This window comes from Rhea pennata, chromosome 5, assembly GCF_028389875.1.
Source record: "Rhea pennata isolate bPtePen1 chromosome 5, bPtePen1.pri, whole genome shotgun sequence".
NCBI classification, from domain to species: Eukaryota; Metazoa; Chordata; class Aves; order Rheiformes; family Rheidae; genus Rhea; species Rhea pennata.
The window spans coordinates 62677429-62965786 of NC_084667.1; the positions used below are offsets into that span (position 1 = coordinate 62677429).

General features: G+C 41.3%; 1 protein-coding gene across 1 annotated transcript; it reads left to right on the top strand.

The window, feature by feature from the left end:
• Positions 1-40302: 40302 nt before the first annotated feature.
• KCNH5 (potassium voltage-gated channel subfamily H member 5) lies at positions 40303-196077 on the top strand. Its single transcript, XM_062576827.1, has 11 exons — positions 40303-40375; positions 53887-54010; positions 60676-60782; positions 63975-64103; positions 77805-77920; positions 81765-82157; positions 97534-97963; positions 144858-145057; positions 157281-157533; positions 168287-168483; positions 195130-196077. The coding sequence occupies exons 1-11, from the start codon at positions 40303-40305 to the stop codon at positions 196075-196077; spliced, it is 2970 nt and encodes a 989-aa protein (XP_062432811.1).
• Positions 196078-288358: the final 92281 nt, after the last annotated feature.

The following is a 288358-nucleotide window of genomic DNA, read 5'->3' on the forward strand; positions in this document are numbered from 1 at the left end:
CAGATCTTTGAGAATGAGATTAACAAAACGGGACTGCAAAGCTTAATTACCAGTGTGAAGTTTAAAACCAGGTTTCCCTGGCCATCAGATTTAGGACCTTTTCTGCACTCTGATGTGCTAAGAGCCAGACACTGTGCAGTTAAATGAATTCTAACCTCTAACCTAGTGCCTCCTAACACCTGCTGCTTAGTGGCTCCATACTGGTGCTCCATACAGGAACTGAGAGGCAAGGACAAAACTGACTTTAAGCATCCTCACATTGACTATATTCTCAGGGTGCCCTTATGGACCACTAGTCTTAGATGGAGCAGCCTTGGGTTGGCTCTTCTTCATGCCTGACTTGCCTGTATGTCCCTCCACATTGTGCTAAGAATGACTGAAATGAGGGTCCTCCTTCCCTCCTTCCTTTCTTGCTGGCAGCTCCATCTGCCAACCACCCATCCAGGTGAAGTGACCACTGAGATTTCAAGTGAATTTGATATGTTGAAAAGCAGAAGCAGTAAACGAGGGAGGAAAAATAACAGTTTCACAATGACCACAGGGGGGATGGAAGAGCTCTGTGAGAAGCACTTTTAGAGGCAATTTGCTTAAGGGCAGATGCTGAGGGTTGGCTTTGAGGCTTGTTGAGTGAGAGCAGGCCTCTCTACAGCCATCACATCCCATCAGTCATGCTGCCACCATCACCACACCACCGTGGTGGTCCATGCGAGCAACAGGGGGTTTCCTGTTTCATGCTGCTGCCATGGATATAATTAGTGTCATTGGGTTTCCCTTTTGAAAGATGAGTTTGTAAAGCAAATGACTTTTGGGAGATGAGGTCAAGCAAAGAGTGATTCATGTCCTGCCCATTGGAGAACCCTAACTTGCTTCCAAAGACAGCTGCTGGATGATGAGAATTGCACGTGGTTGGTTTTGTGTGTTTGTGTGCGAGTGGAGGAGGATTGTTTTTAGCTGGGAAGGATGGTGTTCAGCTTGTTAATTTACAGTTCGTGTTGCAGCACAGTGACTGTAGATAGCACTGTGTTACTTATCAGTACAGCTGATGGTGCTTGTCCAGGGTCTATATTTCCAGCAATTTTGCTTATAGCTGTTTGCATTTGGACCTGGGGAGTGAATTTTCCTTGGAGATGTGAAAGGATGATGGCCTACGTGCATCTGGAGGTGTGACGTGCCCCTCCATTTGCAGCAGAATTCTCTGGTTTCCTCCCAGAAAAGTGCTGGCTGTCACTGGTGCTTTCTCTTCTGATCTTTCTCTTGCATGGCTATCTCAACTCCATTTCCATTCGTCTCCTTCTCCTTCTCTGTCTCCATACAGTGGATATACAGCAAAAGATGTTTACCCCTTGCCCTATGCTGCAAGACAAAGGAGTGTAGAGGACCAGGCATGTGTTCAGCTTGGGATTAGTAGAGCAGGAAAAATACCATTTAGGCAATTTCTTCCTCCCTACCTGTTGTTTTCCACACAGGATTCTTCTTCTAAGTTACATTTATTGTAGGTTGAGCAATGCAGCAGGAGGTTAAATAATGGAGAGCCTCATCTGTGCCTCTTCTGCATCATGAAATGGCATTTGCCTTTTTCAATGGTGGACTGCTGGGAATGTAAAAGGGCTGCAATCAGGAAATCAGGCTGCACTAAGGGCACCAAAATAGGGATAGATTAGCAGATTTCGTGCATGTGTTCAATAATGCTCTTAAAGGACAAATCTGTTTCGTTCACCTCTGGGTAATGCTCGGGACATAATTTGCAATTTCTTTAAAAGCAGAGAAAACTTCTGTGAGTCAGATGTGACTGAAAGTAATGTCTCCAAAGTGGAGGGAGGAACAAGTTCATGTCTAAAAACATGCCAGTTAGACTCTATAGGTTTTCAGCTTCCCTATTTTCAGGCCAAATTGCCAATCTGGCTTTATCGTTGAAATGAACACACAGCTGATTCATAAAACATTCATGCAGAGTTTTTACACTCTTGGAAAGAAGGGAGCAGGCTGCTTCCAGGGAGAGAATGTGCTTTTGTGCTTCATGTGGTCTTTCTGCTGCCACATAAAAATAAGCAGAAGGCTGGCGCTGTCTCCACATTCCTGGGGCAGGCAGATGGGATGAGGATCAAGGTGGAAAGCACAGGGATGTCAAGACTGTGATGGGCGGTTTCTCTGCTGTGTCTGCTTTCAAGAGCCTATTCTGAGCAGAGGTTTGTGGTAGAGGCTCTGGAAGGAGACCCAGGAGAAGCCCGTTTCCAAACCTGCTGCTGCAACTTGCACAAATGGAGTAGATCACTTAAAGTTACACCCTTATCTTGTTTCTAAAACAGGAATGTCTATTTATACTGCTAACCCTTCAGAGCAGGCACTGGATCCTGCAGTATGTGAAGGGTGTGGGTCCATGACAAAGCCAAGCCAACCTATTTGCTAGCTCTCACCAAGAAAGTGTTTGGTCTGCCTTCACAGAGAGCTTGGTCAGGAGCAAACTTGTAGAAAACTACTCTGAATTTGGGCTTTTGGTGTTTCTGCTGGCTGAACTCCCCAGACTCACTACACGGACAGTTGAACTCTCCACCAGCGCCAGCACAATGGAAGGAGTTCTGGTTATGTTACTCCTTGCGGTAGCAGCTGGAGAGTTTTTCGATACCGCAAAACCACCCTCTTGCTTTAGAGGTGTCTGAGTGTGGTGGAAAAACAAGTGAGGAATATGTGCAATCTACCTAGGCTGCTGAAACTTTTCTGACCCCCAGATTGCATGAGCCACAATGTTAGAGCATGAAATCAATGCTTTGAGACCTACAAGCACCTGAGCATGTAGTGGAAGGGGGAGGGAGAGGTAGAAAAAGAAGTTAAAAGCCTTAACTTACAGGATCTGCTAGCTATTCAGAGGTAACTTTTGCAGCAATAGGAAATGCAAGGGTCTTCCTGGTATTCACTACTTGGGGCAAGAAGGGTAAGAGTGTGTGTGTTTGGGTGATACTTCAGCTTAGTGACTGGTAATCTTTCTGCCCTAATGAACTGCATACCAAGATCTTCTTGGGATCAAAGGCCACCAGTCACATATCTAGTGCCTTGGAGTGTTGGGGAGGTGTTGATGAGAGCTCCTGCGAGAGAGCACAGGCGACTTCCCCACAGCTCACTGCAGCACAGGCACCCAGGCACCATCACCTTCTGGGATGGCAGGTCCTGAAGACTCATTCTCTGTCCATGGTGGAGGCTCAGGCTACCGAACCCCTTGCACCAGCCTGGCCCTACATCCCTCCCTCAGCCTGGGAGCAGGATGTAAGTGGTGCATGAATTCCTCTTAGCTCCAGTGCCACAGGCTGGGCTCTCTGAACTCATGCCGTGGCAGTGTGTTTCTGTGCTTGCCAAAGTGTGTACACCCTCTACTTTCTAAGAAGTCTGTGCAGGCTTTGTAGGGATCAGCAGAGCTTTTGCTGCAGGTGGTACAACTGTTAATGTACCTGCCCCAAAGTATTTGAACTGTGTGTGTGTCATAAGCTGCAGTCACAGCTTTGGGTTGCAGCATAGACATGCCGTGGTAGCAGTTACTGTCTCTGTCTGATTTAGAAACCCTTTCACCCATCTGTGCCTCCTCTTCCTCTTCCATGTGTGGCTCATTCTTCCTCTGAGAGGGTGTGGCAGTCTCTCAGTAGGAAGAGCAATAGCACTGCAGAATAACCTTCGTTAGCAGTGGCCATTCCTGAAGTCTAGGTGTAGTGTATCATTGTGGAACTGTGACTGTCAAATACTGCACCACAGTCCTGTGCTCTGCATTGTGCTGCAAACTAGTGATGCAGCCACACGAAGCTGAAGGGTCAGCTGTTCCTTTCCCTGCTCCCTTTCCTTCACAGCGACACATCTACGTAAGATGAACTTGGCTGCACATTTGCTACCTTCTCAGAGCTGCCTTGGTTTGCTTCTGGTGTCTGCCATTAAAGGCCAGGATCCCCCAGGGATTGTTTTCCTCAGTTCAGAAGAATATGAGCTCATGTTTTCTTTATGAAAGTGCATTTTTGCCATGGTGGTAGGTCAAGAGCTTTCGTGCGCAAGGATGACCAGTGAGAACTTCCGATTTAGTTCGTCTTTATTGGAGCCAAAGGTCCTATAATGTGTCAGATGCACCATGCAGCTTGACCTCTTCCTTTATGCCAACAAACAGCGAAGGCACTAGCTGTGTGTATTTTGTATGCCTCTTCCCACATGCCTCTCTGAGGACTAGAACTGCAGTGCCTTTCAAGAATTTTTTGTACGGAATCCTCTAGTCACATGAGAAATCACTGCTTTTCGATCATTAGGATCCCACGCACATCTTTGTTTCTTTCAAAAGGAATATACTGTATACTACAACTGAGGTATTCCGAGGTATTCTGTACTGTGGACATTTGCAACTATTATCCATTGAGCTTGACTCCAAAATAATTTCTTAGATGTCTTCATGATACGTTCAGTAATTGTCAAATACAGGTTACTGTTTGTTACAGTGGTGAGTAATGTGTAGGAGATGGCTAGGGAAACCGTTCTTTCTTGTCTCTCTCTAATTTGCACCCTGTGGATATCAGGCGCGATCCTTTTGCTTGCACTGGAATGAACTCTAAGCTTGCCCATGGTTAGAGAAGCACATACGTTCTCCTCCTTGTCTGTGGCAATGTCTTTTGGGTGCAGGCCGCTGTGTCCTCTCTCCAGAGGTCTGTGATCAGTACTGTACAGTGATGAGACTTTCAAGAGACTTCTTGAAACAAGCGGGTTTATTTAACATATGAACCAAACCACCAGCGAAACTGACTTGAAAATAGAAAGCAGCAGACAGGCATCTCTAATTTAAGCTTCAGATTTCTTTGATGGGCTTCCCTCATCAGTAACAGGAGTAAAGGGTCCCAATTCACGTGCTCTAACAAATGCAGGCAATCTGGAGACACAGCCTGCTCTCAGTAGGCATCACCCACTAGGACTTTTCCTTGGAAAAGCATTTCCCAAAGCCCTAGGCCTGCTGTGTTCATTTGAGCCCTGTGACCATGTTGCACTGGCTTTTGCCAGAGGACCCATCTGTGAAGCCTTCCTTTTGTCACAGACTGACTTTCCCCTTTTCTGCTTAGGCATCCAAGCAGCCTAAGAGCACACTGCTGCAAGAATCACCCTGTAATTATATCCTTTAAACCAATTTATTTTAATGCCTTGGCCATGGACCTTGTGCCTGCTGCAAACTGCAACCATGTGCCCATGTTCAGTCCCGAGCCTGCCAGCCTTCATCACAGTGGTCAGCTGAGATGAGAGCCCCACAGAGCCTGGTGCTGCTTACACACACACACAACAGCAAAGAAAACTGGCGTGAAATAAAACTTCAGCATTCCCGCATACAGTGGTGGGATGGACAGTAAGGACAGGGAAGTGTCCCTGTAATCACATACGGTGAGAGTGGCAGGGCTGGTGGCAGGACCACCACTTGATCCACTTTCAAAGTGGTCATTGGGAACAATTTTGATGTATTAGTTACTGAATAAGTAATAGTCACCAAAGTAATTCACTAAACATCTGAGTAACGGCACGGTGCTTATTCATTTCTCCTCATTCTGAAGAGCTGAGCATTGTTATATTTTAATCTTTTCATTGCTCCCATCTTATCATGTGCTGGCTAGCATTTTGCAAACATCTCTTGATGTGAAGGAGCCAGAGAAAACTCTTGCTGCACTCTAGAAATAACCTAAATTTGTATAAAGTCTACCTAATGGTTGTTGGGTTAGCAACTATCTAATGATGTATACACAAATAAAGAGCGTTGCCATCACCAGGCAGGCCGATTGGAAGTACAGGTCAGGTTGCCACCAGACATTTCAACACTTCTCTCAATTTCATCTAGCGAAATTTGGGCAATACTTGGTCTTTGCAAAAAAAAAAAAAAAAAAAGAGAGAGAGAGAGAGAGAGAAACTTCTTGTATAGATTTTCCCACAGAAGGAGCTGCCAGTCTCCTCAGAAAAATCATGTCCCCGTGAAATTTGGCGACTTTTTTGGCCGGATTCAGTTCTCAGTTCTTTTCCAGATTTTCACTGAGGTAATGGGGATTAGAAACAGTCCATTAGGAAATCTTACAAGAGTGGGTTCATGTGACAGATCTTTCTGCAACTTGTCATGCCATGAATAGCAGAGCAACAGCCTTTCAGCACTCAACCATGGCACTGCCTGCAATGCTTTTGATGGAATTGGGGTGAGTGCATGCTTGTGGAAATAAGGAATGAAGTTAACTAGCACTTTTTATCTTAGGAAAAGGTTTGGTTTGCATTGCCTTTTGGAGTTTGTGTACTATCTTAATTTAATTGACCTCCTGTTATTGTGCCCCCTGCTTGGGCTGCTCCATGCTGATGTTTCAGATTTGCTTTCAGCGGTGCTCAGAAAACCCCACTGGCAGCACACTTGTGTTACACTACACGTTGTGAAAAGTTGCAGTGAGACTCAGCAGCCTTAACCCCATGGCATGTACATTGCATCTGAAGAGGCAAATGAGAGGAGGGGAACCAGAAGTGAAGTGACTGTCCTGTTCATGTGTTGTGTAGTGGTATTGCTAGAAATAGCACCCTGTGTCCTTGACTCTTTAATCAGTGGTTATCTTCTAAGTTAAATGCTTGGGGTCATGTGCTGTGCCTGCAGTATGTTGCTCCAGAGGGAACCTTTGGGCCAGACTAGCTGCTTGTTTCCATGATTTTCCAGTTGTGGAATCAGCTACTTGCTGTCACTCTGTGGGTATTCAGCAAAGACTGTGTAAGGCACTAAATTGTCCTCTGGGTGCAGTGTAGAGAAGCTGTGGGCTCAGGCTGAGACTCTTCTGAGTCTCTTCATAATAGAGAGATGTTTGCCTGGAAATGCCACTGAAAAGTATACTTTTTCTCCCTACCCAGTTGTAACAAAGCCTGCATAGACACTGGCAGTGCAAATAGGATGAGAGAGATGCCTTTTCTTAGCCAGCTGTCTCATCCTCCTGTTGTTGCCCATCTGCGTTTAGACTGTCCTTGCTGACTGGGCTTGAGTTTGGGTTTGAATTTGCTGCATCGTGTGCCTCTCCTTAGCTGCGGCCATGCTTGCCTGAGGGGCAACGTGCAAGGCCAGACCCTTCACTGGGACTGAATTTCCTCAGCTGGCAAGTCACTTGGCTCCTGGTAGCTGCAAGTCAGTTTGGGAGCCAGCAGGTGGGGTTTTGAGGAGACTGGGCTCACCACGAGCTTGTATTCCAGGAGGATATGAATGTAGAGATAACTATGAGATGTTCTCAGGTGAACAATCCAGTTCAGCCTCTTCTCTCTCCCTTCCAGTGAACAGACACCGTGTTTATTTCTGAGCAAGATGGAGCTGATTGGGGTAGGAACTTCACATAACCATGTGGTTACCTCTTGCAATGTGCAGCTGCTTACAGCTGTTGTTTCCCACTGTGGATACACACAGCTTCATTTTTATGGTGTAGGGGAAAATGTGGGATTTCAAATCCTAATGCTCTGTTTGCTTTGCTTTCTCTGTCTTCTCATGCAGCTGACCCCCGCATCCAGCAGTGAAGGTATTTTCTGGTTTTAGAGTGCTGTTGAACAAAGTGCCAGCAGGTGATATCGCTGCCTCTCGTGGAGCTCGGCAATTAACAGCCCTAAACATGGAGCACTGTGACCCTTTGACATTTTTTGCTCGGGCTTTTATTAATTTGACACTAGATTTCATAGCTGCTCATCAGAGAGTTGTAACAAACATTCTGCTATACCTGACAGAAAACAGTGGGTTTATGTGCTCAAAAGGCTATACTGAAGGTCAGAAGCCAACTGGAGTTTGAATCTTGGAGAGTGCTCCAACTGTTTGATGAATACACCATGCAGAACTAAAGGGGGAGCATTTTGATTTAAAAGCAGGAGTTGTGTCACCTTGAGCTACTGAGCTCTGTTATTGTGGTCTATCAAAACTCCTGTCCTCTGGGGAGCAGGCACGTAGGAGATGTCTAACACCCACCGCACTCACTCACGCTAATTTCTCTGTTCCTGACGTCACGCTGCCTTGTGTCCTGGAAATCAACTTAAAATGAGTAATAGAATCTAATAGAATTTGGTGGCAGCGTTCACCCAACATAAAGCCTGTCTTGGTTGGGTGACTTTCTTTCCTTGAAAAAATTGAATTACCCTGTCAAAAGATAATTCTGGATGCACAGGCAGTCTCCTTACTTTATCCCAAAGTCCAGTCATGGTCTGACTGCTCCAGTCAAGGAGGCAGGACACCCCCCTCATCCCCCAGAATATCAGACTGACTCTTCAGTCTTAGTGAATTTACAAACTCTTCTGTCTTTTCTCTTTTTTATTGCACTATTTAAAAACACCACACTCATCTGTTTCTCCTTTCGTGTGGAATACAGCGCTCCTCAAAGGCCTGCCTATCGTGTTATTGTTAGCCACCTTGGTCTGATGTACAAATGTCACGGTTTTTTCCTGACAGAATTCAGGCTGACTGCTACCCATCTTCCTTTTGGATGGGCAACCTTGCTTACAGATACTGAAAGAAATGCTCTTTGAATCTTGTCTAGTTGTTGGTTTTCCGGAAACTATTGGTTCTGAAGGGACTTTTAGTTACTCTGATTTTCCCCTCCAGGCTGTTCTTGATAGTTCTCCTGAGATAGTTGATGCCATGCATCATTCTGCAATTATTTAAAATCAAAGCATGCTTTAGCATTGTGCAATTGCTCGGTGTTGTATAGCATGAGCCTCTGTCCAACAGTGGATATTCTATAATATCACCCAAATTATTTCAAGCATCCCTTGCAAACCTGATTTCTCCAGCCTACTAGTTGAAACTGGCTTTAAGGTACCCAGGTACCCTCCTTTGTGGTAACCACATTTTCTGCTTCTCTTGGTTCTTCTGACTAGGAATTTCTCCTCTAGCATAAATAAAAACCTCTAATTTCTTTAACTTCTGGTCATTGCTCCATAATGTTTATCCCCTCAGTCTTGAATAAAACTTTGGTGGTTTCTGGAAAGCTTGTGACTGGATGGTAGGTGACACACCGTGCCCATGATTTGTCTATGTTTTAAAGAAGCATCATAGTTCTTAATTCTGCAGTCACTCTGCACAGATTTAACAGCAGTGGCTCAGAAATTGATTGCAAAACAATATCGAAAACTCCCAGAATGTGCTTGAAGAAGCCGCAGCTGAAGGTTCACTGGGTCAGTAATACTTTGTGCTCTTTTTGAATATTTTTAAAGTTTAATTTGCTTGTTTTGCTGTCTTGCTCTTAGACTTCAGTCTCTATGTCCTAGATTGTTAGTGTTGTTTAACAGTTAAATCTCCTGTTCAAATTCTCTTGAAAACTCATTAGTTGCTATTTCAGTTCAACTCAAGAGCCCAGTGAAGCTTTTACAAAATGACTTGTGGTTGAGACAAGAACTCCTTTCTCCTTCACATCCCATTTCCTATGAGGACAGGATGTATGGTTATGTGTGGTTGGTAACTGGCAAGTGTTGTGGTCTTACAGTGGCCTTTAGCCCATGTACTAATACACTCTACTAACTCTAGTGAGCTGTTGAATAGAATCACACTGTTGTTCTTCCCTGATTCCTTCCATCTGCAGTGCAGTGTAATTCGAAGGCCTGCACCTTGCCCACACTGGCAGGTGCAGCAGAAAGCATTTTGCTGTAGGGTGTAGGCAAATCTGTGATGAAGGAAAGGACAAACATCTAGACAGCATAAAGCAGCAGCATGTGTCCAAAGCATACCCTGGTGCAGTTTCACAGCTGCCAGCAGAGAGGGGTAGTCAGCCATGCAGACAACAGCTGCATTGCCAGGGAACAAAATTATAGAGCCAGATGTTCCTCTTGGAAGTACATTACACTGAGCTTGGCAGAGGAGTGCTGTAGCTGCCAAGTATGCTTCTTGTTTGGTCATAGGTAATGGTCCCTCTGTCAGGGAATGTGGAGGAAAAAGAAAAAGACCACACAGAAAATCCTCCTCAAAATATTGTAGTTGAGACATTAACTTCTCCTAGATCAGAGAGATTCTGGAGCTCCATGGCAACCTTCACATCTTTTTTGAAGGATGATGTTGTTTACTACTGGGCATGAAGTGAGAAACTTGCAGTAACTGAAGCCAAGTACTTTCAAGGTATTTGTTACTGAAAGGTGACTAAGAGGCTGATACAGTTTTTGTAGCAACCTCGGTTGTTTGTGGGCGCTGTTGTAACTCTCAGCTAAGACTGCAAGTGAGAATGAGAACTTCTGTTTCTGCCTCTAAATCAAATAGCATGGGCTTGGGCTTCCAAGGACATGTTTACGCTGCAGCTAGTTCTGTGACTGCAGAGTGGTAGAGACAGACCCAATCTAGCTCAAAGTAGCCAGCTGGGGTGTGGGTAGAGATTACCCACCACAGTACAGAGCACCTTCCTGAGCTAACTGCTCGTGTGTCTGTCTTCACAGGAAGGTTTTGAAGCCTGAAGTTGCCTCTATTTGCTGTCTAGAGTTGATGTTGGTAGGGTCTACTGCACTCCACAATGAAAGCATGGCCAGATTCAAGTCAGCTAGCAGGATGCAATTCATAAATATGCCCAAGTTAGGGATCAGGCTGCATTGTAGCCAATGGAGAATAACTGGTAGCTCCTTTGGAAATCCAGCCCTCCAAAGACCTCAGACACTCCCTAAAAGTACTTAACTAGTGTGAGCTTAGATGTCTGAATCTTTGGAAATGGATAATATTAGCTTCTCTGAGATATCATGAGAAGTAATTCATGTTTTACATCTCTTCAGTCATCTTCCTTAAACCTTCTGCATTAGATCCTTCTCTCCTGGGACTCTTAAATTTCAAACCTAAGTCTTTCTTTAAATACCTGCTAATAATCAAAGAAACAAACAACAGCCAAAACCCTCTACCAAATAAATCTCAGTAAGGAACTTACCCTTAAAAATTACTTTGGCCCAACCTTTCCCATGTGTAATATTAAGTACATTCCTGCACCAACAACAAGTTTAAGATCTGATATCTTAGGGATTGCTACAGAGCTCAGAAAATCCACAGATATTAAATGAAACTTGCAGATCATATTCAAGGATTTCTTTCTATCTGGTCACATCTAGTTTATGGCCTTTGCTACTCATCTGCAGCTTAGGGAGGGAAAAGGTCAGTTTGGAGAATGCAGCTTTGGAGTGAGAATGCACTGTGCTGACTTACACATCTCCCATGGATTTAAGGACAATTAGTTTCTCTCCCCATCTAGTGGTCAGTGAGAGACTTTTAAGAGAGCTTGAGTTTAAAACAGAGGGTCATTACGATAACCCTCCCGGAGTGATGCCTGTCGCATTTTTTCCATGCTAGTGCTGGGAGGGGATGATTGCTCTCTGTGTTCATATCTAGAAAATAGCTGAGATGAAAGCAGAAATGAGGATTTCTGGAGGATTCTCTTTGTTTCCAGCACACACTTAATCAAAACATGACGAGGGTAAGAAGCCGAGTGGGTGGAAGGTAATGATTGTAACAGATGATTGGGCAGTGGCCACTCATGTTTCTTCTCTCCATGATCTGCCTGCTGTGACTTTTGCAGTAAGTGAGGGCAACTTTTAAATGTAACAGGAATGGGAATATCTTAATCATCTGACAGCTTATTTGGCCTGGTTATTGATAATTCTTTTTGCAAACAACATGGCACTGGGCTAAGGGAGAAGAAATTTAAATGAATTAAAATGGATATCAAGCAAAGCTGATACTGGCTTGCATAAACATGGAGAAGGGAGCAGAGACGGTAAGTAGTGAAAGGAAATGTAGCTGTTTGAATTCTTCCCATTCCAGTGACCCAAGGTGTTATCAGTAATGGGGGAAAAAAACTACATATGTGTGTGTGTGTGTGTATATATATACATATATATATATATATATATATGCAGTTGTGGTATTAGCACAAGACATTCCATTACCTTCTTTGAGAGTATTTGTATAAAGAGAGTGCGTGAGGCTGTTAAATGGAGAGTGGTCCTTTTTGGCAAGGCAGTGTTATTTCTTTATTTCTTTATTTATTTTGCTACTCCCCTTATAGAGCAGTCTGAAGCGCAGCAAACAGGAGGGCCAGATGTATCCCCAACCCCAGAGCTACCTTGCTGTGATTTTGTGTTGCTCACCTATAACTTCCTGCCTCAGTGTAGGCTGTGTTAGACGATCTTTTGTGGTCTTTTCCAGCACTTAACTGAAATTTTATTATTCCGTAATGATAAATTGAAGATTAGGAAATTTCTGTAGAAAAAAAGAACTTGGAAAATGAAAGCTAAAATAGTTCTAGGAGGGCTCTGTGCTGTGGGGCTTAGATACATCCTACATCCCACGTCCACCTGTATCGGCCAGCCCCATCTCCAGGAACTGTGTTCCCCTGTTCACATGCCTCCTCTGTGGGGAAAGGATGCACAGCGCCCACACATACTATAGCACAAGCAGAGACCAGACGCAGGGAGAGGGCCTGCATTCGAGGTGATTCTGACTTTATTAATGAATGTAACTTGACCTATAAATACTTCAGGCTCTCATGTGATGCTGAGGAGCATTCTTGTAGAAAGAGAAATATTCTATGTTTCTTAATTTTGTCAGAGGAGTTGCACGGCAGGTCTTGGTGCCCTCTGAGGAGCTGGGCCATGGGGAATCAGGGAGCCGAGGGCCAGCTAGCAGTGCTACTCCACCAGCTCACCCCAGGGAAGTCCCGATTCCGTGTTGACAAGCCTTCCCCGTCCCACATGGACCTCGGCTCAAGTGAGTGAGCATTTAATGGCTCCTGTCCAGCTGGCATTTCTTATAATTTGCCCCAAAGATAATCCATGCAAGAGGCTGATCCAACACCTTTCAACTGAGATGTGAACCTGCTCCAGGCCTCAGCAGTTTGGGACAAGCTTCCCTGGAAAAGACATGGATTTTCCCCTGTTAGAAAGGGATTTCCCATTGCTCATGGACTGCCTTATCTATCTGAATGAGTTTGATTTTCATAAATCTTGTATATGAAGGACATCTGATTGCCACCATGTGAAGGCATTGTACTGTCCTATGGCTCAGCTGAGCAGGCGAGAGAATTCTGGCAGAGGTTTTTCATACACCATACCATCCCTTCTTCTTTTTTTTTTTTTTTTTTTTTTTTGAAAGATACAGTTGGATGATTTTTGAAAGGAGGAAGCAGAATGAAATTTCTTCAGTTGCCTTCTCTCACAACTAATTGTTATTTTCTCCACTTGACTTTACAGAGACCTTTTATGCCCTGCCTTACTGTCTTTCAATAGCATAATAAAGCAGATGGAGAGGAATGTGTATTTTCCCTATAGCTTTCTTATCAATACATTTATACAAAATTAATAACTGTAAAAACAAGGGCTTACTTGTCAATGTTACAAGCTGATGCTGCTTTCTTTAAACATACAGCCATACATGTTTCAGTCATTATTGTTGACTTTTCTGATGTAAATAATGGCATGGGAGAGTGTTGTGGGCACATTATCTTATCTAAATAAAATCTTAGTAAGAGTCAAGTGTCACATATCCTTTTTTTTTCCCTCCTGTAGGTAGTTTTTGACACATCAGTAAGCAGGAGTAGGTTTATGGGCATGGTTGAGGGGAACATCCCCTTCCTCACTAGCATCTTACCCCAAGTCGCTGATGCTGCCCCAGGCCACAGCTCCATCTGGCTGTATCTGTGGCCTCTGGTTAGCCAGACACCATGATCACATCTTGTCCTCCCTGGCAGGTGTAACCTTCTTGGATGATGCCATCTGCACGTTCTTGAAGTTCTGCTTTTCATCCTCCATGTGATTAACAAAAATATTGAATGCAGTTGAGTGCAGGACAGACCCTTTCAAGATCTCAAGTGCAACACGTGCTCTCAGTTTGAGAATGACTTGTTTAGACATGCTTTTTCAGGCAGGTGCCCATGGAAACCATGCTTTCCACATTTGTCATGACTAAGTCAAGATATCTGACATCTACCACCTCCCTATTTCCCAGTCATCCTGTTGAAGAGAGAAATGAGTTTAATACAATGTGTTCCTGATACATCCACTCTGACTTTTTTTTTAATTGCTTTATTATCCTCCTAGTGTTTATAAACAGATTGTTTAATAATTTGCTCTAGTCTCTTTCCACACTGGCAGGTTTATGGTTCCCCAGATTCTCATTTTCCACCTTTAAAAGGGAGAGGTACTCTATTTATCCTCCTGTTACGTGGTGCAAGTGATTTCATGAGAAGAAGAAACAAAATGATATTGCATTATGCCAACTGTTCTGAGTCATCATGCAGATTAATCAGAAACAACGCCGGCGAAAGGACCTGACTGTTCAGGGCAATAGGAAAGCAGCAGGGAAAAGGCTGCTAGACTGGAAGGTGGGTCCCTGGAGAGTTTATTCTGTACTTGAGAGAGATGGGCACAGTGTCACCATGATCCTCTCCTCTGTGCTCCCCACGCAGTATTAATTTGGTGCACAGCTGTCTATCTCCTAGCACAGAAAAGCTGGACTTTCCATTTCCAGCACACGCTGGTGTCCTGAAAGAACTGAAAGGCAAACATACAACTTGTAGCTTCAATGCTATCCTCATTAATCCTTGGTTTTCCAAAAAGGGAAAGAATGCTGTAATTTAATAAGAAATCAATTAACTTCCCAAACAGTTTAGTTAAAAAAGCATTCTTTTTTTTTCCTGGCGTTACTATATTAACCTGTTTTGGGGGATTAGATACTGGGACGTGATGCTTATATACGCTTTCTTGATAAGCTCTGTTAGGCACAAATATCCCTGAAGGATACTATTTTGTACTTGCTGTTGATAACTATATCTTTTTTTATTATTCAGAACATGACAGTGCAAGACAAAAGAATGGAGAATCTAGAAGATACCATTATTGTTAATAACTTCAGAATCTTCTCATTCTCTATCTTTGCTTTCAGAGAGCAAACGTTTTAATCAAAGTATACCAGTCCGTGTTTATATAGCCTGTTTCTCACTGCTTAGAAGAAGAATGTTCAGGGCAGTCCTGCCATTCAGCTGATAATGAATTTCAGGTTCTAACACCCTTGATGTGTGACATCGCATGAAATCCTTGTTCCCTTAAAATTAAGCAGACTTTGTGATGGTATTTCAATTGTTCTTGAGTTGAGAAAGAATTGTCTTTGCACCTTACGTAATTTAGGTCTTGTATTTAGGCATATAAGTTGATACTAAAGGAGATGAGGGGATGACTGAATTCCTGAAGAGGAGGGCACATTCAAGTGTTTGCAGGATCAACCCCTTAATCTGACATTGTCCTTCTACATTAAAAATTAACAGGTTAGCATTGTTGACTACATTGCACGCATTGCACTGTGTTGTGTTACTGCCTACACTGTGAAGGAAGACATAGAAAAACATTGCAATTTCTGATCATCAGTTTTATGTGAATAGTGACAATGACCGCAGAAGAAATCCTCCATCTCTAAGTTGAACCTGGATTCCCTTTTTTTTTTACCTATTGCACCAATCAGAAAGGTGCTCATACCTGCTTCCATACAAATTCTTTTGGGAATATAACCTCATTATTTGCTATTTCAGGTCTGGTTATAGCACACTTTTGCATGACAGACAGAAAAATTACTAACTTTTTGGCACAGACGAGGTGACTCTGGAGAGGTTCTTCACGGTTTGTTCTGTTCTTACTCGTATTCCTAAATTTGCAATCCTGGTTCATGCATGGAAGGATACTTTGGGCCAGGTCCCCACCTGCCTGAATCTGGTCTAGTGAGCCAAGGTTGTACTGAATCCTGTGGATCTGGGCTGGTTTACACAAGCTGATCTGTCTCCCTGCTCACTCATTGCCTCCCAAGCACTCAGCTGGACCCTGTCCCCTTCTCCTCCCCAGCTGTCCCCTCTTGGTCCGGCTTTGGTTGTGTTCCCCCACATTCCCCCACGACCTGGTACCCTGCTGGCCAGCTTTGCCTAGGGGCTGCTCTGCATGTGAAGCTTGTCTCCTCCTGAGAGCCCCTCGGCAGGAGCATTTCGGAGCTTGTTGGGTCATGCCGCCTGTAGACTTCGTTTGAGGTGATGGATCAAGTGGTGAATGAACTGACAGTAATGTGTATAAGCCAATGATGAGAGATAACTAAGACTACCTAATCAAAGCTCTCGTTTAATTTACCGTCATTTTCTTTCCTCTGCACCCTGAGTTTTAAGTAACCTATACTGAATGTATTTATCTTTCTTTTCCCATGGCATTTCTGCATTGCTTTTCCACACTATGAACAAAAGCATTTAAAAATTATTATGCTTTCTCAGTACTAAAGTAGGTGCATCTTGTTCCCAAGTCAAATATCCCGATTATTTAAAACAGATATCTTCTTGGTTCCTTTGGTATTTTGTCAGCAGAAATTAAGTCATCAGAAAAACGTGATGGCCAAAAACCCCAGTTTCCAAATATTTCCATTACAGAGAGCTCTCAGTCAAGCATCTGCAGTTGTAATGAACAGTAACTGTAGCCAAATTCGTAGAATAGCTGAAACAATGAGTCTTACAGGAGAGATTGCAGCTTGGTTACTTTTCTCTCTTTAAAATTACTTAGAAATGGAAGACTTGACTGCTGGGTCACTGGAAGTACTGAGAAAGAAAAGCTCTTTGGAAAAAATCTATGAATACAGCTGGATGTGCAATATGTGAATACTTGGAGGCCAAGCTGCAATATATATACAACTTTGTTCATGGGGAAGTGGCCTAAAGGTAAGTAAGTCCAGCAAAATTAATTCACTTAATCTATATTCTGCTGTTTACTGATAATGAAGAAGTGGCACAAGGTCTGTGGATAGAAATGACTGTGATCATAATAAGATCTAGTTCAGCCTTTAACAAATCATGGTTATGAAGACATCTAGATAAAATATGCCATCACTTTTTCTTTTGTGACAGATAAAATAGCCCTGACTGAGGAAATAAAGCCTTGCATCCTAAGAATTTATCTAGTTGAAAGTGAGGTTATGCAGCCATTCCCAGGCTTGCCTGGGCAATAGCAGCAATATGCTATGGGGGCACAGACAATGCTGGGATTTATGGAATATCCTGGAGGTGTTGAATAGCCCATGGTGAAGAGACTACTCTGTTTTGGTACCTGCCCTCACTAATTTGGTGGTGCAACAGGATGTTCAGCTTCTCTAAGGACTCAGGAAAGCATCTGTCCCCATCATGATGAACCATCAGATAAAAAATGGAAATCAGCCATGGACCATCACTCCAGATGCTGGACTTACAGTGCCAGCCCAGAGGGAGCAGACACCTATCAAATTATACCTTGGGCTGGGCTTTGTGTAATTTTTCCTAAATGGGAGAAATTCCCTGCTCGGTGCCTAAGTCAATGATAGGGATTGGAGGAATAGGTCTATTTTTTTTCCCCCGCTGTTAAATCGTCTGGTTTGTCCTGACCCTTAGAATTAATCTATAAAACAAAGCCTGGTTAAGGGATGTTGGATGTTGAGCAGCCACGTCACCTGTAAGCCAGGCTGGCATGGTCTCCTGGAGCTGCGGAAGTGCACAGCCCCGCAAAATCAACACGGGACAGGAAAAGGGCAGCCCTCTCCTTTGCCGGGGGATGGCAATCCATCGGACACCTCTCAAAGGGGGGCAGCCCGCTGTCTGCTGGGGCTTTGCTTCACTTTTGTCCCCTTTGAAGGCATTGGGATCATTGTGAAGACTAATAGGATGCATTTAAAAATGAAATTCTAGGATACCTTAAAATGGTAGCAGGATGCTGTCTGAGCCAGAAATCTATTTAAAAGGGGAAAATGGGAAATGTATCTAGGAAAATAAATGGATAGTGGTTAAAGGTTTGGGCTGGAGGACTAAATTAATCCAGGCTGTCATTTCATTGGCGGCTGTTGTGTTGCTCCTGAAATGAATTTGGCTCAAGTTCTGTAAATGACAAAACTGAGTCAGAAGACATTTATTTATTTTATTTGTACAAAGCCTTGCTCACTGTAGACTCACAATTAAAGTTCGTGATTGGTTTAGTAATATAACTGATAATGACTAATAATGCAGGTAAATTGTCTTGCATCTGATGTTGAGGACTATTTTAAAAACTATAATGATGTAACCGGAAAATTTGTGCTCATTTTAAAGTTCCAGATGGTTTCACAGTTAACTCTGGTTTTGTGGAAAAAAATACTTTCTATGAAGCATCTTCAGAACATCTGTATTTGAATTGTGCTGCCTTGTCACCTACCATGACCAGGATATGTAGCTTCATCTAATGTTCCAGGAGATGTGATTTACAGTTGTACATTGTGCACCAGTAGCACAGTCACCCAGTGAGAGACTGAATTAATTTAGGAAGAGGCAGTCGTGGGTGCTGTGCAGGGACAGAGTCCAGATTTGGTTAATTGCTTCACACTGAGGGGAACTATCGTTTTAGCAATGAAATTGCCGTCTTCCATGTTATTTGGCAAGTTTCCCAATGGTTCACAGAGATGAATTGAACTCTTGACACAGCCTGTGCGCTGATGACTGTACGGTGGGATCTTTCCTTCTTGGTTTTCTGTTTTCTGCATGCACATTGTGTTCTTGGCTGGTGCTTGGGGTCTTGGTAATATTCAGGCTGAACTTCCTCTCAGCTTACTGAGTTTGAATAGATAGTTCCCCTGGGACGGGGGACCCAGCCAGCAGAAAAGATGAGACTGCAGGAGCAACACACCCTCATCTTCCTTCCTTCAGGCTCTTGCAGGGATCCAGTGCTGGGACAGGGAATGCTCTCAACAGGCGGGGTTCTTCCAGCACTCTTCATATACGGATGTCTGAAAATTTCCCATGAGACTGAATTTAAAATTACTGATGATAACTCTGTTCTCTTTGTTACCTTTTTGACCCCTAAAAGAAAAAAAAATGAAAAACAAAAAACTATGGGCCCCGTGAGTCCGTGGGCAGCAAACTGAAAGCCACCACCTGGAGTATATCCCACTCCAAAATGCTTGAAGCTGTCAGCCACAATGATGTAGTTAGTGTCTGCAAGATGGAACCAACTTGCTTCCGTCTTCTCATCTCTGAGCACCTCGCAGCGCTGCAGGAAGTATCACAACTGCCGTTCACGTGGGGTTTGCTCTCCCAGCCTCTCCTCAGGCAGGAAAACTATGTGGGCAGAGTAGAGCTGAGTGTAGGTGGGGTTGTATGAGTTTGTGTGTGTATGTGGTCTGTGCGGAAAGCTCTTCTCCGGCATCTGAGTGCATGCGTGGATGTGCGCGTTGCACGCCTCCAGGAATTACAGGGATTGCAATACAACGGAAAGGGACTTTCAACATGATTTCCTGGTGCTATTTCTCCTGGATCCCAAACACTCTTCCCACAGAAAGAAGGGATCAGTGGAAACTCTGCTTTGCAAAATTCCTGGATGCCTTTTTTGCCTTCCTGATGCTAGTTTACAGGAAAGTTCAGCATGGCCCTTTGTAATTTTAGGAAGTTGTGTTGATTAATATGAGTTGCCTGAGAGTTATTTTAGTTTAATTTCTGTCCCCAGTTGAACAATGGAACAAATTATTGCAAGGAGGCTAGAAAACTCCTATAATGTAGCAGCACTATAACCAGCAGGCCACGGAGCTTTTAAAGGCAAGATAGTAATGACCAGAAAATAAAACCTTGTGTGGGATAACAAGAAGAGTTTTCCAATGGTGTGTTGTACTAGACTCTGGAACCATGCGTGTAACAGGTGGTGAAAGCCAAAAAAAAGTTGTGTGAAATTGGGTGAGGGACACCTTGAAAAGCAGGCATCAAGGACAAGCCCAGTACATGGGCATGTAGTGTGGCTCGTGCCTCATTCCAGCGCATCTGATTTTATTCTTGAACAATGACCACTGAACATCTTAATCTTTGTTTAATTCTGGTTATTGCTAAGTGATCTCTTCTCTGTCATTTCTCCAGAGAAATGTTAAGTTATTCTTTTTTTTTTTTTTGGCCATCTGTCTATTGGTGTTTATCTCTTCCTGGAAGAAAACCAAGTTTTGTAATTAAGGCCCTGGGAACAGTAAGAGGTTTGATCAGTAGATAAAACGTAATTATAACAGATCTGTGAATCTCTTCGCAGTAAATATTTTAACACCTTGGGCCAAATCCTCTGTTTACATAAATACAGTTATTGGAGATCACAGTGTCTTACACCAGCTGGGGATCTGTGTAAAACTGCACAGACAGCTCCAGTGTCATTGTGTGGGAAAACTTAAAAAAATATTACCTTAGCAAGATGATGAGGTGCAATAGTCTGTGCCCAACAGGCAATTTGGATGATTTCTTTTTCTAAAACATTTTGTAACACATACTTCTTTATCTTTTTCCCATGGCAGTTTTTGCATGTCCTGAAATAGAATTACGGCTGTATGGGCAAAATTTTCAAAGTTAATCTCTTCAGTTGCAGTGCTGAGTATGCTTTGTCTCATAGTCGGCTGGCTTACATTAATTAGGCAAGCAATACAACTTAACTCCCAGTTGGAGTGCTTACGTGAGGGTTTGTGGTAGATACATTCACAAAAAAAAAAAAAAACATGGAGGAGATTTTTTTGGAGAAGAGCACAAAACTGGTTGAAATTTCCACCATTTCTGCGTATCTTGTTTACCCTCCTGATGACCTCTGGGGTGTATTTCCATGCCATAGCTAGTGCCAATCACTATTTGCTGGCCCTCTTGACCTGTGAACATCCTGGAATGGGACACTGGCCACGTTCCCCAAAGTCTTCCCCAACTGTGAGCTTTGGGAGAGCCAGAAGTCAGATATTTTTCACTGGATCTGCAAAGTATCAGACTTTGTTCTTTCGACTCATCCTTCCAGGGTGAGGGAAGCCCTCGCTGGGACAACTGGCACAGAGACCCTGGTCTTCCACATTTGTGGAGGGATGTAGAGGAAGATTACCTGCCACTGACATGGAAAGAAAAGGACTTTTGGGCAGGAGAAACACCAGGATGTGATGGAAAAGTTTCCAAGCAGACTATGCAGATGAAGAGATAATGCAGTTTGAGAAGCTATCTCCTCCCTGGGCTGTGTTGACAGTCCTTTCAGTTAGTCAGGACTTACTTCCTACAGGATTTAAAGACTTTGCTGCTGAACAAATAAAGGCACCTGGTGCTCTGCTGGGGAGGATGAGCCATGCTGCAGTGCCAAGTCTCTCCTATTTCCAGAGCTTGTTGTCCCTTCAAGCTGTGTGTTAACAGCTGCTGTCAGGTAAAGAGCTGGAAACATTTCCACCAGTGAGATCTTTGCTGAATGAAAGGAGCTGAGCAATCAGCTTTCCTCCTTGCCACAGATGGCCTTTATGGGGCTCGGGATCATGCTCAGGAGTAATAACCTGATCTTGTATAAAAAATGAGTGTTTAATCCGTTGAGGAACCAACTTGCTTCCATCCTGATTCAAGCGGTCAGTCTTTTGTAGAAATGGCCTTCTGAATATTTTGAAGGGTGCTCTCCATCTGATTGCATATCACTTATCAGGTGTCTTTGAGAACTTAAAAGGCACCAAAACCAAGACAAAAGACAACAAAGAGGAAAATCGGAAAGGAAATGAATTTTAAGGCCATGGAAGCCCTGCGGCAATTTCTGCTTGCAGAAATCATGCAGCACGATTCCTGCAGGAAGGGCTGTGCAGCAAGAGGCAGCAGCAGATAGTTTCTAACACGCAGCTTACAGCATAATAAAAGAAACAAATCCCGCGATGTGTCTCGCTTCAGAAGAAAGACCCAATAACCTAATGTCTTCAAAACAATGACAGCTTGACTAATACAACAGAGAGTTTGAAGAAAGCATTGAATAAGAATGTACAATTATTATGATATGAAGAAAAACCATCTTATCAAAACTGTATGTCCTAGCTTGATCCTTTAACAGAGTCAGACAGAGGTTCCAGGGAGACGAGGGTAAAAGCTGAGTCTGTAATTCCTCTTATATTAAGATATGATGTGATATAATATGCTATGCTATGATGCAATACAATAAAATATGATATAATATAATATGAAAAGTCTTTCTTTTGTCCTCCAAAACTGGGACTCAGGGCTCATCTGGCCCTTCTGGGTTGCCCATTTCCTTACATGGTTGATACGGGAACTCTTACCTCAAGTTTACATCTGCACTTTATGTGTGATCAGAGAGTGAACTGTGATGATCTTTAAAGTCATCAGAAAGCCTCCTGTCTATGAAAGAAGTATGCCTTCATGACTCAGAGATGCCAAAAGCATTGTTTCCCTTCAAGGCTTGTCAACTCACTTGAAACAAGATGTAAAGGATGCATCTGTGCAAAAGCTCAGCGTTATACAGCTGCAAGAGGAGGAGAACAGTTGTTTATTCCTTCAGAAGTTTGTTTACTTTTTGAAAAGTAAACAACGCACAGATTGAAAGGGATGTGTCCCACAGCACACAGCGAGGGCTGTCTACATCTCACTGGGAGCGCTTGCACAGGAAAAGCTGCATTTGGGTCTGACCATAAGCTTTTGGACCAATGATGAGAAAAGCTTGGGGCAGCACCAGCGTACTGATGTCCATGGAGAAATATGCTTCTGTGCTTAAATACTGGCCAAGAGAGAATATACCTCACACAGATTTCTTGATCAGATACTTGCTGACAGGGGACAACAGTTAGAAGGAGGTGTTTTCCGACATAAGTTAATTTGCTTTGGGCTACATGGCCCTTGCGAGGTAAGAAATGGAAAGACCAACTATGCAGAAAGCTCAGTTCTGTGTGGACATTTCATTGCAGTATGGTGGACGCTCCAGGGGGAGTCAGCAGTTGTGGGTTACCTGTGTTTTGGGGTTCCATGAACACCGAGAGAAAATGTGTTCATTTTTGGGAACGTGAGTTTCACAAATTGGGGTGAAGGATACAGAAATATAAAGCAATGTTATATCTCTTACAGCCCTCATTTCCATGGGATGTTTTTGTCCTCTGAGAAGGAGCTGGGTAGTGCTGATTGAAATGGGATGCTTATTTTGTTGAAACTAAAAAAAGAATATACTGTCTGCAATTAGAAATTTCAAGTTGTTTTTCCCCCATTAAGCTCAAGGACTATTATTGGAAATTGCCAGTGGGACCTATTGAAAAGGGCCTTGTTATTTCCACCTTACTAATTATATGTATAAAGGTTAGCTCTTGCAGAAATGTTTGTTTTTTAATGACATTTGTTTTTGTTTTGTTTTCCTGGAAGCCAAGTCCATCAATAATGAGATTTATTATACTTTATTCTTTCTTAGAATCAGGCTTAATTGCAGCTGCTGCCCTCAAATTAGCTATTGCAAACAAACAGAACTTTTGGTTGAGCTATTTGGCTCTGGGTTCAAAAAGCAGCTAGACAAACTTATGGAAGAAGAACCTGTCAGTAGTTACTAAGTACAAAGAACAGGTTTCTGGCTTAGGAAGCTCTTGAACATCAAGCTATCACAGGCTTGGTGAGTATGCTGAGACTGTATCTTCATATACCTGCTCTGTTTTTGTATTCTTTCTCATACACCTGTTCTTTGCCAGCATAGGAAGCAGGACACTGGGCCTTTCATCTGAAGTGATATCTCAATTTTTTGTCCTTATGGTTTTGTTGTTCCAGGTCACAAAAACAAAACAATTTTGCTGCTTCTAGCACATTTCTTACTAGTAACATATCTGATTTTTGGAGCTGCAAAGGCTCCCTACCATGACAGAAAATAAAACTGCCTGGCTAACTTGTTGATAGGGTAATCTGCATGCCAAAGGTTATATGTGAACCATGAAAAGAATAGGGCATATTGAAATGGAAAGAAACACAATGCAGTTAGGGACACCACATTGCTTACACATTTTGAAATCAATCATTAAAAATTAAAAAAGACATGCCATAAAGCCTCACGAAAACCCCTTTAAAAGCCTAATACCAGTTCACATAATTCCTTAAATAATAACCAGATCAGTAAAGCATTTGTGGTTGGTTCTCATCATGTGAGCTCATTTGTGGCTTGACTTCCTCTTGAATTCCTTGCAAGAGTTATTCTCAAAGACAGAAAAAAACAACAGGTTAGCTCCATATATCTAATTTTTAACCAACTGCCCAAGTTATACTTTTTCATGCTTCCAGGTAATCAGAAACATCCCTATACCTTCTCCTTATCCCCAGGCACCATTCTGGCACACACTGCATTTAAATGTAAAAATACCAAGGGTAGCAGTAGTGCAGAGGAAGGCTTAAGGAAATGTCACTTGACCATGTAAGATAATGAGTCTTAGAAAACTTAGATTATTAGAAATACCCAGGGTTGTGCTCCCTGGGGCTAGAAGATATGTCAGTGTTACTCCAACTCTTTGGTACAGTGACTGGGAGTACAAAAATTTCCTCCTCAGGTAACACTTCGATGGACTTTTGATTTTGGCTAAAGAGGTAGCCTGCCCCTTGACACAGAGGTCTGGACACTGTTAAGAATATCTGTAACTCATTTACAGCCAAAAATCTGTGAGAAGCTTCATGAAGAAGAAAATCTGTCAGACCTTGTTTTAATTATGCTGCTTACTTAAAGAAAAAGCAAGCAATTAATAGCAGGCAAGAGGTCCTTGACACTGGGTTGGTGAGGAAGTTCAGGCTGACCTCTTTCAGGCATAATTTTGGGGGATCATATAAGAAACCCTGCTCTGTCCTGAGTTAAATGTTTCTTCCAATGTGGCCTGATCCCCACTTTGCTATGTGGGCAGAGTCCCAGAGGTTCACCAGCAAAAAAGGAGAGAATGAGGCAGGACAGTAAAACGGGTCAATCTTTGCCTGCTATAGATTTGCCGTTAGTAATGGCAAATAAATAGGAACAGTAGGTAGCACGGAACTGATAATGCAAATCACTAGAGTGCAAAATGCTCAGGATAAAGCTCACAAGCCTTTGCTCAGTGTTTGCAGCAGCAGAAATACCACGTTGTCTGTGGAAACAGTAAGAGGGACATGGGTCTGGGAAGAACCATAATACTGGGTCGACCTGTGGACTCTTGCATCCTATGCCAAAGAAGGGCTTTGCTGCTTGTTAGGGAAAAAAAATGACCTCCCTGGAGATGGCTAAGTAATCCTGTTTAACTGAACTGAGAGGCTCTTATCTTCACCTGATGCAATATGCATTGTCCTGTTAACTTTGGTGGAATGGAGTGGTGTATTTGTACACTGTCTTCTCTTAGCCTGGCTGGAAAATATCCCAGATGATTAGACAGGGCTATAAATTGTTCTTTTCTTTTCTTTTTTTCCTCTGTAGTCAAACTTTCAAGTTTGATAAGTGGAAAAACATTTAACCAATCACCTTTCAAAATGGAAACTGCAATGTGAAAAAATGTGTTGCCTTAACAAATGTTTTAAGTTAGAACTGGTCAGCTGCTTGAGGAATCCCAGAAGGATGTAAAATAAGGCTACTCCTATTTTTCGCTAGCACCCTCCAAGCAATTTTACTAATTTTCCTATTATTCATTAAGGTCTTCTGGGCTCCTTTATAGAGATTTGCTCATCAGGAAGCAGTACTCAGCCTTCGTCTCTGATGGACCAGGCAGCACTGCATGCTGTCTTTGACACACTGCTTCCTCAGAGCCTGGGAAAGCGGTAAGAAATATGAGATATCCTACAGGAATATGGAAGACATCATGTGTCTTGGAGCTTAGTGAGTTTCTGGCAAAATTTACTTACAGTCCAGATTCATATTAATTCCTTGAAATCTGCCATGTGAGAGGCTCTGAGCTAAGAAAACTGGGGGAAATTGAAAGTCAGCATAGACCACTGTCACCCTTGCACACAGAGTCTGAGTTACTTGGAGCCTCCTAGCTGAAGGGAAAATCTTCAGATATCCTTGTGAACCTAATGAAAATGTCTCCACAATGCAAAACAGCTGTCAAAAAATAACAACACCAAGTGAGCTGTGTTAACAAGGGAATAAGGAGTAATACAGAAAATCCGGGGGCTTGACAAGTTAATCAAAGCTGGGCAGCAGTTTAAGAAACCTCAGAAGGATGTAAAACAGAGTTGCTCAAATGATTTCTACTAAGAGCTGCTGGATAGTTTTAAACAGTACAACCAGTTGGGTCATTTCATCTCCAAGTGGATGGCAGGTTATTCTCATGAATCACTGTGGTGCATTTACACTTGTAAACACACTGGGCTTTGTGGAAGGTAGAAGAAGAGAAAATGGGATGAGCAGATGTATCAGGTGGAGGAAGAAAGAAAAGGTTGTGAAGAGGAGAGCAAAGGCAAACAGATCCTGTGGGAGCCAGGAGAGCACAGGGGCCATCGGAGTCTGGTCTCAGGTGAGGAATGGGACCTGAAAAGCAGGGCTCAAGGAAGCAGCAAAGCCCGAGACTGTTATTAACCTCCACATCCATTCACGATCTTCTGCTGGATTCATAGGGGTAGGCTTGCACTGGAAGTGACCGAAACCATTGCATGGAAACACTTAGATGTCAGGCACTGATGCAACCAGGGCAAAAGACAGCTGGAGGTTTAGAAGAGCAAGACAACTTTACTTCATTGCATAGATTGCTCTGATTATAATGTGTTTTCTGGTTTTGCTGGTTAAAATCTGCCAACAGGAGACAACAAATGGCTTTTAACTTACTGTTGTCTGTGAACAAAGCATAAGTTTTGAAAGATCTCACCATTAAATCTGCATATTCTTGGAGTCAGAAGAAAGCAGTTTGACTGGAGAAAAAAAATGGAACAGCTGAAAATCTCTTTGCTAAGTCCTGCAGTGAAGAATATATATTTTAATGTGAAACAGTGATGATGGGAGGCTTTAGAGAGCATCAAAGCAAAATCATCCAGCCAATCAGTTCTGCAGGACTTCAAAACGATGCATTGAGACAAAGTTATTTGTACATCAGCGCTTGAAATTCAAATCAAGCAGAAAGCAAGCCAAAGCAACTCTGAGCATCCTGCATTTCACTTGATGCCCTTATGCAAAAGTTTATTCATCTTTTGCTTGCATCACATGCCAATTGCAATGCTGCTCTGCAGGTGTTTCTTTGCTCTTTTTCTTTCAGTTCCACTGAGCAGATACATGGATTTGTGGTGTATCACATGTGTTTTTTAAAGCTTTTATTCAATTGGATTCTCCCTCCCTCCCCCCAGTCTGAAAGGCAGATTTGCAGGAATCCTTTAAAGATACGACATTGCATTATTTTAAAAGCTTTGCTCTTCTTATCTTCATGGTCGCAGGGGTCACAAAGGATGGCATATGAGGATTAACATCAGGTTCCCCAGCACAGAATAAAGTCAGACTGGATTACACAAAACACTTCAACAAACAAATCTAGATACTCCTCTCTGTGTCTTTCCTATCTTTTACTAATACTGAAATTTCTTGAACGTATTTCAAAATATCAGTAGGGGGAATGCAAAAAAGGGCCAAAAAACCTCCAAATTTCTATTAAAGAAGTTGAAATAACATTTTAACTTTATCCAAATAATGTTGATTCATGAAAGGCTCAGTAGAGCCATATTTTTATGTCTACAGACAGCGAGGTTATATCATTGGCTAATTAATAGTGGTTTACATTTCATTAATGAATGCCCAAGGAATCATCCAGTGAAGGATGATTTTATCTAAAGGTTTTAGTGAAGGAAAAACTGGATATTGTAAAGTTGTTTCAGTGATGACTTTTATTATGTAATAGGCTTTGCTGGATTCAATCAAAAGAACTGCTTAAAGCTTGGTCGTCTGTGTTTTATACCGTAATTCCAGTTGTGCCATCATTCTCAATGTTCTTCTGATGTAATTAAGGAAAGCCACCGTTTTATCACTCCTCATTCAAAGGAGGAAGCTCTCTGCTCTCACCCAGCTGTTAGAGAAATGGGGAACGGGGAGACTTCTGGCTCGAATCCTGGCTTTGGCCAAATCCAGCAGCAGACCGATGTGTCTGGAGGGTTGGTGACCTGAGGATTTGCTTTTGGGCATTTTCCCCCAAGGCTCAATATCAAAAACAGTGTCAGCTGCCCCTTTTCTCAACACAGCACGCGTGAGCCTGGACAGGTCTGGATGGCCCCAGGTGCTGCCGGAGCACAGGGCTTGCTGAGGCTGGGAGGCAGCTCCCATTATTATTAGAATTAGTAATAATAATTCTAGTTCCCTAGGGCCAAGGTGTGACTCTCCGCCTAGGAGCAGCTCTGCCAGCCAGCTGCAGAGGCTTAAGGCAACCAGCTGCAAGGAATAACTCTGCTGTCCTTAAAACAGAACAAGCCAAAAGTAGTGGTTTAGGCTGTGTGTGGTGTGACTGAGGGAGATGAGGCTGGTTTGGGTATTTATTGCATGTGACTGCTTTTTTTTATTCCTTTAGAAAGGGTGAAGGGAGATCCCGAGGTGCAGTTGTATTTCCGAAGCAATCGGCATTTACTTGGCTGCTAGCAGTCACAAAATGCCTCCTGGTGTCCCCCCTGCATTTTCATCTTCTGTCATTTTGTGTACAGTTTTTGTTCCTCTTGGGCCTAATTCTGCTGTTGCTGGTATGCTTTTAACCCAAGGACGGAGGTGAGGCTACCCCTCGGTGGGAGAAAGGCTCCTCAAAGGCAGGGTGAGAGGATGGACCAGGATTTGTGCCCCCTGTGGCTGCTTCTGCTGTGGTTTCACAGCATAAACCCCAGCAAGCCGCTTCAGCTCTGTGGTTTGGCCACCAGCCCAGGGGAGATCATGTGTGGCTCTGGAAGGTGGTGGTGAGGCTGGTGGATGATGATACCTGGTTCTGGACTGCCTTTCTGGTAAGCCCCAAACATCATGCACCTGAAGAATAGCAGAAGGTGCGGCACACCTCAAAAACCTAACTATATCCATGGCAATACTGGCAGTCAAAGGTGCTTCACATTTTGCATGGAAGAAATGCTTCATTTCATTTTGATCTTTTGTTTTTGCTTTTTATTGATTTTTTTTTAAGAGGAAATTTCAAATTTAGGACAGAACCACTGAGGAAAACCAAGCTGGCTGAAAACACTCTTATTTTCCAACTTGTTTGTCTCCTCAGAAACTACTGAATTGCATTGTGGAAAAACTATGTAAAAAACACCTTATTAAAAATTTTAATTATCTGACCTTGTATCAGCATTTTTTGGCCTGCTTTCACAGGAAAGCAGGAGGCTCTAGGCTTTATGACTTCTGATTGGCATGTGTGGTTCCTGTGCCTCCAGGACAGGTCGTCATAAAGTCCTCCAGAGACTAGGGCTGCTTTTCTAGGCACAGAAGCTTCACATGCAGTGGGGTGCAGAAGTGCATCCAGATAAATCTGGAGCATAATCCCTGTGCCTGTGTAAAAAATTTCAGATGTTTGGTAATGACTTTGTCAGCATTAGGATACAGAAGAACCCTTATGTGCACCTGGCTGTTTTCTTTAGCTATATGTAACCAATAGGGGGCATTAGGTTCATGCTTATTTAATGTGTATTTCTACTCTTAGCAGAGAAATGTCTGCAAGTTGCTTGATTGAAAACTGCAAGACTGGAATCCTAATACACTACAAAGGAGTAGGACTAGGCTCTGCTTTTCCGAAAGGGTTATAAAGTAGAACAGGCTAATACAGGTCCTAATCAGGTGTAGCGTTTGTCTCTTTTAAGATGAAGATACGTGAGACTGATAATCCGTGCGGTTTTTGTACGACCCGCAGCTCACAAAAAAAAAAAAAAAAAAAAAAGGTGATTTTAGTGCAGATTGGTTGGTCTTGATGACTTCCAGTTTTCTAGCAAGAAAATAAAGTAAGGCTGCAATTATATTTTTTGTGATAGAAATTAACTTCTGCAGCAGTCAACAGCTCTTCAACAGCAGCTCTTCGTTATGGCAGGAACCGTGCCCTGAGTTGAGTCCTGAGTACAAAGGACTTCAGCAAGGAGCCACAGCACAAACAAATTGCAGTCTCTGAACATGAAAGCAATATTTATTACAGTGATAATTACCGTGGCTATAACCTCTCACTTCTGCTTCTGTATGTGGGACTATTCATACACACATTTGGAGTGAGATACCGTTTTTGATATTTATAGCAGTGGTTATAGAGGAAGGAACTCTCTTTTTCTTCACACTTTAATTTGGAAAACTGTAGCCTGATCTTTGCTCCTGTCACATTCAAGCAGTTGGATAGCTGTTTTAGGTGAATTGTTTTCTACAGTCTATGGTTAACTTGAGCTGTATTTGAGATTATATAATATTAGGTTTTGGAAATAGATGTTAAAACACAGCTAGGTGATACAGCTGAGGAGAATTGCTTCCATAAAGCAATGTCAAAACTCATTATTAGCTTAAAATGCACAGATTTTCTAAGTTTTGAAGTTGATTTAATTACCTGCTTTATGCTAAAATGGGTTTTAAATAACCTAATAACTTTAGTTTCTTTCAAGGTGAATCAACAGTTACATTTTTTTCCCCCAATGGTCAGATAAGTGAAATTCTGATAAGAATATTAGCATGTAATATTTCCATTCCCCAGAGCCTCTTAATATTCCTACCATTATTAAAAAAAAAAAAGAAAAAAAGAAAAAAAAGAAAAGAAAAAAAGAAAAAAAGGTGGGAGGGAGGCAAGGGGAGTCTGCTTGGTTGTATCTAGAGAGAATGAAGGTGCAGGGTACACAGATGCATGCTGCCAGTCTTGTAGCAGCGATTTCTGCAGAGGTAAGAGAGCTTATAAAGTAAAGCACAATGCTGGCTGAAGAAAAATGGGTATAACTTTGTAAACCTGAAAGTGATAGTGGAAAGAACAGTTTTCATTTTTCGGCAGCTCTCTTTAGATGGTGCCTGAAGCAAAGAGGGTCATATGTTGTCTAACCATCTGCCCTCATAGGAAGCAATACATGCATTCATCTAGTGTCTTCTCTGGTGTCCCTAACCTCAAACTCTTCTCTTGGAAATGGAATTTTTTACCAACAGCATTTCTACAGTGCCAGGGTTGCTCCCATGTACTGGCTCCCACTGCCCTTAGGTCCAAGGGCTTAACTTCTGGATTCCCTGCACAGGAGCATGGATCAGAGAGGGTAATGGAGCATATCTCACCCTCCTTGGCTGGAAGGAATACAAGGAGGGCATGGACGCTTGTGGTGCTGCCTGGTGTTTCGGTCCTCAGCTTCTTTGCCTGGCTTGTATGTTGTATCTCAGCAGACATCTCTGCATTATTAAATAGGTCGTGGGAGACATCCCAGAACGAGGCTCAGGGATGGCTCCTTTAAGTGACATATCTGAAGCTGAAGGACAAGCCAGACTCCTTTCAATGCACTGCATAGAAAGTAGACTTAGTCTGAACGGCACATAGCAGACTTAGTTGGCTTAGTTTGAATTGCTTGTATCAGATTGTAGACCTGTAGCCCTCGTAAGTAAATGAAATGCTTGAAGATGTTAAAGGCTGAGTTTCTAGAAGGTAGTTGCTCCATAGCTTCCTCTTGAAATCTGCTCCTACCTCTGCATGTATCTGCCTATCTGCTCGACATCTGCAGCGATTGTTTGCAGCTAAAGTTCAAAAGCAGGTAGGTGAGCTTCCCAGCACAGGAGCTGCTTCAACACAGGAGCACTTTGTAATTGGGTAAAGGAGAGCAGATAACAAGGAGTGATGTGGGGGTCCTCATCTCTTCCTCTCCCTCATCTGCATTTTAGATCCTGCTCAGTTACTTTCTATTCACGGAGCAAGTTTTGCCTCTGCATTTCCAGGGTGTAGTTTCTGTAGTCTGCACGATCTTTTGCTAATCTCTTGCTGCGTGGTACTCTCACCAGTTAGCTGATGTTGCTGGAGTGTAACTTGTCTGTAAAATTTCAAAACCTGAAAGTTTGCTGTGGGTATAGGCTAGTGCATTTTAAAGGTCTTGATCAGCATTTCCCAAGTATCGTCATGGAGAGCCACTAAATGGGTTATAAACACTCTGCAGGGATGTCTGCAGGCTTCAGCCTGGCCACCCACTATAGAAACAGAAGTGTGTTTTATCTTAGATTGCTTACCTGGCATATTTGTAGACTTAAGGGAAGCAAGCAGATTATCTGGAAAGATTTTTGAAACTTGCTTGGTCAATGCTCTGGCACATCCTTCCTTCCTGTAGGGCAGAGTTGAATGCACTTCAATACTCCACTCGGCCTGAATTGCACTTTAAACAGGATTGCACCTGTTGGACCTGCTTGTGTTAGTGAAAAGTTGTGTTATTCTGTGTATCCAACAGAACAGCAAATTCAGGACACTCTTTCCATGCTAATCAATTAGTCATGTAAGATGTTACTGCTTTCTAAAGAAGTGCTAGAATAGCAGCACTGTTACTTGTTATGAAAGGTTTGTGTGTCAGCAGCTTCTGTGTCTATGCTATGCTTTCTGCAGAGCCAGCAGTAAATCCTAATAAAACTTAATGCAAGAAAACATTGCCAGGGAGTTGATGGGTTGAGATTAACTGCACCAAGAAAAGGCAATTCCACGCTAAGTTTCTTAACTTCTCTAAAAAATCAATATTATAAATACCAATTTAAGGACTTCATTCTGCTTCAGTGAAAATCAGTACGAAAACTTGCACAGAATTAATCTAAAGACCAAAAAAAGCAGACAACCATCTAACACCCATCCCAAGCCCATAGAGCTGAATTGTGCGTAGGCCACATTAGCACTGGGCTTGGTTGAAAGGTTTTCTGGTGCTGGAAATTAAGGTTTACATGTCAGACTTTGCGAAGAGGAAGAGCATGCAAGCAAAGGCTGGTGCTGTCTTGCATCTTGTGCCGTCTCTGTCTTTATAAAGGAGTTTGGGCAGGTGCAGGAAGCATCAGGCTGGCATTAAGAGGATCTGAGTCTGATCGCGGGCTCTCTCCCAGATATTTTCTAGCCTGCCATATCCATTTGCTATCTGTAGAACAGCATTTTTCCCTTGTCTTTTTGTCTAGCTCAATCTCTGAGCCAAAGGTACTTTACAAATGTAGGTATGGTACCTTCATTGCTGAGACTTTCAGGCTTTTCAATAATACAAATTTTACTAACAAATATGTTTAAATTCGAAATTTAGCCCCCTGCTGAGTTTTAATGAAAATTCATACAAAGGTTCACTGCTGAGCTAAGCTCCAGTGTAAGTAATTTCCTTTCCAAAGGCAATTTTCTTAAACAAGTGTGTATAAATGGGTTTAAATTTTTTTTTAAAAAAACAACTTGTTCTCAACTGCATCACTGTTATTATCACATTTTACCCACAACATATAAAAAGCTTAACTTAGACTGTCTACCTTAGAAGTAAACGCTGTACTTAACGCCTTTCTTGTTTTTTAAGTGTATAATTTTCAGGATAATTTCACGTCATCCATTTATGTCGATGCCGCAGCCGCCAGGAAGTGTTGCGATTTCGCCGGTGTACCTGATGCACAGCCCTCAAGCTGTCAGAGGCATCCCTGCAGCATGTAAGTGTGGCGAACGAGCCCCGGGGAAGGTTTTTGCTGTAGCTCCTGCCCGTTTCGGAAGAGACTCCAGAACCTCAGCGCGGTTCTCGCGCAGAGACGGGGCCAGAAGCGGTGCTGAAGGTGGGACTAACACGTGCCGGTTCTGGGAAGGAAAGTGGAGTGCAAATTTGTCCGGTGCTGCGCTGCCATCCACAGCCTTTGCCAGGACCGGTGTAATTTAGGATTCAGGCTCCGCTAGTCAGAAAGGCTGAGAGAAATGGAAGATGCTCCTGCGAGGTGCTGTTAGCTGCACAGTACTCTGAACACTAAGCGTCTCTTCTCAGATGGCAACTGGGGTTTATCGCCTGTTCTGGATCTCTTCTGTGGAGATTCAGTTATTGGCAGAAATAACCCGAAGGGTACGATTCTTGAAGGGCAGGAATTCTTTGTGAGGTTCCACCTTCGCATGGTTGTTATTTCAGGCACTACCTGTTTGTGGACAGAAATATTTCCCTTTAGGGGGAAAAAAAAAAGTGAAGGACATCAGCCTGTTTGTCTTGGCTTTCTGTAATCTGGTGATTTATCTCTATAAAAGAGATTTATCTCTATAAAAGTCTGACAAGAAATTATCAGTTCCGATCACCGTATTTTTCAGGAAGAAACCCTGGAAGGGGAAACGGCCACAAGCCCATCAGAGCTCTTAGTGCATGGCTGACACTGATCTCCTTGTGCCAGAATCATTTTTCCTCCGTTATTTCATGTACCCTTTCGACTCGCTGACTGCCAGCCACTTACGGTACTGGCTCCTGTGACTGACTCCGATCTACCCCGGTCCCTAACCTCACCTCTGGGGCAGCTGTAAGCTGCCACCCCATGACGCTGGGATGTTGAGTTTGTAGGTTAACCCCCAAACAACTTTCCTCCTCTCCCACCTTCTTCGCTGCTGGAAGTGTCAAAGATACGGAAAACTTTCACTCCTATCACAGTATTTGCTTCTCTCTCCATAATATGTTGCGGTATCTGTAATCTGTTTTCCTTGCAGGGTTAGGAATAGGAACTTAGTTCCCTTGGAAATAAGGAAATTCCCTGCTTTTCAGCGAGGTGTAGCCAGAGCCTGCGGAAGTTTTGGTTTGGGCCTGGCAGCACCTGGCTGGCACTGTGATAATGGGACCTTGAAAGTTGTGGCAGTGTTACATTATAGATGTAATTTTAGGTCATTTTGGAAGATTTTATGCCCCTTCCCACCCCCATGATGTCTGCACAACTGGACTGATGATAAACAAAGCATAGACTTTGCAGGTAAAGGAATATGAAAAACAATATTATAATAAGATGACAATATCATAAAGGTTTTTTCCCAAGCATCAGATTCTGGCTTAAGAAAAGCCCGTGAAAAAGGAAAGTTAGGGTTACAAAGTCAAGTACTCCAAAGCAAAGTAATGCCGAAATGATGGTTGCTTCTGCCTTTTATATATATTCACTGTGACAGTCTTCCATTACATCCCACATAATGTTTATATATATATATATGTATATAAAAATGTAGGTGTGTATGTACATCTTCCCCACTGCAGCTTCTGTACAACTTTGGTTGCACAGAAGAGAAGGTCACAGCCGGTGGTGCTTTGGTGTACTTGTTCTTGTTAGAGAAAATGAAAGGTATGAAGCATTAAGGCAAGGTCTATAAAAAGAGTCTCATGTTAAAAGCAAGGTACACTTAGCATAGTTAAATCTGCTACAAGTCTCTTGCGTGAAGCTATGTGACCTAACGCTTCTCCAGCAATCCACTCTTTCCATTGTGATTCTTTTTTCTTCTTTTTCCATAACCTTGCAGGAAATGCACAGAAAAGTGCTTTGCTCTCACTACTCCAGTTGAAGTCAGTGGACACTGAACACGTAATCGTCTGCTAATGTGCGACTCCTCTGCTATGGGATCCCATATGTCCCAGGTTGGGCACTCTGAATTACCAGATGATTTTGACCTTAATCTCATTGTGCCCCAGTTTCTTGTCTGATCCCTGTATGACAGGGTAAAATGTAGAAGTTCATTGATGCATATGAAACACCAGGAGATTAGGGATGAGCTCCATGAAGAAACTAATCATTCCATACTTGGAGTGGAGTTTGGCTGGTGTCCCGGGAATGTGGCACAGGGCCACAAGCTGAATGAGAAGTATAAAGAGGAAATACTAAATAGTTACTCATTCACTGAGCACTGCTCTGAGTGCATCGGAGATGCGTGATGCCCGATACACAGAAAGCCATCGTTCTCCCTAATTCTAGAGTGTGTGACTGTCTAACCTTTTCCAAATGCTGCCTCTTTGTGCAGGGTCTGTATCCCTTTGCTTTGGACTGCCTAAGGGACAGGAGAGGTATAATCTCTGGGTCTAGCTGTCTGGACTTAACTGTACAATATGACAGCATCGGAGAATGAACAGAGCCCCAAACTCTCATTGGTACCAATTCAGATGCACCAAGTACTTTAGTTATGAGGCTTCCTCAGTATTTTTCCATCAGTTTTTGTTTTTACGCTAAATTCAACAAATGTCAGGTTTTTATTGGCTTCTTGTCCATCAAACCACTCTTTCAAATTTCTAATGGGGTAGAAAGTGAAAAATAAAGAAATAGGAAAGAAAGAGTAACTTATTTCCCCCCTTTCTTTTTTTTTTTTTTTTTCCAAATGATGTGAATAACTGCATTTCTGATGTATCAGTCATGAACAATTTAGGTGGAGCATGTAGCAATCAGTTTTCATAAGCATTTAAACTTTTTTTTTTTTTTTTTTTTTTTTTTTTTTTTGACTACTTCCCCTGGAACTCTACCTGGAGAATGCTGTTTTTGCCTCTCTTGCCCATGTTAGGTACAGGCTTCCCTTACTGGACTCAGCGGTGATCTCAAATCACCTCTGCATTGCATTTCTGTGGAGGAAAGACTCTTCACGGTTTTCTTCCATTCATTTGGATATCTTCACTGGAAGCTGTTACAGTGTTCTTAGTTACTAGCTGACTAGTTACTAGCTGAGAAACTGCACTATTTTCACTCTTACCTCTTTTCAGAAGGACTCATGTTGCTTTGTCACTAATACTTCAGGACATTTTTCTCTGCGGACCATTGTGAAAGGCAGCTATGGGAAAACTCACTGTTATGTCAGTACAGGAAAACTTGCTGGAAGTCAGCGTATCAGCTGAAATCAGTGAAGCTATGTTTACATCCACCAGGTGGGCATCTGGTTTCACAGGAGCTCTGGATGAGGACTGCAGAACATGACCCTATGTCCTGCATCTTGTGCTTGTAGTATTATTGAGCTGTAACTATGTGCAGTGGTTATTACTGCTTTCTGAAGGCTGTTGTCCAAAAAAGTGGAGAAACGCTGTCACGTATACAAGGCTATCCGTTGACATTCCCCTAGTAACTTCAATGGCAATGGGCTCAGAGGTGTTTGTATCCTACAGATTCCCAATGAGTCACCTGCATGCTTCTTGAGTGTTTATTTGGACCCAATAGAAGAGAATGACCTTATATTTGTCCCCGCTGAAGACCAGAACATTGCAGTACGAGCTCCCCTGTTGTCTCATTCCAGTGTGTGACAGTAGGAGTGCCTCAGCCATGGGAAAAGGTTGATAAGAAGCTCATGTCTTGTTAGATATCAGAAAACTCTTTTGTCACAGTTTTGTGTGGATTCCCTTGGCTTGAGGGAGCAAACTACCTCTGCTTCCTGCAGTTCAGTTGCTTGGAACACCTCCCATCTGAATGTCTGGCATCTGTCTCCCATTTGAGCCTTTGTTTCAACAGTCTATAAAATCCGTAAGTCATGAGACAAATCCATTGGAAATCAAGCAATGCTGGTTTGGGTGTCCACAGAGTAACTCATACTGATAGTGTTATCCATAACAATAACTTGTGGTTACCCTGATTATTATTCTCAGAATGTGAAACCTTCTGCGTGCTGATGTACAGCTGGGTTACAAAGCAGCTCTGAGCATTGCCAAGTGCATCCTGTCACTCAGTCCTGCTCACAAAAGAATATTTATAAAACCTATATGGGTGGTTCTTGCCTAGTGCCTCTACTGCTCCCAGGGAACCTGACTCACCTTACTATGTATAAACATTGAAAATAAAGGCAATGCTGTGCATAGGTTCAGCAGCTTGTATGTTTTAATGACTCAGGCCATTGGAGTGGATCATCAAAGAACAGTGTATGACCTGTTTATATGACTTTCTAGGGCTTCCTCCTCTTCCAGAACACCCTTGAGTCCAAGGTGATGATTCTTTAATTCATAAAATTAATGGAAGATACATTTAAAGGTCTGTGCTGTGAATAAGAACCAGTTCTAAAATTTTTCAATACTCCCTGAAGTAAAATAACCCACTCCTGTCGGTTTAGATTCACAGGGTCAGCTCTTCACCTGAGGTAGTTAAACTTTATAACACATGCTCTCTCCACTTGCTGTGGAAGCTGATGTTTGCCCACAGCTCAGTGGATATAGAGAATTGTGCTTGTTCTAGAAATACTATTAAAGAGGTAACGTACCCCAAGCAGGTGTGTTAAATTTTAGAGTAAAGAAATGGTGAAGTAAAAGAAGAACAAATGATGACTACTCTCTTACTCCAGTATACCGATGTGCTTGTTCTATTTTAGCACCATTTGGGAAAACTTGTTTCTTTGCTTGAAGAAATCAAGTTTGAGGGCTGTGGTAGAAGGAAAAGAACTAGGAATCCAGGCCCTCTGATCTTCCAGCAGGAATACTGTTATTTTTGGGTTGCATCTTTTTTTATTTATTTTTTTAACAATAATTCTCTAAAATGCCAAATGTGTTGTCTTACCTGTTCTGGGCAAGATAACATATTAGGAACCATGATGGATTTTTTGCTCATTTTAAGAACAGCTGGTTGAGATTTTGGGAAGAAACTGTTTAGCTGCCTCTTTCTCACTTACACTGACCTCAAACCTTTCTGACAGCTTCCTGCGTGGTAGTTTGATGCTGCTTCCATGCATAATTTGAAGACCCTCAGAAGAAGACAAGAGGCTCTTTTTAATTCCCAGTTTACTTTCTTCTCTGCCAGATTCTTCTTTTCAAGATTATCCTCAGCTAGCATTTCAGGAAAAGGTGAGGTGTTCTCTAGAGATTTTTCTGCTACCTTAATGTAAGTACTCAAAAGGAGGAAAGCACCCTACCACACATCTTGCCCTGTCTCTATGCTGCTAGACAGCTGTGACATTTAAAGATGTATTTTTTGGAGCTTGTGCTTCTCCATAACTTATTGTTCAGTTAGTACCTTTGGAACTAAAATAGCAAAATATAAAAGTGAGATTTGGAGTGAAGCAGGGAGAATAAATTGACTCTTGGAGGTGACTGCCACTTTAAGATGGAGATGCTATGTAGAAAAGGGGTAAACAGGAAAGAGGTTTATTGCAGTACTCAAGGTGTGTGTGTGTGTGTGTGTGCGCGCGCAGTTTTATGCAGGCAATTCTAAATTTCAGAACAAGGATGAATAGAATAATTCAAATGGGGTTGAACTGGCCAAGGAGCGGAGGATCTGGCAATGCTATCCAGACCGATCAGTCGCACAGTATTTTGCCTATGTACAGATGTTTTATTGCTCACTTGAAAGAAACGAAGGTGTTGTGCACCACATACCAATTACCAGGAGCCAAGTTTTCCTGTATCTGGGGCAGAGCTCAGCAGGAGCATCTTCTAAACCATGCTTCTCTTCTGAAAGCGCTGCAAATTTCAGAGCTGATGGGGAAACAATAAGCATTTGACAAATAGGGTCTGGTTCGACTCTCAAGCTGGTTTTGTATCAGCATTCACCAGCTGATTGTCATGGAATTGCTCCTGATTTGCATTTGTTTAAATGAAAACAGAACCAGACCTCTTCTTTCAGCAGCTGTCTGTTGGGCTGTGGCCGGTGCTCCAGCTAAAAGAGCCTGACGTGGCAAAGCTTTCAAGTGTTTGCCTAACTTCACGCAGAGGGGCTCAGGTGACCTCAGTGTGACTTGTTGGACCAAGGGCTAAGCACGGGAAAGGGGGAGTGCTGAAAACAGTGAAAGGCTGGGAAAAAAATTCTGTTTTTTTTCCACATCATGTGCAATAATATCCTCCAGGAGAAGCGCTACTGCTTCTTTCTATGATCCTTTCTAGTTTCTAACTGTGTGCAAAACTAGCAGAGGCAGAAGTGCCACGTGGAGAGTTACCATCCAGGATTTTATTTTCCATACCTTTAAAGAGGCCCTCCAAGGAAGGACCTGGAGGGAGAGATGTGGCTGGGTCAGGAGCGGGGAAGCGCCTTTGGGAATGAGCGTCTCCTGTCTTTCCTGCACTGACTCATCTGGTCTTTTGGGGCCCTGGCACAGGACAGACACGGCAGGCCTGGGGCTCAGGATAAAATGATAGAAAAGAGGGCTCTGGCCATGAAATCCACCTCTTGGCGCTGACCTCTCTCACCTGCTGCACCTGGGAGATTCATGACACTTCATTTTAGTTACTTGCAGGCAAAATATTTATCGGTGCAGACAGCTCCTGTGATGGCATAGGACGTTTTGTCATCCTTTCCCTCTGCCAACACCCAGCTGCTGAAAGCATGAGAATCCTGGCTTAAAACATATTACGAAAATGCCCTGTTTTAGCTTTTTTTTTTTTTTTTTTTCCCTCCCGGTGGCCAAGACAAAACTTCGCAACAGCTTTTTTTTTTTTTTTTTTTTAAAAAAAAGGAAAAAACCGAAAAGCCCTGGAGAATTGGGGTAAGGGGGGGGGGCGGCGGGTCCCGCGCCCCGCTCCGCCCCCCGGGCCAGGCGGCCGGCTCCGCTGCGGGGCGGGCGCGCAGGCGCAGGGGGCGCGGGCGGCGGCGCGGGCAGCGCCGTGCGCGGCGCGGCCCCAGTCCGCGCTGCAGCCGCCGCGGGGGCGCCACTACCATGAGCGGCCGCGGCCGCCCCTGCGCGACTCACGGGCACCGGGCGCAGGAGCCGCCGCCGGCCCCCCCCCGCCGCCGCCGCCGCCGCTGCCGCCGCCGCCGCCGCGCTCCGCCGGCCCCCGAGCCCGGCTCTGCAGGATGCCGGGGGGCAAGAGAGGGCTGGTGGCACCGCAGAACACCTTCCTGGAGAACATCGTCCGGCGCTCGAGTGGTGAGAGCTCCCCTCCGTCCGCCCCTCCATCCCTCCGTCCGTCCGTCCGTCCGCCCGCCCGCCCCCGGGCGCGGAGCCTCCCCCGCTGCCCTGCCGCCGGGCAGCCCGCCCTGCCCAGCCTGCGCTCTCCCTCCCTGCTGCTTTCCTCGTCTGCCCGAACTTCTTCTTACATCGCCGTCGTGGCTGCGTTTAACACGTTTGTGGCGGGCGTCGCATACGCGTCTCTGTCCTCTCTCTTGAGTTCGTTTTTCCACCTTCTCGTTCTCCGTTAATTGGGTTTGCGGCCGTTGTCGCCCGGCTTTACGGTTCTGTGGCACTTTAGGCGTGCGGCAGAGGTACCGGGGCGAGGATACGGGGGTGAGTGTGTCTCGGGTGGTGGTAATCCTCTGGCTAAACAAATACGTAAAGAACGCCTGCAGCCGCTCATCTGCGGCTCTGCCTGGAGGCAGGTAGTTACAGGACTGTTTCAGAACCGCATGGGCATAAAATTATTCATTTTACCCTTTCGGTCCATTGCGAAGCGCTGGTCAAGCGCAGCGTATACAGCTCCATTAGAGTTATGATGTGACTGCGGACCATCCCTCTAGGTGTATTAATGTAGATGCTACCTTGGCCAAGTCTTGTGCTACTTGCATTCCTTTCTCTGTGGTCTGTGCACTGGCATGGATGTACTGAAGCATATGAGCACTTGCACAAATGAAGTCTAGTAAAGGAGCTCAAGTTTGTGTCTGCTCAGAGGTTTCTTCTCGGACAGCACAAGTTAAGAACAGCCATGCAATGCCAGAGCACTGCTATGTCAGCGTGCATCTAGTGACATAAATCAGAACGATGGGCAGAACAGAGCATTTTTAAAAGTTGCCGTATGCATTATTAACCAAGACGCTAATTTGATGTGAAATGCTGCTGAAAAGTATTCCCTTCCACCTTTCTGTTGTACAGTTCTGGGTTTATCTCATGTTGAGCGGTCTGGTAGCGGTCTGGTATGCTGGCTTGATTTTGGTGTCAGGTATTGAATTAATGATTCACTGATTTCCATAGGAGAGCAGGAGTGGGACCAGCACCAGTGGACCTGCAATTTGTTTTAAAATGTTGAGTGTTAAAATGCCAGCCTTAGAGTGAGCTAGCAACCATTTTTGGGGACTTCCTCTCTCTCGTGTTGCCTGCATCAATTCTGTGGTCGGCTCTGGTACTGGTCAAGCTTTATGACTGCAGGATCATTAGAAGCTAGAGTTTCTTGTAATAGTGTGTATATTTACCAGAATATTAAATGCAAGCTTAATTAGGAGAGGTTTATGTAGCACTTTTGCCTCTGACAACTTCAAAGCCCCGGCTGGAATTTAATTACACTTCACAGCTCCCCGTAGAGGAGGACACACAGAGGCATTCTCAACCTGTTCTTGAAACTGTGGCGTAAACTGAGGCTTGGGCATCTCAGTCGTTTTCCCAAGGTCACGCAGCGAGTCAGTGGCAGAACTGGGAACACAATTTGGGAGTGTCAGGCTTCTGTATCGTGCTCTGATTAAATCACATATCCTCCCTGGTGAAAGCTCAGGAAAGCTTTGAGATGTCGAAAACTAGAAAAACTCAGAAGACTTTTGAATGTTATACTTCAAAAACGTCTCCTCTGATTTTTAATCTGGCCTAATTTGGAAGCATTAAAATCATGCAGATCTGGTCACTGGTTCTTCTTTTTCTTTGCCCCTGATGATACCTAAGCATGACGCTCTATTGGACGACGAAGTGAAAAATGGATTGGGAATTTGTTTCTAACTTGTGTAAATGGTCAGTGTTGTGTCCTAAAATGTGATTTTGACCTTTTTTGTCATCCAGGACATAACCTCATTTGTGCTTTTTAGAAACCGTAATTTTCATTGGAGTCAGCATTATTTAATCTGAACTTAATGGTATTCAGTAGAGCAAATCAGGTTCAAGGATCTCCTGCCAGTACTCACTAAAAGGCAAGGATTTGATCTGCTGACTGTGTACACTGTAAAGCAGCACTGTTTTATATTTTTTTTATGCTTGGATTCACCAATTTTGAAGAGATTTTTCATAGTCAAGTTGAGGAACAGCATAAAGAGAAGACTGACAATTGTTTTTTTTTTTTTTTTTGAAACACATCCTCAGCTCCCTCAACAAAAGCCCTTGTTTCTTCCTTCTTGATTAAAGAATACCCTTTTTTGAGATTTCTCACACTTATGCAATCCCATCACACTTCTTGGCTATAAATCTCTTCTCAGTAATCAAGAGGAGGTTTGTAGATAGAGGTAATATCTTTTATTAGGTATTATAGGAAAAAATAGGTTGTTATTTGGACACACAAGCTGCTCTTCAGGTCTGAAATGGAAGCAACAGATTTCAAAATGAAATACAGGTGGAAACCGAATTACTGTGAGCTGCTAGAGGTGGATCTGAACAACAATATGTTTACATACAAAATTACATTATTTTTAAATATGGGAAGTTGGAACCGGCACAGTGAGAACTGTGTGCACGGACTGAACGTGATACCTAGACCTGGTGTTGAAAAACAACTGTGTATTTAATTTTCAGCACAAATTAGGTGTTTTTCAGTTAGACATCTTGAGAGTCTTTCTTTTTCACCCCAGCTTTGGCTACAGATTAGGTTAAATTAGAGAAATACTCATAAAGAGTCAGAGATGCTGGTGGGACTCTGGTGGCCCTCTGCTCCGGGGGTCCCTGTCGGAGATGAGCTCACACCTTCAGAGCAGCAGCTTGCTTTGCTTTCTGAGCTGCACTGTGTCGCTCTCCTAGGTGGTTTCCAACACGCGTCTTGGCAGGTGGTGACTCCATGCTCCTCTGCAGGTTGTTCACCCGCCCAATGGCCGTGCTGCGCTGTCGGGAGAGTCCGAGGCCGTAGGGATACGTGCGGTCCCTTGTAAGAGCAACTGCAGCGGCTGGGGAGAGGGGACGAGCCTTTGGGGCACTTGGGGCCATCTTCATGGGTAATCTCAGTGCATCCGATACAATTTTTTCTTAACAGCAGAGTTAAAATACATTGAACAAAGGTCTGATCTGAGGCTCCCAAAGACTGATACGGTCTCACTGCCGTGTGCCTAGTTCTTTAGCTTGCCAGGTGTTTTGCAAAGCTGAAGGAAGAGAAGTTTTGTGAGAGTACGATATTGAATTACATCAAAGCGGCTGCCTTTTCCTGCCGTTAGTATTTTGGGCTTTTAGGGCAGAGTTCTGCCCTCCTGAGATGGTCTCATCACTATGTGCCTGTTTTTACTGTTATTGTTGGTCACTTCTTGCGTGTATTCAGAGCTCCTGCTGGTGCTGACCTCAGCTTGGCATTGCAGAGGTGGAAGTGGATGCAGATTTGGGCAAGTGTCTAGTGCAAGGCTGGGCTTCGTGGTCCTGACCCACATGCAGAGAGACCCAGGGAGTTGAGCTGCGTGCATAGGAGAAGAAAAATGTGTCTGTCTTGCCTGCCCACCTTTACCTTTTGAATATTCTGGCAGCAAAGCATTAAGTTTGTGTTAACTGCATAATTGGCTTTTATGATAGAGGATGAATTTGGGAAAAGGGTAACTCTGGGACTTTGCAACAGTATGCAATAAAAAGCACTAACAGCCTGGAAAGAAGGGCATACGTTAATTAAAGATAAATATGATAAGTTGTCATTATTGGTTATTGTTTCTACTGCAATAACTCTTAGAAACTTCCTTGGGAAAAAGAATCTTTCAGGTCTTGTACAAGTGTATTTTGACACTTGGGGTTGAAATCTTTGCTTGATTAGACAATCTTGTGAATTTTACCATGAACTTTAATGGGCTTAAGATTTAATTCCTGGTCTTTAGAGTTTAATGTCGTGCTCATGCAAGTGGATTCCTTAAGACAGAGCTTTTGGTCCTGCTGGGTACCCATGACTTTGGGCAAAAGGATCCAGTTACCCAGGAAGAGGGAGGGAAATGCACGTGATGAGATCTGTAGTGCTCAGACACCTTTTCATTTTTATTTCACTGCTATTATAAATAAAACCAATGCCCACTGTCTTCTCCTATCCCTCCGTGTAGTGTGATTCTTATATACAGTGTTACAAAACACAGTTTCTTATTGTCACTGAACGTGACTTGTGGAGGCTCCTGTCCTCCAAATTAAAACAAGCTGGATTTTCATCTCATCCAAATGAAGTGACATTTGCTGCAGAAAGTTAGTTCTCTACAAGAAGTTACCTGAAGTTTGTGGGATGCGGGAGGGATCTTCTGCAGAATTGTGCACATCTGCAGTTACCTAAATCTCTACGCAAAGAACCTATGAAACCTCGGCCAAATGATTCTGTTCTCCAATTCTGTTGGTTACAAGGAAGTTACTGAAGGGGTGACCAAGGAGATTATATTTTTAAGGCTTTGTTTTGTGTTTGGAGGTACAGGGATGCTTTTGAAATGTCAGTGAAAGCAGGGGGGATGCTGATATGTAAATCAGTGCACAGTGAATTCTTACACCAAGAAGCATTATTAAATGAAATCTATGAGTAGTTTTCAATGATGAGTATCGTCCATTCCTTCCTCTTCAGTGTTTTTGGTGGATTTGGCTGAATCCTGAGGTTTGAAGCATATCTGACTCCTGCTGAAAATGGGGCAGTTTTAGAAGGCCTAAAACTTTTGCTTTTACATGCTTTTTATTAAAAACTAATTACGAAAACTCTACACCAGTGTATTAATTTAGAAGCCCAAATAATACCATATTAGATATTATTTACCTTAGGTAAAGGAGTAGCTGAGTTTCACCGAAAGCTGATGAGCTGCTGTATAGGATAGGGATCCTATGCTTTTAGTATTTCTATTTTTTCCTATGTATGTCGCTGGCAGTGGGATGTGGCGGTAGGAGAGACGTCGTCCTGTTCTGGACGATGTTTGAACAAAAGCGGAGCGCTTGCCACAAGAGGTCACTGTAAGTGTTGTTGCATTCCCAGGTTAATGTTTAAATCTGATGGAGAATGGAAAAAACAAAAATTACTGATTTTTAGAGTAAACATCCAGTTCTGTTATTACTGTTGGAAGAAATACCCGGCCAAAGAATAACGCCAGGAAGTAAAGTGAGCTGTAGAAACCCATTTAATTAGCCTATTTATCAGGGTGCTGTTTGTTGGTTAACGTGGGTTTTCAGGTTTTTGCCTGGTAAATTAAGAAAACGTTTTCCCGTTTGATAAAATTAAGTAATGGAATAAGACTTTGGAAGTCATATTCTAGTAAACTGCTTTTCAGAAGAGAGTCTAGTATTTGTTAAATCAGCGTGCTCGGAGAATGACTGGCTCTCGGGCATGCTGAGCCCTGCGTAACCCAGATACTCGGTCCCAATTCTGCATCCCCGCTTGGTGCTGGGAGGGGACCGGGCTTGTGCGTTGTCCCTTTGAAGACCTGGCTGAAGCAAGAACGCAGTACTGGGCTGTGATGTGTCCCATTTACGGTGTCCTGCGTCAGGCACTTGCCAGTCACTCGCACGAGTCATGGAGCACGGGAGAGGCAGGCAATCCTCTGTCAAAACAGGTTTTTGGAAATACAGCCGTGCTTTGAAGCTGCAGCCGTGCCTAGTATGGGCAGAGTCCCTGCAAGGTGCAACCCCATGTCTGAGCATTTACTGTTACCACAGTTTTATCACCTGGGAACGTGAAGTGAGGAAGTTAGCACCCTTTCTTTCTACCTTATATGATATCTCTATCTGTCTGTCCATCTATCTGATTTTCTTCAGTGCTCCCCAGGTGTCCTTGTTGTCTTTGGCGAGAGCTACGGATGCTCCAGTTTGAATTCAGTCTCACTACATACATGTTGGGCTCTGCGTCATTTTAATAAGGAACAAGTTAAGTGGCAGCATTTAGAAGGTAACTGGGCTAGGTTAGGATTAGTTTAATGCTAGGATAAATGAATGTGTGGGGGAAAAACCTATGATCAGAACTATATGAAATGCCATTTCTCGGGCAACTCATGGAGACACTTTCCTGTCCTTATTGATTTTTTGAACTCTTCCTGAGGTCAGTGAAGTTGTCCTGCAGTAAAGACTGAGGACTGAGCTGTTTGTGGGATTTCACACTGAGAATGATTAAAGTTATTTTTTTAAGTTCTGAGAAGGTAAATTCCAGGCAGACCATGATCTTTCTTCTTGTGCTTGCTTTCTAAATTGCTGAAAGCTGCTGTGTTCCCTGCTAAGTGACTTACATGTGGATTTAATGTTTCAGCCAACATTCGATTACTTATCTTTTGTTTTATTTGAGGAGCACTTGTTTGGGGGCAGGAATTAGATAATTTTAGCATAGTCAGTATGGTGTCATCTTGCTCTGGGCTCAGCCCTCCATACTTTTTGTAATATAAGTATTAAATAAACACAACAGTGGTACAGAAAGGTGAAGTAGAGATTTGTTCTATGAAAGATATATTATTCTTTTTTTTTTCCCAGGCAACCAAAGCTTAATGTGCTGGATAAATTGAATGACGCTGATGTCTTACATACTTTAAAGACACAAGAGAAATAATAGCTTTGCTAGACAGCGGCATGGTTTATAGCAAGGAGTAGAAAGTGCCAGTGGAGGTTGCTGCTTCAGCACAGCGGTTTACCTACAGACAGCCCCAGAGCTGCAGGATGCTGGCGCTCGCTGAGGCTGCACGGTGCCCGAGCAGATCTGCCCGTGGATTTTGGACTTTCTGCTCTATTCTGTCAGGAGTAGTATGTCTTAAGCATGTGGCTGGATTCACTGTATATAGATGTCAGTAGAAGTATAATAACCGGGGCAAAGACTTGCTTAGAAAAGCTAAAACAAAATCAAGAGGGAGAAATTTTCTTTCAGGATTTCCTCCCCCCCCCCCCCCCCCCCCCCGGAACCCTATGAGTTTTCCATGAAGATTTTGGGACTATGCTGAACCCTATATAGTTATAGGAAGAGTAAGCTGCCAGCAGCTGAAGTGTTTGGGGACTTTTAGAAGAGAGCATTAGCAAGAAAGGCCAATTGCAAGCATTTCACGCAGCCTGTCAGATCTATGCTGCAGTTGCTCCGTGTAGGAAGGGCAGTAATTCTGAAGGACAGCTCTATGTAAAGTTGCTTGAATTATGAATTTATTCCTACATGGAAAGGTTGCTTTTTTTTCTCTTTCCTTAATTCTGTTTTGCTACTGCTTCATTTCTTTTCTAACATCTTCTCATAGGTGACTTAAATTAGCTGTGTATTTTCTTGAGAAGAGGTGGAATTCCAAAATGGGTAGTTAAACAATTTTGTTTACAAGTGATACTCAAGTATTCTTGAGGAAAAAGATGATTAGAGACAATGTTTCTCACTTGGCTAACCATATCTCCTAAAATGATTTAGCTGTTCTTGCTCTCCTGTGATTACATAACATGAATTTTACACTGCTTTGGGCATTTTGTTGGTTTTTAAAAAAACCTGCTTGCACAGTGTGGTCATTTCTTTTTAACAACAAAACAAGCCTCAATACTGTGTTGAATATTAGCTACTGCAAGATAGAGCAAGATTAAAGGCTTGCTGCTCTATCACATAGGCTGCCTTTGTACAAAAGAGCCTTTGTGCAAAACAGAAGCACAGGAAACTGCAAATGCATTGTATTTCACAACTGTTTGCCTCAATTATGTTTTCCAAATCTGGAATTTTGCTAACTGTATGCATTTAATATCACAGTTCCTTGCCAGCTATGTCAAACTTTGTAAATAGGTGAATTATATTAGCTAATTCAATACCTGCTGACTTCCTAAGATGAATCTAGCAACTCTGAGGCAGGCATGTCTGCTCTCTGAGCCCTGCTTTTCTGCTCTCTTGTAGACAGACAGCAGTGTTTTAGACATGTCTAGTCAAAAAACCTATACATCCTCCAGAGGTGTGCTTGGGGCTTTCTGCAATATATTGGAAAGATGGGGGTGGAGAAGATGATTGGTGGAGGCAATGGCATCGAGACAACCTTAGAAATAATAAAAATTGACTTTTATCTCTAAGGAAATGGAGAGTGGAAATGCATTTTTGGTGCATCAAAAAAATCCAAGCAGGAGTGAGCACATTGTTAGAGCTTTCAGGCTAATCATTATGGAAGTTTTGAAGTCAGCTGCATGTTAATCCTTTCAGAGTATGATGTATTGCCACATGGCAATGTAGATCATAGGTGCAGAGAGTTTCATACATTGGATCAGACCATTGGTTTGCCAGATTTACTATTGTGCTTTGTGCAATGACCAGTACCAGATGGGCCAGGGTATGTGTTCCCAGCTTCCGCAGTAAAGTATTTGGGAAGCTGTGTGCTGCTGTACATGGAAAGAGAAGACTTTCGTTTTTGGGCCATAGCACTTGTTTTACCCAGACTTATATTACCGGTGTCAGAACATGAGCTGTATTTATGCATTGCCATCCGTAACTTCAGCTGTCCTTGACAACACCTGCTGTGATACTGTTTTTTTCAGTGAAGTCGTGCTACACTTAAAAAGTAGGTAACTTCAGCTGTTCAGGTATAGGCGTAGTGGGTGAATTCTGTGTTGTCCAGTTATAAGTAGCTGAATTCCGTTTACAAATGCTTATTCTTGAGAACACCTCCAGTAATAAGTTCTTTAACAAGGGGGGAGGGGAAGATTTTACAGGAAAGGCTCCTGTATATTGAATCCCACAGGACAACAGTACACCGAGATCGCTCATGCCGGTGTCCTTGGTGTGCTTATTGCCCTGCAATTTGCAGTTCTCTTGTTGTCTCCTTTGCTTTTTCTTCTGGAGAAAGTGCAAAATGCCAGTCTTTTCTGTTAAAGACTGAGGCAGGCTGGGATGGCTTACCTCCTCTGTGAAGGGAATCTAAGACTGCATCTGTCTTGTAGGAGACACCTGCAGTCCTTGGTGGTGCAGCACAGGGCTCGTGCCCGTGCTCTAGGAGAGACCAGGTGTGTAGATCTCCTTTGGCTCACTTCAGAGAAGAGCTTGGGTACAAATGAACCAATGCAGAGTGTGGGCGATTGGAGGACTTTGAGGAGCAAGGGTGAACCTGGGATTTGATAATGGAGGTGCACGCTGAGAGGTCGGTGCCTACCTGCAGCAGCACAAGGGGGTGATGTCCCCAGGCTGCTCTGAGGGGCAGAGGCTGTGATCTGGATGCTTCTCTCGCTGCTGCTTGCAATGAGCACAGGTACAGCTTGGGAAGAAGGAAGGCAGTAGGCAGCCTTGAGGCAGCGCTGGAGCACGCTTGTCTTTCTATGTAACTGATGTGCTTGAATGAAGAGTTGGGCTTGTGTCAAGGTGCTAAGTTCTTGGGAACAGGAAACAGGTCTGAGCCTGCTAATGGACTTGGGTCTTGCTTCCCTGCTGGTATAGGTTGGACAAGACAAAATTAGAGACAAGTGGGACTCCTCATCCTTTCTCTGATTTCTTTATGAAGAGCTGAAGCAGCATGAAGGGGTTTTCTTAGAACCAGGAGACAGTTCCTCCTTGTTGGAACAGGAATATGACTGCTGACTGACCTGGGAGGTGTCACTGGCTGTTTAGCAGAGAGAAGGAGGCATTGTTGGACAGGACAGAGGTGGAGGAGCAGCAGGTCACAGGATAGTGGAGGCTGTGGGCACCCTGAACACCTGAGCGTGTGTAAGGCTCTTGGCTGCCACAGGACTCCTCTGCACACTGCAGGGTCACTGCAGCAGAGTGCAGGAGGGCGTCAACGTGTCTTTGACCGAGGGCTCCTTGCTTTGGAGCTGCTGGCAAAGGAGGCCAGGAGGGACGTGTTTGAACTTAGAACAGGGTACGTGACTCGTCTTTGGTCTTGGGGAATTACAGTTTCTCAGTCCTTGTCTCTTGCATTAAGTTCAAGCAACCAGGAAGAAAACGCATGGGAGCAGAATTTGCCACAATCAGATTGACGGAAATCTTAATCTGAGACACATCTGTGATGGACATTTCTTAGCACAGAAACCATGCAAATGAGTTGTAGAAGTATCTATACTTCTAGATGGCATGATATAGGCAGATCATGGGGCATGCATAGTAGGGTATGCAGATCATTTTAGTCCAGGTCTGGCTGTCAAGACCCAGCCTTCGTGGAGATAACTGAAGCAATGTTCTTTCACAAGTGGTTGTTGTTGATGAGATGATATAAGACAGTGTCTTCTCAAGTCAACAAAACTCAAAGCTCCTCCACATCCCTTTGCGCCGTGCTAGAGTTTTGAGGTACAGATTTGTGCCCTCGGGTGACGCTGTGCTTTGGTTTCTCCAGCAGCATGTGAGCAGTGAATCCACTTTCTGCGTGAGGTGAAATGCTTCATATTTCAAGGGCTCACACAGCTCTCGTCTGATGGAGAGAAGAGGGTGACAGTTGTGCAAGCGTAGTCAGTGTGCACCCCAGCCTGGGCAGAGCTTGCGTAGAGCCCGCTCCGGCCATATGTTTTCCTACTTTTTCCTAAGTGTGACACATAGCTCCTACGCTGCAGTCAGTTTTTATTGTATTTGGAATAACTTTCAGCTTTTTAACATATACTGTATTTTATTTTTAGAATTTGTGCCTCCCCTCTCCCTGCACCCAAAGACGGTACTTCCGTAGTGCCGTGTCACTAATGCTCAGTTTGGATGTTTGCAGCTAGATACAGACTGGCTGACGTTAAGTTAAACCTGTCTGGAGTTTGATCTGGAGAAATCGTAGAGCTGATGAAAAATTACTTTGTGTGTCTTGGTTGGAGAAAATATGACTGATAAAATGCAGGGTAGGTGTGGTGTCAGACAGATGCTGAGACGTGGGGATCTAGTAGAAGGGCCATGGACAAGGTAATGCTTTTTACATTGTATTGGGAGCTGTTGTACCCCAGCCTCAGGATCAGACACTCACCTGTTCTTCCTTAAATTTCACCAAGCTGTCCACTGAGCAACAGCGTTAATGAAACATGGATTCCTATGGCTTTGTGCCTGCAGTTGGATTCATTCCTGTCTAACAAGATGCAAACATCGATTCGAGCTTTTTGTTCAGTTGGAATAGGACGCACATGCGTGTTCACGTGCTGAGCACGGGCAAATAAGCCTTACTTGCCTAGGAAGCAGGGGTAAGAAAGTCAGTTACTTAAAGGAAAACTTATGGGGACAAATATTCTAATACCTGATCAAGTTATTAGTGTAGATATACTATGTGTCTGAGCTAATGTATTAACACATTCTAATATCTATCAAGATACCTTCAGTGTCTTTTTTTCCCTCCTAATTTTATTTTTTTTGTGAAAGATGAATAGTGGCCTCATTATTTATTTCTTCCAAGTGTCTGTTGGGTTTGATTAGTCCAATGAATGCCTTATCAAGCATTGCAGGGCCCTCCACTGTAGAGAAGTATAAATACACGGAATATAGACAAGCAAGTACGTAGTTCTGCAAGTAAATCTCTCTTTCCTCCTCCCAAATCAAACCTAGTTTTGACCAGAGGACTTGTAATATTTGCTGTTTCCTGGGGTATTGTCCTGGCTGGGTGAATTCGTATCTCGCTCCCCACCAAGTGCTGCGGGTTCAAAAGCACCATCTGCTCAGGCAGTGAGAGAACGAGCAACCAGGGCAAGGATTAAACTTCTGCCTAAAAAGCTGAACGCAAATAGCGTGGAAAGCAAGACCGATACCTCTACAAAAGTAAAAGGGACAGAAACGTTTGAGTATTGATACAGTGGGAGCTCAGGCTGTTGAACGCTTTGATTTCCAGGGAATGAGGATTTTGCCTGTATATGGTATTTTTGCTGTGCTGAGGAAATCTGTGCCACATCCCTGTTGTAGCAAGGTCTGTAGAAAGCCGGAACAAAACAGTGATAGATTTTATGTAATGCTTAGGCAGACGCTTTCCTTGGTGTCTCCTGGTGGTTGTAGAGCGTGCATCTCCTTCCCTTCGGGTGGAAAGGCAGATTTTAAAAACTGGCGTGTCACTGTAAAACTGTTTGTGGTGAATTCAAATAAATGGTTTGAACTTAAGCATTCGGTTTCACAAAATCCAAGCTTCCATTTCTCACATCCATTACCTTTTAAATATTTTTCAGTCTACTTTTCTGTTGAAAATCCAATAACCTCTGGATTCTTTTTTCTAAAGTTGTGCTTATAAAGCAAAACCCAGAAATAAATAGCATTTATTTCAGTATATTTTCCTTATTTAATAGAATAATGTGTATGGTACACACTCTATTTGGAATATTATAAATAAGGTGAGAAGTCAGCATATAGCTCATACAAACCCAGTGTTATTTTTCTATGAAAACAAATGCGCACACCTGAGTATATGTTTGTAAAAGTAATTGGCATGACTGTTCTTCAAATATGAAGACAATTTGTAAAAGTCCTCTTTAAAATTTTCTAAAAAAATTGATGAAAGAGACTGTTATTTCCTTACAGCAGTGATTTTTTAATAACTAATTAAAATAGCTTTTTAGCAGAGGATGGGCCAAAGTTACTACTAGTTCCGCAGCTGCAGTCAAAATGAAGCTGTAAATTAAAAGTACAAATAAAGTGAAGAAGATTGTCAGAGACTACAATTTGTAACCTCTGCTTGCTTAACACTAAGGGCAAATATTAGTTATGAAACAAAATTAGAAATGTTTGTGGTGCTGGTGAACGTACGCTACCCCAGTGCTGTGTTTAAGGAAAATGGGTATTTCCTTCTTGAGAAGAACCTTGCTCAAAACTGTGTCGGAGGAATCGTTCCAGACTAGTGAATAAAACTATTTTAGGACTAGCTCGTCACATGTTGGTGCCAGTCCGTGCGTATAAACTGTAGGCACTGACTGAAAGAACAGCTGACTGAAGCGGTATTTAAACCCGAGTTCAGCCTCCTAGGAGCGCTCCCTGCCCGTGTGTGTACGTTTGCGGCGACCGATACGTGCTACTAGCACGAACCCCAACCACCCGTTGGCATCTTTTGGCCAGACTGCAGCTGCGATTTGACATTTGCTTTGTATTTTTTCCAACCTGTAAGTCCCTTTGGCGTTCGTTGCTTCCCCGATCGCCCTGAACCTCCCGGTGGGTCGCGTAACACCGGCTCGCCGGGGCGCGGCGTGGGTCACCACCGCCGAGCGCCGCTTCCCTCTCGCCCGCGGCTCTCCCCGTCCGGTGTCCCAGGGCTGCGACTTGGGGTCGTTCTGCGAAGCACCCAAGGAGCTGCCGGGAGCTGCCCCGGCCAGGGAGAGGCATCGCCGGTGGTTGGCACGCGTACGGCTCCGCACTGAAAACTCGGTTTGCAAAGCAGTGTAAACGTGTCTTTTTTACATAGAAGAACCAAGTCAGATGATATCCAGTCCAGACATTGAGAATAAATGAATCCTTTCCAAATTGGAGCTGGTGCCAATTGATATTGATATTTGGAGTGAAAGCTACTTATTTTAGTAGAAGCCATCCTATTTCATCAGGATCTATTATTTCCTTCTTAATGCCTCATTTTGATTTTAGCGCCCTCTAAAATTTCTGTGTGATCGGTGTTGAAAACATAAGTAACTTGCTGCATCTGCTGGGTAGCACAAGGAGAACTGGAATGTGTTTGAGCACTGACTACAGCCCTTTCTCTCTCTTCTCTTCTTAGAATCCAGTTTTCTGTTGGGAAATGCCCAGATCGTGGACTGGCCTGTAGTTTATAGTAATGACGGTTTCTGTAAACTCTCTGGATATCATCGAGCTGACGTCATGCAGAAAAGTAGCACTTGCAGGTACGTGGCCTGTTCGTTTCCACTCGCTGCCCTTTGAAAATTGTCATCTGCTGGGAAGAAAAATTAGGGTTTGAGGAAAAGATTGATATATGAAAAGCTTTGTTTTGCAGAAACTGAAAAAAAATACTAAAGCTGACTTTAAAATGAATGAAACCAGCAACTTATCCAGGTCATGGTAAAGCACTTAACAGTATGTATTCAGTTAAGCACATGGTTGACTAACTTCTAGTAAAATCAATGCTTGGTTCCATCAGGATTCACAAACTACTCACATAATTAATGGTAAGTCCTTTGCTATATCGGGGAAGTGTTTAGGAATCTGCAAGATTTAATCCTAAATGAAAGAAAGCTAATTTCCAGGGTTTATATATATATATATATATTTAATTCTTTTAATTCTGAACATCTATGAATTAACTATTCCACCTCAGATCTTTCTGAAAGCAAGAGAAGTCTACCCAGTTCTGAAATTCATGTCATCCCCTGGTAACTGCAGAAATGAAGACTGTTTAATGGAAAAGCTTTTAAAAAGTTTTAGCAATGCATGAAGGTGAACTTCAGATGCTCCCAAAAGAAGGGGTAAATATTTTGAGAACTTTGGACCTCCGTATTCTCTACTTTGGAATTTATCCTGAGTAATAGGAGGGTGAATAAGCTCTGCCTAATGATGCAATAAAGAAAGTGGAATATATATTTCAAAGATTTTATTTTTGCTGGCTTTTCTCTGCTTTTCGTGCTGTCATGCCAGCTGCTCTGTGGTGGGCTCCTCTATGCCTGTTTTTGGTCCCCCGTGTTAAACACAGGCACACGTGTGTGCACACATGCACGCGCACACACCGAGCACATTAGTGTGCAAACTGCGTCTTTGTTCCCAAGAGGACGATGAAGCATCTGATGTTTTTACTCTCAGCGGTGCAGCTTTATGGCTCTTTTCTTTTGCTGGTGGTCCTTCCGTGACTTCTGGTTAGATATACATCTGCGCCTGCTCTGCTGTGCTCTTTAAAAAGTGATACTTTGGGAGAAGACTAAATCTATGTGTTTGAGAGCAAAATAATCTGGGGATAGAGGTGCAACAAGGAATGGCTGAGACGCATTCATGTAAGTTCTCTCTTGATGCCTTTGGGGAGCAACCAACTCCAGGGCCCTGAGAAGAGGGTGCTGGAGACCTGCATGGATGATTTTGGGACTGACACCGAACCAGTGCTCCAGCTAGCAGAAGCAGAGCAGGCAGCAAGCCTGTGGTCCTAGGTCAGTCGTTGCATACATACATCAAAAGGCAACGTATGCACTGGCATGCTGGTGTGTGGTCTCTGCTCTCCTCTGCCCAGGCAGGAGAGGAGACCTTGGGAGCACAAGGCTCCTCTCTGCAGCCAGGTGTACTCTAATGGACTACAGGAAAGAAATGGGCATATGCTGCTGACATGAAATACTGATTCATGGAATAGCAGCAATGTCAATACACTCAGTGGGGCCGAAAAAAGAAGCCTTACCACAGCCACCCCAAATATGCTTACACACTTCCCCTTTTGCTCTGTGTATTGAACTTGATCATTACAAATACAGAATAGGATTGTAGGAAAATGTTGGGAAAAATATGGATTTAGCAATACTTCTCTTTCAATAATACCACTGTACATGAAAAACTGAGGGGACCCTTATTCCGTCAGGGTGAACATAATGGGCTCTCGTTGTGTCTGTAAGGATCCTGTTCTGGTCCCATTCAAGAGAGCCTTAAAGCTGAGTGCTACATGTATGTGGATCCAAGGAGGAATTATTGTAGAGAATGTAACTGATAGCAAAGATTTTTTTTTTTCTTTTTATCTTCATTGTCTACATCCATCTCTGGATTTTAGGGTGACCTCTCTACAAGAAAGCCTGGCCAGCTGGTTTTTTTTTTCTTTTTTTTTTTTTTTTTGTATCTGGGTCTTAGCTGGTAGTTACATATGCAGTGTGATCTTTCCTGCTTCTTACATGACATCCCAGTCTTTGCAGATATATGGAGAGCTGGGAAGGTTTTCAGCATAGTCTGACATGTGGCATGTCCCCTACCAGAGAGAGATGTCTTTAGAGCTTCTCTCTAATGAGGAGCTGTGCAGCTCTGTGGAATGCAAAATAGTTTTGAGGTCAATGGTGCCTTTTTAGGCATTCTACTTGATAGACACCATTCTACTTGATAGAATGTCACTGTGGTTTTTTTTTGAGATTTCTGGAGCCATTATTTATTTTATTTTTATTTTCTGAGTCAGATTCTCAGTCCAGCTTGAGACATTCTGCCCGGGTTATGTTACACACAAAATTATTTTATATATAATGTTTGCTTTAATGTTGTAAGCCAAATGTAAGAGTGTTATGGTGCTCCACCTTTATTATGGTTTTGGAAGAGTTTTCAGTGCCAAAAATCCCACCAAAGAAAAATGCAGACATAAGCAATTGGGGGAAATCTAGCCCCTGATTCTTAGGGGCCCCATTCAAATTATTATTGTTACTGACTATAAGTGTGATAAAGGACAAACAATTGTTTTCCTAGTATTGGGTTATTTTGCCCCTGCCTAGTATTTCCTATATCCTATTCTGTCTGTCACAACATATACCCTATATTGAAGCTGCTCATGTGTCATCATTGTGTCAAATCTCAGTTAGTCTTGGCTGATACTAATCATAAGGAAGACTGGATAAACTGAAAACATTGAGGGTACAAATGCTTTTTTTCCAAATCAGGAAGTGAGTTAGTCTTGTAAAAAGTGGGTAATTCCTTTGTTTTTTTTTTTTTTAGGGCTTCTCATATGTTTTTAATCAGCATCAGTATGTCCATTGGCAGGAAAATAACTTAGAAATTCCCCAGGTTTGAGAAGACTCTCTAGTTTTATCAGTTTTGTACACAAGGGAGAATGTGTAAGGATTAGACTAGCATGGTGGGAAGCAATACGTATTCTTTCTGGGTGCACGTGACACTAGAAATTTTACATTTAACTGGCTCAGATGTTCAGAAGAGTTAGTATAACCAAGTGCTAAAATATGCAGGATTTTTAGGTGGAAGGACTTGTGTGCTGGTGAAGTGCTGCTCTCCCGAATGAGCTGATAGGCCAGAAGGTGGATGGGCAACTGCGCTTGCATCACGTCTTAACCGTCAAGTAATGCTGCAAAACCCTTACAGTAACAGGGAGCAAAACTCCCTGCTGTCCAGTTGCACCAATAGATTTACTGTCATGTAAGAAAACTTCTTGTTTTGCACCCTGTTGCCAAAATTCGTGAAAATTTAGTTAGAACAAACAGTTACAAAACCTTAAAACCCTGTTTAATGTTGCAAGTAATACCACTTTTTCTTTGTTGCTGTTTGTTATCAGTTAAATTTAGTATTCTAGGCAAGCTTTCAGAAAAGCAGGCACCTAGTGAGCGGCTTGTTGGTAGACCTACCCTGGCCTTTTACACTTGGCGTTTGCTCCAGGCTTTGCTTTGCTTTCTCTCCTCGCACCTGAGAGCCAAGCACAGGGCTGGAAATAGCTGGGTGCTTGTTTGTTTTTAAAGAGGAAAGCTGCTCTTGGGCCCTCTGCGCCTGCCGTCTCCCAGCGGTACAGCAGGAGGGAATTGGATTTCCTCGCTGAGGTGGTTGTTTACCGGTGTTTTCACCGAAGCGCTTGCGACACTCCAGTCGGCATCTCTGTTTTCTCTTGTTTTGAGCTTCCGCCGTTTCAAGTGGGATAAAATGTCTGAGAGTGAAATCCTGGCTCTGGAGGAGCTTATGGCAACGTTCCCAGCAAGTTTAAAGAACCAGGATTTTGCCTGGTGTGTACAACGTGTTGAACTTGCCGTTCTAAAAACAAGTTAAATTTGTTACTGGAATATTACCTCCATGGCCTAGTTTTTTGCGTATGAGAAGGCCCCCGGTGCTGCCAAAGCCACGTGAAGAAATCTGCCGAGAGTGGCCGTCGGATGCGGGGAGCTTTAATGATTGTGTTCGGAGATGATGTCCATTCTTCAGCTCTCAGACTCTTGGAGCTATTGAGAGGTAGATCAGCATTCGCTGCTCCTTCTGGGTAGATGTTTGTCAGTTGGAACTGATTCTTTTTCATCCAATGCTTTTTGGATAAGCAGAGCTATAAATTGGGTGTAGGATCATGTGCCTTCTGTGCTTTACCTCTCCTCTAACCTTGGTAATTCCTTACATGGAGCCATTAAAACCTGACTTGGCAAACCAGGGACCTGGGATGATTCTGGTAACATCAGCAGAAGGTGCTGGGTCCTGACAAAGGACAGAAGAACAGAATAGAAAGCTTTCTATGTGGCTTTTCTGTGTCAAGAGATACTTTCGGAGGAGGCAGGGTTGCAGATGTCTTAAAAGATGAGCGGTCTGTTGCAGAGACGCAGTATTGTGCCTTTTTTTCTGAAATACTCGGAAAGTATTTCAGTAAGTCTTGTTTCTCTTTGATAAGTCTATTTTTTTAGGTAGTAAGATCCCCAGTAGCAGGGTATTTTGATATTTGTCTTGTGTAGTTTGCACTTGACAAGCAGTAACTAACAAAAACATGCGGCAGAAAAAGACAGAGTGATTGACTGAAGAAGTAGGAGTCCCTCCATGTGTACAAAATAGGACAGATAAAAGTAGATTAAAACTGTGATTAACAGAAATCTTATGTAACTTACACAATGCAGTTGCTTTGAGGTTCCTTCAGTGCCAGCTATTAAAAACTGCCTTCTGAAAAATGTTTTTATTCACAGGCCTCTAAAACAGCCTTTTATATGTGAAAATGAGGCAAGAGTTGGGTTTTACAGGTTCACTGCAATAATAAGCTGGCTTTAATTTAAAACATAAAGTTGATTGATCGTATTCAGCAACTAGCTAACGAGTGTGTCCACTGCTCAGAATGCCGAATATGATTTGTCGTTTTAACACTAATTAATGATGACTTTCCGCATTAGAAGCCATGCAGTGTCAAGCGCTTCAACAGGTTCGTGCTATTCTTCCATTCAGGCCTGAGAGGAACGTTGCCTTGAATCTCAAGGCAGCGAAGAAGAAAACCCAATTGCACAAGGGGCTGTGTAAAACCTGTGAGCTCTAATCTTGCCTTGGAGACATTAGCAGTAATGAAAATGAGCGTTTTGCATTTCCTAAAGGCAGCAGCATGTGTTAAAAAGGAGTGGTATTTTCACAAAACTTGGTGCCCTGGTGAAAGCCCCTTCCCGATGTCGGTCACAGCAGTGGTATCCCCGTTACCACGCTGTCCCGCGGGTACCAGTTGTGACCTGTCATTTATCAACAGAATGTCACTGGTTGCCTGCGGTGACGTGACCTGCTTCTGCTGGGAAGTGCCTTTTCCCGGAGCGGCCCTGTTGCGCCCGCGGGTTGGCAACGTGCGGGAGAGACTCGCGGTCTGGCCTTCATTGAGTATTTTAATGCTCGCCAAGTCACTAACCGCTGTTTTGTTGTTTCTTTCAGAACAGTAAACGTAAAATAAATGTTTATTGAACCTTTGGAGGTCTATTGATCAATAAAAGAAACTACATTTAAATCAGAGGCATTGGTAGCTTTTCTTTTCTCTTTCGGGTTCTTGGGGTTGTGTGGTGTAGGTTTCATCTGAAGCTCAAGCTGTTTGTGAGCAAAGTAAATGGGGGAAAAACTGCCTGATCAATTAAAAGTGTAGTCATCTAAGTGTTCCAAAGCTTTTATTCTATATTCTGTTTTTCCTCAATTCTGTAGCAAATTTGAACAGAGCAGCCTTCACTTATTTTTAATCCAGGGAAGCGTGACTGTAGAAGCCTGCATATTTTGTTAGAAAGACTTTCAGAAGGAAGATCAACGGGGCCAGGTTCCCTGATAGCAGCTGAAAACCTGACCCGAGAAAGAATGCAAAAGTGACATGGTCGAATAGCAAGAAATAGCAGAGCTGAAGTTACATTTTTATAATCTCAGTCTGGAGAAGGGGGAGTCTTCAAAAGCATTTTAGAAGATTAAGGAATATTAAATAAATGTAGAAAAAAATGCTCTATTCAGTAGGAAAAACAAGGATGAATTTGGTTATATTTGTTAGCAGTGTGGACATAGGTATAGAGGGACAACTTGTATGCTTAGTCTGTGCTGAATTTTCAGAGAATTACAGTCTTTATGTCCCTTGGTTAAATCCTGCCTTGATTTGTAATTGGTATTCGGTGAAAGGATTGCAGTTATATTGTCTAGGATGTACCTTGACAGTGTTAGATTTGTAGCCATCAATTTAGCCAACAACCTTTAACTGCAGTAGGCGCCATTATTCCTCCAGAAGACTTCTCAAAACGACTGAAGAAAATTTAGGAGGTTTGATAGATTTTGTTCAGTTTTCTCAATTTTAGCAGCAATATTCTCATGGCCTGCAGTCATGGCAATAATGACTTTATATATTAGCAGTTCTTCTTTAACAAAATATCTTTAAAGACATGCTCAGAAAAGCACTTAATGAAACATTAGATGACAGGGAATAAATCTACTTTCTAGTAAAAAGGCAGAGATGGTTACTTACTTTTGCAGGTTTCATAACAACCATGAAACACTCTAAATATTTAAATGAAGTGTAAATCATAGTTAAACTTTTAAATGACAGTTAATAGCATCTCCAATGCTTATGCAGTTTAAAATACCTGTAACAAAGTTGCTGCTTGTCTAAGTAAAAGGGAAATTGCTTTTTCTTTTTCAGTTTTATGTATGGTGAACTGACAGACAAGAAGACCATTGAAAAAGTCCGACAAACTTTTGACAACTATGAGTCAAACTGCTTTGAAATTCTCCTCTACAAGAAAAACAGTATGTGTACATTTTTGTATGGTGTTGGGAGCAATGGTGCATATTAAAATAGAAAATTGATGAAAATAAATGTTCATTTTGACATATAGATGAATTTGTGTCAAGATTGGAAGAAAAAAAATGGTTATTTTGGTTGCCACAGGTTTTGTAGGCAGAAAAAGAGCTTTTTCAGGACAAGTTTTCAGATTGCCAGGAAGGAATAGTTGGTTTCCAATATCTCTACTTAGAATCCTTCTTTCCAAAATATACTTATTTTTGCAGATTATATCCCTCCAGGGAATCTGGCTGGACTGCACAAAAAAAATCCTGAATGAGGTCTCCCTGCATTTGTCAAGAAATGTCTCCAAATCTCCACACGTGAAAACCCGTCCCCCTAATTTCTGTGAACAGTAATTCCCAGCAATGCTGAGATACCTTTGCTATGTGTAAACAAAACCCCTAAAAACTTCAGTGGCACTACTGAACTTGGCACGTGACTGGGAATTAATTAAAAAGCTGAAGATTTTTGTAACTCCCTGAGATCTAGTACCAAGGTCCTTTCTTCTTGACAACATTCAGATTTACAGAAGGTTACCTGTAACACCAGGAAAGATGATCTTCAGTTTGTCTTAGCCATCAATCAGCCTATTCAGACTTTGTCTTGCCGTGTGCATGGATGGTACTTCTGGCTTATCAATGTTACAATTAAACAAAACATGCAAGTTGGGGATGTGTTAACTCTAGTGTGTGGTCTCCCTGTAACATGCCAAAAGCTTTTTGCTATGATTTGGAGATTTCCTGCTTGAGCTTGATTGCGTTTCAGAGAGCTGTTGAGCTACAGTTTCCTTAATAAAATCTTCACCTGCATCCAGACCTCCAAGTCTCTAGTCTGAGAGATATGCAGGATAACAGAAGGACTTGATGGAAAAATATTCATTTTTCTTTCCAGTCTTAAGACAGTTCTCATCCATAGTATCTGTTGCTAGCTTTCTTCTCCATCATCTAAAACCTAGAACTTCATCACGCTCTTAACACTATTAGACTAACCTCCTGGCTCCTGTTCAGTGACTAGTTTGCCCAGGGTTTGCTTCCATTTGTCATGCTCCGAGCCCTGCAAGAGAAGGGTCTTCAAGAAGGGATGTGCTTATCCTCCAACCTGAATAAAGATAAAGAAATAAAGAATAGGGTTTTTTGATGTGAATATGCAAAATGTAGGCTACTGCTCTATGGAAGGGCTTATGTTTGTTACAAGTGGAGACCCTGCACGTTGCCTCTCTCTGCTTGGAGCTCGCTGTACTTTTGGAGAAATCTCCCACTCTCATTTTCAAACTGTAGGTCCAGAGATGCTTTGCATTCCTGATTGTGTTCTTTCCCACTGATTCCTTATGCTTTTGGCAAAGGGAGATTTGGAGATTTGGGGTTGATTTCCCTTCTTCCTTTCGCTCAGCACAAGAAATGATCTTAGGAGCTGTTACTCTCAGTCAGTATCTGTATGTCTGTTGACTTCACCATAGCTTTTTAAGCTACCTTGCAGGTCAGCTATTTCAGACCTGAAGGTCTACTGCAAATTTCTTCTGCTTTACTGCATTCCCTCAGATATGGTCCTCAGCTCTAAGCTCCCTAGCTATTCAGTGCCCATGTAGACATACACATACATATATATTTATATACAGATTATATATATCATATGCATGTGTATGTTTTGGTAGTACTTAGGGAAGCTCACATGAGGCATCTTCTCTTACCCAGACTGCTGCTTCTACGGCAGTAGCCTCCTTGCCTCTCTGTCGGATTTTTATCTGTGCTGTCATATAGTGCAGGTATCTTGCCTATTTACTTTCAGGGCCTTTCAAAGGGTGCTGATTAGTTGCCAAGTGTGAAAGTGCAGTATTACTCCAGGGAGCTGCAACACTTTTCTTAGAAGTTATAAAAAGAGTCTTTTATCTTGGGTTAGCATCCAGGAATTGACATTGTCAAGTAATCCACATAATGGCCCTGGGGTTGTCACAAAAACAGTGCTCCCTCTTCCCCATTTCTCCAGTTTACTACTAGCGAGTTACTGGTGTAATCTCAGCGAGTCCAATAGAGCACGGCTGAATTTTCTCACAAACCTGTGTGGATTTTGACCTTCCCCACAGCAGTCCTCTTCCAGATGGGTTTCTTTGCCCTCTGGGCATCCATCCCGCAGTGGCTGGCGCAGCTCCCAGACATCGTGCGTTAGAGGAGATGTGGAGGGGCCGGCGGTGCCCCTAGGGTAGCACCGGGCAAGCGGGTTGTCTCAACGTGTCAGCATTTGAGCCGGCATTCAAACAGCTCGGGAGAAAAGCGGTTGTGTCACTTGCCCCAAAGCACATCGGTAGCGTGAGGTGCGTGTAGGTGTCTCGAGCTTGCTCGGGAGGCGACGCGTCCGTGGGCACGAGGCTTTGTCTGATGGAAAGCAGCTCTGACGTTCGCGTCCCGGCAGGCGAACAGAGTGTTTCTAAGCAAATTGTGTACGGTTATTTAGTATTTTTGCTCTTACAGCGCAGACCCACTTGTGCCTCGAGGAGTGCTGTGTGCTGTTTTCCCGCACGGGTGTGAAATTCAGCCTAGCAGGAAAGACCACTTTCAGGCTCTGGAGCATTTGCAAGAGCTCCCTGTGAACACTGGGGATTTACCAAAAGCCTTTCTGACCACTCCAACGCTGCAGGCATTGTGTTCGTTGTTTATTTGATGACTAGTAGGATTTGAAAATGATTTTGCCTGTAATTCCAAAGTGAAACAGCAGATACTCCGTCAGTTTTGTTTTTCTTAGCTCCATGTTGCATGAAGAAGGATTCAAAGATATTCTCCATGCCCTCCCCCCCCGCCCTTTTTTAACGTATGTGCCCTGTAGATGCTTAGATTTGTGAGATGTAGTGGGAAAAAACAAGAGCAAGAGGAGGAGACTAATATGTTTTATTTCAGGGTGGAGATTTATTTAGCCTTCTGTCTCCAGTTATCAACTAATGAGATTGGTAGTGCTTCCTTATTTTAATCAATCTATAATAATGGGAATGTGTAATTTTCCCTTAGGGAGGGGAAATTAAAGATCTGGAAGATGTATTTTAAGACCACTTCTAGCTATTTCTACACGTGTGTTATGAAATGTTTAAAATATGACGTATTCTGTGTACAAGTTGGGGAAGGTTTGTGCTACACCACAGTCCCATGTTGCCTTTTTCTCTGTTTCAGGAACCCCAGTTTGGTTCTACATGCAAATTGCACCCATAAGAAATGAGCATGAAAAAGTTGTTTTGTTCCTGTGCACTTTTAAAGATATCACTTTGTTCAAACAACCAATTGAAGATGATTCAACTAAAGGTAGATATGAAATACATTACTATTTTTTTTATAAATGATAAAATAATACACCCAAGCTGAGACCCATGCCAGGGACATGTCGTGCCTGTGATCTGTGTCTTGATTTCAGGAAATGCTTTGTGACCTATGAGAATTTTGACACTTCTAAATTATTGCTTAAAACTGAAAGATGAAGCACCATGAGTGGAACAATACCTTTCACCTATCATAACTGTGTTACTGTCTCTATAGTTTAGTTGCATCTTGCAAATGTTCCTTTGTTTCATGTTCAGCTCCAAAGTGTAGAGTCCTTCTGCCTGGTAGTTATCCTTTAAGGAGAAATATCACTTAATTGAAAGGAACTTAATTCTGCAGAGCTGAAGACATGGGACTGGCTCTTTGCTCCAGCACATACAAAATTTGTGATGAGAGTTCAGCAAGGAGAGGGCCGATCTTTGCAAGGATCTTCTTTTAGGATTTCCTTTCTGATGCTGTCTTGGCAGACTTGAGATGTTTTTCGCATGGGATCAGCTGCTGAAACCGCCTCTTTCACTGCCTCTGCCCCACTTTCTGCGGTAGGCAGTTGCACTGCCAAGGCCTTGCGTGGCTGTGGCAGGATAGGGGAAACTTAGCAAAACTAGCAAAAGTGGTTCCCAGATGGAGAAATGATGGATGGTGCTTTCCTTGGTTTGCTGGCCTGGGAGAGCTCCTGGCACCAGTGCTGCCTTCCCTGGGCTGGGAGGGATGAGCTGGGTGCTGAGGGGATGCAGAGGCCTCCTGGCATCCCTTTGGACAGCACGTGTTCATATGGGAAAGAGTGATAGCTGCAAAACAGGTAACGCGTGTGCTGCTCTTCTCCAGTGCAGGGTACCGTCACTTAAAATGCCAGTTACTACGTAGGAACGTTGCAAAATATCGTCAGCTGCCCGAGAGGTTTGATTGCATGTTTAAAGAGTGCTTGCTTCTGTCAAAGGCATGCTTAGGAGACGGGGGCTGTAGTCTTGTACCTTTTTTTCCTTTTTTCTTTTTTTTTTCTTTTTAAAAGCACCGTTAAGGCATATGTTTTGAGGCTAAGAGAATTTTGTCAGAGTGCTTTGATTTGGTGGATCAAGATTGATGGATACATCCAACAGGCTTCATAATTGCCAATCAGTGACCTGAGCTTTTTTCTCTCCTTTTGCATAAATTAGAGCTTCTCTCTTTTATAAATAAAATCATATTTGAATATTCGCACCATCTTACTGCAAGGATGTGAAAACAGCACTGTTGCATTATCCTCTGCAACTGGAACGAGTAGATGTACAGGATCCCAGTGCACTGGGCTCACGGTGTTGTTTTATCAGACATAGCGCTATGAGATATGCATAATTCATTGTCCTTGCAGATAACATTACAATATGCTTAGAAGCTGTCAGGCCACTTTCTTTTTGAATTACAAGATGGGTAAACATATACATTACAATTTAGCATAGAATTTTTTAACTTTTGTAAAAAGCAATTCAGTAAAATACTGCTGTCGAGTGCTAGAATTTGTCATTTAAAGAATTGTCATTTAGGAGTGAAAAAAGAAAGGAGGAAAAGAGGAAAAAAAGAGGAAAGAGTATTTTTAGAAATTCTGCCAAGATCATGCAATACATAATACATAAGTAACTATCGTGCAGATGAGTTACTGTGTATTACTTATGGGAGCAGTAAATTTGAGATAAAAAATTCAACAGAAATAAAATATTGATGCCATTATGCAATAATCTCTCCGTACTAGTATATTTTGCACTGTTCGAAGGTATATTGCTTTGTTGTGAAGCTTCAGCACATCAAGCTCAAGGTTCAAGGATATGGTATTTAAGATCGTAATAAAGGGTGGATCTATGCTGCAGAGCATCTACGTGTCCTGGCTGCTGTAAATATATGGTAACGCTTGCCAGATCCGATTGCAAGCATCCTAACACAGGACACTATATAATGCGGATGTTTGCCCCACATCCGTAATGGTGGTCCTGCCGTCCATAATGGTGTGCATCTTATGTAGTTAGTGGTAGTGGGAGTTGCTTTAGGAATTGATTTTTTTTTCCTTTTTTTTTTTTTTGTGGTTTTTTTTCCTAAGTTTTCCTAAGCTGTAGGCAATCACCAGCACATTTCCCGAGGCACTTCCAACTCTGCAGTTCCCCTCTTGTGTCCATCCTGCAGTGCTAACCTGCGGTTTCAGCACTGCGGGATGAACTCATCCTGCCGGTGCTTACAGTGTCGTTGGAGCAGAATGAGGGCAGCAATGGTGCGAGACATGAGCAGAAAATAATTGTATCATTACAAAGCACATTTGCAAGATAGAGGTGGGATTTTTGCCCAGCACGGGCTCCAAACATGCTTATTTACAGGCTCAGTGGAAAAAATATGCTTGTCATCACTGGGACTACGCTTGTATGAGCAAGGGGAATTAGAGAGGCCCTGGACGCTGTGGCAGCCAGTGTATCTGATTTGTTATTTGCATGCTCACCATTTACTATGTGCCACTGCTGTCAAAACGGAGGAGGAGAAGGAGGAGGAGAGGTGGCTCTGCTTGGAGGAGAGAGCGAAAGAAATGAAAGATTTTTCCCAGGTAATCCAGGAGATCGAATTTGTTGCAGTCTAGAAAGCTGCTGAAAGTTACTGGACTGAGAGCAGGACTGGAGGAGAGGACCCACCGTAGATTTGAGGAATATTTGAGGGCAACCTTCCTCTGGTAAAACACAGTTTTAGAAGTCAGAAGCCTTTCTGATGTCTTGGTGTGCTCAGTTTAAGAGAAGGTAGAGGCAGTTTTACACCAGAGATCAGATCAGCTTGGCTCCTTGTTTCACACTGGTGTCTATTACAGTTGAGACAGGTACAGGAGACCTGTGAAGTGGGGTGCTAAGGTAAATTACAGAGTAGTTTGTTCATCCTTCTTTTAATTTGTTTGAACCTGAGCAATTAAGTGCCTTGCATTCATCTTGATTTCCTCTCCTCTGACCCCAAAAGTGCGTGCCCCCTCTAAAGAGTTACAAGAAGTGCAAACAAACCCCAAACGCCCAAGCATTTAGCCAGTGTACAGCAAGCAATAGTGTAACAGAGACCAAAAAGTGCCTTTGTATCCTTTCAAATGAAGGATTACTTAAAAAGTGCTTAACATTGCAAAACTGGCATCTGAGGTAGGAGCGCTGAAGACTGTGATGATAGAAGGGACCATCAGCTGTGTGCTTAGTATATTCGCACCTGGGTGAAGATGCCATGCGCGGTTGTGCAGATGTAGGCTGAAGGGAGAACGTCTCCCTGTTTCCTTGATTTATAGTTTGTAGTGCCCCAAACCAGAGCCATCACTGGGTGCGCTAACAGTGGGCTGTGGCAGTGTTGAGGAGATGGTGAGTTAGTGTTGGAGCAGGAGGTGTTGCAGGAGCTGATGGTGTTGCTGTTGGTGGTCACTGGGACAAAGCCTCGTTCCCCAGGCAAGGGGCTGTGCTGTGTTTTGCGTGCGCTTTCTTCCTTTCCTTCCCTCATTCCTGTTTGGTAATATGAACTTTTGTCTGATCTGTGTCCAGTACCAGGCAACAGGTCATATCTATGGTGGTTGAGGGCCAGATCTGCAGGTGTCCTGGCTGAATGCCTTACACAGCAGAGGCAGAAGACCGTTACAAGTATATGAAAGATCATATTATATATTTTTTTCCAGAGAATGAAAACCAAAGAATCTTTTCTTTTATGCTCAGTACTGTTGTAGGGTCACAGCTGGATGCTTTATCAGCTTCCTGTGCTTTTCTTCTGTCTTTACCCAATGGCCTTTTAAAACCATCTGAAGACATTCAGTCAGACTAAAGACACTGTGGTAATAATTTTATTTGTGTCATTACACAATAAACAAAGCCATTTTTATGGCGAGACAATGGCAATTGGGGCACTTTTAATTTTAACAACATTTAAAGCCAGGAGTGCTGTAGATTATATTAAACTGAAGGTTTAAGGATGGAAGAAAGACTATCAGGATTTTTAGGTTGATAGTAGAGTTCACCTACTTATGCAATGGCTTTTTCTTTGTTGTCATTGGTGAAGAAGCGTGGCTTCTAGGGAAACTTGGAAGTTTCCTCTGCGGAGGATTAGTTGTCCTGAGCTTCTTTTGAGTGAAACGTCAGGCTCACCTGCTGCTGTAAGTGGTTGGGAAGTTCTGGTGAATACCAATGGGATGTTGCATTAGGATGCAAAGACTTGCTAATGAGGCCCCTGCATCTCAGGACATTGTGCCATTAACAAATGGGATCAGGAGACTGCACAGCGGTATCCCAAAGACTTTTTTTTTTTTTTTTTCCATTTGACATAGCCAGACTTTGATAATCAAGACTGTCTGAGGCAAAGCTGTGATGCTGCAAATGATAAAATGCTATGGTTATATAACTATATAATGATACAACTCTATCTCGGAGTGTGACAGGGCTATAAAAAGTGTAGCAGTTGCAGAAATATGCACTTATGCTTGCTAATCCTTGCTAAGCCTATAATTCTGATCTTTTTTATCTTTAATAAGTGCAAGTTATTAACCATATATATCTAGTTGCATATGGGATTTTTTTTTCCTTGAGAGGATGTCAATCCTGGTGATAATAGGAGAAGTGGGTGGAGGGATTAAAGTCATGAAAATGAGGCTTCTGCCTTTATTTGAAGCACACTGTACCCTGTTGCATACTTCGCCTTGACAGTAATCCGTAATAGTAATTTAACAGGTCACAATTTGGATATCCTTCCTATGTTTTTATTGCACTTTTCTGTGATTGCACAGCAATACCCAGGAGCAAGGGTCGGCACTACAGACACCCAGTTGCAGCTGTTTTCTGGTCCTGATTCCCATTGCTCTGGTCCACAGAGATACCCATTGCTCTGGTCCCCACAAATACTTTCAGACATGTAGGAGACCAGCCTGATCTCATGGTTGCAGGGCTGATCTAGTTCAGCTCCATCTCACCTCGATCCAGAGTCCAGGAATGTTCAGTGTTAAGAGAGGCCTGTGAGGGATGTCAAGAGAAGTTGCCAGGACACAGTGTGGACTTCCAGTGGGAACAGTAGATGCCTCAAAGAGCAATGCCAAGACAAAGTCTCTTGTTGTTTGAAGCCACTCATTTGAGATGGACCCATCTTGCTGGTAGCCAGGAAGAACTTCTGAAGTGGCCTTGCTCCGCTTCTCACAGGACCAATAATCCCTGTGACCATCTGCAGTGGCATGGTGGTGGCAATCTTAGCAGGCACTGCAAGGACTGAAAAAACATGGAGAAGCAGTTGTTTACTCCTTCCTTCCGAGGAGTGTGTCTGAGAGAAATTTCTGACCACTTGTCCTTGCTTTGCTGCTGTCAGAGACCCCTATGCTGAAGAATAAAGAATTTCAATTTCTGGGGATGTTTAGTTTTTTCCGCAGAAATCAAGTCTATTTCTGAATCAAGAATTGCCTTCCGAAGCTTGAAAGTGTGTGCTCCATCAATAACTCAGAAAACACATTAACAGTCTGTAAATTTCCAGAGGTTTAATGTGTAATAAAAAAGAAATCCTGTTGAAATGAAGTGAATTAATGAGAAAAGATAGAGTGAATTAAAGTTGATTTTTAAAGCAGTAATGCTTTGTAAATAGGTACACTTTCTATGCAGAAAGCTGAATGCTCGTGAGCAATATTTAAAATAATAAGTATGAATATAAAAGAGTTTGAGAGTCTAATCTTCTGTGTATCACAGGCCATTACATTTTACTAAGTTACCCCTATGCTGAACCTGTGAACCTGTTTTAACTAAAGCATTCTTTTCAGGCAAATACCTAGTATTGATTTAGAAGTCTGAAGAGACTGAGGGTCTTCCACATACCTTTGTATTTTTTCCTAATGTTTCATTACATTTATGACTTAACAAAAAAACAAAACAAAAAAAAAAAAAACCCTGCCATATTTGAATTAACCTGGCTTCAGCTTCTTGCTGTGTCTTGCTGTGGCACTGTGGCATCATCTTATGCATTTTTTCCAATTTACTAAAAAGTCCCATTAAGGTACTTACAGATATAATCAAATAATTGCTCAACCTTCTTCTGATAAACTTTAATGAATTGAGCTCTTTAAAGCTCTGTCTAGCCTGAAGTTGGAGGTCTGGTTATGGCAGATATAGGTACTTCAGCTATACCTTAATCCAGCTAGTTGGTAGCAATAGGGATGAAGTTGTGCTGCCATGGATTTCAGCCTCCCAGGCCCACAATAAGAGTCTGCAGCCAGTATTGTCGGCAGGCTCGTTCATAGCTAGTTCCTCAGTATTGTCCTTTGCTCAGCCTCTCCGAGCCTGATTCTGACTATTGTACATCCAAGAAGTAGGTTTGCCAAAGCAAACTGTATGCTGAATTGCTCATCTACTAAAACCTCTGGATTGCTTTCAGAACTGTTCTTTCCTAAAGTACTTTCCCCTCTAAGATACAATTTAGATACCTCTCTGTAGATAGATTTTGCATTGCTTTTCTTCTAGACATCTATTTTGCATTTAAAACACATTTTACTGATGCACCTCCAGTAATCAAACACATCATCCTACAGGACTGCCCTCGCTACTGTTTAACGTTCCTCTAATCTTCTTGTCATCCGGGCATTTTATCAGTGATTTTATAATGACTTTCAAACCATAGGGAAAAATGTTGAATAGAAGGGAAACCTACCACTGGGATCCAAAAGACTCTCAGTATGTATGTGTGTATATATACATATATATACGTATATACATATATATATATATATATATATATATATATATATATATATATATTTTTTTACTATTTTCCACTACTTTCACTGGGAAATGTTGGGAGGGAGGAAGCAGGTGACCCTGCTTGAGCAGGAGTGGTTGGACTAGATAACTATATGATCTCCAGAGGGCCCTTCCAACCTCAACCGTTCTGTGATTCCCTTGCTGAGGAGGCAGGAAACTAGTGGCAGCTGCCAAGGCCACTGGTAAGCTGGTTGCCCAAGTCGTTGCCCTGCCTGGCCCCAACGTGATGGAGCTGTGGGTATGGGGAGGCCTCCTGGCTCAGGCCTCTCCAGGGTCCATAATACATTGGCTGTGGCTCTGACCATCTATTGAGCTTGGCATGCCACTGGTCCTGTCAAGACGTTTGGCTGTCTTCCTGAATCAAATTTATGCTCTTATAAAATAATGAAATTAACATCGTGGGACGTTTTACATCATTCTATATTGACACCCATTCATTATATTCCTTTCTTTTTTTTCTTTAATAAACATATTGAAACTCGCATCAGCTTTTCTCTCATTTTGCGTGGCACTGAGATCAGGCTAAACAACCTGTAATTGCTTGCTTGTTTTGTACCCTTTTTGCCTATGAGTACAAAAAGCCGTTAGGATGTCCTCTGGAAGCTCTTTTTAAACTCCATTGTTATTGTGATACATCCAGCCAGGGAAAACCTTTTCCCTTATGTCTTTAGCTTTCCATATCCATTCTCATAAGTCATAATTTCTCATTCCTATGCTTGTTCCCTTTTCCTCCCAACCCCACTGTTTTGTAGTATATTGCCTTTCCATTTCTGTTTGCTGCCTTTGTTTTTATTCTGAGCCTTTGACTGGTGTGGTCCTTTCCCTTGACCATTGAATGGCACCATTTTGCTATCTGACGGACTCCTTTTAAAAGATGATGACTTACATTTAAATTAGTTAGTCTTTTTTCCCCAAAATTTGCGATTATTTTTATATACATGTGGGAAATAAGCTTCTTGGTTGTCTTGTGTGTGTGTGTGCATATCAAGTTTCATTTTGGATGCAGAAACATGAGATTTAAGATGTGTACTGTAGAGTCACAGCTGTGTCAGAATCAAGCTTAAAAATATATTGTATACCAATGCAGTCTAGTGGTTATGAATCTAAGAATTTTTCATCGATAGATTTCAAAATGGCTTGCAAAATAGGTTATTAGCATTATCTCCATTTTATGGAGAAGAAATTGGAGCTCAGAGAGGTAGAGTGATATGCCCCAAATTACCTTGTGGTAATCAGGAAATTTATCTTAAAATTATGGATCACATTTACAAAGACTTGTGTTTTTTTTTTTAATTGATAAATAGGTTCACCGGATCACAGAGGCAATTGAGCTTTGTTTGTCTATTATTGCATTTATTCAGGAGTCTTGTGTGTGTGTGTCTCTCCCTCTCTGACAAAGCAACAGCAGGATGATACAGTTTTCTGTAGAGACGATCAGCTCTTTCGGTCATAATTCACCGCCAGCAAAGAGCAAACTGCCAGCCTCTGTAATGATCTTACTGGCTGAACTTCTATAGGTGGTGTAGATTTGAAGATGCAACTATTGATGCAAAAGGATAATGCATATTATTAAATCCAATTCTAGACTGCCTAATTCCAAGCATTGCTGCTACTTTGCTTTTGTGTATAAGTTGTGGAGTATGTATTAGCTAAGCATTGTAGTAAGTTAACTGTTTCATGCTCCACTGCAAGGGGAAAAGAGTGACCGTTTTAGTGTGTGGAGGTGTTACACTCCTGCAATCAGGAATCGCCATTAAAATTGCTATAATTACCCTTTGCAGTTGCTTTTTACACAGACCATCATTCTTAACTTAAACATTTTCACTGCAGTCTAAGATACTGGATAGTTCTCTGATTCACTGATTTAAAAGCCTTCATTATTTCTGTTCCTTTTAAGATCAGACAAACCTTGGCAAAGAGGTTAATTGCTACCCAGTAGAGCCACCGTAATGTTTTATTAGGGACACTTAGTCAAGTCTATATTTTTCAGAGTGACTGCGCTGTAAACAACATTAACATCTTGCCTTGAGATTTTTAAACTCTTCATAAACTCTGATGTATGAATTTAGCTTTAAACTGATATAATATGTTTCATGAACCTTAAGCTGCCATGTCCGCAGGGAGGGTGCTTGGAGAAGCCTCCTTTGCTGTGCTTTCTTTGGACAGCTTTTACTCTGATCCTTTTCATGCTCCACCATATATCGCAACAGCATCTTCAACTTAGATGAAATTTTCCTGACTTACAGAAGAAAATAGAAAAGAGCTGTGTTTGCTAGAGATGGATGAGAGTGTTTGTGTAATGAATTGAGCTGTGGAGGGTATTAATGGGAAGAAAAATGGTAGCTAGAAGGGCAGGGAGAGAAGCTCCTATGGCAATGCAAGAATGCAGCAGCAGAGGGTCCCAGACAGTGTGAGGTGGTGGGGCAGAGCTGTTGCAAGAGCAGCTGCCTCAAGGTTGTTCCCATCACAGCTGTCCAGCGTAAACCACAGCGACTGATTCAGGGAGAAAGATGTGTGGGCATAACTCTACTCTTGTTAGAATGGCAGCTGATAAAGCCATATGCTATAGTGAGTAATAGGAATCAGGTAAAAGGCAGCTTGGACTTTCTGACTGTGGAAGGACTGTCAGAAGGGCTATGAAGATTAACATATTACTCCTTTGCAAGATATCTTACCTGCATATGGGGTCATTAACAAGAAAGCTGGAGATAGAGTCTCTTCCTCAGGTATCACATCATTTCTGTAGTGGTGTAGGCATCTAAGAGGTGGTTGAGTGAGCGTACTTAAACTGTCTACAAAAGCTTTCCCCCTCACCCAAAGGCCAGAAGGCATTCAGGCTCTCTGCCTACTTCAGTTGGCTGGTGTCTACACAGCTTTTAGTGCTGCACTCCCTCAAGTACATGGCTAAGTACAAGCTACCTGACTAAAACCATGGAGCTCAAAGCAAAGCTGCAGCTTGGAAGGAAAATAGTATAGCTGGGCCAAAGCAGAGATGAGTTTACTTCAGAGTGCTCTTATCTTTCATGGGCATGTTGGTCTTGTTCATGTGTCATGGCTTTGCAACTCTATGGAGTTGTTAAATTGGCATGTTTGCGTTCTTGAGTATATAAAGAAGTTAATTTGAGTAATGGCCAGGAACAGGGAAATACATTGCTAGGATCCTTTTCAATAACAAATATTTAATATGGGTCATGAGAGTGAACATGTGTCATGTGAGTTATTTGAGAGGAAGAGGTGTAAATCTTTTATTATTGTCTATGAATCATAAAGTAATTAAAAGAGAGCTAGGGGAAAAGAATTGTGTGCATCATTCCAAAATTGTCCATTCAAGCTGGTTTACTTCTTGTTGAAATACCAGGGTTGGCTTTTTTTCCAGACAAAAGCAGCTGCTGGTGTGATCTGGTATCATGTTGTCTTTGTTCCTATGTATTTGAGTGCAACTGTGCAAGTTCAGGTTATTATTTTTCAAGTGGAGCCATGGAAGAAAGACACAATCCAACTGAGCTGAAGAGAGCATCAGAAGTGTTGCTTTTTCCTCACAAGTAGTTTTTTCTCCCTCTTACACCTGCTATTTGCCCAACTCCTTTAGTCCTTCCAAACTGAAAATATCTATGGGGACAGGAGGTCACTAATACATGTGATAAAATTATCATTTTTAAATCTCTGTGTATAGAGGAAGAGAAAGGAAGGCATCGTTTGAAGAAGCATTGACAACAGTAGGCAGCTATGCAAATCATGCCTGGTCTATTTAAGCATACAAATTGGTTTTAAATATAATTCTGATCTTAGGTAGTCTACAACAAGGTCAAGAAACTCAGAAATGTACCCTGTGGAGATTATTTAAGACACGAGGCAGCCTGTATTCATTTTCACCTTCCCACTCATAGCCCAGCACCTCGCTGTTGCTATGTCTTTAATTCTGTTGGGCTGCAAATAGGAAGCAAAAGAACTTGGTGCTTTCTTGCGCTATCACAGACAGATAGATTGGAGTAGGCAGGATAACGCTGGCCTTTGTGCTGGATTAGAACAAGGTCATGTTAGCCTGTTCTGTGCTTCCACCATCCCGTTGGCTTCACGTGGCAGAAATAAATGTAAAAATGTTAAGTCGCTAATGAGGCTGGAAATGTTTTTGGAAAAGGGGAAAAGGTTGGTCTCTAGCCTAACCGAAAGCCTTGGTCTTGGTGCAGAAAAGGCACAATGAAATGGTTAGCCCCATGAGAAGAAGGGATCAGACCAGATAAGCAGAGTGGTAACTGAGAATGTTAAAATGTATGGTCTCTTTCTTTCATGTGACATTGGTGATCTTACCAAGATGGAAAAGATGTATTTGAATAAGTATTAGTTCTTTTATTTTTACAGAAAAAGAGTCACTGTTTGGAACATGTCTTGTGTGTGCTGTTCCAATGCTTTGTGGTATTTCCTCAACTTCCTCAGGCTGTATTTTTTTGTGGTGAATGCAGAATACATTTTTCTTACCTAAGAAGATATTAAGGGATCTCTCACCAGTTTTGCTTTTACAAGGGGAGAAGCATTTTTAAAACCCGCATTTTTGTGAGTGCAGTCCTTTGTCCTGCAAAGCGCTGTGGGAAAGAGTTGCTAGAGGCCATCTCCTGCCATTGCCAGCCCCCATCTTTTGTCCCAGTCTTCACCCAATCAATGTACAGATCAGTGACCGAAACTTCAGAAAATAAAAGTAAACCTTGACTCGCTAGCTCCTGCCACCAGAAAAGTCCGCGTAGGTGGCAGAGTTGAGGTCTGGCAAAGGAGCGCATTCTGGATTAATCCAGAAATTTGCCCATAATTTGGGTTTTGCTGGTGACCTTCCCGTTCCTGTCATACCAGCGCGGTGGGAAGGAGTTACAAACTTGGGGGCTGGCCCAAACCCATCCCCCTGGACCACAAGGAAGGCTGTACGTGTGTGCGTGTGTGTGTGTGTGCACGGATGTGCCACGTGCCCAGGCGGTGCTGCTGGGGCATCACTCCAACGGCTCTCTGTCTCGGGTTCCTGCAGCGTGATCGCCGTGCGCCAAAGAGGTCGGCCTGATGCTCTGTGGCCTCCAACAACTATGAGAAATGTCTGGGCTGAGCTGTCGTGACGCCATTGCCGCGCTCGCTTGCTCTTTGAAATCACTGCTTAAGAAAAATAAAGCAAGAACTTCTCATTTCTTACTTTTCAACTAGTTCTTACTGCTCCCTCCCTGCCAGAGTGTTGTAAGGTGATTAGGAGAAGGAAAGCCACAAGATTTTTTTACAAGAAACAAATAGTTCATGCTTGGGTCACCGTAGTTTTGTTTGACATTGTTTAATACAGATAGTACATATACCTAGTTTGAATAACCCTGCGAGCGTGTCAGAAATTCACGTTTAAATTTCGATTGAAAAGTGAATGAAAAATTTTACTTTTCCTTTTCATCTTTTCACTGTGCATTTTTGAGATAGCGATATTTAAGTAGTCAGGCACGAATGACTTGTGCTGTGCTGCTAACGTATTATGATATTCAGATCTGTTCTGATTGCTGAATGATGGACAGTGCATTTATATTTGTATGAATGTGATATCTAGGTAGTAAATTGCAAAGCCAAGTGATAAATGATTTTTTTCTTGCAGGTTTATTGTGTTGTCTGCTCTCTGCCCTTTATCTTTCTCAGGGCCTCCCCTAACTTTCCATGTCTCTGACTCATACCAGACAGCAAGCATTTAAAAATAAAACAAGCTAACATAGAAATATTGTGTTTCTTTTCTCAAATCTGAGATTTCCCCCAATTTTCACTGGCTCAGCATTTAAGTTAGGTAAGAGTAAAACCTGCACCTGACCTTCTTTCCTGCCTATAACATGTTTTTTTATACATATATACATACATATATATGTGTGTGTGTGTATATATATATTTATATATATATAAGTTGCCTAAACTGAATGTTGAGCAGGTGGAATTTGTGGGAAATACCACAATGCAAAAAAGCTCACATTGAAACAAGGATTAAAGTCATAAAACAAAACACACTTTAGTGCTCATGGGAAGGTGTTTCCTTCGTGCAGGTGTGTGAATTTTTAATTTGCTGGTTAACCCAGAGGTACCATGCCACTTAAAACCGCAGCCTTTTCTTTGATACCACTGATCTAATACCTCATCCATTGACGTATATTCGCCAGCTGTCACACATGGGCATTTTTCCAATAGAAATGATTTAATGACAAGTTTCCTGATTTGCGCTGCTGTCGGTAATAAAGGGTGTTTGTTCCTTTCTGCGTGTTGAAGAAAAATTCCCCAGGGGTTGCCCCGTGTGTGGGTTTCAAGCTACTGTTAAGGCAGCCATTTATCATTAGTTTAATGACTAAATGTATTTCTTAACGCCTTTTAAAAACTCATGTTTAATCTGTCTTTAAAGCCTTAGGATTTTTTCTAGTGTGAAGCATTGTTGTGCATACAACGCTGATTAGTGTTAAGATTTTGGCTGATTATTTTTTTTTTAATGATTTTTAATTTTGTTCCTGAAATTCTCGTTGAAGCAAAAAACAGTAAGGAATTAAGCATTGGACTTCTGTGGCCCTGAAACAGCTGCGGTCGTTCTGTCGCTTGGCAGGTTGTTACTTCTGCAGGATTTGCAGACTTGGAATTGAGTGGGAACCTTTCCATTAACTTCAGTAGTTTAGGATTAGATTTCAGGGATCCCTCTAACTGTGCCTCCAAAATGCAGAAGAAAGATCAAGCCAGAGCATTTTGATTCGGCCCAGATTTACGTGTAGTTGCCTTGAAGTAGTGGTATTTTTCCTCTTTTGCAAGGTCTTTAAGCCTGGAGCCTATAGCTGTTTTTTGCAGCAATTGAGAGAGAAACCACTCAAGTCTGAGACTTAATAGCAGTGAATATGAAGGAGATTTACTCGAAATGAATGAGGTACAGGTACTTCTGACCCGATTTTCGTGTTTCTTGCAGGTTGGACGAAGTTTGCTCGGTTGACGCGAGCCTTGACGAACAGCCGCAGCGTTCTGCAGCAGCTAACGCCGATGAACAAAGCCGAGGTGGTGCACAAACACTCCCGGTTAGCTGAAGTAAGTGGGAAGGACACCAGCCTGACAGGAAGAGATAGGGGGAAAACCCACTCCCATTCATAAATAGTATTTTTGCAGGGAAATATTTTCCCAACTGCTATTTTCAATGTGTCCTCTGCTCATCCTGAGGAAGCACTGTGTGCCAAGCCTACGTTTTTCAGATAGACCATGTACTTTTACTTGTAAAAATGGTCTGTGTAGGTCATTTTTACTTACATGGCCCTACTTCTGTTTGTTGCCATTGCTTAATTTGGGGTGCGCGGTTTGCTCATCTTCGTGGTGTCACAGCTGCACAGAAGAGCACCATGCCTGGTGGATGGTCATCTACTCATTTAGTTGTCTCACTGAAAGAGATGGGCTGTTTGAGAAACCAGGTGCCCTTCTCTGGAAGTTTGCCTGTCTGGATCTCCAGGGTTGCACATGCACACTGACCACATGTACACTTAATTCTCGACTTTCTCGCAGAAGTCATTCCTGCAGTATTTTGCTCATCTTTTTTTTATTTTTTCTTTTTCCTTTAAAAATGATGAAATGAACTCTTTGGCAGGTTGCAGACATCACCTTAATAGTACAGATGTTGCAACAAGTGAATGCCTTCAGGTTAACTATCAAATGGAGGTATTGCTTTCATCTTCATGTCCGTTAGTAATGAAACTGTCAAAATATTTGGGCTAGTAAAAAAGACAGCCCTAGCCACTTGGTGCCGGAGGGCTTGTCCTGAGTTTGATGCTCAGAGCTGGTAGCAGCTTTAAATGTTTCTTGTTCCCCTTCTGAGTTTAGTGCACATCTATAGTAAGGATTCTGCTTAAAATCAGATCAGAATTGAGGCCTACAGTTTTCAGGAGTTGGCAATGTGACGTTTTCCATGAATTATCCCATAGCAGTGCAGGAGTAGCTTGAATGACTGCTGAATTACTCTCACTTACTGCTTTTCTGACTCATGACATTACAGTGTTCTGCAAATCCAGTTATATCCACTTATACATATGTATATATCTGTTTAATCAAGAGAAGGGAAGACTGAGAAGTTACGGTAACGCTATTCAAATACGTCTAAAGTTCCTGCGAAGAAGGTGGGAGTAAAATGTTCACCACGTCCACTCAAGCAAGAGAAAAAGTCACGGCAAGAAGATTTAGGTTAGGCAAAGGGAAAGTCCCTGGTCAGGGAGGAGGTGACACCCTGGAATGGATTACCTGAGGGGTGTAGGGTTTTTTCCCGTATAACGTGTTACGGGCTGCTTACACAAAGCACCGTCAGCAGTATAGATGTGGTTGCTGCTGCCAGGTTGAGGTCCGTCATTGCCTACCTGGCCCATTTTTCTTGCCTTTGTGTCTGAGGAGGAACATTATCCGGTAGCTTATCCATGGAAGAGCATTCTGCCTGCTGTTACCAGTCATCTTTGTTAGTTGTATACAAGAATAATTCAGAGGGTCTGTGATGAATATAGCTGACTAATAAGGTATTATGTATTCTTTAGTAGTTTAAAATTAAAAATTTATGCAGCATGGAAGAAATAATCATTATAGTTCAGTGGTCTCCACAGCCACTTGCCACCCACACACCGTGTCAAACTCAGCATGATATTATGTTAATAATAATAATTATGCCTTTACAGTATCATGGGAGCCCCTAAACACTCCTCCATCAGAGGCATAGGGAGCTATCAAGCATGTTTACATTGCATTCTGCTTTAGCTCTAAGAAACTTACTGCACTAACAAGAGTAAGACTACTTCCAGCTCCTGCCCCAGCTAGGAGGCAGGGAACAAAGAGGCCCGAGGAAGCCAAGGGAAGGAGTACCAGTCCTGATTTATTAGACAATAAAGTGCAGAGCTACATTGTCCACAGATGATTCCACAGAAAGGAGGGAACTGGAGATAGCCACCAGATTAGGAGTCGTAAGCACAGGCCAAAAATTGCGTGTTACATATTGGGGAGAATTTTGGCATTGAAAGACGTTTCATGGATTTGCACAAAGGAGGCTGTTGTGAAAAAGTGCTTATGTTGGGCATTGCTTTTACTCCACGGAGGAGCCCTGGGGCAGCATGACAGTTCAGAGTGCCGCAGTGGCAGCTGATCATTGCTAGTTGGGTTGTTGTAGGAAAATTGTTTGTAAGGCTTGTCCTGGTCAGCTGGGGAAGGATGTCAGGAAGTTGGTATCTTTAACGGTCTCCTGTGGACCTTGGTATCTTTAACTGTCACTCCTAGAGGATGATGTCTTTAGGGGTCTCTTGCTGCTCAGTGTGCACTGCCAGAGGGTGAGAGCTCAAAGTGTGGTTTTATGGTACACCAAAGCTGGTCTAACTCAAGGCTGCTGTTAAATGGAGCAGACATGGTCTCCTGGACGTCTCTGCTGCACACTCTCCCTGCTTTTCCCCTGTACTGAGTTTAGTGATTTTCTGGTCACAGAATGAATTTATTCAACTCAGCTGATTCTGTGGAAAACAAATAGCTCTGATGTAATGATGGGTTAGTTTTCCACCAAAGCAATGAGCTTAATTGATTTTTTGTACAGATCATTATTGCTAACTCTGACTTGAAGCAGGATGGGAACAGGTAGGCACAAGCAGATTTGCATCCCTTTAGGTTACAGCCTGACACTGGGCCTGATAAGGCGTAATGGGAAACCATATCCTCCTAACACGGAGTGAAAGACTTGTACTGTCTGATCTCAGTAATTGTTTTTCTTTTTACCTTAAAAATAAGAATGAAAAGAATTAATAGAAAATTTGTATTGTGATATTTCGATTCATGTTGATCTGTTCATTCAGAGCCCTTTACTCCTTTTCATTGAGCAAACACTATGCATTTGATCATTTTTACCCATCTGAGGTTGCTGTTTGCAGTCTTAACTGTCCCTGCAAATATGGTGCATTAGCTCCAGTATAGGACAGGTGAAGCGCTGAAATGAATTTCAGAGTCACTGGAAATATTTATTTTATCCTATATGCATTCAAGAGCCAAAAATCTGAAATGTGTTTTTATTTCCAAAATACACAAAAATCAGTTGTCAGCTGAATATATTACCACATTGTGTGTTCCTTTGTGCTTTTGTTTCTTGCACTGGACTGAGATAAGAGGCAATTAGATTAGCTAAGAAGAATGTCTTTAGTGAATTTGGCTTGATTCCTTTACAGTGTTTCCATTTCCAAATTTTACAAAAATCCTCATGCAGCAGACTATAGGAATATGCAGCTTTTTTTTAAAAAAAGTTAATTATAAGAAATAAAAAAACAGCTCATTGATGATATTGAACTGTAAGAGCAACAACTTTTTGAAGAAAATAGGAAGGAAGCATAATATTGTCAGGGGGTTAGGGTAGAAGCTGTGCCTGTAATACTTCATTTTATAAGGCTGAAGCCTAGTTTACCTTTGATAGGATATTTTTCTGGCTAAGCAGTGGTTTCAAAACAGAGGACAGGCACAAAGGATTAGTTTTGTAACACTTGCCGGTATGAATGAATGCTCATGCTTGTAACTGCAGGGCATGACCTGGCACAGCAGTACCCACAGCCTGGTGCTCGGCAGGGCGCTACCCTTTGACTCTCTGCCCTTCCTTCAGTGCACCTGCAAAAGACCTCGCCTTATGTAAGATTACTGCTGTATGTTGGGCTGTTCCCATTTGTTGAGCGTTAGTTGCCTCCACCCATCCTTATCAGACTTTTGCAATGATGAACTCACAAGATTAATAAATAAAATAATTCAGAAACTGCGGGTTGACTTGGAATATCCAATGTATAATGGATACAATCCCTTCTTTGTACTGTTTCCTACAGAAACCCATTAGGCCCAATTAGAACGTGTTTATTGAAAAGAATAACATTTGTTCTTCTCTCTCTTATAGGTCCTCCAGCTGGGATCTGATATTCTTCCTCAGTACAAGCAAGAAGCTCCAAAGACTCCACCACACATTATACTACATTATTGTGCTTTTAAGACCACTTGGGACTGGGTCATCCTAATTCTAACCTTCTACACAGCAATTATGGTTCCATATAATGTCTCCTTCAAGACAAAACAGAACAACATTGCCTGGCTCGTGTTGGACAGTGTTGTAGACGTTATTTTTCTAGTTGACATTGTTTTGAACTTTCATACGACCTTTGTTGGCCCTGGTGGAGAGGTTATATCCGACCCCAAACTCATAAGGATGAACTACCTGAAAACGTGGTTTGTGATCGACCTTCTGTCCTGTTTACCTTACGACATCATCAATGCCTTTGAGAACGTGGATGAGGTAAGTGGTTTTTGGCGTTTCTGACGTGGAATGCGCTGGGTTTTCTTAATTTGAGTTGATTTAGGATCATGGTCGTTTGACAGCCGCAGCAGGTAATTGAAGCTCTGTGCGGGTGTGAGAGGATGGCGTTAAGCTGTTGGGCTGTATCCAAGGGGTTTTCCGATGTCAGAGGAGGAACAGGCTGTTGTCATTTCAGTACCCCTGTATGCACGTGCAGAGGTATACACTGATTTTTAAAATCACTTTGTTGATGATCCAAAAGAGTGTTCTCAGGTTCGCTTCCAAGCGAGCTGGACCGGTGGGGATGTCTCCCCTCCACAGCCTCCCTTTCAGGCTCACACCAGTCATCGCCTTTAAGCTCTCCTAAATCCACTCCAGGGCAGACTGGTACGGGTTTGCGTAAGGGGTCAAAACTCTGACTCAGCTCCAGCTGAAGCCAGTGGCAAATTTCCCACTGACTTGTATGGAGGTGGAGAATGCCTGTGAATGAGCGTTTTTCAAATCCTATCCTAGGATTACATTTTGAACTATGCTGGAATTTTATTTTTCTCATGATCTGTTTTTATAAACATTTTTTTTTATAAGCAGTTCTTGAGTTACTGCTAGAATTTTAGGAAACGTTTGAGGAGAGAAAAGGTACAAATCTTAAAGGGATACTGAATTAAAGCTTTTTAACTGCTAAACATATAAACGTTTAAGAAATCAAGCTTGCAGCCTAAGATAATACGGAAAACAAGTAATAACTATGACAAATAATGCATGCACAAGTCAGTGTAGACAAAATTCATTATTAAAATGCAACTATAATGGCATTAGAACTCATTTTAATTTTCCTCCAGAGCCTTTTATCTTTAGGACCCTAAACAGATGAAAAAATAAAATCTCTGTTCATTTTTTTAACATTTTAACAGTTGTCTCTTAGAACATTGTGGATTTTTTTTTTTTAATTCTTAAAAGACATTCTACAGTTATGCATCCTCACTTTGTTAAATCTATATGCTTATTTTTTAATACAGATTTTGCTACAGATTTTGTAGAGCTCTTTTTAGATGCCATCCCTGTCTTTGTGCTGAGTACCATCTTTTGACATCGTTCCATTTTATTTATAGCAAATATGACAGAAGTGATAATACTTGCAGCTTAAATTCAAGATCATATGAGGGCTGCCCGTCTGGAATTGGGTTGTACAGTGAGGCTGTGTAAGGAGGTGATATTATCAAGGTTGTAAATATAATACAGCTTTTTAAGTTACTGGATTCAGAGTAAGAGGAACCTGTTTTTTATAGAAATGCAGTGTTATCTTCAGATTTTCATGCTTTAGTATGTAAAACAAACAAAATATTTCCAATTCCAAGTAGTGCAGATTTAAACAGAGTTTAAACTCTTTCTCTAAAATATGCATAGGAAGCAAACCGTCCGCAGTATTTATGACAGTAAAGAAATCATTGGAGTAGCACGTTGCATTTGAGGCATATTTAAAGTGGCAAACTTGACCCAAAATGTAATTACAATAAAAATTATCATGAGCTACAGTGTTATGATTGACCTTCAAACAAATGAAATATAAACTCCTTTGTAATAAGAGAAGCAATAGTAGCACTTTTCTCTCATAAAATTGTGTGTTATGGCCCTGGAACCTCTGGCTGACACCAGAGTATAACTGCCTAATATTCTTGATTTCAAAGTCCCTTTTACTCCAGCTTTCTCTAGCACTGAAAAAAATTGAAGTGTTTTTGCAAACGGGTATGTAAACAGATGATCTTTCATCCTTACATCTAAATTTTTCCTTTTTCTGTTTTTAGGAGAGTCTTTTGTGGTGGTATGTCTTCATTTATGATATTTAAGTCATTGAAGCTGCTCTGTGTGTTCTAGGTGGTTGTAGTTATTAATGTTCTTTGTCTTCATTTGGTGTTTAGCATTTTTTGAACTGATACTTCTGTTATGGGATATAACCATTTGGCTCACTAGCAGCAGTTTGCTCAAACGCTATTCAGAGGCTAAGTAAACTGATAAGCTTAATTTGAAAGATTTTTGAGAAATATTCCTATCATTTTAAAGGAGAGTGTTTCTCATTGGAAGGTGAGCATTTCCTCCTTAAGGCAAGCAGAAGAGAGAGAAATGTTTCTAGCTTTTGATTCTGGCTGTTCATGGCTCTTCTTCTTGGCCGTGAGGGTTAAGTAAGAGAGTATGTCTTTAGTATTAAAGTTAGTGTTTGTGGCATTTCAGAAAAAATTACTAGAAAATCAGAGGTTAAAGATAAAGTCTTCAGAGAGAAGTTGTGGTGCCTTTTGAGATTCTTGGTGTGGTGGTGAAGAATGGACCCAAATCTCAGTGAATTGCCCTTAAAGCTAGCTAAGTGAAAGATGACTTTCCAAATTTGCTCCTCTCATGTATCTTACCTCCAATCCCTCCTTTTTTTCATGTAAGGCATCAAATGTACTTTGTTAGTTGTTAAGGGACTGGGTGGGTAGGAGGAAACCATTGCAGGCAGCCTCTTTTCCTCTTTGTGGGTAGATTTCCCGTGGACGAGGAAGGATACGCTCTGGCTCTCTAGGTTTGCGTGACTGGTTCTCAGTTCACAGTGCCCATGGATCTGGCTTGGACCCAGACATAGTAAAATGTAACTTGCTAGCTCAGTATCAGCTACTTCAGAATAGCTGTTTGGTAGCCTGTGCCCTATGGTCGTTGCTTGCCATACCTATATATAGACACACACCCGTGTATATGGAGATTTATGCCACATACGTGATACAGGTGCTTGTAGGTTCTCACCCAGAGACTGAGTCATTGTGGAACATGCCTCATGCACTTGAGTGCTATTTTATAAAGCCAGAATTAAGGAAAGATACTAAAAGATTAAACAAAGGAACCGGAAATACAAATATGTAAGATTTTTTCACTGAGTTGAAGTTCTTCAAATACGGTCAGTGTTGACCAAACTAGGGTCATCTCCATCGTGAGCAATGCTAGCAAGGCTGGAGCTTTGTGAAATTCCCACCTGAGGCAAACACGACTGCAAAACAAAGTTATTTTGTTGTTGAATGAAGGTAGAGCCTCAGTAGAATGATATTATGAGAAGCGTTATGACACAAATTCAGAACAGGATGAGGATTAAGATGATTTGATGCAGAATTAGAGTTGCAGGTATACATGCATAGAGGTACAGAACCAGGCAGTTAAAATGTGCTCCGAGGGATTTGTGTGATATGAGAAGGATGGGGACAGGTAAGATAACAAGAGCAAGGTATCTTGCACAGCTTAGAGTGATCTAGGTGGATGTGATGGATGAGGAATTAAGTGACTAAGTGTTGAGAGAGTAGGAAAACAAGGCAAAATAGGTTTGAGAAAAATGAGCTAAGAAAGAGGAAGGTAGAATACTTGGTGGGATACAGACTGTATTAAAGAAAATCGGTGGGATGATACAGGCCCAGAAGTCAGAAAAATACATGGCATTTTTTTCTAATTGGGAAACATTACATATAATGAAATTCATGCTGCTTAAACCAAAGCCATGCAGTGAATTCTTCAAGTATAGGTATGTAGGAATGGACACTGTAAAAAACTAAGGAACCAAGTAATTTTACAGGTATTGGACCGGAATGGAGAAGTACGTGCTCAGAATCTCTAAAACCTGGCTGCAGCTCTTTGTTAAAATAAACAGATAAAGTTGCCTGAGACTTCAAATCTAGTACAGAAGCACATTGTCTTTCTGTCTCCCCCACCCTCAACTTTTAAGTTAAAAAAAGTTAAAAAAAGTTTTTTTGTTTTTTTTTTTTTTTTTTTTTTTTTTTTAAGGAGTAATATATGAGGATACAGTTTTTGGAGCCAAAAATTTTGATCATGTAAAGTTCCTGTGGTTATTAACCTAGTTAAAATCCTATAGCAACTGGAAGTTTGTTTTTGTTTTTCTCTTGGAGGTTCTTGTCACTTGAAGCATTTCTAGATTTCTTTTTTTATTTTTCTCCTGAGTATTTAAATATTTGTAACAATTTTTTCCATTGGTGTATGCATGGTGATTTATATTTCTAAAATTGTTGTCCCTCACTTCTGAAGATAGAGAACTATCTTAGCTTGAGACACAGTCTTTATATGTGTCCTGTCTATTAGAGAAAGGTAAATATCTGAAAGCTATCAGTCTGGGCCACCAGAAGGCTTGTATCTATGGATTCCCTGGAAGGTACAATATTTATCAGTCAGGCTGTTCTGGTGTTGTCAGCAGATGGGTTTGCAGTGTGCCCTAGGGTGCTGGTCCCTTGCTAGCCCAGATACGGCCAAACCATGCTACAGCTCCCTTCTGGACCAAATGCATGGATTTACTTCCCAGGGAAACCAGGATATTGCGCAGGGAGGTCATTATGTGCTTGCTTGTCTTCCCTGCATGGAGCAGGCAATGGGGAGAGTACCTTGGAGCTGGTAGGACCTCATACTCCGGTATTAGCTCCTGGATAGTGCAATGCCAAGGGCAGCATAAGCGCTTTTGTGAATTAGTACAGAGAACAGGACAGAAGGGCTGCTGGCTGAATGGAAGATGCTTCCTCAAGTTAAGTGTTAAATACAGCTGAAATTCCCTCAGAGTATTTTTTGCTATGTGGGGGAAAAAAAAAAAAAAGAAGAAGAAAGAAAGAAAGAAAGATTCATGCACTTTTTTTTTCCCTGGGAATTTTTGCCTAGATTCATGAATTTCTGAGTTCACAATGAAACAAAAGCTAGAAGCTTTTAGCTCCTCTCTACCAGAAATGTGGCCCTACAGAGAAATGGCAGATATTGCAAGGAATGACACAGGATGCTGGGGTGGTACCTACAGAAGGCCAAATAGATGGGTTTATATGAGTTGTAGAAAAGATCGTCCTTTCTGCAAAAAATAATTTTCATGAACTACTGGCTGAAAGTGAAAGCAGACAAATTTAAATGAGCTAAAACTCTTTGATTCTCTGTCCATTGTTTAATAATGTAAGACTACATGACCCAGTGGCCTTTGAAATTTAGTGATCTGTGCAGGACATATTAAGGCACAGAATCCTTGTAAGTGTAATCTACTTTTAATTACTGTTATCAATCTGTTTCAATGATGGTAGAAACTTCTTTGCATCACTATTATTAGCTAAAATAGCAATGTCTGTAAACTGAAAACAAATAAAAGCTGATATAACTCATTCAGCAGTGATCACATCTGCAGTACTTTACTGCAATTATTATGCTTTCCAAAGCTCCTTGAAGGAGGGTTTATGAAACCTAGTCCAGGGGTGTAAGCAAGGTGAAGATAAATGGGTGTATTTCAATAACATGGCTTTAACTCTAAAATTAAGTCTATTGCTAGCTACCTTTTTTAAATCCAGGTGGCTGACATGGAGAAAATAATTCCCGCGACTAAATCCCTGCTGCAGCCAAGTGTTAAGCTATGATGAAAACTCCTAGCAACGTAACGATAGCAGCGCTGAGACTGGGACCTGGCATTTCCCCTTTGTCATGCAGACAAAAGGCAATTAAATATGAAAAATACTGTCCTCCTGCCGTGGTGTGCAGCAAAGCACACAATATAATAAGCACAATGGCTTCATTAGATTATCCAAATATAAATTTAGCCTTTTTAGGTATACAGTATATAGATGGTCCACCCTCTTCACCTCTATCACTTATGTTCCTGCAATTATGGTGCAGAATTGCACTAGGTACTTCTAGCTTTTATTCAAGCTCAGATTTTATTCAAGATTTATCACTGTTCGATCACCAGGTTAACCCAACTTTAAATCTGTAAGAGGGATGGCCGTTCTGGGATCTTTCTATGAGTTCCTCCCTGGAGACACGTAAATGTCTGCTTTGTTTGAGGGGCAACTTGCGATACAAAATGCCTGGACCTGAGTAAATGCAGATTGTCCCTCCTTGTGGAAGGACAAGGTTGTTCCATGAGCTGGATGTGTCCTGGGAGCCTCAGATTGGATTGCTCCAATTCAAATTATGGAGTATTGAGCCTTAATTATATGTTCGGTGGTCTTTTCCTTCCCCCAGCCTTTTTTAACATGTTGCATACGTTAGTGGGAAGCAGTTGTTGAGTACAATCCATTTAAATCAAATCTTTAGACAGAGATGTATTAGGTAAAGCAGAATCTGATGGGGCAGACCCTGTGTCGGATACTTTATGGGGAAGCTTCGAGTCCTGCATGACTCCTTCTCTTGCAAATGATGGAAGGATTATGAAGGGCACAAGGCGAATGAAGTAATCTGGTCAGATACCGACTAAAGTAATGCTGATAGGAGTAGCACAAATCCACGTTATTTAGATTTCTCTGCACAAGCATGAGTGTAAGGAAAAGGATCTTGAAGGATTAGGAACAGATGGTTGCTTGGCACAAAATGGAGCCCAGATGCAGTCTCGGAGGAATTAACTGGACGGCTAATATCAGCAATAGGAAACAACTGTTTTCCTAGAGAGATAATGTAGTAATTGGCATGAGTCTTTATTTTATTAAATGCCACAGACCAGCTTCCTGGGCATCAGGGCTCTAGAGGGCTCCAGAAGTACCTCCAGAAACATTGCAGCTTGGATAACTCTCTCCAGACACTTCTCTTCTTTTCCTTCCTATAATTTATAGCTCATCTGCCATTAAATTATGAGCTAAGTTCAGCATCCTACTCAAAAGCTATCCCAAACCACTTCCAAACCTTCTTATCCCTCCTCTTTCATCTTCCAGTCACTTTCTCTAAAAAAGTTAAAATTATGAGATTTTATGATATCATTTTCTTTCTTTTTTCCCCAGTGACATTAACAAATGAAATAGCCAGGATGCCACATCTTCTGTTCTTTGGTGCTAAAACAAATATTTTGAAATCTTCCTTCTTTTTGTAATTTCAGTTGTTCACTGTTTGAAATGTATTTATATTTTGTAGTTGTGCCAGAAACAACTCACTGGAAGGTTATTTATAGTTATATATATTACCATTTATTGACATTTGTATTATGGGAAAACAAAAAACAAAAAGCCCACCATCCTCATGAAAAAAGATAATCTTGAGCAATAAGTTTAGAGGTGCTTTCGGAGACTGGATGAGAAAATGTACTTGCTTTTGTTGTGCAGTAAGGACTCAATTTTGTGCTGACCGCAGTCAGTACTCCCTTGCAGAGGTGCAGGATCAAGCATTAAATGGGCTCTGCTTGTATCTGGACCCAGGCTCTAGATAGCTTGTGCAGAAGTAATGCCCCTTACTCCCACATGGACTTAAATAATTGAATCCAACCCTAAATTTAGTTCTTAAAGTGGTAATAGATCAAAAAAGTTGGGTTTTTATTTTTCTTGTTCCAGCATTTTGATTTAGACCTATACAACTTTAATACATTAATTGATTACCTTACCAAAAAGGTAAAAGCTGTAAAGGCTTGAAATATGTTGGAAGATTTATTTTAACATTAACTCCAGTAAAGAAGCATTAAGGAACTAACCAGGGATTTTAGAGCTAAGCTCTATTTAAGTAGCTCAACACGAAAATTTCTTTTGGGAATGATTTGCTGGTAAAATTTCAAACAGCTGGTATGTCATGCTGGAATACTTCTCTTGCACTACGGAGACGTACTCCTTCTGGAGACGTGCCTGCAGGTTTACCGGCTTGAGCTGGCAAGAGCTCACCATTTCAGTCGTTTCCAAAATCTATAGGTGCTTTATCTCTCCTGTCTGTTGTGTACCACCGTGCAACAGCCGCTCGGTGGAAGTTGCACAAGGTTCACTGGAATGGTGCCTTTTTCACTGTTTTGATCCCAAATGCTGAGCTAGATGCTGTGTTTGCAGAATTAACTAGTTTGGGTGTTTTTTTTTTTTTTTTTTTTTTTTTTTTTTTAAGTAATCATCCATCTGATGAAACAGGGCCAGGCAATATAGGATCCCTTTATAGCCGACAAAAAGAAGCAGATGCTTTCGGGGTATGATTCCTCATGTTTTAATACTTGTCTGAATACATCTGAGAGTTACCCCACTCTAAAATGCCCATTTGTTACCATTGAGTGTAACGACAGCCTGGGGTGACTACTTCAGATGTGACCCCTCCACGTCACATCTCGTCAGATGAGACGAGATACAGCTTGCCTTCGAGACCATTTTTGCCTCACTTCAACTTTTAGAAGGATAAAACAAAAACAGAAAAAGAGGAGCAAAATTTGCAGGGACTTTCTCAGTCGCAGAGCCATGGCTTTGGCTGGCAGGTTCATCCTACCGCCCTTCCCGTGAGTTGATCAAAAGCTGCCTTAACCTGTGGTGTCTGAAAATCCCTCTTAATTTCTGTTCATTTGTCCCCGTGCTAACCTTCTCTGTTACTTTAAAATATTTCTTTTTCCTTTCCTCATGTTTTATCTCTGTGCTGTGCTTAGAAAGAACAGCCGTATTCCCCCCCCCACCCATGGTCTAAGCAGACTGATCTTGCCTAGAAACCTCTTTTATGAAAGGGCCTCTATTTTCTTGGCCTTTCCAGCAGTTTTTTCTCTGCACAGAGTTACATTTGACTATATCTCTTCAGAGCAGAGCTGTGCGTGTTATTCCAGGGGGAGAGTTCATCCTTGCCGTGTAAGTGGGGCTACGCTTTTCCTCACTTGCCTAGTGCGTGCTAGGACTGATTTTACCTTTATGTGAGTACATCCTCCTGGCTACTCGAAGTCAATGTGGGATTAACCAATATACCCAAATATGTTTTTATTCTCGATCATTTTGAGCTAACAGACTTCCCCCTACTAGCAGAAATTTTTGTTAATTTGCCCTGTAATGAATGAATTGCAAAACAGTGAAGTCTTCTACAATCTCCACTTGTAACCTCCATGCTGTTTACTAAATTCCCTTTTAATAGTATTCATTTTGCTGTTTTTTGCACAGGTTCTTAGGTCACTTTACAATTCCTGTTGTAGTCTCTGTTTTCTCCATGCTTGCGAATCATTTCATGCATTGCTTTGCTGAAACACTGCATTTTCTTTCTCCAGAAAATCTGGTATGGGATCAGAGAAAGCTATCAAAACCTTGCAATAGCAAACCTGTTCTGCATTGATTGTATTTTCATTTGCCTCAGTGTTACTGATTATTCTTTCCATTAGCATTTGTTCAGGAAATGTACCCGTTAATTTCCTTCTTGATGCTTTTACTTTTCTGGGAAGCATCAACATCATCATTGAAAACTAAAGCTAAGTATTAATTCAATTTTTAGCCAGGCCTGGACTGTCTTTACTTCATTGCGACCTGATCACTTTTGTTGATCTTTTTTTCATTTGTAAGTGAGAAGTACCTTTGGGTATTCGTTTTAATGCTCTTTGCAAGGAAAAGTTCAACCTGACATTTGGCAATTCGCACTTTATCCCTATTCTTTTTACCCTCAGAGGCACAGCTTTCTTTGTTGATCAGTTTTTATTTCCTGTATATTGCAAGTTCTTCCTTTCTGGTTTCTTTCTTGGGATGATTGTTTATCTGTTTAGAACTGATACCCAGTTTTTCCCTTGTTTTGAGATACAAGGTCAAGATTTGCATTTTTGACCTGAGGACACTCCAGATGTCCTCTGCTTTCAGGTTCCTGACTCCTCTGTCTCCCTCAGTCCAGTTGCCCTCACTTATTTTTGTATGTAGTTCATTGTATCATTCATACTTTATCAGATTTTGCCCTTTTGAAATCAAGAACCCTGGTTCCAGCTTCTTTTTTTAAAAAAAATTTTTTATGAACTGATCAATTTCTTTCTTCAAGCCAATGAGCACTTCTGCAAAATCCTCATTACTTATCAGACCCAAATGCAGTGTAGCATTACTTTCTGTGGAGTAATTAGCTATTCAGTGAAGAAATAGACCTGCTATTGCATCTGTAGAAAATCTCATCCTACTGTCATTAATGGCATTTATTTTCCAGTTCCTATTGAGAAAGTTGAGGTCTTGCATTGTGACACAGTGCTCCATAATATCCATCTCTGAGGTTAGGATGTTGTCCAGCTCTTGGCTGTACAGGTTTCAAGTATGAGTTTAATTTCTCCTCCTGGGAGCTGTGTAAGTGATAGCCATCAGCTTCTTTGTATTCAGTGGGAGGAAAGAGAGACATCTCCAGGAGGTGATTCATCCCATCCTCAGATGTCCTGGATGGATTGGATGAATCACTCCTTTGACATGCTGATCTCTCTTTGCTCCCTGCAGAGGAAGCCTGGACAATTACCTTAGACTAGATGGCTGGCTGTAAGGTGGCAGGGTTATGTGAGATGAATCCCACCCTGGAGTTCAGTGCAGGGTGGCTGTGGCTTGTAGAGATGTGCCTGAGCTCAGCTTACACTGAACTCTTCTGCTCCTGTGTGGAGAGCAAGAGCTCAGTCTGGCTGCGGACTCCTCTGAGAGTTTGATCCGACTTTGATGGCTAGCTTTGTTGAATGCGGGCTGCGGTAATTACTTTGCATCTAGCAACCCTAAGCTTTTTACCTTAGCTTAAGAAGATCTGCATACACGGTGGTCACACCTTCTGCTGCAGTCGTAGCGTGCCCTAAAGCATTTCATAGAAGGGTGCTCAGCTCTGGTTCCTGGCTACATCGTAAATCTTCAAAACCATCATGTGCTGCATGTTGAGGCATAGTGAAAAGCTCTTCTTCTGGTCTTTCCATTTTTTCCTCTTGTCTTTTCTGAGACAGCATTTTTTGTTAAATGATGCAGTACCAAACCCCATTTTCAGAGCTGGAAGAATTTCAGTTTTAGAACACATTTAATTTGCATGTTTTATTTTTTTTTGTTGCTGTGGCATATGTGCCTACAGCTAATAACAAATAAATAAAAAATCATGGAGTGAAATCTAATTGAAAAAATGCCTAGAGTTAAAAGCATGTAATTCTCTAACAGAAAAAAAAAATGCAATAATTTATGATTTCAGTGTATTGGGATTTAATTTTGAGGTTTGAGCAGATTATCAGTATATTAAGCTGATAGAAAGTTATGGCTGTTCCTGTTTTTATTTTACTTTTTAAAATGTTTATGTAATAATTTCCTACTTCAGAAAAGGATTATTAGGTTAGCAAGTAACCAGCTCATTAAATTCCATGTCTTTTGCAAATATGCAGCTCTGCTACTCTGAATTGCTTCTGTTTAGTATAGAGCAGACACCATTCTTTTCTTTCACAGTTTAGGAGGACACCTGTGGCACTAGCACATGGTTTCCTGCTTTACTTAACTTTAATTTTTCCTTTAGTGATAACGATCCCCTTATGCTCTTGCATGTCTGACTCTTGACCCCTCTAGAACATGAATTTGATAGCGTCATCCTTTCTAGTGTGTGGCTTATCAGAGGGTTCATTAAGATGCAGGAGAACTTAGCACCTTCTTGTTGCCTGAGGTGCAAAGTTCTATTGCCACTGCTTATAAATCACAAATGTAGGAAAAGTCTTGTTCACTCTTTTGGTTGGAAAAGTTTAGCCCGATGCAGACACGTAGCTTGAGAGAATTCTGTCATCCTGAAAGACTGAAGACTGGCAATATGGTAATTAGGTTCAGAAATAGGAAGATTCAGGTAACTTTAGTTATAGGGAGTGGTCCTTCTGCAATTCAAACTGAGTAGCATCATTGCTTGAGTCCTAGCTCTATCAAACTGCAATTTCTTTCTAAGGATATAGAGAAAATACGAGAAAACAGACTTTGCCAGACACTTAAGTCAATAAACTTGGGCTTTGTTTAGTCATGAATGGCTAAGTTAATTCTGACCTTGAACATCCTTTACACAAAAATAGCCTTCTGGATAAATTTGACATTGTCTGCTTCCTTTATGGTGGCTTCAGCTGTCTACTAAATAGAAGTGATGGTATGAAAAGGGCTGTTTCTTATCAGGGCTACTGTTTATGTCCTCTCCTGGTCCAGTGGCCTTTGAAATCACTGGGAAAGTCTCCATTGATTTTGGTGGTCTATGACCCACACTATCAACTTTTAAGATGGAGATAAGTATCAGATAGGAATCAGATCCAAAGCTGTTTTTGGATTTAAAGTTTCAAATCTGACAGATAAAATACAGTTTTGGAGTGAATCGTTTTTCATTTAGAAATTTCTGGAGCTCAGATGACTGAAGATGAGGAAGATGTGAATGAAAGCCCTCATCTGATTAAGACATGGTCAAATGCACTGGCCAAAATCTGTTCATTTCCCAAGGGACAGATTTGAATGGTTCATAACATAATCTGTTGTTCTCACTCAGAGAACACACACACCATCAGATACTGCAGACAACTGACTGAATGTGCTGATAGAGAGACAAATGACCCTTGCAGAAGGCCAGATCTTTAGTACCAAAAAATGTACATTGGCTAAATGATGCTAGCACCAAACTGGATTACATGCTCCATTCAGGATTTCTAATCATCTTTCTGTTCCTTGAGTGCTGCGGTTACTTCAAATAGCGCAGACATTCATCGTTTAGTAGAAGGGTTTCCGAAATGTATCTTTTAATAAGTATCTATAAGTCATCGTTATAGGAAGTGAGTACAGTTAAAAGGAAAATTAAATTAAAGGCAGCCAGTAATCAGTTGAATTAAAAACACTGAAATTCTTAATAGTCTAAACATAATTCAAGGCAGCTACTCTTTAGAATGAGTTTCATCAAAGAGGTGAGTGCTTAATCTTGGGCAAAACTTTGTGTTTTAACAGTTATACCGTTGTCATCAGGAGATACTTATAATTATCAAGGTACAGCTTGACCCAGCCCGGTACTTAAAGATAGAGTTACAATGCCTTCAGCAGGATGCATCACATTCATTCAGTACGTGCTTAATTGCTTTTCCCTAGGTAGCCTTTTGTGGAAGAGACCTAAAGCTCACAACATTGTTCTTATTTTTTGCAAGATTATAAATGAAACGTAAATGCTCAGTAAATATATCTCTACTGATCTACAGTGGGTCAGGCTGAACTGGCTTTAAGACTTGCAGGATGTTTAACCAGGTTTTACTGAAATATTGTTTGGGAAGAATCTTTTTCAACATCAGCTAAAGTGAAACATTTCTGTTTGTTTTATACATAGTTTATGATTGTTATGTGTGCTTAGAAAAAATAGTAATAAAAAATAAATTACAGCACAGACTTTCTCCCAGACTTTGAAATAAATTATGTACTTTTATATTTGTTGTACAGCTGCACAACTGCCCACATAGCTTAGAAAGAGGAGACGTAGTACAGATGGAGGATTGAATGTCAGGCAGTAAACTCTTCTGATCAGGGATTGACTCTTGGCTGTGGTTGGTACAGTAGGAAGCTCTGCAGGAGCCTGGCTGCAGGGACACATGATACCGCTAGGTGCAAAAAGGGGACTCCTGAGTTTACGTTGCAGATCTCTAGCTCCTTCCCAGCCTTAATCTTGGGAATGAGCAGTGTCTGTGTAAGTAAAACAGAAATAATACGTACCTCAGTGACAAAAGAAATAGGATCTGATCCTTCGAAAAAAGACCTTTCCCTTTTCTCCCTCTGATTTTGCAGCAAGATCTTGTAAACTTTCAGAACCAGGCATTTCATTTGTAAACCACTCTTTTTCACAGAAACATTCTGCAGATTAATTTAATTAAATATACCACAAAAGAACTCTGTAGTTTTCTTTTTTATGTATGTGGCTGCGTGGTGTCTGACTCTGAGATCGTTGCCCGCTGGCCCCAGCACACTGCCTAGCGTGCCCAGTAAAAAAACCTCCCCGGTTATTGGGCAAGTTGGCTGCGCGCGGTGGCTCTGCAGCCGTATATCCTGCAGCAAATCAGTCGGCAGCTGTTTATTTGGAGATACGAATGATAAGCTAGAGCTGTGTCTTGGGCAAATGCAAAATACAGAAATCAAAATGGGAAAATTCCACTTCCCTTCGTGGTGTTAGTCATCAAGAGAGCTGGAATGTAAATATAGAACTTCAATTTATTAAGGATTTGGGGATCTGAAACAAATTCCAAGAAGATTTGAAAAGCATACAAGAACTTTGTCAAACAGATTACATCTAGAAATATCAGGTGCATGTTACCCTTCAAACATTAGTTGTGAAAAGAAACAGAGGTGCAAAAGAGATTAATGTTTTTTCTGGTAAGGAAAACTCCAGAAACTCCAATCTTTTGCTGTTTGATAATATAATTAGCCAGTGTTTTGACTAGACTGATTCGATAATGATGCATAGAAAAGGGCAATTTAATCTTGGCACAGCAACTAGGAATGTTTGCCTCATTGCTTTCTATGTCTTAATTTCTACTTTAAATTAAATGTCTTCAGCTTCTGAATGTTTTATATTAGAAACCTTCCTTTGCAAAGCTTCTATTTTCAGTCACTAATTAATTTAATGTACAAGTTAGGTATATCATGGGACTGCAATAGATCAAGAGCATGTATTTCTTCTCTTTCTGCATTTGTAAGTTCTATTAAATTCCACTGCAAATCATTTTTGCGTTGAGGGGGACATACACATTTCCCATTTCCTCTTAGATGTTTGCATTAATTTTTTGATTTTTCCCATGCTTTTATTCCCTAAATATTTGTACTTCCATTTTCTGTATTTCATTTATCTTGATTAAAAAAACCCCCACAACTATATTTGCTTTAAGAAAATATCTGCAATGTCTGTTGATCAGCGATGAAATTAACCCTATATGCAAAGGCATGTGGCTTTCTTGCCAGTGCCTTGTGGTCTGTATGGCAATCGCTCAAAAGGGTAATTTGTCCTCAGTTGTTAGTTACATGTTCTGTCAGTTGAGGCGTCTTTATAGATAGCAAAACTTCTAGATTTGTATTAAATGCAGCTAGAAATAGTATGGAATGGTGCCTGTTGGACTGGTGGAAGTTATCCAGCTACTCTCTGATGGAGGAGAGGAGCAATAGCTGGATTTTTCTGTAATTATCCATAACAATTACTTTCTGACCTTTTACTTAAGCATCTGGTAATGTTTCAGGATGCTGAACTAGATGAACTGTCCAGTTTTGGTCAAAATGGCAATCCTCAGCATGGATTTAATACGTTAGTGCTGTTCTCTGAGAACCTTCGGAGCAGACCCCACCTGGACTATGTATTTAAATTGGTGCCTGCTCCTCTGCTGCTTTCATTGAGGTCGAATTAGCATCTCGCATTAACTTCAAGTTGGCAAAGCATCGATTCCCTCCTTTTTGTAATAATCATACTTCTCACTCTGGATTTCACAGGACTCTTTTTGTTACCTTTGCAAAACTGAACTTGAACTAATTTATGCACCTGATAAATGCCAAACTTGAATTACCCTAATGAGGACAAACATGCTGGAGAGGGGAGGAGGGCTCGATCTTGTCTTCTATCTTCTGTGATGTTAAAAGAAAAAAAAAAAGTGGGGGAATATTTAGAGCAAACCCAGGAATGCATAACATTTTGTATTAACCAACAGGGTGTTTCAGATGAAATAATGGCTTTTATTCTTTTCTAGGGGATCAGTAGCCTCTTCAGTTCCTTAAAAGTGGTGCGTCTTCTCCGACTCGGACGAGTCGCCAGGAAGTTGGACCATTATCTGGAATATGGTGCTGCTGTACTGGTACTGCTGGTGTGTGTATTTGGACTGGTGGCCCACTGGCTAGCCTGCATATGGTACAGCATTGGGGACTACGAAGTTATAGATGAAGTCACTAACACGATCAAAACAGATAGCTGGCTCTACCAGTTGGCACTGAGTATCGGGACACCATATCGGTACAACACCACTGGCTCAGGGCAGTGGGAAGGAGGACCCAGTAAAGACTCCTTGTACATATCCTCTCTTTACTTTACCATGACAAGCCTTACAACGATAGGATTTGGAAACATAGCACCAACCACTGATGGAGAGAAGATTTTTTCGGTGGCCATGATGATGGTTGGCTGTAAGTAGAATTTGATTTTTACTGTGTTTAAGCCAAAGAGAGTTGCATAACCTGTGACGGGTGCCTCCCTTACTACGAGCATTCTTGACAGCCTAAATAAACTGAAGTACCTGTAAGTAATCATGAGAAGACCTGTGAATTATAAGTGAAAACAAGAATTGAATTTATCTAATTGCTGTAGTTTGTAACACGTTTGTGCTAAATGTGGTACTGAAGTGTATCTGATCACATTATATGTTGAGTTTACGGCATCATCTTTACATTTAAAGACAATTTTGATAGTGCTGGGAGGCTCTTGACCGGAATTTGGTTAAAAGTTAGGAGGTATACCAAATTCATGCAATCTGGATGAGTTTTGCTTATAAACTTGCAGAGGCTTGAAACTGCTTCTTGAAGTGGTTTTATCCACTTTTCAAAACAGGTAGTGATTCTATAAGGTGGTTGTGCGCTGTATGGCACAGGACTGACTTAGAGCAGGTTTGCAGCAGGGAAGCTGGAAGGGAAGGAGGTCACTGCACGACACTGTATTTTACTCCTTTTCTCCATTTCTCACTGTTCCACAGCTCCTCTGAAGTAGTCTAAAAGCAATAGTGGAAAGGTCTGTTTCTTATTTCACATACTGCCAAGGTTAACCGAAGTCTTCAAAATATAGGAAAGAATGCCAAAAATATTAGTATCATTTGGGGAAATTATTTTTCTGTTAAATAAATAATGCTTGATATTTCTCTAATGCTTTCTATTTTCTAAGCTCCATACAAACGTTAAGCAATTAGGTAACAAGAGAGCAAACAAAATGTTTTGAAAATAAGATCTGCATAATCTCCCTGATAATTATCTCAGCTAACACTTTGAGCTCATCTCAGAGAAATACTGAACTATTAAAAGCAAGTTTCTTGCTAAAGCCTTTCTAGATCTTTAGAAGATTAAAGCCATTTGTTTGGAGATTTTTAAAATGCTTAAAAAAAAAAAAAGTTGCAGTTTTAGGACTCTGCTTGTAGCATGGTGCAATGAAATTTATGCCGAATAGCATCTTTACATGATGCGTTGATGTGCTTCAAAACATTTCTAAGTCCATAAAAAACAATTCCCCAAGCTAAAGTATTAATGGGCTATTGCGGCTAGGCCATAGAGAACATAGAGGTGCTGATAAGCTATTTGTTGAAACTGCTCTGTAGTATTTGCAGAAGTCTTGGGATTTGGAGAATAAAGCAAAGTTGGAACATTTGAAATATTGTGATACTTACTTCTCCTGGCATTTCTGGGAACTTTTATTCTCCTGCAGAAGAGAGTCCCACAGAAGGCGCTAAACAACAGTGGTAAAAGAATTGCAGTTGGGTGAGGGCAATAAAAATAGAATGGATGGTAATAATAATAATAATAATAGTAATAATAAAATGGATAAATTTGTAGGAATCTGGGCAAAGTCTAATAGAAGTAGAGTTTAAAATTCAAGAAGCAGGGCAAATGGACAGTTGAGGACTAAATCCAGGTTACTTATTCCATATAAATAATGCCATCAGAATGAGTGAGGCACCTCTTGCTTGTAGGGTGTAGTACATTTTGGGCGTGGAAAGAAGATACAGACAGTAGAAATTTGGGGGGGGTTATTTACAAGTATAAAAATGCCCAAATGTGATTAAATGATTGAATCTTCTGCACATGTAAAAATGAAGATTTGAGGATTTTGAATTCATGCAAGTTGGTACTGTGACTGCTCCTGAAATCTAAAGTTTTTGCTTGATCGGTTGAGTGATGGTTAGAAAATACGCCAGCTTGCAAATAGCTATCTGGCTTGGGCTTTATACTCGCAAGATTTCAGACTGCAGAGTGATTAGCCCTGCAGGATTGTGCAAACAGGCTTGGAAGTGCTGACTGCTGAAAACAGGGCAGCATGAACACCAAAAAGGGGCTGGAAAGCACAACAGATAGCTTGTGAAAAACAATTTCTCAGGCAATCGAAGTGACCAGTGAGCTTGGAAAAAGGATTTAGCCCCAAGAAGAGGGACAACTAGGAACTGAAAACTATCTATTTCATTTTTTTTTCAAAAATCATTTCATTTTTCAAATCATTTCATTTTTTTCTGTTTGTAGCAGGATTTTGAGATAAAATTTAGCAAAATTCAGTTGCAGTTCAGTCAGTGATAAATATCTATCCCTGAACTAACTCTTGTTGTAAGCAGAGAGACATTGTGAAACACCTTTGGTAGTTTTCCTGAAGAAGCGTGCTAATACCAGTAGTTGATATTGGCAGCATTTTTTCTAACGGGCTCTGCCAGAGAAACGTCTTAAGCTTAGTGCTGGAACCAGAGATAGTAATTCATCACAATCCCAGCTGCCTACTCGTGCAAACTTTAGATATGAAAGAAATTCTTTGCTGGATTGTCAGCTGCCATCGACTTGTTCTGCGAGCCAGAAGTTTTCTATTCACACTGGCAAAGTTATCTGGACCTGGAAGGAGTGTTTGGAGAGATTCACAAATCCTTCTCATGGGCAGGATTGCAAAATGGTATACTTGTTAAAAATAGCCAAATTAAGATTCTGTGCTTGCTGATAAACCATTGCTCGGTGCAGGGCGAGGGGAAAAAAGCCAAGACGAATGTGTGCGCTTTTCAATTTGATTGGCATTTTATCACTCAGTTGTTCACTGAGGGCTTTGAATAACTTTACCTCATCCTGTGGAGCTTACCTTGGATTTCTTTTCACCTCACTCACTCTTTGTTGGTGTCCAGTGCTATTTAGCTGTATTTTCATTTGTTGCTTTTCGACACTTTTGAAAGATAAACCGTAAGGAATGTAAAGCATCCTGTGTCGAGGGAGGAAGCTTTTTCCAAGGGTCACTGTTTAAATACCTGTTCTGCATTTCATACATACTTGTGCTGAATTTGCATTGAAATTCTGATTTATTGTAGCAAATTTCATGTTGATATTGGTCATTTCATCCCCTCTGCTGCACAGGATAGAATAAATAGGTTGGTCTGTCAGATCTTTTGAAGGGACCATCAATAGTTCATCCATCAGGAAAGACCTTTCTTATAAACCTCTGTTACCTCCTGTCAGCTCACACTCTCTGGCAAGAAATTCAGCCGCCTCCGTTGTGTTTTGCTGTAGCTCAGGCTGCAGGCAGGTTTTGCAGTCTCTGCAGCATAGCCATAGATGCAGAAGTAAAACTAACTGGTTTCATGCCTTTCATAAAAATGAATGTGTTAAAGGAGGAGCCAGAGATACTGGAGCATAGTTAAAATTTTGGAAAGAAATTTTGGTTTATAAACTATTATTACTATCCTGCAGCTCAGCACACCAAGGACTTCAGCAAGGAGACAGGCAGTGAAAGGGAAAAAGGGTTTGAGGAAGGAGGTAGTAGGGCGGGGGGAAACAGCATGCAGGGTTCAGGAGAGCTGCATTTTCCAGAACAAACAATTGTGAATGCTTGGTCACAGGAATCTGAGTACTGCTTTATTCCTTCTTCCCTCCTTTGCTTGGGAGACGGGTTGCCAGATTTCCAGTCTGCAACTTGAAAGGTCACTATTATCCTTCTGCATACTGGTGTAACCTGGAACCATCAGATTGGCCTTGTCCATGTGCAATAATACAATGAAATAGCTCTGAACAACATAGCACAGGTAGCAGAATCAGTCTAGCCACACGGATTTGGCATTTACATGAGTTTATTTGTCCAGCTGAGTGGGCCCAACCCACCATGTATTTCACCCAAGCAACAACTGAAATTCAGAATATTCTGTGCTGCAATGGTCGAAATGCTGCAGTGATTCTCTCTGCAAGGGAAGGTCATAACAAGATATTGAAGGCAAAGGTGGTGATGAACACTGAATACTTCACTGTTTCACAGGATATGAAAATCCCAAACAATCTTCTAGTCCTTCATGAGTCCCCAGAAGAGTTTAGAAATGGTGCTTTGTTGTTCTTGCTCCAGGAAGATACTTGCATCTCTTACTTACATAGCTTGCTTTGGCTTCTGTTTACTTTCAGATTTATAGGCAGGTGGTTTTGGGGGAACTGTTATTATTTTTCAAGGACTGGTTTTAAATTTCAGTGAAGACAGGTTAATACAAGTCAAGTTTTTTATATGAGCAGAATAATTTGTTATTGTGATTGCACAGGATACCTTCTCTGGAAAATTGGTCATTTCTGCCAGCTACGGGAGCAATTTCTAGAGAACTCTTTCCAAAACTCAGTTGCTAATTTCATGGCTTCAAATGTTGACTTCTTACTTTCATCTTAAAAATACACAGGATGGTGATTTGCAGGTTGGAAAAGAAAACATATTTGATTGCTGTGACTTTGACCTAGAGTTGTTATTGTTCAGGGGAGAGCTGAAGAAGAGCAGCGTGGGTGAGTTCCTCTTGATACCTTCCTCTGCTCTCTTAATTTTCTTAAATAGAGAGAACAGAACATGCTCTTCGCTGTTGAGAATGGGTGAGACGCTTTCATCTGACAGATCTTTCGTTGTAAAACCCTTCCATACTGAGCAATGAGTGAACGATGCTGAAAGGCTTCTGTGAAGGCTGCTGGTTGCTCGTGGCACCTTTACTTGCTTTTTCTCAGATCGCTTGTTTTGGAGTTGTGACATGGACTGCTGCTGATTGTCAGTCATCTCTTCATTGATCTGTCTAAACCTAATTCATTATTCAAGTGTGCTCTTTTATTGTTCAAGTAACATTAGTCAGTTCCCTGCCAATATACTGCAGTTAGCCACTTGAGTGCTGTTTGTATGAATCATGAAGGTTTATCTAGTAAATTTGTTAAGCAGTGGCTAAACCCACGCACTAACACAGCAGTGTATAATTGTAGGAAAGTTCTTGTCTGGCAGACTTCCAGGCAAGCAATTGCAAGCGTCCATAGGATTTGATTTTTCATCCCTAGGAAAACGTATGTGTAACGTAGCACCTTCTAGCAAAAATCACTAGCAGTAATATAGGCTAAATCATATTTTGCACTGCAACAGATAGTAATGTGAGGTTTTACATCTGTAGGAATTTATAGGATTAAGTGTTTAACTATGATTCAATTCCAACCCTACTTTAAGGATGTCCTACAAGAGTCAGTCCTGTGTAGGGGCATTTCTTTTCCTAGAGGAATATGAGATGTGGGAGAGATGTGGCCCTGCAGCTGAAGGATTTGTGTTCTTCAGAAGCTGAGGACTTGTGCCAATTTTTGAGCTGTTCCTTACGGTTCTTTGAACTGTGGGATGTGTGGACCAATGGGTGGAAAGGTGATTTCTTTGAACAAGAGCAGGCTCCTTCTAGAGAGCTCTAATAGCTTTGGCTACAGACATATGCAGCCCCCAAACTGCCTTTGTCAGGTGTGCAGCAAAACGCTGACCTGTGAATCAATGGAGCTGGAAAGCTGGGTGCCAGCAGAGACCCCTTTGAGGGGGGAAGCTTGCAGGTTATTGCTTGGGTGGAGTTCCTCCCCTAGTGCAATTTTGAATGTCCTGTAGAATTAGACCTAGTGAGGGAAGGAGGAGCAAGTTCTCACTTCTTCATGGTCTCCTATATTGTGGGAGCTGAATCGATTATGTGGTTTGGCAAAACTGCCCTTGATGGGTGCCTACTCACAGAGGAAGGCATAAAGAGGCTCCCAGACTAGGAGCGCCTTCCTATGCACGCTATGTTTTCCTGCTGCTCCTCAACAGGAGCATGCATTCGCCCAGAAAGGTTGTGTCTCAAAGACAAACCATTTTCTTCAGTGGAGGAAGTCATTAGTTTCTGATTGCACTTGTGAACTGAAGGGAAGGTGCTCATTGTGGGACTCTCTTGTAAAGAACTGCTGGATCTAGAGTGGTACATCTTGAACAGATGACACTGTTGTGTATCTGTGTCTGATGCCATGGTACTGGGAGCTCCATTCAATACAATATCTCAAACACCTTGGCAGCAAAGGAGTCCCCTCCCAACTTCTTTTTAAGCCCCATATCAAGACGATGTGCCAAAGAGTTTCCCAGGAGGGATAATGTGTTCATGTTTCTGGCTGTCTTGTTTTGGGGAGGTTGGCATTTGGCCTGATCGTGACTGTCCTGCTGGACAAAATACTGTAAGTAAGTGTGTTCATGGTGATGAGTACGGGTGCTACTCCTGTCTTTGAAATCGGCATGTCTTTGTATTTCAGAACTTCAAAACGATTTTCAAAAGTTGCAGGTCATCTGGGAGACCAGGTATAAGCTTTCGGAGCAAGTAAGTCAGTGGCGTAAGTTAAAAGGGAAAATGGGGATAAATTAGCGTGGTGGTTGTTTCAGATGAGAAAGGCGATAAATTCTTTAACCCCCAGATCAGAAGAAAGTAAAACTCTGTTTACCCACATTTACCTTCCAGCACTTGCAGAATGAAATGACACAGAAAGTTAAATGAAATTGCCTTGCAGTGGAAATTTCCTGTTTTGAATAGCGGTGAAACAGCATTTTGACATTTTTGGATTGCAGGAGCACAGTCCAAGTGCCACCAGCTCTGCAAAGCAGGAGCATCCAAATTTTTCTGTGATGTCTTTTAATTATCAGCAACCACAGTTGTTTCTCTCAGCAGTAGCAGATAGTGTTTCCAGGCATGGTAATGGTTTCAGCGCAGCCTTCTGAACTTGCGATCTTAATATTTTCCAAACAGCTGCATGTAAAGGCTGAGAGTAGAGAAGCATGGGTCGCCTACAGCAAAAAACAACAGTTACTCCTAGGGGTCGGAAGAACTGAAGTAAAAGATTGAGCATCGTGCAACAGTTTCTCATGAAACCTCTGTCTTTGAGAGGTGGATACGAGGAGGTTAATTGGCAGAAGCACTGCGGGGGGTATATGCTCCTTGTTTTGCTTTTGGTATTAGATTTTAAGATATTCAGGCATCTGATTTATAGCAAAAACACGTGTCTCGTACAAACAGCTTTAAAACTGTAGAACAGCCTCTTTGGGGAAGCTTTATCAGAATTCCTGCAGGGTTACATCTAGCATGTGTTTATATAAGCTTTGCTTTTATTATCATTGGCTTGATATGTTTAAATGAATTTATGGTATCAGGAGAGAAGGGGCAGTGAGTGGGAGAGGTAAGACTAAAGAAATGTTCTTTAGTGCTATCGAGCTATGTTGTTTAAAATAACTGAAAATTGCTATTAAATAAACTGTATTTAAATGTAGAAAATCAACATTTGCACGATGCTTTTACTCGCATACAGTGCAAACAGTCACCTGAGATGAGGCTGTTGGGTTGGGGAGTTAACCACCCGGGAGGACTATCGGATTTTTCCCAGATTTCTGATAACCTCTGTATTTCTCAGAAAGTAAAAAGTTTTAATTAATCCAACCAGATTGGCAAACATATCTGACTTGATCATAATGCACCACAGCTTTATAGCGTGTTATGCTAGAGGGATAAACAAATCTTGACCGAGAGATAACCACCAATGAGTTATACCCCTTGGATAAATGGACGAGAGAAATTGGTCATGTTTTTCTTTCTTTCTGAAGTTACTCAGGACCTCAAGTGAGCAGTATAGGCCTGGATCTATACAGAGATCCTTTGAAATCTGCAGGGCTCCATTTTCTACATCTCTGAGGCAATGAATAAGTGTGGTAGGTGTTCAAAAGGAAGAGAAAGGAAGAGCTGCTGGAGATGCTTCTCTGTGAGGTTTCAGGCCATTTATCCCAGCAGATGCTTTCTGATTTCAATGGAACTGTGCCCCTCAAGGTGCACTGCTTTTCAGTGGGTAGAACGGATATTTTCAGTTAAATCTCCTTAATACTCACCTCACTTGTATTGCAGTCAAGAGCTATGATGTATCACGCAGAATGTACAGGTGGTTGTTAGGAACAGTGGTGGAGTGAAGAGACAAAGTTGTTTTAAGAAGTGCCTCATTGCAGAGAAGTTGACTCAAACGAGAGAATTGTGCTTCATGATAATATTCATCTTTCATATCAATCAAGAGATTTCCTTGCCCAAATGTTGTCAGGTTGAACTCCAGAAGTTCAACACTTCGCACATCCCTTCAGGCTGAAAGATCTGATTTTTGTTAAGAAAAACAGAAGGCCCAACTCAACGGATGGTTACATTATTGCACAGCTGCTTGGGATAATGTAACGTGTTTAGTGGTACGAAGAGAGATCAGATATTGGATAAAAGATGCCAGGTCCTTGTCCATGATTTCAAATTGTTTCCTTTCTGTAGGTCTGCTGTAGTACAGTCTCACGTTTCTATTGAAAATACTGAGAGCACTGAAGGCTGTGCCTGTCTTCTGCACTCAGCTTTCCTGCAGCTTTTTCTGCAAGAACCTTGTTGCAATCTAGAAATACTTTCTACTGGTAGAAATGCATCCAGGATCAGGGTATGATGGCAGATTCCTGCCCCTTTTGCTTCTCTTCGGAGGTTATTAGCTCTCTAATAAGCTGGAAAGCAACCAGAATGGCATCTCTCCTCTGGGTACCTGTCTTGCATCCCAGCCAGTGCTGAATCAAAAAATCTGACTGTGCTTTAGTAGGAATATTTTGTTCATGAATGATTAAAACTAGTTTTCTTCTGCTGGCCAGCATCCAGCATGGATTTGTCAAGAACTGTTCATGGCAAATTAATCTGATTTCTTTCTTTGATGAGATAACTGCCTATTGAAAAATAATTTAGGAGATGTAATGTATCTGAACATTTTAAAAGGCTTCTGACACTTTTCTACATGAGGGTCTCTCTGCAGATGAATGAAGGATGAAGGATCTAGACACAGTCGTAACAGTGAATTCATAACATTGCAAAGGAATGAAGGATGATCTAGACACAATCATAACGCAGTGAATTCATAACTCACGGAAAATCTGTCTCCAAAAGTAATCAAGGGCTTCACTGTCAAACCTGGGGGGAATTGTAGGAGAAGTCTTTGCCCTGCGTGTGTTTCTGCTCAACACTTTAATTAGCAGAGCTGAGTGACAGCGCACTGGTAGGGTTTATGGGAAGGGTTGCCAGCAATTTAGATGACAGGATCAGAATTTGTAATGATCTGGAGAAATTGGAAAGGCAGCCTGAAACCAGCAAGGAGAATGTCAATAAAGGCAAGTGCGCTGCAGTGCATGCGAGAAGGGGAAATTGGATGCATAAGCACAATGTAGGGAATAACTGGCTAGGCTGCTGTGAGGCAGGGAAGGATCTTGGAAGAAAAGGGAGGGGCAAGAGTGATAGAAAACTGCAAACTGAATGTAATTCAACAGTGGGCCCAAAATAGTAAATCTCACTCTGGGAAGTATCAGGAGCAGTGTCGTAGGCAGGTTGAAGAAGGCACTTACTCTGCTGGGAATAGCACTGCTGATACATCTTTTTTTTTTTTTTTTTTTTGCTACAAGGTTTTATGAAAGCTGTAGACCCACTGAGATAGGGAAGATCAATGAAAAACTTCTGAAGGACAACGATGTTAGTTAGCAGGGAGTGAAAGACTGATGCTGGAAACTGGGCAAAACTTTTCTGCTGTGGGAGGATTTTTACCCTAGGCAAAGCCACTGCCAGATTTAGTAGACTCTATTTCATTGACAAGCATCTGTCAGCCTTGGTGCAGGTGTCCTTGCTCCTGCCTCTGTATGGCAGTAGGACTAGACAATCTCTTGAGGTCCCTCTCCACCCTGTATCTCTGTGACTTCGCAGTGAGAAGTCATTACAGTTGAAAATCCTCTGTTACGTGTTAAGCACAGCAAAGTTTACTTTTTCTAGATAGTTGACCATCCTTGAATGCTTATTATGTTTCATGGTCTGTGATGTGTTGGCTAAGTGTCTGCATTTCATGTTCACACTATGAGAGTTTCATATTTGAACTATAAGGAGTCCATGTACACTCTGGTGTACAGTTATCTAATGGAAGATCTGCAGAAGTTCTGCCACCTGTGGAAATGTTGTTGTCATCCAAATACACGAGGCACTGAAAGGTGAGTGGGGATGTCCAACACTAACACAAAGTTTTAGTGGGATATTTTGTTGGGTGCAAGGGCTGCATGATAGTGTTCATGAAAGACATTATTTGGAGCAGCTGAATTTTGTTATTTGTTATTTATGAATTCAGTTATTTCTGGAGGAAAAACCTGTTTCGACTAAGGGGTCTAAATCAAACATATCAGCAGGAAAGAGAAATTAATTTCAGAAGAGCAGTTTGACTTTTTTCTTTAAAAGATTCAGCTACTTGGATATAGTTCTCAGCTTAATTGAATGTTCTTGCACAAGTGTTTTCTTCAAGACTTGTTCAATAAGAAAATAAAGCCTACACTGAAGAAGGAGAAAATACTAATTTTATCTTCAAAATTTTATTTTTCCCCTTATTTTTCCTGTCTTTATTCCTTTAAAATATTTTAAAAAAATCTTCTTGAAACCTTTTTATATTACCTGCTGGAAGAAGTGTAGAGAAATATTCCTTAAAGCTTGAAAAAAGAGAGAAAAAGAGAATTTGAGGAATTTTTCTAATTTTTAACATTTTTTTTTCCAGGGGAAAGTAAGCAAGCAGGTAAAAGAAAGAAGGCCAGCAGAAAGAAAGAGATGCTCTTTAAATTTTTAAATGAAACAAATATGTGCACTTACCTAGTTTTGTCTTTATTTTTGTGGCTTACAGATATGAAAAAATTTCTAATAAAGCAGAATATTTTATTTTTTAAATAATATTGTGAAAATTAAAACATACTTCGGAGCTCTGTGGTGAAGTTTAACCAGAACTGAAATAGGAAGATGTTGTTGCAAATATCTGCCATTGATTTCTGCTTGATGACATGGCAATGAGAGAGAGCTTGGAGGAAGAAAGCCTAACTGCATAGAAATGGCATCTTGTTCAGTTCTATATCCTTTTTTTTTTCTCAGTGAAAGGTGTTCAATTCTGAGGTTATTAAAAAAAAAACCCTATTTTTCAGATAGGGTTTGTGATTTTTTAAAACCTTTTCTGCTATACCTCGTTCATCATAGTCATCCTCAAAAATATAATTTAACAGATCTAGAACTAACAAAATGTTTAATCCCCCCGCACTAATGTTTTCCGTCGTTTCTCATCTCTTTATTGTATTTCCAGTTTGCAAACTCTGGAGCAGAAAGACTATTTATTCATTTTTGTAATTAAGTGGCAAACAGATTTTTTTTTTTTGCCCTTATCTGAAAAGATCCTTAAATTGGCTGTTTCCTGAAGTTTGGATGCTTGAAGTAGCAGTGATATCCGTGTCCCTTCAAACTATGCATCTGCGTGCGTGCACATGCAGTAATGGCAGCTGGGGGAAAAACTAATTCTCACACTGTCTTGGCAAGGTTGAAGAGCCTAAAAGCATTCTCAGACTTCACGTGGGCAAACAGCGCGTGCTTTAGGAAGGGATATTGCAGCTTTGGACTCTGATCTCTCTTTCTCTAGAGTAGGCTTAGGTGATCGAGTCGGACTGGATTAGGGGTTGGCTGGCCAGAGCTAGCTGTGATGAACCTTACTGGTTTCATAAGAGCACATAATCGGGTCCTTTGCTGCTTTCCTCAACTGGGACCTGAAACATGCTCTCCGTTTTAAGCACATAAATAGTCCCACTAACCTCATTGTTGCTTAATGTGAGCTTATTTTGAAGTGTTTTTCTGGACACAAGCCATAATGAAAGGAATATTTCCGGCGTTTGTACAATTGAGAGAGAATTAGAAGCATAAGACCCACCTGAAGGTCAGGAGGACTCATGCCTCAAATTCATGTAGGCATATTGTAAACCCATGCCATCCAGTTCAGTGAGGTGCTGCGTATGGAAATTATTTTTTACGTGACATATTAGAATGATGATCTGTTTGGAAAAGACATGGGAACGCTGCCATTGCTGTATGCAGTGAAAGGACTAGCTTTATTTCCCCTTATTTCTCCTTGTACAGTAGCATTTTAAAGTATTTTACAAAATGAGATGGATGTGTCCACTCCCTTATGTCTGAATAGGAAGTGGAGGCATAAAGTTACTACTGTGGCTCATTAATGTTGATGTTTCCTGCCCGAATTGATAGTCTGCCTCACCTAAAGGAAGTGTAGCTTTCTGGTTGATCAAACTTGGTCTTTCTGCATTTACATTTAAAAGAAAAAAGGAGAAAGCAAGTCAATAAGGTAAGAGAGAAGCACAGAAAAAGCTGTTGGCAGCAGTGCCACACCAGAAAATATTGGAAGCGCTGGAGGATACAAGACTTAAATGATTAAATGTGAATGAAGATAGGTCATGCAAGAAAGAACATGTAATCAAACCTCCTTGTCTGAGGAAGGAATGAGGGGAAGGAGGAAAGAGGAGGACAAATATCCTGGTTACCTGCAGCACATGCTGCCTGGTCGGAGTCCCTGGAGGGTACCTTGGCCAACCTTCGCTTTGCCCTGTGAACCGTATCATTTTAGCAAACAGGTCTGTTAAGTGATGTGTGAGACAATACATTCGTGTGCTTGTGCGTGAATGATGCTGTGTTGAGCCCTGACGCTAGCTATCACATCTGTTCTAGGAGGGGGTGAATGCTGATCCTGACAAAAGCGAAACAGATTACTCTGCCAGTGTTTGTGGGACCTGGTGAGAGCTGATGTGTGGGTGCCACTTTGGTCCTCCTGCCCTTTTTGTTCCTCATGGCGGAGCAGGCAGGTGCCCGAGGTTGCACTCATTTTGAGGTTGCTCTGCTGTCTCTTCTGGGAGGTTGAGTGGTTGCATTTGCTGTTAGATAAGACTTTTTTTACAGCATAATTAGATTTATCTGAAACGTTAGTCTTGTTTTCAAAATAACAACTTTTCTTTGGCAAAGCTTAGTGTTTTTCAGGGATCATAACAGATGCGCATTATCTGTGCTGTGTTAACAGGATGTTGAGCTGGATTACAGTTATAGGGAGCTAGGCACAGAATCACAGAATGGTTGAGGTTGGAAGGGACCTCTGGAGATCACGTAGTCTAACCCCTCTACTCAAGCAGGACACCTAGAGTATGTTGCCCAGGATTGTGTCCAGATGGTTTTTGAGTATCTCCAAGGAAGGAGACTCCACAACCTCTCTGGGCAACCTATTCAAGTGACTTCATAGATCCCACAGCTTGCTTTGGCCATTCTTAAAGGGGGGAAAAAGGTTTGTTTGTTTATTTATTTATTTAAAGCTTCAGAGTTGGAACCAGCATTGCAGCTGGATTCTATATTCTGTCAACTGCGGAGGGGCCAATCTAGGAAAGCACGTGCTTATGGTAAGTTTCTGAGTAACCTCTTGAAAAATACAGGAATATCATAAAGTGAAGAAGAATGAGATACTGAAGTGCATTGCTAGACTGAGGCCTTAATGATAAGTATTGGGGTCCTCCCAAGTAAAACACTCTATAGCTATCATAGGAAAGAGTTAGATTTAAACTCCCTTGCATTAAAGACAGAGTAGTTGGAAAATTAATCATAGAGTTAAAAAATGGATGTGTTTAAATGGTTCTTACAAGCAAGAGAAGGCATTAAAGACTTCTAAATGTTTGCAATATTGTGAAGGGTGATCAGAGACTTCGGAAGGAGATTAATGGAGACTTCATCAGTAGTGAACGCCCTCGCAGACACACAGAGTAGGAGGGAAAGGTAACGGAGTTGAGCAGATTTGATCTAGACTAATTAGTCAGATTGTTACTGTTGTTCTTACAGTCTTATTATTGATATACAAACAGGCTGGTGAAGAACTAGAAATCTAAAACATTGCTGTTCATTAAAGGTTTTAGTCGTGCTCTAACAGCCACACTCCATCTGGATGATAATAAGAAATAATGGACCATAGAGAACTTACGCATCCTCACCTTATGATCCATTTTCAGCCAGCTGAAAAGCACCAAAGAGGATGTTTGCTTAAATATATCACTTTGTGATTATAAATTCAAAGGGAACGAGCAGAGTTCTATATTCTTTATCTCAGTGTCAGATATTTATTCCTTTCTTTGTTTGCATGCTACGCAAATACTTCTAACACCAAATGTATGTTGTGGATAAAGGCACTTAGTTTTGTCAATATGACATAGACATCTGTAGTGGCATGACATTTTAAATTGTTTCTGTGTTACTACAATAAGAATGTCAGAGTGAATCAGACTTTCTCATACTTAATTGTGTTTCGGCTTATAATTGTAGGAACAAAACATCTTTATGCACTGGCATAATAGAAGCACGTGGAAGTTGCTAACTGATGGCGTTTTCATCTATACGTGAAAAGGAGAAGAGGCCAGTTGTGGTCTCTTTTAATTGGTAGCACTGAATAGAGGAACAAGAGCTTTTAGGTAGAGACATCAAAAGATTAGTCTCATCTGGAAATGCAAACCTTTATGTTCATTTCTAGCTCTGACATATGGCAGAATGGTGAACTTTAGCATTCTGTACATTTTGTGATTATTTTTTCTTTTTCAAAGCTATGCCTGATTTATTGATTTAAATGTTAAACAGCTGGGAGCAGGAACTCCCCATGTTGTTTGTACAGTGCCTACCAAGCCATGCTGCAAGTTCTGTAGAACCAACAAAAACAAAAGAAAACGTTACAGGAGTTGCAAAAAAAGAGTATGACTCCGTTGAATTAGTCTGAGTTTCTGCCATAGACTCCAGTTCCCTTAACTGGTGGGCTGTTCAGACCTCAGGTCAAATGCAGGGAGCGATGCCTACTGTAGAGGAGATGTGTAGGTTTTACCAATCCACATTTTAAAAGCTGAGGTGAGGTCAGAGGTAAATACAGAATTTTATCCGCTGCACTGGCCATTCTAATATTCTTCAGTCTGGGTATTTTGTGATAGCCAGGACTTCAGGCAGATCCAAGCAACAATATATGTGGGAAGAAATTGGATGAACCCTGTAGTTCATCCTGATTTAAAAAAAAACACATACATACTTTTTTACTTTAGAACCAGCAGCCTGGTGAATAGGACTGGAGGCAGTTCTTCCTACCATGAGTACTATGTTCAACAGTAAATATTTCCATGAACATAGCCCTGGTATATGGACACAGTACAGATTTGTCCTGAAATTGGTATCCACGTCATGCTTCTGATGAGAATCTGATGGAATTGTGTAGGCCTAAATACAATAGCCCATATCTCCTAATTTTTTAAATTATTACTGTAGTTTATTTTTAAAAAATTATTAAAAATAGAGTAAATGTTCAGTAGAATGGCAAGACATACATGGCTGAAATGACAAAGCCGCATTAGGTATGTATTATAACTCTACAAAAGTTTTGGAAGTGCCCCCCAGAAAAGCAGAAATATTAATTACAAAAAAGAGGGAAAAAAGTCAAAGCTGCTAACCATCTAGCTTTACTCTGAATTCATTGACCTTCAAGTACCAGATCTTTGAAAGCTAAGTCTTAGTAGTAGATTAACATTTTATGTGTATATATATATATATATATATATATATATATATATATATATATAATTTGTCTTTAAAGAACAAGATAACCAGTATAGGTATTCACTTACGTTTTTATTTGAAACTTTGATCAACTATCTTTGGTTGAAGCTTTCTGTACCAGATTACCTTACTTGTTTTTTCAACCTGCTTCTATATGAAAAATTTTGCAGTAACCTAAGCAAATGGCATAATAAATACAGTTCTTCTGTAGATGAGAAAAAATTATCTTCTTTGAATGCTTATAATACTGAAGGAATACTTTGAAAGTCTTTATAAAATTTTTATCATAATTTCATCAATAATTTTTTTAGAATTTGATACTCCTGCCTGTAGCTGCTCTTATTCTTGCATATTTTTCCAGGAATTAAATTTATTTTTCTTGCACAACTAGAAAAATTGAAAAACAGCTGAACTCAGTTTCCTTAAATTTCCTAAAAACATTCACCTTGAGGTTGAGAAATATCGGGCCAAAACAAATTAATCTGCCGAAAGGAAGGAAGTTTAGAGTGGGAGGTGAAGCTCCGTCTTGACTGTGGAATGCACTGTTCACTCAGAAAATAATATTTTAATTCCCTTTCTTTCCCCAAGGTAAGTGTATCATTTTGGTAAAATCCCAAAATATCAAGATGGTTAAGATCATAGGCAGAAGTTTGGCATGTCCGTTTCTTGGGTTTTGATCCTATGACTTAATTTTGAAACCAGGTATAAACCAATGGACTTTGCTAAATTGTATTTGTGCTGTCTGGAAGTCTGGTATATTGGATAAAGATGTTTTTACAATTATCCCATTGTTATCTGCAGAGATCCTATCCTCATATACTGTTTTTTTTCCTTGAAACCATTTCCCTGAAGATGGAAATTCAATTTTTTTCCTAATCTTTTCCCAAAAGACCTCTGAAGCGGCACTGCTCTCTTGACCTAGCATTCGGCTTGGTGGTTATGTGTGGCTATAACTGGAATGAGGCTATCTATGCTGTTCAATAGCAGAAATCCTGACATCATTTTGCTGTTTATTTCAGGGCAAACAGAATTTTATCCCTGTTGTTTTGATGGGGAGATAAGACCTACAGAATTCGTAGGCTCGAATACGCAAATGTCTGTCTTGCTGGTACTGATTTGAGCTCACGTTATGTGATAAGACAGAGCATAGAACCTGGTATCTTGGAAGCTGTGTTTTGTGTTGGATTTTCTCATTAAAACAGGTGTTAGCTCCAGCCCCCTTCTCATTTTATTCATTTCATTTTATTTTATTCATTTCATTTCATTTTATTTCAACTCATTTCAATTTCATTTTTTATGAAGGTCTAGCGGGGTCAAATCAGGGTGTTCTTAAGATGTTGAGATGTGAAACCACCAGCTCAGAGCTGTTATTTGAGGCTGTTAGTAGCCTCAGTTTGTGTCTCCCGAAAGTGAAGCGTGTGTTGTGTATCATGGTAGAATATGAAATTGTAAGAAAACCTTCTTTTTGGTTTCATTAGGAAATTAGCCATGCCATCCCATAAGCATAGTGGAATTAGCATGTGAAATAATTGCTGTTAATTAAACCTTCCTGATTGAAAACTATTTCCATGATCTAATTAGGCTGAGTATGTAGCTGAGTGTTGTATGGGATGGTTAATGAAAATGTTTATAAGCATGGATCATGCTGAAATTAGAGAAGGTTGAAATTAAGTACACTCAGGAATTTTGCTGTCTCTTCCAACCCCAAGGATATAAACGGACTGGGATAAGGGCTGACAATGAGGTGTATTCTCTGAGTTTCTCTGTGCTACTGGAATAGAGACTTTTTTGCTGTCTTCTGAAATACTTATCACAGCAACAGGCATATAAGTATTTTCTTTCCTCTGGGAGGGTAGTGCTCTGTGTTCTTTACGCAAGGTAAATAAGCTTTCTTGCAGAATTATGTTGTCAAAGTCTTTAAGTACAGAATATTGGAGATGTTAAAAAATATATTCAAAAAGCATTTTGAGCCCATTTTATATGAGTTGTTCTGTTTGTTTGTGCTTTAATCTTGCCCATTTTTTTCACTGGAAAGTTTGATGCACTCTTTTACCGTAAAAAAACATGGGCTCCCACCTTTCCACAATGAGTGCATATACAGCTGTCCATTAATAATGCACTTTGCAAAATAACTTACTGCTGCGCTAAGTGAGCTGTCCCACTTGACAAATCTCCAAGGATTAAGGAAATATAAAAAGTACCGAGTAGCTGTGCTGAACTCTCCGAAGAGGAGGATTTTGCTCGCTTCCTCCTTCTGCTGATTGCCTCGGCAGCGCTCGTTGCCGTGCTCTTGGTGGAGATCCCAAAGAGTTCACTGCCACGAAGGAACCATCTTAGAAAGGTGATGGGAGCAAAAGGGAAAAAGCAGAGATCGTCCGAGGTAAAAATGGTAGATGAATGTGTTTTTCCTCAGCCAGAATTTATGGAGGAAAAGGGTTGTAGATAATCCTCCATTTGCAGCATAGAGGAAGGAAATTTCAAGGCATCCGTGGTCAGCAGGTCCTTGTAGAATAACCAGAACAAAATGGTTTTGAACCTTCATTCTCTTACCTTTTTTTCCCCCTGCTCTTTCTTTCAGTTTAGAGCCAACTTTGGCAAAACGCTGCAGAATTTTATTCAACAGGATTGTTTTCCTAGGGATTCACAGACCTGATTAAACCTTGCGGTGAAAACCACAGTGCTGTTTCGAAGGTGCCCTTAGTGACAAACTTCCTCTACTTAATGCCTTGTAAGCGGAGCAGCTCAAAAAAAGAGCAGTGTTTCTGATGCATTACGGTAATAGTTGTATATAATCATTTCTACTCCCAGAACAAAACTTGACCTTCATTTTGGTTTGTGTCCTCGAAAAAAAATGCCGTATTAGTGCTTCTGTACTGTCCCAGTGGTGTTTTGTAGGCTAATTCAGGGTTCAGGTACTTACGGGTGTCATATAAGGATGGGGTTAGGTAGAGGTCCGAAGCTAGTCTGTCCTTTAAGAGGCTCGAAGTATATCCGTAATTCAGCAACAATATGATCTTTTTAATTAAAGCTATGTGATTTTCTTTTTTGAGCTAAAGCTGTAGTTTTTCAGTGTCCTGTGGGACTTCTTATTTTAGCAGCCGTATTTACCTAGGAAGAAGTAGTGTCATGGTGCGGGTTGGAGTGTATAAACATGGATTCTCTGTCAACTCAAGAACGCACGTTGTTTCTTGTAGTTGAGTACTAATTTTAGTGCATGGTCCAGAATATTTTGAAAATAGTCCTTTTGGCTGGAATTCATCTCACCTAACCTAAGACATATATGATTAAAAAAAAAAATCCATCTTTGCTAGCCCCTCCTTTAAGTTCCTTTTATATTTAATGGGAGGAAATGGGCACTTTCCAGATGCAATCCATCTGACCTGTTTTAGGTGTCTACTTTAAAACAAGGTGAAACTATGTCCTAAAAGAGTCTAATTATAAAAGTGACTAGCTTAAATGTAGATATTGTATCCCACAGTTCCTTTAAAACACGAGTAGCATTTTTGTAAGAACAGTAAAGCGGTGCTTAAATAAAATCACATCATGGAACATGGGAGTTTTCACTTTGCCAGTAAATATTTTATGATAAAAGTTTGTGGATCTGAAATGACATACTTTTATGGAAAAGGAAAGTTTCTCTTTGTATGTATATTGAGTGCATGTGGGTGGGTGTGAATTTATATATTTATATATAAACTCGGTGCTCATATGTTCGTCTGAGTGCTTTGTTTTTATAATTGCTCTTTTTTTTTGCCATTCCTTCAATTGTAGGTGAATATTTTTTACCATTCTGTATATTTATATGCAACCCGTCACTGCTAGTGGGCTCTATTAATAAGTGCAGTTGTGGAGTTCTCACTTGTGAAAGTGTATCATCTAAAATTTTTTAAACTGTCAATAAAAATGAGTCAAGCTTGGCCAAATCTGAAATATGCTTACTTGACATGTGGTCTGCAGTGTGGTCTGCAGTTGCACGGTTTAGGTTGGATCAAAATTATTTATTATAAGTATGTGATCCAGAGAGATTACTCTGAGCATTCAAAAACTTAAAAATTGGAGTAGTTTCGTATCTCTGAAATTTTATTTTATCCTCTCTTGAAAAGAAGCTCCAAACTGCACAGTGCAGTCTGCTGATAGCACCTTCTTAATCAATAGCTTCATTTTCACCATATCATATAAGTCAAGCTCAGAAATTAAGAGCTGCTGTTGGACTTTCTTAGCAGATCTGTGGAACGGTGATGAATTCCTGCCTTGCCTATGTTTTCCTTTGTTATTTGGTAATCTCCTAAGAAATGGTAAATACGACTGAGAGCTGAGTATGCTGCTTTACACAATAACCGCCAGCCTAATTCCTGCAGAGAAATGGGACAGTCGGCACTGCTGCGTTGCTGGGAGAAAAACAGCTTATGAGGAAACTGATAAGTACCTTAAGAGTGAATGCAAAATTGATTATATCATTTTGATTCAGCAGAGCAACTCAATGCTGTTCCCAAACCTCCATTAATTTAATCAGTTCTGACTGTTGTTACCTTACACCGCTTTGTGTGGATGCAGGATGCAGTTACTTGTAATTTGTTCATGTGCTGGCTACTTGATTTACCTCTTTGGAAAAAGATTTAGCTTTCTGGGTTGCTGCGTAGTTTTGTTTATATTTGGCACTTGATGTTGGTGGGTAACTTCTCAAGCAGTCAACAGCATCGCTTTGTTACAGTTTATTAACTGTGCTCGTATAATACCTTATATAATAGCCACTGTCAGTCTCACGTACAGACTTGGCACAAAATATGTTAGAATGTGGTTTAAAATTATGGACGTATGGAACCCTTTGATTAAATTGTTATGGGCACACTCCACAGAGAATGGAGGCATGAAACCTGCAATAAGTACATTTAGGAGTAAGTGTGGTTTGCCTCCTGCAGAGGGAACAGGTTGTGCTACAGGGTGTGCCTTCAGAAAACACAGTCAACATACCCATAATCCAGCAATTCCTACTTGTTTTCAAATAAAATTAAAAATGTTCTTTTCCAGTATAAATTGCACCATGAAATGTCAAACAATGTAGGTCACTTTCCTAATATTTTATATGCTTTATTCTCCTATAAGAAATGTAATTACGTTTTACTTATTTGAATGTCATTACTCATGTAGCAACATATTACAGTGCATATTGTATTGCATTGAAGCAATAAACATAAAACATCACTTATTTGCACAATTATTACAGCTAGTTCCCCACAAACTTTTGCATATTTTCAATAGCAATAAAATTGCAAATAGAAAACATGACTATTTTTGTTATCCAACATATAATAGACTGAGTACTGGAGTACTTCCCTACCACCAACTCATTTTTCAGCTTGCCAATAGCAAATATGCTTGACAATGAATCAAAAAAGAGAGGAAAAATAAAAATTGATTGAGGAGACTCTAGACTGTTGGAGGATTCCATTCCTGTAAGCAGGTAACGTATTCTGTAATTTAAGGATTTTTTTCATAAATGTATTCCAGTCATAAAATTGGAGGGAGGAGTGTCAGTATGGTGGTATGCAACACAGACAATTTTATGTCTAAAATGGCCTTCAAAAGACAGTCTCTGAGGTGTCATCAGATTGTGACGATGCTCAGTTACCGGAGATAGGGCAATAGCCAACCTTTCCTGGAGGGCTGATGGGATCTATACCAAGTAGCTGCCCACGAAGGCACTGAATCTACCTTATTTTGTCCTTTGTGTGAGGTGCAGTACGGAAAATGAGGATCAGCTGAGTTCCCATGGGGAATAAGTAAAAAAGCTTTAGGAGAGTGTTGGGTCACTTTAGACTTGCAGCTATCTGAAGGTAACCTGTGTGAGGGGTGGTCTTCACCATTGCATACGGTGCTACTGCAGCGCTGTCTTGGTGGCAGCTGCCTGAGTGGGACATTCTTTGTGCCTCCATCCACAGGAAGGCAATGGGAAGAGCTCTTGGTTAAACCAACTAACATACTGTCTTTGTTTCAAACCAGTGTTGTCCCAAATGTCTAATGCTTCAGTATCCTGAAAATGTCAGCTTAAAAAAAAAGATATATGTTTTTGCCAATCACTAAAGAAAAATGGTATTTTTAAACACGTTTTAGCATCCTTGTAGGGGAAGGAGCCACCTATCTAAAGGAGAAATGAAGTTGCCTTGTGATGGAAACGAGATGAGCTGGGTAAATGAAGCAGATAAGCCGAAGAATGCATGAGGGATGCTTTTATTGCGTTCCTGGCAAGAAGAGTCAGTCCTTTGGTGCTTTCTGCACAGCCTTGGCTTTGTTTCGTAGGAGCCACTTCTGCCTTTGTATCAGAGAATACTTGCTATGACCACTGCTCAAATTTTATTGCTTCCTGCTTTCTTTGTAGCAGTCTTACTTTAAACTGCACAAGAGAAAGTGCTTTGGTGAAAAAGCATCTGTAGCAATGGCCAGGGAACAATCTTAATCCCTTCACTAATTCTTCTATTCCTTGACCCCTCTTACTTTTAATCTCCTTGAGAATTTTGTTCCTTAACCACTTGGTTCTAATCCCATCACAAATTTTATTACTTGACCTCCTGGTTTTAATCCTTTAGCTAATTCCATGCCTGAGCTCTTGGTGAAGTGGAGTTCTGTGAGAGCACAGTTTTGAATTTGGTACTTTCAAGTCAGTGGTGGACATCTATTACTGTGCCTTCTTGTCTTAATTTTAGTTAAAGGCTGAAACGGTTGGAAGAGAAGATGCTGGTTATGTACATATCCAGATGTATTCCAAGAGTTGGTCAACCATTTCTGGGCCCCAGGAATTGTGAGAAACGTAGAGTAAGAAATGTAGGCAGGCTTAGTTACCTTAACAGGGGTGTCAGCTGCTTAGATGAGCATTAAACTACTCAAATATGAGTCTTGCAAACTTAATTACCATACCATTGCAATTAGGTCCCCTGGGAGGATTTGAGTTAGGAGGATCTGTAAGTGGTTGCTCAGGTGTCTCCAGGCTCCCAGAATAACAGGCAGGTTTGGGTTTGAGAGCACTTTGCCTGCATTTGAACCTAGCAGGGAATATAAAGCTACTGACCAGCACTTTGCACGGGTCCAGGCATGTAAAGATGAAAGACGTTGCATGCTGTTACTTTTTTCGTTTGAACTATTCAGTTTCCCACAGTGCATTAATATTTAAACTGAGATTTTAATCTACAACATTTTAGGCCTTTTCATGAAGTGTTTTTTTCTTTACTCTTTCTTTTTTACCTCAGCATAATGTGGCCAGTTACGTAAAGCCATCTGCTGTTTACATTTTGTCACTTTAACCACTTGCTCCATTTCTTTGCTCTTCTTTCCTTCTGTCTGTCACTCTACAAAAATGAAAGTTACTTGTTTTCTTCTGCGGCAAGTCTTTCACGGGCAGGTACGGTAAGGCATGTGGGTACTGGTATGTCCTTGTGTGCTCAACACTAAGGCTTGATTTTCCAAGGGCAGAGGGACGTGCGCGCGGCAGGGCATGGGATCGACTCCCCAGGTCCACTTTAGCGATGTTGCAACCGTGCCGTTGTGCAGCTGTGGCTCGGAGATGCTCCTCAGGACAGCCTTGAGCGAAGCGCGCTGCAGCTGTGTGCTTTCTGGGCTCCGTACGATCTGGTCCGTGGTGGAAAGGGAAAAGGAAAGTTCCCCCTTCTGGGTGAGCTGCAGATGGAAAAGGCTACTCTGAATAAATGGGGGGTTTTATGCGCAACTGCTGCTGATGAATTATTCCTACAGGCAGCAGGAAGGCATCTTTCAAATGCTCATTTATCTTTTTACTCACACTTTGTCAGAAAAAAACCCACGGATGACTGTTTTACGGTCTTTTCTGTTTGTTTATTCCAGCTTTTGATCAGTGATAGTGCTACCTGGAAAAAAGGCTGACAAAAGGGTCATCAGGAGTATTATGTGGAAAAAGGGGAAAATATCGTCCCTTCCTTTCCACTGTTTTTGAGTGACTCAGTTCCCAAGTAGCTAACTCTCCTCTCCTGGACTAAAACTCATCAGTGCGAATTATCATTACTGTTGTTATTTAAATAATACCATTTAATTACAAAGAAGATTCTGTCTGCTGTGCCTCTGCCTCTCCTTTCTTTCCTCCCCTTTTTTAAAAATTAAATGTCAACTCTGGATCCATTCACCAGACTCAGCAGTTTAAATATTAAATACCTGACACAGTACATTCGCTTACCAAAATGATGCATTAGAACAGCTGTAGTGAAAAAAACTGGTCATGCTAGCCAAAATCCGGGATGTCTACGCTTCCCTGTAAGCAGCAATCTTAGTTGTGTTACATTTGTTCAATGCCAAAGCAATGGTGGTGTCAGAGGTGTCAAAAGCCCAAGTCTGTTATCTGATGTCAGAGGTCTCAACCGCTGGCAGAACTGCCCATATGTTTCTGATGTTACTGTAGTTGCAGTGAGCTCCGGGATGAAGTCCCATGTTCTGCTGCGTGACAAGTAAATACGGATGGCTCAGCTGTGCCATAGCTGGGGCTTGGCAAAGTTACGCGGTGTGGGTGCTCAGTTTGTTCGGCAGTTGCCGAATTACCGGGCTGAGAAGACTTGAGCAGAAAAATAGTGGTATCTATGCTGGGAGAGTGGTAATGAAGAAACTTAAGTCAGGTGAGGTCCCATCTGCATGCAAAGGCTGAAGCAGGGAAGAGAAGATTTCGAAGATGCTTAAAGTTCATGAGAATCTTGTGCTCTTTTCTACAGCTATCGTTTGCACCAGTGCTGGTACTGAGGCTGTCCTGGGGTAAGGATGACTGTGTGTGTGTAGCTGTATGCCCTGGCAGAGAGAGGGGTGTGGGAGGAGGGCTGGACTGTCTGTCCTGGTAGCGTTGTCAGACGCAGCACCTTCTGCATGCGTCTGTGAGAAGACTGACTCTTGGCTTGTGTTCCCTGACCTGGTGGGAGGGCTTTCCACAGCAGAAAGGACAGAGAACATTTAACTTCTCCATTAAATTGCTCTATAGAAAATGAAAGATTGTGTTTTTGGAGCACAAGAATATTTACAGTAAAAGGAAGAGAGCTTTTTTATGACAAAATCATAAATGCTGCATAACCTCAAAATGGTTAGGCAATTTCTTAAGTATGAAGACGAATTGAAATGGGCTGTGTTTCCAATCTGATGGAAGTCACAATATAGGTATGTTAAGATTTTGCTTTAATTTCAGTTCTCCAGGGTGTTTCTCAGCCCAGAGTTTTCTTTACACTTTATCTTGTGGCAGATGCTTTACAGGCATTTCAGTCACTCGAGATGCTATTTTTAATGCATGTATTACTGTTAACACCAAAGTTGTTAAAATCCATAATGATGTTTTCTTTGAAAAAGCCAGCAGCATTTATTTTTTTATCTTTAATGTGATTGTTAAGATTTTGCTGTGTTGGAGAAGGAAATGATGACATTCAAGCCACCTCAGAGTAGTAATTCCGTTAGAGCACTTTCCAGTTCCTCAGCTATGTCCTTCACTTATTTAAGTAGCAAAGAAATTTAATAGAGATATATTGGTGACAGAAAACCAGCTTTGGAGTATTATCTGAACTCAGAAAATACCTGCTTTTTTGCTACAAGTATGAGGAAACATACAGAGCTGAGGTGAATCCACAGGATTTTATCTGAGGTTTTGCTTTCGGTGGTGAACACCAGGGATTACAAAAATGCCCCACCTGTAGTAACAAATCTTCAAAGCAGTGGCTGAAGCCACAGAGCTCCTTATAAATTTGAGGTGCCTTCTCCCGGCTTCCTGGGTGGGAGCATTGGGTAGGAACAGTATGAAAATGGCCAAATTATTGGCCATAGTCCACTGGGACACTTGTTTCAACACCGAGAGCTTGTTGAACGCAGTTGGGATCTGAGTGTTGGAAAATCCCCAGAACAGAAGCCTGTAAGGCAGGCTGGACAGCAGGATCTTCTGTCCATCTGAAATCCATGGCTGCAAGTGTGGTTGGAGCCAGTAATTACTCTTTGAAATGAGCTGGCAAGGGTTCACTGTGGCAGTGTGGCTGCTGCCGGCTGAGTATTAGAGGAGAAGCTGGTGATCAGAGTATTGGAAAATTTTCCTAGGACTTAGGACAAGTGAGCAAAATTGAGTGGAGGAACAAAAATCCCATCTCTCAGCAAAATATCCTAGTCAGGATACACAGCCTCTCTGCCTTTTGCTTTCTTCTTCCAGTCTCATGAGTCTTTGGTCCTTTTGTGCTCTCTGCTGAACTCATAGCCTGGTGGGAGCCCAGATGCATGGGTCCGAGCTCTCTGGGGCTGAAATGGGTCTGTTTTCTCTGACCACAGCACTGTTCTCAAGATGAGATCACATATCTTTCTTTTGTGCACATATATGTGTACTGCTCCCCTGCATCTTGCATGGGGATATGTCCTGTTAGTGCGGTGTATGTTCCTTCAGCACATCTCTGGCCCCTACAAAGAATTACCTAGAGGTATTTCTAGATCCCAGTATGGCTTTGATGGGAGACAGATGCCGTGGTGTATAAAGCTGTTCACTTTGAGGCATTCACAGAAGCAGCATTGAAGGTGACTCGGGAGCAAGTAATATTAAAAAGAGAAGCAGCTGATGATTTTGAGTGACTCGGGGGTTAGTTCTTACCGCAACACAAAGATGCAGGCATCTGAAGTTTCTTAACCTTTGTTTTAGGCTTATGTTTCTTGTTTGGATGTATTCCATGAAGTTCTAAGACCCTAAAACAAAGATCCTTTTTTCACTTTGAGGCACTCATCCAAGTGAAATTCTCTGTTCTGGATGTTCACTGAAATACTCTGGCATGCAGGTGAAGCTGTGTGTACAGACCAGTTTAATGCTGTATTGCATTATTTTTTCAAAAATTTCAATGGCTGATTGCATTCAATACAATTATGGAATTGTGTTATGTAAAAAGTACATCTTTTCAATGGAATGCTTTCCCCAAAAGCTGGGATTTTAAAAGAGGTTTTGCTTCTTGAAAACTTGAAATAACCAAGATTTTATTTTTCACACAAATGCTTGCTTTGAGGTTTTTTCCAATTTTAAAAAGATTATTGAATGTATTAAAATATAAAAATGTCGTAATACATCTCAAATTTCAAAAGCCATTTAATAGTTTTTATAAAGAGGAGAAAATAATGAAAATAATATGTTTAGAAAATGTATTCTTTTTAGCGTATGTAATAGGCTATTGCATCTCCAGTGACTCTCAACTGTAGGCTTACTTCATAAGAGTTTTTTCTTTTTTTTAAGCCTACGTGCAAAACCTTCAGGAATTTCCTGCATGATTTCCAAAGTTAAGAAGACGAGTGTATTAATGTTACATTCACAGAATGAAGAAGCCGTTACAAAGAGCCATCGATGCTAATGGGGAGAACATATAGCCAAGGCTTGTATCAGGGACATAGGGCAGGAATCCAGAGAAGGGCTGGGCTGGAGTTGGTACCGCTGCCATCTCATGAGTGGAAGAAGCAGCAACCGTAGTATCTTTCTTGAGATGAATAGCTAAAAATAGGCAGCTGTCAGATAGTTATTTAGTTATTTTGGGATCTGGACAGAGAGGAGATAGTTCCACCTGTATTTACAGTTCCAGAGTAGCTGACTTATTAAAAGCACCTATCAATCTTATTGACAGCTAAGAGCACATTGCTGCATTTTTAATCAGGTTTCCTTTCTAAATGTTTTAGGTAACTTTTTTGTTGTTTTATTTTATCTTTGGATTAAGGCAGAGGACAGAACACAGATCCTTATTCCGGTTGCCTCCACAATGGTCTGCAGTAAGGGAGCTGTGGCATTTTTGTGGTGGAGCTGAGGCTGAGATGTGGCATCTGGGTTAGGCTAATGTCCAAATTCCTGAATTTTAGATGCGTTGGAATTTGAAGATGACCCTAATTTTTCATTTCGTTTTTTCTCAGTCAAAAACTGTGTTTGGGTGAAGCAGTGCTTAAAATCTTTTTTCTTTTCCTGTCATTCCCTCTTCACTTCTACTGGTGATCAAATCAATAGACATCTCACAAATATGTCTCTGAAGTTGCTTGAGGCAAAGGAATCAGTTTACAGGTTCACTGTCAGAACAATGTTAATTCAGCACCTCCAATAATGCAGAAAACGTGAAACGGTCTGGATTTAGACAGGTTTTTGTTTCTTAAAATAGATGGCCGCTTTTCTGTATTGATTTCAAGCAGATCATGCAATGTTTGTGTAATACAGGTAACAGGATTCTAAACCAGCATTATTTTACCAGCAACTTGGAAACTGATTATATATTGCCAGTGAAACCTCAGTCCTTAGTCCTCATCTTTTTTCCTCCTTTGCTTTCCATCGCATTTTGAGGCAATGTCAAAATGAAGTTCTCTCAGCTTACAGACACTGACTTCTGCAAACTTTGGAACCTGATTTTCTGATGCCAGTTTTATATAATGTTCATCTCCAGAACATCTATTGTCACTTTTCTCTAAATAGAAGACATTACATCTAAGATGGATTCTTTTTATCTTTTTGTCATTTAAATATACTAACCATAAATTTAGATCCTGTTACAACTTATTTTTAGTTATGAAAATAAAGTGCTGGGTGATGTTCTTTTTTCCTCCTTTTCTCTCTATGTGAAGAAGATTTAAAGTAACAGGGCTTTTTTATAGGCTTTTCTTTTTCTTTTCTTTTGCAAATTATTTGAGGTGCATGATATTACCAAACTAATTAAAATTCTTACAAGACTGTCCTGCTGTTACTTTGCTTGTGGCTGTGCTACAAGATAACAGGAGAGTAAAAAGCCTCATTGTGCTATTAGTATCGAGTCCACAAATACAGTCAGGATAGTTTAATGGGAAAAAATTATTTTTCTTGCAGAACAGATCCTTATTTCTTCAGTAGTGATGATCCCTACCTTTCCCCCAGTCTGATTTTTTTCTGAAAAAAAAAAGTGTAGGGCATCATATGGAGGAGCTGTCATGGCAAATGTGTTCAATAGCCTTTCCCAGATATCAGCTTAGCTTATGTTAGGATTGTCAGATCCAAAATAAAGGCTTTTGTTCATTCAATAATTAAAAAAAAATCAAGAGTCTTTAGGAATAATTACCTTCAATTGCCCTCAAACTGTTTGTAATAATTTGGTACTTGATTGAGCTACTACAGTAACTTTTCTGAACATCTCTATGAATTTAAAAACAAAGATACACGGTTTAGCCCTTATAAATATGAATATCCTGAGTGTAAACACCGTTGGAGTGTTGTAAAAATCCCTGCTAGTAAGTTGGCACATTGTTAAAGCTAGTTAAAAATTTTTGAGGGAAAATATTATTCCAATAGAAAATGCTAATTTAACAATATGGAAACATTTAACTGATCTTGCCAAAACATCTTTTAAAAAACTGTTAGCACTTTACATCCTCTTCCTTCCTCCATGTCCAGATACGTTCAGTGTGGGACAAACTGACCTGTCAGTTTTGTCATGAAACAACCTTTGGTTTCAGTTTTTTTTCTTTGATGTTACGTAATGAAATATAAAATAGTGAAAATGATTAAATTTAATTTCCTTTCTTCCCAACATACTGCTACATTTTTTTTTTTTTTTTTTTTTTTTTGAAAACTTACATCTAAAAATTACCCTTCCTTCCATTTTGGCCTCATAGAGTTTCTGAAGAAGAAACAATCTGAGCCATAGGCAGCTCTACATGTTTTTGAGGACAAAGGAGATAAAGATAAAGCCTGATGGCAATACAAGTCAAATTCTGAGTATCTAACTGGTCCCAGCAAAGAATGTGGCAAAATACCTACTTCCAGTGGTATCTGGAAACTGTAGAGTAACAGTCTGGCCACTGGCTCAAGAATGGGAAAAAAAATCCCACAGCTTTTACATGCGGAAATAATATCTTTTGAGTCATGGATAAAGAAAACTTCTTAATTCTCTTTCATTTATTGGCTTATTTTCCCAGGGAGTTTATGGTGTGTTGACCCCTTCGATGCTGCTCGTGCTAATGCGTGTGTTCACGTTTCTTTGGCCGCTGGCCGTGCGTTTCTTGTGCCTTGTCCGGTTGCGGGGCAGTTCACGGCTCTGCACGGGCTAGCAGCGACCGAGGCGGTCGTGTCTCGTGGGTGGTGAACGCAGGAGGAGCAGGAGAAGCTGGGATCGAACGAGGAAGCCACTAGGCTGGGGTGCCAGTTTAGCAAGGGAAGGCTTCCTTGCAGCTGAGCCTGCTGCAAGAGCCGTAGTGCACACCTGTAAAATAGTTCCCGCTGGTGATACAAGCTGGTTTAGAAATGACATGTATGGCAATTTCTCTGTAGCATATTTAAAGTGTATTATCTTTTCCCTAGGCTGGGTAGATCGTGCTAGATTAATATGTGGACATGTGTTATTCAGTGGGTGCCTGTGTTACGTGCTGCTGAAGACACTGCAAGTGTTACTGCTGATTTCAGGGGGACTAAGTCCTACTCACTGGGTTAAAGCAAGTGCTGTATTTTCTTTTAAATATAGTTCTTTCCAGCTGGTCTAAATAACATATTGAGGTCATTCTGTATCAGAAGTAAGAGCTGACTTGCAAGGAGGGGTATGCTTCTTTGAGGATATTACATTGATATGCTGTGATTTGCTTAAATTATCTATGGACACTCTGCAGGGTTGAAAGGATCATTTCTCATCCTGTGCTCAGCCCCCCTCAGCTTGTTTGCTCTAAAGTATTTAGTGTTTGGCTAATTAATGGTATAAGATGAGCCTGGAAATGGACTGTACATTAGTTTTCTGCAAATGGGGTAGTAAATGGGAAAGCTCTTACTAATTACATTTCAGGAAACTAGATCTTGAGAATTTTAATTTGTCATTATTTTGATCAGAGCACTTGCAAATGCCTTTCACAAATGAAAATAAATCCATTAGGTTAATAAATCACAGTCCTTGGATATGGTGTGAATCTACTCAAAATAAAATAAAAAAAAAAAAAAGAAATTTAAGAATAGCCTTACCTCTCTAAAGTATGATATGGAAATAGCATTAAGGACTTCAGGAACAAATTTATTATTATTCCTGAGTGGTTAGTTAAGATTTCTTTAGGTTCTGCCACAATTCTTTTGCCAGCCCTGTTGGTAAATCATCATCAACAGCAGTAAAAGCAGGTTTTACCCACCAAACTTAATAATAATGCAAAAATGAAAACAAATGAATATTTTCTTAGCATAAAAAGCTTGGCTATTTCCAATTTATATTAGTTCTGCAATGTAAAATGTATACTTGTAAAAGGAAAGGGAATCTGGTGGTGTGTGTAAATAAAAAAGTGTTGATATAGACAATATTTTATTTTACTAACAACTTTCAGAAGGACAAAAACACTATGAGGATTATTCATGCTCTTTACTTCAGACTGCCTCAGATATTAACTGTGGTCGTCTAAATTGTACCTAACTGACCACAGTAGTGTAATGTAGGCAGTATTACTGACTAAAAATTACCTAAAACAGACTATGGAGATGAGAATCAGCATCCTGGCCTCTGAAGATCAAGCCATTAATGCTACTTGGTATATACTTAACATGCTTTTACTTCATTTTGTGCTTTCAAGTTAATGTGGGGCTTTTCACAGCTTTCTGTAACCCAGCCATTAGATATATATTTAAATGTACCAAATACACTGTGTTAACTGCAAAGGACATACTCGATGGAATTTGTGTGCAGATGATAATCATCGTAGGATAATGTTTTCCTAGCTACATTCCCATGTTGAAACAGTTCGTGTATTTTCATACAGGTATCCTGTAACTGCTTCCCAGGATGTGTCCTCCTTTCCCACCCATATAGACCTACCTGGGCTATTTTTAACAGTAAGCAGCTGTGCCTGGGAAGATGTAGGGCACTGCCCTTCTGGGAAGAGCCAAGGAAGAAGCAAAATACCATGTGGGAGAAGGGTGCTGCAGGGGCAGGGATGCCCCCCTGCATGGGGATGGGGGCAAGCTCAAGCGTTAATCATGTGGGCTGCTTTCAGTGGGAACAGTCCTTCAGGAAGAGTTTATTTTTAAACCTCCCAGGTGACACATGCATAGCTGACTCAGCATTTCCAACAATCCAGAAAACAAGCTGCAAAATTTCAATGGAGATTATTCCATAGCATAAATGTAGCTGTCATTTTTGCATCATGATAACACACAAAAGTCCCTGTCCAAGGGTCTAGGACTTTTTTGTGCTAGGTGCTGTACAAACAGAGAAAAAAGAGAGAGCTTCGGCCCAGGAGCTTATGTTTCTGATATCTGCTACCTGCCTGTAGGCATTTGTGGCTGGTGTGAATAACGGTGCTTTCTATTTAAGCATCTTCACCAAGCATATTTCCATCCAGACTTGATGTCTCTCTTGCCATTTGGTCACTTGAATTCAGCTGTGCAGAAACTACCGCAACAGCTCAGCTTATAAACAGTACGAGCGCTTCCCTATGGAAGTCTCATTCATCCAGTGTTTCATTGTGCTCCTTCATCTGTGACTGTAAAACTCTTAGTCACAGAGCCCCTAAAACATCTCAAACCATTAACATCTTCTCTATAATGCACCAGCTCCAACCACGTCGCTGTAATTAGACGCTACCTGAAGCTTTAGTATAGGTTCCAACTTCGAAGGAAAACCTCTTCCTCCATGTTTTTAAGAGCACACCACTTTTTAGTTATTTGAGCAGAATGAGTGGGATTTTCAAAAGCATTCAGCTATAACCCAGCTCAGCTCCCACCAAAGTCACATCAGTACGACCTGAGCTGCGTTATGCTATAGTCAAGTGCCTTTGAAGACCTGTCTCAGCAAGCAGCTCAAACAGCGAGTGTGACCATAGGAATATATCCTCTCAGCTATTGTGTCCTGGGTGTGTTTTATTGTAAACAGGGCTCGATGATGTGAGCATCAGTAGCTCGTTTCTGGTGTGCCACCTCACTGCTTGTTGCTTTTCACTGGTGTCTTTGCTTTATCACGTCAAGTATAATCTATTTGCCTTTACATTGCCAACGTAGCTATCAGAAGCCCTCTGCTGTCAGGATGCCAACTTCTACCTCTGAGCAGCCTGTGATACCTCTGCCTTGTTAAACTTTCAAATAAGTGCCATTTTCCATGTTGTTCCTCATGTTTTAAAGGAAGATGCGGTAAAAAGTGTACTTCATTATCTACCTTTTAAAAGAAAAGCACCTGAAAACTTCCCCTTTTCATGGATACATTCAAAACACGTCTTTGGGGAAGAAATTGTCTATTAGGTTAATCACTGCTGTCTCCTTGTTCCCTTGTGCTTTCCTGTCTGGAAAGTCATGGAGCAGAAGTCTCTGCCTTGCAGTGTCCCTCCTCCTATGTTTCAGTGCAGGTGTAGACACAGGTATGGCATGAGTAGAGGGTGGCATTTGGGCAGTCACATAGCTGTTGAGCTGTGGGAGCAGCCCATCTTGCTCGGTGGGATGTGTTGATGGTGGTGGGCATGTGGAAGATGACTGCAGATACAGAAAGGCTGCCTTTGCCTGCCCATGTTTTGTTTGAATTTGAGGAGAAACAAACAGGTTATGGGAATGTGCGAGTCGTTTATGGGCACGTTGTTGCAACTGAGCTAATGCCCCCAGGGCTCTCTCCAGTTGAAGCCCTGTGTCCCCTGTCTTAGACCAAAGCTGTGGAATTCCAGGCAGGGCTGAGACGCAGATTCCCAAGAGATGCAAAAGGTGGGGATAGGTATTCTGGTGGAGCTCTGTCCTTTGACAGCCCTGAGCCTTCAGCGTTCCTAGAAATTATAGCAGGAGCTACAAGACAGAAGCTGATAAGGCTGATAATTATGGTTACTAGTTATTATGGTTACTGGTTAATTATGGTTATGATAATTATGACCCCCCTGTGATGACAGCTAGCCATTTAGCAGCTGGACTAACAGTGCTTTATATGACAAGGGTGTGGAGTACTGTGACAAAGTGCTAATGCTGGAGATCTTGGCCAATATTACCAGGAGAAACATTTATTTGTGAAAGGACCATTTTTAGCTCTATTACTCCAATAAAACTTGGCTGCAAAGATTAGGTTGTTAATTATCCTTTTAAGGATGTGTGTGAAACTGGGGAGTTGGTGAAAGCAAGATGTTCTATATAAATTCCTCTGAAAGATCCAAGGGAGAAGAAATATGGAGTCAAGTTCTTACGGTGTCATGGCAACAAGTTTCTACCCAGAGGAGGTGTCTTATCAGTTTCATTAAATAATTAGGAATAACATTGAGTAAAGTGAAGAAAAAAAGGTTAGAATAATGTCAGATGGGACATTATTGTCAGGCGGTTAAGTTTCTAAACAAAATAAAAAAAGTTCTGTCACTTCTGGAAGACTTCAGCAGAAGCTGAAAGGAGACTTGGAGGGGAAGGAGAAGTGAAAGGAATTTACAAGATAGTGAAAGAAATTTGTGGTAGAATCTTATTCAGGTAACATTGAAAGGATTTAGGCGAAACTTTAATTTTAACGAAAAATAGATTTTTATTGATAATGACATGTTTTGAAGAAGAGAATTAATATGTGCAAGTTTTTTCTTTTTTTTTTAACTTCCCAACTAGGTATGTCGTTGGTATTTGTTAAGTATTTGGTTTCAAGATAACAAAAGTTCTTTCTCTTGCTCAGTTTCTAGCCTTTCCACTTCCTGTCTTTATTATCTATTTAGTTACAACTATCTGTCTTTCTGCTGGTGCAGTGTCCATGTTGCAGAAAACTTGCAATGAATTGACTCTAAAAGAATGCAAATAGTTTGCCAAAGGCCTTCTGCCATGCCTTGAACTGTGCACACACAGTCTCAAAGGAAAAGATACATACCTCTTTATTGCTAGTCCTAAAACTCGCAGACCTTAGCAAATACTTTCCATGGACCTCAGTGAATTTTGGATCACATCTTCTGGGAAAAAGTGGTCAGATTAATATCATTAAGAAGCGAGGCATGTTAGCTTGCAAATGTTGTTCAGAGTGTTTTTATTTAGGTTAGGTAAATGTTCTTTACTGTTATGCTTACTAATAAGTATATGCAAGAATAAATACTTGCATAAAAAGAGAAATATATGAAAGATTGTTTCTGTCAAACCATCAGTAGAGGAGATGAAGAGGCTTTGCTCCATAGATAATAATCTGGATGTCTTGTAAGATTAAAGAAATTATTTGCAATTGGATCAAACAAACTGTGGGGAATGAAATGAACTCTACTGGGATTGATTTTACAAAGCTGATTAAAAAATGTAAAGAAGACAGCTTTGCAAAGTCAACCACAATTAATAGTTCAGTCTAAAATCATTGTATCATACTGCAAAGGCTTGGGAACAAGCAGGCCAGAAAGCCTGGGAAGATGTGCTAACAAATGAGTTGTTGACTTTCATTTTCATTGGGTTTGAAGACTTCATCCTGCTAGGGACACAGGAATTTTTTGCTCACACAAGTAGCCAGTGGGACAATTTGACGCGAATGATAGCTACAGGTACTAGTACTACTAACAGAATTAAGTCATTAACACAGAGGGACTAAAAAAACCGAAAATACTGTCCAACTCCCCATTGCATGTATATTCCCTATTCAGTGTATATTGTAAAATGTCATTCCTCCTAGAAAAGGAAATTAATGTAATACATGCCCAGTCTTAATGCCTCCTAACAGCTGAAAGTAACTGAGAATGCCTCAGGTTTTGGCAAAATATGCAGAGGGAGAGACCTTTAAGTAATAAATATTTCATGTAGCCAACAGCACATGAACAAAAATGTTGAAGACATCAAAATCACTTAAATTAATCTATTGCATTCATAGCTAATATTACTGTTGGTTGAATAAAGAGTACAGTTGTTTAGCTAATGGCACATGGAATGGAATGCCAATGGGACTGAGAGACTGGAGAGTTATAAACAAAATTTAGATACTAATGCTTACTCTTGTTGCTAAAGAGTTAATGTTCAAGAGAGATCCTGTATCTGTTAAAAGTATTGAGTCCTATCTTGAAGTTTTTACTCTTGTCAATTTTCTTGTATATTTTCACTGCAGTTTAGGATTGGCTTAGTCATTCCTGGATAAAATCCAAACCATATTTGTCCTACTCTAGGAAATAGTCAATCCTGCCTATAGGAGAAAGATGATAAAAATCTTCCCAGGTATTGGGACCTAAGCCATGATACTGGCATAAACCTAAAAAATCTAAGAAATTATTAATTTGATGGTGATTTTTTTCATTCTTTACCTCCTAGTTGTTTTTAAGTGAAGCTTTTTTCCTTTTTTTCTGCAGGTCCTTTTTCTGCTTGATCCTGTAATCAGGGTTGCTGGTTTGATGTATCAGCCTCACTGTAGAAGCAGTTGTAAAAGGACAGGTGAAATTCAGCATCAGTGCATGCAAATTAATACATGTAGGCAAGAAATACCTGGCTACACCTATAAAGTTATGATTTCTAAAATTAGCAATTATCACTCAGGAAAGAAGTCAGACTGTTATTGAAGATAGTTCCTTGAATGTATCAGTGCGATGTTCAGTATCAGTCAAAAAGGCAAACAGGATTTCTAGGCAGAAATTGAAATGAAGGCAGAAAACATCACTGCACCACACTGCACTGTGGGGCTTGGACAGCAGAATAGCACAGGGAAATATCTTGTCTCATAATATTGTGGAGAGCAAAAGCAGAAATGGATTTTTGGAAGGAATTAGACATTTCTAGTGAAGAGTTCTAGTTGGTAGGTAAGGGACTTCAGCTTGGATGGTTGGATGCTGTGCATCACTTCTTCCACGGCAGGTAGCTCAGTGGGCCACATGCTTCCCAGACATCTTGCAGGTTGCCTCTGGGGCTGCACAGGAGGAATAGTCTTGTCCCAAAGCAAATAAATTCATCACAGGATCCAGGAGAGGAATAAATGGACTTCAGTGAAACAGGACATTAAAAATGCTGTGGAGCAACCGCAAAAAAGTCAAAGGAAAGTGATAAAATACACTCATTCGTTCTCCTCTGATACTCTCCAGACATCAGTATAATTTCATTGACTTCAGTGAAATTAGTGTTAATGTAGGAATGGAAATGCAACAAATCTAATTCCAGCATCTCCTTCCTGGAATAGTGAGCAAGAAAGCAGGGAGGTAATCAGATAGAAACAAGTGCTGATCAGAAGGAATTGGAAAGGAAGGAGGAGAGCTCCAAGAGCTGCTGCCAGGAAAGAGAAGATGCTTTTCCCGTCTCACATAGTAATGTGGAGAAGGACGGTGCGTGCACAGGGGCAGAAATGAAGGGCCAGACTTCAGACTTCTTTTGTTTGTTTTAATTAGCCATCAAAGGTTATGTAACCTTTTGTCATTCTGCTGAGTGTTCTCAAAACCCTTGTATCAGGACAACAAAAATGGCTAAAAAATATTTCCAACACAGTCAGTGTTCTTGGTAGTGTGGAGAAGGGAGCACTGGAGAGCTGAGGGACTGGTGGAAAGGAGTAGAGGCAAGGCAAGGTGCTGTGAGGTAGTGTTGAGACAACTTCTGTTTCGTCTGGAAATAACTTACTGTGCTGATGTCCAGTTCTTACATACATTTTACTGTCAGGTTTTACGATCCTCTGATAGCAAATACAAAAATATATTTGGGATATTGCCCACCATGCTCCTGTGCTTGGTTCTCCAGCAGAACAGATGGTGGCTTTTGCGAAGATGAATGTGAAAAAGAGCTTCCTTGGCTGTGAGTGTGCTCTCAGGTGCCCTAAAAGCTACCCCGAACGGGGGCTGTGACTGGCATTGGGAGAAAACGAACCGTGGCAAAACCCTTCCCCTCCTGCTAAGCATATTCGTACAAACACCGCTCCTCAAAGCCCCTTCTGCGCTGGTGAGAAGTGGCTTTGCAAAGGCGGTAGATGTTACCAAAGCCGTGGAGGGGGTTTCCTGGGACCGGCAGCGGGGCCCACTGCTGTTTTAGGAGTCAGTGCTAAATGGAGAAACCAGTCTTCTTCCCCTCTTGGCAGGACGTAGTGCAGAGTAGCAGACAGGATTTCATAGCCTATAAAAGTGGAAAACGTGCTCATTTCGGCAATTAGGTTTCATTTGGTTATTGACTGTTTTACAAGACTCTTCTTTGCAAAATAACTGTGAAAAAAGAGGTCAGGCCCAGTGACAGTTCAGTATCCATCAGAGCTAAACCAATACTGCAATGAAGGGCAGGTTCCCTGAGTGTATAATCAATGCAGAGTAAAGTTAATTTGTCTTTGAAGTCTGAAAATATGAGGGTGAAATGCTTGGACAAAAACTGCACCATTTTAGCAAGCACTAAACATGCCAAAGTCCCACCCTGTTCAGCAATCTATATAATCTATATATAGCATATATATATAAAAGATTTATATAATCTATATATAGCATTACTTTTATGGAAGTGAAGAGCAGGCAACGCGTCAATCACGTGCCCAAATGCTTTGCTGAAATGAAACCCTGGTGCCAGTAAGTTAGACAGGAAGGGATCCAGGTTGGCCCCGAGAGCGAGCAGCGGGCTGGGAACTCAGGGTTTGTATTTCATGGATGTTCCCGAAAGACACTGTGAATCGATCCGGAATATTATAAATCTGTGGGGAGAGAGGGGTGAAGGTAACAAACTTTCCATTTTGCTTTTTCTGTAAACACATTTATAACATTAAAAATGATTTTTTTGTCAGAAAATGATCAGATTTCAAAGGTTTACAATCAAAAGACTGGAAGAAAAATGTTTTGCTACAAATTCTTTTGGTTTTATAAAACTCCGAGGTAAATTATTTCAGCTTTTTATGAACTTCTTTTTTCTCTTTGCTTTTTGTCCAAACGCTTCAGGGAAAGCAAATTTAATTTGAGGTAGAATTTTGGCATCACCTCAGAAAACCTTGGATGCCGAGTTTTGCTCGCCTCTGTCCAGAGGAGAGGCTGCATTTGCAGGTTTGGGAATGAGACAGAAGCTGGTTTTGCAGGTGATTTAGATGAGTAGGAGACATTACTGTCTTGTGGTCATCTTACAGAACGGGATTATTCTGGAAATAGTGGGATGTGAACATCCTCTCTAAATTGGGGGGATTAATATTAACAGTTTTATTAAACATGTGATTTTGTTCTTTCTAAAAATACCCCAGTAATTACATATGAAATCTATCCTCATGCCGCGTTTGGTTTGACAAATTAAAATACAGAATGCAGGAACTACCAAATAAAAGCAACATTACTTTTAACCATATCTATCTCATTGACATTTTGGGGAGGATACTTTATAACCGATGCACTGTTAAGCTGACATTTGTATTTTCCATGTCTCTCAAGGACCTGCAGGTTTTGTAGTGGGAATCATTTGTCTAGTTGTCCCAAATCCATTCTCATTAATTCTATTGAGATAAAATTGAATATTTAATTAAATGAATAAGCAAATTTAGACTGTGCACTAGAAAGAAAGAATAAATTAGAAGTGTGAAAGAAAAATTAGGAACCACAGTAATTTTGAGTCCACTCATATTGCACATTCACACTCACATATGGATGTAGGTATGTGTACAATTATCTACATATATGTATATTTGTATATATATCCAAGACACACCAGGAGATACAGATTTATCTGGTAAAAATTTTACATTGACATAGATAGAAAATGATATCCCGAGAGCTAGAAACGTCTTCTGGTATATGTCCAATATTTTGAGCATGTGTTTACAATATTCCTATTATATTTTAACAAGGTACAAAATTGAGGTGGTGCTCCGCAGAATGCAAGTGCTGTTTTGGTATCCTGCCTCGAGCAACATTGCTATCCTGGCTTCATCTTAATGTGACAAGAACTTGGTGTCCCCCCCAAAAAAAATTCCTTTAAAAATACTAAAGAAAAGAAAAATGAGGGGGGGGAGCAACCCAAATCCAGCAACAAGCTGTCAGGCTGTTTCAAACTGTAGAAGTGACAGCTGCCTACTTTATTGAGAGAATTTTTTTCTGTAAATGATTACTTTTGAGCCTCTCTCAGTTTCCATGCTTCCATGCAGCAGGACTGGAGATCCTTTGCATCCTGTGCTTGTTACAGCTGATGTTTCTGACACAGCGAGGAGTGCAGAGGAGGGACCATGGTACGGTTTTGATCCGCAGATGTCAGCGCTGGCCAATAATAACACCAAAAACGGAGCATTCTAGAAAAGCAAGTTTTTCTTTCTTTGATGGAGAAGGGAATGAGAAGGGTGTGTGTGACAGGTAGATGATTGTTTGACAGACACAACCGAGACTTTTTTTTTTGGAAATACAGGAGAGATTTGCATGGAAATGAGGCAACATTAAGAATAATATTAAAAATGGGGAAAATAAGAAAGGGAGCAAAGCGCTGGAGGCAAAGAGTTGCTGGCATTTATGGTGAGCATAGTTCTCTTGAAACCTGGTCATCTCCTGCTTCTCTGCTTTCCTTCTCCACCCACTGTAATTCCTTCAGTGAAGGAATTGCATTGCAGTTACCACATACCATGGCTCAGGGCTTTGTGTAGCCTGTCAAATTCTACGCATATCATTTGGTAAGGAGGTGATACATTTGTGGAGCGACAAGAGTGATGAAGAAACATTAGCATAGGAAATGGTTTGATTCTTCCTTTTAATAATTAATTATTCTCCATGCATAAGTCATACCTTTTTTATAAATTCAAACTTAAAAAATACCTTTATATTTGCATTTATATTTTGCACCTCTGTGCGTTGTGTTAGGAAGCATGAATGTGTACTGATATCCTCCTAAGAATGGGCAGAGCCCTAATACCAACCCAGTCCTCCCCCAAAGGCTGTGACCCACTAGACCCACCTTCCCCTGCATTTGAAATGCAGAGAAAAAACCCTAACCATAAACCGAAAACCCCAAAGCCGTAGGGAAAAATTCTCCAGAATTGAGGCCCCTTCACTGTGAGATGTGGTTTTGCCAGGGAAAGCAAGGTTTTGCCACTTAATTAACACAGGGTCATGGTATTTGCCCTGCTGCATGTTTTGGTGCAGTTGCTGCCATTTCTCATTTGAGGGTGTGACTTCCTCTGTGGTGCACATCACCTTTAAATGATATAATAAGGGATAAGCAGACCCAAGACATGTAAGGCTTTTCAGATGAAAGAAAATGCAGGAAATTGCATCTGAATGATGAGAGGAGACCACTGAACCAGTGCGGGGCTATAAGTCTTATGGCTAGCACCATTTCTCAGGTGAGATGTTTTCTGATCTCAAAATAATCGTGTAACATGGGGTGGCCATGGCAGGATGTTGAACAGATTAAGATGTTTCGTGCAAACTGTGATTTCAATCTTAGGCGATGCTTAGACCTGTCAGAGACAGGCAGCCCTTGGCCCTGCATCCTCAGGGAGAAAACGCATGATATTTTGTCTATGCTGCTGAGTAACCTTAGCCAACTTCAGCCAATGTCCATCACTTCATCATGACTGGAAGCCAAACATAGTAATAATTATGGGCAATGGTAGCCCGAATTTAGGACTGTCTAGTAAAGCATGGTACAATGTTTTGTAATACCCATTCAGCCAGTCTGGAATTGTGACTGTGCAAAAACTCTAGCTAGTCAGCTGCATCACATTTCCATGGTGGAGGGGCACTGGAGCTTTAAGGTAAATATGTTCCATTCTTTGAGTGCTCTTCTGGAAAAAAAAAATGCTCCCAGTTTCACCACTTAAAAATCAGTGACTGAACAAGTGCAGTTGAAAGCCCTTATTTTTATAAGGATTTATGCATACAGTATGCAAAATGCCTAACTGCATCCAAAGCAGCTGTTCCACTCTGTTATGCAAACAATATCTCCTATAAAGGGAACAATAGCGAGCGTGAATTCCTATAGTTTACTGATGATGATCTCCTAATTACATTACGTTTTAGTACTCATCAGACAAATATGCCTTCAGAGTGAACAGAGATTTTACAGATCCATCATTATTATTATCCTCATAACTTAATGTTGGTGTTACAAGAGCGTGCAGAGGGTGTTGGGTCAGGAGAAGAGGGGTGAATGTCACCTGGAGCCGAGGAGGAGCTGTGCAGCATGGGGTACCAGCGTGCATGGAGGGCTCCTGCGGCACTTTGTGGGCAGCATGGGGTGCACACCTGGATGTGGGTCCTGTATACGGAGCATGTGAGCCATGGGGTGGTGGATCCAGGCTGACCGGGGGGGTACATGCTAAAGCTGGCACGTTCTGGATACTTTGAATTTTCTACATGAAGGCAAAGGCACCTAGGCAAAGCAGGAAGTGTAAGCATGTAGACCCTCACGTACTCATCCTTCTGACCCAGATCCAACAAAATCCTGAGGTCTTCTCTGATTTTGGCAGTTCATATGATTGCAGTGAGAAGTTCAGAGCTAAAATTCACTGCTGAAGCTATGCCTGTTGCCATTAGCGTCTCCTCTGTAAATTAGGGGTAAGGATGCTCTGGGAGGGCTTCTGGGAGGATTAATATGTCAGATTGAGTTGTGCTCGGATATTACGGCGTTTTGGCTGCACATATGGTGAAAAGATTTTTTTTGCTTTGGCCTGGGCATTTTTGGAAGTAAAATTTGAAAGCTGGTAGGGTTTGATGCTGATACCCCATCCCAGTAAAGCAGAAGGGATCGTGCTTAGGATGCTGCCTGAACACTGCTGTGACGCTGGTGCCAGCATTGCTGCAGTGGGGTAGTGTATCTTAATGGCATGGTTCTTGTGAGACCCAAGGGTTCAAAATGAAGATTGAAAATCTTTTGCAGACTGGATGGCTGACGCAAGACCGTGAGGTCGTGTTTGGTGCTTTCACTGAGCTGAACTACGAGAGCTGGCAGCCAGCTGTACTGCTGAGGGATGGAGTGTGGGAAGCTGAGTGTGGGGCAGGAGGGGAGCGGAGATGGAAAAAGTGCTGTAAGAAAATGACACTGGTTAGGGAGGGGGCTCAGAAAGGTTGTTTTCTTCAGAGTAATACATTTTCTTGAATAACGTTGATGGGTTTGAGGAAAGCTGTTTGTTGTAACAGTGGCAGCCTATCACTGCTGCATTTCAGTGAGGCTATTGGATTTGGGAAGTGGGAGACCGTACAGTACTCCAAGGTGTTGCACCAAATAGAGTCTGCAAATATTTTGTGGTATAGTCAGATGTATTAAGGTAGGGAGGAAAGTGATAATAGAAAACTGCTCAGATTTTAAAATAAATCAGATATTTGAATCTCACTTATATCTAACCTCTCCTTTGGACGATATGGGTCCAGTCATCTTGCAGGAATGCCTAATTCCAAAAATTATTGAAGAAGTTGTAGCTAGCCTCAACATGTAAAAATGAGTATGTATATTTTTCCTCATATTTTTCTTTACAGTTACACTTTAAAGGTATATATTGTACATGCTTGGATTAATTAAAACTGTGGCATAGAGCAGATTGTAAGGAAAATTTGATCTCTCAATCAAGCCTTCAGTTCCTAAAGGCAGATGTTCCTATTTGAACATATTTAGAATGTAATCAGGATGATAAGAGATCTGAAATGCTTTGGGATAATTTAGATAATTCTGAGTCATAATTTGTAAGAAAATTGCTTGTTTTTAAACAGGCATAAAGATTTATGTAACACGATTACTAAATAGTTCAAAAATATTTTATATATGTACAAATGTAGCAACACACATTTATACATAGGGCTTAAATCCCTGTATATAATTTGGAGGAGACTGTTCAGCACTGAAAAGTAGAAATAGAAATTCAAGTAGTAGTTGAATGACCTACCTCCGTTTAGGGCTGTGAAAAAATATTTCTGCATCATTATTTTAAATTGGTCTGTATAAAATCTAGTGAAGACTGTTCAAGATTTACATACACAGGGCAATTAAAAAGTGAGCATTGTATGACTTCAGGAACATAGCAGAAGAAATCCGAAGAATGAGAATCGTTAAAGAGAAGATGAATAAATGCTATCTGACCTAACTAGTCAAATCAAGAAATTGGATAATTTCCCCTTCAGTGCATGTAGCACAATCTCTCCTTTTCCCCTGAGCTTCTTGTAAAAGGAGAGACTAAATTAGAGCTATTCAGGTGCATGTATACTTTCAGAGATTTCTGCATAGATTGTTTAAATCCTCTTACTGTCAGGAGAGGCGCAGTATTTTACATCCTTCAAATCTTTTGCAAATGGTCTTTACTGCCAATTTCCCCTGCCAAAAGTAATTACGACACTGCAAAAGCGAAATGCCCTAAGTAGTGTTGTGTTATTTATCTAATTATCGCTTATGCCCGCTAAAGAGCTGTCCAGGTCATCTGTCTAGATACTTCAGTGCCATTGCCATTGTATTTTCTATTGCTGAAATCACACCAGCCTGATGCTGGGCAGGGACGAGCAGAGCCAGGTAACTTTAATTTTTAAGGCAGATTACATCTCTTAGCATTAAACTCTCCCAAGCAGACTTTTTTCTGTAGAGGACAGTGTCACAACATGTCTAACAAATTCAATGCAAATGGTTTTCTTATCAGCACAAGCTTACTTTATTGCATACCAGGATCTGCCAAGCAATAAGCATTAGTTTATCCAAATGACATTCTTTGCTAGCTATTGTATAGATATATATCTCGTAAAAGGATATCACATAGAGAGAGACATAGAGAACAGAGATGGGGAGCTCATTTCCAGAAAGGGGTGGATTTTCTGTGCCAAATTATGAAAAATATGCTTCCCCCTTGAAACCCAGCTAACCAGGCTCAGCAGTGGCCAGTGCTGAAGCCAGGAAGAGCCACAAGCAAGGGGAGTCCTTGAGGCACAGCTACAAAGCTGTTAAAGATCTAAGTAGGTTCTCTTGAAATGTTTACCAGAGGCCCACACTACATGAAGCTGTAAGAAAAATGGAGTATTTAGATGTGCTCAGCCATGTGTATTTATCATTTGCAATAGGAGTCAAAGACAAGTTTTGATTTCAGACAGAGAATAATGCCATTTCTGTCTGTGCGGACTCTATGGCATGTCAGCTAATGAATTCTAGTTTAGTGAGGTACCATTGGGTAACATTTCCAGCAATTTTGTAGGCTTGATCCAATGATTTGTGCTATCCTTAATTTCTTGAACATTCATTTTCTTTTTAAGTACAACTTTCCAAGTCCTGCTGTTAAGAGACATGTAACTGGGGAAAACATTTCTGTTCTGGCTGCATTTTTTCTACAACTTGTCTCCACCAAGGAGTCATTTTTGTGGAGGGGGAAATAAATCCCATACCTTGTCTTAATTCAGACAAGCTATTTTCACCATGACGTTCTTGACTGTTTCCAACCTGGCAGCTCTTGGAGTTGAATCTCTTCTTTCCCGTCTAACTGGGCACTATGTCATGATTTTCCATCAGCCTCTGTCTTCTACGCAGGTTTGCAGTTGAATGAATTGCAGTTGCCTATGCAATCTAGATGTAGTTACAGACTTGCACAAATTTTATTTGTATAGAAAGGCAGGATTGCTGGAATAGCTGTGATTTTTCTTTACATTTATAGTCACAATTGGCTTCAGGTGTATCTGACATTAGAAAACAAGAGGGAAAGTACTCTGGACTCACATATCTGGTGAAGTAAGTTCATGGTAAATCAGCAAATGTTCTTGAGAGCAATGAAGGATGTTGCATTTATATGAAGTGACACTTCATCAGGTTTGACCCACTTCAAAAGTCCAGGAGAGCAAAGAAAACAAACAAAAAGTCAGGTGACATTTTTATAATCCACATGCTTCTATAATCTTTGCGAGTGTTAATATATATTTGAGTGGGCAGAGAGATACAGAAAACCTTTTAGTAGTAGTTAGGAGACATGATACAATAATCAGTAAATCAAAGGAAAAAAAACTGTGTTTGCACAGAGCTTTATTTCTGGACAGCATGTAGAGTATTAATCTACTGAGCTTTCTAAAATTGAAACCTTGTGTTCATCTGTGCTACCCACTGTGTGACCTTGTTTGATACGATCTTGTCTTGTGAAATGTAAAGAGCTCAGTCTTTGATGAAACAATGAACATCACTGTATTTCTGCCAAACTTCAACATCAGATTTTTACATTGACATAATAACAGGCACAGTGAGAAATGGAAATACAATTTTTCAATTATTTAGGTTTTAAGAAAACACCATATTTCTTTAGAAATGCCACCTTTCACATAAGGGTGATGAACGATGGTAGCTGAGTATGAAACAAAGTCAGTTTTCTGCAATGAGAAATGTGTTGTGCGGAGGGAAGACATTACGCACTGAGAGATGAAGGCATTTATCCTTTCACAATGGGTTATTGTTTGCCATTTGTAGGCTGCGACTGTTTTCTTAAAAATGCAATATGGAAATGCGTAGCTGCACTCTGCTATACAGTACCTCCCAGCAAAGATTATTAAAAATGACAGGCACATTTCTGTGTATTTGATAATGTCAAGAGCAGAAGTAAGGTGCAGCACACTGGTGTTATAAGAAATCAGAACAGTTTTCTTTTCTGCAAAATCTGTAATGCCTAATGGAAGAATGTCACATTGGGCTTTCTTGCAAGGGAAATTAGATTGCGACTCAATATAGCACCTTTAACTTGCTTGACTATAGCAGTATCTTTCAATCCAACACTATTCAAGAAAGCTCTAGCAAAGATTTACGTTTATGCTTTTGCCTAAATGCTTTACTGAATTTAGGCTTGAGGAATTAATTGTTTTCTGTCAAATAGCATTTCACTTATTCACACATGTAATGGTATACTGAGTTGGATGCCTTTTTCAGTTGGAAAGGCTTTCTCAAAAAGTGTGGTTTTCTGAAGTACAGAATGTAGTTCTTTGGTGTTGCACAACTCGACTTCCTGAGCTTGACAGTCTTGGTGACATGTTTGGAAAGGGCAGAAGCAAATGAGAAGAGAAGTTAGCTCCAGGAGTATTTCAGGGGTAGTGCATCCTCCTCTGCTGTGTCCTCCTGCCCTAGGTGTATGCCCAAAGCAATGTGATAAATTCAGGGCATTGCATTGCTTGCTAATTTGCTTTTCTCTCTTTGAAATCATTAGCAACTGGCATCTAGCGTTGATGTGACATATCCAAGTCTGCTGCTTTGGGCTGGCTGTAAAATAGGATTGTGAAATACAACACTTGATCTAAGTTGTGAACATATTGGCCACTGGTGTAGGGCTCCATTGAAATGGAGATCTCCTTGCTAGGCTGTGCAGGCTCCTTTCATCTCTGCTCCGTGTCTTCTTTGGGACTGAAGCCCTTCTGTATTCGTATCATGAGTTTACTGAGCTGAACATACATGAGATCCACATGATTCCTTGGATAGTGCCTTCAAGGCTTAGTGGTAGGTTACAGCCACACTTGAAAATTAGTTTGAATTAATATATCATAAAAAATTAATACACGGTGGCTGTTTTTGAATAACTCCATGCATGGACATTCTCTGTATGAATAATTTTGTAAATTAATGCACCTTGAGTGACTACATGAATTGTACGGATAAATTTAATAAATAACTGTATGTGTGCCTGTGTGTGCTTGGGTGTGCACGCATGCATATGTGTATAAATAGAAATTTTCACGTTATTGCTATGTGTTTGAAGTAGTTTGCAACCATGTATCAGTTTCTTTGAAACTATTCTTGAATTATGAGTAGCATTTTACTGGAGCATAAGTATTTATTTTTAATTACCTTTTGTTTCTTTCAGCTCTTCTTTATGCAACTATTTTTGGAAATGTCACCACCATTTTCCAGCAAATGTATGCCAACACCAACCGATACCATGAGATGCTGAACAATGTGCGAGATTTCCTAAAATTATATCAAGTCCCAAAAGGCCTTAGTGAACGAGTCATGGATTATATTGTCTCAACCTGGTCTATGTCTAAAGGAATTGACACAGAGAAGGTATGAGTGCATGAGGTAACAATTTAGGCAGCAAGAGTCCATACTTATTGTATGCTTTCTTAGAAACAAGAACTGTACAAAAGTAAATAACTTGCTAAAAACTTCTTAACTGCATGCTACTCTATTATTATGGTTGCATGTGGATTAAAAAGGAATTTTTTAAAACTATTTCACCATTTTGGAAATATACCTTTATTTTTCATTACAGTCAATGTTTTATGCTTTCCAGCCTTATTTACTAAAATACTAATTACCATTAATGCATTGAAATCTATTGACATCAATTGGAAACTGGTCTTCAGCCTTAGGATATCATTTGGTATCTAACTATATCAGTATTAGTCTGAAAAGTGTTGGCATCTGTGAGTTGCAAGGACATGAGTTTGATTGGCTTGTACCTTTCGCTGATGCATGGGACATCCATATATCCATCAGCATAATTAGTATAGGATTTAATGACAGGAGAGCTTGACCTCCTTAAGCTAAAATCTCTCAGTTAGAACTTCAGTTTTTGATAGGGATATACAGATAAAGTGGCCCTACTGGTAGAGGGATATACAGACAAAGTGGCCCTACTGGTACCCATTCTGGGTGGAAATCCTGCTTGGCTAGCCCATAGAAAGGAGTGATCACTGGGTTCATTCAAGTTCAGCTAGTGGAGGAGGTCGCCTTCAGAGAGTTATATATCGTATGCTAAGAAAAACCAGGTGAATTGTCCTCTAGGTCTATCTTTTTCCGTTGTATGTATATAAGTCTATATAGCTTAGGACTGGATACTTTAGAGGGCCGAATTCAGATGGGATGGATGCCACCTGCAATACCTTGAACTTAAGTAAAATACAGCAGTTTGAGGCCTAAATCTTTGTTCAGTAAACTTTGGTATTGCTCCTTAGACTTCTCTGGAGCTGATCTACATCAGCTGGAATTAGGTCTTAAAGCTTTTCATGAAGACTTTTCTCACAAGAGGTTTAAAAGCACTTGTCTCAGGGAGGGCAAGGTCATGCAGAATAGTGTCTTCCAGTGCACAGCACTTACAGAGCTTTGAAGTTCTTGCTTCCTCTTCATCTATTGCATGGTATGTGATGATGATGCACCTTGTTCAGATATGCCATGATAAAATTTCTGCACTGAAAATTTTCAACTTGCATCATGGTTATGCAACAAGAGTTATCATATTAATCACCTGCTGTGAAATTTGGGTAACTATCCCAAATATGATTATTGTAATTGATAAGGATTTTGATTTCTTGGATTCTTCTGCCTCAGTATGCCACATTCTTTAATATGTTCATTTCTATAACACTAACCTCCTAACTTCCAAACGGTGATTCATACAGTGTTCAAAATGAGTTTTGTTACTGTAACTACTGTAAATGTATTTGGTCCTATTGTGTAGACCCCCCAAAAAGTGAAAATTCAAATTTTATTTGCATTTATCTTCTTGCAACTAAGCTAGAATCTTGTATTTTTCTGTTACAATTTCATTAGATTTTAGTGATGCTTTGCAGTTAATTAGAAGAACTTTTGCTTTAATTACTGAAATTTCCTTCCATAATTTCCACAAGTCCAGTTTTATAGATTATAAAAATGCAGTTAGAGCCATAATCATTTTTTCATAGTAAGCAGTGTTCTCTGGTCTGTAGACAGTAGTGGCTGCTTAGCTAGATAATTAATATGTCTGTAAAACCTGTGACTTTTTATCAGATTTCTCTTGGTAAAGACTTGCCAAATCTTAGGCCTGGATCCAAAACCTGTTTAAACCAGTGGAGGTGTTTCAGTAACCTCTGGATCAGGACATTAATAGTTGCATATAATTGAATTTCCCAGACTAATGTTGTAGAAGACCAGAGACAAGATAAACGTAAGAACTTAGGCATTGGTTTGAATATTTTGGTATTTTGTATCCCCTACAGCCTGCAAGTCTGCAAAAGCTACATCACCAGCGGCCTGTAGTGCCTGCACTGAGCGTCATTGGGTCTGTACATGTGTAAGGAGCTGGCAGCATGCTTTCAGCTGCCGGGTCTTAGCCAAAGTGAAGATTAGCTTTTGGGAACGAGTGGAAGGTTGTGCCAAGCAGCCTTCCCACCCCTGTCTCCTCTTTGGAAGCTGTTATGATATGCTTCACCAAAGCAAATGAGAAAATGTTGCAAATCCCAGCTGATAAATCATAGGATCAGTGCTGTGGTCCCAGAGACTAGTCATGTAGAGCGGATCATTCCTGTTGTGTTAGTTTTTTCATTACCTTTCAAGCCCTATAGGATACAAAAAAGCAGTTGTCAGACTCTCTGCGTATAAACTGCCTATTGAGTAAAGCATCTTATCACTCCATCCTGGTATTTTTTTTTGCCTGGTGGATGTGCCATTACAGTCACAATGAAGATATGGAGGTATCTCAATAAGCTACTTGAGAGCCAAGAGGTCAACATCTTCATAGGGCCTGATGCCCTTCTTTGTCACCAGTGCCTTTTCTAGCCTGAAAAATGTTCAATTTCTTGGTCATGAGATGTTTAACCCTGCAGCAGAAGAATGGTGGTGGTCTTTGATCAGTCTGCGGACCATAATTTCCCAAGAATGACAAAGAAATGTCTGTTGTGGGGTGCACAGACTGACTGAGCTCTCTCCATCTACACTGACTCTAGAGCAGCTAGTGGAAGGGAGGACACTATAGGGACCTCCAAAGTATACAGACTTATGTCAGACTGATTACCTTAAGTGCAGTGGAGCTAATGGGACTACATTGCCCCTGCAGCTGAGCTGCTAAATCCAGATAGCGCACCAGCATATGTTGGAATAGAGAATTACTGGCCCAGGTCTTCACTAGCTTCTGTGTAGTGCTTCCATCTGACAGCCGAGACATGACCTTAGCTGTTCCTTTCAGTCTAGTTTTAAAAGTTCCAGTAATGAGATTCTGACCAGTCTGTTGTCTGGATATCTTTGTATCACATTGTTTCCCATTCTCTTTAATTTTTGTGAATCTTTCAATAAGCTTCTTATTATTCAGCAGAAGACGTGCTCATGACACATGATAATCAGTCGTGAATTTCTTTGACAATTTCCATCATCCAGGGATGTTTTTCTTCCAAACATACATTATTAGATCCTTGGCTGTTCCAAATATATCTGCATTATCACATTGAAATGTGTTTTGCAACATCATTTGCCACAAATAGACTGCATTTCATTCAGTTACTCAGTATTTTGAACTGACTTTGTTTTGAAAGCCAAATTCAAAAGACAGGAAGGTTCATGTGCTAACAAAGGACGAGATTTCCTATTTGAGTATTACAGTAGGTTCCTATGGTGATGAGCAATCCTAGCAACTTGACGTAGTAAAAATAAACACATGTGGATGTGTTTCTGTGATAACGAAAGCTTTTAAACCCATATAATTGAAATTAAATTTAATAGCTTGAATGGAATTACTACGTTTTAACATGCATAATTTTGTTGCATCAGAGCTCAGGTATCTATCCTTGACAGATTCGGTGTTTAGTTCCAAAGAAGATCTCACCTAAGACTGAGAAGGATAGGTCCTGTTTTAGATGCGCAGCAAAGGCAGAGTGGAAGTTGGCTTGGAGAAAGTTTAATGAAGACCTAGTGCTTGCTGGCTTGTGAAAGCAAGCTGTCCCAAGCAAAGCTTTGTTTTAAAGCCCCAGTTTGTTTTCCTCGGTATGTGTAGAAGAAGCCTTGTTCTCCCACACTGAAGAGATGGAGTATTAAACATACAGTTTAGGCTTCACTGTTCTCCTTGGAAATGGCTCATCTTCAATTCCTATCTTCAAACCAAGGCACTTCAGCCTGTCTCTAAATATTCACAAATAAGGAATTAACAATGACACTAAAAGCATTAGTGTATTTATTAGTAGTACTTAAGGGGAAGCAAGTGGCCTATGATCCATAAACTTAAATCACTTAAACATTAGAGCCCTCCTTTGAAAACTAGGATGATATATGTAATACATGCACATGGCCTCTATCTCATTTTGTAACAGTGGCTCAAACATAAGATGGAATTTACTTTTATGTTTAAGGTACAGCCTTCTGGGTTCTTCATCTAGTAATAAGCAGAGGTAAACACGTGAAAACTAAGGAGCCTTTATATCCTTAAACAGTATCTCTCACCTAGCAGAATCTGGGTTTTTTTGAGAGAGGAAGAAGCCAGAGCATTCTCTGTGTAAAGTCATTTTTAAGCAGTGAAATCTTTACAATAATAATCTGATACATGAAACATACACTCTGAATTCAAACTTATTAGTTTTTATTGAAATCTTCTAGGCAGCAAATGAAAAATTTGTAGGTATTAGCTCTCCTATAAGAAATAGGTCATTATACATGAAAGCAGAACAACCATTAACTTACATGCAAACGTCTCAAGGTCTCATCTAGTGATAATGTTCTGAAATGTCAGTAAAACCAAAGAATTTCTCTTCTTGACCTCTATGCTATTGTATGGCTTAGGATTTTCTCAAAAAGCAACTAAATAAATATCTATCATGTATTAACAGTCCATTCCTTCAGAAAAGCCGTAGGGTGAAAGAAAGAAAAAGGCTTCTATTTAGTCTCAACATGAGCATCAGTGAAGATTCAAATAATTTGAACCAATTCCAGGATGCAATGACTGAAATGAAAATCATTGGAAAACAACACATTATAAAACTATTCATTACTGGCCCACAGGTCTTCTATAAAGGAGAGAGAGATTTATGGCAAATAATAGACCCAGGTTATAAAGTACAGTACCTTGCTTGCTATTAATAAGGTCTTCAAGAGCCATAGTAAGTATTAGTGATACCCTGACACCAGTAGTGGAATCAGGCTACTGTTCCTACACTGTCCCATCACAAAGATGTTTCTGTGCTGTGCTGACTGGTTTTCATCCTGGATGAGCGGAGGTGGAAGGCTTTCAAGCTTCTTGGCCAAAGAGGACATCTGCAAAATTAGATGTGACAGCTACACACAATTCCCTGTTGAAGAGGGAAGGTAAAAATCGTTTGGACAAGTATTTTTGTTTTATTGTAGAGGCTGGGTTGTTGGTCGTTCCTTGCAGATGGAACAGGTGAACCAGAAGTCTCCCCTCACCTCACAGAGCTGAGCTAGGACCAGGTACAGTTGCAATTCATGGTTCTTTGGAAAGCGGGATACAGGAGAGACGGTCGTGGACTCGCTGTCTTTCACATGGGTCCGAAAGCAGGGCATGTCCAGCAGTGGGGCCTTCTCTTTCATCTTAATGGAGGACATGGACTATTTACCTCCTGAATGCACTGTGTAGAACCAAGAAAAGATCAGACCCACAATTTTATTGCCTCTAAGGTGTGCTGAGTTTGGGATTGCCAGAGATAAAAGTATGAGTCTCTAATGCTTGAGTTAGAAGCGCCATCTCTACAAACCATGGCTATAGAACAGCTCATAAAATTTTTCCTGGAGGAAGAATTTTCCTGGAGGTACCTGTGTGGATGAGCCATGCGTTTTCCTGCTACCAAGGTGATCTAGCTTACAGAGGGACTGTAAGGTCCAGAGATCATATCTAGGGGAAGGTCTTCTCCAGATCTCTTTTCTTAAGCTTTTCACCTTTCAATGACTTCTTTACTTAATGCTGCATGCTTATTAAAGCTACTGCAATCAATAGCACAAGATAAAACAGCCTATTGATCAACTCCATCTTTCCAAGGATGATAATTTGTGTCATAAGTTGGCAGTCCAAACAATGTTATGACTTGAGAGATTCTTTAATGAAAGCTGTACTTTTTCGAAATTTTCTTTCTTGTTTTCTAAAAGGCTGATTTTATAGTGATAGAATTCCCTGTAATCTGCTATCCTTAGTCCCATCCCATGATTATATGGTGTCTGTGTTTGTGATAGATATATAGCAAAACTGAAAATGATGAAACCTACTATTTTCAAACTTTTACAAAGCTGGAGTCTTCCAATTTGTGTCATCAGTGGATTCTGTGATGCTATTAGTGTACTTCCTCCTATGCTTTTCAGTGCATTAACTGGTATCAGACAAACTAGCAGATGCCTGCGCTGGTGTGCCAGTTGTTTCCCTAAAACACAAGATGATCTCACATATCTTTACTATGTTTTTCAGGCCTTTAGCTGTATTGACAATACTGAATTCAATGTAATCTAAACCTTATATTTAGAGATTTTTGAATATCTCCAACGGTTGTTGTTACCCAGTTAAAAAGTGATTATTTTTGTTAATGTAGCACTAAACCTAAGCATTTTGAACACTGATTCAGCTCACATATTGAGCTGAATATGTGAGCTACATACTTATATTACACATTGGTAATAAAAAATAAACCAAATTCAGGTAATTAGACGTGATCTTCAGAATCTCAATTTCTGAGCATTTTTTTTTAAAGTATTTAAATTCAAGTGATCTTGGATTTTAGATAGTGCAATAAAAATGAAGCACACAATCCCCTCTTAAATTAAATTCTTAGTGCCAAGACATTCAATGGGTATATTAAAGATTACTCTAATGCATGCAGGGTTAATAACTATTCAATTTTATACATCACCTTTGAGGTACTTACAAAATTATCTGATTATTATAGGAAAATACTCTGTGATTTGTCCATTAGCTGTTTGCTTACCTTTGTCTCTTTTGCCCCAATACAGTGCCAAAAGTAACACTTTTAGCCAGGTCTGCAAAACACTTCAACATTCAATGAGCCAAATCCTAAAAATCCAGATAACTGAGCCAGATGTCTGGAGGATGTTGTGCTCTTTGGAGAAAACTGACCTTGATTATCACTGTTTAGAATGTCTGAAAACCTAGAGTGGCTTTTCCTTGTGAAATAAAAAGACCTGATCTGTGGACTATATATCTAGTTAGAAGTTAGTTGGAGGAGTTTATTTTATTTAGTGTCAAAATTGACTGACATTTCTGAATATCTCCAGTTCTTGCTACTGTTACTCATTTAGCGCACGGTCCTTGTTATCCTGCCACTAAGACTGTCTAAGCTCTTTGCTCAGACACCAGTCAATATATCCGCTAGCTACAGCCCTGAGAAAGTGAGAATTTTGTGTGCTGAAAGAGAATTGCAAATAGATACCATTCATCATTCACTAGGCTCGTACGCTTTGGTAACAAGTCTTAACAGATTCTGGATTATTTGCTAAGCCATCCCGTAGTGTTTTCAAGCTGAGGAAGATTTTTGAAAAAATATTTAAACCCTTCCTAAAGGCTATTATTTGGACGTATTCTTAATCCACACAGTCTTTGTTTTGATTCATATGCTCTTCTTGAGTTCTTTATAATCTCTGCTCCCTACAGAGCTCTTTGAACTGTTCTAGGGGCTTATCTCAAACTGCCTGAGCATGTGGAGGAAGGGGATGGGAAAGGAAAAAATCAGATTGTACCTCCCTGGGAAATCTCTCAGATCTCAAGTAGAAGAGATGGGTGGATGTGTTGTGCCAGTTCCCTCTGGGCCTTCCCGAGCTGGTTACTGCTGTGCTGAAACTCCAGCAGCCGTCACCACAGACTTTTCACTTGCCACGGATGTTTCCTGCACACCACAGGGTGAGACCTAGCACGTTCTGCTCTAGGTGACTGTCTGTGTTGAACCTCCCCACTGATGGCTGTTGTCTTAGGGTTTGTGTCAGCTGGGTGCCAATCGTTGCAGGGTGATGATAGCTGAACTGAGCAGTTGTTTGATAATGACTTTGAGTGGGTTTAATTTTCTGTACAGAGAAAGGAAGTGATACATGTTATTCTGTGCTTTTCTTTCTCCTCTTTCAACTTAATAGTAGTTCAGATCTTCATGCACATGTGTGCTGTTCATGTGTGACATGGAGCTGGGCTTCTTTTCTGTTAGAAACAAATTATTTAGCCAGCGAAGGTTTTTCTTTAGGGAGAATGCAACTTTCTCCTCTGATTTTGCATTGAAACTTAGCAAATTCTTCTCTTGTATAATGCTTGGATGCATATGGAAAAGCTGATTGCAAAGTCTGTGGCTACAGATTTATGACGGAGCAACTTCTGCAGCAGTGCAAGCGTCTGGTCCCTGCAGACCACCTGCTCCGAGTCTCATGTTCCAAAACTATTGGTTAGAAAAGCACTACAGTCATCAGCCATAATAGCCTGCCTTGTTTATAAACTGCAGATTTCACCAAGAAGGGTTTTGAAATCTCCAAGGAAATTTCCTCTTTGGAAATTTGTCTTGGTGTTTTTTTGCTACGCTGCTGAAAGAGTACACAGAATAGAACAAGTTTTCCAGGTGAACTTTAATTCTACCAGCATGAAGTGCTGGAGAACATTTTCCTAATAGTGAAACAGTATCTTGAGCATTACAGGGTTATCTTCTCCCTTAAACTGAGTTTCTCTGTCTTACACCTAGGTACGTGCATTTATGCAGCCTTATGGACTCAAATGTAAACATGTTGCTACTAGTAAACTATCCAGTTTAGATACATGCTGCATTAAAAATGCCACAATCTCAGTAAGAGAATTTCACAATAAAAGTGTCCAATTTTTGTTTTACCAATAGGGGATCGTTTTCAGAACAATTTTTGTCTGAAATTTAAGTGCTCAGCTTCTGCATCTCTTTTTGCTTGTAGGATCTTTGGAAGATCTCTCATTAGCTTCCAAATGCTTCTCTGTGATCCTATATCATATTATGAGACTGTTATGGGAGTAAGAAAATTACTAGAGATTCTGATCTGTGCCCCCACCAAGCCCTTCTTAAAGTACATAGTTACCTAAGGGGAGGTGGTAGCCTCTGCAAGACTCCTACTGAATTTGGCTTCTGAATTTGGACAAGAGGCAGCAGGCACAATCCAAAACACAGGAAGTTCCATCTGAATATGAGAATAAACTTATTTTCTGTGGGAGTAACAGAGCACTGGAACAGGCTGTCCATAGAGGTTATGGAGTCTCCTTCCTTGGAGATATTCAAAACCCGCCTGGATGAGATCCTGTGCAGTGTGTTCTAGGTTACCCAGCTTGAGCAGGGGGTTGGACAAGATGATCTTCAGAGGTCCCTTCCAACCGTTCTGTGATTCTGTGATGTTGCTTTTTGTAAACTCAAAAAGAAGATCCATAAAGCCAAGTCAGAGCTGGTGAAGTCGTATGCTTGGAGCATATGGTAAACACAGAGTTTATGAGATTGCCTGTCTTTGTTGTTCTTTTTTTTTCTGTAGATACATCTACCTTTGTCTTTGTCAAATCAAAGCTCTTTTGTCATATCTTTTAATAATGAATATTTCTTTTGGTTGTCATCTGTTTCATTCTCTGTTCTCAGTACTAGCAGCTTAGCACACAGTAAAACTGAAAGAAAGAATATTCATTCCTAGCTAACTCTCTTACTGTTGTAAGTGAATGTTCCTCTCTATCTATATACAGTAATGTATCATTAGAAGAGTCACTTTATCATGACATCAGTAAATTCATGAATTATGATTTGTAGGCCTGGCTTTTTCAATGCAATAGGGTCTCTTCATATTGCAGTGTGTGGTGATAGATCCGTTGTTGTCACTATAAAAAGCGTAACTCTTGGAGTGCTCGCTTTTAATACCCTATATTTAACTCTGCATTTGTGAGGAAACAATATACTTCTTTGCATCCAAATGGCTTTTGTTTTTCAGGAACATAGCTCATTTACATTACAAAAGCAAAGGGTCCTGTAATTTTGGGAATATCGGCTGGTCCTAACACCAGTATCCTTTGCGATAGCTTAACCAATTTTTGGATGCATTTTAAAAAACCCTTCAGTTATTTCTTCTGAAATTTGGAAGCTTAAAAGATAAAATTTGGAAGTCAAAATCATGTACAAATACACACTTTTTTTCTCTAAGAGCAGTATTTGAGAATTAGCGGCTTATGACCTTCTTAAGTCAAAAGCGCTTAAGTTATTGAAAGCATTAAAGGTGCATAAAAAACTCCTAACAATGATTTGGCCCAACAGTAGATAAAAATTTTTAAAATGGTCAACCATTATGCAAGTGAAAGCATCATTTTTGATGAAATTATTATTGAAAAGCTTTCTCTATGATCCAGAGGTGAAACAATCAAAAGTAACTTTTTTGTTTTTTTTTAACTGGAAAAACTAATGTGCGTCCATATTTCAAATGGTAAATGGAATGATTTAGGTAAGTATTAGTTAGTAAATTTGACATCTACTTCTAAATAAAATCAGGGAAAAGGTGATAAGGGACATGGTCTATAGAGGCTCAGGCAAGGCATTATTACTAATGCAAACTGTGGTTTATGAAAAATATGTCATGTCAAACGTTTATTATTAATTGTTATGATAGAATAGACTTAGGTAAGGGATTTGAACCTGTTCTATACAACATTTTATTAAAGAAAATAGCATTAGACAAAATTAACTTAGTCTGCATCAAATCAAATAAAAACTGATTAGCTGCTCGATCTCAGAAGGTTGTTGTAAGAGAGAGGGCCTCACACTGTGTAGATGTTTCCAAGGACATCCTGTGCTTCACAGTGCAAGACTGAAGATGATCTAGAGATGACTTGGTCACATTTTATAAACACCTACATGAGGAAGAGATTTCTGATGACTGGAGGTCTTTTATCAGAGGAACATAATGAGATCCACTGGCTGTTTGTTGAAAATAAAATCAGTTCAGAAACAACACACACTTTTTAAAGGAGAGAGTAGCTATCCATTGGAAGAACTGGCCTGTATCATTTGAAAATGTGAAAACAAGGCCTTTTAAAAGCAAAGCAATAGTTTTACCAGGTATTCTGGAATTGATGTAAAAATGATGGGTTGACCTATAGTGCAAGAGGTTAGTGTAAATGCTTATAGGTACTCCTTCTTGCCTGAGAATCTGTCTATCCATGTGCAAACCCATATTTTTCTTGTCATGATACACCTGATAAAAAAATAACTTCTCTTTTTCCTTTTTACATTCATTAGGTCTTTGAAAGCAAGACAATCTTGATATATTGAAATAATAAGTGTTGTTAATTAAAATAGTTTTTATTATTTTACTGTGCTATGCCTTGGAACTTCTAGTAATAATTCATAATAATACATTTTATACCTATTCCATATTAAACAGAAATTAAAACCATTGATTTATTTCTATATTAGCATGACCATTTGTCTCAAAGTTTACTCAGGGTTACCAAAGTCTCTTCCTATTTGCTGATATTCAGTGATAGTCAACACACTGGCTAAATGTCCCATCTCCTGCATTGTCTCCAGAGCAAGCTGCCAGCTTAATTCCATACAATGAGAAATTAGTCTGTACTATTGATCTGCACTGTTATTTATATTAGACTTCCAAGTGCTGTTAATATTACGGCTTTTACCATTATTCTTGCTAGCAAAACTTTAATAAAAGATTTTATATGATTCGCAGTGAAATTAGCTGCCATGTAGAGAGGGACATGTATTTTAGGATTATAAGAACATTAATGCTTTTAGGAGGATGTGCAAATGTAGGCTGTGCAAGTATTAACCATGCAGTTTACAAGATTAAGAGTACCTGCAGGTCTTCACTTTCTTCAGATGTGTTTGTGTTACTATTTCAGTAGGGAAAGCTTCTTGAGGTAAGAACTTAATTGAAGGTCTTACTTAATTGATCTGCTCTGAAGTCATCTTCAAGTTCACAGGACAGTTTTTCACTCACCTTTACTTTGCATAAAGTTTCATAATACTTTCTTTCTTTTTGCTTTAGTCTCAAACTCTTTGGATTTTCTAGTCTGTAAGCCCTTCAGGGCAGGTACCTTACTGCAAGTCTGTACAGTACTGAAACTAAACCCTGGGTATATTTGGATACACATTGGTAAGCATCGTTGAAACTTCCGAACACTTGAGTTTGAATATGTGAACAAAATACCATAGTTGTATTGTGAATGGTTCATCCCAGCACGTCTTCAAACAGCTTTAGTTCTGAGCATCTGTTCTTTGCTCCTGCAGTGGCAGATAGTCTGGGCACTGGGTCTAAAGGGATATCCACAGAAGGGTGAAGGTAGTGCCACTTGCAAATCTGGAAGTGTAAGAAGTGTTAGGAATGAGAACAGAATAACAAAATAGTCCCTCGCTTCCATATCACCCTTTCACCAGTAGTTCTCAAGGTGATAGATAGGTAGATAAGTATACTACCTCAATTCAAGATAAAACTCCTGCCAGAAGCTTGAGATCAACACAGGTGAAACGTGCATTCAGTTATTCCATAAAGCAGGCGCTGACCCAGTGTCATATTCCCAGCTGATTATTTTTTATCTTTCTTTTTTATACAGGTTCTCTCAATTTGCCCAAAGGACATGAGAGCAGATATTTGTGTGCACCTAAACCGGAAAGTTTTTAACGAACACCCTGCCTTTCGGCTGGCTAGTGATGGCTGCCTGCGAGCCCTGGCTGTGGAGTTTCAGACGATCCATTGCGCCCCCGGAGACCTCATCTATCATGCCGGGGAAAGTGTTGATGCTCTTTGCTTTGTGGTCTCAGGATCTCTAGAAGTCATCCAGGACGACGAGGTGGTGGCTATTTTAGGTACTGTTATCCCTATTGAGATGTCCCTTAGCTCTCGGAGGAATGGGTGGGGGGCTTTGTCAGGTTCATCTGATCATCCTGCGTGATATGAAGGTTACCTGGGAATTTCTACTGGTCCATCTGCACAGGACATGCTTGTCACCATGTTTCCAAACACTGCATAGCTACTAAGGCTGTTCTTGAATACAGTCTGACCAGCGACATGCTCCTGGTTTGACTTGTGCCCAGCACGTGCATTAGTTGAATTTCATTCTGTTTGTGTCTTTTTTTCCTTCTCCCCTTCCTTTCTTGCTGCCACCTTCTCTGGTCTCCCCAGTTTTGGCCTAAGATTTTGCTATTGCTAGACTGTGGCTGAAGAAAGGATTTACCAAGGGCTAAGTCTTCAACTGAAACAGATATATCAGGGTCAGGCTGATGTCTTCTGGTAAGATGGTCTATAGCTGTAAAGCCGACAGTGCTGACGTAGAAGCTTTAAATAAGGGAGGGGAACCTTAGCATTGAAGAGGGAAAATATACTCTACTCTCTGGATTTCACTGGTTATTAATTTACTATTATTTCATGTATTACTTTTATCTCTCCCTGCCGTACACCTTTTCAAATTATTGTACGGAACTTTAGAGCAGCCACATGCAGAAAGAAAAAAATGCACTTTCTATGTGAAAGGAAAATATGCATTGAAAACGTGGATCACTGTAATTATAGCTTCACCTTGTGACCAGTTCACAGAACAGTAGCTAGGAACTCAGAAAATAGAGCAGCATCAGCACATTCTGTATTGAATGAGCTTTCTCTAAGCACAAATGATATGACAAATGTTGTTTGGAACATGTTGTAGAAATTAGGACAAGCGTAGAGCCAAAGTAGATTCCTGATGTAGCCGTACAGGTTTGTGTACGTGAACAATGCACTAGTGTGTGACCGGGCATGCGTAGGTGTGTGGATGGGACTGCATGGGGACAGCTTCCTAAGGGCACATACCAAAACTCTTCCCAACTGGAGAGTATGATCTCAGGAAAATACACATCCGCACTCTTTTGAAATACCCAGTGCAGTTTTCTGTACTCTAGAATATATCAAGTCTTTTTAAAAGAGAGATTTAATTTAAGAATGAATATCTTACCATATTGAGATGTAAAGTCATCATGCTGAAAGCTCCTAAATCTGCATTTTCATAGTAAAATATTCCTCGTACTTCAGCTCACTGGGCCATTTCATTTTTATTATTAATCTTAGTGACAACAGGTTCTCTTATTTTGGCTTACAGCTATTTTAAAAAAGAAAATCTTTTAAGAAGAAGTAGCAGCATTTAACCAAATAAATGGTTTTCAGAGTATTATACTGAATTGGAAACCATCACTAAATGGATTACATGCAAAACTGTTGCACTTATTAGTGAATATTGTGTGTTGGAAATAACAATGAGATTTTGTTGTTTATACTGATAGATACTGTGAATTTAGTATATATGATATTCTCCATTTGACTGGAGAGACTTTTAACCATATCGAAAGTGAACTGCCTTTAATTACTGAAAGTGCCTTTGATTCTGCTATGACTACTGACAGGCAGTTCAGTGACTCAGAGTTACATTTATTGTGTGGTACAGAGACTCGTAGAAAGTGTAAATATGACTTAAGATAAACTACTGTGGCTCTTAATAGGCAAACTGAGGTGTTTTCTCATGCTCTGACATTATTTAACAAAATAATGGACTGAGGAATTACGAGATAGCCTATCCAAAAATTCACTGGCAAAGTGAAATTCACTTTCACAGAAAAACAAAATGCCTCTCAGAGTATTTGCAAAGACGTTTATAGAGACAGCTACGGCATCTGAAATAGTGACTACAGATCAGATGGTAGAGAACATTGTTTCTGTTGATTGTCTCTGTCTTGAGAAGTTCAAACATAAGGAAAGTGAATCTGCATAAGGCGGAGACCAGGTTTCCGGACCTTTGCCAGGCATGGAAACCTGTGAAGCATGCCTTGAATGCTCCCAAGCATCTGGTTTGGCACTGATTTTCCAAGAAAAAGTCAACATACAGAGTTGTACTGTCAGCTGGAAACTGGTGCTCCTTACTGGATCCTGTAGTAGCGGGAGTAGGGCTGGCATTTTATGGTCCATACAGGGTTGCCCACTGTTCCTGCTGCTGCCCCTTCTCCCTAGTCTCAGTTACCGGATCCCTCCCTCTCCCTGACTAAGGACCTGTTGGACACGATGTATGCCAGCCTGCGCTCCTCGTAGAGCCATCCGTTTCAGCCCCAAGAGTTTGCTTAGGACTTGGTACTTTGCAGTTATTCTTAATAGTGTTTTTTGTCCAAGGATACTGCTATTTGCATTACTCAAGGAGAGAGAGGTATTTTTTGTTTTACCATGCTCACCCATAGAGGGAAGATCCTCTGGGCTGCAATCCCACCTTTCTGCCCTCCTTGGTGTTTCTCAGACCCTTCTGGGAGTTATTTCATGTGTTAGAAAGGCAAAGGAATCACCTGTGTTGCAACAGGGCAGTTTTCTGCCATTTTCACGTGTTGGCTGACAGAGGGGTCTGACATCACCAGAGTGGCATGGGCCAGCATGGCTCGGAGCGGGGGGTAAAGGTGGAAAATAAGGGGAAAGGAGCCCTCATGGCCACAGACACGGACTGACCTCCGTGCCTAGTGAAACTGTCTGCGGCAGGATTGCCATCCCAACCAGGTGCTTTCTGCAGTCTCTACTGTCGAGAAAACCATCTTTTCATTTAGTAGCAGTTTTCTTGGCTCAAAGGCCCCAGCTTTGTCATCTCTTGGGTATGAAACCCAGTGACTGACAGGGCAGCTTGCAGCGCCATGATGTTTTGTTCTCCCCTAGTTTGGATTTGTTCTTGTTTGTATGTAATTAAGATGCCCAGCTGCTGCAGTAATAAACATTACAGAAATCGGTCAAAGAAAGGAATGGTTCTGATTGGGCCTAGAGAGCTGCAGTTTGTAAGATTCGTTAATGAAGATACCCAGGTACTCTGTTACATCCCCTTCATCAGTTATCTTCATCTTTCAGGGGTGATCTCCTACCCTTCCTGTGTCCAAACTGCTGGTCTAACAGATAAGGTACTGCATTCAGAGCTGGTGCAAAGCGGGGCTACTTAGCTGGAGAAAACAAGGTCCAGTCGTTGTAACATCACTTGTCTGCAGTCGCCAGGGTAACAGGGAAGGGCAAGGATCTTGACTCTAATTCCCAAAACTTTGTTTGCAAAAGCGAGGTGACCCTGAGAAGCCACATCGGTAGTTTTCCACCAGCTCAAGTGAGAGTAAACAATTTAACTGGCACCGCTCTGCATGGGGAAGTGTTATCAGTGGGGAAGTCTCAGGAAAGACAGAGGGCTCAAAGTCTCTCAGGCTAATAAAACCAGGCATCTGCTAGTGCAGGGCAGATAGCAATCCAGCCAGCTGCAATTAACCTGAATTTGCTTCTGGCAAGGCATTTCGTGTGGGTGGCAGTGCCAACCACCAATGTGGAAAAGCTGCTTTCCAGCTTCTTGTGGTAGCACTGCTGACTGCATAAGTGGTACGGTACCTTAAACCATGAAGATTGATTAACAAGGCTTAAAGAAGTCTTTTTGCCAGCAGAAAACTAATGACCCGCTATGTTCAAATGTTGATTGTAGGAATTGATAAAAAAATATTGCTCAAATGGCATAGCAATAAAAATATATTGAGCAGTGAATTCCTAGTGGGGGCTGCTGCTCCATGGATTGAATTTTGGTCGTCAAGTCAGGATGAATACGGATCAAATAGGTTGTGTTTTAGCCATACTTAGGATCCTGATCCCATATGTATTTAGTTAAGTTGTTTCTTTCCATGATGTGATGTATGTTAATTTTAAGTATGTTCTGCATATCATCCCAGTGCAACCATGTTGTTTACTGGCTTTATTATTTTCAGAGAAGCCAGAGTTTCACTTATTAAAGCACTGCTCCGTGAATTATTTCGAATTGTTTGTTCTGGGAAGGGAGTACTTCCCTTTATTAGGGACATTCAGGAAAGCTAGCGCACAAGTGGGATATCTTCTTGATTTTGGTAACACAGTTTAAAGTAGGGATAAGTCTATTCCACTCTTAATTTTACATGTGTTTGGAGGTCAAAAAATTAACTCTCCTATCAAGTCTCACAGGGGAAAGTTCTTTAAGTAGCAAGTCCTGTTTACACGAGCAGGAAACTCGTGCACTCCATAGCTCTCATCACTGGATATTAGTAATGCAGTATTAGGAATCTATACACCAACACTTTGAATTTCCTTGGTGTTGCACAGCTGGACTTTGCACAAGACAAGACTAACTGCGTGTGATAGACTGTATGACATTCAAAGCTGGCAGCCTGAGTCCATTTAGTCCACAGTGTTAGCTGCTAATTCTGTGATTTTAATTAGTTTAGCTGCAGCTTGTGTTACTTTTCAAGTGGAATGAAGGCAGGATAATTTGCCCTCCAATCAGCTCATGATATTTGATAGTGAACTCTTTTGTTTGTTTGTTTGTTTGTTTTTTATGTAAAATAAAACAGGATGAACTAATTGCGAGAGTTTCCTCAGGTGAGCAGTATGGACCTGGCAGTAATTTATGGAACAACTTCTTTTTTAGCTAACATGACTAGCAGCTAGCAATAGTTAGGGTGATGTAGGTTGTTTTCTAAGTGCTGAACCTTATAAAGTATTTGCACAATACTTGAATGAGGGCTGATTTCAGCACCAATGCTGTGGCTCTGTGACATGCAGTTCGTATTATGCATGTTCCTTATAATAACGAGCCGTCCCATCTTCCAGGTCCAGGTTAGCATACATGGTACCACGTAGGATTTCCTCCTACTGATGGTTGTTCAAAGGTGTTCTTAGCTCTTACTGACAGAAGAGAATGCAGTATTTCTCAGATTATTTTGTATGTTTAGAATATTTTCATCTCTATCTGCACAAGAGTTAAATATAATAAGGAGCATCAGTCTCAATTTAGTGCCAGCTGGTGTATTATAGATGTGATCTGCAGCCTCTAAAGTCGGAAAGATTCCTTCCTTTGAGTTGCGATATCTTTGAATTAGACCTGCATGCTTCATTGCCAAAGCCAAGAAAGTCTTGGAAGCCCCAAAAAAGGAAAGTATTAAAAATCATGTGATATATTTCTTTTAAGTCAGACTTAACAGTTTGAGGCAATCTGATTTGCCTTATGAGTTTTGAAGATGGTGGGAATGATCATATTTTCAAGTTTATTTCTTCAGCTAGTCTAGAAACTTACTTCTGTATAAGATCAAAATGGAGATTCTCCATCTCCAGGAGCTGGGACTTTTGGGAAAATATGAAGTAATGGGAAATGTGCAGTGAAGGTGTGAGATACCCTCACTAATAGAAGACTATCTGTATAGACCCTTTGCTCTTCTTGGAGCAGTCCTGTGATCCTGTTTGTTTGAAGAAAGATGAATTTGTTTTCGTTTGTTTTTTTTCAGCTGCCAGTGGGGAAGTTTGCACTGCAGAGTAGCTTGGCCAGCATGGGCTGGGGGCTTTGACACAGTCTCTTGTTACTGATTTCTTTACTGGCCACTTTGAATATCTTTCAAATGCTAAAGGCTATTTTTTCCCATCATTCTGCACTTTCATGTGTTAATGTGCAGTCCTGTAAAGCTGGATTTCTGACTTTTCAGTGCCCAGTTCTGAACTGATTTTCAGGGGAGTTCGGTACCCCAGGGAGGTTTTGGCTAGAACATTGACAGAGGCAAGGAACCCTCTCTCACAGTCTGGCAGTCATCTTTGCACATACTGCTCTTCTTCAAATCCCTTCTTTGGACAGAAACAGCTAAATCAGCTATGTCCAGAAATCCAGCCAGCCCAGTAGCCTGTCTCCAAAAATGGCCAATAGTGGATGTGCAGGAGAAAGCAGAAAGATAAAGCAAGCATCTGGTGATACTTCTCCAGAATATTCTCCTACCCTCTGGTAAATTGTGTCTTAGGATTTTCCTCACCCAGAGGGAGAGCTTTGTGTTTAATAACTGCAGATGGATTTTCTTCCATGAATTCATCCCATCATTTTGTGAATCATTGCAAAGAGCCTCAAGGCAAGGAGTTGCATAGCTCACCTATCACCAAGCCATCACAGAGGCAGTATGAGTAGAAGGAGGGGGTTCCCTCATCGCTCATTGAATTCCTGCATTAGTCTGAGATATGTCTGTCCTGCCACCAGAGGTTTGATTGCAGATTCATAGACACATGCAGCCACATACATACCAGTGGCAGCTGCAGGGACTTGAGATCTGATCACTGACCTCCGCATCTGTGCGTGCTGCCATCACTTCATTGCTTTTGGTACCAGAGCTAATTAAATGAACATTTTTCTCTGTGTAATATGGTTTTCTGATTCTGCATTCACACATCTTACTGTAATGCAGTTTTACTCTTAGTCCAGCCATGGGTCCAGCTTTTTTTTGTTCACAAGAGGCAGTATTTAGAAGTATTTAGAAGGTCCTAGTTAGCATATGCTAGTAATAATATGCTTATTTAGGACATCAGCAGGCCCAAACAGAGATCAGAGTACATTTTAAATGACCAGCAGGGTCACTCTGTGCTTGTGCAGTAAATGGGAATGTGGGATTGGTTGCCTTTGGCTAAAACAACCTTACGGTTCATGCGTGTTACATCTGATTAGGCACACGAGCTGCTTTCTGGACGTCCAGGCATCTGAAAAGGCAACTGGTTGCAACAAAAAGTAGCACGTGTTGCCTATGCTTCCTAAGCAGCACAGGATTCGAGCATATCGTGTTGGAAAGCCTACTTATCCAACACACTTGGCATTGCTAGTGTGACTAATGGGTCCTTGGAAGATGTTTTAAAAATGGAGGAAGGGTAGTTGACCTATTAGCTAGGACTGCACACAGCATGTATTTCTCAACTTTGCTCCCATTGCCAAGAGCTATCACCTTAAGACAGAGTCTCAGCCCCTTTTATGAGTTTTCGCTTTCAGAGCTGTTTTCCACCCGGAATTTATTTTTTCATTGCCTCTCCAAGCTTTTTCCCAAAGGCCCCATCAGGTTCTTATGTCTGCTAGAATATTTCTTAGCTCAGTTTTTGTCCCTTGCTAGAAAAGGATATGCTTTCTATTTGTATAGCTATATACAGGTTCTGCGAAGCTGTTTAATGAGTCTTTCATCTCTGTGACTCCAAGGACTTTTTCATTCCCTTTGCAAGCCCCCAGGGAGTTCAAGGCCCTTGAGATTTGGTCTGCCTGAGAGGTCCAAGCATGAACTGCAGAGTCTCACAAATTGACAAGTCAGTCTGTTGAGCAAAGGTGCGGAGAACATCTGGCCCCAGAAATCACTCTACTTTTTTACTTTTCCAGTCATACTCCTACTTCCAGTTAAATCTCTGTCTGGGGATGAAGGAGTGGTGGATAATGAAAAGGAGAAAACAATCCTGTAGTTTTAAATATATCTTTTAACTTAGAATTTTAAATATTTCAAGAGTGGGATTGTGCCATGTACATACAACCGTTATAAAAGCATCCAGAACCATGCATATTAGAAAGCTGCCTGGCTTTTGGGTAGGTGCAGCTGGGTGCCTGGGGACGATGCCTTCCAGCAGCGTCGCTGCTCCTGTATAGAAGAGGAGCTTGTGTATCATGTGATTATCTATTACATAGTTATATGCCGTGTAAATCTTTCTCTATAAACATAAACTACATGTATACATATGCTCGTATACGCACATAAATGTGTATACATGCACACATATATAGAAATATATGTGCATGCATATATATATTTATATATATACTTATTCTGTCCGTGTCCTGCCAGCTTTGTTCGGTGACACCCAGATCCTGACTCCCCTCTACCCTTTCCTATCTGCAGTTCATCGTGTCAAGTGCAAAATGTACACAAAAGGTTCCCGTTCTCGTTTTACAGCTTTCCCTTTCCCACGCCTGCTTAGGGCACCGGCAGAGCCGGGGGGAGAGGCCGAGCAAGGACTGTGCGTGCGGAGCTTTGCGCCTCTAGCAGGATATAGGAGCTGCTGCTTTGAGTAGCTGGTGCGTGAGACCCACCGGTTAAACCGTCTGTTGAAATTCTATGAAAGAGAGGGTTTTTTCACTTAGTTATGCAGCGTAAAATAAAACTTGAATGAATAATTACTGCTCTGTATGCCGCAAACTACAGTAAATAGGGCCAAAGTACAGTGCATTAATCTCCGGATTTATGAGAAGACACACATTGTTTTAGAGGATTTGTTATGTTTTGTTTTCATTCAGTACATTCCTTGGTGTGTTTATAACAGACGAATGAGACTCAGAAGTGTGTGAGTGTGGACAGCACATTCCGAAAGTCTTAAACACCTCCAAGATTTTGTATTTTTCCGAAGATAAACCTCAGTACTCCGGAGCTGATGTCCCTCTTCTGTTTGCCTTCTGAGAAACAGGGGGCATTGGCAGTGGACAGATACCTGCTTTACCTTTTAAATTGTCTCTGTCTTCAAGTAACTGCTTCACCATTCAAAGCAAATGGCTGGTGACTCATGGGGAAGTGAATAAATTCAGTGTTTCGCACGTCTCAGCCCCTTTTTGAGGAACCTGGTATAATTTACTGCCTCACTGAGCCAAAGACAATGAAAAGATCTTCTCAAGTTTGTGAATGGTGGTTTTATTTATAAGTGATTTTGGTATATTCTGTAACACAAAGAGTGTTATGCAGGGTTTCCAAGCGAGCATCCTCTGCTTTCAACCTCTTGGCTTAAATTAGCCATATATTACCCTAAATTCACAAAGAAAACAAGTATTTTCCTCACATTCAGTGAGAAAATCATAATAGCCCCTATTACTGAATTCTGTCTTTTTAACTGCAGTCTGCAGCTGCTGAAAGCAGAAGTCCATGCTGTCCGGCATCCACCTCGGAGAACACATCCATTAAGCAATTTTGTGCGTTTCAGAAATGGTCTATTTTCTGTAAATTATGTAACTGCTGAGTATGTCTGTAAACCAGGTTTTGAATTGTGGTTATAGGCAGGGACAATTAACTGTAAAGGGTAATTTCAAACAGTACATTAGATAAGTGATATGTTACTAGGAAATGCTCCGTGATAAGGAGAGCATTTTAAGGCAACTTATTTTGTAAATTATATAAGGTGTAGTATGTGTTGCAGTTAATCTTAATTATTTCAAAACACATTGCATTGTTTGAAAGCAATGCAATGAGAATGCAGTTATAACCTTTCTAAGGGGTGATTCTACACTGGAGATCTTATATTATTTCTTGGAAAATAAAAATGAGGAAATTTAAGTACTTGCACATTTTATTTCACTCCACATGAGAAATGTTAGTCATGGTTTTACTGGGTACAATACCTAAAGCAGAAATAGAGTCTCTGACCACAAACAGCAATAAGATCAGATAAATTATTACTCTGGTTTGTGTTCCTCAAATGGAGCTGAGTGAAATGCTTCAAGTTCTTAAAGAAGGAAGTGTTAAAACATACTATCACTTCTGTCCCAAGACTATAAAATCACTAACTTTCACCAGGGGACTGCTTGAGGTACCGGGAATTAATAGAGATACCACCACTGTTTGATTCATTTTAATAACTACTAAAATCAAGAGCTTGGACAGTATTAGAATCTGAAGGAACCTTACTCTGTAAATTCCCTTGGTGCCGTGGTGTATACTTCAGGCTCTGAGGTGTCAGCTTGTCATGGTGGTAGCCCAGCACATTGCCCATAAGCAGCCTGGCAAGAAGGGGCAGCTTTTGGATCCTTAAAAATGGGCTTTCTGCTGCGTCTGCTACTTGTTCTCGGGACAACTGAAAATGTATCTAATGTCTGCGTCTACCTTGGTGTTTCAGTTGGGTCAGGAGTGTATTTTTGAAGTTGATGTCCTTCATCATCATCATGAAACAAGGGAATGTGGAGAAGCACCTAATGCACTCCTGCCACTGGTAGCTGTCCTGTCCATGGGACCAGGACAGAGCGAGTCCTAAGTCCTCCGAATGTGCAGAGTGAATTTCAGGCCCTCAGCATCCACTATTTTGCTGCGCTACCTGCCAAGGTAGATGTAGCTTCTGTGTATAGGTGAAGTTTTTTTCACACGTGCAGGTGTTTAAGGGGTCAAACCCTTATTCAGCAAACATTTAAATACAGTGTTAGACCCAAATACATAAGTTTGCATTTAGAGCTAGACTTTCGGATCTGTTTGGATTGAGAGCCAGATATTTAGAGGTTTACAGTGTGGTTTTCAGAAGAAAGTTGCTGCTCTCACTGAAGTGGAAATGTTTGAACATCCTTTAAAAGGTGATCCTGGGACCTTGGAAACCGGTTCTTATACAGTCAACACTACAAAACTGTGGAACCTAAATGCCATGGACTTTCAGTGAGATTGGGGCTCCTAAGTCACTTAGGGACAGACCCGTAGAAATATTCAGTCACTTGAACATAAATTCAACATTAGTTCAGTGCTTATTATATTCATGTGCTTTTGAAAAATGCATCACCTGCGTCTTCAGCTACAGTGAGACCTTTACAATCAGGCTTGTATGGTTTGTGACACAGAACAACCTATAAATATCTTAAAAGCCTGGGGCTACTGCTAAGGCTACTCTAGTACCTCAGATACTTTTAAAAGTTTTATCCTTATTAGTTTTTGGAGTTGGAAGCTGGTGTTAGAATGATTGGAAGCAGAAGACATTTTGGGAAGAGTTAATTTGTTTGCTGAAGAATACTGTATAAGCATTAACCCTTAACAAATTTTTCCTGCTGTTTTTCAGGTAAAGGTGATGTGTTTGGTGATATCTTCTGGAAGGAAACTAGTCTAGCCCACGCATGTGCCAATGTACGGGCTCTGACGTACTGTGATTTACATATTATTAAACGGGAAGCCCTGCTTAAGGTGTTGGACTTTTATACTGCTTTCGCAAACTCATTCTCAAGGAATCTCACGCTCACCTGCAATTTGAGGAAACGGGTAAGGCAACTGGTCTTGTTTTCATCTTTCTTAGGTAATAAAAGATTGGAAACTCTTGCAGACTATTTGCAGTGTTTAACAACCCCCAGTTTGCTCTTTTCAGGTCATTGCAGATTAACAGGCCTTTCAATAAATGCTGTAGCTGTTTGTTAATGACGGTTCAGTAGAAGTTATCCGTAGATTTGTAGCTCTGAGTAGCAGCTCTAGCAGGATAATGTAGGAATTACTTTCTTTTCCTTTTCTTTGCAGTTACTGTTTTTTTTTCCATTGCATAATGTATAAAATTAAATTTTATAGTCTAATAGAATCCAAATTCTGAATTCCTCTGAGTTAAGGTTTAATCTCTCATCTGCTAAAATGTAAGTCAGAGTTCAGTCTAGTAGATCTGCCTGGCACAGACCAACTAAGAGAAATTTATTGATGTTAAATAAATAAATAGTACTCAGCAAAAGTATTATTTTAATACCTGTTTCTCTCACTTGCATAGCTTAGAATTTTAATATGGCAAGGTTAATAAAGCTTGGTAGTGATTTTACATTCATAGCTCACTTTTTAAACCCTCCTGCCCATTTTATAATCAATCAGCAATGCTCACTCTCCATTAGTCCTTGCAAGGAACACTTCATCTAAAAATTAATTAGCTATAAAGACATATCTTAAAAACAGGTTAAGGAATTCTTTAATTCGCATTGCGGCTGCAAATTTTAATCTTTATAATTTTTTTTTTTTTAAGATTGATGAGGGTTATATAAATTTCATTTGCATAGAGAAATCTCATAACAATGATTTATAGATTATTGAACATTAACTGAGATCCTTTAGCTTCAGGAACACTATATGTATATATATATATGTATATATATATATTTTTTTCTGTAGCTGTACTTAAGGAATCTCACCTGGTAATGTACTGAGACTACCTCAGTATTTTACAAGACAATTTCAGGCTCTATGGAAACAGGAGTTCAGCACAACTAGAATTTTATTTCTCTGAGTCTATTTTCTGAATACTTCTTTAAAAAGAGATTTAATTTTTACTGCTTTCCCTGTGACCAAACATGGCACGAAACACCCTTGGCAAAAACAGATGCAACAGGATTGCAGACCTCCTTGTGTCTTCTTGGGAACCTGAAAGAGCTGAGCTATAATCGGGTTTGGTTCCAGCTTGTCAGCTTTCCTCTGACTTCAAGCTTGTTAACTCTGCTTCAGACCTAAAGAAGGGCTTTTGGGCTTGAAGGCTGGTTTGTTATCTGTTGATAAGATGTCCTTCAAGCCCTGGCTTCAGCACCCCCCTCCTGTGCCATTCTCAGCTACCTGCAATGTGTCACGAGCTGCAGGTCCCAAGAAGAAAATTCTGCTTGGGATGATTTCATGGGACAAGTTAAAACAATGTACATTGTGTCAAAATATACCCTCTGCTTCTTGAAACAGTGAACCTGTCACTTCAGCTAGTTTCCTGGGACTCTTCTACACCCAAGAGCTGTGACAAGGTTGTGCAAAGGAAAAACATACGTGAATCTTTTCCTTTTCCTTGCTTTCAATTTGGCAGTTCTGGGGTGCATATGGGAAATAGCCTCGTGGCTGGTTTTCATGGATTCTCTTCTCTCCCTTACACCTAGTTTCAGCCACATTCATTCCCCTGCAGTGCTCCAGTGTAGGGAGTCCCGGCTTGCTCTGATGGTGGTGCTCAGGGAGATCAGGTCACCTGCTCTATAGCTCAGTGTTAGGAACATGCATTTTCCCACAGTGGCAATGACTGAAAGCAAGTAGGATCTGAGCAGCTCTTCCAAAGAGAGATTGGATTTTGCAGAAGAGTGACTGTATCTGTTGAGTGGTTGAGTTAGCATTAGGTGAGAGCACAAGAGCAGATGGACAGTCCAAGAAAGATCATGACAATGGTGATACACACAGGATGGATTTTATTTCACCTCAAGTTTGGGTGACTGTGTCCAAGCCAATCACCAGTCACCTTCATAGTACATGAAAAATGGTGTCTTCAGAGGGGAATCATCTGCCCACTCTTACATGCCCAACCTAGAAAGGGAAAAAGTGTCTTCTCTCTGTTGACTTTTGAGAGAGTCCTTGATCACTAACTTAAATACAACAGATGATCTGCACCTATGATGCCTCCTACAGTTTTACTCAAGAGTGATGTCAGGAAAAGAAAGCTTATTCCTAGTATTTCTGTAGCTTGTGCTAAACCAGAGCCTGCTTTGCAAAAATTCTATGTATTGTTCCTAGGCACAAAATAGATATCTTTACCTTCAACATCAGAGACGCAACCCAAGTCCTGTTGCATAAAAGCATTCAGGGGATTGTATCAAACCTCGTATCTACCAAAGGTGTATGTGATTCCCCGTTGGGCGTGGAAGTGTTTGAGAGTTCATCTCTTAGGAAACGTAGCACCATCCAGCACACCATTCCTCAGGCGAACAGAAAGCCGTTGTTCGGGTAACGAGAGACTGGGCTGACGGAGCAGCACCGTACTGCAGTGGTTTGTGCTAGAGTCATATAATCTAAATTGAAAGAAAATCATTGTCTCCTTTAATTGATTTCAATGGAAATATACTTAGCACTTTTTCTATTTAGTCATCTCTTGTAAGGTTTGACATTTAATTATAGCAACAATACACTCCTTGCAGTTCTGCGCTCAGGAAAACGCCTGTTTGTTCTCACTGTCAAAAATATATAGACAGAATTGTTTTTTCCATCAGGTCTACTGTTCGAAATAATGCATGCATGTACAGGGGTATATACACTCACAAATATATTTGTACTGCTAAAGCATTCTCCCTCAACAAGCACTAAGATGTAGTCCATAAACTGTGTAACAATTTAGGTGTTCAAAAAACTAATAAATTAATAATAATACTAAGCACAAAAGGTTAGTTCCACATGACAGGAAAGAGACAGTCACAGTGAAGTGGGAAAATAATGTTTTCTCAATCTCAAATAACATTTAGAGGCCTGGCATGTCGAATGACCTACTTAAGGCATCTGCTCAGCATGCTATTATCAACTGTGGATTTTTGTTTTCTTTTTCAGTGTGTTAGGTAGCTCAGACATCGCGCTGCATTTATGAGCCCATAAAATGAGAGTGCCTGCTAGCTTTTCGACCTGCAGCCATCTCTCCTGCTCAGGGTGGCAAAGTGACTTTTAATCTGTAATTGCAGAGTATTGCAACATATCTTGTTTCATGCACTGAAATCTTTATGGCACATCTAACATCGCTAATGCACACTCCAAGGCAGAACCAGGGCTTTGAACTTTTTTTCCCAAATAGGGAAAATAATTAATCTGGAAAGATGTTCTTTGAAATCACAATGCGATTACATAGCCGCCTCTGAGGACTGAAAGTTATAAAACAGTGCTTGGGATGAGTCTTTAAAGCGTTAATTACTGATTCCTGATGTTGGAAGGGAATATTAATAATGTCTAATTCATTAAGTGCCTTTCAAGATTTGCCTTTCAAGATTTTGCACAGCTAGCGTGAGGGCCTCCTCTGCAAGCTTGAGCCACAGAGCTTGGCCCAAGGAAGGGAGCTGAGACAAGTTTCTAGGAGACTCAGATGTGTATGAGTCAACGTACCTCTTATTAACGATCAAAATTCAGAAAGGAAGGCCTTCACTGAGTTACCTGATGTGTTCCTATGGAAAACCAGTGTTCAGCTGAAATATTGGTATTGCTTTTTTTTTTTTTTTTTTTTTTTTTTTTCCTGTTCTCATGGTGGCTCCCATTTGCACCAGCTGATGCACCATCTCCAGATAACTGCTACACTGTCAGAGTTTGTGCATGTGCAAGAAGAGTAAAGGTAAAATTCTGGCCCTTCTGAAATCAACACTAAAGTTCTTCTATGTCTCATAAAGCAAAGATTTCTCCTAGAGCTTTTAAGGTATGCAGTCATATACTGCTATTTTCTACCATGAGCAAAATGAGCTACATTAAAGAAATGAATCAGGAGCATCCTGTGAAGAGGAAAATTGTCCATATAGGATCTCTGGAACATTTGCTCCTGGAAGGTGTACTAGAGAATAAGTCATGGAAGTGCAAAGAAAAGCGAGTGCTTTAAAGCAATGAAGTACCATCCAGAGAAGTTTGGTTCTGATCTCTGAGAAGCTCTGGAGGCCAGGGACAGCACTGTAAGTGACTGGCGTTACATAATTCTTCCAACACAGTGTGAAGCTCTGAGGCATTTTAGCAGGCGAGTCCGTCAGATTGTCTTAACACAAAAGTCCTGTTTTTCTTTCTATTTCAGATCAGAATAATTTCTTTTCAAACTGTTTTTCTGTTTTACTTGCGGTTTTATGAATCACGTGTTATTTCTTGAATGAATCACACATCATTTCTATGTCATAGAATTTTTAGAAAAGCTTTATTTAATTTGAATTTTGTGTTAGTATCTCCTAAAAGTGAAGGTAGCACCATATTTGTTTAGGATCCCCTTTCTTTCCATGTTTAAGACTCTCCAATAAGCAGGCTACATTAGCAAGTATCCAGATGTAGAAACAATGCTGGGCAGAAAGCTTAGCTCTGTGCATTGGCCATTACTCCTGAACGTTCTTGGTTCTAGTTACTTACAGGTGCTCTGGCGATCCTGCAGACTTTTGCAGGTTTTGAGCTCTGAAACCCGTTCGCTATTATGGCAGCTAAAGTCAGAGCTGTTTCCATTTTGCAAGCTATTACACACACTCAGTCCTGTTCACTTTTGGGAAATGACTTGCCTGCACAGAGCAGGATCAGAGCATGGTCCGTGGGCAGCTCTGCAAGTTGTGGGGGTCACTGTGGAGCAGGCCATGCTGGGCACCTCCTCTTTTCAGAGGTCCATCTTCAGGGACTCTTTTTCTCAGTAGTGATTCTTACTGGGAGCTTCCTCCATCTGTGACAGTGATGATAGCAAAACCTACCCGGGCAGAACAAGTTTCTCCAGCATTATTAATAACAAGAAGTCAGGGAGCCATGCTGCTTAGGGAGTTGCTGTGACTAGTAACGTAGATCAATGAGTGGAGGCTCCGGTGGGCTCCAGGGCTCCTGTCCTGTGAGGGGGACTGTGCCCACTTCCAGGCTAGTACTGCCTTCTCATCCATCTCTCGTTCTCCATACTTCTCTTCTGCATGTGCAGCTTATTTCTTTGCTGATTAAAGCCGGTGGCCAGGGTCCCAGTAATAGCAGGATCAAGCCTCTGGAAAGGCAGATCCAGCAGATCAATTTCTATTATGGCTTATATGGCCAGCAGGCTTTTGGCGTGACTTTTAGTTCAGAGTTTGTTTGCAACTCAGTGGCTTGCTCAAGCCTATTGGAAATTAATTAGATCCACTTCTTGCCATTTTCTGTTCCATAATATTGCCAGAGAAAGTGTCTAACCTGCTTACTTTCTCCATCTGTATCTTTTGGGGGACTAAAAGCATCTGCAAGCTGATACATCTTGCTGTTTACTGTCCCTAGCTAGGGCAAGTGGGCACTGATGGTTCCCTGGCCAGGCACGGTGACAGCCATCTTCACTTTCCCAGGGCAAAACAGAGCTATCACCCGTAGCTGTGCTCCCTGTGGCATTGTATTCAGATATTTACTGTCCTTCTTGCTTTGTTATAGCAGCAGCGGGCAACTCACCTGTGATCATGCCAAAGGACACCTTTCTCAGGTGTGTTAGCCAAAGGTCTCACCTGTTCATTGTACTCCTCACTCTAGGCTCACCCATCATTCTAACAAAAGCAAACCAGTTTCTTATTCATGGCTTTGAGGTTTCTGTTGTTGTTGTTGCCAAAAAGATCAGAGCAGTTCAGGCATAAAGATGGAATTTACCTGCTCTTGCTCCCTGGCCCAATGAGACAGTAGAGCTCTCAGACTTGCCTTGCCATGAATTTCAGCAAATTCCATGTATCATCATCTCCATGTGAGATAGGAAAGATAATTTTACTTTGCCTCAGGATGCCCCTGCCTTTCCTCTCTCTCTGATTTTTAGTTATCTGTTTTTTTCTTCTTTTTATATGATCGTGTTGTCCCAGAAAATGAAGTCCTATAGCTGCAGTTTAGCTGTAGCTACAGTTTAGCGAGATTACAGAGCATATAAGTTATACCCTCAAAAAATCAATATTGTTTCATTTTGTTCACAGCTTAGCAGACCCTGCAGTTTCCATTATGTTCTAGGAAGCTTTCACTTAAGACAAAATGTTTTTTATTGTCTGGCCTCATTGAATTCCCAACTATCTTCAGATTCCTACTCTGGGATCCTCTGTGCAATGTGGCTCTTGATTTCAGAGCAGTCTTTGAGAGGCAGGATCACCAGATGTCATCCCAGGGATCCTCAGACTAAATGGCAGTACAATATTTTAATGTTCTGTTGTGCTAGTTCCTTAAGGATTGTTTGACCAATTTAGATCTGGTAACATCTCTGATGGTGCCTAGACTTCCATATTAAACGTGCATGAGGCAGGAGAGCCTACTTCCATACCATTAAACCTTCCAGCATTTAACACAACATGGCCTCATCCAAAGTGCCTAAGCTGTGCCCAGTTATTTTTTGAGAAAGTACTAATGGGCCTGAGCCAAAACCATGTGAGGAATTTACCAGTATGGAGACTGAAGTAATTCCTGGTGTATTCATAGCTGTGTGACTCCAGAGAGCCCAATGTAGTCCATGCTATGCTTTCTCCCACTGAGGCCCATGTGCTGCCATGTGAGTAAGGATTACAGATTTGAGATGAGAGTTCTTCTGCAGCTCTTTCCTCTAGTCTCCTGCTCCCCTGAGCAACTCCTTGTGTCTTTGCTCCTCTTCTGGGGCACAGGGATTTGAGTGTGAAACAGTCAAAGCAAGGAGGAAGTCCTTGGAGGGTGCTGCATGGCTTTGCTAGGAAGAAGAGCAGCATAAAAATTCAAAGAGAAATCTACAGCAGCATTAACTTCACCCCTCTGTTTCTCTCTGCAAGACAACACAGCACAGCTGTCTGTAAGCAGAGTGCTGCAAAAGCTGTCTCTAGGTTTTCTTTCTCTTTCACTGGTAGCTCTGAACCTGACTCTTCTGTGTGACTCTGTCCCTCTCTTCATTTTTACAGCTTCCCATTATCGTCTCCCTTATAGTGGTCTCTTCTGTGCTACATGTGGGTCATCAGGGGCATTAGTGGTGTGGGGGGTATGGGAGCAACTGTACCTCTGACTCTGTCCCTGCAGGCATAGTGGGAGCATGGGGGCTTTTATCTACAGCCAGAAGCACAGTATGTTCCCTTTGCTGTGCCCATGTTCATGGACTGGTGAAGGATGGGATGATAAACCTGAAATCTTGCCTCTCCTTGCCTCCTCAAGCGCTTGGGTACTTCACTGAGCGTGTAAACACTTACCTGGAAAACAGGGCACTGCATATTCTCTGGGGTCTTTGGAGGACCTCATGTAGTGCAGACCCCAGCACAGTCTGGATCTATGTTTTGCTTTTAGACTGCACAGAGATGAAGAGATTAACCAATGCACTGTTATCTTTAATAGTGTTTCAGAGCCACATTAATCCTGCAGGGTATCAGCAGGCTCCTATTTTGAATATATTCTATGAGTTAAATACTCTCCCCTGAGGTCTTGATCTTGCTTCTTTAAGAGTGAGAGGCAGAACAGCACCAACTCTGTTAAGAGTAGCGCGGAGCCCAATCCTTATAATCCTTTTGTGTTACAAGAGTAGACTTATAATGGACACTTCTGTTAGCTTCTGTCTAAATCTAAATCGAAAGGGCATTTGATCTTGTTTGTCCGCCCATTGTTTTACTGTTGGTTTTTGCTGAGAAATGCAAGGCAATTTAGCATACTTGTCATTCGAGGATCTTTGAACAGTATGATACAGCTGCAGAAAAAAAATCATGCGTGCAGAAAAAGCTCATGTGTCATGTGTACTGCTGCCTGCACACAGAGACTTAGATCAGCAACTGTTATAAAAGAAGCTCTGCTGGTTTACTCCAGCAGAACATACAGGTATCTCTTCTTCAGCTAGCCAGGGAAATGAAAACCGAGTGATTTATTTGTGTGTGGACAAGGCATTAATCAGGAAACGTCCGAGATGGGCAGCATCCACAGACAAAGAAAACAAAAGCAAAAGCTATGTTAGAAGGAAGATCCAGACTGAGGATGATTTGCTGATGTGCTCTTTGTGAATTAATATTATTTAATATTATTTTATTATTTTTAATATTATTATTTTTGTCATAATTAAAACAATCTTTTAATTCACTCAGTAAAGCCTTCTACAGGCTGTCTGTTAATATTGATTCAGGGCAGTGTTTCTTGCACATGATTTGAATTTTTACTTAAAAACCCCAAAGTTTTAATGTTTTTAATCTTGTAAATACTAAAAAATGTATTTTGTGTTCACCTCCCCAAAAAACTGATGCGGAGAGAATGTTATGGGAAGCAACATTGCCATTTCATTTTTGACTGTCAGTTGAAAAACTTCTCATCACAGGTAGCAGTGTGTTTTGAAGTTGTGATGAACACTGGCGCCAGCAGTGTGGCTTGTTACTTCTGGCAGGCTTAGCTCTCCAACAGGCCATCTCTTGAGCAACTGTCCTAACGAAGCTGGATTTCCCCATAGCGTGTGGCTCCTCTGATGCCTCGTGAGCTGTGAGTCCCCATTGCAGCCTCTCCTGCGGCTGGGGCGCGTCCCGCAGTGCTCTGCCGTGTGGGTACTCTAGTGTCTGGTGCAAGTTGTGCTCGTGCTGCCTGCCCCTCGAGAGGGACTTGAGATGGTGACATGACCTTCTTTAAGATGGGGTGTAAGATTGGTGGAATTCATTGGTTTCTGAGTTGCTTCTGTCTCTATTGCCTGCAGAGGTGGCCTAGACAGCTGATCACTTCTAGTGAGAGGAACGGTGTTCTGGGTACTCCTACTGCCAAGTAGGAGGTAGGAATGAGCTACAGTCCCTTTACCTTCACCTCCTCCCTCTAAATATGCTCCTAAGCACCCATCAATCTCTGAGTCTGGAAATGTGTCAGTTAGCCCCCTCACAAAAACTATCCAAAAGGGTTTTTTCAGAGTCTGGCATCTCATCCAGGTGCTGTAAGCTGAGGTTGCTGAAGAGCTGCACGGTTGGTCTGTGAAAATAGGACTCACTAAAGCTCCCTCCCATGGCCTCCACCTCTCTGCCATGCCCAGGGGTTCAAGAGGATGCTGACAGTATTACAGATGTGTTTGTATTACCACTGACAGTAACCAGTTCATTTTGTGATGTCCTTACTGGGTCCCAGGAGCTGCCATTGCTGCAGGTGGTTCTCTGGTCGTGGCCCACCTCTGTTTGAGTAAAGCTCCTACTAAGTCCAAAGCCACAGGCATCCTAACAGGTAGGATTTGCAAAGAAAGTGCCCAGAGGAGAAATGCACCTCCAAACATTTATCTCAGAGCAATACATTTTTTTCTTGTGTGGACTATTGAGTCTAATTACCAGGCAAATCTACAACTTTTCCAACAGAGGAACCACAGAAAAAGAGGGAAATGTTGCAAAGCTGAGCTGGTCAATTCCAAATTCTCTGGTTGCTTCCTGGCATTGATTCTTGGAGCCAAACTCCAGACATTTTAGTAACTCAGCATGACTTTCGGATATAAAAATGAGTATCCACACCTGACTTTTCACTCCTTCAAGCTGCACCAGCTAGAACACACCCTGAATCATGACTAGGAAAAGGGAACCCTTGCCGGTTCACTGGGATCATCTAAATGAATTGTCATATGCTTCAGGAGGAACAGTCAGAGCTTTAGCATTCACCCAAATGGGAGATTTCTGGCTCTGCCCAAAAAAAGGATCAGTTTTATGCAGTCTAGAAATGATCAGTAATAGTTTCATAGCTGTTTTAGTCTGGAGAGGGCTCTGATTTTTTTTCTTGCACTTCATCTCCAAAGAGTTCTTTTGCTTGGCTTGTACAGAAAGGCTCCTCAGCAGCTACATACTGTAAACTTATAAAATGCTAAATAAAACTACCTGCATAATGTCTTTCTTTTCTGTGCAAGTATAAATCCATCCATTTACTGTTTTGCAGCACATGCTTCACAGATGCGATAATACCCAAACTTGCTGGATCAGCACAGGATAATTGTTGCAGTAGCACAAATTCTAAAAAAAAAAAAAAAAAAAACCTTACATTGAATGCTATTTTTAGACTGTATTCTACAGCAAAGAAATTGTGCATGTAGGAATGTGTAAAATTGTACAGAAAGGGCAAAAAAAGCTTTGTGGAGAAGGTAATATGAATCCCAGTAGTTTCAGTTAAAAATAAAACCCAGCCTGTCACTTCCAACTTAATGATAGCTGATTGACTGTGCCTTTTTTAATTGTCAGCCAGTTGCTGTGATTAGCAAGCTGCCTCAGTTTAGGTCCCATGAAGTGAAAGTCTGGAAGAGCAATTTTTTGAGTAGCTGATTTACATATATGCCAGAGGTGGGAATAGCTGTCAGGAGGAACAGGGGGATTCTGGGAAGCACTGAAAATAATCTGAGGAGCCTATTATTACATTTCTGAGCAACATACTGAAAGGCAAATAATCTTTAGTACATTTAGGAAAGCATATTTGTTGTTAATCCGTATCTTTTCCTCATCTTTTTACTTCTCAGTCTCCACAGCCCTTAGTCTTAATTTACTTCCCTTCCTAAAGATAACAAAAACAGAATATGCTTTTCAGATATAAGTTACTGTTAAAAAAAAAAGAGCATAGTGCAAGCAGTTCTAAAAGAGTCTGTAATTCTCTTAACTTCATTAATTAAACTGTCAGTGACCTTTTGAACTTTGGAGCCTCCCCTTGAACTTACTGCCCCTTACAAATCATGAAGATGGGGAGCTCAGCAACCAGCAGATGTTCTGACAACAGCAGAAAGCAGCTATTTCTAAGCAAGTTATTTCTCCTAGTCAGCTGAAATGCAGCATTTTCATTAAGATTAGTTTTGCTTTTCATTGTTTGCCCCTCAGGGCGCACGTGTCCAGGTTTCCTTCTGTGTATCCCTGACCTGGGCCGCAGAGTTCTTACCAGAGCATCCTGACACCTCAGCAATTTATTTCTAGGTCTAGCGCCCTGTTTCCACCCAATCTGCCTTCCTACACTTCCTGCCATTATAATGAACATCCATCTCCATTATGTCTCTAAGGTAAGTCCATTTTTAAATAGACTGTTGCTAGTAGTTCAAAGCAGCTCAGTTAAGAATGACCACCACACTTCTCCTAGCCTCTTGCTTCTCAGGCTATATTAGCCCTCCTGCCAAAGAAGGCTACAGTAGAAAAGTAAATGAATGAACTGAAGCATACCTTTTTTTCATGTGTTTTTAATTGTCCCCTTTTATGAAAGGGCTTATACCAATAACCTCAAGATGTTCTACAAAAGTATATAAATAATAATTTACAAGCACAATCCAGCCATACATGAGTATACTGAACATACAATAGGCTGATCCACATCAGTCCTAATTTAAAGCATTCCTCAAAAAGTTTGAATGAAGGCACTTTGCCTTGTGAATAACCCATGAATAATGTGTCCAATGAAGAACTTCTCCCAGGTCAACAGTACTCAAATTCAGTCCAGCATGTCAGATAGCTGTTAAAAGAGCAGGTAAGGGCTGTACTGGGGTAGAGGCTGATCTTGCAAAATCCCCAACAGCTCCCTTTAACCTTACTAGCTTCTTACAGGCATATACTCGTTCCACTGTGGAAATTTAGCCTCCTTGGAGGGCTTGGGCGAGACGTTTCTGGGAGAAGGTGGCTGGAGAACTGCCTGTCTACTGTGGGAGGCTCAGCACCTATAGTTCGATGTTTTTGGATGTCAGGTAACCTCTACTGTACTTTGAGGTGTAGTGAAAAAATCAAGCCAGGGAAGACCAGAGAGGATGCTCTAGCCAGACTTCTAGAGGTTGAAAGGAGCACTTAGAAGCTAATGGGGCATCTGAGAGGAAAAAGTGATAGAGCCAGTGGTAGAGATCTGTGCTTGTTTCATCTGAGCGGCTGCTCAGCATCCTCGCAGCAGTGTTCATCCTGTACCAGCTGGTGTTTTGTTAATTGTAGATGCTAAAAGAATGGTAGAAAGGTTACTATCAGTGTGTAAACAGGGTGCAACACAATCACAAATGGGGAACTGTCAAATCATCAGTTTTCTAGATTGCAAAGACCTGTTAAGTTTTCAGGTATAGTGTTTTTTTATCCCCAGACAAAAAGAGGGGACAAATCAGCTGGACTAATTCCAGTTGTACATCAGGAGGTCATTTCTGATCATTTTTAAAGCCAGATTTGCCAAAGTATACAATATGGAGGATTACAAACTAATTTGTTTGGGTCTGGCGCAATGAGATAAGCTAAGGCTGCAAAAACAGCAGGCTCAGCCCCTAAGGAGCATCCTGTGTTAGTGCCTAAATGCATGGATAGGAACATAAAACAGGGCTGATGAGCTTTACAGAGATCCACATCTAGAGAAAAGGCGATCACTGCAATATAGGTATCAGGGAGGATCACCAAGAATCATGTAGAGAAATATGAAGGCCCATTTTCCCTGAGAACAGGCAAAATGCCAGCACACAGTAGAATGATACTCGCAACGAGGATATAGCCAGATCACTAAAATCCTCCCCAACAGAGCCTTAGTTTATTGGCATGGAAGCCCAGGGATTGATTTAATGCAGGCAGCATGTAAATGTGAAGGAAATGGCTCTTCACCACACCATCTGTTTATCCCATCCCCATATCCCCTCTGGTTAACCCTTTTGTGCTGTCTCTTCCTCTTGCTGATACCCTTCATAAAGCAATACAAAGGTCTGTGGAGTCGCCCAGTTGCTCAGTTCTTCAGTCACATCTTCTCAGGTTAGAACAAACATGTAACAGTCCTTTTGGGGATGGTCAGAGCACCTGCTCGTCCCCATGTCTTCATCATGTAGGCAGCCCACTGACTTTGCCATAGAGACGCTCTGATACCGCTGTCATTAACTGCTTATTTTCTTCAGAAAGTAAGCGTCAGGGGACAGTGGACTTCACTGTTTAAATTTTTCATCGCCATTGTAGTATTTCCTTGCTAGCACAGGTAGCTGTCTAGTTGGTGGACAACTCTCCTTCTCCAGGCTCTTCTGAGTATGGGCAATTTTGATCAAAGAACAGGGAGTATGAACTGAGTTTTTGCGTCCTTTCCCTTGCAGTTTCCACTCCAGAAAGAACGAGCTGTTCCCAGGTGCTGAATCAGGCACAAGGAGACATTACCAAAATCTCTGAAACAGACTCTTTGCTCTCCAGAAAGTTTTCATTTGTTCATGTCATAAATCAAAGGCCCTGTTCAGCTGACAGTTACTGATGCCTCTGGAAAACTGCATTTCTTCCAGTCTCTCAGCTACAATACACCGTGGCAGCTTTACACCAACCACTTGTGGTTGAAGGGAAGCGCTAGCTTTAGGTGAAGGTTGCCTGTCCTTTTTATACGATCCTTTTTCTTGACTGGATGCTCCTCAATGTTTGCATGCTTGTAGCTTAAGTCTTTTTTTCTCTCTCTAGGGGATTCTTCCCCTCTGTGGTAGTGGCTGTAACCATATTAAAGGCGATTACAGTATGTTTCAACAACCAGTACTCCTTACTCTTAAGCTGCCAACTGAGAGCTCTCAGTAGGGAAAAATTTAGCCACTGCTGGGCAAAATGTTTCCCTTGAAGAATCCCAGGGATACTTGTTATGATTATTTCACAGAGCTTTTTATATCTAAATGAGGTAGATATTAAAAGTTATAATATTAAAAGATATCAAAAGTTTAAATAACCTTTCAGTCTTTTTTTCCTGATAAACTGGGATTTGCTGATGGTTTAACTGAGTTACTTTGTGTCTATTATGCAGTGGGCTGACCCTGTCTTTCAGTCAATGAGTGATCTGCTAGGGGTGTTCATCTTTGCGGGTTCTTAATTTCAATTTAAAAGAAGTATAAAGTCACACTGCCAGTGGATTTTGTTCTTGCATCTCTGAATGGAGAAGCTGAGAAGTGAGTTGACGAATTATCGTAACTCATTCTCCCTTGCAGAGTTCCTTTGGCTTTTTCGCAGGATGTCTCACAGGAAAGGTAGGCACAATGACAGTTTAAGCTTAGGCTTCATCCAAAAGGTAGGAAACACTGGCAGCACTTATCTGCCACTTATGTCCCCAAAGGTGGATTTGGTTGAGAAAAGTTCTATCTTCTCTGGTATGTACATAGGCTGTATTTATGGATTGAGAAGGAAAAAAAGTAACTCTGAGGTATCTTGGGCACGTCTATATGGCTGAAAGTAGAACTGTGCAACTGTATGGACATAGGACCTGAATAGCAGCACAGTCAAATTAGTGCAGATCTGCTAATCAGTTCTGCCTTTCTGCAGGGACACACCACTATATTACAGCAGAGATTTTTGTGCCCTCGTCCATGGTGTGGCATAAACGTGCCCTCACTTTCAACCCCGTGAGCATTTGAAAGATCAGGTCCTTGAGCTAGATCCCTAAATCTGCTCAAGAATGCTGCTGAGGTCTTGAATTAACCTGGATTACCATCTGTAGTTGGGGACTCTCCCGGCCAGACTAGTTGCTGCTATTGGACCTGGTTCGGATCAGGAACGTCTGACTGACAAAGCAGCACAAGTTTGACCTCTCTGTTTTGTAATGTGGAACGATACGCAACAAGTTTTGGTGCCTTGGATCACAGCAGAGACAGATTCTATGATGTGCACTATCCCTTTCATTTGGGTCTATTGTTCATATGTACTGCCCTTTAAAATAATTTCTTCCTTTCTGACACATCATTTCCAAAGAAAGCTGATTATGTTCTACATTGCATGGCCTGGGAAATGCGTTGTTTTAATTTAAGCTCCCGTTATAAAAGCTTTTCAATAAATTAATGAAACTCTGAGAATGATGAACAGAGTAACTTGTAGCACATTCCATACAAAACTGAAATTTCTTAAAGCAAATCAGAATGTTTTCGATGTCAGAAGCAAGGCTTATGGTGAGAGGTAGCATCTTTTGTCAGACCTGTTGATATAGCTGGAAAAAAAGTCAGCAAGCTTTCAGTTCAAAGCCTTTTTTCAGAACTGAAGATTTCAGATTAAATTTCAGGTGCTTTATAGTCTGTTGCAGTAATTTTAAAAGAAAAAAAATCATAATGATTCCAATTAATTTAAATTTCTGCTCAAAGTAGAGGGGAGAGAATGGTTCATTTGGGCAACTATATGAAATTCTTCTGCTGGTGTATTAGATTAGAGTCTCTGTCAGGCATTCACTGACATCTGATCTTCAGATAGAAACCAACAAGAGGCACAAATGCAAAGAACAAAACAAGATTTCTGCAAATCCTCTGGGCCCAGATTTTACGTGGCATTATGCTAGGAAGATGCAGGAATACCGGCTCTGTCACAAGTACGGTTGGCCAGTGAAGATTGCAAAATGTTTCACTGGAATAAAGCCAAGGCCTTCTGAAAATTTTCACTAAGAATCAGAGACAGTGTTGCCCCTCTCCCCACCCCCGGCCCTGATACCTAAACACAAACCTCTGCAGCAGTAAACTTGTCCTGGACCAGATTTAATTTTAGCAATTAACTGTAATTACAGTTGAACCCTTCCAGCTTTGAGCTACCTGAAATCTCACTACACTTCCAGTCCCAGTATACATGCCAGACTGAGCAGCAGTGAAAAGAAAGCCTATCATTATATTAATACAACTTTTTTATTTCTTACATACCTTTATATTGCTATATTTAATCTTTTTTGCAGTATGACTTTTGCTGCTGTGGGGGCCATGGATTGGGAACCTAGAAACTTAGTTCTATCCCTAGCTTTTCCACTAAGCATCTCGAAGACCCTGGCCAAGTAGTACAACCTCTCTGCACCCTGGTGTTGACATCTGGAAAAAGTGGCAGCAACGTGAATCTAACTTTCTCCAAAGCATGGCAGTATGGGGAAAGATGTGTGCTAGATTAGTGCTGCATGTTATTATTGAACATTAATTTACTATTGCAAGTTAAATCAGACTGAAGAGCAACTTGAAAAGTGTTCTGGCGCCTTTCCCGGTCACAGAGAGCACCATTTCTGCAGCCTGCCCCAAGCTGAAACCAGTCCGCTGTCATCTGGACAGCGTGTTTATGTTCGGAAGTGTATCAGTCTTTGGGCTGGGCAAAACAAGGGCTTTTTTCTTTGAGGACTTTCTTTTTTCATCATCTGTTACTAAAATGTGCAGGCCACAGCACTTCTGCACCACAGCAAAGCCCCAATCGATTGACAGTGCTCCACACTGCCGGTGGCGTTTCGTTAGGCCTGTGCCAATAGCAAGGATTGATCCAGTGACCAGTATAAGTTTGCGAGTACCAGACCTGCCTGATCTAGCTTGACCCCATCCTGGGTGGACACTGCTTTGCAAGGAGCGTATCACCCTGCCTTCGGTCTAGGAGGGAATGGGACATTCCCATTAATTATGGAGCCCTGGGTGAAATGCCTGCGGGACTGGTGGCCACAGCATGGTCTGAATGTGTGGCTTGGTGAGCTGTGGCATCAGCTTGTTTAGGTCCATGTGGATTCCAGAAAGTAGCTGGGGTAGTTTTGTTGCTGTGGACAGAGGCAGTCTTTGTTGTAGCTCTCCTAGATCTCGTGGAGGAGCGTGAGTCCACTGATGTCAGTGGTAAAACTTCTGAAGTGCTGCTGTCCATAGGGCTGCTGTTTCACAAGGTTGGAAATCCACCAAGGTCTCTGCAAGTACCTCAACTTCCATTTTTACAGGAGCTCTGTGTTATACAGAGCAGGAAGCATCCTCAAGAGGGGAGGAGAGAAAGAGGATGAAAAATCTGCTGTTCTCTCTGCTCTAAGGCCAGGCAAAGAAATGAAGGGGAGAAAGATCCTCTTGCCCTGTGCTCTCTTTCATTGCTACCTCAGTAAAGAATAAAAGGAGAAAAGGAGGAGAGCAATAAATAAATAACTGATGCTCTCCTTTGAGAGCACATCTGCAAGATGAAGAGATGGGAAAGAGGCAGAGAGAAGGAGGAGCCTTTTCATTTGCTCACCTAGAGCAACCCTAAACTAGACCAACCTGAAATCTGCTCTGGTTAAACATCCCATAAATTCATAAATAAAGTAGCCTTGCTTGATTATTGGCTAAAATAACTGTGTTCGTATGTGGAATGTGCATTTTCCTGTCTTTGACAGTATTGGAGAAATAGGTCTGAACTGGGCTGTTCTGGAATATGTCGAGGCATCTGCTGTTTGGTTAAAAGAAAACCGAAAAAAGTGAGGTGAAAACGGGAAAAAAAAAAAGTGATTAATTTCAATTCCAGAGTCTTGTTTAAAAACCATGGCAAAGCTCCCCAGTTCCCAAGGTGCACAGCAGCCTTTTTCAGCATCTCCCACAGAGATGCGGAGCCCAGCAGGCATCAGCTAGAGCGGCTAGGCCAGCACCAAGAGAAAATCCAGGCTTTATTTTCTCCTGGGGAGCAAAACCAGGGAGGTATCCACAAGTGCTTGACCTGTGACCAGAAGGTGCTCAGATTCTGGGTGACGGAAATAGCAGAAGAGCCTGTGAACTGCAGAGGAACTCATCTGGAGAGAGCTTGACTGTACGCCTAAGTACAGAGCTGCTAATTCAGAGATTTACCTGCTCTCACAAAATGCTTTCAGGTGGTCTAAATGCGTGCAACTGTGCAAATGATGGAAGGGGCTTTGGCATTTCTTCTGAAAAATCAACTCCTTAGCATCAAAGCATAGCAAAGCCCTTAGTTAATGTCGTTCTCACAGCACTTTGGAGAGTCAGTGCCCATCACTTGAGCTGAGAATCTCAACTGATCCTTCCTTGCAAAGTGGGTGTAAAAGCCACCCTTCATCAGTGTCTGATGATGTATCAGGGCATTAGGAAAGGCATTGCATATTCATTGTGCACTGGCCTGTGCTGGTCTCAGCGCAGCAGACTCGAGCCCTTAATCTTTAATTTATAGGAATATGCATGTGTATTTTTCGTGACTTTTTAAAATAAACTATCTCAGTTTTGGCAATAAGCCAAAACATTAGCCTCTCTCTGCTATCGGCCGTAGTTCCTAGTCTCCTAGTTGCAAATAGATGGCTAGGACATAAGGAAATGCCCTATGCAGAAAGTATAGGGCACTGTTATTATCCTGTCTTATACAGGGGGAGATGGGGACATGAAGAGACAGTGTGATTTGCACAAGACCTTGCATGTGGCTAAAGACAGGGCCAGCAGTATAATCCATTCACCTGAATCCCATTCTAGGGCTATATGTACATGGGCCATGATGCTTTCAGGATCTGACAAATGTGACTTGGATCTCTGCCTGCTTCTCTTCATCTCTTTCTTCTTCAAACTAGACATGTTTTAAAGTAATGCAGAATAACTTCTGATCCATATGATGCGTAAAATAGATGAGACGAATCCACAAGCACTCTTTTTTTTAATAGGCATGCTTGTTCGCAAATGCAGATGGGCCTAATTGATGATCCATGTGCACAGATGTCTCTCTGCGAGAGTAGTCGGGTGCTGTGCAAATTGATTGCTAATGCAAAATGGGACCAGATTACAATTTGACCTACAGTGTCCAATTTCTAAAACACAGCACAAACAGTAACGAGGTGATGGAAGTTCTGGCCTTGGGAAATTGCTCATAGATAGTAGTGGAGATCTTCTGAGCTACCTCTCCCTCCCCACATGCCCAGCTTTTTCTTTAGATGAGTAACTCAGGGATACAGATCAGTATTAAGTGATGATGAAATGATTAACCCCTTTCTTGCCCATAAAAATGTGATTAAATTTCCCTTAAAAGGGCTTTTTCAGCCTCACAGAAATAGTTCTCCTTACCCTGAAATGACATCTTTGTCATGTCTATTGGAAATCTCTATATCTGTTACAAGTCAATTCTGTAATTGCTTAGGAAGAAACTACATGAATGCAGCTTCTCCATAGCAAAATTAGAATGTGCTTGGTAGGAAGCTTTTGCCTTTGCATGCTGCTGTATCTGTGAAGTCAGGATCAATGGAAATTTGCAGAAAGACTATTATTTACTGTTCCTTTCAAGCAGCCAGCAGACTAACCTACAGAAATCTTCTTTTCCTCCAAAATCCAGCATGAAAGGCTGTTTAGTGAAACATTCCTATCCCAGAGATTAACTAATTGCTCAGCAGTCAGTTATTTTCACCGCACAGCCAAGGACAGTGATTCCTTTCCCACATACAGCTGGAGCAATGGTTTAACACAAAACAGTTCTTGGGGCAGGAGGATTAAGCAGAATTTACTGGAGAGCAATTAAAACGGTTGTTAGAGCAATTTATTTTTGAAGCTGAATTTCACATCAAAGTAAAGATATCTGAGGAGAGCGTAGTGCAGGAGAACAATAAAGCCGTCATCCCAGGCCATGTATGCTGCCTCCTCCGAGTGCAGATAATACAGTGAGCCAGGAGGACGTGAAGATTTACGGGGTAAATTAGGTGAAGCAGCCTAAATGCAGTTTGCATTTGGAAAGAGACGCCCTGGCTTCAGTCTCTCTGCTTGCTTTTACATCTTGTGGCTTCTGCTGCCCTCCATTTCTGCCAGACGAATAGTGCTGCCCTGTTAGGGAGAACAGAGAGTGTCTGACCAAGCTTTTGGCCGCAGAGGTCCTGCCGGTGCAGGACACTGCAGGCAGAGGCTGCTTCTGCTCACAAGCCCTACTGAAAAGCTAGTGGAAGCTGGCTTGGAGCCAGTGCTCCTTGCTGGTGTTGCTGGTCTTGCTGGCTTTGTCTTCACGTCCTAGCTGTCTCTTCCTACCATCTTGCCATGCCCTGACCTAAGAGGGGGCCTTACTCCAAGCACTTTCTTGGGATTAAGAGCCAAAATTGTGTCTTGTGGGGGGTGCTGCCATTGCCCACTCCATTTTCGAAGGGTAGGAAACCTGCCTGGAAATGGACTTCAGTGGCAGGGAACTAGGCCAGACACAGTAAGTTCGTCCGTAGTGCATTTCAGCAACTTTTTACATCCATCCCCAAAGAAGGTTTGAATTATCGCTGACTGTTCGCATTTCCCTGCTTCACGCAGAAGCTCACAGGCTAGACTTTCAGGTGAAGGACAACTGTAGAAAGCTTTTATATCAGACTACATAGCATTTCACAGCTCTGCTAGTCCAAGCCCCAGGGCTCTAGTTGCTGTCTAATTGCAAAGACTAGTGTTATGTAAATGTAATTTCCTATTCATTCATTTCTATCATTTTTTTCAGTAGTTTAATATGTTAAATTTAAATACATTTGAATTCATGTATTTTAAAATGAAAACTTCTTAACATATTAAAAATTAAAATATTTGGTAATTATTTAACATCTGAAGAGAATAAGATTTGTAACCATTTTAACAACCAAGTATCAACAGCGACTCATGTTCTGTGTGACCTCCTAGGTTTAAAAAACATTTTGGTTTTGGAGCAAGCCTGTCTACCAAAGGTCACACGTGAGGTACTAGGCTTGATCTGGCCTAGTTATAAAACTATCAAATAAGAGAGTCCTCAGCTATGCCCTGTTTTGGTGGCAATTTCCCAGGAGCTGCTGGGCAGTCAGCTGAGTTCCCGGTTGATCTGCTGGGTGTTGAGACCTCAGCACACCCGGGGAGGGTTTCCCAGGGTGAGAGGGTGAGAATAGGGAGCCTTTCGCTGTCGCATTAGGGGGGTCATCTGATTCCTTGGGCAGCCAAAATGTCTGTTTTTTTCATAAGCTCTCTCTCTCTTGGACCCACCAGCCTGGCATGATCTTCTGTGCAGCAGTCACTCATTCTCCCTCTGCAGCTTTTAAGATAATAATGTTTATCTGGAAGGACTGGCTGGTCTCTGAGGCCGGGTAAGAAATACATCCCAGCTGGGAACTGGCAAAAACCCAGCATGTTGGAGGGAATAAAAATAGCATCAGGTGAAGGCAATAATAATGCATACATACATATATAAAAGCTTTAAGAGAAGGCCTTTTGCATGATCTGTTCCAAACCCTGACACTTGCACTGTGGGAGGGATTTGGGTTCTTCTTCTCCGCAGTCGTGCTGAGGACATCTGTATCTGCGTGACTCGCACAAAGCTCTCTTTATAGCCAGAGGAGACACACAAGCGGCTTGGGGTAGCGCTCTTCTGACCTGGTTTAACGTCTCGCTGCAGATGAAATGACTCACACCCTCCAAGTGCCTTTTTCTCTCCCTTGACTGTATGTGGTTCCTAGCAGATGAGTTCAGATGCAGACAGCTGCTTTGTAGGTGAACCCTGTTCTGAGTGCTTGAGATCTGGAAATTGGCTCTGTTTTGCAGTTTGCTCTTTGAATCAGGAAAAGAGCGCAGTAGTCTGAGTGCGGCATGGATTTGGGATTGAGTCTGACACAAATTCATCTCACTCATTAATGCAAGAAAAATGACAGTTATTATTCTACAGTGCACTCTAAGATGTGCAAATTAATAGTATTTTTGCAAAGATCTTTATAAAAGTTTGTTTTATATTTTTCAGCCTAGACATGAATTAAGCTTTTCTTCTTCTTTTCAGTTGTACTTACTGAGTTTTTTTTTTTTTAGCCTTTTCCCTAGAAAAATTGTGTGTGTGTTATTGCGGTGTTTTTCTGTCTGTGATTAGTTTCTTCATAATGTCACTCCCAAAACTTTTGAATCTATTTGCTGGCTTTGAGGAAGGAAATCTTAAACATAATTAAATTTCTAAAAATCAGTTGCCAGGTAGATATCTAAATTAGTGCCACAATTAAGGAAAACTCAAGCAGATCTTAGCTGTTCTGCAGCCCATTTGGTAGCAGCTGGTCAATGGGCATTGCCTGGCCATATATATAATCCTACACAATCTCAGCATGCAATTTGGCTGCTCTGTGGGAGAGTGCAGGGATTATTATGGTTATCCAGCAATGGTGACTAGCAGGGTTATTGCAGTTATCTAGTCCAGCAGAATGGCTGGGCTCCCCATTCTGCTTTACATGGCACTGGGAAACAAAATAGCTGGAGGAGCTGAACTGTTGTGTTTACTCTGGATTTGAGCCTGGCTGTAGCCGGAGGGCTTCACAGTGAGCAATTAGGCAGTGTGAATGATGAACACGATGAACATTAACCCAGGCTTTCCCAGGTTCAGCTTCTGGAGCTGCTGAAAGGCCATGGGAGCTCAGTCAGGTGAATTCACCTGCTATAGGGTTTCCACTCGCTTTGGAGATGCTCAGCCTCCCTTGGAAATGAAGCACATTTGTATGATGTCTCCATCTGGGCACCCAGGATTTATTAGTCACTTTGGAAATCTTCGCCTTGATGGCCTTACCTGACTTTACCTCTCTCTCACTCAGTGCACACTGGCTATATTCCTCACCATGACAACTGAGTACCCTTTTGTTATACAGTTATATATTACCATGAATTTCTATGGTGAGGGGCAGGCATGTATTGAACAGCAGTAGCAACAGTGAGACAGTCTAGGAATAGGACAGGATGATCTGTGGTCAATATATGCCACTTTTATGAACATACTGTAATTCTTTAAGACATTTATGAGTTCTTCAATCTGTCTGCATTTTTTTCCTTGAAAACCCTTGTTATGCAGTCTTTGCAAATAGAACAAGGTCATAGAGGGATGACTTTCACAGTACTGGTAGAAAAAAGGCAACAGCAAGGGATGCATTTCAAGGTGGCTGAAAAGGTCATCACTTTACTGAATAATTTGGCAAGAGAAGGGAATGGGAGAACTTCTGCAAGTCTCAGCCTTGAACCGTCTTCTCTGCTTCTTGTTCCTGCTGCTTATGTCTGGACTTAGCTTTGGGTTTGGTTACACAAGTTGGCGCTTCAAAGGGGATGTAGTGTAGCAGTTGTTTAAACTTTGTGGTCTTAGGTAAGATTTCTCTGGGAGAAGCACGGCACTGGACTGGATTCATGGTTGGACTGAGTTATCTGTCAGTGCACTGGGGAGGGAAAGGTGAACAGGGTTAAGATCAACACGGAGAATCTCAAATTACTGTTCTCTTCTGTGCCTGCCTTCTAGATAAACCAAATACTTCAGTTCCCAGGGCTGGCAGTCAGTTAACCTTTACTTAACCTTTGCTAGCTTGGTAACTAACATCACCCCCATTCTCCCTCCTTCCCAAAATGAATACATTGAAAGAAGGAAAAACAGCAACCTGGTCTCATGAAATAGGTTGTATGTCACACGGCACGGTCTTTCACAACCCCTTCCATAAGGGAAATGAATTCTGACACCAAATCCCCATCACGTCATCAAATTCAGCACTTACCTTGAGACAGGAGTATGGTTCTTTGCCCCTTGAGAAGGGCTGTACATAATACTGGTTATGCATTTCAGCCCTGGTTATGCATTTCAGAGCCAAACTGTAAATAGTGAAGACCTATGGACACATCCACTTTTCATGAGGAAGCTGAGGGGAGGGGAGGGGAGGTGTAGGGATGTGCTTCTGCCAGCTTTTGCTACCTTGAAAATATGTCATAGGAAATATGGCTCCACCAAGATAGATCAGTCCAGAATTCTGGCTTTCCATGTAATCCCTGGATTTCTTAATTCCCTATGCATTTTCTGCTGTACTTCTGTGTCAGTTTTTCTTCTTTAAAGAAGCTCCCGTAATCATTCCAGGGCTTCGCACTTTTTGTAGCAGGCAGAAAAAGAGAGATGGATTTATCAAAGAACCAGACTCTGCCAGGATCCTAATGGGGCTTAAAAGAGGCAGCAGGAGTTTCTCTTCCTGGGGACAGTGGCAGAGGATGAGCAACAGCAGGTCTTGGGGAGTGTGCGGTCTCCACCACGTGGGCCTAAGACAGAGGGAAATCCTATGGCTTTGTGAGGTTATTGAGTCCTTGATCTTGGCCAGAGCTCTGCAGTGAGATTAGGACCTAACCCCCTCTGGCTTCAATCCAGCATAGCCTCAGTGAGAGACAGTGACGTCCTCTCCTGGTACTACTTGGGTCTTATCAATGCCATGTGTGAAGTTAGCAGCTCAGAAGCCCTGCTTCCCCACAGAGTAACCCAAGCAGGGCAATAATTTTACCTGCAGCTGGTGCTCTGACACATGAGATTTTTCCACCCTGTAATGTATTTACCATCACAGTGTTCCCAGGAGGCTGGGAAATGCTGTTCTGGTGGCAGGGACATGTGGCGTGGTCGCATAAGAAGTCAGGAATGAAGCGGAGACATGATCTCAGGTCTTGCAATTTATGAGGTGGAGGTTTAACTATGGAGATGACTTTCCTTAAAGAATAGGAAAATGATCAAAGTTGCCTGCGTTCCTGCCTGGACCAGGCTGATTTGCATTGCAAATCTGATGGCATTTGTTACAGCATCCTGCGCCGTGGTCACCAGACCCTGCAGCATGGATATGTTCAGGCTCCCCAGACCTCACGTTAGCTGCATGCTGAGACACGGTAGTGCAGCTCGCTCAGACTTCAGACCCCCTGTGCTGCTGGGTTTAGCTAATCTGAGTGACATCTGGCTAAGCAGTTCTGGAACAAAGCCTCCGGTGTAGAAAAACATGCTGATTTCCTGGTTTTGGGAAGGGACCGCCTCAGGAGTGCCAGGTACCATCCATGTCAAATTAGCCAAGTTGTGGCTTTTCTTCCATAGAAGGCAAGCAGCAGTCATGGTTAATTGTAGTCTTTGCTTGGAGATAACCTCTGGCTAGAGAAATTTCAAACTGAGAGGAGAAAAGGGAGAAATGAAGAAAAGGGAGTAGCCCGGGGAAAAAAAAAAAAAAAGGAGCTGAAGATAGTTTTCAGTGAGGTGTAAGTGTTTGGTGAGGAGGAATAAAGAGCAAATTAAGAAGTGGTGCTGTGGTCTGTGTTATCACTCTGGAACAGTCTTCCCATACCCTGCATGGTGTGGAGGGGGCACAGCTGGCCACCGAGCCTGCGGGAAGGACTTGCCTTTCTGGGAGACACGTTCTCTACACTCAGTGGCTGGACATCCTCAGTGTTGTGTGATCTACCAAAGGTGCGATGCTTCCCTCCTGGGAGAAGATGCACAAAGCTACATGAGCCATCTTCTGAATCTTCATTTAGAAAGGGTGGCTTCAATTAAGTGTAATTACTTCCCTGTTTGAATCAAGAGCAAATTCTATTACATTTATTCGTTGTCCCCTGTGGTTTGTCTGAGAGAGAGACAGTTAATACATGATGGTTGGTGCTAATAAAAGGAAGCTTCCAAGTGGATATATATGTAGCTGCATCTAGGTCAGAGGAGTCAGATGAAAGTATCATCTTCTATGTTTCTCTGTTTTTTTTAACTGGGCTTCTAATAAATGTGTTAAATTTCCAAATTATTATAAGCAGCTGCATCTATCAGCAACACATGAGAATATATTTACTGCATCTGAAAGCTCTCTAATGAAGCTTTGAAGTCCAGCTCATTGCAGATTTATGCAGGAGACTAGATGTAGCTGTTGAGGCCCTCCTCTGCAATCTGAAGATGTGAGACTTGAAAGCCACTGTTGCTTTGCAGATATGGACAGGTGTGAGAAGCCTTTTTAGTTGAAAGATAAATAGATACTGAAATATAGATACTGAAACAGATATTTCAAAACCTATATTTGACTATTGTAGTCTTTTGTGTATCAAGGGCTTTCATTTATTTTTCTTACCAACACTATCCCTACATGAGCCGTATTTGTAGCTAATCACACTGTCCTTTTCACTTTACTGTCATCATCCAGAGAAACATAGTTTCCTCTTCCTGCTTCAATCCCATATTCAAGAAAGCTGTACAAACCTAAACGAGGTTGGAAAAAAAAAGAGAGAGAGATTTTTTTTTTACAGGTAACATGCATAAAAGCATAAAGGTTTTAACTCTGTGGAACCTGCCGCAGCTTGAGATTCCTTGTGCTACAGAGGCCCAAGAGATGCTGCAGAGAGAAATAGCTGCAGCACTAAATACCTTCCTCCTTTGAGTGACATGGCATCATGAAACGGTGGCTATTGCTAGCTTTTATAATAACACATTCTTGGTACGGTGTTCTTCCATGGTGCTCCCAGTGCACCCACACGTATTAGACATATAAACTCTTCAGGAAGTGCCTGTGCTGCTGTGTGAAGCCACCGTGCATACCACACAGGGAACCTAATTGCACCCTCCAGCTACTGCTACAAGCTAGTAATAAGCAGTGCTAATAAAGGAGTGCACACAGTCGGATTTTCAAATCTCCAGAACAGGGTGTACGTTGAGTTAAAGTAGCGGTAGTGTAGTCTCCACTGAATTACTGTTTCTTTTTGATCTGCACTAAAGATAGTAACTCAGCAGATGTGCATGTGAGTAATGGGTAGATATGTATCACTGTATTTGGGTTCTTGTTCGCTTTCTGTCTTCTCTTTGTTCCGTTTCTTTCCTTCTCTCATTGTCAGGATATTTTTAGTTCTTCAGGGCTGTATCTTCTGCATCAAAGATACAGGTGAAACTCACTTTTAATGTATACCTTTAAAAAAAAAAGTTTGTGTGTGTGTGTGTGTGTGTGTGTGTGTGTGTGTGTGTTTGTGTGTACTAGCTCTGCATGACGTGTGTCTAAGGTAGTTATGCTTTGATCTGCTCCATTTGAATTCACAGTAAGAAAATTATGATAGAAAAGAAGGAGAAACGGCTGTTCCCCTGTAAGAGCCGTTCTGTATCCTCATCTTGCAGTGACATTAGCCACAGTCCTGTATGCGACCTCCTTTGGGTACTGACTCTGTTTTGGATTTATCCCCTGTAGATCATCTTCCGGAAAATCAGTGATGTCAAGAAGGAAGAAGAGGAACGCCTGCGTCAGAAGAACGAGGTGACGCTGAGCATCCCTGTGGACCACCCTGTGCGGAAACTCTTCCAGAAGTTCAAGCAGCAAAAGGAGATGCGTAATCAAGGCTCAACCCACATTGACCCAGAGAGGAACCAGCTTCAAGTGGAAAGCCGTACCATGCAGAACGGGGCCTCCATCACGGGCACAAGCGTGGTCACCGTGTCTCAGATCACGCCAATCCAGACTTCCTTAGCCTACATGAAAACCAGTGAGGCTGTGAAGCAGAACAACCGGGATGCTATGGAGCTCAAGCCAAATGGAAATGGAGACCAGAAATGTCTCAAAGTGAACAGTCCCATGCGGATGAAAAATGGGAATGGCAAAGGATGGCTTCGACTAAAGAACACAATGGGGACCCATGAGGAGAAGAAGGAAGCCTGGAATAATGTCACAAAGGCTGAGTCCATGGGGTTACTGTCTGAGGACTCCAAGTGCAATGACTCAGAGAATGGTGTAAATAAAAACCCACTGAGGAAAACAGACTCTTGTGACAGTGGAATAACAAAAAGTGACCTTCGTTTGGATAAAGCTGGTGAGACTCGCAGCCCTCTGGAGCATAGCCCCATTCAGGCTGATGCTAGGCATCCTTTCTACCCTATTCCTGAGCAGGCCTTACAGACCACCCTCCAGGAAGTCAAACACGAACTCAAAGAAGATATCCAGCTGCTAAGCAGCAGGATGGCTGCCCTTGAGAAGCAGGTGGCAGAAATTTTAAAAATATTGTCTGAAAAGAACGTACCCCAGATCTCTTCCCCCAAGTCTCATTTATCACCCCAGTTACCCTCCCAAATACCTTGTCAGGATATTTTTAGTGTTTCAAGGCCTGCATCACCCGAATCAGAAAAAGATGAAATCCACTTTTAACATATACCTGTGTTTATATATGTATACAGTATATATGCAGAGGTGTGTATATACCTTTATACATATATATGTGTGTGTGTATATGGTAAATATATATACATATATATTTTCACTTGCATCCAATATGACTTGAACACACCAAGGGTTTTGATATGTAAATATTGCATGTCCAGCTGGATTCTGGCCTGCCAAAGAAAACAATTATTAACATAGATATTGCTTGTATAATATGCAGTTGACTGCATGCACACTTTACATTTATTTATAATCTCTATTATGTAATAAAAGAATGACTTTTGTCTAACAAAGGCAATGTACTATTTAAAGAATCAGGGTCTAACCTGCCAATATTGTCTTGACAGATTTGATCTCAGGCTGAGTGAATTGAGCTTTTATTTCCTCACTGTCTTTTCTGCCGAGTTAAACAATAGATTAACGTGATGTGGAGCACACGTTCAGACTCCAGTTAGTATTGTTTCCTATCATTCCATTACAATATGTACTGTATATTTGGCGGATAGATTCCTCTCCTCCTCCTCCGTAAAGGTGTCGGGGGGAGGTCGGCTCGGTTAACAGGGAAGGGCACTGTGGCAGGTGCCTGTGTAGATCACTGGAATTTATTACGTGGGTATTGTGCATGCACAGCCTTTTATTTCAAGTATCCTCCTGCTCTTTTAACAGCGTAAGAAAGAAACAATAATAATGATGATTTATGTAACAAAAAGTGGAACAAACAAATGCAGCTGCACTCCCTGCGTATTGGGGGAGGGGGGTAATCTGTTTCTTGAAAGCCTCCTTTTATTGATGCCATTTATTCGGAACTGTTAGAGTAACATTACATAGATTCTCTTCACAGCAGTCAGAAACAGTGTCTGACTCTGTCAGGATCTTCATTAGGAAGTCCAGGTTTTGCAGTCCGGGGTTGAGCGTTGCTTTTCTCCATCCTTCCCCATTGCTCCTGGCAGAAAGGCTTTGCACGAGATCTTAGCAAGGGAGAGAGAAATTTTTGTTCAGCTTCTTGGAAGTCATGTGAGTAGACTGAAAGCCTGAAGTTAAATGGTTACAGTTAGTCCCCATCCACTCCCTTTTCTGAGGATGTTTATCAATCTGAAACTACTTTTATGAAAGAGAGAAAGATCGAGTCTGGATGTGTAGTTGGTATTGGTGATGGTCCCTTCACCCCATGCATTAGGATGACAGTGTTTGGGAGGGCATTGTGGGTCTGCTAGGGAGACGAAATCTTCCCCAGGTGCCTGCTGCTCTTGTCGGTGGACTTGGAGATGGGCTCAGTGGACTTGGGGGAGACGCTGCCAGTGCAGGAATGCAGTGGCCACAGCAAATCACTAGGTGCATTAAGGCCATTAGGTCTGCGTCAGATGCTTTGGCCCTTCTCTTTTAGCCCATTCCCTTTGGCAGCCTCGACCCAAGCTCAGATCACACCTCCTCCACCCAGCTTAGAGCAGCACCCTCCTCACAGTGCTGCAGCAGGGCAGGCAGGCATTTGCACTAGCCCCTCTTTCTTCTGACTGTGCGAACTGAGATTATTGGAGTCTGCCTGAGCCTGTGCTTGAGCATGGTGGGTTTTGTTGCCTCCAAGTTTTTGCCAGGTGAAAATCCAGGCGCATGCAATGCCCAACAGAAATGGCCATCATGGCTTCAGAGCAGCATTGTGCCTTGAGACTGACACTAGGCTGTAATGGCTCCTTCAGTGAAGGATTTCCCCACACTTAAATGACCTCTTGCACCAAGATCTCATGTTTTTAGAAGTGCCTAGAGTAATACTATATGTGTACCACAAAGCATCACTATCCATCATGTAATTTAAAGACGTTTATAATTAGTGGGCATCCCTGCCAAATACCAATAAAAGATCCATTGCTTCACATCAGTAAACTGAACTACTCTAAAGCACTTCCTGAAAAGCCAAAAAACAACCCCATCATTTGCAGGAGTGGCAATTAGGAACCTTCATCCCAGGAAGACCATGTCTCCTAGTGTGAAATCCAAAGCCCCGAATCCCAAACAAAGATCATGAGAAAGCCAAAGGAGCCATTGCTTTTGTTGTTTCAATTCATGAAGGCTTTTTTTGGAAAACACTGGTCTGTCTTAGTTGCTAGTTCTTTCCAACCCCTCCTCCAGTCTCTTCCTTTAGGAAATCATAGACAAAGAAGAAAGAATAAAAAGGCTCTATTTTGGCCAGCGGAAGGGACAAGTCCCAGAGCCTATGCTACACCACCTGCCGCCTGCAGCAATCCCCCACTGCCTTCTCCGTGGCAGCAGTTGCCCCCAGCAGGACATGCAGCTCTATTGTACAGCCGCTTTTCTGACACAAGTGCAGATTCTTAAGTGTGCAACCACGCATTGGTCTGCTGCAACAAACTGCGCTTGCAAAACAGAAGGACCTATAAGGTCCTGCTCTACATCCTACCCTGTGACTCTGAAATGATTGTGGATCTTATATGTTAAGGCATTACAGGCTTTCTGCAGGCTGCTGGCGTTACGGGTATGACAAGTAAAAGTGCCAAGTTTTGAAGATTTAACCCCTCTTGCCCAATCTGAATTATTAAGACAGCAACCTACTTTCCCACAGCAGATGTACAATGTGCCTAGCATTTTCCAGGTTCATAATTTGGTGCCCAGCAACAGCTGTACTTTTGGCTGTAGCCTTCTGGCCTTGGCTGTACATGAACCTGTCTGATTTTTGCAGTGCAGGAGGAAATGGCAGCACAAGGATGAATGGCATGTCCAGGATGGAGCATAGGGGCAGTGTTTTGTTGCATCTCCCCCATCCATCTGTGCATGACCCAGCCAGCTCTCCTGGCTTTTCAACACAGACAACGGACTGAGAAGTTGGTAGGGCTGGCAAAGGTGCCCCCCCCCCCCTCCAGCTGTTTCCCAGATCATCTCTTACCCTCCCAGGGTTACTTTCAGAGCTGTACCATTAACAGGGAGAATTTGTCTTCTTCTCTGTGCCCAGAACTGCCCAGTGAATAGCTTAGTTGTTAGGCTGTCTAGGAGCTGGAGTTTTGATGAAGAAGTTCCTTGAATGCCTGATTGCACTGCTATTTGATGCTGCAACAGAGCCGGCAGGGCGATGGGGTGACTTTGTTAGAAAGCATTAGCCTTAATGGCATTCCTCTGCCTTTACGAAGGACTTTTTCTCTGTATATAGAATTGCATGGCATGCAAAGGGATTTTTATTTTGATTTATCTTGCAAGCCTGGTGTAACTTGATGCCACTTGACAATGAGCGCACATATAACAGGATTAATCTGACCTTGAAAACTATTAGAGTCCAGCGTGTCTATTACAGTTAAAGTACAACTATACCGGTTAAAGTGCATACTGGCTAAAAGCTATGAATAGTGTAAAATAGCAAGTTCATGAAGCAAACAGTGTTTCTGGGTTCACTTGGCCTAGCGCTGTTCCAATGTTGTTGCCTCTGCTGTTCCAATGTTATTACTCACCCGTTTGGTGGAGCTGGTTTGTACCTTGCACAAGGCAGTAGTGCAAGGGGTGTCGCACAAGCGTGCTAAACGGCGCCTGCAGATGGGCTAGCCCAGGCCTTGTGCGCTGGGGAGACGACCGCAAGCCCAATCGGCAGGATGAACTCTGGTGTCTCCTGCTCTGAAAATTTGGCTCGTACGGTTCTCGGCCTCTAAATGTCACGAGTGGAGCATTACGTGCTGTTCCGTGGCGTTGTTACTGGGGCGCTTGTTCCGCGATTTCCCGGTCCCTCGTGCTTCCGTGGGTGTGCGTGGTGCGGCGGGGCGTGCTGCCAGCCGGAGTATTCCCGGTCTGTTACAGCATGAGTCGTGATGTTGTAGTTCCGACTTGACTGAGAGCCGCCACTTAACGCCAGTAAGTGCAATAAGGAACCAAGTGTGTCCGTTCTGCCTAGGTCAGCGCTCAAGCAGTTCCACCCCGTGCAGAAGGGAGCCCTCAGCCGCATGCTTTTATTTCCTTTAAAGAGCTGTGTACCTGTACAAAAGTTGCTGCCATGTGCTGGTAGTAGTCAGCGTTCTTAGCACTTACCTCGTGCTTTATGTGTTTGAAATATTTTACCAACACACAAGCAGATTTTATCCTTGTGGACAAGATATTAATAGAAATAAAATGTGTATAGAAGAGTAACCTCTTTCGAAAGTAAATGAACTACAGTACCTCGAATAACATTTTTGTCTACTATTACAAGATAGAGCAGCACTTCAGAATAATAATAGCTGCAAAAAAATAACTGTTGCAGTGAAAATTTAGAAGGGAATTATCCCCCAGTTCTTATGGTTTTGTATTTGTCATTCTTTTTTCTATCTTTCTGTCTTTGCCAGGAGACAGGGGTCAGAGTAGAGATGACTCTAAAAGTAACAAACTTAACCTTTGCCTATTTTTCTATTCGCTCTTCTGCAGAAGTAGCAGAGCTACAGGGACTCGCAGCGACATGCATTGAAGTCTCATTTCATCGCTAGATCCAAGTTCAGTCCCCGTTTACAACCACATTGAAAGTAGCCCTGTTAAACAGGTGCGAACTGAGGATGAACCTGATGAGTCTATTGATCCTTAAAGTATATTTTGAATTCCAGAGCAATTTTAGAGAACTGACAGCTGCAGCAGTAACCCAGTGCTCATTGTAAGCAATGCAAGTCACTATAGAAGTGACTGCGACCATTATATGGACCTCATCATGTGCAAGGGTCAGAAAACAGATGTTATGTCTGTAAAATAGCTAGAGGATTTTTTTGGGGTGGGGGGGAGAAGTCTTGAACTGGGGGGGTGGGAAAAAAGAGGGGGGGAAGAGGAGAGAAAAAGAAAAGAAAAGCTTAATATGCAGTTTGGGACTGAGGTGCTAATGGGATATATTATTGTGACTTGACACCGTTTTATTTGGATTTTGAGCGTTTAGAAAACCCAGCTCAATTGTTGTGAGTATGTCACAATTAAACAGATTGTTTGTTAAAATAAATCTCTTTTTTTTTTCTAAAAGTGAAGAATTTTTAAAAAGTTTTAAAGTACCATTTTCCTGCAGAAGAGAGATTTAACAGTTTGTTATGACTGTTTTTAATAAGCTGCATTTAAAATTCTTTTTTATTTCTGTAGCAGAAGCACCTGTATTAACAAATATCTTCAGGTCTATAGGCTTATAGTCTTCCTGCTAATATATTTGTTAGACAGCATTTGAGAAGTGGTGGGCCTGGGATATCTTTGGAGATGTGCAGGTCTTCGTGGTAACTGGGGCTCTAAGAGTCCCTAATGCTGAGCCGCCGTGAGAGCTTTGAGCATTAAACAGCAGTAGTTTTTAATTTTCCTTGGCACTTCTGGATCTGCACTGAATTCCTGCAGGGAATTTAAGGAAGGAAGTAGAACAATTGACACTGTCGTTTTTCCTGGATGGCCCCAATCCTTCACCTGCATCTGGGCTCCTCCTCTGTAGAGTCTACAGGGAGGGAAGGTTTGATCAGGCTGAGTTTATTGCTAGATTTCCAGCTCTGAGAATATTTTATATGATTTTACCTTACTTTTTTGGTGCAAACATTCAACAAAAGCTCTATTTTCTTGTTTTTTAATATGTTATAGCACGTTTCAAAGCCAAATACATTCTTAAAACGAAATGCTGAATGGAGCTAAAATAGACAAGTACGTATTGTTTCTGGCAGAAAAGCAGTATATTTTCTTACTGTTGTAAAGAGTATTGTGCAATGATCAGCTTTGTGATACCTAAGAAATGACAAACAAAATCATCCTTACCGATGGTGCATTCAGTGGTACAGAAAATTGACCTTGTATTGTACAATGGGACAAGAAAGCATACATTAATTTTGAATACTCAAATTATATCGCCATTCAAAAAGGACTTGACTAGGCCAGGATAAATAATTTTTATTAATTTATTATGTTATATTAATCAACTGCTTGATGCAAGGAGGGTGGAACCAGGCATCTGGGGTAAAATTCTCACAAGCCCTTTTATCCACTAGCTATAAGGCAATTAAGTGTGTGTCTTCATAATTTTCTGCTTGGAAATACAAGCTTGTTTGGCCCACAGTCTGAGACTATTGGTGTTCACCAGCTCTATATCTGGCTATCTGCCACTGATGAGGCACTAAGCCTTAATTAAAAGCCCTAGGAAAAGGAGTCTGCATTTGTTCAGGCTTAGCCTCACACTTATATGGCTGTACAGTGTCTTTTTCAGAGCAGATTCAATTCAGGCCGGTGCTAAGCAGTGGCTGAGGGTATTTATACCTGCCTGCAGAGGATGTAGAGACATACTATGAGGTGTTTATATACACGTATGTATACATAGATATGTATGTACACATAGATACGTATGCATAGATATAGGCATAGCTACCATTTGGAAAGGAAACTCAGATCTGGCCCTCTTGGCAGAATTGTCTTTCCCTCAGTAGCATTTGAAGATGAGGCTGGTTGCCATCCCTGGGGGGTAACAACTGTGGGACAGGGAAGGTCCATTTGAGGAAAATCAAATGTAGCTGCCCCCAGGGAAAATGCAGTCTGGCTTCAGGAGAGACTTTCTAAAGATCTGTAGGAAAGGGACCTGTGAAATACTCTCAGCTGTTTCTCATCATAATGTATGGACACTATCTGAGGTTGGCCCTGCTTTGAGCAGGGGGGTTGGACCAACTGACCTCCAAAGGCCCCTTTCAACCTTTTGTTATTGTATCATTTGGTGAGTCTGTAGGTTTTAATAGCACGGATAGAGAGGAGACGGAATTTGAAGTTCCTTAGTTATGTGTCATTATTTGTTGGTTTTCAGCTTGAATATGACACTGAGCTATCTAGTGCCCATTTTCAAGTTAAACCTTGTTTCTAAGAGCTAATACTTATCAAGTAGACCCTAGAGAAATTTGGTATGTTCTGAGGCTACAGCATATAAATATATTAAGGCCTTCACTGGGCATCAGTTAACATCCATACCTCATGCCAAACACTGAGAAAAATGTCTCAGTGACCATGCCATTTCTGGAAGCGGTGAGCTAATACGGATGCATCAGCAATACCCACTCCCGCCCCCAACCTCTTCCTCAGTCCAGTGCAAGGTAAATTGGTTGTTTGAAAACAGTTTCAAAAATCACATGGTGTTTGAGCTGGTTTTCCATATCGCGCTGGCAGATGTACACCTCCAAGAGCATAGGAAATGCATGAAGGGCAGCGACAAATAGGTTTCTCTTTAGTGTCTGGATTTGCGGGTTGTACTTTCCCCTCTGGATTCAGCCTTTCTCTGCCAAGGTGAGGCCACCACTGCTCAGACTGCCTCGGCTTCTCCATAGGGTCTGGGTACATCCCTGGGGCCTGTGCCCATCCGCAGAGTCCCAGTCCTGCTCCCAAACCTACCTCCCCTATTTCTCTAGGGTGATATTACAGGCACATTCCAAGCTTTATTTTCTGCCACAGTAGGTTTAACTGTCTTTGTCCAGGCACTGTAACCTCTACATATCCATGATGCCTCTCAGGGTTACTCAAAAGATCTCCAAATTTTGGCTTAGCAGTAAGTCTCCAAAAAATCAGCACTACCAGGGCAAAACTTCCACCATTCTCAGGCATTATTTTATTAAGGAAACTTTTATTTTTATTTTATTTGGGGTCCTTTTGTACAATCCTGAACATTACAGTGTGTGGTAGGAATAGCTAAGACTGGAATATTCAGGTTTTTTGAATTACCTGGTTTGAGAAGGGGAGCTCAAGTGAGACATCGGCCTCAAACTCAGGCTAGCATCTGCCATATGTGACCATTTTGTTTGTGCTTTTTTTTCTCCAGTTACACCTGAGGTGAAGTTTAGCACAGGCTGCACTTTGACCTCATGCCATCCAGTGCTAGTAAAAGCCCTTTTCATTTCCTCTGGCAGATCATGGGGTTTTGCTCAACATTTCCATGTGTGTTATGCTAGGACACTCAGGCGCTTTCCTGTCCTGGGCTTGGTTTCAGAAGAATTTCCTGAGTTGTTGCACCATTTTTCTCTGCCACTACATTTGTTTTCTTAGAAAAGAAATCTTTTGTGCCGGTGTGCACCTCCTCCAGCTGGCAGTGCAGGCGAGGACATGCGTGACTCGTTGCAAGCAGGCCAGGAGCTGTGTGGGACGCTGTGCCTTCTGCCTGACCAGTGGGGAATCCGGTTGCACTTGAGGCTGCTTTAAGGACCGTTAGTCCGAGGTCGCAGTTCATTTTGTAAATTGGGTGTCTTATCCAAGCTGTCACGGGAAAGGAATTTTTTTTCAGAGCAAAACAAAATCTGCGCTCCACTGCTAATTAGTCCTCTGTTGTCCCTGCAGAATTAATTACCACCTTCTCCACTTGTATCACCAAGTGCTGTTTGGCCACAGCTGCTGCTGCTTTTTTTTTTTTTTTTTTTTCTTCTTTTTTTCTTTTTAATGGATAATTATGAGTCCTGGTGTTGCAAACAAGTTTGATCAGGTGATACTTAAAAACTACAGAGCTGAAGTGCCCCTGTAACTGCTAGTCTAAACTGTTTCGAGCCCTGGCAGCTCCACTGCAATCACGGCAAGTTGAACACTCACGGCTTTTGGAACATCAGTGAGGGCTTCCTCCTCCTGGCATCTCCAGGTGGTGGCTGCAGGGAGACGATGGCACCTCCCAGCTCCTCTGGCTGCCCCATGGACTCCCAGCCACGGTTTTTGTCTTCAGAGAAGGGCTGAGTGCCACAGACTGCGTAATTCTATCAAGTGGTAAATTCAATTTATTTAGTGGGAGAGACAGTAGCTAGCAATAAGGCAGGATTTGGGGTTTAAAAATATCTGTCTTGTGGGAATTAGGCAAGCTACCAGAAAGACAATAAAGGATTTGTCTGGCAGTGCACTGCATGCCACAGGAATGCTAAACATGAAAGCAGGAGAATTTATTGATACCAGTGAAAAACGCTCATTAGCGTTAAAGTGCAAAGCAACTCTGTAAACGTACCTTTCAGTTGTCCCAGTAAAATCACAGTACTCAAACCAGGAGAAGGAAAGCTTGTTTCTGTGGAGCACAGAACTGGGTAATCAGCTTCCTCAGAAAATTTGCACATAAAAATGTCTCTCCACAAATGTGGTAGTTACCACTGTTTTACAGGATGGACACATTTCACAGCTGACCTCAATGTATTTCTCCTGCCAGTAGTTTTACAGTGAATCAGAGGTTTCCCTGAAGCTTGTGCCGCAGTGTTTCTCATAGGGCATGCTCCTTCCCTTCCTTGCCTATCGCCAATTTTCTATTATTTGCCCTTTAAGAGAACTGTGGCCCCATACGGGAAGCGGGAGGAAACGATAAACTTGGAGGGATGCAGGGAAGCTGAGGGTTCACCATGTTTTTAAAATGAACATGCCAGCAGTAAAAAAAACATGTTTGCCAGCTGTCTAAGGCTCCGGTGACCATGTGCACAGCTTTTGTGCCAGAATCACGTTGGTATTGCTGGGAGGCATATGGCGAACTGTTGCACATGAATTAGGCCATGACATGCTTCATAAACTTTACATACCTTTTTACTGTTGTTATACTTGAAAAAAAAAAAAGCACAACTGACTGGGGCTCTTGCATGCAAGTGTAGCTGCATGTCTTGGGATAATTTCTGCATGTTCTGACAGCTACATCATATGAAGGAAACTATTTTCCATGCTAAAAAGCGGTTTTCCTCCCTTCTTTCTTTCTTTCCTTCTGTTCGTTCTTCCTTCCGTCCTTCCCATTCTTTGTTGACTTCTTTCTTTCTTTACTTCTTTCTTTCTTGAATTCTTGCAAGATTTCTTGCCAAACTCCTAAGTCTAGGAACTTGCAGAAAGAGGAAGATGATTAAGTAATGCTGCACTAGTAGAATTTATGAGGTAATGATCTGTTTTGCTGATTGTGTTCAAAAGAAATAATATGCAAATATGAATTGTTGTTAGGGCTGATTTGTTAACGTTCTGCTTAAATACCAGCCAGTGACCAAGCATTTTAGAAAAGCCTATCTTCAAAAGTGTTTGCTTTATTTTGGGGGTAAATATTTTCAGATTCTGAGCATCCTGTGAAAACATTCCTACTAAAGTCAGTGGGAATCTTTCCACAAATTTAACCTTAACCCAGGTTCTTGCAGAGGGACCAAAGCAAGGAGTACCTGTGTGGGCTGAGCAGTCTCAAAACAGACAACCGTTGGAGTCGGATTTTTAATTTCAGGCCCTTCTCTAAATGCAAATGGGGCCAAGATTTCATGACCTACAAAACATTGCATGTCAAATGCAGGCAGAAGTGTAGAAGATGTATTTGAAGATTGGGACAGCTAGGTAAATTGCCAGAAAATCAGCTGAACCGATCAGGGAAAGGGCACTTTTTAATTAATACATATTTGAATACAAATGACTTATTCTCGATGTGTGAATTGTCAGTAATCTCCATCCAAATTAACTGCTCAAAATTCATGACTGCCTAGAATATTCTTGTAGAAGCCAGATATGTACATTAGCTGTGCAAACTGTCTTTGGGGAGAAGCACAGTTAAAAATAAAGTTATTTATTATTACTATGACAGAGTGAGCAAATGGCAAAGATAGGGGGTCAGTGCCTCTGTATCCAAGCTCTGCTGGTTTGGATGTTGTCTGAGCCCTGTTTGTGTTTCCTAATGAGGAGAGCAGAGCAGCATGCAGAGAGGGAGCAGCTTGCACAGGACTTCATGAAGACCAGGATTTGGAGGCTGGATTCCCAGCTTCATCAAGGCCACGGGAATTCAGCAGTGGTGTTAGGATTGCTCCCCTGCCTCCCGCAGCCCTTAAAAATACCTGTGAGCTCCCTCTCATGTTTTGGCTCTTGGTGCAGGCAGTTCAGCTGAAATGGCAGGAGATGCCACAAAGAGGAGGAGGATGCGTTACCAGGTCTTCATAGCCTAATACTGCTAGTGTGAAGCAATGATCTGCAGAACGTGCTTTACTGGGAGGAGAGTGGAACATGGGGTGGGCCTGACCTTGCAGTTGTCTCTGTGCATCCCCAAGCTCGGTAATGAGGTATGGTGACAGTATCCATGTAATGGCCTGCTCAAGCTAATAGCACGATTAGTGGCAGGTGGATATTTTTTGAAACTAATCATCATCGTCATAAATGACCTCATTACAATCAAAACATTGTCCTATTTTTCTAGCTTTTTTCCCTAGGCTTCTCCTACACCCACAATGACAACTTAAAACTGAGCTGAGCCGGGAGCTGCTAGACCAATAGCCTGCCTAAGTAAGGGCAGAAGCCAAAAGTCACCCCAGCCCACCCTCGCTAGATGCTCACAAGGACTGTGCTGACCATCGGTCCTAGGTGTAACCTGCCTTTGCTTCCTCTTTCTCTGTTAAATGCAGCTGTGTGGCCAAGATGCAATTAATTTTTCTCTGGAAGCAGAGCGCCTTGTATTGCCAGCCCAGCGCTCGCTAGCCAGCGTTTGGGCCATGACTTCTAGTGCTGCATCCTTAAGCACCTAACAAGGCCAATCCTGCAACACTAATCCCCGTTTGTGCGAACCGTTCCACTAAAATTAGCAGGACTTTCTTCCCCAGCGAGGATTAGTCAGAGTAATATAATGGGCTTTAAACCCTCCTTTTTTACCCTGAGGTCCTTAGTTTTGATTTCAAATTTCAAGGTGTTCCATTAGCTGGAAAAGCACCAGCCAGTATAATCCTCTTTGTGCAACCATCAGAGAGGAGCATTTAAAACAACTGGTTTTAAGAGCTCATATTGGAAAAACCTGATCCGTAGAGTAACTGCAGCTTTTGAATGTACGTGATTCACAGTCACTGGATTAAAGGGAAGAACAAAACATCTGGGAAAACTGTTTTTTGCAAGGAGAAATTGGGGGGGCGCTACTCGTGGGATAATGTTTCTTTTCTTACTATTGATGTTCTTTGTACACTAGTTAATGCAAATGGCAGTCGCTACGGATGATATTTTTGAAGAGGCCAGCTATCTTTTTTGCTGTTGTTAATATACTGAGGATTTAGGATTTTAAAAGCCTCTGCCTTTCAGGATTATTTCTACAAAAGCAATTAAGAACTGCATTTTGACAGCAGGAAGCTTATAAAAATCTAAAGAAAAAAAAATAAAGCATTTGGAACAGCTATCAAAGGAATGCACCTCTGCTACCATATCCAAAATCTGCAAAATGATCATGAACTGCATCAAGCAAGGACCATCTTTCTACTGAAAATCATACATTAGTACATACAGAGTGGATGCTCCCTTGACCACTCATGTGACTGCTGAGGAGGAACGTGTGGGAACGTATAGAGTAATGTGGCTACTGCATCATTTTGGGACATTACCATGTGTGATAGATTGGAATTGGTTAACCCACAGCAAGTTTCTTGTTGCACTTTTCTGTTTGCTAAAATTCAACAACAAGGAAAATGTGGGTTACTTTAAAAGCATTGGCAGACAACTGTTTCTAACCCAAAAGGATTATGGGTTTTAGCACAATGAACTGTACTTCTTCAGGGAGGATCGACTTTGGGGTTATTTTTTTTTCCACACGTCTTTATTTACATGTGGCTATATTTTCATTGATATACAGAATAAAAAGTGCATTTTATTGACCTTGTGTGTCTTTGTTGCTACCTCTCCTGAGTTCGAGCACCATTAAAGCAGTAGCTCTTGTTTTCCTGGCTAAAGCAAAATGCACAGTTTGCTGGGATTAATGAGCAAAACAATCTTATTTTTAGGAGGCTGGCAGAAGGACACACATAAATCCTTTGTTAGGACAGAACTTGAAAACTGAAGAATAGGATCAATGCTTGGATTTCCTCCTCATTAGCCAACAAGCAATAGGAATTTAATCCAAACAGTTTTTGTAGCATTTTACCTCCTTAGCAAATCAGAATAAACAAGGATTACTTAGTTTTTATCTAGAAGTGGATTGTAAGTATCTGGTTCATAAAACATTCCATTTTAATTAGTGCAAATATGTAACTTTGCTTCAAAAAAAAAAAAAAAAAGAAAGAAAAAGAAAAGGTCATACACTAATTACATTCCAAGTTCCAAGTAAAACAAAAATCCATTGGGGGTGGGTGGAAGGGTGAAGACAGAAAGGTTTCATTTGGAAATAAGAAGTTCCAGTAATTTCCAAGACATTTCTTCTTTCCTGCAGTTCCTACCTCATTAGCTTTGTCCCAAGTGGTAATCTCCAAAGAATCACCTGCGCCAAGGCGTCAATAATTTTTCTGACAAAAAGATACATCAATATTTCCTCAGAGGATTCCAGACACGTTCCTGAGCCCATGGGTGCTCAGACATGAGTTCAACCTGGAAACCAAAGCGCATGGAAGTTGGCAGAGTATATTCTGTGCCCTGCACGTGGCTTTGACACCAAGCCTACAGGCTGTGTCCCAGCCGGTGACGGTACCAGGGTGGAAAAGGAGCAATTAGAGCTGTGGCAGATAGAGTGGAACGAATTCAGTTTGAGCATGAGACAGCCAAATCTAGCTGTCCACAAGTAGGTGCCTACATGCCTGGGGTCACATCCCTGCACACAGCCCTGCTCCTCGACTGCCGCTGTGTTCCCCTTAGCACCAGCAGAGCTCAAAATAGTGTTGCCATCTACAGAGTCAGGCTCTCTGGGGAGAAAACGTTTCCTATTTATAATGAAAAGTACCCATCACTGACCTTTTCTTTTTCTGATACGCTGGGCTGTCAGTCAGCTCCGGCATCACCAGCTGCGTTGAGAAGACATGGGAACTCAGCGCAGGAAGGAGGACAGCTTAAATACTTGATGGCAGGCATTGTTAGGACGGGCAATAATTTTCATCGCTGAAAACCTTACGGCAGAAACTGTTCCTGCTGCTTGTCTTTTATTGTAATTAGGGTATGCTTTTGCCAGATAGGAAGCTGGCAGTGTCAGTGGAGCAGCCTTTTCCAAGCGGGTGTTTGCAACCATGTTAATGCCATGCTTCTCAGCTCCAGGAGCCATGCTGAACCAGAGAGCTGCCAGCACTGCTTGATGGGAGACCAAAGGATGAAGCAATAGCAGATATATTTGAAGGAGCTCATTTGTAACTGGCTGACACCATCAGTTTGCATGGTGCTGTGCAGCTGTGAGCAGGCAAATGTGAGAGGTCTGCCTGCATCTCCTGGACAAGAAAGCACAAAGCGCTGCAAGACACCGCTCCATGGGCAGCACTGCTGGCTTTCGTGCACAGGTGCGGGGGCTTCATTTACACAAGAGTGAGCATCAGCAGCTCCTCAGTGGGTACACCTGAGAGTCTTTTCATGCACTTGGGCCTGCAGGTTGGGTGTGTGTCCAGGCAGGTTGCAAGCACACTGGCTGAGAAGCAGGATTGGGCCCAGAGTCTGCTGTGGCACCAGGGGACATGAAGTGTCCATTTTGCTTTGTGCTGGGTACTGTTCCTTGTGTCATGATGAAGGACAGAGCTGGGAAAGCAGCTTCTCTCACTAGAGGTGGCCTGCTCTTTCCTTGCTGCTGGAGGAAGTCTAAATGACTACCTTAAAGGGCTGAAGGCAGGTCAGATGCACCCCATCATGTTGCTGCCTCAGGAGTTCACTTTGGCAAGCTGCAGCAGAGCAAATGACAGCTAGCTGTACCTGCGCCTATTAACTCTCTCTAAGCAAGCCCTGAAAGCCAGGGAAACAAGTTAATATATATGCACATCTCATTTCCTTTGCGAGATCACCACCATCTAACATACTAGGCTGAAGATATATTCTCCCGGGCTCCCATTAATTTAATACCCAGCAATGAGCAATGCACACAGGCTAACACGGGCCAGGAACACAGTGCAGAGACCCAGGCTTGGTTCTGCCTCGCTCCTCGCATCAGTGCACTCTTTGATAGGCAGCTTCTTATAAACGTTTCTTTTCTAATTTGTCTGCAGCGATGTTATTTAGAAGAGAACGAGGCTAAAACAATCATCTTGTACCTTTGATAAGGCAAAGAAATGAAGACAGAGTGAGCAAGCCCTTTTTTGTTGGAAATTCTTCCGCTGTTAACTTTGCTGCATAAACATAAAACATCTGCTCATTTCAAATTATACCAGGCCTTTGAAAGCTATGTGAACCTTTCTAGTGCATGGCTCAGAAAACAGAGAGAGAGAGACAGAGACAGAGATGCCACTGACATCACCTCCTTTGGTGCCATCTGAGGTACTTCCCTCTCCTGACCAAAGATTCCCATCTAGCCAGGTCTGCCCAAGTATAGTTTCTTGCTTACCTAGTGACACCCAAGAAAGTTTATGTATCTTGTGTTCAGCAGGCTGCTCCTGCAAACCTGAGCGTGTTTGAAGCATTTGAGTGGCATAGAGAAAAGCTATTTAACAAGCTACACTGAGCTCATACACAGTAGTATGTCTCTGCAAGTACCCTTGCGGTATCACTGGTGAATGTTTTTGACTGCTAGCACCCAGCAGCTGCCCAGCAATCATTGCCACTACTTTCTGGAGACGCACTTCTGCACTTGGTTGGGCAGAAAAAGAGAGGGACAATTGCTTAGCTCAGATACAGAGAATAGGGGTTTGCTTCACACACATTTGTGAATGGCTTCTCCTTGCCTAACCACTCCTCCTCAAAGGCTGCCATGGAAATAAATACAAATATATAGTATATTTATAGAAGTAAGTATAAATAAATTGTGCCATACAAAGTAGTAGTAAATAAACCCATTAACAAAATCCCTGCCTTGCTGATTTCTCCACCAACAAAAATTGACACATGGACCCTCAAATTCTGCTGATGTTCATCACAGGAGAGACAATATCAAAACAGTTATTTTTTTAATCTGTTCCCTATGGCCTGTGTTTATCTCACCTAAAACATAGGCAATGGAGGACCTTAAGTAAGTCAGATCCTGCTCCTCCTAAGGATCTTCATGAAGGACATCCAGCTAATTGAAACTCCTTGGATAAACTTATCTGTTACCATCATCCAGATGGGATGCCATGGGGTGACAAGACTCCTATATCATTACCATCCCAGATAGCTGGTTATAAGTTGCCCCTGTGCTGTACAAACATGGACATGAAAACATTAGCTTCTGTTTTTTTTTTTTTTTTTTTTTTTTTTTTTTTTTTTTTTTTTTTTTGCAAATTCATATTCTGAAGGTGAAATGCAGTGTTTAGAGGCATTATCACACAAGTCCTTCAAGAGCAACACACAGTACATCAAGACCTTTTTTTCTGGAGAGGCCATGTGCTAAAGGCTTGAAGAAATTTATTTCTAGAGGAGCTTTTCTGTGAACATATCATAAGGAGTTTGCTAAGTGATTATGACACTGCAGATCAGGAAGGGAGAAGCTTGATTCACTGATAATATCGATTATTCCTCTGCAAGCAGAGGATACAGTTCAAGCAGAGCGAAGGAAGAGTCTATCAAGAAAAGATCTATGGTTTTTTTTTTATTATTTGGTGAAAAGAAGATCACAAATGGATTTATACTGTTAAGAAAGGTACGCTTCTGCCAAGGCTTTTGGAAAACACTTATGTCTGCAAAGGAAAGTGGGCTGATCTTCCCCAGAGAATGACAAGTCTCTCTACTTGGAAGTACCCAATAACTAAAGCAACAAGAAAGCATAAATCTGTGTGACAGCTCCTGTCTCCAAGAGCCCTCTGGCTGAGGTCAGTCAGGCGCTGCACTCATTACTGCCTGTTGTCTCTTAATTTCATTCCATGCGTGCGAGTTGGTTGTTCCAGCTCAGCTCCTGAACAGTTGACTACCTCAGAACAATTTCAGCCACCATCAGCACTGCCTGTCCTTCCTGTGACAGCTAAACAGAAGAGACAAAGAGCTGAGTATTCACCTATTTCATATTCTAGAGCACATTTTCAAAGCCAGCCTGTAATTTTGGGTGGCTCCAGAGATCCCAGCCCTGAATTCCCCAAACCTGAATTTTCTCTAGAAATCTGATTGCTGCATTCCTGATTTACATAGATGCTGAAGCAAGGATGAGGCAACCAAAATCAGTTGAAGAGTCAGATTGCTGCTGCGGGAAGGCTAGTCTGCGACTCCCAGGAAGGGGAAGCAAATTGAGAGCTCAAACAGGCCACATCAGCTACTTCTGCAGCAGCTTGTGGAAACCTGAGTCAGTAAACGCCCACCACAAGCCCCGTGCCAAAATGACTCGTGTGCTGAGGGCAGAATGCAAGTTGGCTGCGTTAGCCTTGTGCTGAGGTGGGGGTAAGGTACCCTGGTTCTTGGCAAAACCTCTTAATTTAGTGGTACAGCTGTGCTAAGCTGTCTAGACAGCATTTAGACCTACGTTAGGTGTATCTAGTTATCTTTGTACTGCTCCCAACTTTCTGGCCCCAAGGACCTTAAGATTGGTCGAGCAACTTCAAGTCCACCAGCTCTTTTTCTGTTCAAATAGGCCAGCTGAGTTGAAGAGACATAGAGAGATTGCCTTGATTTTAACAGTGCTCTTAAACTCAGTGCAGATTGAGAGTGTTTGAGTATCCTTTCTTTAAGGAACTCTTCTCCTCTGGACAAGCCAAAGTAAAGTCTTGCCAGTGACATGATACATTGTGGGTGCTACAGATTGTTTTCATATTCATATAAGCCTAGATCTTGGCAATATGCATAAGACTAGTCCCTGGGTAGTAGCAATAAGCAACCACTGGGTTAGGATGGAAAACTAAAGCCCAGTAATAATTTGTGTCTATCGCAAACAAGGTCCTCAAAAGGGAAACGAAGAGCCCAGCTCCCACTGGCTTTCAAAGCTGCTCAAATCTCATGGGCACTTTTGTCAATTCCTTGTTTATACAGATCATATGAAGAGTGCATTTCTAATTAGGCCAATGCAATTTAAAAATGCTTTTTAAAAAGGTTCTCCCTGGAGGATTAGAAGGCAAACCCTCTACAGCAGGTTAAATGTTGTAGCAAAGGCTCTGAGTCTGCATCTCATGTTTCCTTTTGGCACGGTGGAGAGTGCCGCTACATCAGCTGGAAACAGGCCACTGAGATTTTAAGGTAACAGTCCCGAGGAACAGCAAGGTGTCCATTTCCAGAGCAGCTTTCTGGTTTCACAAGCACTGCTGCCAGAAGTAACATTACTCAAGCCTCCTCTAACGATCAGGAGACAGTCTGCAGAGTATGCTTGCGCAGTTCACAAATGGGAATAAATCGGCAGGAACGATGATCTACAAGAAGCCAAGATACACGGCCAGTTAAATATTTCTGAGCATAGGACGTTGCAGGCTGTGAACAGTCCTCAGGGGCAGGGGTAGGCAGCACATCCTAAGGCATTTTGAAAATATCACTGGAGCAAAGCCTAGAGTGTGAACTGTAGGGAGCGGCTGTTGACTGGCAGGGAGATGGACTGGCTGGTTTAATAAGCCTCTTCCATCTTTAGCCTCTATAATTCTGTGACATTTTCTCAAGGAAATTAACATATATCCAAATTAATCTGATTGCAGCGAAGCAGACTGTTGTCAGGCCCTGGAGAGAGCAATGCTTCCCTGACAGAACAGGGTGGTTTGAGGGCCCGTCTCAGCTGCCATCGGGCAGGAACGCTATCCCACAGCGCACAGCACCGGGTAACCATTGCAGAGTGCGTTGCATCTATTAATGGTAATTAGCACTGGAACGATGAGGGATTCTGTAAGGACTGAATCCATTTATTGCCTAATTGGCAAAAAAAAGCACAGATGGGAAAATATAGGAGATAGATAAATTTGATTGATTGATCGACTGTCATTTAGTTATATGCAGGCATTAGGCTGACATTAAAAATCAGTGATATATGTGCTACTCAACAAATACCACATTAGTATATAAGAGCTATGACTATAGAACACACTATTTAACAGTAGAATTTGGCTCTATTTGGCTGAGGATTTTTTATACACATAGGTGCTATCGTAACATTCAAAGACCCCATCTCCAAGACCCAGCAAATCAACAATACTTCTGTAACTGAGGCAGAAGGTACCCATGGGACCTGTTGCCCCAGGTGTAGAGCTGGATGGATAGAGATACAGAAAACTGCTTGCCTATAGCACATTTGTTCTAGCCACTGGGGCTGAGCGGAGCCTGAGGGAACTCTAGATGGTTTGGACATGGGAAAGCACATCTCTCAGCTAACAGGCAGAGAGGGAAACAGCAGGAAGGTGGATCCAGGAAAACAAAGCACCTGAATCACTCAAAGTGACAAACTGACATTAAGGTATTCAGAAATAGTGGAGAGTTTTTGCATTTGTTCTGGTGGAGAAAAGGGAGCTAAGAGGACTGGAGAGGCAATAATCCTCTCTCTGATGCTTCCCCTTTCCTCCAGCATCCTATATTCTTCCATTCAAATGCTAAAAATTGTTGGCTTGTACTGAGAGTATAGAAAATACTTTTAAAAAATATTTTCCACTGAAACAGAAAAGTGAAAAATAGCATCTCTTGTTCTATGGTCGTGGGAAGGGCAAAGGGATTGTGCACGTCGGAGGGAAACGTGCTTTCATATGCGTCTAGAAATACCCACGTTCTTTCAGCAGTAGCTCAGCCTGCCGTGGTTTGGAAAAGCTCCTTTTCAGAAGGATTTCTGCTTCACACTAAGGACATCAAACCTTCTTTTCCAGAGCCAGCTTGTGGATACGGGAATCCCAGGGTAAACGAGTATAATCAGACCCCTGGAGTCCTATTTGTGGTTCACAATCCGATAACATTTACCTGATAACAATATTATTTATCCAAAATACTCACAACCTCCTTATCTTGTACTTACTTTTTGAAGCAGAGGTAGGAGCTGCAGTGATTTCCTCCAGCTAATAGCTCACCCATCATTTGTCTTTCTCTTTCCTTCTAAAGATTAAAAGAATGCTACCTCAGTCCTGCACTATTTTTTTCAAATCCAAATGTAATCGGCTATTCTGAGTGAAAAATGGAAAGGGCCGAATGAAAGCATCCAAGACTTGTGCAGGCTTCTGAATCCTTGCAAGAGATACGGCCTGGCACAGTTTAAACCCATTTCCAATACAACCTACAGCTCCAAAAGGTTCCAGAAGTTCAACCTGGGATCATATGACGATGTTACAACTTTTTTTCTTTTTTCTGTTTGTTTTCTTTCTTCCCTTTTCCATTTTCCTTTTTGCTTCCCCTTTTCCTTTTTTTCTTTTTCCCCCTTTTTTGAGCTCCACCAATTTTTTTTTCTCTCCCCTGATAGAAACATATTTGACCTGCAATTTGAAGGCTGGCTTTTAAATTCTGGCCAGAAAACTTTCTAACTCTAGTAGGGGAAGAAAAAAACTGAGGGAAACCAACACATTGATTGAAAAAGTAATTGTACACTAGTAGTCTAGCACATGTATTTCTAAAAAAACTTGCTTAAAACAAAGACAACTAAAGAAAACAAACAAAAAGCTCAACCTGTTAGAATTTGACAGACTAAACCATTGCCATATGATATTTGCTAATGAAATGCATGCAGTGGAAAATATGTGAGAGTCCTTTCCATGGCTTTTGGGGGGAAGGGAGATGAATTATTATCAAGTAATGTAATAAGAAAGCCTGAAAACGCATTGTGGTGGGTGGTTGCTTTTTTTCTTTTTTCCTTTTTTTTTTTGGTTTTTGTTTTTTCACTAAATCATGCCATAAATGTTTCCCTCAGCAGATGCAGACGCACATCATTTCTTTCGGGATTTTATAACCATGACAACCGGTTTTAAAGGAACATTTTCAGTTTCCACAGTTCAAATTAGAAGTGTATCCAAAAGGAGGATTGCAAAATGAGTAGAATAAGCTACTATTTCCACATCTTCATAAGAACAGTGGAGTGTTAAATTTTTGTCTTTGTTATTATATACAAATATGACATAATTTAAAATAAACCTTCTATACTTTTACTTTAGAAATAGTTTTAATAGCAAAGTTAGTTCCCTAGCAAAAAGCCCTCACTTTAAGGATGGAGAAATTAAATCTTCCTCATTTTAACTCATGTTAGATTTAATGATATTGTAATTTATAATGAGTAAAGCATGTTGACATTTAATGCATATGATTTCTTTGAAGTTACATCCTTTTTGTAGAGATGAATTTTGATGAGTTTTACCAAAAGAGTTGAAAGAGTTTAGGTAAGCTAAAAATAACTTGTAAGTTTAAATATAACGTGTTAAGTTTAATCTGGGTTAGACACGCTTCCTTTTATCTTACACTGAAATCTCATTAGCAGAAAGGTACAGAGAAGCTTTCAGTGCTTTTGAATACTCTAAAAATCGATGCCAAGCTTTGGGCTGGAGTTGCAAAGAGAGGCCAGCATCCGAGTGCGACACACAGCCGGTGGAAGTGCCCATTGAACCTGCTGAGCTGGTGCTCCATCCACCCTGAGGTTCCTATGTGCTTCCCTTTCTGTTTCAGGGCATGACCAGGATCCATCAGCACCCACCTGCACGTGCTTACCCAGCCTTGCACCCTGCAGGGCTCGTAACGCTGGCATTGCCCTTTCCACCTGGACAGGTCAGAGGAACAGTGCTTTACAAGCGTCTCTTCCTCCCTTGGTTTAAATTGCGAAGGTAGGAACTCACGTCAGTGTAGCCGTCTGCCTCTGGGTGGATAAATCCCACCCATTCTTTGAGACTGATCTAGCGAAACAGTTATTTGTCACCAGCAGATAATTGTGAACAGCCAGGCCCCCAGGTCCACAGTACAGAAGTGTTCCCAGTCTCTGCTTACAGCAGCCTGGCTATTGAGTTCACACTCTTACTCTTGATTCAGTTCCACCTTTTGGCTACTAGAACATTTATTGCACAGATTATTCATTTTAAAATGTTGGTGTGCTCACCTGCTAAATATTAAATGTGTGCATTCAGTATAATTTTTTCAGCACTGGTGCTTTATGAGCATCTCTTTTCTCCTAAGGATGATTGCAATAGCCTGGTCATTCCTCCCCTCCAGTGAAGGTCTCCAACCTTCTCCTGAGCAGAAGGTATTTGGCAATTTCAGCTTATATCACAAGCCAGGTCTCTGAGCTCAGGTTCACTGTTGCCAGAGGGGCTCATTCCACACATACATGCTTGTACACGACTGCTGGCACTGCCCAAGGATCATCCAAGCAAGCTGCCTCACCAGCTAAACAACACAAAACCTCCTTTGCTGAAATTCCTTGGTGACCCCCACGCAGTGCTCCCATTCATTCAGCCCCTGCTTCACTCCCCTTCGGCTCGCAGTTGTGTGTGCAACATGAACCCTAGGCTTAAGCAAAACTACATCCCTCTTACAGATCTACAATTAGCTCCCGATTCTGCTGACTTATTGCATCTTTCCATATTGAGCCAAAAGCACATCAGAATGAAACAAATTATTAGATTAAAACAAGTACTGAAGACTGAAATCAAGAACAGATCATCCAGAGCATAGTAAACCAGAGATCAGTGGAGAATGGCTTCAAAAAGTCTCCAAAGGAAGATAATTCAATGTTGCTAATATGAAATGATCAGAAGCCAAACCCCCGAAGAAAATATATATATATATTTTTTGTCACATCTGATCTTTCCTGACCTCAGAATTATGATAGCTAAGGTGGGCTCATGACTTCTGATGATCCATGCGAAGGCTTTGCATTAGGATGAAGGAAATCCCATGGTGTCTCCGTTGACGAGATGAAATGAGAACTGACTGCTCTCATGTATTCTGATGCCTGAGTGCAGAATAGGACAGCTTTTGGGGTGACAACTCTTTTTCCCCTTCCAGATTTGCTCTTACAGAAAGATAATTGATAATTACAGGAAGATAATTGAAGGTTTTAAATTTAAATTCTATACCTTGGAACAAGTAATGTGACACCGGGATATGCAGAGGAGAGACGAGGCTTAGGCCAGCCTAGTGACCTGGTTAGGCCGAGGGCTGCAGAATTTAGTGATTTTATACTATTACTATGATTATGAGAAATTTCCTGATGGTTTGCAGCTGTGAAGGTGCTAGACCCTACAGCAGTAAGAACAAATCACAGCCATCACTTGCGTATCCTAATGTAAATGTGTGTCCCACCAGCCTTTGAGAAAAACATGAAAACTTGCACATGAAGTTATGATAGAGAACAGTGCATGTACTGCCTTTATAACTGCATGAACTCTGAGGGAAACCTGGCTTATAATCTCTGAATATGCAGCGTTAGCGTTGCTATGGAGGAGAAACACTAAACTTGCTGTTCTGAAAGTACTTGAATTTCTTTGCCTTTTAAGCATTAACTTAATCTGCCTTTGTTATGCATGTGTGTGTGAGAGGGACTCTGTATGACCGTATTTCACAGCAAAGACGGCTTCTTTTTCAAAGTGCAAATGAATTTTCAGTTCGCCACCGAGACCTTAGGACTCTCTAGCACTACTATATTCTTGCTCCAGGTACAGCACAGGACGCGTAACAGAGTGAACAAAAGCCAGGACGCCCTGGAGAGGCGGCTCCTTTTGTAAGCTGTACTAAATGCAACAAAGGTAAACAGAACCCGTTTCATATCCTTTTTAATAACAGGTCAATGACACAGTGTCTCTAATTAGCACTCACAGTTTTTGATAGCTGAATTACTGGAAAATGTTCAGTGGTCCGCAGGTATTTTGCCATCCTCCCCTTTCATCCATAGTTGCTTTCAATGGTAAACGCTTCTGCTTCTGACTGCTGTTAATCGAGCTGAAGAGCCGGCACTCACAATATGGGCTTTGGACAGGGACAGAGGCTTTTCATTACTTGGGTAAAGAGAACATAGAAGTGGGCAGAATACAAAGAGCAGCTTTCACAGATTTGTCTAACCTTTATGATACCAGGAAGTAAAAATAGACACGGGCTGGAGGACAATTGAAATTCCTTCCCAATGTTTCCTTGATCTGATTTAATAAGAGTTAAAATCTCCAGCGCAACTTTCAACTGGGAACAAATGTATGTGACACTCACTACTTAGAAAAGGGCCCTTAGTCCATAAGGGACACCGGTAACATGCTCTCAGTGCAAATCACAATGTATACACCCCCCAGGGTAAATAAATAAATAAACATGTATATACATGTGTGTGTATGTATATATATATATATATGTATATATATATATGTATACACACACACACATGCACACACTTACCCATATGTGAATAAAGTTATTAAAGAGATGGGCTCAAGAGAGAAGACAGACAAAAAAAATTGTAGATGGCAACTTTTCATGCACTGGAATCAAAGGCTTTCTTAGGACTGCTTCGAAAGAGGTGGCAGTGCAAAGCTGTAATGTATTTATTGCTTTTGTTTCTCCACTAGTCCTCTGTAAAACAAACTAAGTTTAAGAAAATTCTTCTCAACAGCAGTACAGGACTCCCCTAAGTCCCTGTTTTTGCTGCTGTTATTCGTGAGGAAGGGTCTTTTCTCCCACGAGCAATTCCGTTCTGGGAAGGGAGAGCAAATGTTAAATCTTTGACCACAAAGCACATTGCAGTGCTATGGTTTGCAAGCACATGGGAGGGAAAGCCCAGCTCATTACAAACTTACACACTCACTGAAGAACTATGAGTCTAGTGCTGTCCTCAGCTAAGGTAAAAGAGCACTGGTATTTTGGCTAAGTAATATTGCACAGCTGAATATCATGTGGCTCTACAAGTGCTCCTACTCAGGAAGACAAGAACTCTTAAAGAAATAAAAATAGAAAATTTTGCAGGTTCTTTAGAACTCGTCCTTTCAAATCAGCTATGACATACCTAGTAAACACGTCAGGCTTGATGGGACTGAATGATACATTAGACTCTTTTCCCAAGTTTCCTATTTCATTTTGTCACAGTTCTCAGGAAATTAAGTGCACTTTACCTTGTTCTTTTGTTTGTGATGTACCTGACCCTGATATAGCTTTAGATTTACCCAGCTGGATCAAATTAGACAGTATTAATCCCCCCCCCTTTTTTTTTTGCTGTAGTTAAATCTGAAATACCTGAATTAATGAGGTCTCTTATTTCCCTACCACACAATCTAAGCTGCCAAATTACTTACTATCTCCTTGAGTGATGTACAAAAGAATGAAAATGTAGATGATCTATGGGAAATTCAAACACTCCTTTACTTATAAACCACTAACATAGCTATTTTTCTTTTCCATATGTACCCTGCAATACACAGCGATTGCTCAAATTCTGTCAAATTTAACCACAAGTATAAAGATAATCCCAGGCATGATGTGCATTAGATCCACTTGAATGGCAAAAATCAGCTTAACCACACTATCAGCTTATACTCTATCTTTGGACTAAGTCTCTCAAACAGATAGCTCCCAGCTCATAGGATAAACCAAAAGATACATTTTGAACTAGAATGAAACCATAAAGATTAGGGATAACTAAGACATTAATATTCTTCTAATATTCATTTGAAAGTAGGACCTTTTTCTAATAGGAGAGGAAAACTGAAAACCCAACATAAATACTTATACTTTATGCTGCACCTAATGAATGAATCTTGTAACAAATAGCAATAGTTAAATAAGGCAAAATACATTGCAGTACTGCCGCTCTGGCCTTGCAATACCTTCAATGTAGCAAAAGCCAATTCAACAGCAGCAGCAGATCTGCTCCACAGTATTTGAAAAGAAGCAGACGAGCGCCTCATCCGCATAACGCAAGAGGCTTCCCTTCACGTTACCTACATACCTCTAGGATACAGATGACTGAAGGGACTTTGGGCTTGTCAACTTGCAACCTGGTGCAAGGAGGCAAATACCCCTTTGTAGGCTGTGACAGCCAAGAGGCAGGCAGCAGACACAGTAAATACTCTGTCTGGCTCTGTATCTAAATGTTTCTGCAGATTTGTTGTGTACCCTAACCTCTGAGAAATCCCAAACATTTACAAAAGAAATAATCTTCCCTCTTTCCCACTTGGTAAGAAAAAATTTAGAGTTTGTAATGAAGATAATTAAGCGTAAACAAGGAATTTAGGGATGGATTCTTACCTTTTCCGATGCTTCTCTTCAGAGCGTTAATTCAGAGGGACCCTGAGAAACTCGACTGGAACAACAGAAACTTCACGAAGATTACTGCAGAGTGGTGCAAAATTCTGCCTCCGGAATAAACCAGCTCACTGGTATCGGCTGATGTGACTAACTGAGCAGCAGTCCTACTGAAAAGGATCAAGGGGTGATGGTGAGCTCCAAGCTGAATATGAGTTAACATGCATATGACCTACAGTGAGATATTGAGAGACCTTGGCTTTTTTCATCCTGTGGTGAGGAGGCTAAATTGTGGTCACCTGGCAGCCCACAACCACTTGAAGGGTGGTTACAAAGATTATGAAGCCAAACTCTTCTCAGTAGGGCAGGCATTGAAATTAGAGATTAACCTATAAATTGACTTTTTGGAGGTTCAGGTTGGATGTTAGGGGAAACTTTTTTACAAGAAGGGTGCTGAAAAGCTGGAGAAGCCTGCTCAGGGAGGGATCATCTCCATCCTCGGCAGTTTTCAAGAAATAACTAGACAAAGCTACAGCTGACCATCAGAAAATTTGGACTGTAGACCTCCAGAGGTCCTTCTCAGCCAACACTGCTGTGATTCTGTGATTCCTGTAACAGATCTCCCATGCTTACTCACCTTTTCCTACCAGATAACACCTGCCTCCTCTGAAATAAATGCAGTTTTTACAAGATGTTACAGAGGTCAGATAAGACACAGGTATCTTTAAGCCTGAAAAAAAAAAAAAAAAAAAAAAAAAAACTTAGATCAGAAGGGTATAGCACCTGAACTGAACTCAGTTTTCTTTGGGACAACCTGTGTTACAGTTATGCTATTTTCTTCATACCCTGAGAGTATTGGAAGGAAAGTTAAGAAGGTTCTGAATATCAAGAGGATAAAAAATAAAAATGAACTAACAACAGGGTATCTTCTGCTTTAAGCCACAGGAACTTTGTTTCATCTGAAAGAAGAGTTCTAGCTACAGACCCAAAAAACATTTATATGAACGGTGTTACCAACAGATGCTCGTTTGCAAAAATTCAGAGGACAGGCAACAGGCTCAGCTGGTGTAAGTTCAGCATATAACAGTGCAAATATTGTGATTTACACCAGCTGAGAGAGGACTTTCTGTTTCTATTTTAATAAATCAGCTGTTAAAAATAGATTCCTTCTTACTTGCCTGGTACGATTCTGCTGAGAGATGTTTAACCACACTAACACAAATGTTTTTAGTGAAAATAACAAATGAAACATCTATCGTGTCACATAAAGCACATCTAGCCTAGATTGATTTTAGAGGTGCTAATTATATTATATAGTGTTGCAGGAACTACAGTAATTCACTTCTAAAATCCATTTAATTTCTTTTTAATTACTCATGTTTACCAATTCCTTTAGATTTAGAAAAGGCTCAAAATTGCAGTTAGCAAAGGAGGCTTGAAGTGGAATGATTAAGAACATCTGGCATATACGTAATTATACCAGGCAATTTACCATTTCACTATAGCTGTGGTAATGAGGTAGAGCTGGATTCTATCACTTTTCTGAACATTTAGAAGTACCTTACTGTGCAGATACTTTCAGTGAAATAACTGGCAATAATTAAAGAGCATAATACCAAACTTGGTTAGAAATGGTAGCAGTTTCTTTCCCTTACTAAATGGAGCTTCCAGCCCCATATATGTGGTCAGCCTTTCCCATGAATGAACTCTCACAAGTTTGCATTTTTCTGAACGTCTACCTGAATGTAATTAACTATAGCTAGCTACATGAGCAGCTTGCTATGGTTTAATAGAAGCATAAGTCAATACTGGAATCATGTTGATTTTTCCATTATTTGATCTTTGGAAGAAAACGGAAACAAAGGAAAAAACATAATGTCAAACCATTCCATTTCAAGGATTTTTGAAGACGAACATTTCTATTTTGGTTTAAAAAATGTTACATATTACATGAACATAAAGGTGAAATGAACCAAAACATTTTACTTCCAAATTATGTTTTCCTACTTCTTCTGGCGAGAGCAGCAGGGCAGCGCTGGGGAGAGGGAAGGGCCCTGTCTGGCGTCTGCTCATGCACTGTTGACAATTGCTGTCAGTTCTAATATGCAACTTGTATGTTTGCACAATACAAATATAGTCAGGGAGACTTAGGTACAAGTTATTCAGTCAAACTCAGAGAAAGTTATGAAAATCATAGTCTACAAGATGCTCTGGGAAAGCTGTGCCTGATAATCAGTGACTCCATTATTGGTCATGAAAAGCATTACGAAAGCCGTATTGAGACCACAGAAGAGAGCACTGCTGTCACACTGACAGCGTGCTTTCCAAATTAATAGCTGAGCGAGTGGTGGATGTACCATCCTTTGACATCTTTAAGAACACACAGAACTTCTTTTAAAATGAATTAAAGCAACGCTAAGAGTAGTTATGATCTTCATACATAGACTACTGCCTGAATCTGCCTTTCATTATGCAAGTGGTGAGACCGGATGATCAGAATGGCTCTATCTGGCCTAGATCTGTTAAACTCATTCTCTAACTCCCATCTTTTTGGACCTCTTTAGCATTAGCAACAAATTAGATAGGCACAATACATACCCATCTCCTGGGGAAGTGCCATGAACCACAGCACTACCTACAGTATAGAGATATTCTATTCCCATGGACTCTGAGAGCTTAGGAGAAGACATCTTTCAAGGCATTCCTGGTTGATATGACCAGTGTCAGGAATAACTACCAGATTCAGATGACTGCAGAGAAGCCTGATAACTTTCTTCTGTGTAAGTTCTTCAAACAGAAAAACAAACAAAAAAGAAATCAATTAAATGTAATGAATTATCTATATGTGTATATGTAGGCTCCTTACTCAACAGCTTTTCATAAGGGAAGTATTGCCCTCAGATTAATTTAGAAACTAGACTGCCTCAGCAGTCTACTTTGAAAACTAACAGCATTGCTTCTGAAAATTCTGCTTTATAGAATCAGAGAATAGATTTTCATAAGATTTGTAATAGAAAAATCTAGCCCTTCTATAAAGTCAAGCAGTTTTAGCTGGAAGAAACCAGAGCTGAGTAATGAAATATAAAAAGGATAATAATAAAAAGTGAAGGATTTGGATTGCTCAGTCTGTTAGGCACAAGTTCAGGGCCACTATAATTAACCAACCTGGCCAGCTGATGGTGGGAGAGCTCATCCTCCCCAGCTGGACTGGCCAGTTGAAGGAACACTTCTTGCCTACCCTTCAGTTAGGGCTCAGAAGAGGTGGTTAGTGAATCCTCACAATGAAGGCATTTTTTATTCTAGTACTTCTTGTCTTCATTTTAAATACTTCATTGGCATGTTTGGATGTGTTTCTTGTTGCATACAAATTTTGCATCTATGGCCAGGTCATGATCTGATTGCTCCTTATAGAAGCAACAAACTGACTCCTTGTACTTCAGCTATGTTACCCCTAATTTAAGTCTGCTAATGGAGATGATAGGTTTCAAGTCTGATCCGCACAGCTCCAGTGACTATAAATTTTCTTGGTCAGCACAAGACTTGTGATATAAATGGCACCTTCTACCTCCTTTCCTGAAAAACACCTTTTAGTCACCAGTTCACAATGTATAATCCATTGAGGTAACCAAGGTATTTTCAGTGAAGACTCACAAGAACAGAACCTCACTATCTTTCCCATTGTCTTTCTGGAAAACAATATTTACTTGGATGCCTTTGGCCATAGCATTGGTCTACTTAGCAGTTTTGCATGAACAGACGTCTCACTAGACATTGAATCTTTCTGGACTACAGTGCTACTGTGGGTAACACTATTAGATGAAGGATAAAAGGAAAAAGTAAGAGAAGGAAAAATGAATTGAACTAAGTGGAAAAAAATGAAACTTATAAATTAGCTGGTCCAATGATTTTACTTCTACTGACATGTGTTGGGTTTCATGGACCTCATATATCCCATACATTAGTCTGCATAAAGACACTCTAGATAGAATGAAATAATGAAAGCTTTAGGCCTCAGCAATGACACTTCCCATCCTTTCACTAACTTTAAATTTACCTTTGTGAATGTAGAAATCAGTGTTAGCTACAAACATTGTTGAGGATTTACATGGCTTTTTAAAAATTAAATCAACAATAATATAATTATATTGATAATTGATAATAATTTATTATTATCAGTTTCCCCTGTTTGAAGAATATCACTTACTGAAAGCAAGATGGTCTCACACTTATTTTAATGTGTGGTATGCATTTATATATGCTTGTGTTAGGCCTGACAAACTCAATACTATAAGCAGCTGAAAGCACAGATGCCTACACAGTAGCCAAAGCTTCCTACTCTGAGCCAGTACAAGGCAGGGGTTGCTTTTAGGTCTTTTCTTTTTTTCTTTTATTTCCTTTTTTTTTTTTTTGGGGGGGGGGAGTGGTCAATAGAGGTTCAAAACAAAGTTCCGAACTTCAGAACACAGAAAGAAGGGAACAGGAAACATATTATACTTTGCTGTCTCAAAATGATGTTGGCAATCCTTTTTGTTTTGTTTTGTTTCATTAGAAACCACTAACATGCTAGAGTTTAGCAAAGGTATGATCTTTGGGGTCACAACTTTGCCATTTCCCACTGCTGTGAAAATCCACAAAATTATAAGGCTCAATGTAGTGGATATTTTGCCTTTGACTGTTGGTACTGTAGAGCACTGCAGCTTCAATCTCAAAAGATTTCACAGTCCCTGACTGAAGGGCTGTGTAGCAGTCGACTGGGCTGGTGGAAGGTCTGAATGAGGAAAGCTAGTATGACATGAAGGGGATGAAATACACCAAAAATAAAGCATTTACAGGGCAGGAATAGGGGCTAGGACAAGCTTTGTGAGGAAATGAGACACAAGAGTATTGGGTGGGGAAAGAGAAGCAGGGCAAAGCGAGAAGGTGAAGCTGAGACATATCTGAACCCATGAGAAAGGCGTGCAACGGGACTGAATCGTACAGTAGGAAAAAGACATCAAAAACAGGCTGAAGGGGCCAACTTGAATTACTCAGCCTTGTAGACAAAAGAGCAGAAGGATCTGGTCGCAGTTTCCAAGGGTAAGTAATGATGCTTCAGAATCTTCTATCACAACTCTCCGAGCATCTTCAGACACCCTAAAATTTGGTCATTCCTTACTACAGCAGTGAACACAGTGAGTGAGGAATATCATTTTGGGATTCAATAGCAGCAGTAAACAAGGCTTGGAACTACGCTTTGTCCAGGAAGGAGAAATCATCTGTGTCCTTCTGAGTACCAAAGAAAAGAGGGGATTACACTGTGATCAGTCAATTAAAAATGGTGTCACAAAAAGCCTGCAAAAACAGACCTTTCAAAAGCTTTTTAAACACGACTGTTAACTTCTGAGTGCATAACACTGCACTTGTTGATGTTCTCTGAAAGACACAGTTTACTCTGTTACAAACTGTAATGAATGATAGCTTAAGGTAAGGTTCTTGAAGCACTTGATAGTGGTTGCTTTCCCTTGACTGTAAGTGAATGCAATACCAAGCCATTCTGAAAGACTCGCACTTATTTTGTGTTAAAAAAACTCTCTACAGAAAATCATCGCACCTTTTGAATAAAACATGATGTTATATGTATAGCTCATAGCCTTTTTCTTCTAGCCATAACAAAAGACCTTGCTTAATTCCCTACCAATGCAGCGATATTAATTGTTTCATCTCAGGCAATTGGTAAACTCATGGCAGTTTACCAAGTCAGATTAACTACTCTTAGTCTGTACTGTTTTGGATGGCATAGCTTACATTTAATTCTTAACTTTCTTAATTCTTAATTTTTCCTAGAATTATAATGCTTCGTACCTCTTTCATTTGTACTGGAAAGGAACTGTCCTTAGGAATCTGCAAGAAAGCAGGCTAATACAAAGCACACTGTGCAATGGGCTAGCTCAGTGGAGCTTATTATGTAGTACAGCATCGAACATTTCAAACATATCATCAGTCATAGTAAGAGTGCCATTTTAGAGGGATGGGGTAAATATAAGCATGCTATTAAATTCAGCTGACTTGATGTTGCTGAATCAAACAACAATAAAACCAAGGAAGCTCTTCAAGCTATTGATTTCTGCAATGCGTTGTATGCATTTACGTAAATCTAATTAAAACATTGTGCATAACCTAATTACAAGCTATTCCCTTACAGCAAGTTTTATATTTATCTAAGCCAGGCTGCACCAGCTGTGAGACATAGCCCTGGCTTTGCAAATAGCTATTGTGTAACAGCTCAAGTGGTCAGATAAATATGCTGATTATTTTGTCTTTCTTTTAATGAATCATGTACTTTTGGATCACAACCAGTTATTTTTCGGCTGTATCAGGCAACTGAGTTTTACTTCAGCAACACGTCTCAGCTATCAGACACAGGTACAGGTACAACTTAAAAGGCAGGCATCTCAGAGACTTCAGAGGACCCTTACTTTTTATTCTGCTAATAACTGGGAGGCAGGTCTGAAGAAGTAATATTGCTGTTCTGAATTGCTCAGAGGTACACTCACTTCATTGGCAATACAGAAACATTGGCAATACTGCTGTATTTGTAAAGTTAGAGGCCTAATGTTAGGTGCTTTGAATAACCTTATTCTAGCGTTAGGGTTCTTAAAGCATCAATATTTTGATTGTGATGGGGTCTGTTTGCACCAATGTTCATCATATTTCTCCTGACATCCCATAAGTGCAGCTTTACGACCTAAGTAACAGTGCTACAAGATGCCGCAGAGTCCAGCTCTTGGCATTTCAAACCAATAGTATACATAAATTTTCCTGCAACAGATCTACACTGTGTGTGTGACAATAATTGCCTGTGCACAGTCTTTTCTCATGTTGGATGAAGCATCGAGTCAGGGAAGAAAACAGTAGACCAAACTTTTCATTTCAGGAGTAGAGCCGTCGCTACATGTCTCTTTCCCCTCCAGGAGCACTTTCAAAAAAGCACCTTCACTTGAGGCTCTGCAATCTATGATGTTTACAGTTTATGGAGAAGAGCTAAGACAGGAGAATCTTTCTTAAGGCAGGAAAAAGGGAGAAGGAGGATAAACCTGGCTGAACCATGGGAGAGAAGGAACAGTGGAGCAGGAAAGCACAGATAAGCAAATGCAAAGGCAGAGACAGGAGAAGGACACAGGAGACAGAGCATTGGTAAGGGCAATACAGAACAGCAAGTGAGTGTGAGCAGAGTAAGTCACTCGGTATCTCAGCGCTCTAAGGAAGGAATTGATGCTGTTGGGTGGAAAGTCTGCCAGAGTCCTCATTGTGACTCTCAATAAATGACTTTTCCTTTCCTTTTCTTTCTCTGCCTCTTTGATGTCACAGGCTCACTAGGACAGCTTAGCTGGCCAGTATTTTAGTGTACATCCCTATTCAGATAGTTCTTTCCCAAGTAACACTGGAATACCAGAACACCAACTGCAGAGGCAAAGCTGCTGGCTGCAGAGCAGCATGAGGAGTAGCAGTCTTTCCTCTTGCAGCCTTTAAGGTTAGGCTTTGTACAGTCCTACGAGCATTCCCTGAGGGAAATGAGATTGGCATGGCACCTGAGTAAGTGTACTACCCAACTCTGGGATTTCAAACTACGTGCCATTCCCTTACTGTGGGAGACAAGTTTATGAGCTTGAACAGGCAATGAAAGCTTCTCTCCATACTAATGAACTGTCCAAGTCCTAGCAGATTAGTAGTTTTCATATCAGATTAAATTTGTATTTTTGTTAATAAAGACACAAAAGTCACTCCTAATAGGCTTTCAGATTCTGTTAGCAAAAATGCATCTCAATAGAGCACAGCGCCTGTGGGATAAGAGCAGGACAGAAAAGGCACTAGAATATTATGACAGACTGCTCAAAAACTCTGCTTTCATCCAACTGCTCAGAACACAGCCAGGCCGTATGTAGAAGGCTGCTGCTGACACAGAGATACCTTGTGGGCACTTTCCTAGAAACCCATGTACAGCCAGCCTACCTTTGGTCTCCACAGCAGTCCCTGGAGCAGTTCTGCAGCCATGGTCAGAGATGGGTCCCTTGAAGCCAGGGGAGAACCTCCCACAGACTTCAAAGACTTCAAGCCCTCCTGATACTGGAAGCTGCTCCACACACCCATTTAAACTCCTGACACAAATCCCAAGATCCCAAGCTATCGATGCAGTACCGATAACTTTCCACCCTACAGAATCACAAATGTTATTTTGGAATGAGACACCAACCAGGCAGCCCCAGAGAACTGCTTACTCTGTGGCTGTGCTGCTAAAGAAAAGAGCCCTAGACATATTGACCAAGCGGAACCAGCTGGGTCATATCTATGCTGTTTAGAGCTAACTGCTCTGTCCCAGGTTTGTCTAGAAGGGAGCTGGAGAGGTCTAAAGCAGACTTAGGGAATGACTTAACAGCTAAGCAACATGGACGACAGGGCGTCAGCACTTAAGCTTTCTCCCTGGCTTTCTTTCATTTAACAGCATAGATCTGCTCTAAAAGCCTGGCAAAGGGTAGGACATTGCTACATTGCTAGCACTGCTCTGAAAATAGAGAGCAACCCAGTGCTGCCGGAAAGCAAGGCCTGTGCCTGGGGTGGAGCATAGCATGGAGCTGCTGTAAGACAGTGCTTGTAAGAGTGAATTCCTGGCTGTGGATCCCCCGCCTGCAGCCCTGGAGAGACGCCAGCATGCTGGATCCAAAACCTTGGCCACCTTCTCATGCACCTAACCATTCCCATGCAGCAAGGCTTGGTCATATGTCCTGTTGTGCTTTGCAAGCATGTTAAGCACTCTCCATATGGCAAGTCTTTTGGAGACTCCTCTATGGAAGTGGCTTAAAGTACAGGACAAAACTGATTCAAACCAAAGGGTACTGTGTCAATTTTGATGACATTTTGCATACATAACTGATTTTTTTTCCTTCATCTTTTGGAAACTTTTTCATTTGTTATTTTGGATCTAATAAAGTGATGCCATTTTCCATTTTAATCAGTCTTCCAGCTTGCTCACGCACTTTCATTTCTGACTGAGTTTAAGGTAACTTTTAGAAAGGAAGGAAAAGAGATAGATGAATTATGGCATTTGAAGTCAGAAAGAAAATTCTGAAAGGAAAATGTAATTAAGAAATAAATTGAAAAAATGGAAGCACCTGTGATACAGTAGCAAAGAATGATTATTTTAGGGGGAAAACTATCACAGGCAGCTTAATTCCATTTCTTTCCATTGCTCTTGGGATTTGTACTGTTCGCTCATTTATTTGGATAAAACGCAAACCTTTTCTACTGTCTTTGTTAGCTGTAATGAGTATTATTTTGCACTTAATTAAAATACTGACATATTCCCACCTATGAAAAATAATCTGTTGCTTTTCAAAAAGCACTAACTCATTCGATCTGTAGGACCCAGCTATTAACTGCTTGGCTTATATATACATGGAATGGAAGTAGTTTTACCTGTTGGGAAATACACTACAGCTCCTATAAAACCAAAGGTTTAAAAGAGGCTGAAATGTCTGGAAGAAATTCACATGTCCAAAGGATTCAGCGACTTCCTATCTGAGCAAGATGGGAAGGGAAAGGACACAGGAGAGTGCCTGCAAAAATGGTAAATGACATGGACATTTTAAGTGTTTGATCAATAACAGATACAAATACAATTTTCACACGGAAATATTAGTGCTCTGGAACAAGAAGCACTGGTAGAACTTCATGGTGGTTTGATTCACTTGCTGGTTACTCAGGTTAAATTGGTGTGAGCTGCGATTAAAGTACGAGGATCTGAAAATTGTAGTGTAGGCACTGAAGAAGGCAACAGAAGGCAGGCAAGTAAGAAATGGGAATGCTCTTCCAGAGCTGAACAGTTGCCCATACCAAAGGCTTATCTCACATACACACGAGACCGCTGTGAGCAGTCCTGAAGTAACCCATTCCAGACAAAATGCTGTGAATAACCCAAAACTGAAAGCTGGAAAACATATTCTTTTCTTTCCCAAATCATTCAGACAAATAGTTCAAAGATTGGACCTGCACTAAGGGACTGCTCCAATGCTTCCCACAGGCTATGTCCGAACAGTATAAAACCTTGAGCAGGGGCTTTGGACTAGATGATCTCATGATCCAACCTCAATCATTCTGTAATTCTATAATAAAAGAGTGTCTCTTCTCAGTGCATTTGCTACTTTCCAGTATCCTTTAAAGTCTTCTCCTTCAGGAGAGAATGAACAAAGCACGAGGCAGATCCAAAATTGACCTGGAGTCCAAAATTACAAGTCAGGAGAGTTCTGTTCACAAGCAATACTACATTGCTGAAATCCTCTAGATACCCCCTGATGTTTCTTCTGCCCAACACAAAAACTACTCATCCCAATACCTGAAGATTGGCTGGGCATCTATAAATTAAGGGAGGCAGTAACTCTCTCCAGAAAGTCCTGCTCTGCTCAGAGCCACACCTAACAGACACTTAGAGGACAAGGCTTTTTTTCTCCAGCATTATTTTAAAAATAGAGCACCTCCATTTTTGAGGGCTTTTTCTTGTCTTTCTAAGCCCAACAGTTTCAAGCTTGCTCCTTGTACCCAGTACGCTTTCTGCTGTAAACTTGGTGACAGAGAGGTAGTAGAGCAGTAGGGTGATTGCTGACATCGGTCAGTACCTTCTGCTGCCCAGGAGGGAAGGAGGAATTGGAGAGCTGCTGTAGCCAACTCTGCACTGAAAGAGAGGGAACTGCGGCTCTCCATCTCTTAATGATCTTGCATCGCTATAGCATGGTACTTACTATTCAGTAGCTAGCTTGATATGATGGGAATGGACTCATTCTTGGGATACTATATGAGCGTTACAGCTTCTCTCTAGATCCTCACAGTTGGGAGTCCCTCTCACAAGGACTGGAGGCACACCATAACCACAGTGCACTAATCCCCATCACAGTCTTCTCCAAAGTTGCAGGAAATTTCTATGTTCTTTTCTTTTACATAACAGGTACATAAGGAACCTTTAGTAAAAATGAACATTATGGAGTCACAAATAGTGCCTGAATGGACCAATATTCACCCTTTCCAGAAAAACTAGCTCTTTTTTTGGTAAAAGCTTCTTAAGAAAGAGGGACGTGTCAGGCCTGATATTTATACCTAAAATGATTTCGACAAACCTCAGTTGAAATGCTGAGGAAAAACAAAACACTTCTGAACAAGTCAAAAAGCCAACAGGTACAATAAACAATCTTGATACACAACTTCGTAACAGCACCTCTAGTACGCTGTTCACTTCTGTGCTACTATACACTTACCAATACAATTTTAATAACTGAAAAAGATTGAAGCTGCATACTCCCACCAGAGTATCACAAAGAAAGCCAGAAAAATGAATAAGATGACATTAATCTAGTTAGTAGGTTTATTAAATTTAAAGTACTTGTTAAAAGTACAGATGAAAATGTTAAAATTGATGTAATTAATTATCACAAGAACTCTGAGACTTTGAGACAGCAACAATCTGTATTAAAAATGTGTTGAATTTATAATATTTATATCATCCTCATCCTCCCTGAAAAATCACAGAATCTAGTGAGCAATATATCAGATGTTAGGAACCTAGCACTAGTTTAGACAGCTACTATATATTGATGTCAAATAATGGTGTCTCTGCCTGGCAGAGCTGGGCAGATATTATGGATTTGGAATTTTTTATGGCTCACTAGCTCTGGGAACTGGAGTCAGTTGAAAATCTTGTGAAAAACTGGTTTTATACTAGAAAATGACCTTCTAACTGATTGGAACCATTTTGAGGAATAGGAACCTTCGGGAGGAAAAAAAAGCCCAGACCAAAATGTTATCAAACTCAAGCATTTCAGTATTGCAACCAAAAAAAATCACAGAATGGTTGAGGTTGGAAGGGACCTCTGGAGACTATCTGGTCCAACGTGCCTGCTCAAAGTAGGGTGAACTTCATCATACTGCTCAGGACTGTGCTCAGTTGGGTGCTGAATACCTGCAAGGGTGCAGATGCCACTAACTCTCTGGACAGCCTGGGTTCCCAAATATCTGGCTTAATGAAACTATTGGAAGACTTTAGTCTTTAATGGAGTATATAGGGTAGCTCCATAGAATGGAAACATTTACGAATATTTATTTTTAATACTGCAGCATGGACAGTACTTACTACAGTTCTGTGCACCTTACCCTTCAGGGTCCTGCAAGGCAGTTTATGACCACTGCTCTGAGAGAAATACAGAGATGATTTCTTCAAATGACCACTTGATGTCACTTGACACCGTGCAAATAAACTTGACAAAGACCACTTCTGGGCAATAAACAAAAGTTCTTAGAACAAGGTGTCTGAAAATGGAAAATTAAGATGCTGAAAAAGTCCTATAAATATACTCATTTGTTGTAAGATTTTCTATTGTTCTCATGAACCACTGTTAACAACAGTTAAATTACAAACACACAATCTGTTTTTGACCAGAGCAGTATTGGTATCAGCCTTCTCTTCCAGTTAGAGTTTAGAACTAATCACGAAGACTAAAATTTTTTAAGTCTAATTCAAATTTCTGGATGCCCAATTTTCAATATACATTAATGAGATACAGATGTTTCTAGACTACCCTTCCAAAATTAAAACTCTGTTAAGTAATCCAGGGTCAATCTTCACTTTGAAAATCTTGGCTAAGGATCAGATTTTTTTCTCCACTGTAGTTTCATTCTTCACTGGAGTAGTGAATTTTGCCTTTGCCATGCATACGCAATGCCAGGTCTGAAAGCTAAGGCAAAATGCCACACTTTCTAACCCATCTAGTCCAAAGTAAAGTGAATTTATTGTTCCCCAAGCGCACTTTTCATACATCAGCCTGACCTGAATTCTGATATATTCACATGATAATAGTCTTACAGAATCTCCTTTCCCACTTCCATTTAGGTACTGGTAGAGTACTGATTTATTTGTGACAGAAATTTTATCCTAAAACTTGTGAATGTTGGTTTTATCTCCCAGTATTCACTAGCATTTGGTGGTCTTGCCAGAAAATAGATCTCACTATCTGTAAAATGTTATCCCAGGACTTTTCAACCCCAGAGCTGACTGAAATATTCTAGCTAGAAGACATTTCCTTGCAGTTTCATTGAAAGTGAAATGCTTCTCAGGACACTGATTTCAAACAAGTATTAGAGAGAAAAAAATAAATTACTTATTTAGGCTGTCCCATTTTGTTCTGAAAATATCAGCACAGCAATTTGCTCTTATGTTAATCGTTGTGTTAATACATATTGTATTAATAATATAACAGTAATGTTTTGCATAATATAATAATCTATTATAATAATATTAAAGTAAATTTATTAAAATATATTGGTTTTGATATTTTTTAGCATTCCAGTGGTTCCAAACTTAAATTGTTCACAATGTCTTATCCACACTTACACAGAACAGAAAAGACTATTTCTTGTTCTGAATGAAATATTTGCCTTTCAGCATTGGCATTTATCATTGAAAGAAAATAGCCAGTCTAGTGATACAAATGTTAAGACATTTGCTCTCATTTATGAAATGTTTTACTTTGAGGATATACACTCCCACCTGGGTAACAAGCTTCTCCCTGGCAACGCAGTCTAAATCAACACCAACAAGCCAGTAGCTCTCTTCCTTCAGCATAGGTCAGCGGAAGACTGCAAAAGCACACTCCTTACAGTCAAGGACTAATGTATCTGGAGTGTCTATAAAGCCACCAAGAACCTCAATAATGACTGGTTATGACTTATCAGCTATCAGTCTTCTTATCCTGACCCTCAATTCTTGGCCAGCAATGGGGTCAAGCCACCTCCTGGAGCTCGAAGATGTCCTCCTAATCCGTTTGTGAGGACTCTTCCAAGAAACATGGGAGAAATTTGGAACCTTTCCAAAGCAAAAACCTTCAAATATGATGAAGTGATGCAACTGTCTTACCTCTCCTCAGTACATGAGCTCCTGTTTGCTTTAGTGTATGTTGAGCCAAAAAGCAAAGGTTGGATGACTATATACAGATCAGAAAGTTTCCTGCAGACCTCTTCAGGAATCTACTTGTACAGACCCTAATCTTTGGACAGCGTCCACAAGTGTTAGTTGCTGCAGTACTGAGTACTGTACTTACATCTAGGACAAGGGAGGGTGGTGCAGAAAGAGGTCAGGGCCACATTTACCTCCATTTCCTGCCGCAGCTCCAGTCTAAGAGAAGTTGTACATAGCTGGTTTGCATTGCTTATTTCTGGAAAGTGATGCCTTGAATATTACATTGTGATTCTTCGGGGCATTTCTGGATTTCTCTACTTATAATATTGGTCTTTAGAATTCCCAGAGCCACCTCTGTTCTGGTCCCACATGTCTATTAACCCATTTCCAAAATCTTGGCCCCTTAAAAAAAGCAAAGAATAAGAAAATTGTTATGATAATTAACTTTCTCCCTTGGGGAGGTAACTTTAGTGACAAACTGCTTTCCAGCACTATCTTCTGTAGCTGCTAGTGCTAGTGCTTTATAATCTTCATTTCCACAAACAGTGAGCAGATATTGGTGATTTATTCTTGTAATTACTGTGTTCTTCAATTTGCACCAAATGAAGCGTATAGTTCAGCACTAAACACTGCAAATTAAATCCCACTGGTCAGGAATAGGAAAAGAAAAACCCTAACACAGTATATCTGTAACATATTTCAGCCCTTGTATGGCTGTCTGTCAAACAAGATGGTCTACAAGACAAAGGTGAGAGAGGGAAGCATATACAATCCATCTTCTTTCTGTGTATGGAGTGCACGCAGTTACTTATCTAGTGGTTTAAATTGTGTCCCTTGGCATATCACTTTGGAATGAGAGTTGATGAGAATTTCTAGAGGCAGGAGTTTTTGACATTTCATTGCAAATTTGAATGAAAAGCCTGAATATTTTATGAAATTATGAAAATGATTGGTAAAGCCACTATTTCTTTATTGCTGTCTCAGAGATGGGGTCTAATACACTCAAGGAGGTGTGATAATGGTGAAAATTGACAATAAGCAAGAGTTTAAGCAAAACAATAGAGACAGAGCTAACAACTGCATCCTACCAAAACGCAGGAACAAAAATGATGGAACCATCTCTTCTCATAGAAAAATGTACTTGCAGAAAACTTGATTAAATAAAAGTTGATGAGAATGGCTGAAGTATTTTCTATTATTTGCTTAATTTGGGACTCCTGACGTCATTGTTTTGGTGCCAACTCACAGTAATCCTAAGCAACAAAAGGCAAACCACCTTTCAAAAGAAAGGTAAGAAACACCCAGGCAGTGAATCACTAGAGTCAAGGGCTTCAGAGCCAGAGCACGTCAGTGTTTTCCTTTCTCTTGTCAGGTTCACAACCTGAAAGGAAGTGGGGTTTTATTTGACTGCCAAGTTCTCCATGACACTACATGAAAATGAGAACACAGGAGAAACTCTGATTTCCTGGGTCTCAGCTTAGAAAAGTGATGTTGCACAGGCTTAGCCTTAGGCTCAGCAAGGCACAGCTTATATCTGAAGGTGGGGGCATTACCCCCACCTACAGTTGCACCTGGGCACAGGGCATCTTGTAACACATACTCAGTGCAACTATTTTACTTCAGTTACATTGCATCTTGAATCTCCAATTACCCTTAATTATCTTCTCATTAGCAACAATTACACTGCATTTTCCTTTCCATTGTCTTTTCTTTTAGCTGTGGTTCCACTTGCCTTGCTTTTACTCAGAAAACTCTTAGGGCTAAATCTGATATCAGAGAGGTGTAAATCAGGCAGAATTGTAAATTGAGTGTCTACACTGGTGTAACAGCACCGTACATAAGATTGAAAGAGACCTGCAATTTCATTATACAAAAAGAAAGCTCTTTGCTTTTTCAGCAAGTTAACCTAGCCTTCCTCTTGAGAGATGACCTCACTTAAATATGAGTCTTGGAGGAAGTAGAAAGAGCCTGAACAACACACAGCTAGCCCTGAATGCAAAGCAGCAACAAGCAGTTCTCCTAGCAAAGGGAAAACTTCATGAGTTGTATTAGCAGCAGTTAATGCTCTGCTGAACATCTTTTAGCTGTGATGAAGCCAGCTTTGAGAAGACTGTTACTTTGGCTAGCAAAATCACAGATCAAAATGAAAAACTGTGGCAAAGGTTCACAGCTATGTTTCAGGTCCATGCTCACTTAAAAAATACATCCTTGAGGGCAGTTGTAGAAAGCAATTCATTTAGTAGATATATTCTGATTTTCCACCCAGAGGCATCAGAAGGTCATACAGGTAGTTCATTAGGATTTAGGATATGTGGAAACTCTGTCCCAAACATTTTTCTTATAACTTTTCATATCAGATTCTTGCCAAAGCTTCACAACAACATGTATAGTCAATTACTGGAGATAGGAGATCAGGAAATGCCAGCCAGCATGCTCCCTGGCGCTGCTCAAACACACTGCAAGGTTTCACTCTGCAAGATTCCTCCTCACCAAGCAAAACTCCATTAGAATTTCAGAATTGGACGTGCTCAAGAGACGCATTAATCATTCTGCGATGGCACAGCACAGACCTCCAGCGTGCTGCAAGCTAATGGCCTGCAGCTGTAACATGAGCTTCACTGGGAGCTAATCTAAGAAGTGAATGCATCTTGGCTGTCTCTCCAGTGACACGGGAGTGCAGAAAGGAAAACTAAAATAAATAGCTAGCTGAAGTGCTCCATCGAAGTTAGGAGCCTGAGTATAATGAAACCAACTCCTCTCTTTCTGCTTCCCAACTTTGTAGCTCTGGAGATGACCTGTGCAATATTCTCATAGACTAACATCTGCAGTAACCCTATGAGAAATCTCATATTAGACTTATGGTAGAGTGGGTGACATAGTGCTGCAATGTTCTGTATGTCCTGAAATGCAGTAGGAGAGGTCATGACCCTGGACCTACTTGAAAGGGCCCTTTGCTCCCTCCATGCTTCTGTGTGCTGTAAGTGTCCTTTGGTCCTCTCTAAGACACCACTCCCCACAAGGGGTAGCAGGCTGGGATGCTGTCTGCCAAAACTCTCCATATACTCAAGATTTTGGGCCAGAAGGCTCCACATTGCATGAGAAATACAGGCTGCAAACAACATCTGGAACCCACTCTGGGAGGTATCTTTCAAGAGGAAAGATTGGAAATTTGGAAATGATGGTTTCGTTTTCTCCCTTGTCAGATTTCTTTGCTGATTATGCGTTTGACATGAAGATAGATCTCAGTAATTAATATCTTGTGTCAAGCCCATCTCACATTGCTGAAAGAAATAATTTGAAAGTGTCACTGTGATTCATGTGAACTATCGAACTCTATCATTTTTGGAAGGAAAACACAGGATGTGTGTATTTACAGGGCAGAAATCACTGAAAACCACCTATTTCTTTACCTGAGAGTTTTCCTAGGGCACACAGGAGCACACACTCAATTTACAGAGGCTGTTTAAAGGCCAGGATACCAGTCTAATGAAGTAGAGCACCATGAATATAACAGACATGCTATTCTTTAAGAGGACCGAGAGAGAGAGTCTTCCGAGCTGTTCAGGACAATTCTCTTTGCACACTTTTTGTGTCTCGTATTCCCAAGTGCCAGCTCTTATCGTGACTCTAAATACTGCTCACATTTCATTAAGCTTGCTAAATGCATGGAAGGCCAGGCTTGGACCACAGAACATACGTGCTCCTTTGATGGACAGTTTGACATAGCATCTCTCCAGCCCTTCTGTGGACTGCAGTATCTGCAGTGCATGGACAGTAAAGGTAGCAAGAAACCACTCAGGAGCCTGTTCTTATGTTTTCTCAAAACAACTGAGCCAACTAGGTCTCCGTACTGAGAAGAATATGACTGCTCCCCACACACGGGAGTTTAAGTTACCTTGAGGGATATAAAATGAACGTAGGACTCTGCAGTGAACCAACAGAGGGAAGAGTGAGGGCAGCGGGGACTACGGATGGAAAATAAAGGCACTGTGCCCTTTAGCAACCATGGAAGGGTGGGAACCAAAACAAGGGACAGACTTAACAGACTAAGGAGCTAAGAGGTTTCCTGCCTCCTTGCTCTCTGTTGATAAAGCTCAGCTGGCTGAGCTCTGTCCATGGCATCCCCACATCTTCAGCCAGACACAAGAAGGATTTTATTACTTTCCTGTAACTTTCTAAAGATTTGTCGGCTGCAGCTGTCTTCCTTTGGCTGCAGCAGCTTTGTTACCGAAAACTGGACAGTAAAACTCCTTAACACCACAGCTTCATCATTATTTTCTGTTTCTTGGGACTTGCTACTTTCATTTCTGAACATTCTACCTGTTTACTACATAATGAGTCCACTGCCATATATTCAAAAGTAGAGTGGGAATGTCAGCCATTCTCTTCCAGTGACCCAAGAGAGGACATGTGCTCCTGAAATGGATGAAGATGGACAGAGAGCACACTCCACTGCTTCTTTTTTTCTCCTCAGTCAGAAATCACAGTTGAAGTACAGGCTGCCTAGCTTCTGCTCAAGTCCCAGAACTGATATGGTCTGCCTACTCTTTGGTGCTGCTTAATCCTTAAATCTCTCAAATGTCCCCAATGTTGTCAGAGAGCTCCCTGGGTTTTCACAGAAAAAGGCAACTCTTTCTTGGCTAAACTCTCCTGTGATTTGGTTATAGTGGAGGAATTCCCAGACTCTTTCAGTCTTCCTCAATAGATCAGTGAGCTCTTCTTGGCCCTCAAAAGTCTCAGCATTTTCTTCTCACTGAACAGCAGAGTCTCTGTAGGGAAGCTGAGCTCCTTTTAACATAACAGTCTAATAGTGAGAAGACTTGGCCAGCACTAGCGTCAACTGTAGGTCTTTCAGCCCAAATCAGCTGCACATGAGAGTACTTTAGCCACCTGCCTACAGTGGGATAGAGCTGTTGGGTGGAGTGTGTCCTGGAGGGGACACTCCCCACCTTTCCATACAAAGCAGGACATTAGGTAACTGGGAGCATAAGATTTATAGGACAGCAGGAGAGCACATTAGAGGGAAAAGGACCACAACTCACCAGTTAGAGCATTCAGAGTGGTCTGGAGGTGATCAGATTTGATCTTCTCTTAGTATTTAGGCCATTCTGCGAGGGCCACATATCAAATATTGTCAGATCTACATAATTTAGCTGGTGTAACGCTGAACTTCATGAATCTGTTCAGTGGAGCTGAGTTCATTGAATCATCTGAGGACAAAACAGCTGTGCGAACATGACACTGTTTAGTAAATATTTTAATGTATGTGTTGAATTTCTTTAGCTTAATGCTGACTAACGATTTATTTGATGCTCACAGAAATGGGGTAGCAATCACACAGCCAGAAGTTAATGCAATGCAATGCAATTGGTTTAATCTTTTCCACAACATCAGAATAAAATTTGAATGGGGTGCAAAAAGCAACTTCAGATAGCACATTTATATCAAAGTGGAAGAAAGAAAACCCTTAACTCATCAGAAGTGTCCTAAAATAAGCAGAGCAATACCAAAACCAATTAGGGAATCAATGATGTAACTCAAAGACATAATAAACAGTCTACTATGATGCTGTTTATGAAAAATTTATCATGCTTTGGCTCCAGTAACAATACAGTCCAGTAAGTCACTGGCTTCAACCCTACCTTTAGATCTCTATAACCTACTCATATTGATAGAGTCAGGACCTGACAGTGGTGCTAAAATGAACTATTTCTAATTATTTAAATTCAAGGAAGGGTTTTCTAAGAAATGCACCAAATATATTAAATGAATTCATTTTCTTTTATGACTTCCCAGCACTACTAAAATCAGTGGATCAGTAAAGCCAAAAAAACAAAAAGTCTGTGTATTGATGTGACAGCATAAATCAATAACTAGATATAAATGTGAAGATACTTCACAATCAATGGGGCTTTTTTTCAGCTCATACTCCAGGATCCTTCCAGGACTGGGGATGCTCTGGAAGGCATGACAGGGTGGGGAAGAAAGGGAATTTGTGGGAGGTGGCAACATGGAGGGACAAATACTGTGAGGAGACCCAGAACTGAAACTTGCATAGAGCTGTAGACAGCAAATGCAATGCAAAGCTTGAAGGGGCTCTGAAATGGAGCCCCTCACCTCAGCATAGAGAAAGTATGTGGCAGTAGGGTCTGATATCCAGGGTCAAGACCTGGTGAAGTGACACAGGTAATTGCAGTGACACTGCTACAGTTGTGTGGCACAGGGCAGCACCATGCAGAGGCCCTAGCTTGGATCTGAAGGTTGTGCAGCTGCATTGCCATGGCACTGTTTTCAAGCCAATGAATCTTGGTCTATAAAGCAGCATCGCGATCTAACTAAACAGTTGTGCTGACTTTAAGGGAAACAATTTGGATATCTATGACCCTCAGCAGCACAGGAAGGGAGCACATGACGATAAAACATATGAGTAGATGTCCACTAATAGAGGCAGGAAGGTAGCATGTAAATTGTTTTTTTGTTTTTTGTTTTTTTTTTTTAAAGCACTATCTGCCTCATGCACTAAATTAACACAGAACCCTTGTTTACTCTAAAAGATTATCACAGCAGCAAAGGAATTTGAAAAGCCTGTTCCAGACTAGAAAGTCAGGGTGAGTGTGCTGGAAATGAACAAACACATCAAATACAAAATGAATGGATACTTGAGAAAGGCTTTGTCAAAGAGTAAACAGACAAGTGCACACCTACAACTTCCCTGATCTTTCCTTCTACAAATCAAGAAGATATGCAGCAGAGATGACAACCATGGTTTTCAGTGTGCTGGAGGCCCAAACTAGCCTTTGGATTTGTTTTACTTCTGATTCCAGACACACATTCCAAGCTTTAAGGAATGAGATTTCTCAGGGAGACATTTAAGAGCAGGACACTGCAGCTAGATGAGACATCTTCAGTATTACAGGAGGTAGAACATCACTGATGGAATGGAATTGTATCAAAGTCAAATAATCTTTTTTTCATTGAAAAGGTCTTTTGAGGGTTCAGACATTTTGGCCTTATTGGTGAAAAAACAGGCAAGCAGGTGGTCCCAAACTACTACCTAGTGATCTGGATATCAGCCCATCAAGTCCCCGCTTCCTTGAGTTCACACGAGTGTTATTCTCCCAATACTGACACTGAGCATTGATAACATGCTATAGTCACTTTGAGTCAGCCTATCCCTTTAGTCTCACTTGTCCTGGAGCTGATGGGAGACAAGGGAGGGGAAGAGGCTGCATGACAACCAAGCCAGCTCTGGCTTCCAAGCCTCAATGAGCAGCTAGTCCAGTGCGAAGCCTGAACTGACTCTGTAATAAGCCATCTTCATCATTCTGCTACTCGGCCATAGGTTCTCTGCACGTAAAGCAATTCCTGCCTCAAGGGCACAAAGGAAAAATAGAGACTGTGATTTCCACCTCCAAAACTGGAAAGAGAAGCACCGGAGCCTGTTGAGTTAGCTAAAACCACACAAGGAGCTGTAGAGACTAATCAGCGCTGGAGAAGCTCATAAGTAGTACCTTGGCTGTAACGGATGACAGGTTTGTGGAGGCATGTGCTGCAGACAACCTCCATACTTGCAGCCAGCCTAACCCCACTTACTGTTCTTCACAGGTTGGCTCTCTGTCACAAAAGAAGCAACTCTGAAGCAACCTCCCCTTGCGTGTAAAGTAGAACTGTTACAGTGTGTGCATGCAGTGGCCTAGCATTTTCAAAGAACTGAAAGCCACAGCTACTGGATGACTAGTTGATCAGTGTCTAATATGGCGTGGTGACAGATTGCCACTCAAAACGGTGAGCTGGCAGGTTGAAATGAAGTGCAAAACTGATATCTGATGAGTTGCATTTGTAGGGATTTGGGGACAGAAGAGATGCTCTTATTCCCAAACACATTCTTCAAAACATAATTTCTGACCCTGGATTTCAAAAACAAACCTGCTCAACTTTTTCACCCTTCTTTCTAGGAATGCTATCTCATTTTGTCACATACGCTTCTGGTTAGAAATGAAGTAAAATAGCTAAGTTTGCCAGCAGATGGCATGTTAGTTATTTTGAGTGTTTTAGCCCCAGAGACACCACACACATACACACAAACACACACACACACACAAAAAAAAAAAAAAAAAAAAAAAAAAAAAAAGTTGAAGAACTAATAATTTCAGTTATACCAGCAAAGTGAAGGGCTGATACATTCCCCACTGAGCAACAAATTAAAATAAGCCTAAAGCAACAAGAAACTTCTGAGTTTTGCATGTGTGTTTTTATTTCCATGTCTCTGGTGCCTACCTATGAGTAGGAGTATGTCAAAAACTTCCTTTAACTCTGAATTTCAAGTCTGAATTAAATTATTAATGTCAACAGAAGCTCCACCTTAATTCTTTCCTTCATGTAGTGGCAGCATGGAGTCTGCTTGCCAGGCTATGGTCTACTTGACTGTCTGTCTTACCTTGGATAGGCAAACCTTCCTCACAATGAAGGCTGTAGGTACTTGGGGCATCTTGGTCAGCACGTAGGGGCTCAGATTGAGCAGTATAAGGGTGTCTACAATTAAAAACTTGGCTATTGTAATATTGTAAATACCTCCTGAGAAGGTATTTACTGTCAGGTCCCATGTTCTCTCCTGTAGGCCTTACTCTCACTAGTCTCTCTTTTCCATTGCTTGCTATGGCATATCTGAAAGACCATTGATCTATGTCATTCCTTGCAGTAAATTTTCCCTGGGCACTTGAGAGAAATTGAGAGAAGTATTAACTCAGACAGTCTTCTAGGAATGAAGAAAAGCCAGGCAGGATGGGTAGACATAGAGAGTATGTCATCGCACTACCCCACTGCCACAAACCTTGGTTCATTGTCCAACAGGACACTCTGTCCTGTCTTCCTACACTTGTTTAGTAGCCCATAGCTGCAGGGCCATTTCAAAGATGAATTCATTCTTTTGCACCTACCTGCCCACAGACCTACAAGTAAATCCCACTCCTCACTTTGGAGGAGAAACTATTCACATCACAGACATCAGCCTGCTATTCTACAAGTAGTCAGATCTGAAAATCTGTAGTGCTCAGCTAGCAGTAGTCAAAGCCACCTGTTATTCTTTGCTACTTCTCCATCACAACCCCAGGTAGGCTTGTTCCTCACTCCTGTGAGTCATAAAAAAGGACAGAGAGCACAAGTTCAATACAGGAAATGTTTCTCAGATAAGTTCTGCTTTGTAAGTGTTTGGTTCTTGTTTGGCTTTGTTCACAGCTGTGTGAACTGCCTGAACAGAAATCAAATGCTGCCTTTCCTAGCAACAGAACATTAGAAGAGGACGGGACTTGCAGTATCTGCAGTACCTAAAAATGGAGTATTGTACTGACAACAGTTAAATCAGTTAATCCTAAAATTCCTAAAATTAGAGACCCAAGGTCTAGGCTTTAAGGGGACAATTGATCATTTAAAGATTTTCAGACCTCAAAGTTTAATTCTTTAGTTTGTTGAGAGCCAAGTTTGTCTCATGAAGAAACCTGTGGTGCCCCCCCATCTCTTATTTGAATGGCTCCAGTCCAATTTGCATGACACATAGCCTTATGCTGCCTTTCTGTGTACAGCAATTACACTGTAAATTCCATGTAAAAACTGATTAATAGTATGTGGCTATTTTTCTGCAATAGCAGTAAAACAGATTTTGCAAGGATGAGAGGATTTAGATTAGTAATGGGTAAACTGACCAAAACTTTGGTCCCTGTCTCCAAAAGTAACTGCACCATATCTTTTCAGATGTTCAGGAAAGTCTAACAGTTTCCCTTTTTTATTGTTATTTCTGAACATTTTCTATGTTCAGGCTTCACAAGAATTGCTGAGGCTACAAATGCTTCTTGGCATCTGTATATAGTGATATTCCTCATTCTGTGATTGCAATGTACTTTTCAAGCCTCATATTCATAAATCTTCCAAATACCCAGGAGATGACTAAGTGCTACTGTGTACCATTATGGTAACCCGAGGCATAAAGAGGTTAAGCAACATTTCATACGTTACCAACTGAGTCAGAGTTGGGTATTGAACCTTTGAGTCCTAAATTCCTCATTTCTCTTCTAATCACTCATCACCCATCCTTCTCTCACTAACCAAGCAGTTTGGTAATTACACTAAAATTTCCAAACTTTAGCTGCTGATTCTTTTTCTCCCCTTCAGCGAAATCATTAACTTTTAAGATTATATCCCATTACTTATGTAAATGGAGAACCTATTTAAAATTCTTAGCATAGAGGACTTTTAATTTCATTAAGAAAATACCATGTCTCAGTGAGGGGGAGATGTGGCCAATTCCCACACCACTCAGATGCTTTCCTCCCTTTCAGAAATCCACCTTGGAAACAAGCATGTGACCCACTAGCCACCCTGCTGCCTTGCAGTCACATTTGGATACTCAGCCTAATGCTGAATGCAGATGATGACACCCCTAGGACAGTGGGAGGAGGTGAGACTTCACAGCTAGTGATAGGAAGGGATGAGGAGAAAGGGGTAAAGCAAGTAGAGGAGGAGCACCACCAAATGGCCAGACCCACAGAGGTGAAAGTGGCATAAGTGTACCTGGTTCAGCACCATCTTGCACACCCCTTCCAAGCCCTCACTGCTTAGCTCCTTAGATCTTGCACAAGTGGAGCTGGCATTTTTTATTGCTTTGGCTTACTGCCTGTATTGGGCATATTGTCAGGCTGGACATTGATGAATTTGGCCAGTGGCCTCTAAATTGAATTCATGCTTTTTCCAAAGCAATTTTTCTAAGGTGACACCAGTAAGTGTATTTTTCATTAGAAAACAAGAAGGCTATTTTAGCAGTGATTAGTACTGGGCCAGAAATAAAAATCTGAGGCCTAAGTTTTATATATTAAATTAATCGGCACTTTAAATCAAGGTGGGTAGCGGCCACCGTCCATTGCACCTCCTTGTGCCATGCTATACTGCTTCAGCATCTCAAGCTTGTTTCACTTCAGGCATCACCGACTCTCTGGCACTTCTGCCTTAGTGCAGTGCTGAGGATAAAACTAAGTCACACCAAAGTTTTACCCCTTGGGGCAACCAAAGTCCCAAAACAAACACATACCCCAAAAGGCAGACACTGACAGGTATACACAGGCTGTCTCTTCAACTCAAGCTCTGAAGCGCAACTTATTTAGAAGGGAGCCCCTTTACCTTGTTAGGTAAAGTTAATAACTGCACAAAGCATCCAGTGGGTAGGCAGTGGGAAAGAGGGTCCTGAACACCTCTGAAGCCTTTTGTTTGAAGCCTCCATGAATCCCATAGCTGCTCTGGTAGCAGTACCCCTCAGCCTGCCATTCGCAGTCTTGGAGGAGGGATGAGCACAATCCACGTAACTTTTCTAGTCACTCCAATAGGATGATCTCTCCCCATTTTAGTTCCTTTCCTACAGGCAAAGCTGGCAGAAGCAATGTCATTCTCATGGGTCTTGGCAGCTGGGGCTGCTGCAGAGGGGCAAGATGTAGAGAAAACTCTCCTGAGAAACCACCTATGGATCTATTGAAAAGCTCAATTTATCTGACATAATCACAGAAAGAACTAAGGTACTGAATACCATACCCCTATCAAGTTTCTTGGCTCCAAACATCACCTTTTTGTTGCCCCCCTTATCATCCCATATCTCCCAAAACAGATCTTGTTTGAAGGAAACATTAGTGAACTCTCAGATACACAGAAGAAAAACAGTTGGTCACATCTGTAGATCAAAAGGGCTTCAAGCAGGTTTGTTAAAGGTGAGGAGATTAGAATAAAGTAAGGATTGTTGGTTTCTGTCCTGAAATCCAAGGACCACTGGTGATACTGTAGCCACCAATATTTTTGCAGATTTAGAAGCTGGGCAGATGCACCAAAGGCTCTGACTGAAGCTTTTTGACAGAAGTCAGCTAAAAGAGTTGGTGCTCTTTACAGATCTTGTAGATCCTATTAAAAAAAATAAAAAAATAAAAAAGGTTAAAAATGATAACTGTGAGAAAATGAAACCATTCTCTATAGAGTAGTTGCTAGAGGGATGGGAGATGATGTCTTAGAAAGAAGCTCTGTTGCAGTTTTATTATTTAGGTGTGAAAAGAAAATTGTGTATTTGGGGAGACATAGCTGCAACACTGTTTTACACTCTGAGCCTCCTTCCTCTTTTTATAAAGAAAGCCCCACTAGGAATTGAGAAGAAATACTCTCTTACAATGCAGCAAAAGGAAGATCTCCCTAGTGGTCTGTTTGACAGGACTTCTACACAGTTTGGTGGCTGAGTTAGTCAACTCACGTTCAGACCTTTATACTGGGATTAATATCCACTGTAAGCAAACACTTGAAGACTCCTGCTCCATCTGAGAGAATTTTTAGTGGGCATAAAGTAGCACTCTTACATTCCTGGTCCAAGACTGTGTGCAATTCACCATGGAAATTGTCCTCCTCAGGTGCCTGCATGCAGTTCTGTCCATCGTGAAATTATACTCCCCACCCTTCCATAAAAGAACAGGTGGTACAGGTCTTTCTAAACAGAAATCCTTTCTCCAAAAGCAATCAGCAACAGTACACAGCATCCTTCAAGTTACGCCTGACTGTCACTGATCTTCTACCAATTATTTTTAGAAAGTGTAGCCCCAGCAGACAAATTGCTTGGACTTACAGAGTAGGCCTGGCCCATACATTTCCTATTAAAGGCAGAAAGAACAAAACAGCCTGAAAAAGGAAAAACAGTCCTCGTCAGGTAGCAGAGCAATTACTCAACTACAGATGCACTGAGGGAGTTATGGTCTTTGCAAAATTAAGAGCAATTAAGACAATTATTTCATGTCTTAACAAAAAGAAAATGCAGCAATAGTTTGCAGATTCACTCTTGAAATACAAAAAAGAATAATTCTCTGTCTTACACTACAGAAGACAGGATTTCATGCTCCATTTTTGTCACCCTGGATTGTCCCTTAGAATAAAGCATTTTATCTGATTTTTTTAATACGTACAAGCAGGTTTGTAAGGAGACAGCATGACTAGTGACTTCTTTTATAGCTCTGCAGCCATTTGATGCAAGTTTCGTACTACAGGGCTGCTGCTACTGCTTGCATGCAACAGACAACAAGGATTTTTTTTTTCTTCCCTTAATGTAGAACTCAATTTCTGGCTAGTTGTTTTACTCTGCTTTTTCTGGGCACTGAAGAGCAGCTAAATTCCCAGATAAACTGGTTTGCTGGTACTCCTTATGACATTCTGCTCTCTGAGGTGTGCATTGCTTACAATCAACTGAATGTCAGATTTGAGGCTAGGAAAGAATTTTCCTTTCAGGTCAGACTGACAGGAAATTTTGAGGTTTTTCTGGCTTTTCCCTAAAGTGTGCCTGATCTCTCTCCCACAACCTGAAGGGAAATTTTTTTATCAAGTACACTGGTACCACAGGGGCATTGGACACTAGCGATTCCACCATCCTCTTCAGTTCTATCTGTACCATATCCTTGTGGTATTTGCTCACTTGCTACAAGTCTTAGATTGTTCGTTTACAAACGGGATGTGTTTTATGGCACTTTCTGGTATGAGGAGTAGCTGTGTTAAGTGGACTTTTCTCAAGTAGCTCCTTATGGCTTAGTATCCTGCTCTTGCAAAGGACCTCATTCAGTGCCCTGGGTGACAAGGCTGATGCTTTTGTATTTCATTCATCCTTCATTAAATGCACAAAACTAATTCACAAAGATGAGACAAAACATTAGCAGGCTGCTAAGGTTATACTGCAGCTATAAATGAACTTGGTAATTCTAGTATATCAAGTCTACTTAAAAACTGGGTTCCGTGCATTACAAAAATGTTCCATAATACCTATGTAAGCTTTTCTTGCAATCATTCTGTTCTGACACCACCATGAACACAATTCTCAGGGGTTTAATGTAGAGGAGGAGGGCCAAATCTTAGCTAGAAACATCTAGATGTTAGTTGCTCTGCACTTTACTAGGAAATTAGGTTTCCCTATATGCAAGAGCAATTTCATGAAGCGTTTCAATCATGTGGTTAAAAAGCCACTCTTTTAGTAGCTACAGTCCTTTAGGAGTCTTTTAGTCCTTTATATCCCACTCATTCTGATTACCACCTCCTGCCTTCCAGATTCTCTACACCAAAGGCTAACATTGCAATGCCAGGTTACATAATGTGCTTGACAAGCAATTCCATTCCAGCCTCTGAAAACAAGTATTGCATGGAAAAATATCTCACTTGTTTTGCACTTAGAAATACTGCAGTGAGAGTGTGGCTTTTTCATCTGATACATTTTCATTTGCTTCTGCTTCACATACGGATACACGCTGAATCCATGTGGTCAGCGCAGGATGTGGGTCCAGTGACACTCCAGGAAACACATATTGAACAGTTCCCAGAGACAACACGCATCTTCTAAAAATCTTTTCTGCTATACTTTGTCCAGTGCTTAGGAGAGTCATTTATGATCCATAAATGAAAGCTTTTGAGAAGCACAAATTAGTAATATAATAAAGTTTACAGCTAATGGAACAAACATTCTAACATCCACACACAAAAGAGACAAATACATTTGCTTTTATACAATACTCAAACTACCACATATTTTACTTCAAAGATTTTTAAGAAAAAGATTTTGGTGACTTGAAATATCACTGTAACTCATTTTGAAGCTATTCACAACCACAGTGGATATATTTCATAGAATCAGTAAGGTTGGAAGGGACCTCTGGAGATCATCTAGTCCAACCTCCCTGCTCTGCAGGTCACCTAGAGCAATTTGTTAACAGGGATTGGGAATAATTTTCGGGTGTTGGATAATACAGAGTCTAGCAAGTATGTGAAACTTTCCGATGTCCAGGGCATTATTTTCTTAAAAATTCTCTTTCCAAACTGTCAGCTCTGTGGCATATAAAATATTGATGCTCTGTCAATGTCAAGTACTCTATTTTCACAACACTGGAATGTTAATGGCAGGATATATGTGCTCTCCATTAACTACACGGCATACTATTTAAATAGGCAGCTGTCAGCCACAAAAATATAGGTATTAAATTAGCTGTATAGTCTTTTCATTTTTCCAGTCAGAAGTACTTAATTATTTAATTTAAGTATTTAATTAATAACACTGGCAAGTTGATGGAAAGGAATACAGGGAAATAGGATTAACTTACGAGCATTCAGATCTCTTTGAAAGTTGTTGGACAAACATTAATGGCCCTTTACAAGCTAATGTAGACCACGCTGCGCGTTTTCAGTGCTGTTTCAGGACATAAGGTTGAGACCTGAGTTTGAGACCTGTGGCCCACTGTTAGACTTTGGTAAGCTCAGAGCTTAGGCAATGACCATGGGGAGGAGGCTGAGAGGGGTTGAAGAAACTTTCACCTACAATGGTTATGTTTCCAAGTGTAGGTGTAGGTTGTTATTTTGGCAAACAGACGCTCCAGGCATCTTCGTTGGCCCCACAGCAGGTCATAGGAGAGGGAGGAGTGTGAAGTTGTGTCTGGGAAATGCTCTTTATTGCATGTATCAAGCTCAAGCATTAGGTCTAGCCCTAGACTGCTCAGCTCTGAAACAAAATGCAAAGCAAACAAATAATTAAAGAAAATGGCAGAGGCACAGTCAGACAAGAATTGCAGTTTCTATTTTGAACAGCCACTCGCCTTAGGAATGTCATCCCTGGATGTGGGCTGAGTTTCCTTAACCTCTGTCATGCTGACCTACAGTATTGAGTTCTTTGGAAAGGTCACACCAACCAACACAACAGAAAAGTAGTCACGACTGTATGTTAGTGCTCAGCCTCTGCAGACACCTGGCTGAGCCAGGGGTGCCCTGGAGCAGACAACCCAGTCTGACCAGAGTATACTAACTGTTCCTTTCAAGAAAGGAGTCAAGAGACTAGCTGTGAAACACTCCAAAAACTAGTTCAACCAGCTTCACTGTGGCCAGCAAGGAGCTTGTTTCCCTCACACTAGTTGACATACTCCATGTGGATTTTCAAGGATCACTAGTCACAAAATCAGAGTGAGCAAGGGACAAAAATATTTGGCCTCCAATCTTTGACAACACCCTGTAGCACAGAATCACTTGGCATCCTGCCTCTGTTAGATATGGGCTATCACCCTGATGGATTGATGTGCTCATGCTCTGAGAGCACATTGGTGACATATCCAGCAAGTTCTGAGGGTCACCACGGACTACACTGCCCTAGTCAAGCTCATTTAAAGCAACATTTGTCTTGTTTATACTTGCCAGTGTTGCAGTGGTGTAAGTGAAAAACAGCCTCAACACTGTTAATAAATGGACAAAAGAAAAGAAACTAAGAAACTTCAGCAATCCTCACCTTCAGCTTTCTATGCTCTGACCAGGCTTTTTTTGGGGTGCTTAGAGAGTGGGTGCTTTATTCCAATGAAATAACATTTGCAGAAATTTTTATTTTGCCACAAGTAGAAAATAAATGCTCCCTTTGGCCCTGTATGGTTTACTCTAGTAATTCTCTAGTGCTCCTCTCTGTATTCTAGTCCTGTGCTATGAACCCTCAGTATATAAAGGTCTTAAAGTTGACCTAAACATCATGCTACATATCCAGGCATTTAAGTCTCTGTATGGATCAGTTTCAATGCCTTTTTGAACCAAGCCCACCTTAAATAGGTACATTCCCGTCTGCACTGCAGAGTCAGTGAGACTGCATGAACATCCACATCACTATTTCATAACACTACTGGATTTCACAGAATCACAGAATAGCTGGGGTTGGAAGGGACCACAGGAGATCATCTAGTTCACCCCTCCCACACACACACACACTCAAGCACTGCTTTTGCCCTTCTTAAAGAGAAAGATTACACTTTTTTTCAGTCCTCTAGAACCTCTTCCAGTCACCATGACTTTTCAAAGATAATAGAGACCGGCTTTGCAATGGCATTGGCGTGTTAAGGCTACCTCAACATCAATGTCTTATCACAGTTATTGGTCTAGCTCCAAGCATGATATGGTAAGCTTGATATGGTCTCTATAATTACAATTCATATTGAGATTCTTCGGAAAAAACATCTAAATGCTGCCAAGTAAGGGTCTTTGTCCCATTAGACAAAGGTGTTCTACTGAGTCATGTAGTTTTTCAGGAAAATTTCAGGAAAAGAAATTGAGACTGTCTTGCAATAGAAGCATAGATGCTGTTTTCCAACAGGAGCTCTTCTCTATCATCGCAGCGATATTTGTGATTTTTGAAGGAGACTAGGCAATTAGACGTTGAAGGAGCACGGAATTTGTTAGCTGTCCAAAGAGATGGTCTGAGTGGGCAGTCATCTCGAGCTATTTCCTTTCATCAGGATATGAAACAGTGCCCAGCATTCAGGACCAAAGCTCCTAGTTTTATATCTTTTTGTTCAAGATATGACACATGCCAAATAGAATTACGCTGATTTTTTAGTAGATTGCAAAACCTACATCAACAGTAGCATGCAGCTGGCCATTTTGGAGTAAAATTCTGCAGTTCAGACACTACAGACTCAGACAAGAAAGCAGTATTATTGGACATCTCTTAATTTTGATTACATCAGTACAAATCTGAGGCAAATTCTCTCACATGGTCGATTAATCCATATTGACACTGACCCAACTGAGATCCTAAGAGCCATGAAATGTCTTTACAAGTTAATTTAATTATAATGTCTTAAAATACTCATTATATAAAACCATAAAATAAGGCAACATGTAAATTTATTGTGGTAGTATTTCGTAGTGCTTTCATTCATAGATCGCCCAAGATACAACATAGTGAAAGAAAGCACCACTTCATAGTTGTTAGAGGAACAAACAAGTCTGTTGTCTGGTTTCAGGTCTGCTGCTGGCCTGCTGAATCACATAAACCATGTCTCTCTCTTCTGTCTGCTAGTTGCCACTGCCAAGCCTTCTCCAATCAGTCCTCTGAAAGCCACATATCTTTACTATGAAGGATATTCAACAGCACTGGTAATAAATCTTACTGAAGATTTGACTAAACGGGTTGGGTGTGAAATGAACCTCTTCTCCTGAGGTGTCTAACGGTCTATCATCAGAATGGCTAATATGCTTTAACCTACCCTGACTTCCAGAATTAACACCTACAGACAACTGACAAGATTCCTTCTCATATATCAGCTCACTTCCTAAACTGTCTTTGCACTTCCAGCTCTTTCCATTTCTGGTTACAGCATCTAATTTCATCAGTAAAGACATTGAGTCATTTCCTCTCCCTTTAACATAGATGACACATCTAAACTTCTTTCTTACCCCTCCTAACCAAAGCAGTGTTGCACCTCTCAAAGAGACAGGAAGTTCCTACAGAAATCTCACTTCAGCGTTTCTGATTTGGCACGGTTAGATGAATTCAATGACTAGCCTAGGTAAGAAAAGCAAATAAAAGCTCTTGACACAAGCAGAGTTACAGGCTGTGCAGGAATATCTGAGGCACTGTCCGGCAGATAACTGGCATAACAATACGTGTTGTAAAGGCACAAATGTTTGTTTGCTGCAGAGCCTATATTGTGATAACCCTATAGGTATGTGGAACTGTATGTGCATGACATTTGGAGCAAGCAACTCTCACTGGAGAAGGGGCTACTTTTGAAAACATTACTTTTGATTTCAGTATGAGCTTTGCTGGAGTTTGTTGTTGTTGCTATAGCTGACTGATCCTATACTCTGGTGATATATTATCCTCACTTGCTTGCCTTCACCAGTCACTGCATCTCTGTCAAAAGCGTTAGAATCAGTTGGCAGAGTCTCATCATGAGTGGGAACAAGCCAGGTCTTTTGGAAATCCTATGAATTTTCACATTGCAAAGGAGTTAGTTACAGAACCCAGCCAAAATTTTAGGGCTGCTGTTGTCTCTTCAAGACATTGAAAAATCAGTCAGCACTTAGCAGGTCTGAATTATTGAGGCTGGAGGGGAAAAACCACCCAATAACAAAAAAGCAGTCAGTCACATAGGATAACTGTGATTTCTGCAAAAAGAACATTGGAAAAGAACATTTAATAGACTTTTTAAAAGCCCTGAAAGAAGTCACAAAGCCTTCAAATATTGAATTAAAATGTCCACAATAACTTGCTCTGAAATGGAGCCTAGGATATTTTAGACATTGAATAAATGACAGACTTTACAGTTAGTGCCAAGACTTCATTCCAACCTACAGTTGCTTCACTTCAGCATTGTCTAAACTTACTTTTTGTGTATGCTGAGATTTAGAAACGATATTGCTGTGCTGGCAAGAACTGTTATAAGGTGCTGAAAAATTCAATCATACAGAAGAGAGGGGAATAGGGGAGAAATGTGTGCCAAGTTATTTATTATCTCTCTGTAAGAGCCTTGCATTTTGTAAAGGCAGCATCCTAGGAAAATTTCATTGCAGTTATAAAGACAACAGAAAATCTAGTTAAAAATTTGGAAATTCTGATAGCAACTTTACATTCGTTCTAGTTTAATTCAGCTATGTACTTTCAATATATGCTGATCTGATTACGAACTAGTGACAAGCTATTAATAAAACTGTATCTTGGATACTAATAAAGTGGGCTATATGCCCCTGCCTAGCAATGCTGATTGTTAGAAGTAATAGGATTCATGTTACAGAGGGCCTCCACCCTTGTAAAGGCGACTGAATAATTTTGCATGGATACTGTCTTCCCATCCAAGTGTCCCTGTCAGTACTAACAGTGCTCCCTCTGCCTACGTGACATGGAGGATTATCATTCAGAATACCCAGGCTGTTCAAACAGTGGCTGGCCTTCAAAAAACACAGAGGGAAAGGAGCTTTTCCATTAAGAGAAGCAGTTTGAGAAACAGCGTCTAGTAACTATCTCCTCCACTCCTACAAATGGCCTATCCAGCTTTGAGTTCAGTTCCAGAAAAAATAAATAAAACCACAGCTTCTATCAGAGAAAGCTGAGCAGAGACTAGACTTGTTGCAGAGGGAGACTGCAGGCACCCTGTGCAGACCCAGATTATAAGGCACTGCCAAAAATGTGGAGTGCAGTAGACATGCCTACCTGTCCAGATAGGGCTGGATATATTTCTTCTCAGGTCTGGTATCACAGCCTGCTACTGCAGCAGCTTAGCATCTTCCATGTGAGAGGGGAAAAGAGAAGGGAACATGGCCATAATAAAGCTTTTAATGGATTTTCCTGTCATCATATCCTACACTTAATGTCACCACCATGATTAGATGTATACCACTGAGGGAGCAATGGAAGTCAGTGAGACTGAATTGTTAGGTCAACCCAACACAAATTCAGAGGCAAGAGAGAGTTAAAAAAAAAAAAAAAAAAAAAAAAAAGTGATTCCTTTCTTCATGGGATTATCTGAATACCAGGCATCCAGATCTGTCTTTCTGTTCCTTGGCTTTGAGTTTTTGTTGTTTTACACAAATGACAGCAGAACAAAAACAAGTCCAAAAAGGCTGATTACTCTAGTTTTACAAAGAAAAGTGCTTTTCCAACAAAATTGTGAAGTCTTGCAGGAAGGTATCAAATTCTACCAATGTTTTCACCAGGAAATTACATTTCACTGTGATACATTCAAATCATTTTGTTTCAATAGAATAATTTTAGCTACTACTATGACAGCAGAAACGAGAGCAAAATGTTCTAATTTACCATTACAAAGCATTTCAAGAAAACCATTTCAATGTTTCAAGAATAAAAAATTTCCAAAGCTTCAGCTAATTTTGACTTTTTGCACTGGTTTTAAAATAAAACCGTAAGTTTCCTGCAGAAGTTCCATTTTTGAATTAGACACCCTCAATGAGAGCATTTCAAACGCAATCCAGAGGAATACAATGGACCTATTGTCATACACCACCGTGGGGCACTGCTCTGGTTCTCTCTTGGCCTATTACCCTGCAACAGCCAATATTCCCTCTCAGACACATAGAGCGAGAGCTAAGGAATACTTCCTGGGCAATGGCAGTGAGCTGCACACAGCATATCAGCCAGCAATAATGCTCAGGAGAGGTCTTGGTCACTTTAAAATGCTACAAAGCTACGTTCAAGGAAATCTAATAAATCAAAGAAAAGGAAACCTATTTCACAGAGTGCTAGAAGAGAAGGAAAGGAAGGGAAATAGAGTTACGAGAACCCATTTACCCATTGCAGACCTCAGTGAAATTTGTACAAAATTTGCAGAGACAGAATGGATCACGATTGTTTTGTCCTTGTATTCAATAACTTAAATATCTTGATCTTACTTCTCCCACGAATTCAAAAAGAAGTGATTTGTATCTGAGAAGGAGTGGAGAGGAATTTTAGCTCAGGTTTAGAGACACACTCCTTACCCATGGATTCAGCACCCATTACTCTCCTAAGCAGACCCTCTTCTTGGAGGGTCAGCATTAGGCTCCTCTACCTGATGGCAAGGCACTTTAAATAGTTTTGCTGCAGTGAACCGCTAATATAGGTATTTCTGTGGTCACCTGTGGCCTGCATGAGTTCACAACCCCCACCTGGGAGGTGGAGGCAATGAATATGAAGCACCCTGGGAGATCTGCACGAAGAGTTTTAGCTTAAGGAGTCGCTTCCCCACCAACATGCTAAAGTGCTTGCACAGTTTGAGGGCATTTGAATGATCTCTTTTCTTCACTTACTGACAAACGTTGCATCTCAAAATAGGGTGTGCTTTCTCAGCTAGGGGATAAAGCAGAGCGTTTCAGAGACGAGCATCACATACTGCTAAAATTTCAAGCAAATGTGAATGCGTCCAAGAGAAGGGTAAGAAGTCCCTGCACCTAGTCAGCACTAAGACGCCTCTGTTGCACTCCAGCCATGGGACATCACGGAGAAAATCAGTTTGGATTCAGATAGGTTTGGACTGAAATGAGCCTGCTCTGTGTCACACAGAAAGGGAGATAGTACAACATGGAGACTGAAGCTACTCCTATACTTTCTTTCTTCCACAGTGGTATAAAATCCAGAAAGGACTGTTAAAAGATTTCTGCCACCCCAAGAGAGGCTCCAACATGCTGCCCTGCCCCTGCAGCAAGTTGCCTTCCCTTCAGCTGACATGATACCTTTTTGGAGCTATGCGGACCAAATTGGAGATGGCTGTGAATGTGGCCTTTATTAGAGCACACTTTGTCCGTCTGTCTCCATCCTGCCTCTATCCAATCACTAGTTTCTTGTGCCTTCTGTCTCCTCACTGAGTTACGTCCAGCTGAGCTCAGGGTAGGAAGCAAGGGAGGTAAAGAGGCCATGATCCATGAACCTGCGGACAGAGAATAAATGGGCAGATGCCTCTTTGGAGGCTCCACAGGGGCCACCGCACAGTGCTGAGCACCTCTTGCAGCAAAGGGATGTATTGCCAGGGTACGGCTGTGGCACACGTTTGAGAGGCTCTGACTCATGTCTGTGCCTCTCTCACCTTCCTTCTGTTGGCTGTGCAAACGGGATGGATTTCATTTGCTTTTCACAGGCATCTGTCCTGACTATTAGCTAGAATGCAGAGATCCTACGTTTACAAGCCAACCGTCAGCAGGCTTTTATTTCCTAGCCTTTCTTTAATTGCAGTGTTAACTTGTCAAATACCACAATATTACTTTCCCATGACCTCTGCTCTTAACCAGAGACTTCAGGGCAAGCGATTGCTTCTCATGTTCAGCAGCAGCTGCTGGGAGCAGCCGGCTGCGTTAGGCAATCTGCAGCCAGGGAGACTGACTCAAAAGCACCAACTGAAGTGTGAAATTTGCCTTCCCCTGGCCTCTTAATCAGCCCTTCCCATTTAAAACCTCTGTATCCACTTCAATGCCACCATATTCAGGGCCAGCAGAGTGAGAACAAATTATAGAATATTTATTAATTATGAATATTCATTAAGTGGACTAGCTAGTGCTAACGTGCTCCTGTTTGGGAGGGTCTCATCAGCGTGGCAGAAGGCTCTATAGGAAGAAGCATTATTGTTTGGGTAAAAAAGCGTCTAGGAGAAATTCAAAGCTGGTGAAATGGTCAAAACACGTTATACGCATCCAGATCTTTCTGGGAGATTTCCTTCCAGGGGTTGTATGTATCTTCCATGTCCATTAGGTCAAATTCTGGTTCGTTTGTATCCCCCACTGACACTTCATATATTTAGCAGGCAAGCACGCAGAGAACTAGTGCCGTTTCAGGCCACACAACTAGCACTGATCCAAAGGAGGCCTTTTTTGTGGTCCTACCACAGCTCTGCTGGCTTTTGTTAGCATTCCTGTTCTGAGGGACAGAATAAGTTCACAGAATGAAAAGATCATTCCAAATAAAATTTAAATTTTCCACCTTAGCCACAGTCAAAAAATCATTTTGAAATTCTTAGAATTATTTTATTCCAACATTACCAATCTGCCCTATTATTTTACATTTTACTAAAAAAAAAAAAAAAAAAAAAAAAAAACCAAAAAAACCCAAATATTTTGAATATTACATATGCCAGGCTGTAAAACATTTAGGGAAAAAAAAATCAGGGAAATTAATGGTTTCTACAAGGGAGAGGAAAAAGTAGCTTCAGCTCTTCCAAAAATACTTTCTCTTGACAGATGAATGTGGCTGTCCTCTTCTCACATTTCTCAAGGAGAGGCTGCCAGAGCCAGACACAGCCTGTATCTGCTACACCACCCTTTGTCACCTCCAACCTCGAGCTTCATCTCTACCGTAGAAGAAAATAGTCACATTTTTCACAATCATAATGAAATACAGCATATTCAGAGCAACTCACGAGCAAGCTACTAAGTATCACCTGTGTTGCATTAGGAGGGCAATACAGGCAGAAAGACCATGCCAAAAGTAATGCGGAAAGCTAGTGATAGGACCAGACAAGCTCTCCCCTACATGACACTCGAGGCCTGTGCTGATATCAGTATCCCTGGGCAGTGCCCCCAGACTGTCCCTGGACTGGGGAGCATGAGGAACTGCTGGCTTGGGTTGTCTGGTCCTGATTTCCTGCCATGGACCAGCATAAGAAAGAGGAGTACAGATAAGCCAAGTCAAACTCTTTTGGCAGAATAACAGTGAATATTTTTTCAAAACCAAATTGCAACATTTTCAAAATATTTCCCTTGGAAGCTTTTCATATGCTGTGGTGGGTTTGTGCGGCTGCTGCTGAGAATTTGGGGTTGATTTTGGGGCAGGATATATTTTTTAAAATTAAACAAGAGGCAGGGAGAGAGCTACAAAGCTGGTGGAAACACAGTATCTGCCTGCTAACTACTGTGAAATACATACAGTGAAATATCTGGTATCATTATAACACTTCACATTTTGAAGTATGTTAATACCTTTTACACAGAAGCTCAAAACCTGGCAGAATCTGTTCAGCCCTTCAGTATTCCCAAATACAGAAATGGAATACCAAGAGTTTAATGAATCTTGATCTTTCAGATGAGAGCTAAATCCTGTTTGTGCCATGTGGACATTCAAGAATTCTCAGAACATCTCATCAAGACACCATTTGATCCAGCCTTTGGCTAGTGACCCTTGTACTCATGGCTAGCTAATAGCCATAATAGAATTCAGTCTTGGTTTCTTCCAGTCATCAGGACACCCATCAGGTACCCTAAAAACGGCCGCACTTCAGTGGTGTAGGGTATTTATGGCTTAGGAAATTCTTCTGGATCCTTCAACACAGAAGGCAGAGGAATCTCAAGCTTCTGTCATCATTGCTCTCTAAACCTGCCTGTGCACTCTTAGCAAACGCAGGCTGATCTTCAAACATTTCACTGTCAGGGCCACCCAAGTGGGACGAGTTTGCGCAACAAGATCATTAAAACACACCCAACTGGTCTGAAAACTCTGGCTTGACTAGAGGGAAATGAACTCTCTCATTTCAGCCTCTGATGAAAAGCAGACTCCTTTATAACCTACCCCTATGTGTTATAATAATCAACACCACAGTTCAGCTGTTAGTCTGTGATCAGGAGCTGTTTGGGATGGGAACAGCAGAGGATGCTTTACGCCAAGGGATCAATACATCTATCTGGGGCAGTCGCAACACAGCCTACCAGTCCTCTGTCTGGCTCATATGAATGCTATTCATCCCTGCTCTCATAAGAGTTGAGCTCCATCTGCAAGCTTAAAAAAGAAAAAATCAGCAAACTTTTTTTCCTTCCAACACATTCTATCTAAGCAGACAGCTTTCAAAAGGATCAGTGTTTTCTGCGTTGCAGGTCCTCATTATGTTTTTCTCAGACTGGTTGTCCACAGTCATTAGATGTGTTTGAAGACCTTTGCCATAAGCCACTAGGAAATTACATACCAAATTGCCCTTCCCCAGGGTTTCAGAATGGACTCCATGGCCCACAGAACGGCAGCATGTTTATGTCTAAAACACGGACAAATAAATGGGAGTTCAGAGTATGAGGATTCGTTTATTTAGCAAAGACTCAAAATGAAAAAAAGGAGTTTTGAAAGGAAAGGGCAAGTGTGATCCTCATTTGGTCCACCATATGGAACAACTTCCTCTAATCCTTCAGCCATTTGAATATGACAACTTCTGGATGCTGCCAGTATCAGAGAGACCAAGGGCAGTCCTTCAAGTAAGCACCAGCTGTCCACTTTAAAAGCTCCCAGTGGGCTCTTTCAACTTATGTCTCAAATGATACCTTTTTAACATTTGAAAATGCCCTAGGTGTCTAACTCACTTGTGTGCTGTTCACCTGTCGTTGACTGCCTTTGCTCCGGTTGCCCTCTCCTTTCACCTCCTGCTCTCCTCTTAAGTGTTTAAAGTGTCCCACCCACCATTCCTGTAATGGATGTGAGGGACAGTTGTACTTACTCCTGAAGTCTGGTCTGCTCTGGGTCCTCCAGGGTTTATTCTAGTTCCTAATATTTTCTCCCAAGTTATCTCTCTAGAAAATCTCACATGCACCTAAAATAGCATACTCCTAATCCAGGTTTCTCTCTCATTTCTATTCTACTTACCTAGTGTTAATCTAAATTTGCACTCAACAAACTTTTTCTCTATCTCCCCTTTCTACTATTTTGTCCTTTCAGATGTCCATCCCTTGATCTCTGTCCCTTCTGATAGTGTCATAAATGCAAAAAATCTCAAAATTTATCTACAGTTCACAAAAACAAACCACAGGTTTCACCCTTTCCATGAAGATGAGCATAATAACCATATACCCCAAAAGGGGAAAGGTGAGAAGACAGAGGATGTTCTGTCTTTGTGGCTTTGCAGTCCTCTGGTACAGATGTTCTAGCAAAATTCTACCTGATGTGTAACAGGTCCATGTCCTGAGGCAGTTAGTCTAAAGGCAGCTTTTCTGCCAGAGGAGAAATAGTCAGGTTGGTTGCACACCTGTAGCAGAGTTGCATGGTGTAAACCACTGAAGCTCACTGCTGGCTGCAACCCAAGCTAAAAGCTGCTGCTAGGTTTGTTAACTTGAGCTCTGGGGCAACCTGGCTGGAGCTCGCAACAATAAGGGAGAAGAGACAGCAAGGGCAACACATGCCTCAGGCAAGGAGGCCGTGGTCACGAGTTTGGGGTCAGTCAGTCTTGCCTGAAGGGATGAAGACCTAACAGTAGGTCATTCAGGGTAGGGCTTGGAGCCCTGGAGCACCAATGAACTGGGACTGTGGCTCAGTTTTCAGCAGGCTACCATGTTGTATTTTGCCCTCATAAGAACTCAGACTGAGAATCATCTAGTTCCACATCCAATAACCTTGCTACTGAGAACGAAGCTAATAAGTCAGGCCTACCATAAAGACCAGTTAACAGGGAATTTGGGAGCTATCTGGCCTTCTACAGAAGGCGAGATAGCTCCCCAAAGACCAAGGGGGTGAGAGCTTTTGTACCTTTGGTTACCCAGTATTGGTGCCTGTGGAGGAAACCAGAAGGTAATAAAGATACACCATTTAAAAATTCATATCTACATAATGAGTCCTGCAACTCCCTTCTTATCCCAGGATGAGAAAGCCCTATATAACTAGGGAAAGCATTTAAAGCAATAACAAGGCACTGCTTTCTCCAGGTTGCTCACACTGACATTAACACCACAGAGTTTGCAAATCACCATGTCCTGTTGCAAAGCTACTCACATAGCACAGTGAGTTCCACAGGCTGCCATCTTGGTCGTCCTTATTAAAAAATAAATCATGTACAGAAAAGGAGGAGCAGCTTTGTGCTGCTCTTACGTGGCTCCTGATTAAGCACGTTGCTGCGTTTAATGACCCGCAAATCTGGCATTTTAATGCCTGGCAGGAGTGCAGTGCTTTGATTTTACAGTATCAAGGCACACACAAAATCATTTCAGATGATTAAGTTTATCAATATAACCTTTTATTTCTAATTTCTTTGTAGAAAACTGCAGGGTTTAAGGCACAGAGAAGAGACAAAACTGTCCTGATATGTCCTCAGTACCTCTAGGCTTGTCGCAGATTTTACACTCGTGGTCTAGTCACTACCAGCAACCACCAATTATCAGCCTTTTCCTGTGGATGGATCTTGGGCAGGCTAACATTTTGAAGCATTTTGAAGTAGGAAAGAGAAAGTTCAGTGCCTGTATCATTTCCTTAGCCTTTGTCTCTCCATTTTTGTCTGGTAGGACTTGTGCTGGGCCATCCTAACCTGCTACCTACAAGAAACCCCAAAGAACTGGGAAGACTTAATATTTATTGCTTCTGGTACCCGCTCTCCTGCCATCTGAGCAAAATGCTAGGGATAAGCTTCATCAGAAGAAGGGGAAAGGGAGAGAAAGAAAACAGCTGAGCTAGAATCATCTCCATTCACCAACAAGAGCACTCAGCTAAGCCTTCAGGAGATGCAGGATGCTTTTAGAAGGTCTCCTCAGTGAAACTGCCTGGCTCATCCTGCAAGACCCCTCACGGGATACGGGAAGAGAAGGACAAACATATAGGGCATTTCTGTTAGCAGGACACCAGCACTGAAGCTAGAGGGAAAGCTCTCTGAAAGTGAACTCCGTGTCGCAGCCATGCTCTCTAGTAGTACAGCTATACCATGAAGTATCTAATACGTTTCTAGAGTACAAGGTCAGGAGGAAACACTCATCTGGTCTAACTTTTGGCATAATGTAGAGCCTAGAATTTCCTGGGATTTCTCCTCATTTAAACTACAGTTCTGTTTTAAAAAAGTATCTATTCCTTCAGTTTCAGAAATGTCAGCAACAGACAGCTGACAAGAACTGCTTGTATTTGTTCCAGTGATTGCTTGCCATCACTTTGAAAAACATTCTGTTTCTCGCCTGAATTTGGCTTGGCTTGAACTTCCAGTTCCTGTGTACAAGATTATGAAGAGGAAGTGCAAGTTTAGCAAAGATGCACATATCATGATTGCTATTAGGAACTCGTACAGATAGAGAGAAAACTGTTTCACTGTGCTTGTAACCCCTTTCTTCATGGACATTGTGTACCAGCGCTTCCCAACTATAAGTTACACCTATGTGGCATTTGCAGTTCTCCATTTAGGTCTGTTAGTGTAGTAAAAATTCCCTTCACAGACCTGGTGCGCAAAGGTTATTGTAGACATCCAAACTTAAAATAGCCCGACCTACCAATTAAAATCATAACCTTAGCATATGTTCAAGATGAGCTAACAGTGCTTCAAGTTCAGTGAAGTCCCCAAGTCTTACAGCATTTTTCAAAAATTAATTCAAGGTATTCTGTTCATATTACTTTAAAAAAAAATATTTAAGAAAAGACAACATTAAAAATGCAGCTTTAGGAGACTTCTCACCTCCCAACCTCCATTAGCAACTCAGGCTGAAGTGAACCTAAAGTGTCAGTTTTGGACTATATCGGAAGATAGTAGATGCAATTACTTACATTCTTTAAAACGTGATTGCTCTAATGCTGTCACAGGAGAACTCGTGCCTGATTCTTATGGCATAGACTCCACTAAAGTGAACTTAAAACATCATTCTGTGAGTAAGATGCATAATGAAATGTAGAATAATATTTTTTGAGTCTAGGTCAAATATCCCCTGATGCCTCATGGAAAATTCTCTAACATGCCTAGTTATAGTTTTGCTGATATATCATTTTCTATATTTTTCTGCCTATTTTAGGCACAAGCCAGTGCTCTCTTTGTCATCAATACCCTACACACTCGTGCCATATCCTGGGCTACGCATCCTGGTATTTGGATGAACATAGGATCTCTTGATGTTTGGCACCCATCTGCTCTAATCAGATTATGTAATCTTCTGCCAGACATACAATTAGGAGACCTGCCTAGAAGGGTTTTTTCTTTTAATGAAATTATTATCATTATTATTATTTATCAAAATTGCTGATCCACTGAAGCTGAACCTTTTCAGGGAAATAAACCACTTTTCATGAAAACTTTGGTCAGGCAAGGTTCATTAGGTCTAAGGCAGAATCAGTGATTCAAAAGGGATATAATATTTTACTCTACCCAAAAAGGAAAGGCTTTGTTAACAGTTATTGCTCAAGAATATGAGTATGCCAGTTACAGGTATACTGGTTATCAGTCAGGATCACCAGATCTCCCACAACCTAGGCAAATGTGTCCACTGGGAGAGCCTATCTGTTTCTACATGACTCTTGCTGGAGCTGTTCCCTTCTGCATTACTGCCGGGGGGAGGTAGCAGTTCTGCAGACCTACGTTCAGGACTCTCACTCCCCCAAAATAGAAAAGAGTCACGCCCAAGTCTGTCCATCAGCAAAATAGGGATACATAAAGTAAATCAACAAACATCCTAAAGCAGCTATTTGTCACTTAGAAATTAAACAAACTCATCTGATGAACAAAACTAGAGAGAGAAATGCACTCTGAAGCAGAAGAAACTCTTTCTAAGCTCTTCTGTCATGGACATGGCTTTATCCTGGGCATCCAGAGTCCTTCACCTGTGATCAGACCCTTTCCAGTTACCAGCTGCAATTGCATATCAAAAGATTCCAATTTTCTGAAAAGCAGGGTTTTTCCCACAAGGAGCTGGGTGAAGAATACTGTGATGGTCACTGCTGTGCATGGCTCCTGTCTTCCCTTTCACCTATACCTGGTAAGGTAGCCCATTCCCACCGGGCTCTTTCCTCACTTTTTCATCCACAGGAAAGACTTATATATGATTTAGTAATGAAATGAATACATTTCAGAACACACTCAGGACGGAGCTGTTGTTAATCCCAGAGAAGCAGAAAATAAAGTGTACAAAATCTGGAGGGGAAAGTATCTGGGACCAAGTTCCCAGCAGCTCAATGCTGAGACTCCTCTGACCTCTGCGGAGTTACACCAGTACTGACAATCAGCTATGTACCAAATGATAATGGTAAGAGGCACTCGTAAAAATATGCAAAGATAAAGAAAACACAGATGTCTACAATTCATAAAAGAAATGAGAATCATTTATGAAATAATAATGTGGTTCCCAAGCGGATCGTGATATAAAGCTGAAGGCAACAAGTAGCTGAAAACTAGTTTATCAGCTAATAAAATTGCCTACAATAAGACCGCTAAACTGCATTTATTAAAAATAAATTAATGTTGCATTTGACAGAATAAGTGGCGGAAAGAGTCAGAGCAAGACAGCATGGCAAGGTTAATCAAGTCCAGATATGCACAGCAATGACATTAGCAGACAGTAAATCTCTGTTTTAGCAACTCATTTGTGAGATTGACCAACAGAATATGCAACATCATTGGAAAGGAAGCTAGTGCAAAGATTTTAACCAAAAGGAGAAATATATAAAGACAAGAACATGTAAAAGGTCCTTGGATGTGTCTACTACATGCCCTGCGACTCCTTTACATATCACATAATGAACTCACTGAAGGATTGTCCACACCTCTGAAGGGATATTAGGAAGCTGCGTATCTTGAAGACATAATGTGAAGAAGAGAGAAGGAATTCAGACTAATCACTAATTTTCCAACAGTGTGATCTCACATCCCAAATTATCCTTTCATCATGGGAAATGTTTTCAGCACATGCTTGTCATTTTAAATGAAATTTCACTCAAAAATACACAGAATAAAGTATTTGAGACATGTTAAAACATTCCAGTTTGATGTTACTCTAACAGATCACCTGAATTTTGCAATACATTTTAATTGAGGATGTGCTCTGACCCTGTTGAAATAAATGTCACAATCCATTTTCTCTTCTGGAACAGAAATTCCAATTTCCATTTATGCTATTTGCTTTATGAGAGAGAAACTTAAGATGTGATTCATATCAAGGCAAGAGACAGAGAGAGTGAAAAGAGGCCCCCTGCAAAAGGCCCTTTAAACCAGCAAACATAATTTCCAATACTTTGGAGGCTAAAGTCAGCAAAGTTCATATACAGAAATAGACACATTTTGAATTAGTTATTTGAAAACAACTAAGCATTGTAACAGAATATAAAGGGGGATAATCTAATAGAACATCATCTGGCCTTTGTAAGTCAAGATCAGATGTTCTAATAAAACATACGTATACTCTCTTTCAATCATAAAGTATCAGGCTCCAAGAAGAATAAGCTTATCCGCACAGGAGACCAAAGCAGGGAATTACGATTGCTTTAAACTCTGAAGAACATGGCAGAGGGTACGTACGTTTACCAGCATACTCAGGACTGCCTTACTGCTCCTGTAAGGGGTCATCGCTGCCTGGAGGGCAGCAGCAGGGAGAGAGCTGAAGTAGCCCTTATTTGTCAAACTGCTTCCCCTAAAGTCATTTCCTTGTGTGTTGAAGGAGCCTTCTTGAGGAGGTGTTAATACACTGTGAAAGAATTGGAGAGTCACACATGTTGATAGGAGTACACGTAAGAGGCTTCTGGAAAACCCTCGCTATGTTGTAAATACTGCACTTGCCACAATCCAGCTCTGGATTATAACGATCAGATACCATTTACTCTGCTACCTGCATCGCTAGAGGTTCTCAGCGCTGTGAGATGGAGTGTGCGTTCTCATCAGAACTGACAGAAGAAACATGTTTCTACAGAGAATTTGCCACAGGTGTATTCTGGAACTAGGTATGGGGCCTGACTGTGCTTTAAAAGTGATTAAACAGTTTTTAAAAAAAAAATTAAAAAATGAATGAGATATGGAGTACAATTGCCACCATAATAACAGTTCAAATTTACTAGTAGATATGCAGAGCTATTGGTATAATCTCAGATCCTATTCTCATTCTTGGGAACAAGCATTCACCGCTTTGCACTGGTGATCACATTAGCAATCTTGCAGGCTGCATCTTAATTTGGCATGAACACCATGACAATTCCCAGATGTGAGGCCAGAAGTTTAAAATGATGCAGATAACTCGAGCGGAAAGACATTTGCAGGTACTGACATCATATTCCCCAAGGAAAACCCGAGTGTGCAGCAGTGAGTTCTCTGATGTCAGTGGACTCACAGCTTTCCCCTTGCTCACAGCCAACAGCTTTGAATCACCAAAGAGCAGAGTTCATGGTGAAGCACCAGCTGCAGGAGTGAAATATGACAAAAAGAATTTAATAATGTCACCAAAAGAAGAATCACTCTGGCTTCTCCAGCACTGAGCAATACACCGGTGCAGAAATTTGGGTCCCTCATCCTCATTTCCTTCCACCCCTTGTTTTCTGTTTGCTTATGCAATTCAAGGTCTACTTAATCTCTGTACCTGGCTTAGTACTGCTTTATGCCATAGTCCCATGGAGCTCAGATCCTTGGTCCTCGGATAGAAAGAGATCTCAGATTGATTCAATTGCCAGATATTCTGAAGAACACAGGGCTTCCCCTCTTACGTACACCAACACTGTATGTTTTCAGAAAAGTATTCAGGGCATAGATTTTCCCAAATTTTTTGCCGCAGCTACTGTCTGCTGGACACGTGGCCTCCCCAGCAGCTGCTACGAATGCACAGATAAATCACATGAGAACTGCAGCTCCAGCACTCGCATGCACCACACAGCTGAACTGTGCACACACTCAACAATATCGTTTGCAGTAAGTACGTCTGCAACTTTAAAGGACATCTAATCTGCTCAGGGCTCACAATATCTTTGCAGCAGGCTTGCTCTTGTCCCCTCAGCTCAATACCTTCTCAAGGAACTCTTTCACCCAGCTATTTTTTCTTGATGTTTCTTGGGACCCCGATGAATTACTGCCTCCTTAACCCCATCTCGCTCCCCTTGCAGGCAGGGGGGATTTCAGCATGTTATCCCAGGGCTCTCAATCTACAAAGCTTGGATAATTAAGGACACCTGCTTAAAACGGTTACTCACTTGGAGATCTCAAAAGCTGTCCAGACCTTAATCTTGGCGAAGCTAGGAGGTGAAATTCTTCAAGCTGAAATGGAACCTGGTTGGTGCAGCATGGGCAGAGCATCTTTACACCTGACAGAGCCCTGAAGGCTACTCTGTGGATGGGCAGGCAGGTCTGGGAATACACTATTAGCACTTCAGCTTGCTTCCTTGACTACTCTTGAACTTCAGGGCAGTCAGCTCATCAGCCTGCACAGCCAAAGCCTCCCCTAGCTGCCTGGCTGCAGTTAGGAAACAAAGTCAAAATGACATTTTACACGCTACTGAAGAAAAAGGGGACTCAAACTGCTGGCCAGTGGTGCAAGGAAAGGATCAGATTTATCAGCAAATGCATATGCAATGACTGCTGGGAGACAGAGCAATGCATCATGTGCTTGTCTTTCAGGGTTGGGGGGTTTATTTGCTTGACTACCTGGCATCTGCATAAGCAGCTAGACTCCATGTTTCTGATGGCGATTAAAATAATAAATATGATTAATTAACAGCATACCTGTGTTGCTGGAAAGCTAATGGCTGCAAGAATAACCTTACGATAGTGGAGCAATCAGTGATAAGTAATAGCATTCTTCAGCTACCCAGAGAAAAAGGAGAAATGAAATACACTTACAGTGCCTGCCAGCTCTGCTTCCGAAGTCAAATGAACTTTTCCCCTGATGAGGAATAATAAGGCTAAGCTCTTAACAGCCAGCAAATCTATTTGAAAACGTATTTCAGCAAACTTCATAAAAGGCTTTAAAGTTTCCATGTATTAGGAAATATTCCGAGGCCTTTTCTCCCACTCAGGGCCTCCATTAGACTAAAAAGCTTACTGGGGAAGTAGCAAACCCTTTATCTCATAGTGTTGTTAAATCAAGACTAAATACCTATTCCTGTGAGGTCTGTTCTAGCTCAAACAGAGGTTAGGACGCAAAGTGGAAGGCAGGAGTTTACTCGGTGGCATTCTCTGGCCTGTGTTAGGCAGGAGCTGAGACTAGAGCCGTATAAACAGCCTCCTCTGGACTTAAATTATGACTTTCTGGTCCACTGCCTTCTGGTGCAAAGAAGCACAAACCTCATCTCCCTGAGCATGTGAGGACTCAAGGCATGAAGCTGCCAGGGAGGACACACAGTGTTTGACCCTTTACCCTGCTCTCTGGTGTTCTGGATCCACAGCTTCAGACTACAGCTAGGGCAGCATTAAACAAACTTCCTCAGCAGAGCTGCATTCACACCCCAGCCCTGGCTGTCACTCTCTTTTGAGGCAAATACGTGCAACAGCGAAAGCTCTGAAAAACGAAGAACTGTTGGCCCTTCTTTCCACCGTAACTTCCCTTGGGAGCATCCACTTCACATCCTAATCTCTCAGAAGCTGCAGTGATCCAATACAGAGATCCAACACGCGGGCACCTAACTCCATGTCTAAAACAAAGTAAGGGAACATAGGGGCAGATGCTCTTCCAGGTGGGAAGGTGGATTGCGGGTACTGCATAGCGCAAGGTCAAAACAGAAAGCTAGGTTAGAAACAGTCAGAAAGCAAATGTCGATAAGACTCTGATTTGAGGTGGAAAATAAGGTTCTGTCTTGCTAGTCTCTGCCCACGAGCTCGAGCTGCGATGGAGAAAGGGAGGTAGCACTGGAACGTCAAGTGTAATAAAACATACCAGGACCCATGCTCCATACACGTGCTGACCACAGATTTGAGTTGGATTGACTTAAAATAGGTGCTTATGAAGATTCCTGCTGGGGACAGAGCAGTCAGATACTTGGGTTCACTACCAGGACTGCATCTAATCAGTCCACACAGCACGAGGGAGTTTGGCTCTGGGTTGAACCTTTTCCCTTCTATAAATCTCAAGGTTCCTGACTGATGCCTACACTGGGGTCCTGGCTGTATGTAGGTAAGCAAGTTGCCACCAGCTTCCTCAGAAGAGGGCTTGGTGCTGCACTTCTCAGCACTGAAATTTGTTCTTCAAAATATCCACACAAACAAGGGCTGCAAGATCTGGCTACTAAGAGGAATCAAGTGAAACTGCAAGTAACACAGCTCATTAAAAAAAAAAAAAAAGACTCTTACACCAACTGACACAGTTTGGGGAATTATATCGCTACGGAGGCTGTGTCTCAGCATTAAATGTTTGGCGCATCTTTTCTAATCTATTCAAAAAGCATATCACAACTAAGTGTACATCTCTGTTTACTAAGCCCTGCTCATCATTATTAGCTTTTTTCTTTTCTAATCATTTTTTAAAACACTTTGCCTTAAATAAAACTAATTTCTCCTCCTTGATGATCCAAACTTTAGGAATAATTTTTTTTTTATGGTAGCAATGACAATAGTGTGCAGAGTCTGTCTTCTGTAATACTAATGTTTCTTCTTCAAAAGCAGCACAGCTAAAACTTTCTTACTTCATATAATCCAGTCAAAACCTCAGAAAGGTTTTGAAACCTCAGAGGAAATTCAAGCTAAAAAAGGGAAATCACATATCAGGAAAATCAATTTCAAGAAGTCTTCTACAGACAAAGCTGCTTATACAGGAAACTGCTGGCAAAACTATTCCATTTTATTTGTCCCAAGTAGAGATTTCTCTGGTAGGGAGTCTGAGCTAGATACAAGGTGGCTGCTTGAAAGGCTAGAACTGGGAATTTCTGATTTCTTTAAAGCACAAACACTAATAAGGAACTAAAACAAGTACTAAAGCAAGGATTTTAAAAATTTATTTATTTCACCCCATAGAAATTTTGGGACCTCTCAAGTGTTCTCATCATATCTGGGAACAAACTGAGGGTTCAGTGGTTTTTTGATTCCTCTCGCAGCAGCGAAGAAGGGAGAATGGATTAACTGCGTGAAGGATGCTCAGCAGGGCTATTGGGAGGGGAAAGGCATTGCTCTGCCCAGCTTGGACCAAAGAGTTAATCCTGGCTCTTCTGCAGTCTCTAACTGCTTTGAGGATCTAGGTGCCAGACCCTCACCCACTTGGAGGAGATGTTCTACTTTTTAAACAAATTCTGGGCAAAAGAGGCAGAGAGGATGATCCTCCGGGCTGGCTAGTGCATCTGTCTGCAAAGGGGTACACCTGCCTTCCAACCCCTGCTAAGTGTCTCAGGGCCAGCTAAGCAGCATCAGCAGAAGAGCTATACTTCATCATTTCTGTAGGGTGATCTCATGCTGCAGCTGGTCCCAGCACCATGTGTGGTTGAGGGTGCTGAGCCAAGGTTATTCATTCTGGTTTCAATTGGCCAGGGGAGATTGGGGTGGCCAAAGAAAGACCTATTACTTAGAGAGGTAGAGTGTGTTTCTTAAAAGGGTCACATTCTGCATATAGCCCCCAAATATAGGGCAAATTATTTTATTCACATTGTAACTTCTGAAAAAAATTCTGCTATATATTGGGGCCAATACAGTTGCTGTTTCTTGTTTTCAGTGGAAATAAGAACAGTCTAAAAATAGAAAACAGTCAAAAAAACCAAAACTCAACAGCAGCCTGCGTCATTGCTATATATCTTCAAACCATAGCAATATGAGATGATAAATAAAAAAGAAGAAAAAAACCTCCAGGCCATAAAAATAAAAAAAATGATGTTTCTAAGGGAAAAAAAATGCTTTCAAAAGTTGCAATTTTAAATGAAAAACAACATAGCATTAAAATTAGCATTTTATTCACTCCAAGATGACACAGAATTTCCCTACATATGTAAAGAAAAAATATTGTGGCCAACAAAGCCTCCCCTCTAAAGGGGCACAGAACTATTCAGAGTCTTATACTATCTTATAGCTTGTGGACCAAAGATCCCCCACCTTCACAGCCCAACGCCAAACCCACAGTTCCTTTGGAGCCATTCTTAGGACAGCTTTCAGAATCATATTCCCGCGACGGCCTCGCTAATGCCATCTCCTCTGCCAACTCCTATTCGACAGCACCTTGCCTGTGATAATCAAGGGTCACGCTCACCCTTGTGCCTGGCCTGTGATACCACATCCACCTCTTCGATGTACCTGTCCATGCACATCTAGCTTCCTGCTTCTGTCATCAGGCCAGCTTTTTACTGTCCCACTGCATCTGCCCAACCCTTTGGGCAGGCACATAGTGAACTAGGCAAAGAAGCCATGGGGTTAGGTTTAGCTCAGCTGGTTAGAGCAGGGTGCTTGCAATGCTAAGGTTGTGGGTTCAATCCCCATATGGGCCACTTGTTCGAGGGTTGGAGTAGATGGTCTCCAGAGATCCCTTCCAATCTTACCAATTCTATGATCCTATAAACCAATTGGGGGGGGGGGGGGATAAAGACTGAGGAGGAGAAGACCTCAGCTTTTGGCAGCAACATAGGCTTCAAACAACTTAAGCGTTTCTCTGAAAACAAACAGGACAAAATTCCAGGAGATGCTCAGTACTACACAGGCTGTCTTTATCTCTGCGTAGAAGAGGGAAGCCTGGCTTCATAGGGGCGACTTTCTCTCTGTTTTACAATATGAATATTAAAGTGTTGTTGAAATTGCATCATGGAGTCTGAAGATTTCCAAACAAAGCTAGTTAGACTGTGTCCTAGAGGAAGCTGCTGAGAAACAGTGTTTACTTATTCATCTGCTTTTTAATAGTGTTACACACTTAACTATTCAGAAAACATGTTGAGGAAAGATAAAGACCCTGACCATGAGTCCTAATTAATTATTCTTCATTTTCTTCTATATTTCACATCTATATTAAATAAAGCCACTTTCTCAGTTTGTTTCCCATTCCTTAGGCATGGTCATTCCTAAGGTCCCTGCTAAGCTTATAAATGGAATTAGTGAGATTTTCAAATGCTTAGCACAGATTCGTACCAAAACCTATGGTCTTGTTTCCCATCAGCAACTCTGTGGCTATGCGATAGAAGTAAAGCAAAACTGACACAAAAAGAACAGGTATCCCTACAGATAATCTAACACTGAGGAGTGCAGCAAGAATATGGATGGAGATTTGTGGCTAGAATTACATAGCGAAAAGATGACACTTTTCACTAGTTCTGTTCTGTAAAGCATAGAGGAGATGCACTGGCGCAGAAGCAGGATGTTATCTATCCCCTCCACATCATCCATCAACTCAGGTATTGCTGCACAAAGGTGCTACCATTTCAGGTCACCTGTCATGCCACGCTGACTTGGCTGTACCCAGCAGTAGCTTGTGATTTCAGTTCACTTTTTCAGGCCTTGTCTCCCTGAATCACAGATCAAAACGTGTAAGAAAAATCAGAGTACCTGAGGTGGCTTATCTTACATGAAAGAAAGCAGATGAAGAGTGCTCATATGGAGTGTTAGTAAAGGTTTTAAGAAACATGGGTTCTGGTTTCTATTGATCCTCACATCGTCTTGGGCAAATCTCTTGTGGCACACAGGTACAGGTGCACCACAGCTTCTTTGCTCATGCCCCAACTTGGCCAGATACAAGCCAGAGGCGACAATAAGCCCATAGCGATTGCGGTGGTATACCTAAGTTAATAAATTCCATGTTAGGAATTCAGCACCCCCATGGAGATTTGTCTACATCCATTTTCATGTTTTTAAGAGAGTGCTATATACCTATTCACATGATGAGTATACGTACCCATACGACATGACAACATACAATGGCATCTTTTGTCTGGACGTTTTATGTTCCCTTAGCTGGGACTAATATTCTTACAAGTACAGGGAAACCTCAGAATTTCTAGGAGTGCTTCTCTAGCAACTGCATTCAGTAGTCACACTATCCTGTTGACAGAACTTCCATATCAAGGTGTTATAAGTAGAAAAAATAGGATGCATCTCTCAAATATGTCACCTTCAGCATCACTAAACCAAATACAACCTCAGAAAAGCATTACTGCAGGACTAAGGAATGCAAAATATATTAAACAAACAAGGGATCAGCAGAGAGAAAGGGCAAGGTCTTGCCTAACAAACCACTGAAAGCCCAATGTATTTGCATGCCTGAGGGGGATCTGTAGGAGACACGAGATTGACCGAAGTTGATAAACGTCAGCTTGAGGGCAGATGTCCCATTTTGCTCCTTGCACTAGAAAGGTATGTATCTAACTTCAAACTTATATGAAGATGCTTTACTGAAGATACATTAAGATTCTGGTTATAAATTCCTCAGAACCTCCTGGGGACAACTTACAAAGGTTTATGTGCAAACTTAACGTTGGGAGATGAGAAGACTACATTCTTTAATGTGAAAAAAAAGCTTGACCAGAGTACTGACAACGATCAGACAATTTCAGTAGTACTGAAGACAGAAAACCTGTTGAGCTTGGAATGAGCAGATCTTAGAGAGAGGTCTTCAGACAAATCATATTTTATGAGTTTCTTTTTTTTTTTTTTTTTTTTTTCTTTAAAAGAGAAGGTTTGGTTTCCTTGGAAAGTAATTTTTTTTTTTTTTTTTTTTTTTTTTTTTTTAGAAAATGGAAAAATGAAGTTCTCAGACTTCAACCAAAAAACGACATCTGACTGGCATGATATTTAAATGCCACCTGCTCTCACTACTGCTTTAGGCTGGGTTTTCCATCTGGATTCAGCAGAGAGCTTTAGGAGGAGGGTCAATCAGGAAGTCTCAGAGGAGAAAGGATGCACAAAGCATTTAACCTGAGCTCCCATGTCATGCTTCAGCAGCATTTCTAACCAGACTTAGAGGGAAGGGAGTGCAGTAGTGTTGTTGCTTTTTTGGACAGGAAGAAAAATAGCCTAAACATTCTCAGTTTCCCGTTTTACCAGTTGAAAAATTAAAAAACTTCCATATGAAACCTTCCACCTCCTCTCTGATCCCCAACTCTCTCTCTCTCTCTCTCTCTTTCTTTTTTTCTTTTTTTTAAGCAGATTTTAGGGGTATTGGCATAGTGGTGCAGTGTTTCTTTTTAGGGAAAAGGAGGAGACTGTAGTCTGTCATATCTGAGGGAACTGGGTTACAGACAAGAGACAGATGACAAGGGTGATTGGGCATGGTGTTGGCAGGGTGTCAAGGGGAACTGAGAGGAGGTGGGAACCATCTGCCTGGAGAAGGAGGTTGCTGAGACGGAGCTAAAGGAGGGGGCAGAAGGAGAACAAGTTTATACTGCGTTTCAGAAATACTTTGGGTTTAGTTTGCGAGTAGAGTAAGTGTGCACCCATTTGTAATTCATGCATGGGGAAGTTACTAATGATGCGTAACATGAGCTTATTTTCATTGAACAAAAAGGTCAGCAAATCCATAGTCAGGAAGTTAGCATTTGCCTCACCTCATACAGCTATGGCAATGTGGAATCAACCTGCAAGAAAATGAGTTTCATCTACGAAAAAGCTTAAAACGGATGAGTCGAGCTCCTACAAGGTATATCTACTAGGGGTCTAGTCATAGGAATCCGAATGGCAACCAAAGATTCCCATCCAGATTTAAAACTTTCTTCCACTGTATGCCTTTTTCAACCCAATATACGCAGTTTTAGAGAAGAAAGCATCAGGCAGGCCTGTGTCTATACCTCTAAATGGGAAGGCTGGCAGGAAAAGAGGTGGGATTTCCTAGCTTACACGAGCCTAGGTAAATGATAAACAAGAGCCTTCAAACAAGCAACACACAGAAAACATTAGCTATAACATAAGCAAAGTGGAATTATAGACCATGCAGGAGCAAGAGCAGGATAAAGAGGAAGTTAAATACACACACAAACGATAAAGAAAGTCTCCTTTTCTGTGACTGGCCAAAATACTCAACTCTGACAAATTAGTGATAGGGAAAAAAAAAAAAAAAAAAAAAAAAACATGGAGCACTATCAGAAAATGACAGCTCTTGGTCAGGAGCATAACACTGCTGCAAGAGAAGACCCTCAACTAGCTCCTGAGACCACAATTCAGAAGGATGTCACCATAGACCAGGGATGCCCTACACTGTCCCTCATATGCATTTTGGGGAATACAGTTGTCTGGAATATAGCAATTCTGCTTCATGGAGAGGTCCTCTCTTCCCTCATGCAAACACCCAGGTGGAAATGAGCGTTCATGAGCCACAAAGCACTCATGGACACATCTGCTCTCCAGGCACTTCATAAAGCGACTAAGACAGGACTCGGGCCTGTGCTGAAAGCTGAGTCACCCGTCCTTGCTAATAGAAGTCACTGATAAAGGCCGTCCCACCAGGGGAAAATTCTTAAATTGAAATGCAGCCGTGGAAATACAGATTTGACAGAGCTCTAGCTTATTTACTCTCATCAAGCAGGAGGTCCAAGTTTAATGCTCTGAGTTTGTGCGATTCACAGTCAAGCTCTTCGCATCAGAGGTCTCTGACTCTGACAGGGCAAGGACTCGAAGAGCCGTCTCCCATGAGCACGGCCAGCGTCCTTACAGATTCTTAGTCTCTCCTCCACTTTCTTCCTCTCTAATGAAAATATCATCAAAACCCATTCACCCCCACAGCATGCTGTAGCTGTGAAGGCACACAATTTCATCAAAAATGTTCCAGAATCAACTCTGCTTATGAAGGCAAAATCAGCGTAGGATTTAAGCATATGCTGAAACCCTATTGAGGTCTAACTACTCTGTACAACAAGCTCTTTTGCATTAAATACCTTAAGTATTTGCATTAAATAAAATCAGACCAAGGATGACAAGCTTGTATATATGGCATCTCGCTTTTCCTCCCATTTCTGAAATCCATAAAACTCTTCACAAACCAGAATCCAGGATACATTCTTTTAAACAGACTGGAGTATGTTACCTGATTCTCAAGAGAAAATAAAAATAATACAGGTGTGACATCTCTTCTTCATTTTGGTAATTTTACGGATATGAAAATGAAATATGAAAAGTACATTTAGTATAATATACTCTAAGTAACAAGCATTTGGGTTATCTCATTATTAGAAGAATGAACTTAATTCTACTTTTTTCAGAATCTAAAAATGTTACAGAGAGAAAGTAACTGAAAGTCTCACCAAATCCCCAAAGAACAGCTAAATTTAAGATAAAGCCCACCAAAAATATCTTCTCTATACTGAACACTACCAATGATTTCAGGACACCCGCTGTACGTACACGTGTTGAAGGGTATAGGCTAGGTCTACATGGAATCTAGAAACTAATCACTGTGACAAAGGCAAACACAAAATCACATTATGGGAATGAAACCAAGTATCCTGTATGAAACCAAGCATCCTGCAGTCAGGCTACATGAAAAGCGAGACCATCCGTGTCTGATGTTCTAAAAAACATTCTGGCATGCTATCATACACCAGCCTATTGAAGCCACCAATACAAAAGTCACTGAAGAAAAAGGGGTGCACAGTGAGGATCCCAGTGCTTGTTAATTGGTCAATTCAGGATGCTCCCATCACTGAGGCTCAGAGGACTTACTTGTGGGACCAGACACATCTCTTGCGAGTGAGGTAAGCACTCCAGAAATGGAAATATGGTTAAGTAAATTGTCTGACCGAGACTTCCTCTCACATAGAGAGACACAATTATAAAGGGGGAAATGAAATTTGCTGTGTAATTTCTTCACAATGATTAATTCAGCTAACTCCAAACAATTCAATTGTTTAGTCTTGTCCTACTAATCTGGACCTCTTTCCCCTCACCCCAGAAGAAACTCTGTGGGGGGGGCGGGGAGGGAAAGCAAAGGAATGATTAATTTTTTAGCGTGAGATAGTCTGACTTGGTGCTCCATTGAGCATTTCCATAGTTTCCGTGTAATTTGTCACAGACAAGTTCACCTATGTACTAAGCATACACTTTAAGTTACCAGAATTGCATGCAAAATAAACTGAATGGTTTCATCTTTTCGTTAAACCACAGCCAAAAGCAAAATTTTTAAAAACACACTTATTCTCTGCAGAAAGTCAAAAGTCCACTGTATTTTTGCCCTATCTCTGCTAACTTGCGGAGCTTCACATCAAAAACACAGATATTGTGACTTCCTTAGCATTTCTAAGGATACGAGGAAAGCAGAAACACCTTAGGTCAAAGCCCAGATCCACTGCAATCATCAGGATTCGAGCCATTGATTTCAGAGGATCGTAAGGCTTCATTGCAACTAGCTAGAATTTCATATCAGGCCTTTAATTAAAGTCGTAGTACCAGAGTTCCCATTGCTCAGGGCGTGCTCTAAAAGCCAATTCTTGCCTCAGGATTTACGAGCTTGTTCGTAGTTCTCCTTTCTGCCGCAGCTGAGGCGCACGTTCTCCTGACAGGGACAGGAGACGGCGTACGGACAGGAGACGGCGTACGGACAGGAGACGGCAAGGTCCCGCGTCCTGTCGCGGCAAGGTGCGGCAGCTGGGGGAGACGAAGCAACGGAGCGAAGGCAACGGCAGCGGCGCCGCGGGCTTGCGCAGGGGAGGTGCTGCACGCGCTTCCGTGCTTGCTGCATTCCCAGTTGCTTCGTTAACAGGGACAACCACTCTGGGATGTCGTGGTACGCTGCGCTTGCTAGCATCAGCTGGCAGCAATCCCTAGGTGCCGTGGGAAGATTAGAGAGTGGCTCTGGGATTTTTTTTTTTCCCCCTCCCTCAAGCTAAGTGCAAATGAGAGAAGCTAGCAAAAGGGATAAAATGTTAACTCTCAAATTCTCCACTCTCTTAACCCCTAGGAAAAAAAAAATCAATATAATTCCCTGAAAAGGTTTTATAAACTGGTCAAGGTACTTAACTGTGGAAAAACAAACGAGACATTTTTCGATTTAACCCCCCTAGCCCTTTCTGGATGCTACAGTCCTCACTGGCTTTAAGAGGGATGTTAGGATTTTCTCCTTCATATTTACTGAAGAGACAATAGTTAAAGGTAAAATATGGTTAAATACAAACATGAGCAGAAAAAAAGGTTTCTGAACAGTTTCAGACATTCAGACATGTATCTTCCCGCACATCCTTTGGGTGTGAAACATGGGACTTACCTTGCCTGAACAACCTTCCACAAAGTCCCAAGGGGCCCTGATTGGACTCCCGTAACTCAGGAGCTTTGAAGAAAAGGAATGGATAACAGGAGGACAGATTCTGCCACTCTTTCTTACAATAATATGGCAAGTGATTTAAAGGATAAGAGTTTAATGTAGTCTTCAAACTCGCCTCTGAGCCAGGAAGAAAACCTCACCTGAACTAGTGGAGCTAATCATAAAGGAAACGCTTCCACTTCAGGACAGTTCCCCAGGCAATGTAAAGTGTCTTCACTCTACTGATCTCAGAAGAGCAATGTCAATTTAACTGGACAAGGATTGGTACTGTGGATAATTTGGCAAGACCCGCAGGTAGGTGCTGAGCTGAAATTGCCCATCAGGGGAGTCAACACCATTTGAAAAAGCCGTAAACAGGAAATTGCTATTGCTATGGTTGGGAGAGAATAGGAGCAACTGCTTCCTTCCCCAGAACCTGTTCATCTGCAGGGACAAAGAGGAGCTAATTTTCCGCTGCCCTTCAGAACGAGGAGACACAGGCAACCGATTGCCAGGTAAATCAAAAGGATATACTTTACCCAGGCTCCAGATGCTGTGTGTTACAAATGAGAAATCAATGCTGCCTGTACAAACACGCAGGCAGGAATCAACACAGCATACACGTTTATTGGCACTTTCGAGAAAGCCATCCTGCAAAGAGCTAACTTTGTGCAAATTTGTATTAACGTGAAGAAATTTTCCCACCTGCAAAACATTAAACTTTTTCGCCAGTTGTGATGCAATAATGTTACAGCGGTGAAATAAATCTTCAGTGTGAGCGCGTGTATGTGTTCGCCTCCCTGTAACTTTATTGTGGTTATAGATACCGTATACCACAGCAGGAAAATGATTGAAATCAGTGATGGTAACTCAATTCTACATCAGCACATTGTCATCAATCTTCTAGTGCTCTTAAGAAAAACAAAAAAAGTTCTACTGCTGTTCTACAGAGCTTCTCCTTTCCAATGTTACGTATTATTGCTATGGCTTCTTCCAAAATTGTAAAGATTTTTATTATTTACGAAGTGAATTATGCTTTCATATCTTTTGTGTTACTGTTTCCCAATTGCTTAGCAACAAGTTTCAACAAAGAAAAAAAAAACAGAGCACTCTTTCTTTAATGCAGCATACATCAGCTGCATCTCTGGTACATCAGCTCAGCCAGTTTAACATCCAGCATGCATTTTGTCCATTATGTTAATCCTAATTTTCTCTAAAGACTCTATATGTATATTAATATTTAATTACTGTCTCTCTGAATCTGTGACTGCACTAGTCCTGGCGCTACAGGCCTTATAAACAGTATTTCCCACATCCAGCATTTGCAAGACTGCTACTGAATTCCAGTTGTTCCTTTTCAACAGAGATCAGCTCAGTTCAAAACTGAACGTACATCAGACTTGTGCTGAGTTGGAAAAACCGTAGTTGTGGAGTCAGAGAGGCAGAACATGCAGCACTGGCAACAGGCTTCTGTAGCTTTAGTCAAGGTATAGGATCTGCAAAATGAATGTTACTGCTGTTATTTCAGACCAAAACAGTCCCAGGGATGCCCATCATGAACAAAATTTTTATTTCTACCTTGACAGCTACCTCTCCTTCTTTGAGCTTAAATGAGGAGTTAAATTATGAACCCTATATCCCTAGGCTGACTACTGCTATATGCTAGATGGAATAACAATAGGTCTGAAACTCTCAGATGTAGGTTTTTCCATGCTTCAAAAGGAAACTGAATTGGGGAAGATATACTGTGCGATAACCATGTACAAGAAGCTCAGGGAGCAATCAGAGAAAATATTTCAATAACATGTAAAAATAAATTATACCTTCTCATAGCATCACAAAGGGTCAAAATGGAACATCAAGGAGGCATCAGTCCTCCATTGCCAAGGGAAAAGCACTACATTACCTGAATTATTTTCTGTCTTTAATGTTAATGAACATCAAGCTGCTACATCAAACAAAATGCTTTCCCAAATGGGAAAGTTAAATAGGTTTACAGAATTATATTGGTTTTAGAGTGCACTGAGTCAGATGATTTCCAATAGTGGCTCGCACAGCTCAATCAATCTTTAATATAATTCAGGAGATTCACAACAAACACATAACAAATATGCCATGTAGGTACACTGGCCAGAATACCTTTGTATTGGTTTAAGGATCTTGCTAGTGGCTGGGAGCTATAACAGCAGCCTATTACAATCTTTTGGTTTAATAGAGAGCTTCTGCTTCTGGAGATAAAGACTAAGTTTTCATGCTGAAATTCTGTCTCTCTACTGCCCTCATTCCTTGGTGTCTATACGCAACACCGCTTCATTGCGGCCATGCGCGTTAAACGAAATCCTAGGGGGAGAATCATGGGGAAATTAAGCCATTTATTGCAAACCTAGAACCATTTTTAAGTGAGGAGAGGTCCAAGAAGATCATGTATGTTTCTAAAACGCCTACTTTTTCAGTTTAGAAATCCCCCAGTTTACCATTTTGGTCACAGCCATCCCACCCCTGCTAAATTAGCATGGTTGCAAGCCTTTCCACTCTCTGACAGGCAGCATTTATATGGCTTTTAGGAGCGACCAAAGTTTCCATGAGCTGTCACTGGCTCCTTTTGTCCCTTCCTGCTGCTCACACTTTATATTTCCAGGTGCAAGACGTGCCTGTGTATTTAATTTGTGTAAGTGGAGCTTGCCTAGAAAAAGAGGCCAGTGGAGTTTGGGCCTCCCTACAGGGAGGCCCAAATATCATGTGTGGGCAGGATGCTTCTGGCTTAGAACAATAAAGCTCTTTAGACCAAGGGAAGGTTTTCAAATCCATTTGGGACTTATTCTAAGAAGTAGAACCCATATTTCTTTACCTTGAAATGTGAGCCAGCCTCCTCTGGAACTGATTCAATGTATTCAGTGCTTTCAGAGCACAATGCATTCGTTGCCATAGCATAAAAGGTAAGTGAACAATAATTGCAAGCAGTTCTGATAAGCACACGAAGTACAACAAATAACTGGGACATACATAACTGCCATAAGTCAGCCCTACTAACACTGTTTCGATGTAGGGACTTAAAATTTGCCTCGCCTGTCTTTCATCATGTGTAATATTAGTCCTATTAGCAGGGTGTCATGCTTGAATTTTGCAAAGTGAAAGAACTATCAAGAAATCACCCATAATATCCTATAAAGCTCAACATCAGGACATATTGACAAAAGGTCAGACAGAAGACCAGCTCTGTGATATGTCGTGATACAGTCATAGGTCCCGTAAAACAAATGACCTAAGGTTCCATTTCTTCAGAAATGGGATAGCAACCACATTGTACCTCTGAGTCATCATCTGACTCCAAGTTTTCTCCTTGTTCAAGCACAGAGTATTACCAGTTTTCACACTGAGCTAGAGCAGTCAAGGCTTCACTTGCCTCTGCTCAAGGCTCGCGCATTCAAAAGCGAGGAGAACAAATAGCACTGATGAGGCCAGGACTTCATTGCTCTGAGCAAAATAGGGAAGGATGGAGGACTGCGATAAAGTCATGATCACAGCACACGTGGGAGCATGAAATATGCCAGTTCCGAATAATTCTACACTGTTCTGCGTGAGAAGCAGGCTTGCATCATCTCAACTTACATAGCCTGAATTTCAGCAGGAAAAAGGTCTGGAGAACAGAAGTGATGGATGGAAACCATGACCTACATTCTCCCAGTTGAAGACCACAGACACTTGGAAACAGATTGGACCAGTTAGCACAGTCTGGCAGGAGAACAGCCTTCAGCATGATAGCTTGGTTTGCTGCATTAGAAAAGATTCTTGACAAGAACTGTCAAAGACTTTCACTCACCTCAAGGGGAACGGACATCTATGGAGATTCTAAACACCTAATCCAAATCAGGGCTTAGCTGTGGATGGGCTTCACAATCTCAGGTAAATTACCTGGGTCTGACTTCAGCTCCCCCACTTGTAAATCACTCCACTTCTCTTCCTCACAAAATCTTAGCAAGGCTGAAGTCCAGTGAAGACTATAAGCTGCTACCAGGCAAATAAGGGCCGCTGAAGCCTCTAGACAGATGGACTTAGGCATATCAGAACAAGGCTCCATAATAGAAAACACACTTCTAAAGCAGACATCTCTGCCCACCTGATACATAACACAGAAGAGCATCCTCGGCAAACAGGTCTTATTCTCTAATCTAACTCCACATTGGCCCGTACCAGTCAAGGCCAGAAGGATCCATTCCAATAGGCTGCTTCAGTGCTATAAATCTTTCAGATAAAATACCTGCAAGAACTGCCACATCAGGCACACACTATGCAGCAACATTTATGCAGCAGCGTGAAAGCCAATATCCTTATTCGCAAAGCAATCACAGCTAGAGAAAGTGCACCTGAAGGGTATGGGCAAGGCAATATGGGAAATGAATTATTCCCCAAGGGGATGTTGCATTCCATACGTATTACTTTTACACGGAGTTGATTACTTTCAGTACCATGCAGGGAGGCTAGTAAGGAGTACCTCAATGGCTGTTATTACTGCTGATTTACAAGAAATCTAAATTAAAATTTAAGTATTGCAGGTTGGGAGAAAACATTAAAATGCAGCAATCTGCACATAAAGATACAGGCTTAAAAAACCTTGTTAAGTTGCTAGCTGCAGCTCCCCCTTGAATTGATTCACTTGATAAAGAGCTTCAGGTTTTGTTGCCTTCAGTAATTCACCCTCTTTTCACTGACTTCTATATGTAAGTGCAATGAGGCTGTGTAGTTCCCTTACAAACTGATCAGTGATTGCCTATGTATAAGACTAGGGTCATGGCTAGTGTTTTCTTCATCAATCCAAGGCCTCTTTGCCTTCTTTCCTGTTTTTCCAGTACAATAAATAAACCTTGTCTTACTACAGGACAAGGCTTCTTATCCTGAAAGATTGAAGGAAGCTTAGTAGGAGAGAAAACACAGAATAAACTCCACATCTACCAACTATTTCAGGTTCCCAGGAATCACTCACTCATGCTGAAATGTAAACTCCTTCAGGATATGCCTGGACACAAAACTCACTGCACACAATGCTACATGAGTCTAACAGATGGAGAAGTGTTTTGCATCAAGCTCAAAACTCAGAGGAAATGCACTGAGGCAGCTCTGAAGGTATATTGAGACAGCAAAACACTGTGCTGGCAAGATCTGCTCACCCTTTGAGCCACCGGGCTGCAAAGCAGCTTTGGTCCAGAGGCCGTTTAAAGACAGTAGCAAACAACTATGACAGCACTAGGAAGTCTTACCTTTAGCTGGACCTACTAACACGGGCAGAACCACTTAGCTATGAGACTACTGAGTGGAGTCGAATAAGGCCCTGCCAGTTGTGAAGGTGAGATGTAACTGTGTGTCCGAGCGTACAGACAGGGTCTCAGTTACTCAAGCTGAGTCAGCTTCAGTCTGCCTGAGACAACATCTCAACTCTTGCAGAAGCAAGACGACGTTTTTTATGGTTGTGGTTTTGCCCCTGCCCTTGGTCAACGCCATCTCCAGCACCATGCTGAACACAGGGATGCACTTCCAAGAGAGCATCAACTTAGCAAAGGAGATGTATTACCTGTTTCAGAGCTCTCCAGAGTAACCATGGGCTGTGGTTCCACATTGGGCTAACACCACTGCAAGGATCCTGCTCAGTTAAGGAGAACAGAGAAGATGAAGAAAGAGCACAAGGTACGGCTAACCTGAAGAGCTGCTTCTGGATGTGGGGGGACGGGAGAGAGAACAGACAAACCTAAGACAAATGCTAAGGCATACCTCTTCTGTCCTACCAGTACTTTGGCTAGTTTGTGTGTTCAACTAATATTAGGAAAGGAAGAAGGAATCCCAGAGTTATCATTGCCATTCCTTGCTTCTGGCTGTACACAATTGTAAACACTACAGCTGGGTGGATCATCCAGATGAAATTTTTAATTTGATGATTTTGACCCATTTCTACTTCATGAACCACCTCTTAAAAAAAAAAAAAAACTTTTACTTTTTCAGCTTCTATCAGGGTGAACATTGCTTGCGAACTATCTGTTGTTCAGTGCTACGGTGTCCAATTTGTCATCAAATCGAGAAGGTGATGTCTATGTTTGTGGGTCAAATAGATTAAACTAGCACAAAATTAAAGGCAAGACAAATTTCTTTTGCTAGCATTTACCTAAATACATTCTTATGGGACTTTCAGATTTTTCATTGAAAACTGAAATAAAAAACAAGTAGTCTGTTTTATTAGGAAATGTAGATAATCAAAGGATTCTAGAAACTCCAATACACACTTGCTAGAATACATCTTTGTACGCGCTTCTATTCTCGGTGTGTAATAAGTGGTCCTTCTCATAAAGAATTTTACACATGCTTTTAAATGAAAAAAGATACGAGCAATTCTACCTCTAATTTTGCAGTATTTGTATCCAAAACATCAGATTAATTTTCCAACAATACTGAAAATATACAGCTCACAAGCCTTTATTCTTTATAACCTAAAAAGGGTATGGCCATCAATTTCAATACTTACTTGGTACATTACTTCTTGCCATGTTGCTATCATAACCATAAAGTGGGATTGATGTTCTTCCGTTCAATGTTTCTCTTAGGTTTATTGGCTAAACTACAAATGCTCAAAGACTGCTCCTTTTATGAAGGAATATTTTATTAGCACATGGTTCAAAATGAAAAATCTATTGCAATTGCATTTCTGATCTGAGTATGGCTTTAGAACCCACTTTCAGACATAACTTCTGTAGCACTGTATACGCTAAGTGTTGCATTTCAAACTCATCGCATACCTATCCCTTCTAAGAATCCATCATCTGCAAAATCATTTTAGTTTTACATCTACGCCAAAAAGTCAGGAATAATCTTTTACAAATGATTTTATTTATTTTTCTGTTGGCAGGACAATACATCATGTACCCAGTTTTTATTGCATATGTAAATGTAACTGTGTGAGATAATTTGCAGATCCAAAGCAGAACAGCAAATAATTATGATAAAATAACGTTGGGAAAGGAATTCAAAGCCAGTTTATTACTTAAACTATCAGCAAGCCACCAGAACATGGACTAGAACAATACTGGTCTAACAACTTATGCTAATGCATATGTTTTGATTTTATTGCCATTCATGCAAAAAGACAAAGTTTCCATAGGTACCAACTAGTAGCAGAACTGCATGGGCTTTATGTTCTGAAATTATGGGTCTCACCTCATACAGTAGGTCATCACCTGAAAAGTGAAAGAAATAAGTTTTTCCTGAAAAACAAGTATTCATTTTAATTAATCAGATGCAAATCTGAGATTGTCCTTTTTCTTCTTCCAGAGTAAAGTAATAACATCCCTGATATTTTTAGGCTGAATATTGACAGTCAAGGATAAGATCCAGCAAATCTGTGCTGCACAACTTACAAATGATCTTATTATTTCTCACTTTCAGCATATACAGTGTGAAGTTTAGCATGAAATTAGCCCATAAAAGTACGATTTCCATTTAGAGAAACAGTCAATGTTAGACTGAGGGCCGAGAAGATCATTTGCCTTTGATTGGCCACAGTTGTCAGACAGCGAAGGAGGTCCTGATGCAAGGCGGGCATGGGAATGTCAGAGTCTCACGAGAAGGATGAAAGGAAAAATCCTCCGTAGGATAAGAACTGGAAGAAAAAGCAAAAGCAGCGCTGTGTGGACAGGAGGAGCAGTAACTCTGAATTGTGGTGAGGGATAGAAAAGAGCACTGTACCTGTGATGATGGAGTCGGGTCAAGAAGGCCCAGTCCCAAATCCTCTGTTTTAAATTCCTGGCAAAGTCCCTCAAAAAGCACGAGGCATCATCTAGGCATCGTAACTTGGTCAAGCCATTATTGCAAGCAAAAGCACACTGAACCCCCTCTCCCAGGGGAGATTTTGTCTCAGCATCTTATCCCACTAGGGACATCCCAATAGCCTTGTCTGTGCTGCACCCCTCCACCCACACTGAGCAGGCACCTGCACTGTTAGCTGATCCCCACCCCACTATCACATCCTCAAGCAGTAGCCTCCCATGTGAAGACTCGTTCAATATGTCATTTTCCTTCTTTTCTGGAACATTTTCCCACTGATGTCCTGCCCATCCACCTGTCCCCCCAAAGCTTTCCTGTGTACTCACTTCTCCTCCCTACACAGCATCCCAGGATCAATAAGTCTCCCTGATATTCACAGAGTCATCAAACCCACGCAGCATTCGAGGCCATGGATTCAGAGCAGTTTGCACAAACTAAGGTTACAGCGCACTGTTTTGTTAAGTGCCACTGAATCAGCCCTGGGCCTAAACAGACGGATCAGCTCTACCAGCAGCACAAGCTGTCGCTGCTGCAGTAACACTGTCCTAGTCTGCTGCGGCTGGGAATCTGACCTAACCACCTACTAGTTCATTCCAGAGAAAACCAACTTAGTCT

Excerpts from the sequence above, each read along its gene's own strand:
- KCNH5 (XM_062576827.1), top strand. The coding sequence starts at position 40,303 with ATGCCGGGGGGCAAGAGAGGGCTGGTGGCACCGCAGAACACCTTCCTG. Across the intron at positions 40,376-53,886 it reads CATCGTCCGGCGCTCGAGTG|AATCCAGTTTTCTGTTGGGA; the intron begins GTGAGAGCTCCC and ends TTCTCTTCTTAG. Across the intron at positions 64,104-77,804 it reads TGAAGATGATTCAACTAAAG|GTTGGACGAAGTTTGCTCGG; the intron begins GTAGATATGAAA and ends TGTTTCTTGCAG.